Raw genomic sequence first — 288358 nt, 5'->3', positions numbered from 1 at the left:
AACAAGAATTACGTGCTGTAGATTTCCCGCCACTTAGGGAGTGTTGCAACAAGGCACTCTAGTGAATGTCTCATTATCCCATTCCTTATCATGGTATTATACATCATACGCAAATTGAGTGATTTTAGATGATTTATTCCTGGGCAATTTTTATCCGAATTACTGTCGGGAATAGATTTTTAGTAACTTTAGCTCTTCAATTAATTGGGAAAAATAGTCCGAGAGAGATGAAAATACATTTTATTATTGTTTTCTTAATTCGCGGAAGGTCATGCAAAATTTTTGTTCAAAATGGCGGATGGAAAATTCGACATCCCGTCGATTTTGTTAAAATTGGCCTCTTTCCTCTTTCCTGATTTGAATTCTAGTTGCAAATTCATTTTCTTGGATAGTTATTCTATCTAAACCAATAGAGTTTGTAATGAATTAATGCACAGAATTTAAATTCAGTGACCGTTAAGACGTTTATTTGACAGAGGCTCCCCGCGACCCCACAATAGGTAAAAAATTTTTCTTTTCAAAAAATTCATCTATTAATCTGTAGCAAACTAATCCCAAAATATGAAAATTCTATCTCAAGTATTTCTGGAACATTGACCGAATGGGTTAATCCGCCATTTTGTAATTTTTTTTTTGAAAAAAATAATTTAAGAACTTGATATATGAATACAGATTATGTTAAAAATTTCGTGAAACTTGATCTTTGCCTTTTCCTTTCCTCCTCCAAAAAAATCGCGAAAAACCGCTAAGTTTTTGCCTTCTAATTCAGTAAAGTTTAGTAAAGTACTTCAGTAGTAAAGTTTACAAACAGCACGGGGCTAAAGTCATCCCCGCAGGCTAAAGTCGCCCGTATTACATATACTTTTATTTTAGGACAGAATGTCGTTCCGGTGAGTGTCTCCTTGTGGAGGAGTGCAATCCAAAAGTAAAACACACAATTTACCAGAGCTTTCGACACCTAACATGTCTTCTTCAGTGCTTCTTGGTTAGTCTTTTCTCTGGATATTTAATCTTTTTGGTACAGTACTAAGCCGTTTGCTGTGCAACAAAGAAGGAAAAGAATTCGCTCATAACTAATTTCAAGAAACTGATGTGGTAGAAATTAGACCAAAACTTGACTAAATATGACTCGTATTGGCACTCATTTTGTACCATTTTGGTTTAAGATATTTGAACACATATCTTTATAGAAAAAGGTAAATTAATCATAATCATATCAGCTTTGTAGAGCGTATGGCCCATTCGACAGTTGTTAACTCAGTCGACGGCCAAACCCACCAATCCTAATCCTTCATTCCTATGACACACCCAACACATCATCCCTAGGCGGATGCTGAACACTGAGAGAAAAAAGGGGATGCGATTAACTTCTTTTCCTCGTAACTTTAACACTTCTTAGGTGTAAAATTATATCAACATTTTTTAATGTTAATTTTACGCTTTTCTAAGTGTAAAATTAACATGAAAAAGGGTAACTTTAACCCATAATACACCTAAAAAGCATAATATTTACACTGATTTCGGATCAATTATGCAAGGTAAAATTAACGTTTCCGCGGAATGTTATTTCAACTTTTTCGGATTTCTCTCAGGTGCTCTTGTTGCTTATGCCAATTACCACTATAGTACTTCAGTTAGTGAACATCAGTCGCCGGTGACAGTTCACTCCGAGTAAGTTCAAAGATGGGTGGCACCTTCAGTTCCCCATTTTCCTTTAATAAGTTATATGTTTATTTCCGTGAGCCCCATCAGGGCTTACACAACTTGCATTTTATTAGATTATTAAATAAATTTCAATAGTTTGACAAATTTTCGAATAAGTGTACGCTGCCGAATAGATGTTCCTTCGACCCTATACAGAAAGAATTATTTGAATAATTATTTAAACACATTTTGAAGAATATTTGCTTTTAAATAAATTAAAACACTTACAATAATTGAAGAGGTCATAATGTGTAAAAATTTTGTTTAAAATATAATTTAAAATCACTAATAAGAATAAGAATTTCATATGAATCTATTATCTAGAAAATATTCAATTCTACTCTACCAAATTTTCCCTTTTGTCGTGTTGAAGGAAAAGAGTGTGGGTGGGATAACAAGACACTGAATGATTCTCACACAATGTCCTCCCTCCAGTTGTCACATATTTAACCTTTCACCCTCCCCTAAAAGCCATCGATTCTCTTGGCAGACGGGAGGGCAAAAGATCGACGACTATTTTATGTTGTGGCATCCGTGAAGTGATTTCACATAAATTTGAATTGATATGAATTTTTTATGGGGCGACAGCTACACTAGGGAGTACAACTTATCCTTTGACAATATCTGTGCCATTCGCAAACAAAAAACGAAGAGACAGAGAAAGATGGGCGATTGAGGAGATAAAAATATTTCCACATCCCAATGATCAACTACATTCAGTATAATTTAACCCAGTGAATTGAAAATTATTGAACTTGCATTTTGATCTATATTCCACCCCAAACTTTAGCTATTTGCCAATTTATTCACTAGATACTAACAGATTGCTCTGAGAGATATTTTTAGAGTAAAGTGAATGTAGGAGTATGTTCAGGAGTTGAATTATTAAGAATGTTTTAATCAATATTCTATGCAAATTAAACTGGTTTTTTTGGGAAAATTAATTGAGGAAAAAGATAACTATATCGGAATCTCTTCTTTATGTTTTATTCCCTCTTTGATATTTCAATGAACAAGGAAAATTTTAAAATATTTGAGCTAATTTTCGTGTATGACTTTGTTGGTGCAACGTGCAACTTTGTCTTGTACGACTATCTCCATTCCTTCGAGCTCTTTTTTCTTTCTTTAGAAACTATCACTTTTCTAAATGACTCTTGTTCGTGGCGTGGCTTAGCAAAACTACTCTGGACTTGCATACACTTGAAGTTTTCTTAGGGGACATTCCTGATGCAAAAATGAAGAAATAAGAAAAAAAAATTGTCAAAAGAAGTCTCAGAAGTGACTTCTGCAATGGTGCCATTGGAACAAGTTTTGAATATTGATGCTGTTGAAATTAGGCTGAGAATCCATTTTTATGAGCAAGATGAAATTTTTGTTGCTGAATCTGGCACGAAGTTGGGATGAATGAGTTTCTGGGTTAATTTTCTCATATAAATACCACCAGTGCTGCCGTGTGTGATTTTCTTCCCATAAGTTCATTTTAATGGTTTGATGTGCACAAGAGTTTTTGTCTCTTCCACACTCTCACAGTTCTTGTCTTCAAAGTTTATTTCAGCTTATCTGGTACTCACTCACGAAGCCACCCCCTCATCCAGAATCCGTGAAATACTTCATCATTCCACGAACATTTTCAGGGTTATGCGAGTTAGGCATTTTGCAGTCAAAGGGCAAATTATTTGCCCAATCAAGGATTCGGGTATAGAATATTACAATTTACAATACAGAGGGTTTGCAATTTAAAGTTTGAATTTTAAGGTATTGTTAGACTCATATTCACCTTGTTCCGACAAAAAGCTAGGTTTGTCTATTGAATGAGCTTTAAATTTTAATATTACCGATAAAACAATTTTCTTAATTTACAAGGCCAAAAAAATGTTTCTCTTTTATTGCTTAAAGCGATAGATAAGCTATCTGAGAATATGCTATTAAAAATTCAAAAGTCAATTAAAACTATTTATAAAAATACAGAAGCAAGAACAAAGGATCAGAAAAATTCTTGACCTATCATCCAAAATTTTGAAGCGTGATTTAACCACTTCTCATTTTTACGAATTTCTTTATTAGAAAAATAACAAAAAGAAAATTAATTGATCAATTTAATTAGACGTAAACTTTTTTCTTCTTAATTTAGAACGGTTTTTGAAAACCTGGGGTGACATGATAACTTATTTTCGATACAATCGACTGTCGATTCTGAAAAATTTAAACGATATCAGAAGAGCAATTGTGATCGCCGTCACGGGCTTTATCATATGGTTTAACAGTGCTTTTTATCATAGAAAACTTCCCGCCATAGTGGAAATGTCAATCTTCGGTTTTGGCGCTGAGCGACAAAAATCGAAGTTGGCAACCATGAGTCGCTCTGTCATTTTATCAATACGATATACTAGCATATCCTCCCGTCACGGGTGATAAAAGTGTTTTTCAAGTGAAAAAGGAATTTTCTTAAAACAAATGAGAGTAAGTAACTTATTATATTTAATTGAGGTCCAAAAAAACGTTAATTTAATTAATTAATCCGTTTTCATAATGTTTGTTTTATTTTATAATACATATTTTGTGGCAGTGTTTTTGTTTGCTTTTTCTCTAAAAGATTATTTGTTTTCGCATTTATTTGTAGGGACTGATGATCAAGTTCCAGAAAACTTGTCAAATAAGAGACAGTGGGGCTCATCTGAGACAAGGCAGTGGCAAGAAAGTGAAAGCAAAGGCGTCTGAACGGTGACAAGATTCGAATCGGTGGAGGTGTAGGCGATGAGGAGTACACCGAGGATGATCTCCCAGTTCTTTTAATTCTCGGTAATAATTCTTCGGAGAACGAGAGAGGCGTAGAATTTCACCACATTTTTGAATTCTCAGTTGCCAATCAGGATTCTTAATCAGTACAAGGAGGAGAAGAGGGATAAGAATTGCTGCTTATCACACTGTTGGAGATACCGTTTTTAATGGAGATGATTCTCCCAGCAGGACAGCGAGAGGAAGAAGATGCTGCTGTTTATAACACAGCCGAAGATGCCGTTTTAAATCAGGACGCTTCTCCATCAGCACAAGCATTTTCTCTGCAAGAAAATGACCTTGCTGATGATCGCAACCTTGACTTTTAAAGAAAATCCACACACTGCGTCGCCGCTCAGAGCAAGGATCTTTTACGAGAGAAGGTGGAGGACATTTAGTAATCTAAATAAAGGTGTAGGATGACCTAACTAAAGACATCGATGGAATCAGGACTTAAGTTTTTCTAGTGTGGAAAGAGATTTCTAACTTAGTGGTGAATTTAATGAGAATTTTCAAAGATCTATTCGATCTATTAGTCAAAACGAAAGGACCGTTACAGCAGTCGTTAAGCTCGCAAAGAACTTTCATCTTCTCATGCAACAAGTGAATAATAATTCTAATTTAAATAAAAAAGCTAAAAGATAAGCTTTAGACTATGTGAATGAACGAAAATTGAATTACAGGCTGCATAAAAAGTTTGTAGATTGAATATGAAATAATCAAAATATAATTTCAAGACTGTTTTTTTTTATTAAAAGTTCTTTTTCGTTAGTTTTTGAATTCTTCAGTGGCATCCGAATCCTCTCTAGGCGCATACCTTGCTATCTGACAAAATATATAATTTCGAATAAATTTAGGTGAATCATGATTAAAAAATAAGTACGTTTTTTTCTTCTTATATAAAACAATATTTATTTAAGCTCGTGAAGTTTCGCTAATATTCGGAAACCATTTGAGCGAAACTGAGCGGCATTTTTATCATACTATGATAAAAAGCGTGATGGCGATCACAATTGCTCTTCAGGACTTCCTGTAACTTATACAGATATTTATAAATAGTCACATTCTTTTAAGAATGTCCCAATAAATGGCCCAACAATGCGTAAAAAGTCGCCATTCGCTTTATCTAACATATAGATTTATCGATACTATCGATTCGATAGTGTCTAAAAGTTATCATTTCACCTCTGTTTTACTAAATATTTTTTTACAGCATGTTAAAGTCAATTGTAACAGCACTAACGTAATGCTTTAGACACATTTGCACTCAGTCCCGGGATTATGCACATTTTCGGGACCGAAAAAAAACGCAAGAAATGACATTACTCATCGAGAATATTTGCATACCCGCAGGGGCTTTCTTTTGAATAAATCGGCCGTAGAACGAATTTCGCGCGGAGTATAAGTAGTCAAAACTGAAAATTCAACTGTTTAATAGAAATACATTACAGACAGTACTTTTAGGCAAGAGTTCTTCAATAAATGGTTAGAATATTTAAAAATTTTACCTTAATAAAAGAAATTAAAGTTTTATTCTCAGGCGTATTTCAAAAATGATTTCATAAATTGACTCCCAGTGTTAGGAAAACTTGCATAATTATATGTGCATAATTCCGTCAGGTGCATAATCCCGAAGTGCATAATGCCGGGACTGAGTGTACAACTTAAGCCGAGATACAGCTTAACGCAATTATAATCTAAATAATGATTTGACTAAAATCCCATTAGTTTCCCACTTTACCTAGGGGGAGGCTTTGATCGTTCGCATATACGCTACCTTCGGACACTTCATATTTCTCCCATATTCCTTTATGAATCTGGCATATGGCTTTATATTGTAATAGCTAACCTTAAATCCCATCTTTCCTGAAAAAATTGAGAGTCTAATCCTTTTTTCCTAGTTTCAGGAAGCAAAAAATAAAAACAGGTCAAAAACTGTAATTTTGCTGTGCAATATTTCATACGATTGTGCAGAATTAATATCACTTTTCTGAAAAACTACTATCACAGAGGGTAGAAGGGTTATTAGGAATCAGATTTAAGTAAAAATCTTTTAGGCTGAACAGACACTTTTTGTGGGTGGAACAAAATTCACAAACTTGACTCAGATTCATCGATCGCAAATAGAAGACTGCTTCTTTCAGATATTTTCCAGGAAACTTCATTTTAGATACGATCCCTCATATTCACATCTATTGTAATCTACCGATTTGATCCATCACTAAAAAGGAAAACTTAAAAATCGTAAAATTGATAAACAAGAAGTAATTTGACTCAAATAGGTTGCAGTTGAGTAATTATTAAGCAATTTTGCATTTCTTTGATATAAAAATATTTTTCAAGCTTGCACAAACTGAATGTGCAATGAAAGAATCACATCTGTAATAAGCTCATACAGTTTACAACTGGTTTTTGACAATCTTTGACATAACCTCACTATTGTGTTGTTTTGCATGACAAAGAAAAGAAACTGTCCGTAAGAAGATGTTTTGTGAAAATTTTAGCTTGTTCACCTGCTGAAGCTCAATATCTGTGCTAAATCCCGATTCCTGCAGCTGCAGGAACAGAGAAATCTTCAATGATGCACATTCAAACGTTTTTGTGCATATCCGGCTCCGTGGAGGAATGGTGGAATCTTGTGTAGTCTTCTCGCTTGCAGAGTTTTAGTCAATTTTTAGCTTTAAAAACTTATTGATTCGTGTAAATTTGGTGATATTTGGACTTTTCAAGAAAGTATTCATCAGATTTAACCGTTTCCGGAGTGAAATTCTCGTAGAATCAAGCAAAAACATGGTTTTTAATGTCAATAAAACATCTCTCAGAAAAGTTCCAAAAAAGTGATATTAAAATGTTTTATTCCTTATAAAAATGAGTTAATCAAGTAGATTAGAGTTCCCTTTAAACAATGATGTGCAACTTTTAGTGTCCGGTGCAAAATTTACGGTGAAAATGGGGTGTTCAATGATGGCGTGAATCGTGTGCGATAATAGAAACTTGATTCATCTATCGGATAAATCGCCATTAAATTTTCATTTTCCTCTGGAGGAAAATCTAAGGATTTCCTGGGATTATGTTTGGTGGGATTATGAACCTTATAAGTAAGACATTTTTTTGGCATAGTTGGAGAATCCATACGGTTTGCATGGTAGTCAGAAAAAATCACTGAACTTGAACATCATTTTAGTATGCGAAAGTTCAAAGCCTCCCCCTACTTGCTATTTTATCCGATTTTTTGGTTCAACTATGAAATATATACTTATAAGAAATGATTTTTTTAGTTTGATTTATTTCAAATAAGAATTACGTTTCCCATTTAAAAATAACACGATTGCTAAAACTGCTCTCTTTTGGAGTTCGAGCAGTTAAAAAGTTCTAAAAATTTCAAGAATTTAAAAAAAAATAATCACGAAACAATCTTGCCCTTGATAGACTTATGGTTTATGCCAACGCCAAGAGACGGCGTAATTGTTTTGAAATAGGTACATTAAACTTGAAAAACGCTTTAAACATAGCTTTCTTTCCAGTGACAGTGTAAAGAAAGAGATTCAGTGGTTCTTGCCATTTACCTGATGACATCGGTAGTGGTAAGTTGGTGGCAGTCGCAACAAAGCTGACCTCTCGATTGGGTTAGCTATTGTCGAATTGGTCGCACGCTCTAATTTTGTTTCAATGAAATTTTAGTATGGTGTAGCTCTTCATTCATTAGAGTGAAATTTTTGTAATTAATTAAAATTTTATCAATATTATTACTGCTTTAAATGAATTTTAAGTGAACTTAGGACAGAAAATGAGCAGAAAAACAATAGATATTTTTTTATGATTTTCACAGTTTCAATTTGTGATCCAGTTTAAGTGCAGTGTGATTAGTTCGTTCTTACACGTGATTTTCCTTCTTCAGTTAGTAGCTTATGAAAAAGAATTTTATCCTCAAAAGTCATATCAAGAATAAAATTGTGAAAATCAAGAGAGGTTCCACTTTCTGCTACATCTCATCGGACTGAAATTTTTCAAGGAACCAAGGGGTAATTCACAAGGTAATTCATGTGTTAATTAAAATGTTTCTACGAAGTAAAAAGAAGTTACGATTTTCAAGTTGAATTTTACTAGTTGAACTCAACTTAGCTGAATTTTCAAATAATTATCGCTTCAACTTTTAGTCGGAAAGGAATCAATGGTATAGAAGAACTTGCAAGATTCAACTTTCAGTAATGGCTCAAGTACAATAAATAGTTATTATAATTACTGTAATAAGTAATAAAATAAATCAATGGGGGAAGACTCATTCAGCTTACGATTTTCGTATAGCAATATTTCCAACGATTATAGCAGAGAAAACTTATCTTTCATTATCACTTAAATTATTTTTCTTCATCTTTTATTCTAAGGCAGGGGGTTTTTGTGGTGCCTCAAAAAATTTTCTAGGTATTCTGAACGGTGGCAGCCAAAATTCCGAACGCCAAAATCCCGAATTTTCAAAATCCTGAAAGGGATGAAAATATATGGAGGAAAATGTTTAGAATAATTTCCTAAGACACAGAAGATTTCCCTTTGCCTCCAGCAAGCGCGAGTGCAATCGTGGGAGTAGCAGTGACACTTTTAAGAATTCGGGATTTTGGCTTTCGGGATTTTGGCTTTCGGGATTTTGGCGTTCGGGATTTTGGCGTTCGGAATTTTGACCGGGACCCATTCATCTGACGTCAAACACTAAATATTTCCTGTTACTTGATGAGTTAAATTCGTACTTGAACGGTTACATTTTTTACCATTTACCATACCACTTTTCTCTTGTAAATTAAGTTGTGATCCAGGACAAAAGGTCCTACCGGTTAAGTTAGGTAAAGTGCCCTCAAGGCGACCGTGTCCACGACTCGACCGGTGGTCAATTTTTAATGTTTTATAATCAATTCTATGAAATTGTCACTGATGCGTATTTGTTTATCGAATAATTGACCTATTAGTGTTATAACATACGCTAAATATTACAGCAAATTATAAATAAATTGAATAAATACTTCTACCTGTCGAGTTGAGGAACCGGTCGACTTGAGAGCACTTTACCTTACAAGTTTAACTCTTCAGTTAACAAGGAAATATTTAGTCTTTTGACTTCAGATGAATATACTCTCAAAAATCTTGTTAACGGAAAAGTATTTTGTTTTCAAAAAAGGTCTCCAAAAATCAGGTCCAAACGGCTGAATGTTTCAAATTTTGAAATGACAATTTCAGAAAATATAGTTAAATGGTTATACCTTAATAAGCCGAAGATCTCGAATTGAATATTTTTCTTATTATCTTGAAAAAAGAATGTCAAGAAAAAATGTTATTTTTTTTTAGTCTGCATGACCTATGTAGCCACTTAAGGTCTCTATATATTAGGAGCAATTTCCGTCAAACATTGCTTTTTTGAAGGAAATCTTTTTTGACGAAAACTGCTCCCTATGTGTAGAAACTTTTACTGATGAAGACGAATCTTTGTAGGGGAAAGTGACCGTACTTTGCACAGTCCCAAGCTTCATAATGACTACATTTTCCCTATTTTTCTGTTTCTGTTTTTTTTTGTTTTCCTGTTTTTTTTCTGTTTTTCAATAAATGTGACTCATCGCACTTATATTTGAAAAACTAAGAGAAAGTGTCCTGTTTTTGAAATATATTGCGGAGTCACATTTATTCAGAAACATAGGAAAAATTTGGTCATTATAAAGCTTAGGACCGTGCAAAGCATGGGAACTTTCCCTTAGTGAGGCCTTGAAACATTAAATCAGTCATTGCATATGTACACAGAAAAAAAATATTGTCTGATTTAGAATGATTTTCGTTACACAAAAATATATGTAATATTTTATTTTTTTTGGAACATATCAATAAAAGCTTATTTGATAGCCCGTCAGATTCAATGTTGTTAAAATCTAAGTCCTTAAATCTTAACTTAGGTTTGAAAGTTTCTTTCTTCTTCCCAATCACCAACAAAAGCTCTTAATGAGGATCTAGTGTTAACCTCAGGTCTGAAGTCAGCATTATCTCTTGGTTTCTGCCTAAGTTTTAAAATGGACAATACCGAAACATAAAATGCAAATAGTAAGTGTTTTAAAAAATGTTACTATCCATAAATGCTTTGATTTTTGGATAATGTGCCTTTTCTGAATAACTTAGAATGATGTTGAACTTTAACGACTTTCTGTATCATTCTCTTTCTTTAGTATCTTTGTGCAATTGTTATAGTTATTCATCACAAGTTAGATGTTTTCTTTATCTTCATGTTTCCGGGAGCTTTTGAGAAGCATAGTGGAAGGATTGTTGTTTGTATCAACATTTGAAGAAGTCTTGAAGCCACCCAAGTTTTGACTGACATACCCTTGGCTTTAGCTGATTCTTCCAGTTGGGTGCATTTTCATGTCGGCTATGAGTTTGGGAGTGAGCTTTTTCTTTGCCACGGCGGAAGAGGCAAAGAAAATGCATACACGCTATTAATTTGCATAAATGACTTTTACTCATGGGAAGATGTACATTTACAATGTCGGGTGGAATTTTCTCTTGTAAAACTTTTCCTCTATTGGTATGTGAGAAAAAGTTTAATTTTCCCTCATCCCTCTTTCTTTCTCTTTCTATTTCTTCTGCATTAATGAGACGAGTAATTATACAAATTGCTTATTTTATAGTTATTTTTTTGTCGAAGCTTTTCTTTTGTGGCTATCTTTTTGCTACACTAAGTGATGATGAGGAAAAGATCTTTTGGCATGAATGAAAAGTTTTGAATAATAATTTTGATATAGCACGAAAACGTGATGTGCTTTAATAATTTGGTAAAAGGGAGAAATTTTTGGGAAACATTGCAATTTTTACACGTGTTTTATTGAATGAAGATTTTCTATGTAGATAGAAAATAACTTTCTTCAGAATGAGTTTTAAGAGAGACCATAATATACTTTCTGACCTTTTTCTCTTTGTTCCAATAAAGCACAAAAAAGCGTATGGTGAGAACGAAAAGCGGATAATAGTGTGGTTGGAAGTAAAGTGCAGATTGAAGATTTTTTTTTAAATATGAATTGTAAAATTGTCCAACTTAATTTATACATATTCCCCATATTTTCTCCTAACCTATAAAACAAAATAAGGGAATGCTATCAGGCTTCGCATGGCTTTGAAAACTTCATACTTTTCCCATATTCCTTTAAGGGGTTACGCGGATCACGCAGATTAAAAAATACCAGCATAATTCCTTGATAGGGGCAAGGCTCATAATTTTGTCCAGTTTCTTATATTGGACACTTTGAGGATAACATTGGACACTAAAAATAAATTGATTAAAATGATGGATTTTTATTCCAATATTTGATGAATAATGAATTCTATCTAAATATTTGTTCTTTTTGGAAGATTTTGACACTAAATACGTTAAATTTTGAATATGATTTGAGTTGAAATTACTTTGTTGAAAATTCAGTGTGAGCAATTGCTTATGAGAAATATGACAGAACTTCGTGTTTACTTATGTCTTATTAGCTGTGGTGAAGTACTAACAATGTTTCCACGCTTTTCTTGAGTGATATTATTGAATATTCATTGAATATTATGTTGATTCACGTTAGTGGTGATTTGTACCTTTGGCCTGAAGTGAGATTTGCCTTGTGAATTAGATTTTTCGTGTGAAAAATGGGAAATTTTCTAAGACATTCACCAGTGAGGTGATGGTTCTTATTTTGGACAGGTGTTTTTCTCACGAAATTTCGTGAAGTTTTAACTTTTGTGATGACTGGGTTGGACAAATGCCTGGAGAAACAAAGGAGCATCATCTCTACGAAAGAGATGTAGTAAGAAATGCCTTGAAAGGCTCCCGGAAAGGTCAGGGAATGAGCGAATCCGCACGTATTTGGAGTATCGAAGTCAACTCACTTTAATGAATGATATGGAAAGTTTCCGGGTTTCTGTGACATACTACGTTTCCCTTACATGAACAGGAAGAGGAGTTGATAAGATTGGTTCATCAAATGAAGAACAATGGGCATCCTATTGAGGCGGATTAGCTGTCCAAATTTACAGCCAAGTTGGCCAAATTAATAAACAAGTTGTCCAAAATAAGAGCCAAGGTCACCTCTACATATCAATTCATTTTTAAACGTATTAAAACTAATTTTAATAAAAATAAGACGATAAATAGCTTGCTAAGTTTCTAAACAACCCTTCTGAAAAGAGAGTAACAAGAAATGTCAATTAGTATTGAAAATATCGCACTTCAAACTTGAAACTTCGATGCTTATAAGCAGACTGTCCAAAATTATGAGCCCTTACCCTATCTATTTTCAATATAATAAAAAAAATTTTGAGCTCTTAAACATATAAAAGTGCAACATTTTAACTATATTTTCCAAAATTTTTATTTTTCGAAATATTAAAAATTCAGCTGTTGAGACTTGATTTTTTGAGATGGTTTTTGAGAAAAAAGCATACATTTCGGTAGACAAGATTTCTCAGAGTACATTCATCTGACGTCAAAAAATTAACTATTTCCTGTTAGTTTACGAGTTAAACTCGTACATGAATGGTAGAATTTTTTTTGCCTTGATTATAACTTATTTTGCTTATTTTACAAGACAAAACGTGATGTAAAATACCCCGAAAATTTATTTATTTTTTGTTTAAAACTCTGCCAAAAATCCAAATTTCATCATTTGACTCATCAACGGCTGAATTTTTAAAACTTTCTGAATGTAAATTAAAGAAAATTTGGTTTGAATATTGTACTTTTATATGCTTAAGAACTTGAATCAAAATAAAATTTTATTATGTAAAAAAAATAGAGAAAACGGGCGTTTTTCAGTCTTTTGGACCTTCGTAACCCTTTAATGAATGTGATCTATTTTTTAAAAAAATGTGTAACTTAACCGTGTTATCACACTAGGATTTTTCCACTTTCTAAATTCAATTTAATTTTCAGATGAATTGCTCATCTGCGTTATTTTGCATTAAAAATAATTTTAATTGATAGATTTTCGCTTATTTATTGATATAAACTAATACTTGGCCCACCAAAACATGTTTAAACACGCTAAAATAGCATAAATGTGGTTGCTCAATTAAATCTGATTTCAGCAAATTAAAATGTTAAAATTGCTCAATAATTTCAATTTTATTGCAGTTAAATAAGTAGCCTCTTGCTTGAACCAAATTGTTCTTATTAAATTTATTTACTCGTTATTTAATATTATTTGAGGCCAAAAAATAAGATAAGTACAGTGATTAGTGATAAACTTGTACGCGTGTGAAGTTTAAGTCGGGAGTAATTTGCTAAGTTCCTGCAAAGCCATTCGAAGGAAATTGTTGTGTCAAGAAATCACAGTTGGGATGACTTCATGCAGATTTTTAACAGGACTGTATGAGAGTTTCTTCATAAGCCCCCTTGCCTACAACCCTTTTTTGTGGTTTTGAGGATTTTTTTGTATAACAGATAAGTGACTTATAAGACATTTTAAGTACTATCACAGATTTTCCGGAGTCATTCACAATCAAAAATCTCGTGGCAACATTTAAAACTGAGCAAATTTTTTACAAAATGTGTCCTAGCTGTGAGAATTTTCAAGTGAATTCTAGAAATCCTTTAATGCTCAATTGGCTCAATTGAATTTAAAATTAAATTGTAAAAATTCTAGTGTGATAGCACCGATAGCACCGTAAGACTAGTTATTAAAATATATTACCATAGCTAGGTCAGATTCATTAAAGACTACGGGAAAAATATGAAATAAGTGTTCGAAGTCAGAGTCTGTGCAAAGCCTAAAAGCCTTCTCCTAATTACAATTTCTTTTTCCTAAAATATTGTCTCTCAAACTTAAAACAATTTTAGTTTTAGAAAGTAAACAAATTTTCTAGGAATTCAAATTAATCTTTAAGAAAATGCAATTGCATATTATTTATTAATATAATTTATTTCAAAAGCTTATTTACTGAATTACAAGATCTTTTGCCATCAACTTTGGGATTTTAGAATTTTGCGATGAAGAGAATGAGGAAAGAGATAAGAAAATTACTTTCCGTCGTCAGGAGATACTTTCGTGCCTCTCTGACTATGTTAATTAATAAAATTAACTCGGTAGAGGAATTCATAATGGGGTAAATTTTCCTCCAGCTGCATCAAGATGGAAAATTTTTAGCCCAAGAAGCGTTTAATTGGAAACTAACACCAAAGTTAAAACTGCACGTGTTTTTGCTGATGTTGAACATTTGCATTTTGTGTTTGGCGGATAAAATGGGTTTACATTTTAAATTACTTGCTTACTTCCACGAAGCGGAAGAATGTCTCAATATTTCCATCCAAATAGAAGTTAATGGTGCATTTTGTAAATTTTTCTCATAAAGTCTATAAAGTTATACCGACAACATGACAAAATTTTAAGAATGTGTAGGAGTTATATTGGATCATTAGCATTAAAAAATCGGCATTTCCTAAATGGCTCTTAAACTTCCGTTGATATATCAAGAAAACTGGAATAGAAAATAATTTAAATGAAATATTTCATTTAAATTTAACAGTAGAAAAGCTTTCAAAATGACAATTATTGTGAGGATATTGCAATTCAGAGAGAAATTGGCAGTAAAATATTAGTGGGATGGAAATAAAGCGTGTAGTTTCAAGATGCCTTTAGCAAACATAAATCTAGAATTCATGATGCGATATACAAAAGACGACGAGGAGGCTGAAAAATTGAATTGGCATGCAATAAGGCTTCAATTGAAGCGAAAATGCACAATTTTACATCACAAAAGGTGGACAATTTCTTGTTCGGTGTGTTTCTGTGTGAAAAATACTTGTAATCCCCATCGCCAGACTTTCTAGTGTAGCTTTCAGATTGATAAGCAAAGATAAGACGGCGGTAGACGCTACCATAATTCTTTACCATCTTCTGCTTTTAAAAGAATAATTTATCAAGGAAAATTGTTTCTATAAAATAATAAGGTCTCTTCTAAGATGGTTAAATTGTAAATAAGTAATGTTTGCAAAGGTGTAATGGAAGGAATTTAAATTGGGTGACCGTTAAGCCGCATTTTTAATTTAGGGCCTGTTCAAGATGAACATGCACGTTCATACAAATTATTTTCAAATTAGGATTTTTTAATCTTTGAGGGATAATAATGGGTTTTAATTTAATTCATATCGAACTACTTTTGAATAGTTAAATCGCCAGGATATTCATCATAAGTCCTCACATCCATCGGATACATAGTTTTGGTTAAATCGAGTCATTTCACGAAGTATACAAAACAAGCCTCACTTTAACGGCAAATATTGAAGAAACTAGGATGCTAAACGATCCTAAACTTTTACCATCTTATTTTCTATATCCTTAAATCTATCTGATATCAATTTGCTATCATTCTAACAAGTAGTTTCTATGATATTAGAGATTGAAAATTGCCAAATTCTTATTGAAAGTAGGTCATTATGCTTAGTGCTAATGACACCCGTTCATTCACTTCTTTGATCAGCATTTTTTCGTCAGCAAAATAAAGAATGTGCAATTTTGCAATGACGCATTATGGGTTCACGAAGTTCACCTTAGTAATTAAGTGGGGCAAAAATGATTTTTTATAAATAGGGTTAATTTTTGTTAAATAAATCAGATTGCGATAGAGATTCCTGAGTTTCACTTCTAGCAGCACGAGAGTGCTTGTTCCAGAGAAATCGCATCTCCCTTTTGGCCCAAAACCAGCGGCATCCTATTGCCCAAGGATTACCAGCGGCCAATTGGCTCCCTACTGCCAGGAAACAGCGGCTTCTCTTCAAGAAGCCTTAAGACTTAGGGCAGGCTTTGAGAATATTTCTGGAAGATTTTTTCCCTAGAGGCATTCATTTGCCGGACTGCAAGGTTGGAAATTTATTTCTAACCTTGGTTAAACTCTCTCGAGGCACCCCCGGGGGTAGCCTACACAAGGGGGCATTACTGCCTTAAGCCCGGTGGCTCGAAAGAGCCGTTACTAGAGGCCGTGAAAACAGCCGAGAGTCAGTCCAAATAGTGGAAGAACCCCCCAGGAAGTTCTCACCAGAGCAAGGGAATAATCTGACGGGATTCGGATTATTCTCTTCCTCTAGCTTCGGCTTTTCAGCTGTTTGGAGCCGAAAGAGGGCCTATCATTCAGATCTGAAAAGTAAGGCCTGAAATAATGCCTACCTGGGTATTAATTAAAGCGTTACATTGGGTCCCTCTTATACGGGCTTCAGACCTAAGGCTTAGCCATATGGCTTAACTTCTCTAATTTTTTCTTAATCAAGATTTTTTTGGAAAATTATCACTTAAGATTAGTCAACATGGGCAAGTGATCCATTAAATTTTGTAAAACCAATAAAATTGGTTGCTATTTTGAATTTCGAGACCATTGGAAATTGGGTTAAAAAACCTTAGGTCTGAAGCCGGCCTTACCCTGCGTCAGACGGGTTATGTCAGTCACTTAAAAGTATCGTATCAGTTAGAAAATGGCCGGGGTAGATTCATACACTTCCGGGTACAGATCTACCCACCCTTTTTTCACCCTTTAAAATTATTTTGGAGACAGATTTCCTGGTATATTATGTGTTTTCTTTAACTGTGAATTATTCAGTTATTTGTCAGCCTCTTGCATCTTTGAGACATTTTGAATTGTTGTTCAAGAGAGTGTTAGAAGAACTTCGCGGATCAATGATCTCTGGCGCCTGGTGAAACTTCCTATGGAAATTCATCTTGTTTTCTTGGCAGAACTTTTACCAGCAAAATATTCACTATAACACATTAATAGAATATATTCCCTCAAACTCCATCCATTTCCACCCAATTCCATCGAGTGTCACATTTCGGCAAGCAAAATTCAAAATTTTACAGCAATTGCCAACGCATTTCCCTTCACTCAGGCCCGTTTTTGTACCCCACATATGTTGGATAAGTCCAGAAAATTTGCCACAACACAATAAAAATTATTTACAAGCATTCAACCCTCGTCCTGAATTCGTTGGCCTCCTTTCTCAACTCTTGGACTCTGGGGGGTTGGTTTAAAAATTTATTTTTGCATTTTCTGGAATTTTCTATGAACAACTTGCCTTAAATTGCTAATTTAACTCTTTTGAAGTGACAAATTACCGGACGAAATAAACATTCAAGCAGGGAACTTTATCTTGTTATCACAATTAATTAGATAGGCTAGGAAAATCTATCTAATAATTTACACAATTATAGTAAATTCTGTTGATTCTTGACACTTAAAAAATATGATTTCAAGATTTTTTACTTTAGCTAGAAAACAATATTTAGCAGCAAACTAAGTTTAAGACTTTAAGAGTTTACCGTCAAAAACTTCCGCAGTTTATAGAAACTTACAGATCTGGTCAAGAATTACCTAGGTATTTTTCCCTTAACTGCAAGTCTATATGACATACTTTTATTTATATATAGAAATGAATAAAATAAAAATTAAAAAAAAAAAACAGTGATAAGCCCAGATAAGCTTGTGGTAGCCGAAATTCTTTACAGGTTCTCTCAGCTGAAATTCTTTATTGCAACTCTGAATGCGTAAAGATTCGATTGAGAGTTGAATTTTGGTTGAATAGTAGGGTCGTTAGGAAGATTTTCGAAGGTAGGCGAGTTGGATCCAGGACGGTCGGCAGACCGAGAAAAAATTTGGGAAGATGTAGACAACAATGCAAGGAAGATTCATTTGAGAAATTGGAAAGCTTTGACGAGTAGTCGGGAGAATTGGAGGCGCGCTGTGGAAAAAGTCAAAGCCCTACATGGGCTGTAGTGCTGGATAAGTAAACTAAGTAAGTTGAATTTTAGCGGTAAAGAATCGTGTCGAGTAAACTGTTCTTGTCAGTCGAAATTGATAAAATTGGCTCGACGCGATTCTCTAACCTCAAAATTCAATTCCGAGTTGCAAGCACCCCGAGTTGCACGCATTTCGGGGTTTCTGTAAAGAATCTCAGGTACCATAAGCTTATCTGGGCTTATCACTGGTCATTTTCTATTTTAAATAGTTTGGGTGGAGAAAGCCAACAAAAGAAAAAAGTTCATTGAAATCGGTCCATATGGATATAATAAGGATGGGGGTACAGTGGGTCGGTGTAGAGACGGATGGGACCGATCATTAGAATGATCTCGATGTCGGATACAACATATCCTTAAATTTCATCGAAATCGCTTCATAAACACCGACAATATGGTCCGGTCAAGACATTTTCGATTATAGCTCAGGTCAGGGAACATCAAGGGAGGAGTGCGACGCTTATTTGGAAAGGTCTCGACCTCAGCTAATATACCAAAAATTTAAAGAAAAAGCATATTCTAGTCTTCGAAAACCGAATTTTGGATTAATCGGACCTTCAATTAAATAGGATGAAGTTAACGTGTCGAAAAGGTTATAGTATTTCACGAGAGCTTTCCAAAATACCAAGATTTTTCGATTTCCGATAATTAGAACCTGAGACATGAACATTTGAAAATTCCATTTTTGACCCCTTCTAGCTCGGATCTGCGGAGTCTGAGGACATTAAGTTTGGTACTAATCGACAGGTCTTAGGTCCAGCTATAACATATGTATATACTAAAATTTGAGATCGATTGATGTGATAGGGGATGACTTATTGAGAAAACAAATTTTGGGGTTGTTCCAAAATGGGAAGATGCATCTGACATCAACTGCTTCTAAACCTCCCATTGACATTTAACCTCTGCCGAAATCCGCTTGTCGATATCTCTTTCCATTCTTGGTCCAAAAGCGTTTGTACTCCCCGGTCGGGACAGGACGGGATGGGACGGGACGTCCACGAAAGTCGTTTTTTGGCGGGTATGATATTCGTGATCTATGAGAGGCAAAACGTGTAAATCCAAAATTTGGGCCCGATCTGGTGAGGTCTGATTTCACCTAGGACCACAAAAGCTGAGATTGTAAAGAATCTCAGCTAACTTGTTAAGTGTCATCGTAATGGATCTCTGATGTTATTCCATGATGGTGATATTCCAATGAAAAATTAATATGTTTTCTTAAACTGTTCTCAGATTCTACTGCATTATCGACTTTTCTTTATGTTGCTTCCTGTTTCGATTATTTTTCCCCAAACCTTGCCGTATTCTAAAATAACCAAGCAGTCGTGGAAGAAACCAAAACATAGAGAAGTCGATAATGTAGAAGCGCTTGAGAACAGTGAGGTGCTAAAAAAAATGTTTATTTTTCATTGGAATAGCACCATCATTCTGTCTATAGGTGTAAGAAATAGAAGACAGAATATTAGAGTTGTCAGATTTAGGAAAATTCTATTTTCATCAATTATTAATTATTTTGATACTCTTAGTATTTTACTTCCTGACAATTCCACTAATAAATTATTAGTGAGAAAAACAATAAAATATTTGATGAGAAAAATTCCATTTCACTTCTATCAGGAAATCATTCAACGTTGTTTATTCTTATAATATTTTTCTTCTGAAATATAAATGGTTTATAAGAGTTTCGCTGACGGCAGTTCAATGGAGCATTCAACATTGATTATTGGGATAGAAGTTGAAAGTTACCCACAATGAAGCATCATGTGCATTGGGGGTGTTTTAAGTGACAATGCAAAAAGATATAATTCCCGTTAAATAAATAACAAATATTTGCTTTTCATTAGAAACAATAAATTTCTGAAATGGGAATAAATAGAACAAACTGGGAAATAGAGGTCAGTCTGCTTAATTAATGTTTATATTTAAATTTTCAGAGACAGAAAGTGCAAATATTTTAACTCAACATCTCTCTTTTTCCATTTTCCAAACACGGGTAAAAGTTAGTATAAATGTTTTGAATAAAGAGAAAATCAGGAAACGCATATGTTCAGTGTTCCAACAACACTTTCTTGCGGTTAGTTAAAGTGAAACTCTGCAGAGGATTATTCTGCACCCTCAACACTGTGCATTTTATTGTTTAGCCATTACTTGGGGATTTATTTGTCCAGGATACCCCTACGAGAAAGTTCATTCTATACTCTCACTGTAAACATGAAAATGTGGTGAACAACTAATTTGTCACAGAGAGGAAAAGGATCATTCCCACTTGGCTGAACGATAATATTTCTTTCGCCGAAATTAAAAAAATGAGTCAACGAATTTATTTGCGGCTATGCCATTTCATTGCAGGAACATACAATTAGCTCTGAAAAATGTGACTAATTTTAGTGTAATTTTTTCTTGCTTTCGTATGAATTTTACGTAATTACCACCAAAACTGTGGCGATAGACAAATTAGGATTTTGGTAGACTACTCAATATTGATTCGGCTTTTATTTCATTTTTAATTATTACTAACCAAAAAATATTTCTTCTCCTAATTGTCTTGTAGAAACGGTATGGAGAGGAAATAACCTTTGATAATTCACCCTACAATTTTTAAATACACGTATTATACCTAGAACTCAAGAATTTTCTTTTTTTGAACGATAGGAACATCGGAAATATTATGCCTCTGTATCATTGAATATAATATTAATCATTATTCTTGTCATTATTATTTGTCGTGCTACTTCTTTTAGATTTTTCCAAAGCTTTCGATAGCATCCCTCATGACCGCCTCTGCTTCAAACCTTGCGATAAATTCAATTTCTCTTCTTCCGCCGTGTTTCTGATTAGGTACTACCTTGGTGGACGCACTCACAGAGAGTCAGAGCCGGTGGCCGTCTGTCTGAGTCTGCAAATTTGCTTTATGGCGTGGCTCAGGGGTCGCTATTGGGCCCACTTCACTTCTCCTTGTTTATCATTGACCTTCCGTCGGTTTTACTCGCTTGCTCTCACGACTTATATGCAGATTACCTGTGTGTCTTCTGATGGTGACCTAGGAAATCCAACAGAAACCTTTGACTTTTAGCTTATTTATATGATTTTGGCTCGCATTGAGTCTTGGGCGATTCAGAATGGCCTTCATTTTTAAACCCTAAAAAGTCACAGGCCCCTATAATATCTAAAAGACCGTTGTGTGATCTGATTATACACCTCTCAGAATTTACGGGGAATCGATTCCGTTTGTTGAGAAAGCACGCAATCTTGGCGTGATCTTCAATTCGTCCTTCTCCTGATCAGACCACATTTCTCATATTAACCAAAGAGTTTAATGTACTCTGCGAACGCTTCAGGTATCGTGAGCTCACACCGAAAAATACTCGACAACTCTTGGTTAGGGCGTTGCTTATACCCCTTATATCCATAACAATCTGTTCTTCGAAGCGGATTTTGAGACGATGCGCATACTATCCGTGACCTCTTAGGGCTGTTTCAGGTACATTTGTGGCCTCGGCCCCCATGATCACATCTTCGAGCATTATAACATCCCAGTGGATTGTGATTCCCCATAACTTCTCCGTCTGAGAGCGGTGTCATTATTCCTTTTCCGTTCGATAATTCTTGAGAGTCCGCAATACGAGGGCAGTCCCAAAAGTCCTGGCCTCGGTTATAGATGACGCTTGTAGGTTGGCACCAGTGACTTTTTCCAAAGTACCAACATTAAAAAGATTAAGTTCAAAGTTTGGCGGCAATGCGTTGCTTAGTTTTTTTTGACAGCTGTTGAAGGTGGATGCTCAGAAAAAATTTTGAACGTGGAAGAAATGGGCCATCGTTGCGTGATCCAGTACCTGTTTTTGAAAGGTCTTAAGACACCCAATATTATAAGCCGACCTGGATTCTACTTTAGGGAAGTCTGCTCCTTCGATTTCCACTGTAAAACATTGGATAGCAGAGTGTAAGCATGGTCGAAAGAGCTTAAATGATGGTCAACGCACTGGTCGCCCTAAAGAGGCATCCTCACTGGAAAATGTGACGAAAATTCACAAAATGATATTGCGTGATCGTCGATTGAAAGTGCGTGAGCTTGCTGACATACTGAGGTCGAGCTTGCAGTTGACACCTATTTCGACGACCTAGACGGCACCTACTATAAGATGGGTGTATAGAGGCTATCCAGCATCGCTGGAAAGTGTGTCGACCTACAAAGAGACTATGTTGAGAAATAAAAAAGTAAAGTTCAAAATATTTTTTGTTTTCCCTCCGAGGCCAGGGACTTCTGGGACTGCCCTCGTACTTAGCCGCAATACTGATTCCCGGGGCCTCTGCCAGGGTCCGCGGACTCATAGTTCCTAGAGCTAGCTAGAATCAGCTGTCTCGTACGCATTTTGTCAAGGGCCTATTCCCCTGAATGCCAGACTATCCGTTGACGGAATAGTAGGCTACTTCCAGTCTTACTGTGTTATCACACTTGCACATTAAAATTTTAATATGATTCACATTAATTGTCGCTGGTGAGAGTCCAAATGTGTAATTTGTGTGTGTGAATCATTTTATATTCAAAATTTGATCTATGTGTTGATAAAAAGGTGGACTTGGCCCGCAAAATTTGATATAAATTGGTTTATAGCATTAATGCGAAAAATTAATGCGATTTCTCTTTAATTTTTTAATGTGAAAAATTATTATGCTTTAGGTAAATTTAAACTTATTTTTGGAGGCCAAGTCCACTTCTTTATCAATAAATAGAAAAACCCCAAATATTAAGTGACTCAAAGACACAAATAACACATTTTGACGCTCACAAGCGACAATTAATGTGAATCACATTAAAATTTTAATGTGCAAGTGTGAAAACGCCGTTAGTCTTAATTATTTTCTTTTATTTCTTCTCATTATTGCCTTAGTTAGTAATTAGTAGGGGAGACCCAGGGTACGAATAGCCAGGATTAGAATTAGCCAGGGTGTTTTTTCTCGTTTTCAATAAAATGTACATTTAGTAAAGTATTTTTTAACGGAAGTAGGAACACAGCCCCATATTCCCTGGATATTTATAAGTCTAATCCTCTTATCCTACAAAAAGATATGAGTGTCAAGACGTTTTTCTATTGAGCTCGAGACTGGAGTAGTACACTAGCACTATAAAGAAATTATATAAACAATTTACTGGTAAAAATACCATGTCTATCTCGGAATACTTCCCAGAATTTCAATTATGTGAATTAATTTAATGACTTATGGCAATGCTGCATATGCCATGATCATATCTCTCAAGTTACATTGATAAACTTCCAATTTCCGTCAAGGAAAGCTTTCCGGATTGATCTTAATACAGTCAAAAGTGCACCGTCACAACGGGCTTAGGAGTGTGTATGAAAGTTCTGTGATGCCCGAAGAAATTCAAAAGCAATTTTGCCATTTGTATGAATTGTGTAAATTGTAACATTCGCTGCAATTCCCAAGCTCACACGCGATGCAAGAAGGCTCAATGATGAAAGAGAATAGCTTTAGGGGTGTATGAATGAATTACGTCGCCTTTCTCACCATCTGCACTCTCGCATATCAATGTCGAGGTGTGGAGAGTGTCATCATTGTGAGTTGGATGCCAAGGGGTTGGTTTTTTTAAAGAAATTCAATAAAAAAATTAAGAGTGTTTTCTCAACTTTGCACATCATTTGTTGTAGTAAGCTGGCTTCAGGTTAGACTTGAGAAAAATGTTTTGGAATATTAGATGACAGTACTATTTAATAATCAAGGAAATTCTATTCAGAACTTATTCACTGTTCTCTATAGATCTTGGACCCCTTGACAATGGGCGCCAATTTAGGGGCTGATGCAAGTAAAGCCCTGAATTGAACTCTCTGGAAAATTTGTATTTGCATGACCATGGAGAGTGAGACCGAAGGTTGCAGTAGAGAGGGTGGCTGTATTTACATTCAGTGATGAATAAAACAGAATTGTTGACATGCTTAATCGGGCGAATTACCTTTTGTGCGGAGCAAGTGGAATAAAACGTGATAGCTTCTCATTCATCTCGCCCACAACTCGGCAGGAGCTTCCCTCCAAACGCTCTCTCCGTTTGCTCAAGAGTGCCCTTCTGCACAGAATACCGAGATATTGCTTATTGTTTGTTCGGTTCAATTTCAACTTGAGGAACTTTTTTTCCTTCACAAGAAAAATCACACCGTGGGAAATATGAGAAAAAGGCTTCGTCTATTTGCAAAGAATCCCAAGGAAAATTCACTCAATAAATTTACATGAGAGAAGAGGTGAAATCAATTTTTATTCTCCGTTGAATTCTTTCCTGTTGGCTCTGTGTCTTCCTTCAGAATTTGATTTAACAGTTCTTGAGACACTTTTTGCGATGAATATTTCACGTCAGTAGCGTCAATCGCAAATTGCATCAAAAGATTTTTCTGTACTCAATGCAAATCAAAATCGAGTGTTGATTTGGAATTCATGCATTCCCGAAATTAATGGTTAGATGTACAATGACATATTAAGTCGAGTGCATTAAATTCAAATTTTAGAAACACATATTTAATTGTTATATTATCGTACTAACCATTATAAATAGATCTTTGCGGGAAGATGAAAAAAGATCTTTTCATGTTTACTAAGGAATATCCTTTTTAAAAATTCATCAAATTGAGGTGTAAACTTGGGTGTAAGGGTAAGGTATAAAGATAGGCAAATTGGATTTTTAAAATTAAAAATAGTTAAGTAGTAATAGGGTGGAATCACCACTTCTCGCCAGTGCCCCATTTCTCGCTACCTATATTGAAATCGCTATTTTTCACAATTTATGAAATAAATGAGCGGCAAAGTTATTTGTATTTTTATTGCTGCTACGTATAGAGTCGAAAAATGACAATTGTTCGTTTTGTATTTAAAATTTTGAGCATTTTTTAGAGCTATATTTTAAGCAAGTGGATCGAATCCAATATTTCTTACCAAATATAACAAGTGCCATCAAATTTTCATCGAACAAAATTTACGTCTTTGGATAAATAATCTGTCTGTTGCATATTTAATTACATTCGTAGAATACATAAAATTTGTATTTAGGTAACTAATATTTCATTTAATATTATTTTTATGTAAAAATGAGGCATGGCGGAAAGTGGTAATCTTTTGAATTGATTTTACCACCTGTTGCCATTGCTTTTTTAATAGGCGACGCTAACTTCACTTCGTATATTCTCAGTTGTCAAATCTGCTTTGGTTACTTTCTGCAACAGCCTAATAATTTGATTTCTCAAATAAAACCGAAGAAAATTCATTTAAAGTGAGTAAGTGAGTAATAATAAGGTGCTCATGAAGAAAAAGAAATGCTAAATGTATTCTTTGCATAATATTGCCCAAAATAATCGAGTTTGCACGTTTTCAAGAGGGTGGCGAGAAGTGGTTACAAAACTGGCGAATAGTGGTAAAAAATGGCGACGAAGTGGTTATTTTTGCATTGTTAATAAAAATCAGTTTTTTAAGTAGTTCAGCATTAAATTGGAGTAATACTTCTTTGACGAACCTGGAGTCAATACATCTCAGTAACTTTGTGTCAAATTTGAGATATCTTATAATAAGGAGTCAAAAGTTATAATCAAATTAATTTCACATTTTTCTGAAAGTGGCGATAAGTGGTTACTCCACCCTAGTTAAGTAACTTGGGATTATGCGAAATATGGGCACTTTTCCCTAATGTAACTTACTTAGACAAAACAATAAGGATCTAAATTCAATTATGGCTAGATCCTACTTCCTTTTGAAGTATGCTAAAATAGGGGAATGATGGCATAGGCCGCACAGAGTGAACCTTCAAAAACGCAAATTTTCTCTTTGTTTAGAAAGTGCTAGTTCGTCATTTCTTAGCCATAAAATAGATAATTGCTCATGAGACGAGATGAGAAATAGTAAGTCAGCTCTTTGCAAACGAAGAGAAAATTCACATCGTTTGAAGGTTCACTCTTTACGAACCATACCTACATTCCCCTACAGCGTTTTCAATGTAGCCCCAGCTCAATGTAGCTTCACCTCCACCTATTCGAAATTTAAATTTTAGGCTATAATTCATGCAAGCAACATCTTTGTTGTAGATACTGTTGATGGTAATCTGGTTAATTTAGTAGTTCTGTTCTGTGACTAGCAACGTTTTCAGTCAGTACATCCACTGCCTTCTAATGATATAAACTTTACAGTGATCAATATGAATACGGATTGCTATCATTTTGCCTATCACATCTGAGTTACATTGGCCTCTCAAATTCCTGTGAAACTTTCCGTTTGCCATTCTTTCAGAGCTAAATTGCATAGCGTTAAAGCTAGTTGACTTTAAGATATATGTGAAAAAATCTTATAACAATATAGCCCCACAGCTCAAAGTAGCCCAACCTCCTCTCACGAGTTTTTTTTCTCTTAAGTAAAATGTTCTGCACTGGAAACCTTAAGCTGTTGAATTCTCTTTTCAATTTGTGATCATATGATTAGGAAATCTTCTGCCAATTGTCAAATGCAATTTCCTCATGAGAATACTGGAGGATTGGAATTGATAGAAAATGAGAATTTTATCTTATCACACGCGCACACACAACCTTCGAGGGATCAGGAGAAGGTTTTCATATTCATGCAAGGGAGTTCAAGGAGTTGGGAATGTTACTGTTTCCGCGACAAATTCGGCGCATTTTGCATCATCTGGCATCTTGTTAAATGTTTGTCTCTCCGGAAGAAGCTGCTGGTGCCACATTAAATTCCCTGTGACAATTTCAATGTGATTATCTTTGGGTATATTCCCATTTTCAAAATTGTGCCGAGGGATGATATGTTTGACAGTGGATTCCACAAATATTCAGGAGGTGGATGAGCCAGAATGAGACAGAATTAATTTGGCTCAATGCCAGTCGAAATTTTCACACATTCACACTAGCAAATATTTTCTCCTATATATTTTCACCCAAAATGCCCAGGACCGAGTCCCCCGGTATAGGCCAGCCACCCGATTCCAAGCGCGCCGCCCTTTTGCAATCTTCATCCTTTGACATTACACCAGAAACCCGGGAAATGCCTCCTGCCATGAGATATATGTTCGTGGATTATGAAAATTTTAATTTTCAACACTATCCACATCATTTATTTTCCTTTTATCGTCCCACAGAGCATTTGCTACACTTTCCAGCTATCCTCAATACTAGGAAGCTTTTTTTCATGTTTCTTCTTGAAGCTCAATTCTTGTTATGTGTATAGTGGAAAAATTCATTCGTTGGCAGAGAAAAATTCTTTCACGGATGAAGACCAAACAACTTGCAACAAATTGGTAAATATTTCACGGAGAATTTCAATAGAACCTCTGGAATTTCACTTAAAGTAAACGATAAACATCAGAAATGGGTGTCATAATTTGCTAACTTTAAAGCTAAAGAATTTTTCCATCAAGAAAATAGTGTTGAATTTTCCAGGAATAATTAAATGAAAGTAAAATTACAGTATATAAAATAAAGTTTCAATCACTCAAGTAAATGATTATTTGGCTTTCATAAACATGTAATAAATTTGAATTTATAGGGACTTTCCGGTGTTCGCCAGCGAAAAAAGGTCACCCTAAGATGAAAACAATTTTTTTCGTCTTGCTCAAAGCTTTGGTCCCGATGTGGACCTTCTTCAGTAGTCGACCGAAAGCTCTGGGCAAGACGAAAAAAAATGTTTTCATCTTGGGGTGACCTTTTTTCACTGGTGAACACCGGAAAGTCCCTTTCAAAGTACATTGCGCCAGTTCATCATCATTGATTAAATTTAATTTGTCATTCAAAAAAGTAAAACCATAACTTTAGAAATAATTTATGGGCCAATTCATCTCAATTCAGGCTGGAAAAACGAAAATGTCTCTTTCATGGTTTTAGAAGTTTTTAAATTTCACATAAGCCAAAATACACACAAAAATAGTATAGGAGAAACCGAGGTAGAATTAGTCAACAAATGAAATTTTTCATTGTGTATAATTTGTAGAAAAAATGTTTGTATCACGCTAAATATTTCATTGAATGGGAAGGAAGGTATTTTCTTTGAATAAATAATGGTTTCCTCAATATTCCTTCTAAGGCAAACTATAACATGCCACGGTCTAATGCTATTTGTGGCTAATTCTGCCCCGGTCTAATGCTATTTGTGGCTAATTCTGCCCCGGTTTCCCCTACGACGGCGACGAGCATTTTTCTTTTTGACAAAAAAAGTTATGGCCCCAGTTACAGGGTGTCAAATATGGCGTCTCGCGCTTCGTTTCACACTTAGGGTAAGGGCTCATAATTTTGGACAGTCTGCTTATAAGCATCGAAGTTCCAAGTTTGAAGTGCGATATTTTCAATACTAATTGACATTTCTTGTTACTCTCTTTTCAGAAGGGTTGTTTAGAAACTTAGCAAGCTATTTATCGTCTCATTTTTATTAAAATTAGTTTCAATTCGTTTAAAAATGAATTGATATGTAGAGGTGACTTTGGCTCTTATTTTGGACAACTTGTTTATTAATTTGTCCAACTTGGCTGTAAATTTGGACAGCTAATCCGCCTCAATAGGATGCCCATTGTTCTTCATTTGATGAACCAATCTTACCAAGTCCTCTTCCTGTTCATGTAAGGGAAACGTAGAATGTTACAAGAAGTCCGGAAACCTTCCATATCATTCATTAAAGTGAGTTGACTTCGGTACTCCAAGTACGTGCAGATTCGCACATTCCCTGGCCTTTCCTGGAGCCTTTCAAGGCCTTTCTCGCTACATCTCTTTCGTAGAGATGATGCTCCTTTGTTTCTCCAGGCATTTGTCCAACCTAGTCATCACAAAAGCTAAAACTTTACGAAATTTCGTGAGAAAAACACCTGTCCAAAATAAGAATCATCACCTCACTGGTGAATGTCTTAAAAAATTTCCCATTTTTCACACGAAAAATATAATTCACAAGGCAAATCTCACTTCAGGTCAAATGTACAAATCATTAGTAACGTGAATCAACACAATATTCAATGAATATTCAATAATATCACTCAAAAAAACCGAAGAAACATTGTTAGTACTTCACCACAGCTAAATAAGAACTGAAGTAAACTCGAAGTTCTGTCATATTTCTCGTAAGCAATTGCTCACACTGAATTTTCAACAAAGCAATTTCAACTCAAATCATATTCAAAATTTAACTATTTAGTGTCAGCGCCTCGAGTGGGTCAGTGGATAGAGCAGTGGCTCTGTGACTGCGAGGTCGTGGGTTCGTGGCTGAGCGGCAGCAGAAAAAAGATTTCTCATGCCATATCGGCTTCGAATTCGTCCAGTGAATGAATGAATAGTATTGTCAATGGTGCATATTGGCAAAAAAGTGAACCGCCTAAAAAAACAATAGAGGTTGGTACGAAAACGAGTTTCGATGTGAAAGTGGTACTTCAATCGATACAAATATTCGCTGTCACTGATCCCAAACACACACCGAGAAGGGATGCTGTGATATAGTAACGGCACTGATTGTCCACACAGAGCTGCGATATAGAGCGGCTACCCGTATCGGGGGATAAGATAGAATAGGAGTGGGGAAGCATAAGGGGCCCAATTGGTGGCCTGGATGCATCGGAATATCCGAAATGGAGAACTGACCCCTGGCAAAATCTTATCTTATCTTATCTAACTATTTAGTGTCAAAATCTTCCAAAAAGAACAAATATTTCGATAAAATTCATTATTCATCAAATATTGGAATAAAAATCCATCATTTTAATCAATTTATTTTTAGTGTCCAATGTTATCCTCAAAGTGTCCAAAATAAGAAACTGGACAAAATTATGAGCCTTTCCCCTATCATTTTTTGAGAAAATTTTAAAGTGCTATAGGGTAAAGGCTCATAATTATGGACAATCTGTTTATAAGCATCGATGTTCCAAGTTTGAAGTGCGATATTTTCAATACTAATTGTTTTTTTTTGTTACTCTCTTTTCAGAAGGGTTGTTAAGAAACTTAGCAAGCTATTTATCGTTTTCTCTTTACAAAAATTACTTTTAATACGTTTAAAAATGAATTTATATGTAGAGGTGAATTTGACTCTTATTTTGGACAACTTGGTTTTATATTTAGACAGTGACTTCCCCTAAATAGAATGCCCATTGTTCTCCATTTCAAAAACCTATCTTACCAAGTCCTCTTTCTGTTCATGTAAGTGAACCGTAAAATGAGACAAGAAGCCCAGAAATTTGCTAGATCATTCATTAAAGTGAGTTGACTTCGTTAAACCAAGTACGTGCGGATTCGCTCATTCCCTGGCCTTTCTGGGAGCCTTTCAAGGCTTTTCTCACTACATCTCGTTCGCAGAGATGATGCTTCTTTGTTTCTCCAGGCATTTGTCCAACCTAGTCATCACTAAAGCTAAAACTTCACGAAATTTCGAGGAAAAACAGCTGTCCAAAATAAGGACTATCACCTCACTGGTGAACCTTGTAGAAAATTTTCCATTTTTCACACAAGGCCCGATCTTAAAAGTATCCCGATCTTAAAAGAGTCGAATTAGTGAGAGTTTACTAAATTTGAAAGATAATTTTGTTTTGTTTGAAACGATATTCTCGATTTTGAATTATAGGCTTAAATATTTTATAAGAGCCTTTCCAACGTAAAATTATTTTTTTTTCTCAAAAACCATATTCTCAAAAATTTTGGTATTTTTTACTGTTGATTAGTAACATTGAGTACTACATTTCCTGAAAAGAGGAGGTTCCACTTTTTTTTAAATAATTTAAATTTTGCAAAATTTTTAAAATTAAATAAAACCAGCTAAACTTAAAATTGGAAGTTCAACTTTTTAGCAAATACAAACAGTTAAAAGTCAATATTTTTGGAACTTTACGTGTTTAAAAATTTGTTTTTTAAAGATATTTATGTTTAACACATGTGCTAAGTATGTATTTTTTTTAATACAAATGATACAAATAAAAAAGGCAATATTTGGGAAACGTAAATTCAACCTGTAATTTACTGACTAGGACTAATGCAGTCAGATTGTGAATTTAACCCTTTAAGGACGAGAGGGTCAAAAATCGTACAAAAACGGTCGATGAAACCGACGATATGTTTTATCAGTGAGAAGACTTTTTCTTTTGCAAAAACGGTTTCAGAAAATGATTTGCAAAATTAATTAAAGTTAAGAATATTTACTTTCAACATAATAATAAAACCTTTGTAATTCAAACTCTGCTTATGTCCAACGCATAATTAACTTTTGTTTTGTAAATAAATTTTCGAAAAAAAAAATTTTTGAAAAAAAAATGCTCCAAATGAATAGATATATACATTTAGAAACAAAAACGATTATTGACGCTTCCTATTGCTGGAGTCTGGCGACAGAAATTTCCAAAAGTTATTTTAAGAATTCTATTCCGAATGACTTTAAGATTTAAAAAATATATATATTTTGGACATTTTGTACTATTTAATAAATTAAATAAATATTTTTTTTAATTGAAAAACTTACATGAAACGGTGTAGAGAACTTTTTATTGATGTATGACTAACTACATTCTTTATTCTAGGGCATCTTCAAATTTATTAGCTTGTAATAAATCACATAGGAAATTCATTACTACACCCAATTCTTAACTTTCTACAAGAGCAAATCCCAATTCACACGTACGTTCGTGAAAAGAAATTTTCTGGGAAATTCCTCTTTTATTGCCATCAATTTCTTTGAAAATGTTATATACTTCTGATGGGAAATAATTGAACTTAATAATCCAATTGATTGATCAAAGGATGTTGCAGGCTAAAGAGGATATGTTTGCTGGGAAACAAGTCATCGAGGGCGTACAAAATTAGTTCAGAATCCCTTTGTCTTTATCCTGACTGAGTCAATAACTGACACTTGTTTTCTCTGAAACGAACTATACATTGATAATTCACCTTTGGGGTGATCCATGTATTGAGTGAGGATAACTTCTTCTGCAACAAGAGATTGTTGACAACAAAAGCCATTTGCAGTATCACGTTTCATTTTACATCTACGGGAAAGGTAAAACATATTCCAATTCGATCTAAGATGTTTGTATCTATCTTTAGGCCAGAAATCCTCTCAGGATGGTAATTGCTGCCCCTGTTGATTGCATCTCTGAGGAATGAGTAATTTATTAGGCTGTCTGGAAAGCGATTAGTAAAGAATTTATTTTGAGAATATGAGCCTATCGAAGACTTTCACCGAAATATTTGGTTTCCCTTGTGATATATGTTAAAATGATATTCATGCAGTAAGTCAATAAAACTTGATGTATATGTAGCTTTATTTAATCTTTAACGTATCGAGTGGTGAGTTGTTCAATTAATACTTCTCCACAGTCTCAGACATTCTGTCGTTTGCTACCTCTTCCCAGAGTGGGAGTTCATGAATTTTCTACTTTGCATAAGAGCTCAAAATCGTATATGCATTTCATCTCCGATACATTATCTGTGGAGGGCTACAATTATTGTATCTTTCCTGGCAAGCAGAAATCCTATTCTTCGTGTTTCTCAAATCTCAAGGTGTACCCAAAGTATGAGCAGGAAGGCTTCATGTAGTTTAATTCAAATTGTAAATTTGAATTGATAAATCGCAATTTGAATACAGAACTCACACAGTGCTTGTGTCTCCTTTTGTGGTCGCTCTTCGGTATTGGTGAGTGCTGGAAATCACCATATTCTAGAAGATGAAATGCTTGGGTAATATACCTCCCCAGGGCTTATTTGTCGTCCATACTTCACTATACGATGTTTCACCTCATCCTTGGGCTGTCCCTTGAGTTACACACTAAATATTAACAATAATGAATTGGATTTGTTAATGTTGGCAATACACATGAATTCCCATCAATTATGCAAATTATTCGGTATCGTGGAAAGGATCTTCTTTGGCGATGTTTAGAGATACTTCGTGGAATTTCCAGTGGGATGTTTCTCCTTTGGAATTCATCCCATATCAGTCTTAGATTATTTGAAAATTTCGCAGTCCTACTTTAATTGGCCATCCTTTCCTCTTTTGAACAGTGACTTTTAGAGTTGAGAAGTTTATAGAATAGATATTGAATTTTCTTTTTTTTTTAATTTCCTTATTATAATTAAGATTTCAGGTTAAGCTGTTCGAGCCAACACTGAGAGAAATTCGAAAAAGTTAAAATAACATTCCGGAAATGTTGATTTTACCCTGCAGTATTGATCCGAAATCGATGTAAATATTACCCTTTTAAGGTGTATTGGGGGTTAAAGTTTCCCTTTTTCATGTTAATTTTACACTTAAAAAGGGGTAAATTGAACATTAAAAAATGTTAATATATTTTTACACCTAAAAAGTGTTAAAGTTATGAGGAAAGAAAGTTAATCGCATCCTCTTTTTTCCTGAGTGAAGGAATGCTGACGAAAATTGTTGAACCAGATTCAGAATCTCTTCTAATGGTAATGTCCTCAAACAATTAAGTCTTTTAATAAATTTATATATATATATATATATATATATATATATTAATACACCGAGAAAAATGTGGATGGTAAAATTTACCATCCTCCATATAAAATTCTAATGGCCGGATAGTAAAAAAGTCACCCAGCAAACGCGATATTAAATCGAACTGTCAAAAATTGTAGAATCTATTGTATGGATAGTAAATTCTAATAGCCGGATAGTAAATTCTAATATCCCGGATATTAGATTTTACTAGCCGGATGGTAAATTTTACTGGCAGGATAGTAAATTTTACTAGCCGAATATTAGAATGAAAAATGTCGGAAAAATTTATTTTTCCCTATTTTCATTAATTTTTGGCCATTGTTTGAGGGCTTGGGGCCCTTCCTGGATGACATTCTCTGTATTTCAAACCATTTTGATACGTGGAAATATTTTTCCAACATTGACGACTGCGCCGAGATTTGAACACGCGACCTTTGTGATGACAGTCGAGCATCTTCCAGCTGCACCACGAACTCCTATGATGTATTCAAAGCATATCGTCGGTTCCGAAGAAGACTATTGTAAGTCTACTTACAATAGTATAAAAAGATAGTATCATTGGATGCAAACACCTTAGATCTATATCCCCACAAAATTTTATGTTGATTAAGATATTCCTGCAAAAGTTACAAGAAAAAAACTTAAAATCAGCGTGCCCAATTATTGAGTTTTTTTGCCCACAATTTTGCTATAATTAATTTAAAAGTAGTGTTAACTAGAAGATATTCAATGCGTAAGTATGATAAAATGGTTTCAAAAGCTGAAAGTATACTAATTGCAGTGAAATTACTGAAATTAAATTTTAGCTGTCAAACTTTAAACCTCTTTCCTGTAAAGTTTACATTTTGGACTTACAATAGTCTTACTCGGAACCGACGATATCGGGAACCGTTGCATCGGCACACACGATATTCCAAAATGACATTCTAACAGTAGGATGGCAAATTTTACTGGCTTGGATAGTAATTCCAATCCAAATTACTATCCTCCGTTAGAATTTACTGTCTTACAGTTAAATTCTAGCAACTAATATGCGGCCAGTAAAATTTACTACGCAGATATTAGAATCTAAGAGAGGTCAAGGCAAAATCTAAATAAGGATAATAGATTTTACCATCCGGCTGTTAGAATTTACTATCCATAGGATAGTAAATTTTAAAATGTCAAAATGGTAGATTCTAAAGGAAAGTTTCTATGCAGGATGGTATTTTTTACTATCTTTTGAGATAGTAGAATTTAAAGACACGATTTGTAGAAAATATCCAAATTTTTCTCGGTGTAGCTAATCTTAAATCCCACCTTTTCTGAAAAAAATTGGGAGTCTAATCCCCTTTTCCTAGTTTCAGGAAGCATTTACGCTAAAAATGGGGTGCTCAATGATGGGGTAAATTGTGTGCGAATATGGAAACTTGATTGATACTTCGCACAAAACGCCACTAAATTTTCATTTTCCTTTTGGAGAAAATCTGAGGATTTCCTTGGATTTTGTGAGGTGGGATTATGAACCTTGTAAGTTATATTTTTTTTTAAGCATAGCTGGAAAATCGATGAGGTTTGCATGGTAGTCAGAAAAAATAACTGAACTTGAACATCATTTTTGTGTGCGAAACATCAAAGCCTTCCCCTACACATACTGACTGAGCTTCGTTCGAAATGTTTCAAAGTAAAATAGGGCTTTTTACTTTAGTTGATACACTTTTGAGAGTATTATAACAGAAGTGAGAAATCTTGTTTCAGAAACCACACGGAGAGATTTGTCAAGATACACTGATGAACAACACAATTGAGCACATTTTTAAATATTATTAAAAATATTTATTTTTAAAATATTAATTTGAGCGCATTTTTAAAAATTATCGTTTTATTGAAAACGAATGATTAAACTTATTTACGTAAACTTTAAAAACCGTTTTGTATGTTTTTTTTAAATTTTCAAATGCGAATTTTTATTGGTACACTGAGAGAAATCCGGAAAAGTTAAAATAATATTCCTGAAATGTTTATTTTACACTGCAGTATGGATCCAAAATCGGTGTAAATATTATGCTTCTTAGGTGTATTATGGGTTAAAGTTACACTTTTCATGTTAATTTTACACTTTAAAAGGTGTAAAATGAACACTAAAAAATGTTGATATATTTTTACACCTAAAAAGTGTTAAAGTTTTGAGGAAAAAAAGTTAATCGCACCCCCTTTTTTCTCAGTGTATACAGTGATATTCTAGAATCATTCTTAAAAATAATAACGGTTATTCAAGGCCAAAAGACACTCAGCCCTATAGAGAGTATATTTCTTAAGATCTTCTTAACCGATTGAGTTGATTTTGCATTTGAAAGGTTTTTGATTTTAGGTTAAGCCTGAAATTGCTCTAAACTGTTATACATGTCTAATGAATTGGTTATGAACCGATAAAATTTGTGCGTGAATTAAATTAAATTAAATTAATTATTTCTAAGTTATTTTAAGCGTTATTTTGCGTTATTTTAAATCGGTTCAAATCGGTTTTGAATCTGTCTGTCGATATAAAGGACTAGTGCAATGGAAAATTAACTAATAGAAAGATTAGAAAATTATCTATTAGAAATACATGAATTTTGATCTTACACAATTTAATTAAGTTAGAGAAAATAAATCGAAATTATCTTTGTGGTGATATAATGTTTCGAATTTAAGCATTTTGCAAAGCCGATGTCCTGCCATATCTTTTTTAAAATATGTCAGACAGACAAAGTCCTATAAATTCCTAGCACTTACCTCGTTTTTGCTACATTATCTAAGTGATTCGGTTAATTCAAATCTATTTAAATTCATGCCAAAATCCTAATTTTATCTATATGACTTTTCAACTTACTTCCTCTGTAATTCACCTGAAGAGACAAGGAGATGAAAATTTCAACTCTTGTTCTTCTCAGACCACTTCATGTCATGGTACTTAATTTAATTCATTACCCTTCCACATCTCCCTAGTCCTCATTGACAGTGCCACCTTAGGGATGAAATTGTCACCCCATTCTTTGCTTATATCGTGGGTAAGAACAAATTATCACCAGGTGGTAGAAATCTCCTGCGAACTTCTCATTTTTCTCCATCATGGAAAAGCCTCCCATTGGACTGGAAAAAGGCCTGAAAATGCTTGATAAATTTACTTTATGGTCTTGCGTGTTCAAAAGTCATTTTGCAATTAGATTTTTTTTAAAACTATTTTTTCCTCAATTGTCCCACCCACTAGAAAAATTTGTCCCATGTCGTGAAAATTACTGCAGTAGCATTGGGGTGTAAAAGGGGTGGGAAAATGCCAATTTACGCATTCCCCTTGAGAGGAAATATTTCCATTTTCTCTTGAGACACATTTTCTCACACATTTAGCTAGTTTTCTCTGGAAAATTGGAAATTCAGGCAGCGAGGAAAATTAGTGCAATTTAGAGGGACTCTTTGGGTACCTTGTGTGTGGCAATGGAATGTTAATGTCAATGATTGTTTTCTACATCGAACATGCGAAAGTGCATTAAATTTAGAGCGTGTTTCCAGTCTCTGAGGTAGGTGGCTCATTTAAATGATATTTACTACCCGAGGGCGGAACACTAATTGCATTTTTCTCTAATAAATCGCCGACAAATTAGTTGAAGTGCTGCAAATAAAGTTAGGAACACGTATAATTATCATGTATAAGTGGAATAGTATTTAGCATAGATTTTAATGAAAGAGGAATGAAGGTGTTTTTTCCTTAACTACAGTGTATTAAAATTATTAAGTAGTTATATTGTTTTTTTTTTACAAATTATGTACAGGCTCCACAGGACAGTGATGAGCTGACTATAAATGCAACTGAATTTAAATATTGGAATTCCTTAAGCAAAAATTCTATTGCTTTAATTTTAATTATAAATTAATAGAAAAAATAGGAGAAGTGCCTGTTGATGAAATTTCATCAACTACATCCAATTAAATTTTCATGAAAATTTCACGCAAATTTCACACTTGTAGAAAGCCTAATATCTTGTTCGTCAAGTCCACTGCAATGCCAACATGCAATTTTTTTCCTGTATCATCTTCTAGTGGCTACCGAGACTATTTAACTCTTTCGCGTCATTAGGGTCATATGTGACCCGGCGAAAAAAAATTTTTTTTTGACTATTTACTTTAATTGAAATCTATCTGTTTGTGCACGATATCATAATAGAAGGATGTAAGATTCTTGGCTAATTTTCTCAAGACTCCAGATATTCAGGAAAAGAAAATATTTGAGATCAAAAATCACTAATTTCGAACTTCGTGAAATGACTTTTCTTTTTCAAAATTTTTTATATTCATTTATTTTTTTCAGCAAAAAGTTCTTCAAAAACACAAAATAGAATATCCAAATGTTGTATATTGCATATTTTGATATAATAAACTACTCTCAATTTTCCAGAAACGCGCGTAGAATATTCCGGGTCATATATGACCCTGGTGTCCCCAAGGGTAAAAGATTATGAAAGTGTTTTTGTGCCAACCCTATAACAAAAATTTACAATTTTCACTTTGACTTCACGTGATTTTTCATGAGATGAAAATTTTATGTTTACTTTATTATTTAGTGCGCAATCTCAAGTGAATCTTGATAAATTTCAGTGAACGTTTGTTATTGTCTCAGTGGGAAAAGGTAATTGCTATGAATTGTATATTCTTTCTCCTAATTGAAAAGTTTTCTTTGCAGGATGTCAGCTCTTGCGTTAGATGATCTTTTTTGTCAAGATCATCATGAGGAAGACTATGAAGAAGTTGAGATCTTTTATTTGGACGAAAGTGATGACGACTTACTTCTTAGAATTATTGAAGACCAAGACAGTTTGAATGATATTGATTGTTGCGTCGAACAAGGAGATGAAGTTCCGGAAGAGGCTGCGCTGATTCCTCTGCCGAATAGGAATGCAGCTAGTACTACGCGCAAAAGGAAGGTCACTGGTGGACCGAAGATATCTGGATCGAAAGATCAAAGCAAAAAGGTAGACGCTAAGGTCAGTTGGGACAGAAATTATCACCCAGATTCACGTGAAATTGTGGAGTTTCCATATAGCGATGTCAAGCTTAACATTGAGAACGATAATCTGTCTCCATTTCAAGTTTTCCTGGAGACCGTCTGCTTCATGGAACTGTCAATTCTTGTACGAGATCAAAGTGAACTATATATGCGCCAGAAAGGAATATCATTTTGCATGACAGATGACGAATTCCGTACATTTATTGGAATTAATTTTCTCATGGGATACCACCATTTGCCAAAGCAACGCGATTACTGGTCGACAGACCCAGACATGAATGTTTCTTTCGTTGCAAACGCTATGACTAGGAGAAGATATGAAGAAATTAGAGCAGCGTTACATTTTGTTGACAATGAAACAGCGGATCGGAACGACCGGGCCTATAAGGTGAGGCCAATCATAGATCATTTCAATTCTGCATTTCAAAAAGCCAGAGAACCTAGCAAAACTCAGGCGATTGACGAACATATGATAAAGTTCAAAGGGCGAAGTAAGATGAAGCAGTATATGAAAGACAAACCCATAAAATGGGGGTTCAAGTTGTGGTGCCGCTGTGATTCTTTAACTGGCTTTCTCTACGAATGTGACATATATGTGGGAAAGAAATCGTCACCAGATTTCGGTTTGGGCGAAAGTGTAGTCCTTCAATTCACTGAAAAAATTCAGCACATAGGCTGTGAAGTCTATTTTGATAATTTCTTCAATTCTATCCGTTTGCAAATGCTTTTGCTTGAAAAAGGAATTTTTTCTTGCGGCACAGTTCAGAAGCATAGGAAAAACTTGCCGAGTGATTTGTTGGACGATAAGCAAATGAAGAGAGGAGATTTTGACTGGCGCTGTAGTGGACAGATTGTCTGTGTGAAATGGATGGACAAAAAATCGGTTCTTCTGCTCTCCAATTTTCTATCACCATTACAAACAAATGATGTAAAGCGCCGACAAACCGGCAGTGCAGAAAAACTGGATATCAATTGCCCTACGATGATCTCCATATATAACCAAAATATGAATGGTGTTGATGTCATGGATCAGATGAAAAGCTACTACGAAAATGATAGAAAGACTACCATGAAATATTACACAAAAGTCTTTTGGGACCTATTTGAAATTGGACTGCACAATGCATGTATAATTTACAATCAGTTGGTAGAGGAGAGATTCGATGGAAACAAATTAACTTTCCTTCAATTTAAGCAAATTGTGACAAGATCTCTGGTCGCCTACTCTGCTGGCAGATTGCGTGCAACTCCAGTCCGAAAGACGCCACTTCTGCCATCGCAAGGACTTACACATTTTGTTGTAAGAAGCGATGAGAGGCGTAGATGTATTTTTTGCTTTAGAAATGGGAAAAAAGAGGTGAAAACTGATTGCAAGTGTGAGGCATGTGAAGTTTACCTATGTCTTACCACCACCCGCAACTGCTTCAAAGAGTACCATATGAAACTCAAATGAAATCTTCAAAATTAATATTTTTATTTTTATACTTTGTCTGTTCTTCAAAAGTTTGAAAAAATACTTGAAATATTCAAAAAAAAATTTATTAATAAAGTATTGTTCACTGATTAAAAAAATTGAGATTTTACTTGTCGGAGAAAAGAGTGGAAAAATCCTACGCCACAGTGGACGAGTCGCAGGAAATCTGAAATTTTTTCACCATACAATGTAGTTGGGACATTGTTTTTCTTTGTGAAATGCAGGTGGGACATCTTGCTCCTGGATATTTCATCTTATATCTGATGAATTATAACATATTTTGCGATATTTTAGAGTATTCTGCAAGCGTCTCATATTGTGCAATTGTATTGTGTGTGAATAAATATGTGGATAAGTTTATTTTTGCCAAATACCACTCAAAATATTGTGACAGTGACTGTTCAAGGGGATTACCACGAAGATTCCTTGAACACCAGGAGTACAGTGTTCACCAAAGCAATCCAGTTTGCCATGGTTTTGGCCAAATTAACAACTTCAAGCAAAAAAAACTCTCAGAAAGCCCGTAATATAGATTTTTAAAATGGTATGTACACTTCCCTTGAGGACCACAGGGTCATATATGACCCGGGGTTTTTCCGGGTTTTCACGCAATGGAAAATTTTTTTTCTCTCAGAACTATTATATTAGATCATAAAGCATTAGGAAAAACTCAATTTTACATGAATTCATCTGCTGAATAAAAGTGGGACGCGAAAGAGTTAAGCGACGCGTGTGAAAATCTTTCTTCTTTTTTCGCAAAAACCTATCGCCAACCACATTATTCTTAGTTTTATCATCCAACACGTGCTGACCACGTTTTTCATAACCGCAAAGTGATAGTCCGAAGTGAAACATCATAACCAGTTGACAGTGCAGGTTAAATATCCAATCAATTGCATTGAGTGTACCCACGAAGAACAGAGAAGTCCAAGAATCCAGCCGAGGACCAAATTTATCGTGCAATAGAGGAGTGGACGTTCATGAAAAAATTTTCTCCTCCTCTCCAGATAGCGGCTAGGGGGAGATAATCATGCTCACAGATCCATCCATTTTCACACCAATAGGTAAATCAAGTCATTTAGAGTACCCATGCTTCGTAGGTTCCCAAGCTTCGTAATTACTAAATATTTCCTATGTTTCCCAATTGGGGGAAGTGGGGCATCTTTGAAATTGGGATTTTTCACCTATTTTTAAATGAAATTGAGCCTTATCGTAATATAATTTAGCTGCAGAAACAGATTGCGAAGCTAAATTACATTATAATATGGCTCAGTTCCACTTAAACATAGGAGAAAAAACCGAATTTCAAAACTGCCCCACTTTCAAAGGTGCCCCACTTTTCCCTAAATAAAACTCCGTAATAATGTATTATAAAACCTGGGCACTTTCTCCTAGTTTTTGAAATATGGGTGCGATGAGTCACAGTGGAAAAAATTAATCATTACGAAGCTTGGGATTGTACGGAAGTATGGGCATTTGCCCCTACAATATTCAAAGGCTTAAAAATTGATCTTTGAATTTAAACTGTCTACTACTTTGCATCGTGGAACATTTTAGAGCAATTAATAAGATGCAGTGTAAGGATTAGGACCTCTGCACCAAGAGTCGCCGCATTCTGGCCAAGGTCTCAGGAATCAAAAATGAGACCAAATAACGTTATGTAATAATTTTTTTTTTATTACGCTGATTTTAATATGCTGTTTTTCTTGTCTTCTTGGACCACGTAACGCCTTAACCCTTTAACGACGAGACAGTTTTCGCTGACCGAAAATCAGCAATAAAAATGATTATTGGTTTCAAAAGACATTTTATTATTATTATTATTATTATTAGAATAAGAACACCATAAATAGGGAGCAACCCTCTTACAATAGTGTGGCAGAAAAAAATAAAAAAAAAAGTCAAACAGAAGAAAAATAGTGAATAAGAAAATGAAAAGAAAAAAAAAGTAAAGGAAGATAAAGCTTAATGACCAAGCCCTGGCTGGAAATATCTTTGAATTCCCTGCTGAGATACACGGACCTCACGGGGCAGGGAATTGTACAAAAATACTCCCCTGACAAAGAGTGTGCGTTTGAAAGTGTCTTGCGAAGCTTTCGGGACTATAAATCCCCGAACCCTAACGGAACCCCCCCTCGTCAAGAGGGAAGCCAGGTATTCAGGGCAACCACTCGTTACCAGACGGTGAAGAAAAATTAGGGCACGCATCTGAAGGAAGGATGGAAAATCACAACCAACAAAACCGTCCCTGTGAGGAGAAATGTGGTCACGAGGACCCAGAGCACAAATATACCTTATGCAATTATTGAATGCAACTGTTAACCTGTGGATGGTCTCACAGTCAGCCAAGAAGAAGAGCTCAGCTCCATAAGAAAAAATAGGAAGTAAAAGCGCTCGCGAAAGGAGCAGGCGAGTGTCATAGGGTGTGATGTCCCGGTAGCGTCGAAGGGTGTACAAGGAATAGTTAATTTTACGGCAAATGGAAGTAGCATGATCAGACCAAGATAAAGTTTTGTTAAAAACGATACCAAGATTCTTTACCTGATCAGCATACGGGATGATTTCTCCGTGAAGGAGGAGAGGGCATGAAGGAGGATTGACTGATCTCTTTTTAGAGATAACAATGGCTTGGGACTTTTTGGGATTTAGTAGAAGTCCATTCACGGTCGACCAGTGCTCGAAACGCGCTAGATTTTCATTCATAAGTTCGAAAGCCATGGAAGGATTGGAAGGATCACCTTCCACATACACTTGCAGGTCATCCGCATATAAATGATACGAACAACCATGCAGTGCGGATGGAAGGTCGTTTATGAAGAGAGAAAATAGTAAGGGTCCAAGTATAGAACCCTGGCCAATTCCCTTAGACAGAGAGGCAGATGAAGACGTTTGGTCAGCATATTTGACAAATTGTGAGCGTTCGCTAAAGTAGAAACGGATAAGCGAGACCGCGGAAGAGGAAAATTTGAAGAGATTGAAAAGTTTGAAGCAAATTAGATCATGCGGTAAACTATCGAACGCCTTGGTGAAGTCTAGCAAAACCAACACTACAAAGCGGTTGCGATCGATGGCCTCCGATATATCATAGTTTACTTTAAGAAGGGCAGAAACAGTGCTGTGGCCTCTGCGAAAGCCAGACTGGTTCGCACAGAGCAAATTATTATTGAACAAGTGAAGAGAGATTTGCTCATGAAGTAGAAATTCAAAAGCTTTTGAAAGACAGGATAGTAGGCTAATAGGCCTGAAATCGGGTGGAGAGGCAGGGTTAGAAACTTTAGGAATGGGAACTACAAGAGCAGATTTCCAAGAGTATGGGAAAGAAGAAGTGGTTATGATGTGATTGAAAACATCGGTGAGCACTGGGAGGAGTACCGGAAGAATAATTTTAATGAAATCAAGGGAAACGCCATCACACCCCATGGCATTTGACCTGACACGGGAAATAGCGTAGGCCACGTTCGAATGAGAGACGCAACTGAAGCTAAAACCCTCCCAGGGAGCAGAAGGGAGAGGGGGACAGTGTATTGTACCTGATAGAGAGTTAGTGGAAAAATATCGATTTAGCTCATCGGCAGATATAGGTTTACTGGCTGAGGAGTCCACGGAAGGACGAAGGCCAAGTTGTTTTATGTTCGACCAAAGTTCCTTAGGTGGGAGCTTGTGGTCAAGTTTTTTAAAGAAGTATTTCTTTTTGGCTTTTCTAATGACACCACAGACTTTATTGCGGAGACGTTTAAAGGCTATCCTATCCTCAGAAGAACCTGAGCGTTTGAGTTAGGAGGGAAGGTACAAGCACACGTTTTTTAGGAACAACAGTATTAAACAAGGTATTAACACTTTCTGTCAAGAGTTCCACCTTCTCAGAGGAAGATGGCGAGAGATAGACAGGTTCCCAATCCATCTCCAAAGCGGCAGAAATTGCCATATCGGTGTTGCATTTGCTGATTTGAGATATGACTCTGTACTGGTCTTTCGGCTTTGGGAGACGCAGATTATATGATCCAAAGATCATATCATGATCTGAGATACCAGGGAGAGGTAGTTGACCGTAATGCAACAGCCTCTGCTGATCAGAACTAGGCAAAATCAACAGGTCAAGCAGGGACCCTTGACGAGTTGGATTGAAGGGAACATAGTTAAGTGAGCGAGAGGTCAAAAGACGAATAAAACGAGCGCTGATACTGGAGTTCTTAGCAAGATTTATATTTAAATCTCCCATCAGTAGAACATTGTCATAACACAAGGCCACATCAAGGAGACTCTCAATACTGTCAAGACCATAAACAGGGGGAGGAAGGTAAACTGAGAAAACAGAGACTGTGATCCCAATCAAGGATACGGAAACTCCCAAGTATTCAAGATTATTGAAAGTTCCACTACAAATTACTGAGCATGAGAGATTATCACGCACATAAATCCCCACTCCACCTCCACGACGGGTCAATCTATCAGATCTGAGGAGTCGAAAGCCCCGAACACCAATGGCTTCCGCAGAGTCCGAGGAATCCAGCCATGTTTCGGTAACACAAAGAATCGATAGGGCAGAATTCAACAAAAGCACACGGACTTCATCAATGTGGCGTCTCAAACTACGTGCATTGATGTGCCCAAATAAGAATGAAAAACGCGGGCTCGACGTGAGCTCACTAAAGGTTATAAGAGAGACATTATTAACCGAGGTATTAATAAATCCAGACTGGGCATGATCAGATGTGAAATCAAAATTATTTAAGTCGCTAAAATTTACTTTAAGAGTACTATCAGATTGAAATGTAACGTTAAGGCCACTTGCAAGGGTCGACCCTGAATAAGATACAAGAACAGATGATACAGCAGCGGGATCCGAAGAAGAGCAGTCCACACACGAAGAAGAAAGATCAGTTTTACGAAACTTGTAAAACGTAAAATTTGTAAATCAACGAAAGTCGCTTTGCAAAACTTGTAAAACCTCTTACATCTAACCTTTGAAAAATAAACAAAGTCTGATTTGGTGTATTTTTTGTCTCTATGAACGATAGGGACAAAAATAGGCAAAAAATTTAATTTCTCTGACGATACCAATGACTGATAATTTTAAATAACGAAAAGTATTATGTTTGAGTACTGTAATTTCTTTTTCCAAAACGGTTTTGCTTAAAAAAACTGAAAGTATAAAAAATAATTAATATCAATTTTCAATATGAGAACTAAAAATTTGTCATTTTTGGGCTTAAAAATTTACTATATAACAAAGAGCTGGAGACTTGCAAAAAATATTCTAGATTCCTTCTACCTCCTACTTTGCAATTACGTATAAACATAAGAAAAAAATAACTTTATGTAGTCAGGAAAAATTATTTTCTTTATGGGACATCGGTGTCCCAATCGTCATTAAAGGGTTAAACCAAACTGAAAATACCAGGATGGTTAAATAGTTTGTTAATTTTTGCTTCGCCACTTTTTCACTATGTTTGGGTAATTACAAAATGTAATTTTTATTTTATTTACATAATGACAAAATTTAATTATTCTGTCCAATTTTACCCAATTTTCTGCGATCCCTTAAAATCCGAAAAGGTTAAAATAACATTCCGGAAATGTTAATTTTACCATGCATTATTGATCCGAAATCGATATAAATATTATGATTTTTAGGTGTATTATGGGTTAAAGTTACCTTTTTTCATGTTAATTTTACATTTCAAAAGGTGTAAAATTAACATTAAAAAATGTTAATATTACACCTAAAAAGTGTTAAAGTTACGAAGAAAAAAGTTAATCGCACCCCCTTTTTTTCTCAGTGTAGCAATTTACCATACAATTAATGTTTCATCCCAATTTTAAATTTTCAAATAACAACATACCTGAAACTGTATCACCTTCTCCTAGCTCTAATTTACTATATTTTGATACTATAGTTTTAATGTAATATTACTTATAGCGGATTAGTAGATTTTTTTTGTTGAAGCTGGTAATTTATATTATCGTATTTTCTTCGGTGTATACATACGGTGATGCAAATTACCGTCAGTATTATAAATGTTTAGGAAATCTTCTAATTTTTTCTGTTAGAATTACAAAGATTTCTCTTTCAATGTATGAGAAAATCTCGGAAATGAGAGAGAATGTTCTTAAATTTCACTTGAGCCGTCTTCCTAGTTCCTTTTCAATTATCCCAAGAAGAAAATGATGGTTTAATAGGCGAGAGAAGGAAAAGCAAAAGAATAAATCAAATTTCCACGAGGATTCGCTTGAAGAAATTTAATGAGTGAAATCGGTGTCGTGAGGCAAAGTGGGATGAAATATCTTATAGTTAAAGTGTGTAGAACGTGTTGAGCTCTTTCTGTTTGCTGTGAGAAAGTCAAGTGAGAAATGATGGTGGGTGGTAATTAAAAGGATGGGTGGTAGAGTCATTATTAGTGAAACATTTTCTAATTCGCTAAACGCCATAAAACAACACAATGCGTGTTAAAATTCACAAAAAGTAAGGAGATGAGACTTACGTGGAGGAACGTGAAATAAACTTGGGAGTGAGACAATATGGGAAGGTGGAAAAAAGTACGTGAACACTTACTGGAGCACAAGTTTTTCATCATTGAACCGGGAAAATGAAAGGGAAAATATTTTTCAGGGTAATTTTAAAGACATCACCTGGAAACGTGCAAATTCATATTACACATTTTGCTACATTTTAGCTTACACATACACTTTTTTCTAACTTTGCTCAGCTGGGAAGAATTTTCTTCCCAATAAAAATTCTTCATAATATTGTGCAATTGTTCCACAGAGGCTTTTTTCCAGCTTTTTTTTTTATTAACATTCCATTCACACCACCTCCCTGCCCATTCTTTGCCCTTTTGGCACCAGAGGAAATGAAGGTGGAAACAGAATGTATTAGAGAGACTTGTTTTTCCATTACACTTACATGTAAGACATAATGCTGGAAAAATGCTCACGTTTGATGGATTAAATGAAACTTCAAAGCTGAAAGTGTGCAAGTGAATGAACTTTTGCGTGCTGTTGAAGCTTTTTCACCAAGCGTGAGATTTTCGCATTCACCTCACACCTTTGAAGGAAACACCTTCAACTTGCTAAAGTTCCATACTTTGGATGCATTTCCATATACATTTTCGCACCTCTTGCCCCAACCACCCCCAAATTTTCCGTATTCTTAAGGAGAAAAAATGAGAAATCTCCGTAAATGATTTCAGAGAAATGTTTTAGTGATGGATTAAAAATCTAATGTTTTTTTTCTTATTAAATTTAATCCTGAACATTTAATAGACATTATCAGACTGAGAGAAGTACGGTAGTTTCACACAGCTGAATTAATATTCAAGACTCATTTGCTATGTCAATATGAATCATAAAAATTCATACTTACTAAGTCTTGTTAGTTTCCCTTGGTAATTGAATATCTGAAAATATTCAGCACTATTCCTAGTGTTAATTCCTGATTGACTATTCCTAATTATTTATTGTTCAAAAACTGGATAGTTTCGAAAGCAATCCATGCGTGAAATTATCCCACTCTTTCTTACAAGGGAAGTCCATTCATTCATTCATTTTCAACTGCTTATCCCTATTGGGGTCGCGGGCCCATGACATCCAAATTAGCAGCCCACGCTTGTCGATCTTCCGCCACTTCAGGAAGATGTTCGGGTTCGATACCAAGGCGTTCCAAGGCAAGATTCTGAATTTGATTCAGTGACAAGAGAAGTCCTTTAACTCGAAATCGAGTAAATGCAACTGCGTAAGGTAAGGGCATTAGTGATCGGAAGTCTTGCTTGGATCGTCCAAGTTATCGCCGTATTATGTATCCAAAATAAAATAAATTTTTAAAAATGATACTCAACTTTTTGCCATTTTACTCTCACAAGGTTGCACTGCATTAGTTTACATTTAATTTATAAAACCAATTATTATTCTTGATATACCTGTTTAAATTCATGGTGATCCGAGTAAAAGATGCATGTTTAGCATTAGCAGTTATACCTATTTTTAAATATTATTTTGTAATTAGTAAAAAATTAAATGCTCAAATATAGATAAATATATCATACTAATTAGCAGATTTCAGATAAAAGTCATTCCTAGGCAAAATTACGTTTTTTACTGACTAACCTGGAAATTTTTTGAACTCTTTAAGGACGATTGGGTAAACACTGACCTGTAAAGAAAAAAATTCTGACTATCTGGAAAAGGATCTAAAGTAATTTTGATGTTTGTAGATATTTTGCAAATCTCCTGCTTTGTGCTTTTATAATTATTTAAACTTGAAAGTGATAAATTTTCAAATTCTCGCATTGGTGGTTGAATTTATTTTTTTTTATTTTTCCAGTTTTTTATGCAAAACTCTCTTTGGACTAGAAACAACAATAACTTTATTAGATATTTTTTTATAAGGCATGTCAAAAAAATCAAAACAAGTAAAATAAATAAAATATAGTAAAATAAAAGATAGGATAACAAAACAGATAAAAGGGTAGTTTATAACGATTTTTCCATAAAAAAAGGATAAACTATTTCTTTGCACATTGAAAATAATATAAATATTATATAATATAACACATATGATAAAATGTAAATGTATTAAGTATTGTAATATCAATACAATATTACAATAGTTAGAAATGTTAAAATATAATATTAATAATTAAAATATAATGAAATTCAGAAATATTTGAAATACTCATTAAAAAAAAACTTTTTTTTTTAAATTCTTTTTAAACTTTTCTTTTAAATACAATTTTTTAAATGCAATATCTCAAAACTAACCAAAGAGACTTTGAAAAAAAGTTGGATTTTAGTCCTAATTAGGTGGTTGCATTATTTGTGGCTTGTCTTTAATTATGCCCTTGTCGAAACTTTTCAGGAAACGAATTCAAAAACCAAAAAATACGATGTACTAACATCAAATATTTTTAATTTTATAATTTTTGGAAATCATTATATGAAGTTTTTTTGCGAAGGGGTCATAAGTAAAGACAGGCCACAAGTAAGGGAAAGTACCTATGTTTTGTACGATCCCAAGCTTCGTAGTGACTAAATTCTCCCTATATTTCTCAATAAATGTGACTCATCGCACCTAAATTTTAAAAACTACGGAAAAGTACCCAGTTTGTAAAATATATTGTGGAGTCACATTTAATCAGAAACATAGGAAAAATTTAGTCATTACGAAGCTTGGGATCGAACAAAGCATGGGCACTCTAAATAGCTCTATAATGTTTCAACAGAGTTATTTATGCACAACGTGTATAGCATAGGCTAGTTTCCAAAATCAAATAAAAAAAGTTTATAACCAGTTTTTTTTAAATGTATGATAAAAAGTTTCGTAAGAATAATTCAGTAGGGAAAAGCGTGTTACCTTTGGACGACTGAAGATTCGAACAATTCATTTTTTCAGTGTTTTTAATGAATTTAGGCCATTATAATATTTTATATTAATAGCTATGCCTCAAAATTGCAGAAAAAAGCTTTAGATTGGCCGAAGCTTAAGTCGTCCGAAAGTAGCGCGCTTTCCCCTATTCATGTCAACCCTCTAACGGGTAAGACCACCTCCAGGCGGTCTTCACAAAAATCACATTTACAGCGACAATAAAGGTTTTATTTATTTAAAAGTGCTATAGTGTCCTCGGTAATAGTCTTATAAACGTCTCTTGAAAGTTTGAACTCATTTTGACTCTTCGTTTTGTTGCTATTCCCAGTTTTGTATGACAGAGAAAAAGCAACAAAAAATATTTGTGCAAAAGAACTCATTTCCAATTTCCATAAAAATACCGATTTAAAGTTATCTGACTAAAATATATTTATTTTTTACTGAAAGATATGTCATTCTACTTTGTATATTTTATTCAAAAAATTTGAAAAAACTAAAAATGTGAATTTTAGAAGCAAAAAGAGTTTCAAAATTTTTTTATATTTTCTCACTTAGCGCCTAAACTAAAAAAAATGAAGAATGGATGGTTTTTTCGACTTTATTGGGTCATAATTATCCTAGAAAACATTGTTTCAGAACTTTTTTTCGCATATTAAAGAAAACACCGTTACAGGGTTAAAAAAATCGATATTTCCTTACAAATTAAAGATGTTGTGTTTTACGATCGAATTCAATTTTCCTGGCTGGTCATTTTCGAACCGAAGAACGTTCATATTTACTATGTGAATATGGGATCGATTGTAGGTGGTTGACAGAAGTGCAAAACCACAATAGCTGTGACTATGAATGAATATACTATCAGTACGATAATCTAGTTTTGGTAAAAGCACCATTTGTACGTAGAAAAGTCAAAACAACAATTGTATAGAAAGACTTTTAATTAAATATAATATTTAGAAATTAAATCATAAAAGAGGAATAAAACTATTAACGTCGGACATCTAAGTTCTATATTTAGCTTAAACTTATAATTGTCATGAAAGTTTGGCTAATATTTCTAAATGGTCATTTGTTTTCGTTTGTTGAATCTACAGATTTGATGTGGTTATTGTGTACATTGAATTAAATGTGAAATTAGTGTATTAATTTTCAAAATAACTTGGCAAATGATAATATTTTAATGCTTTTGTTCTGAATTGAAATGTAAAACCCAACTAATTTGAGTCTGAATTTTAAATGGACATTCTAAATTTAAATTTCTCTAGAATGTCCAACATACCAAAATCCCTAATGAATTAGCCAGAAGTCTTTGCCGTTCTAAATTTAAATTTTTGCTGAATATATCCATCGAATGGGGATCAGTGGATAGTGTCTCTCCATACCTCACTTGATCCAATTATCCGTCTCAATTGACACATTTTCGTGGGGATTGTCTGATGGCATTTATTGGTAGCATTGGTAGTGTAGTTGGGGAAATGGGGATGATGTTTCGTGGTGATGAAGCAGGAAAAAGCTCACACATTTACTGTCTGGAGGTGCTTTTTTGCTAGTTCGTCTTGCTACGAGAATCAATTCCAATTATTTAGAGTCTTGCATGTCTCTCCTCTTGGCCCACATTCCACGGTTGCAGATAGTGCACGAGAGTCGGCAAATTTGGGGCGCATGCTCAATCAGACACATGCCACGAGCGAAGGGGTAAAAAGCTCCCCCGGAGGGGCGATAGCGCATCCAGAGGGTGACCAAATTGTGTGTGTGTATGAGTGGAAAGCATATTTTTCTAATTGCAACCGAGTCGGTTAATTTAGTTGACTCGCAACCACGGAAGAAAGAGGCACAATTTCACAAAAGCTCCTCTATAAGTCATTGTTTTTTGAGAATTGGAGGGAACTTGGGAAAATCTCAAGTTGCCCAATAATTCAGTTGGGAACAATTGTTCTTTTCTTTTCCACCTTTTTTTACACAATTGTACTCTGTTATTTTTCTTTCTTTGAGTGCACTGACATCAAGAATTTTTAATAATAGCCAGTGCTTTTTCTCACATTTTCACCTTCCGGATGACTTCCTGAGACAAAAGAGCGCGAATTCTTTTTCTTTCTCATGAACGTTTAATTAAAAATGCATTTGCATAAGCTGAAACAATCACGTTTGAGCAGATAAGATTTCAAGGAGTCAGAATCGTGCTCCTTCCGCAAAGAAAAACTTCTTTCTCACCCTCTCCCAAAGGAAATTCATCAGTGGACATTTCCATCCGGAAAGAGGTGCAGAAGTTGTGGTGTTAAAGTGTCAGACAGTCATTGAGTAGAGGAGCAAGAGACAAAAGTAAACATTTTAGGAAGAAAGTCTGGTGTTGGTAAAAACGTTTGGGGAATGAGCGGAATGAGAGGGAATAAGGTGTGAGAAGGCAAAAACGGGGACGTGAATGGGAAAAGCTCGTTGCGATTAACTTTGTGGCGGAAGTGGCTTGAAAGTCCTGTCGGAAGTGGGCAAAAGACACCCCTATATATAGTTTGGAATCGCGAGTGCGAGGTGGAAAATAATTTTCACCCAAATGGAATATTATTATTTGTACTCTACAAGTCCATTTACTCTATTTGTGCGGCATCAGCACGAGGGGGTGTAAAAATACCCCTCTAGCAGTAAAGGCAGAAGAGAGGAGGAAAAAAAAATCTTTATTACGATGGAAAATAGAGTTTCGTGACAGTTGGTAATAAACAGAATGCTGAAGTGAGAATTACCCAGAGAGCCCCTTTTGCCGAAGCACCACCAAATTCCGCATGTGAAAGTGGAAGTGAGACAAGAAATCAAAAGAGAACGCCAAGGAGAAGAAATTGCTGTGCTTTGGTGTATCGAGTGAATTGTGGGCAGAGTTGGATGGAGATAATGTTGAGAAATTAATATAGATATTGGATTAGAAATTGCATTTCTTTAGTGGAACCTTTCAAATAATTTGCGTGGAAGTACAAACAACTTGGGTAAAAGTTATAAATAGAAAATACTGATAGGGTCGAAGGAATACTTATTCGGCAGGGAATCCCTATTATAGCAACCCCCTGAAAAGTTGCCTGAAATTTGAAGCCACTTTCTCATACTTCGATATAAATTTATATGGAAATTTTCTTGCACTCACTACCGCTATGCTAAATATTTAAAAAGTGAGAAGTTTTTCCGTATTATAAGATACCTTTCCGTATAGAGGGATAAATATTTTAAATTTTTGTTTAAATATATATTTTCCTCGGAGCACCGTGAGCTGAGTCCTAGATCAATTTAGGAATTGGCTTCAAATAGCTTCATTTAAAAAGGCCAACTTGCCAGGGGGTTGCCTATTAGCAATTTCGTCAATATATTAAAATTTATTTTAAGTATCTAATTCAGAGATGTGCAAGAACTGTTGAAACCGAATAAACGTCAAAATAAGTTTGTTCTGGTAGAGTTTTGATCATTGACATACATGTTTCATTTGACGTTTATTCGGTTTTTTTTATTTTTATTTTTCATCTCTGTGTTTTCCCCACTCCCATGCGGCCATCGCCGTCTTAGCGTCGGTTCAAACCTCCGAGATGAAAACGATGGAAAATCCCTTCATTGGTTGTATGTTTAGTGACCGTGCATATGCACGCAGGCCACTTATTTGGGAAAATGGGTATGCTCACAGAGAGAGAGAGAGTAGGAGAACCTAGCCATGAGGCTGTTTGGCTTCCCGATCAAATAAAAATTAAACTATCCGATTAAACTAACCCGATTTTAACGGTTCTTGCACGCCTCTGATCTAATTTAATACAGTACAAGTAATAAGACATTTTTTCAATAATTTGACACTAAATCAACCGACTGTTTTTGGTCGTTTTTCCTAGGGCTCTCGGTACAATGACAGACCATGGGTAGGTAGGATACTCAACAAATATTTCTTGAAAAAGAAGAAAAAGTTAAAATTTAAACACTGAAAAATATATTACACGCATATTTTAAGAAATTCATAAAGTTTGATAGCTACTTTGTACCGTTTAAATATGTGTTAATTTTAAAAAGTTTTAAACCGGCCTATTTGACCGGGTCTTGGTAGGTTTAGTGTTAAAATTTTCTATAAGAATAGGTATGCAAATTTCAAATTCCAAATGGTGCAAAATAGTGTGCCAATGAATTATGATTAGATTTCTTAACGTGCCATTAAGTGTTCCTTCGATCCTATATTGCTTAGTTCCAATAATTTTACATTCGTCTAGGGAGGGGGGTGGGTCGAAGAAAAGACTGGGCAAAATTATTCAGGGAATTTTTATTACATAAGTTTTGGAAAAAAAATCAATCAGATTGATAATTTGATATTAGTAATATTCAAAGAATATTGAAAAAAAATAGGAGAAATTCATTCTGAAAAATTTTTATTTGCTCACTATTTCTTCTAAGACAAGCTATTACATATTATCGTCCAAATTCTATCTCTGAATAATTCTATGTGAAGGCTTTCAGGCTTTGCACAGACTCTGGCTTCAAACACTTCGTATTTTTTCATATACAGTAGAGTACCTTAAATATGATCATTTAGGAGGTATAGATGACATTTCCCACTCTTCAAATTTGAACAATATTTTCAAAAATGTTACGGAATTCATGTAAAATTCACTTTCCCGAGCGTAATGCCGGCTTCAGACTGGAGGTTTAGCCCAGCTTCCGAAGGTCTCAAAAATCTAAATAGGGTAAATTAATCTAATTCAAAAGGAAACTTTTCGCTACCTCGAATGGAAACATAATTTTTCCATGATAAATACAGTTTTTAATTCTTATTAATATATTTTCAATACCTCAGTTTCATTATTTAGTTGATTTTGCTCCAAACAAAGCGAAAATCCACTCATAGTCACAAATTTTAATTTATAAATTTCTCAGAAAAATTAAAAGTGTACTTTTACACCATCGAATTTTTCATCGACCAACCATGTTTTCCAATGAAAAACACAATAAGGTGATTATTCTTTATTCGTTATTTTTATATTTATGTAATATTTCTGGCAAAATTACGTGAAATTAAGTGTTAATAATTATTGTTAATGGTATGTGAAGTTTTCAAATGAAATAATTACCTATTTTGTGAATAAAAAGGGCTTTTCTGAAGTGTCTGCAAATGCTTCTATAAGAAACATTGGAAATATGATTTTTTAAAGAGATTTTCTTATTGTCTCAGATGAGAAAGTTGAAAAGACGAGAAATAGGAACAAATCCTTCATTCAAGAGCAACTCTACAAGGTTTTGGAAGCCTGTCGTCGCGGTTTCACTTACACTGTTTGTCTCCAATTAGAAACTTTCCCTTGTCTCCATTTGGATTAATATGTTTCCAATAGAAGCATTTTGAACTCGCGTATTTTCTCTTGTATTTAAGGAGTTTTCAAATTATACTTAAAGAATATTCACTAAACAGTAGCATTCTAGAAGAGACAAGGAGCAAATTTACACTCGACTCTTCGTTATCCGGCACTTCGTTATCCGGGTGACAGCTGCCAAACACTGGCGGTTGATGTATTCAAATTTTTTTTACTAAACATGAAGTTTCTCCAGAGTGAATTAAAGTATTATTATCATTGTATCAAAGTTTTTAATACATAATTGTGATAAAAAATGAAACATAAGCATACCATGAAGAAAATTCTCTTGTTCTTTGTCAGACAGAAAATAAATTCACACAGCACAAAATAGAAAAACCGTTGATCATTCAAAAAACCTAAATGTCATTTTGTCCCCCAGTCAGCCGGATAACGAAGAGTCGAGTGTATGTAATTTTCTTCAGAAAAAAAATGAACTTTATGTGTTTAATCTTCTGTCAAAGTCAAAGCGTCTGGAAATGGTTCTGAATAAGGACATTTATCCTAAGAAGCAATTTTATTGATTTTTCAAAATCTAATGAATCATTTGCCCTTATAAACCAATCCTAGACAAAAATTTCCTCAAATATCTTGTTGGAAAAGTAATTAGAGGAACTAAGCCATATGGCTAAACCTCAGGTCTGAAGCCCTGTATAAGAAAAATAACTTTAGAGAACTTATCAATAAAATTTTTGTTATATAGATGGAATTTGTTGAGGAAATTAATACAATATGACAATATTGAGGAAACCCCAGAGAAAAATGGTTCTACTTCAGACTCCATGCAAAACTTCCTTAATATTTTTCATTTTGAATTTAACCATCGTTCATATTTGAGGAGTTCAGATTTGAGGAACCCGTCTGTACTTTTAACGAATCTGCCCTAATAGCAGTATATTTCAATATCCAATTTTAAGTCACAGATTTCCTGAAAAAATGCATTAGATTAATTAAAGGAACATGGAAAAAATATGAAATCTTCTAAGCCAGAGTATGTGCAAAGCCTCAAATCCTACCCCTATACCGGTTTGCTTTACAGCGCAACACCAATAGTGTAAACTTTTTGCATTCTTTTACTAGGGGTAGGGTAAATGTGCCAAAGTTGCATGCAAGCGTCACAGTCTCAACTTTGAAATGTAATATTTTAAATACAAATTGATTTTTTTATTCTTTCTTCTGAAAGAGTGTTGCTTGGAACCTTGTAAAGAGTTTACCGTCTTTATTTACTCTAAAATCATTCTTAATACATTTTAAAATGAATAAAAATATAGACATAGCTTTGGTACCCTATTTCGGCCACCTTCATTCTCATAGTTCCTTGCCCTTCGGGAATTCTTCTAATGTCTTTTTCACGTCATCTCGTTTGTCGAAGCTACATTTTTTGTTATTCTTTTGCATTGTATAATCTCTAGAGTACTTACGTAAAATCTAAAAGTTCATGGAAATTTGAGGAGCAAAAAAGGTGGCCGAAATTGCAAGCTGGCCGGAATTTGGCACACTTACCCTAGTTTCTCCGTACTAGTGCCCCATTTAATACTGCTTTTAATAAATTGGAGTTTTTATTTATTTATTACTGTAGGAGATGGTAGGATCGTTTAGAAAATAGCAGTTTTTCTTCAAGACTTTTTCAAGACAAATTAACTAAGTCTAGATGTTTATCTTGGGTACTGACTACTTAAAAATATACAAAAGATTTTCCATATAAATATTACTTTATTCAAAAAAAATAATATTTTAAAAAGTCATGCACGCTTAAAGCTGCCCCATTGATAATAATAATATCTTGACTTTATATATTGTAAATAGTGGTCCCCTACTTTACTGAAGTTCGAAAAAAAGTCACGGTTTTTTTTAATGAAAATAGTCTAGTTATTCTCATAAATTAGTTTATATACTGAAGACATTCAAACAAAGGTAGAATTTTGTTAAAAATGACTAAAAAAAAGTGAGTAATAAGTCTTTATTAGATTGTGACACCTAAAATTCTTTGAAGAAAATCGCTGGGTAATTTGTGTGACTTCACTAATATAAATAAAAAGTTCACCGTAAATTTTTAGAAAAAAAAAGATAATATTTGATTTGCTGAATGATTTAAAATCAACCTTTGGGGATCGACTTTTGATCTCTAAAATATTCATTTGTAAAAAAATAGGTTCATTTTGAAGTTTTATTTCATTATCTCTCATCTAATATCCATCCAACTCTGTTGATGTGTGATATTACAGTAAGAAGAAAAAACTGGAGTGTGGGAGAGACTTTGGAAGACCATCCAGGCCCCACAATGTGTGCGAATACTTCGAAGGATTGAGCATCAAGCCACCCAATACAATCATCATCCACCCACTCATCGAAGGGTGACTACCTTAGCTTGAACATCAACTAACAACTAAATAGAACAAGAAGCATAGAACTTGCCGCTAGTATGAGAGGCCTGAGTGAAATATTTTTTGCACAAACTCTTTTTCTACTTAATGGAATTTTTATGACCACAATACACGGAGACGAAGGTAATATTTTGTTACATGAATTTGCAACAAGAGTAGCAAATTGTAATTTCTCATATCTAATGGGCGTCATTTCGCAATGAGAGGTGACCCACACAGGAAATTACCCCCATTGATCTTTTCTTTAGAGATTCTCTGTTAGGATTTCTTCTAATTCAACACACATCCCTCACATTGATTTTAACTTTTATAGTTTTGAGAAAGTTTCAATTCATCTAATATTCATTCTCATGAGGATTCGATTTTGCAAAGGAGTTCTTGTGTATTCAGTGGTAAGTTGTCTGGTTTCTTCAAAATGCATCGTAGTCATAGGAAAATTCACCTGAGACCTAATCAAGAAGTTTCCTCGATAATATTTTTGTCTTAAAAAGAAGATGCATCTTTGGTATCTTGCATATAAAACCGTAAACTAAAGTATTTCGCTGAAATTTCCCAGCTTTCAACTTTCTGTATGCGATCACTTTAACGTAATATTAGAATATTTAAGGGGAAGAATTTTCCGAAACTCATCTGTCTGATGAACTCTTTTATTAATCAATTCGTATTTGTTTTGAAATATTTAAAGAGTTGAGATATACATTTTGAATATGTTTCGAAATTATGAGAAGACTATATGATATATAATTTGTGTTATGACTTAGGGAATATTTATGCAGAAAATTCAGCAATTTAAGTAACGCAAATTGCCTCTCTGTCATTTGATGAAGTTTGCAAATTATGTTTCTTTGTGAAATTGGCACAAAACTCAATTATTCCACTTTGGGACATTCATCTCTTTCTCCTAAATGATATTTTGCAGACGGAGACTCTTAATAGTTTGAACTTCAATTTGCAATTAATTCTAACACAAGTTATGCTGATGAGAAATTAATTCGTATATCTTTGGAGTTTATTAAGAGACATAAATCAGAATGTTGCAAATGGGCTTTGTACAGTATTATGAACACTAAACGTGACATGATTAATAATAATAATTATTATAAATACATATGTGCATGAATATTGTGAGAAAATTGAATTTTTGAATAAGCTCCTTTGAATAGAGTTTTAATAAAAACTTTGAAATTTTTGGCTTGCAGAAAGTAAATATTAATGAAATGATTAAGTACATCAGCTAATACACAATAGAAATAATAAAATTTCTCTCTTTTTTTTTTTTTTTGGAAAGACTTAAAATGATAAATTTATTAACATTATTGGTTATGATTTTTTCAATTAATATCTAGGAGAGGGAAGTGGGGTACCTTTGAATTGGTATTTTTTTTTACTTATTTTTAAAATAAATTGTGGCACATTTTAGTGCAATTTAGCTTCACAATTTGTTTGTGGAGCTAACTTGTATTCTTGCTGGTATCACTACAAGATCCAGTTCAAAAATAGGACAAAATTGTCTATTGTTAAAGCTACTTTAAGTCACCAGGAATTTATCTGGCGTTAAGGGTGTTCGGATTGTAACCAGTGAGCTTCACTGCACTTGACTCCACGGGCATGAGATTGACAACCTCATCCCGTACAAGAAAAAATAATAATGCGTGTCTAGAAATCCCCTTGCGGGAAGGCCTTGTTCTTTCATGGAATGTTGTGCCAGCATTATTATTATTATTATTAAAGCTACCCCTGTTCAAAGGTGCTCCACTTACCTCTAAGTAAAGTTAAATTTTTACTAGTACCTTTATTTGCTTTCTTAATTTTTCTCCTTAAATTTTATCTTCAATTATATTTAATTTACATTTATTTCACTAAATTATTTTTTAATGTTTAACCGTTTCCTATTCGATTTGATCAGATATACAGATCATTAAAAATAGCTCAGAATAGTGTATGAGAAACACAATTTAATTTCACAATTACATGCCTGAGTGTTGCGGGTGCCGAATCACTTTATGTGCTGAACACACTTACGGATTAACCCTTTAACGACGAGACACTTTACGGACCGAAAATCATCAATAAAAATTAAATCGATAAACAAAATTTGTGAAACGTTTTACATCCAACTTTAGAAAGTTCAATAGAGTTTGATTCGGTGTATTTTTTACCTCTACGTGCGATAGGAACAAAAATAGCCCGAAACATTAAGTAATTTTTCTGACAATAACAATGAATAATAATTTTCAGTCTAATGAAAAATATTACGTATGAGTAATGTAGCTTTTATTCCCAAAAGGGGTTTGCTTAAAAAAATTGGAAGTATAAAAAATAATTGAAATCATTTTTCAATATGAGAATTTGAAAATTAGCCATTTTTAAGCTTAAAAATTTAGTATATAGCAAATAGCTGGAGACTGGCAAAAAAATATCCTAGATTCGTTCAACGTTCTGCTTTGCAATTACGTACAAATATAAGGAAAAAATAACTTTAGGCAGTCAGGAAAAATTATTTTCTTTATGGGACACCGGTGTTCCAATCGTCCTTAAAGAGTTAAGCCAGAAGGTAACTAAGCTCGTTCATAGAAAAATCAATTTTGTACGCGCTATAAAAATTGCTTTGCACTCATTTAAGCCTTCACAAAATGAGGCACGAAATAATTCAGACGAGTTTAAAAAATTAATAATGAGTCAATAAGAAAAAAAAATCATTCTAGCCACAATCATCTTCTTCATAACAATTTGTGGATGATTGGGTAACGCAGCTGATCGACTGTACAAATGTTGACTTGAATAAAAATTGGGATGGTAATGAATTCAGCTGCATGCATTGAAAAAATGAAGTGAAATTAAGGAACTAAAGTTTTATGAAATGATAGTAAAAATCAAACTTCCAAGAATATTCCATATATTCCACAATAAGTATTTATCTGTCTCCCATGGTACCCAATGCAATCAAGAAGCGATGCTTCTTCATAATGAAGAATGTGATAAATTGCCTTTGAACGATGATAAATAACAACTTTACTCTCAAAAGTCAGGGGTGAAATGATAACTTTTCGACACTGTCGAATCGATAGTATCGATAAATCTATTTCTGTTAGATTAAGTGAATGTCGACTTATTACGGATTATTGGGCCATTAATTTCGACATTCTGAAAAGAATGAGACTGTTGATAAACATTTATATTAATTACAGGTAGTGCAGCTAACGTTTAAAGTTTTCAGAATCGACAGTCGATAGTATCGAAAATAAGTTATCATGTCACTCCAGATCTTCTGAGAGAATTGAGTTTTGATGATATTACAGATAAATATATTAGTCGAAAGAAACGCAGAAAAATCTCACAATAAGAAAATGTAAAACAAAATCATCTATATCTTAAAAGCAATATTGCATAATTTACCAAAAATAATAAAGTTCAAGTTTTATCAAGGTCAAAGATTTAAAAGGCTCTAGAGAGCGTATAATCAACCGAATGCAGCCATTATTGAGTTCGGTGGAATGGTATTGGAATTTTTGATAAGATTAAACCAGTTCCATGAGTCTCAAGTGGGTCAGTGGATAGAGTAGTGGCTCTATGACTGTGAGGTCTCGGGTTCAAAGCTGAGCTGCAGCAGAAAAAGATTTCTCATGCCATGTCGGCTTCGAATTCGTCCAGTGAATGAATGAATAGTGATGTCAATGCAGAATATTGGGAAAAAAGTGAACCGCCTAAACAATAGAGGCTGGTGCGAGAAGTGAGTTTCGGCTTGAAAGTGGTACTTCAGTGGATACAAATATTCACTGTCACTGATCCAAACTCACGCCGAGATGGGTTGCTGTGATAGAGTAGCGGCACTGATTGCCCACAGAGCTGTGATATGGAGCGGCTACCCGTATCGGGGGATAAGACAGAATAGGAATGGGGACGCATAAGTGGCCCAATTGTGGCTTGGATGCATCGGTAATCCGAAAAAGAGGATTGACCCCTGGCAAAAAAATCTAAAATCTAAGCCAGTTCCAAATAATTACTTACTTACTTATCCGGCGCTACAACCAATTACTGGTCTTGGTCTGACTCAGGACCCGTCGCCACTCCAGCCTGTTACGCGCCACTGTTTTCTAATTCCGCACTCCCAATGAGCTGGCGCCCTGGTTCACGCCGTCGGCTGAGTCGGCCTCGTCTCCTCGTAGCATAGATTCCGCCCCTAAATCTTTTCCAGGCTGGGTTGTCCTCATCCTTGCGCACCAGATGACCAGCCCACTGGAGCCTATAGAGGCGTATTTGTTTGACGACAGTTACCTCTCGGTAGCGCTCATACACTTCATGGTTGTATAGGCTCCGGAATCGTCTGTCCTCACATATCGGGCGAAAAATACGTCGTAGGACCCTCCTCTCAAACGCGGCTTAGAGTTCGCAATTCTGTTTGCTGAGGACTCACGTCTCAGACGAATACGTGAGGACTGGCAGGATCATAGTCCTAGCAGTACCAAATAATTACGCGTAGGTAATAAACCGATTATAGACTGATCATTATCATCATCATTTTCAACCACTTATCTCTATTGGGGTTGCGAGCGCATGACATCCACTTTAGTAGCACACGCCTGTCGATTCTCCGCCACTTCAGGAAGACTTTCCTCAAAGCGCTCTAAGGCAAGATTCTGAATCTGATTCAGACACATTCTGCCCCGAGGTCGAGGTCGACTCATAATGGCTTGTATAGCACAGGTTGGCAAAGCGTAGGACCCGTAGGACGCTTTGCCAATCCTTTTTTTATATTCACTGCAACCGATTTGAACAAAAGTATTAATCACTAAAAACTTAATGACATCATTATACTCAAAACGTGATTCGTGCAGATTTTTTTCAAATTTTAAGTCACTGGGGATGGAAGGACGAAAATCATGAGATCAAAAATAAAGGGCTTTCTTCTCTCTCTGTATGGTAGAGTACGACCAGTAAAAATTTATTTTCAAAATAAAAAGCCTCGAAAGAGCGTTTTTATATTTCTATGTAAAGTCCAATGACTCATCTTCTAGTAAGTATGAAACGGTTTTCGCACTTAAGGTTTATCTAAGGTTTATAGGAAAATTTTGACAACAGATTTTGAAAAAGTGCATTGAAATTTGAAATCCTGGAAAATTGGGCTAAACCTCATATATGAATAATGGTATAACATTATATTTTAGAACAGTTTATAACTATAATTCAATCACTTTTCTTTTCAAAGATTTTTATTGTTTTTGCACCTTCTTTTTTGATTTTTGAAGGTCCGACTATAGCCAGGAGTTACCCTAATTTCAACTCAAAATTCAAATTACTCCCTCCGTTCCGAAATAAGTCGTACGTTTGGCGAAAACTTAGGGATTAAGGAATGGTTTCAGAGAAAGTTTTTGTTATTTGCAAATATCTTATGTATGAACTGTCCTCTATGTTCAAGGATAATATGGGGATCCTTTCACGATGGTAAGTTGAGGAATCGATATGTTGAAGTTGTTCATTTTTCGCGTTTTTTTCAAAGAGCTCCGGTAGATAGTTAATTACTAAAAAATGGACTGTGATTAACATTACAGGCTAGAATTTGTTCTAAATTTTTAGTATGCACAAGTAGAGCTCAACAGTTATTACCGATATGGGATTTTTTTATTGCTGAAATTTTGCAGAATGAGCAATAAAAAGAACATCCTTTTTTTATGTGTTCGAATATTTGAATGCAAAATGGTGAGATAAAGGGACTTGGGACCTTCAGTGGACCTCCCATAAGTTGACCTTGGGACTATTTATATGTTTCTCTAAAACATATCCAGAATTTAAAAAAAAAAATCGCGCGACGTGTTTTCGAGAAATCCCAAAAAACATGATTTTGGAGGGGAAGGGGAGGGGTGGGGGCAAAATAAAGGACATATTAATGGTCCCAGGGTCAACTTATGGGGGATCCCCCGAAGGTCCGAAGTCTGTATCTCCCACCATTCTGCACCTATGTTAGTTTAAAAATAAAACGCCAAAAATAAGACATTTTTAAGACATTTGTCCCTCAACTTGCTATGAAGACTGGACCCCAATTTTAGTACTGGACATTAGCAATAGTTCCTTACAAGAGATAATTGTTGATACACAAAACAGTTACTAACAAACTTTGCCTTAATCCCAATTTTTCCCAAACGTATGATTTATTTCGGAACAAGAATTTTTCCCAAACGTACGACTTATTTCGGAACGGAGGGAGTATAAAACAATATTTTGCAATTTATATTATCATATAGCAAATAAACAGCAGTTGGATCTTTCACTGTTTCATTTAAATAAAAAATTATTTTTTTAAGGATTTTCATTCACTGTAAAGGTATTTGATTAACCGACCTTTTGACACTCAATCTGATTCCGAATACAAATATTTAGCTCGGGAGTCCGGAAAAGTCCGTTGATCCCTAAATTCATTTAAAAAGCATATTTGAAAAGTTTGTTCACTCAACCTTGTATTTATTTCCGTCAGATAAATGTTGCAGGAGGAAATTAGTTTTCTGCACAAATAGATCGCCATAGAGTAAATAGGAGAAAAGCGACACAAAGTAAAACAGAGATTTCAAAAGTAAACTTTTTGAGGTGGGTACCTCAAAGCTCTTTTAGATGCCCAATAAATGACTCCCCAGATCCAATAATTGCTCTTTCATTTTGGTGCTATGGCCTCTTTTTTTTAGAAGATTATTTTTTGGTGGGGTGAAGAATGTTAAATTGGAAACTTTTTGGCTGGGAATATGAATTAATTGAAGAGAGGAAAATGAAAATCAATTCTTATCGCTTTACTGAGAAAGTATCTATAAGAAGAAGCATGGAGGAAAAATGAAGAGGTTCCATCATTTATTTTGCCATTTCTTCCACCTCATGGAGCCCAGAAGACGTGAAAAAGTTTGTGCAATAAAACGCCCCGATAACAAATATTGATTCAAAAGTCATGGGTGGAAGGTAATAATTCCACGGTCAAGTTTCTCTCGAGACGATTGTCACGAACATGATGTCTCTTCCATTCCCCAAGAAGGATGGATGCCAGGCCGAAGAATGGCCTTCCCCCCGTTTCACTGGAAAATGATCCGACGAGGTCGAAGTTTTGAGGAGGTGAGGAAATGTTATTCGGCCCTACAAGACTTTCCTCGTAATGGCCCCCAGATTAAGGGTGAAAATTTGTGACCTCCCCGAGACTCTGGAATGGGATCACTGGGAAAACTTTCACACATAGAGCCTCGTAATGGGTGGGAAATTGATGAAATGGAAAATCCCGTGTAGCCAGCCAAAGCGCCATCGGGAGTGATTGCATGGGGGAGTGAAGGGATTCTGGGCATGGGGTGGAAGTTGACGTTTAAATGTGGATCGCATTATACGATTTTGGTCAGAGGAAGTGATAAAATCAAATTTATATATTATTCCGTGTGTGTTATATAGACTCTCTTTCTCGTTGTTATGATATTTTATGACTATCGATGGGGGCTCACTGTTTGCTCACTCAACCACTGGGTACACGATGATGATGATTGTTGGGAACGGGAAAATTCATCTTGCAGACAGTCAAAGGGCTAATAAATAAACATTTTATATGACATTTTTAAATCATGAGAACTTCCGACTCTATTTCATTTAATTTGGACTGTAACAAAATGATGAAAAATTCGACAACCAAAAAATTAATTAAAAAAAATACAGTAAAATAAGTTGAACAGAATGAAGTTAAATTAATCATAAAATTTTACCCATTATAACTTTAGTTGCTTGAACATGAAATTTCTAACTTGTATGAGAAAGTTTTGAGCTTAATTTCTCGAAGAGCTATTTTTAAAATATTTAGTTTTAAAGATCAATAAATCAGACTGATGGTAGGATATAGAACTAATTAGATTGACATTGATATGGCTTTCTGGGGAATATACAATTGAAGTGAAATGTCGATCAACGATTATAAACAGAACATATAGTAGGGGAAACTGGGGCACAACCGAACATAGGTTAGTATCGAACAGTGATTTTTTTTTTGGAAATTTCTTGGACTATAACTAACATTTCTTAGGTGGACAATCATCCCTATCTATCTATACCACCAGTATGAATAAATTTATACTGGTCTCGTTCTCTGAAGTCTAGTATCTAATTTAAACATCTAAGTCATCGGTGGTGTCCCAATTTTCCCTATACGTTCAAGATACGAATTTTGATTATTCTCAGCACAGGCGAGGTATACAAACGATAAGATTTTTTTTTTGGAAAATTCTGTAAAATCTAAATACTGCATATAAGAGATGGCAAAGCGTTCCAGCTTTGCGGAATGCTCGAACTCACGAGACAGAGCTCACCGTGAATTAGTTTTTTTTGCATGATTTTTTTGTATTACTCAGCTACTAGAGATCAAATTGATTCAAAAATCACAAAAACATTTGAAAATCAAAAAATTGGTATTTAACGGACTCATTACCGGTGAAGACCGATGCAGCCGGGTTCGAAATTTCAATACCTCTCCAAAAAATCCAAATTTAACCAATGCGGTTGAAAAATGAGCCTTCCAAAGTGGTTGACCTTTGACCTTCAATAATTCAAAATGGCGAATATTCCGGTCATTGGTATGTTTGGGCGAAATTTTCGCCTGGACTAGCTTTAAAACTTATCCAAAAATCAATGAAAAAGCTTGATAATAACTCTTAACTCCACTTTGCTGAACTATAGCGATATCGTAATTTGAAGTTAGTCGTTGATATAGCACCCCTCAAAGTTACCACTCCAGCAGAACAGTGGTTGGTACTGTTGGCTTAGAAGAGTCTTGGTCAGGACGGGCTTTATCCCTCCAACTCCTCCATGCTCAACAGTCCTATTACATAATAAAGACAATTTTATGTTCAAAAACCGCGATTTTCAAGTTTTAGCCAATATTTCAATAAATAAACAACATATTTTATTATACAATTCTATAGAGAATCTATTTAAGCAGCTACTAAAAATTACTCGAGTTCTACTGCTAACTGCAAGGGGCCTCAAACCTCGACCTTCAGAACGCCCACTCCTTCCTGAGCCGCCATTATGTATTCAAAATTGAAATTTTTTTTTCCTGTTCTTGAAGGTATATGCATTAACCTTTGATAATTACATATTGACCGATTGATCAGTAAAGTCACAAAAAATCACAAAAAAATCCGTTGAGACCTGAGGCTTAGTCATATGACTTAACTTTTCTAAATTCTGATTAGTCAAGATTTTTTAAAGCAAATTTTGAATGAGTTGGATGAATGATTCACTAGATTATGAAAAATCAGTAAAAATTGCTCGTTACAGAGAAACTTTTTAGGTGTGCATAAGGTAAAGTGCCCTCGAGTCGACCGGTTCCTCGCCTCGACCGGGGGTCAATATTTGAATGTTTTAATGGTGAATTTCTATAAAATTGTCACTGATTTGTATTTATTTATTTATGGAATAATTAACCTATTAATGTTAGATCATACGCCAAATATTAGTGCAAATATAAATAAATTGAATAAATAACTCTAGCGGTTGAATTGAGGAACCGGTCTACTTGAGGGCACTTTACCTTATATTTTGAATTTAAATTTCGGTTAGAGATTTCGTCATCAAAATATTGCGTTATTACTTTAAAATCAAAATATAATTAATTCTAGTGGAAGTATAAAACTGCAAATTTTCCTGGTATATTTGGTTTTGGTTACTTGGTCACCCCTTTCAAAGAAATAATCATGAATCAAAAATATTCACGCTGAATTTCCGCTTTCACTTCACGCACAGTCGTTCCGAAAATTTCAACCTCTAAAAGTGTATTGGTGGGAAATGTTGCATTACACTTCTCGCTTATTTATTGCCATTTTATTGGCTTTATTAAATTTTCCTTCGTTCACGGTTGCTATAAAAAATTTCTTTCATTTCATCTCATTCCACTTTTCAGTATCCACTATTCAAGAACCCGAAAAAATGGATCACACTCTATGCTTTTCAGTGACGCGGTCCTCCAAAAAAAAATCACACAAAATGGTACAAATATCACAAGTCAATGCATAAATGTCAGACAGAGTCAAGTGAAATGAGTGCATTAGAGAGTGAAGTTGGTGCCTTTTTCTGCCCTTTATGGAGCTTGTTTTTCTGCAATGGGAAAAAGAGGAAATGCACCATGTCATTTTCCTGTTTGAACCAATGAAATGGCGATATTTTATTTTTTTAAAACTAAAAAATTGAACCTTTCCATTTTTTTCGTGGGGAAACTGAGGGGATTGCGGGAAAAATTAGGTGAAATAAATGACAATGAAACTTGACAAAAACACCAGAAATACATTAAAATTTCTCTCTCATGCTTTTTGGGGAGCTTTTTTTTGTTGCACTCCCAAGCTCACATTTCACTCAATTTACATCCAAAGTCCCTCCTACCAGCAAAAATAATTGCCCTGCTCAGAATTATGCAAAATTTATGCACATTGTCCACAATCAATTAATGCTCTTTTGAGCCCCCATTTATAAAGTATTTTTCTGCATGGAATTTTCTCAAGTGGAAAGTTCTCCACAGAACAATTGCACTTTTATCCCTCTCATTGTCCTTTTCAGGCAGTAAATTATCTACATTGGGAAAAGGGGAAGAAAATACATTGTCCTTTGCTAAAAACTATATATAGGTATTGAACATTATCTATTTTATTAGCAAATATATCCATGATATTCCTGCAGAGAAAACTCCTTTTCATCCTCGCCCCACAGGAAAAAAAGCAGACAGAAAGCACTGCTGAGAAAGTAAGATGTAACGCAGAAAGTCTGGGTGAAATTTTCTCCTTCCCTTTTTCCGAGGAAGCTGTTACCCCAGAAAATACAGGCAATGCTGTAAAACATCCTGCAAAGTGGGTAAAATATCAGCTTTTTATCGTGCAAATTCCCAGACACATTTCATAGACATATTTTTGCTCCAAAAAGTAAAATGAAGGAGAGATGTTTTATTAGGTAAAGAAAAGTGGTGGAGGAGTTTTAAAGCTATTCTTCTTTGAGTATCTTTTGATAGATCAAACTTGGAAGGATGCGATAAATCGAAAATATTGGATTGGACTTTGATAAAGAATAAAAATTAGGATTTGAATATATTTGAGTGAATAAATAAAAAAAGAGATCAAAAATAATTTTTGATAACAGCAAATAAACTATTTAGTTCTCATACATAGCGGAAGGTATTGCAGTTTCGTAATTACGTTGCACCTTCGTATTTTGAAATAAAATTTGATTTTTTAAAGTTACTAAATGAATCTAAAGGCATTCAATGGGTCAAGTTGAGAAGCAGTTGCTCTATGATGCAAGTGTCCTGGGTTCAAATCCCCTTTAGGTCACCAGGAATTTATCTGGCGTTAAGGGTGTTCGGATTGTATCCAGTGAGCTTCACTGCACTTGATTCCATGGGGCATAGGACTGAAAACCTCCTCCCATACAAGAAAAAAATTATAATGCATGTCTGGAAATCCCCTTGTCGGAAGGCCTCTAGTTCCTTCATAGAATGTTGTGCCAGGATTATTATTATTATTAAATGAATCTAATTCATGGGCATTTTCTAGTAAACTTTGGAGCCAAAAGGCCATTTCTCCTAGGTTTAAAAACGAAAAATAAAAATTGGGTCTAAAATTGCAAGTTTGATCGACCTCTCAGAATAAGAAACGAATAACTCACAATAGTAGGCAAATTTTACAGGATAGCGATTTTAAGCTGAGATTTTACATGCAGAGTGTGCAGAGTAGGGGAGACCGGGGTGCTTTCGGACATTTTTTCATGTTTTGACTAAGAAACAGTATTCCAAAAAATCACAATATTGTATTACGATTTTATGCGGTCTATAGGATACTTAGCTAGGTTTTTCAGGACAATCTGTCCTTCCGGTGAGCGTCGGAATTTGTTGATCAAATCCTCTGAATCAAACATACAAGTTCACCAGAGCTTTCGACACTTATCCTGTCTTCCTCAGTGGTTCTTGTTTTGTATTTTCTTTAGGATTTTTGTCCTAACCAAATTCAAAACTGATGCATGAGAAAGTAGAGGATTTAGTGACAAAAGTCCTAAAGAAAAGACCAACCAAGAACCACTGAGGAAGACACGATAAGTGTCGAAAGCTCTGGTGAAATTGTGTGTTTGATTCATAGGATTTGATTAACAAATACCGACGCTCACCGGAAGGACCAGATTGTTCTGAAAAACCTAGCTCAGTTACACCACCGTCGGTTATCTCTTTATATAGATTACTTACGGGTATTGACTTTATAAAAAGCATAGAACTTTGAAAACAACTGAGTTTTCTTGGAGAAGATAAAACATTTAACTTGACGCTTTGTCCTAAATCTTTCCGATGTGGGGCAGTATGGGACGCAAAAGGGGATGTTTGCGATGTAGGGGAGACTGGGGCAAATTTGTCAAAACGAAAATTTCAATATTCACTGTTTTCTAAAATAAAAGAGACTGAGGCTTGAAATTTTTATTATAGATAGCCTTCATGAACCTTCTTAAACTTACAAAGTTTCAAGGTATTCGAGGAAGGATTATGTAAAATAAAAAATAATGAAATTTTGAGCCCTATTTTTGGAATATTTGAGTTACAGAAAATATCAATACTGATTAGCTCAATTTAAGCACATTTCTCGTTAAGATAAAGAAAAATTATCTTCGACAAAGTTGTAGAGGAATAAATTTCCTATAAAAATATGTTTATTTGATATTTTTAACGTTTACGAGGGTTAAACGTCACAAATTATCCAAAGACTGACAAAATTTTCCACAGAAATTTTGAGAATCTCCACAAAATCGACTTTTAGAAAATGCTGCGAAAATCACATTTCTTTCGAGATAGAGGAAAATAGTCTTTGCAATGTTGTAGAGCAGTAAATTTCCTATAAGAATATGCTCATTATAAAACGTTTAAGTTTTCTCAGAGCTCGTGAAAGAATTAAATATGAGTTTTGACAAGTTTTGCCCCAGTCTCCCTTAATGTTCAGGGTTAAAATGAGGCGTACGTAGGTGAAAAATGTTTGTACGTAGCTGAGTAAACCATGGAAACTATCCAAAAATTGCCACTAAATTTTAATTTGCCTCTTGGGAAATTTCAAAGGATTTTCAGAAATTTTGTGAAGTGGGATCACAAACCTAATAAGTAAGAGACATTTTTGATATAGTGCGGTATAATTGATTCGGCTTGTATGATATTTAGTGTAAAATTTTGAAATTTGGACATCATTTTCCGTACGAAGTAGCGTAAGCTTCCCCAATAGATTAAAATTTGACTTTACAAAAGCGAAATGAAATTTTCTAAAGACTTGGTTATTTTTTTCATATCTTAAAAGAAATTGGAGATTTGACTTATAAAAAAAGTTAAGAATAATTTTGAAAGTAATTTTTTAATCTCTTTTTTAGTGACGTATATAATATTAGATATAAATATAAAAGTGGGTATAAATATTTTTCACCTCGAACCTATATTCAAATGAATTTTATGGCCTCTATACACTACAGAAATTTATGTCCATATTTAATAGTTTTTTCTCTATAAGCTTAGGGAATTTGCTTCAATATGGACATAATTTTCTCTAGTGTGTAGAGGCCATTAGAGTTTTATCCCTTTACAGTTTACAGTTGCAAACTTTTTTTCTGGGCTAATGTAAATGGCGTGGTATAGGGTGGAGTAACCACTTATCGCCACTTCTAGGATAAAGTGAAATTAACTGACCCCTTAAAAAAAACCGATTACATAAAAAACCGATTTTTATTAACAATGCAAAAATAACCACTTCGTCGCCACTTTTTACCACTTTTCGCCAGTTCTGTAACCACTTCTCGCAACCCACTTGGAAAGGTTCAAACTCGATTATTTTCGGCAATGTTATGAAAAATACACATTCAGCATTTCTTTTTTTTCATTATCACCTTATTAATATTCACATTAAATGATTTTTCTTCACTTTTATTTGAGAAATCAAATTATTAGACAAACAAAGCAGATTTGACAACTGAGAATCTATGAAGTGAAGTTAGCGTCACCTATTGAAAAGCAATGGCGACAGGTGGTGAATCAATTTTATAATATTACTACTTTCCGTCATGGCTCATTTTTACATAAAAATAATATAAAATGAAACATTAAATAAAAAAAATACAAATTTTATGTATTCGCCGAATGTAATTAATTGTTCAATAGATAAATTATTTATTCAAAATCGTAAATTTTGTTCGATAGAAGTTTCATAACACTTACTATATTTGGTAAGAAATATTGGATTCGATGCACTTGCTTAAAATATTTCTCTAAAAAATGCTCAAACATTTAAATTCAAAACAAAAAAATAGTGTTTTTCGACTCTATAAGTAACAGCAGTAGAGACACAAATAATTTTACGGATAATTTATTTCAAAAATAATGGAAAAATTGCGATTTCAATATAAGTGGCGAAAAGTGAGGCACTTGCGAGAAGTGGTGATTCCACCCTATCGTTATTTCAATTATATTTTAATGCATGTAATATTATGCATGCACTAGTGACTAGAACATCAGCTCAGCGTCAAGATTTTCCTATCCAATGTTTTTTATAATGAAAATCTTCTAAAGTGCTCCTCAGACTATGATTGATAAGATTAATAAAATTATATCTTCACGAAAATTGAATTTCAAAACTAGAATAATTTTAAATAAATGATAATTTGTTTTTACTAATAAACAAATTGAATGACACACCAAAATCTTATGCTAAACATCTTTTGTATAATTTATTAGTCTCAGAAGAGAGAATTTGTTTTACTAAAATACATTCAAAGATATGGTATTAATCCTAAAGTGTCAGAAAGGTCAGAAATTAAATAAACTATGTGTGAAACAGCTACAACGAAATAGATAATCACTATATATGACATCTTATAATCTCATAATAGATTTTCAATTTAATTTTTCGGAAGTCATTGCTATTAAGTTCATTGGATATAATCGGTATAGTCATTGGTGTTACTGAGGAGTTAAAAATAACACTGAAAAAGTGAGAACCCATTTCCAAGAAAGAGACAATAAATTTATTTTAGGAATTTGTAGGTGGATAGGTATAAGATCAAAAAAATATCCCTAAACGTTTAATATGAAAAAGCTCTTTCGTCAATAGTAAACGGACCATTTCCTCATAACTGAATCTTAACTCCTTGTTCTATTTGCTAACAGGATGTCTGCAGAACTCAAGAAATACTTGTGAGATTGTCTTGAAATTAAACTCATGTAATTATCTTTCTGCTGCGTCTCTATAGCGCCATGGAAGGTATGATATTGCAAGAAGCTCCAAGGACTTTTATCAAAGTCTGTTCTTGTTTGTTAGTCTCATTCTCCTTTCTTGACTCTCCAGGAATTGCGGTAGGAAGTCCCAACCCAACTCAACTTCCTCCAACCCAAGAGGATCTCAAATAATGCCAAAAATGTCAATTAAGAACCAGAGAGTTAATATTAAATTTCTAATTGCACTTTTTCATTCCAGTTTCCGGTTAATGGTACATTTCATCTCCTATTGAAATACTTTATTAATAGGAAGAAATATATCAGGTTGAATATACACTGAGCTCTCAGTCATATCACTGAGAGAAATCTGAAAAAGTTGAAATAACATTCCGGAAATGTTAATTTTACCCTACAGTATTGATCCGAAATCGGTGTAAATATTACCCCTTTTAGGTGTATTAGGGGTTAAAGTTACCCTTTTTCATGTTAATTTTACGCTTAAAAAGGTGTAAAATTAACATTAAAAAATGTTGATATATTTTTACACCTAAAAAGTGTTAAAGTTATGAGGAAAAAAAGTTAATCGCACCCTCTTTTTTTTCTCAGTGTATTGCTCACATTTTTTGCCAAAGCAAGTTGGTATATTTAGTGCTGAACTTTTGATAATGAATTTTTAACTTCAGCTAAAAGCACTCCTAATGCTTAGCGTTCTAATTAGTGAACATTTGAAAGAGGCATCCAGCAAAAATGCATTGGATTCATTTCCATAAATAAAACCATGTTTGTTGAAATCTCTCTTCCAAAAAATAAGTTCATGCACTGATTCGTTTTAGTATGAGTTTGTGTATAAAAAGCCTAGGAATCAAACAGCTTGCGATAACGAATACGTTTCTTCATTGACCCCCCTATCTTATTTTAGTCTTTCTTATGGTCTTTATACACTAGAGAAATTTATGTAAATATTTCATTTCATACTTATTCCTACAGAAGCCTAGGCAATTTATTTCAATATGGATGTAAATTTCATTATTGAGTATCAGTCAAAAACCACAAAACAGTCGTGACAGGAACCAATTCATAGAAAAGTCGATAATGCAGAAGCTCTTTAGAAAAGTAAATGCTAAAAAATGTTCATTTTTCATTGAAATAGTACCATTATGCTATATTCATCCCGATGTATTTAATTTATTCGCATCTGTTGTATTATATATCACACGTAAATTAAACGGTTTTGGTTTCTTTTTAGAAATAGATATTTAAATCTTTCTAACTTAGGGTAAGTGCTCATAATTTTGGACAGTTTCTAAATTTGGACACTTTGAGGGTAAAATTGGACACTAAAAATAAATTGATTAAAATGATGGATTTTTATTCCTATATTTGATGAATAATGAATTCTATCTGAATATTTGTTCTTTTTGGAAGATTTTAACATTAAATACGTTAAAATTTGAATATGATTTGAGTTGAAATTGCTTTGTTGAAAATTCAGTGTGAGCAATTGCTTACGAGAAATATGACAGAACTTCGTGGCTTACTTCAGTCTTATTTAGTTTTGGTGAAGTACTAACAAAGTTTGTTCGCTGTTTTTGAGTGATATTATTGAATATTCATTGAATATTGTGTTGATTCACGTTACTGATGATTTGTACATTTGACCTGAAGTGAGATTTGCCTTGTGAATTATATTTTTCGTGTGAAAAATGGGAAATTTTTTAAGACATTCACCAGTGAGGTGATGATTCTTATTTTGGACAGGTGTTTTTCTCACGAAATTTCGTGAAGTTTTAGCTTTTGTGATGACTAGGTTGGACAAATGCATGGAGAAACAAAGGAGCATCATCTCTACGAAAGAGATGCAGTGAGAAATGCCTTGAAAAGCTCCCGGAAAGGTCAGGGAATGAGCGAATCCGCACGTACTTGGAGTACCGAAGTCAACTCACTTTAATGAATGATATGGAAAGTTTCTGGGCTTCTTGTGACATTCTACGTTTCCCTTACATGAACAGGAAGAGGACTTGGTAAGATTGGTTCATGAAATAAAGAACAATGGGCATCCTGTTGAGGCGGATTATATGTCCAAATTTACAGACAAGTTGTAAAAATTAATAACCAAGTTGTCCAAAATAAGAGTCAAATTCACCTCTACATATCAATTCATTTTTAAACGTATTAAAACTAATTTTAGTAAAAATGAGATGATAAATAGCTTGCCAAGTTTCTAAACAATCCTTCTGAAAAGAGAGTAACAAAAAAAGTCAATTAGTATTGAAAATATCGCACTTCAAACTTAGGATATCGATGCTTATATGCAGACTGTCCAAAATTATGAGCACTTCCCCTAATCAATTTTTGAAAACTGATTCATCTAACGGCCTTTTAAATATTCCTATGATTTGAAGGGTTAAATGGATAATATAGTATTAGTCACTTGTATATCAGTTTTCTGGCACTTATTTGATTTTGATAGCAATTGACTTGAGAGTATGTGGTGCATGGTGCATTTCAGCTGATCTCAATTGCGGTCAATTTATGGATGAAAGTGCAGAGCAAAAGAGTTCAAAGGCGAAGAATATGAGGGAGATTTAAGCAAGAGATGAACGAAAGTAAGGAGACAAATAGAAGCAACATGAATTTCTATTTGGCTCTTAATTAAACCGTCTTCTTTAATTACCGTCACATCCGCTGGTGTTATTTGGGATAGGTATAGACTTCATGAGCTTAAAGGATAAATAATAAAATCATTTGTCTTCAATGACAAATAATTAAAAGTCTCTTTTTCTTAGCTTTGGGGCAAAAAAGTCAATGAGGAAATTCTAATTATCTGACTTTCTTGAAAACATTTTACGAAGAAAGGATGATCTCAAGGAAGTGCAAATCATTTTCATTTCCTTGATGAAGATTGCTAGCAATTTAAAGTTTAAAGCACCAAAATTTTCATTGGATTAAAATTTACTTTCTACCAATAATTCACAGTGAAATAGTTATGCATTGAAGTGCTAGAATAGTCTTCTTAAGTGCCAGCTTAAGAGTATTCAAAGAAATCAAACTTTCAATACATTTCCGTAGATAAAGTTGAAGTTACTGCTAAAAAAAAAATATCTCCCAAAGGATATTCTAAAAGTGTTCTAGTTTCATTTTAAACATTTCTTCCAACAAAGAGAAACAATCGAGATGAAAATGAAGAGTGATATAATAACACCAATGGAAAGAAAAATATACCAAAAACTTAACTTTCGTCCGATAGCTTTTTTGAGATATGGAAAGTTGTTAATTAATTCATAATAAATAAACTGTTGAGGAAAAAGATGAAATAAAGACGAAACGAGACGAAAAGTTTGACAAGATTTGGGAAAAACATTGGAAAATTTATAACATAGAATTTATAGAGAAACTTTACTCTTTTTTTTCTTTTTGTTTCATTTTTCAATCCTCCCTCATACTGTGAGCGTTAGAGTAGATTTTTATGAAACTTTCTCACAGCTTTCCCAAAGACGTGATTCACCGGTACTTTCATTCAAAGTTTGTGTTTCCCGGAAATCATTTCTTTGATACATATTTTTTTTTAGCTTGCAATCGTACTCAATCATTTTCAAAACTTAAAATGAATGGCACATATCAAATGCAAAATAATTTCAATAAATGAGAATTTCTGATTCCTTGAAAAATGTTAGCACTAGTTTTGAATGAAAATGACATTATTCATCACGTTATGTCGTTCATATAGTTTAGTTGAAATTATTTACAATATCAATATCTGTCGACTGAAATTAAATATTATTTTGTCAGATCGAGTGACAACTTTTACGTATACGTACGTTTTAGCATTCATAGATCACAATTAATATGACTAAATTTGATTTTCATGTTCGTACCATTCGTTTGTCAATATGTTCCGTTCACCTCTCCCGGTTGATCCGGCCGTTCCGTTTATCCCTGTCCTATGTTCTGTTTATCTCGTACGTCTCGTCAGGCCTTCGATTAATATTTGAAATACTTTGAAAAAAGCAATATAATATGGAAAATGGCCTCTACACAGAAATTTATGGTAATATTGAAGCAAATTTCCTATACTTGTCTAGGAAAAATTCTTCAATATGGATTTATTTTTCTCTAGTGTGTAGAAACCACAAGTCTGTAAGGAAAAATAAAAGAAATTCACATTATTCGAAGGTATGGACTATGGACGTTCGAAGGGAGAGTACTTTCCCCTAGTATCGCTTAAGAGTACTCGTTTTGCATGATTCTCCGTTCGTCCCACCAAGTACTCAGTATTGTTTTCTTTCAAAGATATTTGGTCGTACTTTATATCCTGATGCTTAAGGGAATTCGACTCTGGAAACTTTTTGTTTCGTACCGCAAAAAAAAACAATTCAAAAACTCAAAAATAGATTTTTGGTTTTTTTTTTGTTTGTAATTCAATCAAATCATTGAGCATCCATTTACCCCCATTTTGATTTTTACCATGGAATGCAAACTCATGTGGACACTGGTGAATTATACTTCATTTTCCTGCAAGCAAATTTTATGATTTTCATCCAATAACGCTTTCAGATCGACGCCATCAATTATCGTTATCTTATTATCTCTACCTAATTTTCTCATATGATTTTCGATGGTGGATATTAGCTGTAGGCTTGTTTAACCAAATAGCGTGCTTTACTTAATTTTTTTTTCAAATTAAAGTGCAAAAATACCACTCCCCGCAAATACGGTTTTTTTAAGCACAAAACTCAAAATCTTATTCAGATTATTTCTTGCGATATCTACCGGTACTGTGATTAATATTATAGACAGAAGACTAACCTAAAAAATTAATACAACTTCGGTCATGTGTGCGGACTATATGTGTTGTTAGTATTACTTATTTCTCATGTCTAAAATATTAGTTGAGGACCACAAATGCGAGAGAGAACGGATGCGAGAAACATTGACATACGGTTTTAGAGGTTTTAGACAAGATTAAATATCCGGTGGACGACACAAGATGGTGATGTCAGATTCTTCTGTCAATGCACCTTCCCATATTATGGAAAACCCTTAAGTTTTGTATTCTTTTTTTTTAATAGCTCAGCCTATAGTATGAATTGGATTTAAACTTTAGTATGTTATAACTCGACCATTTATTTACTTTTACTGCTCGAACTCAAAGAGAGAGCAGTTATACAATCGACTTTTTTTCAACTTTGCACTGTTCTGGAGCTTAAACGGTAAGAGATATCGACTTCCGGTCTTCGGTGATCTTTCCTCAAATGACACTATCTCGTGTCCAACCTCTTTATTTTCCCCCCTCCCCTTTCATACGTTCCCTATCCCTCAAAAATAGGTCAAAAATGAGGTTTTTCCAATTTTGCAAAAAATTGGCCCAAGCTTTTTCAATGATTTTTGGATATGTCTTAGAGCTAGTCCTGGCGAGCATTTCGTCCAAACATATCTATGACCGGAAAATTCGCTATTTTGAATTATTGAAGGTCAAAGGTCAACTTCTTTGGAAGTCTCATTTTTCAACCGAATTGGTTAAATTTGGATTTTTTGGAAAGGTATTGAAATTCTGAATCCGACTGCATCGGTCATGATCGGTGATGGATTGGGAAAGTAACGGTAATAGCTCTGTTTTAAAAATTAATGATAAAATTGTTTTTCGCACTTTTTTTTTTAAAAGAAAGAATTTTTATCTATTATGGGGGCGCGGGGAGCCACTGTCAAAGACACGTCTTAACGGTAACTGAATTTAAATTCTTTACATTAATTCTTTGCAAACTCCATTGATTTAGATAGAATAACTATCCAAGAACACAAATTGGCAACCGGAATTCAAATCAGGAAAGAGGAAAGAGGCCAATTTGAACAAATTCGGTGGGATGCCAAATTTTTCATCCGCCATTTTGTGCAAAAATTTTGCATGACTTTCCACAAAGCGAGAAAAGAACAACAAAATGTATTTCCAATTAATTGAAGGACTAAAGTAGCTAAAAATTCATTCCCTACAGCAATTCAGATAACAAATACCCAAGAATAAATCATCTAAAATCACTCAGTTTGCGTATGATGTATAATACCATGGTAAGAAATGGGTTAAATAATTTCTTAATGGCTTTCTCATTGTCTATAAACACGATTAAATCTTCAGTAACCCTATGTGCGTACAAAAAATATGCTAACGAAGAGGACTTTCTCGTGAGTTCGAGCATTTCGCAAAGCTGGGACGCTTTGCCATCTCTTTTTTTTGATAAATATAAGTTAAGGAGTAAGATCGTACTCCCCAACTTTATGTACTTTCACCTGAGCTATGGTTAAAAAATTCTTTTAGAAATTTCGATGACGCTTTTTGAGAAGCTGTCATATGTGATTTAGATGAAATTTTAATATGATTCCGATCGAAGATCGAAACCTTTCCAGTAATAGGTCATACCTTTCTCCCCTCAATGTATGTAACTTGAGTATTCCGGTGTTCATTAGCTGATTTTATATGAACTAATTTTATTTATGGAACTCCACAGAGAGAGCAGTATGTATCCATGTTGTTTGTCTGTTTATCCGACCACGTCTACAGCAAACGGTTAGAGATAGCGACTTGAGACCTTCAGAGGAACCTCCCATAAGACCAATCATCTATTTATAAATCGGTTTAAATCGGTTGTGAACTAGTAAACGGTAAATAATGCGAAAGAACTTTCGATGTTTCGATCTAAGTCTCGTCACGAGTTCGAGCATTTCGCAGAGCATGAGATGTTTTGGCGCCCATTTTCTTTTGTAGGCCTTCTATTTTCAAACAATTTATAATAGACAATGATCAGTGATAAGCTGAGATAAGTTTAGAGTAGCTGGGATTCTTTACATGTGACCTTGAAGTGTTTGCAATACAAAATATGTACAAATTCGATCGTGAGTTGAAGTTTTTAGTTAATGATTCGCGTAAATTTATTTTTTTTTTTCATTTAAATCACCGAAAACAGTTTACTCAACGCAATTTATTATCTCCATGCAACTCATAATCGAATTTGCAAACACTTCAATGCCGCTTGTAGAGAATCACAGCGACCATAAACTTACTTTAGCTTACTTGGTCATTTTATTATTCACTCAGGTTATTTGTTAACTATTAATTTGGTCGTTAATTATTCATCTTAAACATTATTTATTACATTGTTAGGGGAAGTACTCTCCTTTCGAATGTTCATGCCTTCGAATAATGTGAGTTTTCTTTTATTTTTTATAAGAGACTTACAAATTTCTATTAAATATTAGTTACCTTATTGTCAATTATTGATAATTGTTTTCTGATTGATAAAAGTTTCTGCCATAAAATTGTAAAACTTGCCATGTCAACTTTGTAAAAGTAATTTTCTCAAAGATTACACAGCCAATGAAGAAGCATTTCTGCCGTTTGGCTTCGGAGGCTGGTCAACAACGCTAAGACGGCGGCAGACGCATGGTAAGGGGGGAAACGTAGAGCTTGAATAAATTTATTATTATTATTATGTATAATTGTCTTAGGGAAGATAAAAGAAATTCACATTATTTGAAGGCAGGAATGTTCGAAAGGAGAGCACTTTCCCCTAATGTTTTTGAGGCAAAATTAATAAATAGTAAGTACGTAAATCCTATTAGATTTAAGATTAAGGATAAAACTTATGGCTGAATCTCATAGTCTTTTGCATTTTCTTTTTAAACATAATAATACATTGTATTTATAGTACATATAATACATACTAACATTACTATACATTAGTAATAGTGTATAGGATTTGGTTTTGATCTCTTGTAGCATGAGTGAAAGCTCTTTTCCTGAAATTAATCTATAATACTCAAACTTTGTTGTAGTCACTGGTGTTTAAACTTTGATAATAATCCTTGCACGCACAGCACACCCTGTCATATTTGTATGGCTTGTCCTTTGTGACCCAGTCCAAGTCAAAATTAAGAGAAAATCTCTTCATTAGTTGCAATGATTTGCAATCATGAGATTTCTAGAATGCCTGAATGACCAAATACATGTATGCTTGGCTCTGATATGATGGTGCACCAATGCACCTGGTCATTGAAGCATCAAATAGGGGAAATCAGGAATATTTAGGGTATGCATGAATTTGTTATATACATAAATAATTTTCCTAAATATTCCGCTTACAATGGTACAGAGACCCTTAACTGCTTCAGGACCCTCTTCTTTGAGAAGTCTACATCTAGCTATATTATTGACTACCATAGAAGCAAGATAATTGATTTAAAAAGGAAAGGATTTTAATTATTAAAAAAATCTTAATGTATATGCATGGTTAAATTTGGCTCATCATCTCTAAGTACTTCTGAACAAAATACACCAATAATACTGATACACAGCACAAAAAATAGGTGATAGTATTTTTATAAGAGTAGTTGTGCAAAATAAGCTTTAGCTCGCAGAAAGAATTAAAGCCATTACCGGAAAATCTCTCTCAAATACTTTTTAACTCCGGAGCTATAGCAAAAATGCACTAGAAACGGGATTAATCCGCCACAGTGGAAGAACTTTCTGTGGAATGTAGCACGGATTGCCACTGAGTGTGATAGGAAGGGACAGTGGGGAAGTATCCTGCTAAAACCAGAAAATCGATTTTTCTTTTAATCTGAAGTCGAGGATTATTATTTTTTATTTGTCTGGTTTTCCATTTGCCCTCCGATATTCCTCTTCCAATTTTGCAATATTCGTTGAATATTGAACTCACGGTCAATGCATTTTCGCAAAAGTTTTGACTGCAAATTTTCCCGCGCAAATCCTCCGGAACATCCCATGGAAAGAGAATGAGACACATGACGGGAAAAGTCCTCAGGGGGGTTGGGGATAGTCAAACCACATGATAGTTGGTGAAGCGATCCCGACCTTGGTGGCTATATGTTGTGGGTGGGGGTGATGGGAGCTGGGAAAAACTGCGGGAAAACTCATCCTATAGCACTGCAGCAAGAAGCTGAACAACACACAAGTCTGGCAGGAAAAAAAGTCCCAGAGTCGATGTCGAGCAGAAAATCTGTAACGACAAAATGAAGCCAAATTACATAAAAGCTCCCAGAGCTTTTCCCATTCTCTGCGCATCAATTAAAAAATTTCTCATTTACTTTTGAATGTTTTTCCTACGGGAAGGGTAGAGTTTTTTTTGAGTGGGAAAAATTCTGTAATTGGAATGATCTTTTCTCACTTTTCAGCATTTTTTTTGTCTACTGATTTCTAGAGTACTCAGAGAAAACATGAGACATCCTTTTGATGTTTTTAACATAGAAAATGCTTTATGCAAACTGAAAAAAATTATTTTCAGCACATTTTAATCAAAAAACAGTATTATTCATTATCTGTGGTAATTAAAATTTTGTCCATGCTATATGAAATTGCAAACAATTTTCCCTCAGTGTTGCATCAATTTATTTCATCCTCCAATTTTCTCCCTCTCCAAAACTACAAAAAATAATTTTACAAAAGAAGGAAGAGATAAAAATATAATTACTTTCCCAACTATAGAACGGAAATGAATCAGTGTTATTAAAATACTGTCGCGCCTATCAAAATAATCCCTCAGATTTATATATATTTTTTTGTATTTTGTATTTACCCTTTCCTTGGGATGGATTTTCATAAATAGAACGGCATTGTTTAATTTAATTTGCAATCATTTTGTTATGTTGCCAAAATAACATTGTAGCCCAAATGGAAATGTAGATGGAATTCTGGCGAGTAAATGATTGTGGGTGGAAAATTTCTAAAGGCATATTGTTTTCATATTAATGGAAAATAAATTGAGGTTCAATTGACTACACAATGTATATTTTTTTGTATATTTCTTTCCCACTACACCATTGTTGTACTTTTTCTCAGAAAAAAAAAAACAGATAAAATAAACATCTTTAACATTTTATGGAAAAATGTTTATTCAAAGAATTGGTTAGACTTTTTCTGCTCCAAATCAAAAAAAGAAACTGTACAACATTCTGATTTTTTTTAGATCTTCACCTAAATCCAAAAGTATAAATATTAATAGGATAAATGTTTTAAAACTGTCTCTTTCAATAATTGAAAATAGTATATTTAAGTAAATTATGTAAAATTTGAAGTCAAAATGCCATAAATATCGTAAATAGAGAAGTATAACCTAAGAATTTTCTATAAGAAGAGTAGGGGAAAATGAGGCAATTTTGAAATGGGGGATCTTTTAACACTAAACCTACCAAGACCGGTCAAATTGACCGGATTCAAAACTTTTCAAATTAACACATATTTAAACGATACAATGTCACCATCAAACTTTTTTGTATTTCTTAAAATATGCATGTAATATATTTTTCAGAGCTTAAATTTTATTGTTTTTTCTCTTTTCAAAGAAAAATTTGTTGAGTATCCTACATACTACGATAAACGTAAACGATATGTGAGTAGGTTAAGTGTTAAATAAATAGGCGTTTTTTACGTATAATTTTAATACTGAAGATTAGTTTGTTAAATTCAGTGTAAGTACTAGAAATACTTGAGATACAGTGTTCCTTTAGAATTAGGGGAACATGGGGCTACTTTGAGCTCTGTCTCTATATAGATATACATTTTCTCGCGTATTTCTAAAGGAAATTAGGCTTTAACGTAATGTAATTTATATTAACAAAACGATTGTGGTTCTGAATTAAATTATGAAATGACTAAGATTCCTTTAAAAATATTCGAAAAAAATCATATATCAATATAGCCTCACAGCTCAAAGTAGCCTGGCTTTCTCCTAGATTCTTTGAGATTAATAGATAATTACTGTTAAAATTATCTTAAAATGCATTACCATAGAAATCCTTATTAAAGGAACAGGGTAAGTGTGCTAAATTTCGACCAGCTTGCAATTCCGGCCACCTTTTTATTCCTCAAATTTCCATGAATTTTTAGTTATCACATACTCTAGAGATTACAATGCAAATTAATAACAAAAAATGTAGCTTCGACAAACGAGATGACGTGAAAAAGATATTGGAAGAATCCCCGAAGGGCAAGGAACTATGAGAATGAAGCCGAAATAGGGCACCAAAGCTATGTCTATATTTTTATTCATTTTAAAATGAATTAAGAATGGTTTTAGACAAAATAAAGACGATAAACTGTCTACAAGGTTCCAAACAATACGCCTTAAGAAGAAGGAATAAAAAATCAATTTGTTTTAATAATATTACATTTCAAACTTGAGACTTTGGCGCTTGCATGCAACTATGCCGATATTGGGAACACTTACCCTATAGGACAAAATGTGAAATATTCTTGGCCATAGAGTGTTCAAAGCCTGATGACCATGTCACATATAAGATTAATATTAAGATTAATACTTTCTGAACTGCGAGAATGCTTACAAAGGATAGCAAGGGTTTTATTTTGCCTCTGTCTTATGTTTCGCTCGAAAACTGACCGAATCACAATTGGAACGCATGAAAAGTTGCTCGAATTGCCTGTAATACGATTCAGAATAATACGAACAGTAATATCTTACTCATCGTATTACTCCACTAGAGTGTACTCTTTCTAACATACGTGATATTCCATTTGAAATTTTGCATACTATATACCTCTCTCTTCGGTTTTTCTTAATATTAATATTAATCTTATATGTGACACCACGATGAAGGCCTTCTCCTAATCGTAAAATTTGTATAATCCTGTTATACGATAATTTTTGACTCAAGTGATGATATGAGAAACATGTTTTCCGACTTAATAATTAAATAGTAGTAAAATCTGTAATAAATTTTTTGTCCGTTTATATTTCTGCATTTTAATGCTGATGTTTTCTTCTTGGAAAATGTCCTGTTTTTTTTTTTAATGAAATTGAGCCACATTGAGGAGCTTCGGGAGCATAAAGTTTTCCATCTTCAGTTTAATAAAAAATAGTTATGATGTACAGTAGGAGCTTCAAATTTGTAACTTCTGCGCCGTCCTCTAAATCCTTTCAAAAGACTTTTATCAAAGTGTGATTGTGTAAGAATCACACATATTAAAGGTAAATGCTAAGTCTTACGATAATGCATTAAACTCTAAAGATTGGGAGACTCTGTGTAGTCATTTAGCATTATTACTTCTTTGAAATTGCATTTTACAACGAATTTCAGAGGCTCTCACATAAGTGAAAAAAAAATCTAAGTGGCTATTGAGCTTTTCCCCAATAGGAAACCTCATTGATTGGATGAATTATTTATTGAACTAGTTCAGGAAGTGCAAGTTTTAACAAGCTATTATGGAAATTTAATAACTAAAATTTCTCATGTACCTTTAATGAATACCCGAATACTCAGAAAAGTTGAAGGAGTTCGTTTTTGGAGAGGATAAAGTTTCTGCAGTCGAATTTGATAAATTTTTAATTTAACCGTGTTATACTTCTTGTAGATTTTTTTTTGTTTTAAGCGAATTTTCTCTGCAAATAGTTACACAATCATCTGTAATTGTATTTGAAAGAAAAGCTTTCCCCACTCTACTATTCTGTGATCTGTGATAGAATGTTGAATAATTCGAGACGATAGATGCAAAGGAATCGTGTGTTTTCTCATCCCACTCTTTCGGAAAATGATACTGATTTAATCTTCATGAAAAAGAGAAGATAGTCAGGATTTGAAGGAGTATGGAGATCAGCTGAATAAATTCTTTTCAACGAGAAAATCCACACTGCAATGTAATTTGGAAAATTTAAATGAAAATTGCTTCTTCGAAATGATTCTTATCCTTTGCATAAAATTGTATTTAAATAAGGATTGACATAAAAGGATGTTAAAGCCTTAGTAGCAATAATTATAAGATGGATAGTTTTAGTGACTATAAACATAATCTAAAAAGTGTAAGAGAAATCAAATGTTTTATCCATAACCGATTTTATTGCATTATTTACTGAATTTAATTTAATTTTATAGTGGACTGGACAATTTTGATAAACACAGCGTCGGAAACTTATACGGACTCTAGATTAAAAACTTATGACTGGGATTTTGCACTTAAATTTATAGTCTGAAAAGATGGTATTGTGGTTAAAACTAAAAATTTTGAGTATTAGTTGCTTTAAGAATGAAACGAAGGTATACGGGCTTCAGACCCAAGATTTATTCATAAGGTTTAAATATACCCCCCTTATTAAGGTAATGAATTAGGGGTAGGGTGGAATCACCACTTCTCGCCAGTGCCCCACTTTTTGCTACTATTCGCTATTTCTCGCGATTTATGAAATAAATGAGCTGCAAAGTTACTTGTATTTTTACTGCTGCTATGTATAGAGTCGAAAATAGTAATTATTCGTTTTGAATATACGATTTTGAGCATTTTTTATAGCAATATTTTAAGGAAGTGCATCGAATCCAACATTTCTTACCCAATATACTAAGTGTCATCAAATTTTAATCAAACAAAATGTACCTTTTTGGATAAATAATTTGCCTATTTAATATTTAATTACACTTGTGGAATAGATAAAATTTGTATTTAGTTAATTAATATTTCATTTTATATTATATTTATATAAAAATGAGGCATGGCGAAAAGTGGTAATATTTTCGAATGATTTTACCACCTGTCGCCATCCCTTTTCAATAGGCGACGCTAACTTCACTTCGTAGATTCTAAGTTGTCAAATCTGAATTGTTTACTTTATGCAATAGTCTTATAGTTTGATTTCTCAAAGCGAAGAAAAATAATTTAAAGTGTGTAATAATAGGCTGATCATGATGAAATAGAAGTACTGAATGTATTCTTTGCATAATATTGCCCAAAATAATTGAGTTTGAACCTCTCCAAGTGGATGGCGAGAAGTGGTTACAGAACTGGCGAAAAGTGGTAAAAAATGGCGACGAAGTGGTTTTTTTGCATTGTTAATAAAAATCAGTTTTTTAAGTAGTCCAGTGGTTAAACTGGAGATGTATTGTTTTCACGAATCTGCAGCCAATACATTTAAGTAACTTTGTATCAAATTTGAGTTATCTTGTAATATGGGTTCAAAAATTATAATGAAATTAATTCCCGTTTTTCCTAAACATGGCGATAAGTAGTTAATTCTCCCTAGGTACTGTGACAAATTTTGAGCAGGTTGTGTGTAACCACCAAAGTTCAGAGATTGAATTGCCATATTTTACTTCTCGAGCCCAAAGAGGAACTATTATGCATATATTTTTTTACTTTTTATTCGACTAGAGGTCATACCGTAAGAGATATAAATATTCGGTTTCCGGTTTCCCCATCTAAATAATTACTGCTCGAACTCAAAGAGAGAGGAGTTATAGGGTTGGAGGAACGTCTGTTCGACAGGGAACCCCTATTGACACTTTTGCCAAAATATTTAAAATTATTTAATATATCTATAGTAAAATATAAGTAATACAACGTTTTTTCTGTAATATACCTTTTACTATAAACAGAAATGTTCAAATTTCATGTCCCAAATGGTACAGAGTAGGGTGTCAATAGGTGCTGACATGAGTTCTTAAAGTGTCAATAGACGTTCCTTTCACCCTATAATCCTCTCAACCCAATAGTATAATTTTGGGCTCGTTGGAAAGGTCTTGGAATTCCTGACAAACTTGAGCCAATTTCAATCGGTTATGGAGTACCAATAAGTAATTTTTGCCAGAGAATCAATTCTATTACTCTTAAATTATTTTATGGTATCTTTTGAGTCGGTTGAAAGTGGTAGAGAACATGTAAACGGTAAATGGATGGAGCGAGAGTACTTTTGAAGTATAGCATCTAAGTCACGAGTTCGAGCACTTTGCAAAGAAGTCTTTAAAAAATAATTGATAAAAATAATAATAATATAAAAATGGTAGCACAATGTTCCATTGAGGAATCTAAGCCTTGCCGTAAGAGAAGTTCGGGAAATCCATTATCATTTTTCTTATACAGGGATGGGGTTGTCAGTCCCATGCCCTGTGGAATCAAGTGGAGTGAGGTTCACTGGGTGCAGTTCAAACAGCTTCAATGCCAGAAAATTCCTGCTGACCTAAAGGGAGATTTGAACTCGAGAGACTTGCATCATAGAGTAGGGAACGAGAAAACGGTGTTTTACAAAGGTTTCCTATGAAAATATGTAATCTAGGTATTTTACTTAAATTTCAACGTAATCAAGCGGAATCACGTAATAAAGCGAATCAAAATGTGATAGTATCTTATGCCTGATAGTATTTGCCCAAGCATATTTGAGAATGATCACAAAATTACCTTTTAGAAAACGGCTCGATAAATATATTACCTTACAAAATAGAAGAAAATGACTTTCACAGAGTTGTAGAGCTGTAAATTTCCTATAATACTGTACTAATTAGAAATTTTGGAGGTGCTCGGGTAGCTTGTAAAAAAATAAAATATCCATTTTGTGACTTTTTGCCCCAGTCTCCCCTACTCTACCATCCCATTGAGTGACAATCTGAAAAACATGAGTTTGCTTATACAAATTAGTTTTCGAAGGAGTAGGGGGCGCCTTGGGATAAGCAAAAAAATTGAAGATCAGATCATTCTCCAAGGGTTGGTATCTGTCACTGTATGGCCTATATTTGGTCACAGTTTGGCCTATATTCATGAGATTTCCAGTGGGGCTCTTAATGTTTATTGTTTTAGACAAAACTGAAAGTTTTTAATTTATACAAAATAAACACAAAACTCCAATTTGTATTTCGACTAGTCATATTTTAGAAAAATCTATCCCAAAGTATTTATAGAAAATTCCTGAAGTTTTGCTGCCCTGAATTTTACCACTGATCTGCAATTTAAATTATTGGTATTCAGTACAAGAGAAACAGCAATGAAAAATATTTTCAGTGAAAATGCAATAGAAAATATCTGCATTTTTATTCACTTTCCATCTGTTGCTTCCTATTGTTGTGCTCACTGCCTTAGTTTAGCAATTTTATGCACGAGAAAATCCCGCTGGAAATCTCTCCTGTGACCAATTTCGCTTGTTGCAATTTTTCTGTGTGTTGACGAATGAAGCGATTTTATATTTTGAAAAAAAGTTCGAACTCTTTTTTTTGTAGTAAATTTTAAGCCATAGATGAGTGGAACTTTACTGGAGGTTACTAACAATCTGTAACACATAAATTCTTTTCGCAATTTTATCCCAATATTTCTTGCTAATGCATCCAATAAATCGCAGATAAAATTTATTATGTGCGTGGTGAGAAGGATAAAGGGAATCATATGAAAGGTGGAAAATAGGCGAGGAAAAATAGAAATAGATAAATTTATGCTGTTTATGACACGAAAGTCGCTTTTTTTCGTTTTTTTTTATGGTGGAAAAATGCTCAAGTTCAACACGACTACCAATTGTCAAATCGATTGTGGTTGCTATCAGAAATTTTCTTTCATATTTCCGTTTCGGTTATTATTGTTGGAATTGAGCGTGTAATTTTCTTATGGCAATTTCTATCTGTTTTTTTTTTCGTCTATGGTGTCTCTCATATACTAATAAATTATTGCCTTTGCACGACGCACACCTCAAATATCGAAAGACACAACGAATTATTTCCTTTTTTTTCCTCTTTCGTCTTGGAGTTTTCTCTCCCTTAGGGGAATGGAAAATAGCAAGACAGGAAAGCATTCTCACTTTCACCCCTCATGATTTTTGTGTCAGTTGTGGGTGGGAAACGAGTGAGAAGCCTCAAATTTATTCGACATTATTGGCAGTATTAACCTCGATTACCTCAATTTCTTTCTCTCGTTTTTTTTGCCACCCATCCCACTTCTGAGTTGTGAGTCATTCTTCATTGTCACAGGGTTTATTTCGCTAAATAAAATTCTCAATGGAAATATTTTCCCATTTTCTTTTGCTATCTTGTTGAGATTTCCCTTCTAAGCTTACGTGATTTTACTCTATTGTTACTGATTTAACGTATTTTAGCAAAAAAGAAAACGGTTCAATTTAGTAGTCAATGGGTTTATTATTGAACGCGTTCGTGAATATTTTTTCTTAATACTCAGATTGTCCTACCTTCTATTAAATAAAAATCCTCCCCTAGTTCAAAATTTTGTTAGTTTCACACTATTTTTTTGTAGAAAACAAGTTAAGAGTCTTATTTCAATTTTCTACTGAATCACTGAAACATTATAAAAATATTTAGTATTTTTGTTGTTTTTACATGGCCTTATAGCAAAATTTACTGAAAATGAGAAATATTAATTTTATTATGGGTAAATTATGTATCTTCTTTCATCACCCTCTTACTGAAAAGGACAATTGGTAGAAACTTTGTAGCTGGTCCAACCCTTGCCAGTCGTGGGATTAGGCCTATATTGCAAGTATTGGTGTATGGATTAAAAAATACTGAGATTCAAGCCAAATATGATCGTCAGTCCTTAGGAAATTTACGATATCCTCCTGACAATTCACAAGTTTGATATTTTGCTCATTGGGAGCAATTTTCTTTAAAATTGCCACTCAAACTCGCCGTAGGGTAAGTGTGGCAAATTCAGGCCAACTTGTAATTTCGACCACATTTTTTGTTCCTCGAATTTCATTGAATTTTTAGTTTTTGCATAACTCTAGAAATAATACAATGAAAAAAATAACAAAAAATGTCGCTTCGACGAACAAGATGATCTAAAAAAGACATTAAAAGAATTCCAGAAGGGCAAGGAACTGTGAAAATGATTATGCATTTTAGAATGTATTAAGAGTAAATTTTGAGAAAATAAAGACGATAGACTGCCTACAAGGTTCCAAGGAACACTCCTTATAAAAAAGTAACAAATAAATTCAATTTGTATTAAAAATATTACATTTCAATAATAAGATTTTAGCCCTTGCATGCAACTATGCCGAAATTTGATACACTTACCCTATAACTTAAACCTTTTGTATAGTCCTCCATGTAACTGTATTGTATTCCGATGATGGATCCATATAAAAGAAACGGTGTCTTTAATGTCTCTTCTACATATTTTCCGAACAAACTTAAAGCCTATCACATTGAATTTCTGAGATATCTCAAGGTGCATGTTCTTAAAAAATGGGTAGTACTATTTTATGAAATTTCCTCTTTTCACAAAAACGTAACATTGGAAGTTGTTTGTGCCACAGAATGCTTTCTTCGAGGAAAACTCAAGAAACATTTTCCCAGAAGAAGGTATATCTCTTTCCATTTTCCTTGTAATTTTCCAGACTTTATTCATAAATCCTTAAATATCTTTTAATTCTATGAAAAGTATTGCGTGTGACAGCATGCCTTTATACGAAAATATTCTACTTAAAAAAAGAGCTAATGCTGCTGAAGATAGTAGGTTCGCAAAACGTCCCGTTATCAAGAAATCTTTTAACAAAAACTTCAGAGTATAATGGCTATAGGGCAAAGTGGTACAAGTTGGACAGTGGTACAAGTTGGATAATGTTACAATTTCGACAGGGCTTTTTGTCTTGATAATTTTAGTACTTTATTTTTATTTGCATATTTTTAATGCTTTAGTTTTATATTTTGGTTCCTTGTGCTTAAAAACAAATTTTGTACTGTATTTATCAAGAAAAAACCATGCCCAACTTGTACCAGTGAATTGTCCAACTTGTAACACTAATTCCAAATTATATCACTTTACCCTACACAGACAAAAAATGTTGTAAAATTGTTCGTGAATTCCTATTGGGGACTTACGAAATGCTCGTAAATCGTATAATCCCCAAACAAATTCGTAAAATTTTATACTTTTTCACAAACACTTTTCGTAAAATGATCATTTGACGAGCATTTTTTGTACTTTTACAAACATTTGTTCGTAAATATTCGTAAGTGTAGAAAAATCTTCCTTAAGTGCTATTTTACAATATTTTTTGATATCAACAACATAATATAAACCGTATTAGAAGTTTTGCAGAATAAGTCAACTTATATCTTACGCATATAGTCATTCGAGGAGAGATGGAACAGTGGGAGAGATGGAACAGTGGGAGAGATGGACCACTTCGCCTCCTGCCTACACCCTATGCAGGATCTCCACCTCATTTGGTCTATTTGTGACCTTTAACATTCTAATGAAAACCCCCAAGTTACAGCTTTCTACCTTTAAAATTGTACGAGAAAATTGAAATTGAATTTTTTGGATGTCTGAAAAATGGCCAAAAATTTTTATTTCGCCATAAGAATACGTGTATTTGGGGATTGAGGAAAGATGGAACCTAGTAGTTTTGGCAACACTTCCGGTGTGAATTTTGATCAATGTTCTTCAAAATCTTTTCAAGTAAATCTTTGAAATTATTTTCCCTAAATTTCTGGTAAGACTGACTTGATACATTCAGCGAAATTGCCATCGAAGTACATGAGCCAAATATTCCACAAAATAAATCATTTATAATGAAAAAATGAAACAAACTCCAATAAATTAAATGAAATATTGTTCATGTCTAAAATCACTTCCCTCCTATTCTAAATGAATAAAATAAACTATAAATATTTTGCTAAAATTAGGGGTGTTCCATCTCACCCTCACTTTTTTGAGTGTCTCAAAATGCAACTTTTTTTAAATCCTATTTTTCGAAGTGACTATTTTCATCTAGGCATTTCTAATATTGATATTTTAAATTTAGAGTCTTCAAATGATAAACCAGTGAGATTCGTCTTTGTCTCGCATTCAAAACGTATCCGCAATATTGAAAATAAAAAAGGTGTTCCATCTCTCCTCGAATGACTATATATAATATTTTATGCTCTTGTGCTTTTTTTGCATACTTTTCGGGCTTTTCGGGTTGATCCCGAAACAAAAGTTGTTATCTTTAGCAATACGTAATCGATTGTATAGATCTAATTCGTGGATAAGTTTGGATCGTTTTGCCCTTTTTCCTTTAGCGATACGTGTTAGTTGAAAATGTGTATGAAGACATCAAACCATCGAGTTTTTCAAACAAAAAAAAATTACGAAAACATGCGTAAATAGCGTTAAATCATTTCTGAAGATTTTTTTAAGGCCAAAAGTTAAAAAGGTTCTAATGACCTTATTTCTCAACTGAAAGTGTTTTTGTTAGGATTCGTTGGAAAGGTCTTGGAATTTTAGACAAGACTAAATCGATAAATATGTTTTGTTCGAAAAGCAATTCCGATAACACCTCAACTATTTCGTATGATGCTTTGAGTGATTTATCAACAGGTTCAAATCGATTATGATCAGGCGAATTGTAAATGATAAGAAAGTAATTTTGAAAGTACTTGTCACGGGTTCGAACATATCGCAATAAAAAGGATGCTTTAACGTCCTTTTCCTTGTCCACTGAAGATCAGTGCTTCAGCATAATTCATCTCAATATAGAAAAGTTACTTTCGAAAATTTAACATCCTCAGTAAGATTTCAGTTTATTAGAAAATCTCCTCGAAATACTACAAAATGCCTTTCTTTACACCCTTCTGAATTAACTAAACCCACTTTTTGTCCTGGTTTTTATGTCTGTAGAGAATTCCAAAAAAAACTGCCAGAAACATTTTTCTCTTCCTTATGATTCTGTAATTGTGCTTAAAATGTTATAAACTTTTGTGAGTAAATTCAATTATCAGATCAGTTAATTTGAAATATTGTTCTATAAATCCGTTAATAAGTTCACAAATTTGAGCATTCAATAATTTTATAAATTTTTGTTGTGGAAATTTGTTGGTTTTCTAATAATTTTAAATATTGTTAAATGATTAAAAAGAACAATAAAAACTGAAAATATAATATTGTATCTTGTATCAAACATTTTTCTACTCATTAAATAATATCCTTGATAATATATTGAAAATTAGGAAACAGAGAGTTATTATTACCAATACCTTTTCTAACGACTCCATTTATTTTGTATATCTTTTTTCTTCTGTTATTAAAATAAACTTTGAGTGTCACAATGTGAAATAAATAAATAAGTAAACTGACAGCTCTAGTTCACCTTTTTTATAAAGGAAAACCGCTCATGGAAATAAAGAGGTTTTTCCACTGTGGTAAATTTTGCGGTGGAAAAAAGCTCCGTAGATGGAGTGAAAGTGAACCAGCGGGAAAGTTTTATAGCGCCCACCGGAAAAGTTTTAATCATCTGCAAAGCCACAAAAAGCAGAAAGTGTGAGAGAGGGTATATAATTATGCATTTTTATGACTTTTGAGCCTGACGCTTAGTTTCAGTTTCTCGCGTCGCGGTACTTTTGCCACCTCGCATCGGCCTAAAGCTGCAAAATTCAACCCGAGACACCAAGAGCAGTTGTTGTGCTTAAATAATTAAAGACAATTACGGAGCGCAACCCAGAGTGTTAGATGTGATTTTATGTAGCATATTCGTGAGATATGCTTCCAACCACGTCAGAGAGAATGTTCTATCTGATTTCCGCACTCCTGAAGTATATTCATCCCATTTACTCTTTTGGTACTTTTGTGGTTGGCAAAAATATGCGAGCAATTAAGGGAGAAGCGCGAAACTCACTGGTCCATTCACAATAGAGACTATGCAGGAGCTCTATCTCGTAGGCTCTTTTGCAATTGAAATATCCCAATGTCATTTTGAATGCAACATTTTCGTAACCACGCAAATGGGGACACTGCTGAAAATATTCCACAGCGCTGCTTGATTTATGTCGAGAACTCTTCAGGTGCACCTGCTCAGGTATTCATTCCCTTCTTGGTACCTCTCAACAACAATCGCTAATGGGTCTGTGGAAAAAACTTCGACATTAACTTTGTTCCCAGCAATTTCAATTGTTACGAGAATCGACGAGAGAATTACACGAAACACTCAGAAAAAAATTATGTGGAACTGAAATAACTTAGACGAGGTTTGAGAGCTACACATAATTACTAGTAACTATAGTTGTTTAAAAAATCGTGTAAGGCGGTTTTCAGGCTAGAGGTTTAGCCCAGATCCTGAAGGATTCAAAATCCTAAATATCAGGGGTGGGCAATCATCAACCGGGCTATATTTTTTTTTATTAAAAGGAAAATCACGATATCAATTACAAAATAACCTCAGCGTCTCAAAAGTTCGAAACCTATAACAAACTTCCATGTCTTTTTTGCTTTGGAATTAGATATCAAACTTCACCCTGAAGTCGTTCTGTTTTAATATAGAACAACAGTGATAGACGTACCGGCCAAAATTCCGAAAGACCAAATCTCGTAAGCCAAAACCCCGATGAGACAAAATCCCTATAGGGTCGAAAGCAAAAATTGTGAATGGGTCAAAATTCCGAATGGGTCAAAATCTCGAAAATCAAAATTTAAAATTTAAAACTAAAATTTAAAATCCAGAGAAGCCAAAATTCCGAATAGACAAAATCCCGGACGCTAAAATCCTGCAAACAAAAATCTCCAAAGCAAAAATCCCAAAGAGACAAAATTCTGAGAGGGTCAAAATCCCGAATGGGTTAAAATATAGAAAACCAATATCCTAATTGGTCAAAATCGAGAAAAACCAAAATCCAAAAAACTAAAATCCCGAAAGCCAAAAAGAATTTGGTTTGCAAGGGATTTGGGATTTGGTATTTAGATTTAAAGGCCTCTTCACACTAGGAGAAATTTTTGTTAAAAATTGCATTTTTGACAAAATTTTAACGTTTTCACTTATATCACTGCCGACGATTAAATTCTAAAAAGCAATTTTTGACGAAAATTGTTCAAAACGTATAGAGGATCAAAAAGGGAAAAAGCAAATGAGCAATACAAAAATTAAATTTGAATTTACAAATTTACAAAATGAATAAATAAATAATATAAATTACAGATATAAATTGTAAGAAATCTTCTATTTTACGTATTTGATAGTATACAATGGAAAGCAACAGGTAATATGTAATTAATTTACTATTCATCATTCTATTAGATCTAATTGAGATCTTTTAGATCTAAATTCTGGGACAGCTTTGAGAAGGCAATTCAGTAGACATAAAAAATAGTATTGAAGGGAAAGTGTAAAGCCTAAAAAGAAATGGGAGGTCTAGGTTAGTGTTTAAGGTGGATGAAGGAAGTATCAAACATTACTGAGTACATAGCAAGTTCGAGAAAATGATTAAGTATTTTTAGCTTAATTAGTCCATAACCTTTTATTTATTTGTCAACCTTCAAAAACAAACGAGGAATTTACTTGATTTTAGTTGAATTTTATTTCATAGTCAGTGATATCATTAATGTAATATTAATGATATTAATAATATTTTCAATATAAAATTGTAATATTTTAATATAAATTAAATATTTTCAATATAAATTGATTTTTTGATACTTTTTTTTATAAGGAGTGTTGCTTTGAACCATGTTTTTATAGTCTTAGATTTCTCTTTTTTTTAAATAAATTTTAAAATAAATAAAAATATAGACAAACCTTTGGGTAATATGCCCAACGCACAATAACTATAGTTTTGTAAACATGTTTTTAACAATTTAGTGAGAGTGAGTGAGACTTGATCTAGTCATCTCGCTCACTCTCATAGGAAATTTTGAAAACATATTTACAAACAAAAGTTATTGTGCGCTGAGCAATATTCTGACCACAATGATAAATATTTTCATTTGAGCTGTTCGAATTTTTTTTTGACTTTTGGGATTATTGTATTAAGTATTGGGAATATTGCGTTAAAAACCGTTAAAACATATTTTTTTTGAGTACATTAAAGGGAACTGAAAGCTCAGGTGCAGCATTGGTGCTATAACTAGTTTAAGGAATGAGGTGAAATAAAATTCCTACTCACAAACTTTTCCACTATTTACACTCTCAACAGTTACTACTAATTTGATGGTTTGTTCTCCATTGCGAAACAATTTCTGCGTTGAAAAAAAAAACTAAAATAAAACTTTACAACTCGCGTGCTAAAATGAATAGCTACAAAGAAACTTCATTGAATTTCCTACGATGAAGTAAATACTTTTGAAGTGGCTCAGAAAGAGAGAGAATAAGCTTTCAATATGGTATGCCCAACAAGGAGCATTAGTACCGCATCGTTTGGCTTTCTTCCTTTCCTTCAAGAACTCTTCTCTTCAAGGTGTACCAACCTATCATGTAATTATGACTTTTTTCTTTTTCTTGTGCGGACTTCCTTCCTGCCTTATGAGGAAGAAGGAGGATAAGAGGATGGATTCCCGGAAGAAGTCTATAATGGGCAGGATGGGGGGTAATTTAATCGGGGTAACTGACGCTCATTAAAATGACAAAAAAAAAGTTGTGAAAGAGTTGTAAAATTGTCACTTTAACTTTGTTATATGGGGCTGCTTTGGGGAATGAGCGACTATGGAAGGGTCCATGGAGGAAAAATTCTAGCGTAATACAAGACAAATAATAAAATTGTATAATTAAACGGAGGGACTTCCTTTGTGTCAAAGCACTGAGTGCACGACAGGAGAAATTATCATCCCACGGGATCTACTAAGTCAAGGGTGGAAAAACTTTCTCTTTCACGTCCAGGGATGGTTGGAAAAACATATTTTTCGTCGGAAAGGAAAAATATCATAACACTCGCGCTGAAAGTTCGTGAAATGTAGCATGAAATATGGCACGTAATTTAAATTAATTGCACATACAAGTTAAAGAAAATTATTGTTGTGATAAGAACGAGACCTAAATTTCACATTTAGGACCATTTGAAGCTCATTTGTTATATTTATTGACAATGCTGCTTCCTGGAAGTTGTTTTGGGAAAGAGTAACTCAATAGTTGTGTGAAAGTTTTGGGCCATAAAGTCTCTGTGAGAAGGCATTACGAGATAGGATAAAACTTTGAAAAATTACTTCGACAGTGAGGCACTTTTCTATAAAAGTTAAAGCTCGCCCGTTGAAGCTTTGGTGAAAATGCCTCAAAGGGGTGTTAGAAAATTCCTTCCTGTCATGTACTCAATTTTTATGGTACAACCTCGAGATCATTGGCAAGATACTCGAGGATTCATGGAATTCTTGAGATACTACTTCCATTTACACAACCACGCATTGTTAGTCAAGTTCTAAGGGCTAATAAAAGAGTTATGGGGTCAATGAAAATTCACTTTTAAGCTCCAAAGGATCCATCTTTTTTAACTCACTCTGTTTACCATTCACCACTCCCATGGGATATGTTAGAGCAAAATGAAATTCTCCTTTGCATTTTGTGAAGGGAATTTTGATGAGGAATAAATAGAAAAGTGCAATAATTTTTATAAGAAACTTCATCACTGACACTGAAGAAATATTTGGAGAAATGGCAATTTTCTTATCGCTTCAATTTTTCAAGTTTTAGCGCCTCTATCTTCAAACTCATAAACTTATGATGTTCTTAAGGGTTATTCTGTTTTACAAAACCTTTTATTTTCTCAGTGTGCAATCAAATGCTAATTAATAGAGTGGGAGTCACTGTAATTTTAAGATCTATTTGTGATGACTCTTGACGATAATGAATGTTACGGTTTGAAATAGTACCAATCCTTGACACCTTAACCCAAAAAAGAAAATTCTATTATGGTGGTGCGTGGAGCCCCTGTCAAACACGCGTCCTAGCGGTTACTGAACTTGAATTCTTTACATTAATTCATTACAAACTCAATTGAATTTGATAGAGTAACTATCCAGGAAAACAAATTGGTAACCAGTGTTGAAATCAGGAAAGATGAACAAGTCCAATTTTAACAAATTCGGCGGTATGCCAAATTTTCCGTCAGCCCTTTTGAGCAAAAACTTTGCATTACATGCCGCGAAGCGAGGGAAAGAACAACAAAACGTATTTCCGTCTCTGTTGGGCTTATTTTTTTCCAAGTAATTGAAGAACTTTAGTAACTCACACAGAAAAATTTGTACACAAAAATTTCTGTACATAAAAACAATAACTTTTTGTGCACATTATTTGCTACACCAAGAGATCACGAAAAAGTGTACGCAATGATTTGTTCACCGAAAGGAGCTAAGATCGTGTACATTTAGTACTCTAGCAGTTTTTCTCTCTCAGCGAGAGAGAGATTGAGACAAATCATAGCACAAAGAGAGAGAGAAAGTAACTCGCATGGTACTAGTACGGAGAATTTAGCACAATATTCTCATCTTTTGACAGTTTCTCGCGAATCATGGCGGATGTTATAAATACGGTGATCAAATATGATGGTGAAAACGCGTGGTTTAGTGTCGATTTCCGTGAGAAAAAAGTGCTTTTAGACCTGGAAAAAGCAGGTAAGTTTTCCATCCATCTGTGAAATTCTTCAGAGAAGCGGTTTATTATGTTTTTTTTTGTCTACAGCTCGAGAATAACTCCGGAAAACTGGAGGTGTTTGATGAAACTGACGCCGTCAATTTTCTCAGCATTTGGCAGGAAATATATTTATTTCAAATGCTGCTCCCTTGCCAGATTGAGATTAACCAAGGCCATCCCTTGCTCCACAAAGTGGCAGTAAATTGGAAGTCACTGTGGAGGTGGCTCCACCAGCTCTTATGAAATCGCCAGATCTTTTCTACAAGTTCATCGTAAAGGTAATCCGCCACATTTTCTAAATCTAAAATTTACTCTATTCGAGGTTTCCAATTCAGATTAGATTAGAAAGGGGGCTGTACCTTACAAGACAGCAGCACCCAAGCCTCCATTTGGGCCCCATTGTGTCCAAGTTTTCAGTTAGTGCATTAGGCATATGATAATTTCAAGAAAAATTTGAAACTTTCGAAATATTAAATTAAATAATTATTTAATTTGAAGAAAAAAACAAACATATTTTTTTCTTCAAATTTTATTGTATAATATGTTTAAGATTTTAAAATTAATAAATTTAGTCATAATTCAAACAATTTTCTATCCTAATTCTTTTCAAAAATTTTAAAGAAGCACATGTTGAAATTTTCAGATCGTTCTTGAAATTTTGTGAAATTTTATACTACTGCTATAAAAATAATTTTTATAAACATAAAAATAATTTTCTGCCATTTATTTCCAAATTTTTAATTATCTGATGTGATATGTTTCGATAGTTAATGAAATTTTTAGAAAAACATTTGCTTGAACCAATTAAATGAATTTATTAATTAACCAAACAACTTTCTATACCAATTTTTGTCGAACCACTCTTAATAATGGGTTTTCCATGCAAAAAGTTAGTAATATGGTAGAAAACGTATTTCTTCACTGATTTGGATCATATTTACCTCCTCTTTTCCATTTAATGTTACTAATAGACTGACTGAGAATTAACTTATTCTAATCTAAATAATTGTTTCAGAATGGTCCCCAGAAATATACGAGTTGTTGAATAACGCTTCTCCGTTCAACTGGAAGTAGCCGTGAAACTAAGCGACCATCTTTGAAGCAAGTATTCAAAGATTTTATAGTATTCCAGTCGGGAAATTAATAAATAACTCCAAAATCGTCGCCAACCATACTTATTTAAGGTGGAACACGATTAGATATAAGGCTCTTTTATGTGTCAGTTGATGAATCACTAATTGTGATGAATTGTAAGTAAAATTGCTGAAAAAAATCTAAATATATATATATATATATATTTAAATGGATAGTATCCAAGTAAAATGATACAATTTTGATAAAAAAAAACATAATATTTTTCTGGAATTTTTTTCAACATAATAAAAATATTAAGCTCTTATGCATATAAAAGTACATTTGAACTATACTTTCAAACATTTTCAATAAAAAATTTTAAAAATTCAGCTTTTGGAGGTTTCTGGGGATTTTTGGAGACCTTTTTTGTAAAAATATGCTTTTCGGTGGACAAGATTTCTCGGAATTGGTTCATCTGAAATCCAATAACTAAATATTTTTTGTTATCTGATGAGTCAAATTAGTCCACGAATGAAGAATTTTTGAAAAAAAAAATTTTGATTTTAGGCAAAATTTAGAATAAGTTCTGATCAAACAAACATAAAATTCTTCGTTCAAGGACTAGTTTAACTCTTTCGCGTCTTTAGGGTAATGTCATGACTCGGGGAAAAAAGTTTTTTTTTGGGTATTTACATTAATTGAAATCTATCTTTTCGTGCACGACATCATAATAGAAGGATGTAAGATTCTTGGCTCATTTTCTCAAGACTCCAGTTAGATTTCAATTAATGTAAATAGCCAAAAAGAAACTTTTTTCCCCGGGTCATATATGACCCTAAAGACGCGAAAGAGTTAACTCATCGATTAGCAGGGAATATATGATTTTTAGATTTCAGATCAACCAATTATGAGAAATTTTTTTCACTGAAAAGTATATTTTTTCCAAAAAAATCTCTAAAAATCAGGTATTACCATGGCTAAATTTTTAAATTCTTTAAATAAAAATTTTAGAAAATATAATTCAAATATTGTACTTTTTATATGCTTGAGAGCTTCAATTACATTTTTTTTATTATTCTGAAAAAAAATTAGAGAAAATATTTCATTTTTAAGTCTTCTTGATCCACGTAACTTTTTAAGGTAAAAACAAAGAAAGAAATATGTATGTAAAATATGTATGTTGACAAAATTAAACACAAGAAATATTTCTCACTTTGCATAATTAACTCTTATTATTATATAGTTTCCAAAAAAAAAATAAAATGTGTATAGAGAAATTGTTATATTTTAGCTATATTTAAATAAAATATTTTTAGTAATGACTGAATAATGTTTCTTTTAGCGATAAGTCACACAATGGAAGCTATAATTTAAAAATCTGAGTTATCGTTGAAAAATGCTATTAGTCTACATACAGAAAGAATATTTTGTAAAATTGTTCGTAAATGTTTGTGAATTCCTATTGGGGATTTACGAAATGCTCGTAAATCATATAACTCACTAAAATGTTTCTAAAGTATTATATTTTTTCGCAAATACTGTCCGTAACATGATCAACCAATGAGCATTTTTTGTTCTTTTACAAACATTTGTTCGTACATTTTTGTTTGTAAAAGAACAAAAAATGCTCATTGGTTGATCATGTTACGGACAGTATTTGCGAAAAAATATAATACTTTAGAAACATTTTAGTGAGTTATATGATTTACGAGCATTTCGTAAATCCTCAATAGGAATTCACAAACATTTACGAACAATTTTACAAAATATTTTTTTCTAAAACTTGCTCAAAACATTAACCGTGGTTAAAAAAAAATAAAACAAAAAATACACAAAATGTTAACAAATGTTAAAAATTTCTCCACCAAATGTTACAAAATTGTGTACCCAATGGTAAAAAGTTGTGTACCAAAAGTTAACAAATTGTGTACCAAACACTTGCTTAAAATTTTGCCAAACACTTTTTCAAATCTGGGCAGCCCTCGGTGTAACAATTTTGTGTACAAATTTTTCTGTGTGATAAAAATCGTTTCTCGACCCAACAGCGATTGAGATATCAACTGCAGAGAAATAAATCATCCAAAATAACTCAATTTGCATGTGATATGTAATCCTAGGGTCCTGTTCAAAATCCCGAACGCCAAAATCCCGAAAGCCAAAATTCCGAATGGGCCAAAATCCTGAAAACCAAAATTCCGAATGAATTAAAATCCCGAATGCCAAAATTCCGAATGGGCCAAAATCCCGAAAGCCAAAATACCGCAGTTAAAAGTGTCACAGCTACTCCCACGATTGCACCCGCTTTTGTTAGAGGTAAAGGGCAAGGGAGAGATATTAGGGTCGGAAGTGGTGTACAGCTGAAAATGAAGTACTTGGAAGTCTTTGGAAGTGGGTGTGTCCGAAAATAAAGTCTTCTCTGTTTAATTCCGAATTTTACAGATTATACGCTACTTTTAGATCAGATTTTAAATTCGAGTGGCAAAAATGCATAAGGAACGAAAAGGTGTCTTTGTAGTATTTAATGTTAATCCAATTTTGGAAAGGCCTAACTGATAGACTTCCATTCCATTCCATTAAGCATTTTGGGTTTTTTTATTTAGATTTAGATCATGTTTGATAAATGACTGATAAGTGACTTGAAAAATTTCGATATAGAAATTTATTCTTGAAAAGATCAACTTTATCTTAAACGGTCTCTAACATTAACGGCAATATTGTGGGTATTAGACTGGAAGACAATTGAAGAAGTTAAAGAGATTATCAAGATTTTGGAAAACAATAATTCGATCGACTTTCGCTATTTAGAAAAGCTTGGTTGTATTTAAAAGCTTGATACATCTTTTCACTGAAAGAATAAAGGGAACTGTAGGAACTGTATTACGGGTTATTACGGTACTTTTTAGTGGTAACTTTAATCAAAGACTTCTCTATCCAATTCCGGAGTAGAGGATTTGCCGGATCCTGTGCTGTGGTTGAACTGGTATGAAGTCTTTGGGGTTAACGGTAGTGAAATAAGAGCGTGGTGGTACGTGGTGTTCCGAGAATAACCCTAAAAACTTTTCACTGATCTGACCGCTATGCTGTCGGATGATCTATTTTGCAGAATAAATCAAATAACTTTTTCAAATGTGACAAGAAACTTTTAGACGATAAAAATGATCAACTTTTGGAAAACAATTATTTTTGATATGATCTTAAATAAAATAATTTTTTTGAAATACATAAATAATATTTTTGGATTACAGGCAACTCACTTGCAAAAAGAAAAATTAAAAAAAGCATTTTTTATCACTTTTCTACCTGATTTCTCGAATATAACTTTGTCAAGAAATTTTTAGCTAATGCTATACTTCTGAAGTGCTAAATTAGTTGTTGCACTCGTACATCTCTTGCAGGCTTTTCAAAACAATTTCAATCAATTAGAAACTACAATACATTTTTTTGAGACCTCTTTTCCAGAAGTAGCTTCACTGGTCTGTTGTGACCTCTACACACTAGGGTAATTTATGTCCCTATTGAAGCAAATTGCCTACGCTTGTGTAGAAAAAATTCTAAAATATGGACATATTTTTCTCTAGTGTGTAGAGGCCATTAGAAAATGCATAGAAAGAAATTTTGTTGGTCATAAAATACAGATAATAATAAAATATCGTTAGTATGTAAGAATATCTGCTGCTATTAAAATATTATTATTAAAAAATATTATTATTATTAAAATATTATTAGAAAATATTAAGAAAAATATTTAAAGAAAATACGTGTAAAAATAAATTTCTTAAAGAATTTTTTTTAAGTTTTTTAATTATATAATATTTTTCATAATATTAAAAAAAATTATTGATTCCTAAGTATGAGAAGTGCATGAAGTGCAAGAAGTGCTGGAAGTATTGCAGCATTTTTGGGACTCTTTCGAAATGCTGGAAGTGTAAAGGGCTCCTCCATACAAATTGTGGAAGTGTCTGGAAGTGGTGTACACATTTTCATCCTAATATCTCCCCCTTGGTAAAGGGAAATTTTCTGTGTCTTTGGAAATTATTCTACACATTATTATCTATATATAATTTCATACCTTACAAGATTTTGAACATTCGGAGTATTGGCTTTCGGGATTTTGGCTGCCTTCGGTAATCCTATGGTAATGAATGGGTTAAGGTTAAGTCCGACTGAGTTTCCACAAATAACTAACTGTTTAGTTAAAAGGAAAATACAAATTTTTATAAGAAGATTTTTTTTTGATTACCGGAGACCCACTCGTTATTAAAGGGTTATCATTGGTATAATTACCATTTATTAATTCTTTAATTAATCGCAGAGAATCTTCTAGGATCAAAAACGATTACACAACAGAGAAACGGAAAAAAACGAACTAAAAACTATTTCTAGTTGACAATCATGTCATTGAAAGGATTGAAATTGAAAGTAAATGTAGGTTCCATTCAGATGAAGTCTGGTTTTATATTTAGAGCACTAGAGTTGATATTGTAAATTATGTAACTAAATATTTTATATGGTTAAAGTGACTCAATTTTTTGTAATCCTGCTGAAATGAAAAGCGATAAAATACCTCTTGATGTGATGGAGAAATAATGAACTGAACCTTTGATAAATTTTCCCGTCTGACAACTATTGATACTGCCCTTCAAATTCCATAAAGCTGAGATTAAAATTGTAGTTGGAATCAGAAATTGCTCTACGTGCTATGTTTTTGCACTGCATATAAAATAATTAAACATACATAATTGCACATACAAGTGGCGAAATAATTTGATACAATTAAACATTAAAAAAAAATTGATTTAAAAATACCTTTTAATAAACGCTTATGGTGGCATTAAAATTGTATATCGCTGAAAACATACACAACAAATGTGTTAATTTACTTCTGTGCAGTGTAAGATACCATTATTAATTAATATTATATATTCACTTTGTAATGATTTGTTTCATTTTAATTATGTTTTATGAAAAATGTATAAACATTGTATGTATTATTGCATTTTTTGGAGACTGAACAAACAGGTAATACCATGGGAAGTTCTCGCTGTTTCCCTTTAGGGAGTCAATTTTCCCAGAAGACTCAGAAGGGTAGTAATGTAATAATTCAATAATAGAACCAATATCTAAATAATGAGCCAGCGGAATATTCAATTTTGGAGCATATAAAGGAGTTACTTAAGTACATGAGAAAGTTGTTCTACTTGAGAATGCCGCACGAGCTCACAATAATAATAATAATAATAATGAAAAGGTATGGAAAGTTTTCCGCGTAGAAATTTCTCACGTCAGCCACAAAATGATTTTCTCGATGAAAATCAGTCTCCGGAGGATACCACAAGGAAAATGTAACTGCTTGACACTAATTAATGTCACTTTAGCTCCTGTGAAATTTTCCCTCGTAAAATATTCAACAGTTTCTTTTAATTTGCAATTTCATCTGCTTTTACATTGATTCTTCAAATTTCCATTTTTTAGTAGCTTCTTCAGCAAATTCTATAGGCCATATATACATCGATGGCCTTATTTCATTTAACAAATTATTCTCAACTCAATTGCCAACTAATTTATACTTCCCCAAGTATGGTATGGTAGAATCAATGCAGAACTCCTCTGGTTCCACATTTCCATAAAATTTCCCTAAGCTCTTGCAAGTGACAAATTTCATCCGAGGCTCTCTATTATTTATTAAGTTTGCTGAAGATCTGGCATGAATTGTCAGGCAGTGAAAGTTGCCATTTGGTGCATTTTTGGCCTCTCTTTGACCTCAAAAATTATCTCTTTGCACCCCATTGAATTTTCTGATTTGCTTATTTCATCTCTAATTTGGGCACAGATCATCAACGAAAAACTTTAAAGTGTACTAAACGGCTATAAATTTTTACTAAATTCCCATTGAATGAGATCGTGTTTAATTAAAGTATTATTAAAATTTAAACTACCACACTGAGAGAAATCCGAAAAAGTTGAAATAACATTCTGAAAATGTTAATTTTACCCTACAGTATTGATCCGAAATCAGTGTAAATATTACCTTTTTTAGGTGTATTATGGGTTAAAGTTACCCTTTTTCATGTTGATTTTATCCTCAAAAGGTGTAAAATTAACATCAAAAAATCTTGATATATTTTTACACCCGAAAAATGTAAAGTTATGACGAAAAAAAGTTAATCGTAGCCTCTTTTTTTCTCAGTGCATAGATGCGGATGACTTTGAAGCACTTATAGAAGGTCTTCCCAGATTTTATCTACTGTCAGATTACTGAAGCCGTGAAAATCATACTTAACCGCTAAAGCGTATGCACGATAAAATTTGAACAACCAAAAACACTTGCCATAAACTATTTCACTTTATAAAAATTCCGGTGATCACCAGTGAGAATTTCTTCACCTCAAGACTAAAAACACCTTTTTAATCTTGCCCAGAGCTTTCGGTCCGGATATGGACCTTCTTCAGTGATCAGTCTTAGTCGACCACTGAAGAAGGTCCATATCCGGACCGAAAGCTCTGGGCAAGATTAAAAAGGTGTTTTTAGTCTTGAGGTGAAGAAATTCTCACTGGTGATCACCGGAATTTTTATAATCAACTCATCACACCAGTTCCATTATATATTATTTCATTTTATAGCATGTGTTATATATTTTTGAAAAACTTATATTAATAGTATTTATTTGAACTCATTTACCTTTTTCAATCTAACTTTTGGTTTCCAAATTCTCGGATTTTTCTCTTCAGAAACGCCATCATGGTTTTGACCAGGTCATTTTCGCGTGTCCTGGCTATCCTTTTCCACTTCTGAGCAAAATTTTTGGTGTCCTTGTCTGATTCAGCATTCCTTCTCATGTTTTTTTTTTTTTCAAAATGTCCCAGTTTTCTCGATTAGTTGAATTTCTGGGATATTGGATGATGCTACCTTCAAAGCATCGTATGGTGTCCTTGGTATAATGACAGGATGCCAGGTCTGGCCCAGAATATAGGAGGAATGCCGTGGTCACGATAAAGCGGCAGAAGACGCTTTTGAAGGCACTCCTGTTCACCATGAAGAACTCTTGGCTCTTACGACCACAGCAGGTGTAAATCGCCATCCAAACCAAGATTTTTTTTGGATACTTCGAGTAGTTCTTGAATCTGTAGTACTTATTCGCTACACCCGTACGAGATTTTTCAATATAAAATTGCTGACCAGGAAGTTGTTTGAAGTCGGCTATTACGATCGTTTCATCATCTATCAGATTGCACGGAATGCACCTTTAAAAATCTTTTACAAGTTTGTCATTCAACCTTTGTGCCACAGTTTTGGCAACTTGGCATTGCTCATCACTACAGTGGGCTGCTGGTTGGGCTTTGTAAGTAATCAAATCATTTCTCTTTTTTATCTTTTGTCAGGTTGGATGAGATACCTATTTTTTGGCCACATCTCGTGTAGAAACTAAGGGGTGAATCTTCAAGTACATAAGCACCTTGTTCTCTATTTGGTGGTTAGAATTCCTTGATTCTTATCATATCCTGGTTTTCAGCAATAGTTTTGGTTTTCTTGAATCAAAATTACGTTCCGGACAGTCCCACATAAGTTTCCAGTCATTCTTCCTACACTGAGAGAAATCCGAAAAAGTTAAAATAACATTCCGGAAATGTTAATTTTACCCTGCAGTTTTGATCCAAAATCGGTGTAAATATTACCCTTTTTAGGTGTATTGGGGGTTAAATGTACCCTCTTTCATGTTAATTTTACCCTTAATAAGGTGTAAAATTAACATTAAAAAATGTTGATATATTTTTACACCTAAAAAGTGTTAAAGTTATGAGGAAAAAATGTTAATCGCACCCTCTTTTTTTTCTCAGTGTATATGTGAATAGGGTAAAGTGGTACAAGTTGGGCCGGGCTTTTTTTCTTGATAAATTTAGTACTTCATTTTTATTTGTATAGTTTTAATGCTTTTTTAGTTATATAATTTGGTTCCTTGTGCTTAAAATAAATTGAGTACTATATTTATCAAGAAAAAATCCCTATCCAACTTGTAATACTATGCCCAACTTATATCACTTTACCCTACGTGAGATATGGATTTCAAAGATATTTGTCAACTATGGCTTCACACCTTTTCCCCATTTTTATTTAATTTTTCACTGATTAATAAACTTAATTAGATTGGAACACCATTAAAATAATGTTAATGAATGACACTTTAATGTGAAAAAATTGTTCTGCACTGTGACCAAATTGTGACAGATTTATAAATATTTCTTCATATTTTATCATGCACACGCTTTAGTATTATAAAAAAAACTTGCGAACAGCAGCGGTAGGGGAAAAGTCACCTCGGATGCCTAAGTCAGTCATACCTAGGGTACCAATGCCTTAGTTTCGTTTATATTTTTGGACTTATGTAAAAATAAGTCCAAAAATTAACCATACATTAGTAAAGCATCGTGATTGAAAAAATCACAGAAAAAGACAAGTATAAATCTCACAAAGGAATGATCTTGTTGAACTGTCTGTCATTGTAATCTCACACCGTGAGAATTTTTACGCTGAAAAACAGAAGTAAATAAATCAATATTGAATTACAGTTCATTATGGCACAATGATAAATTATTTACTCAGCCGTAAGGGAAGCTATTTTAAAAGGAAATCGAATACTAATTAATATGATACTGATGTTGAAAGTTCAATTGAAAGAGCTTTTTGGCCAATTTGGAAAGAGAGAAAGCACAAGCCTTCTCAAATTTCATTGTTGTTGATGGAATAATAAACGGGATTATAGTTATCATTTTGGCAATATTCACTTGTGGTTCTTTTGTCAACTTAAATGGGTTAAACTGTGCCAAATTCAGGCAATATTGGCCCTTCTATGGACATTCTGTTGAAGTTTTATATGTTCAGCAACAAAAAATTGTATTTAAATCGAAGAAAACTTTTGGATTTCTTAGTGTCTCTTGAAAACATCTCACGAAGACACTTATGGTCCGTTATGTCCAGCTTGTGAAGATTTCTTAAGATACAAATTTTTAACATATGGGTAGAATTGTTTTATAAAAATCGTATTATTTCAACCATGGCACACTGTAAAGCTACAGGTGGGCAGTTCGTTCGGTTTGTCTGACGTAAATGAAACTTAACAGATATTCATACTGAGAATATTGTATCTACTAATCAATCGACTTTAATTTATAATTCAACTTTATATGAACTTGTGAGCATCGGAGGTGTGAGGTAGCTCAGAAAAAAGAAATAGATTTTTCCTAAAGCTTTCGGCTTGAACTTCAAGCCTTTCTCAGTGGTCACATCTCAAGACTGATCATTGAGGAAGGCTTGAAGTCTAAGCCGAATGCTTAAGGTGAAATCTGTTTTGCGGGGCTATAGTCATAGGCTCTACTGCTGTAATATATTAACAGTAATCTTTCCGTAATTATTCTTCAATTCCGAAGACTTGTTCAGGGTCTATCCTGATATGCACCAATCTCCGCAAGTTTGTCTGCTACTTCATTACCTATATCGCTATGAACAGGCCAGTATAGTAGAATAATATTAAGTGAGTATTCTCATGTTGTTCTATCGGCCCCAAACTTTGCCAAAATGTGTTTCGCAACTTTCTGATCACGATGGATGGCCATAAAACGTTCCCGACCGTCCGTCCGTCCGTTCATGGGATTTACGTTCACTAACATATTTGTTGCAATCAGAATAGCTCCGATTTGTGCCAAGATTACTAGTGGTTAAATTGATTCTTAAATCTTAAAAGCGTTTCAAAATCGAAAATTGGTAAACTAATGAGCATTTTAGAATGTTCTGGCATGAGTTACAAGCATACGGACAAACAAAAAAAAAATGAAAATACGAGAAAGTTAAATTATTTACGGATATTTAACCGATTTATTGCTGATTGCAAGACCTTTCCAAAAAATCAAAATGTAACCAAATCGGTTAAAAAATAAGACTTCTAGAGTGGTTAAACCTTGACCTTTGAATATTAAATATGGCGATTTTATAGGTCGCAGATGTATTTGGACGAGATGTTCACCTGGACTACCTCCAAACTCACGGTTTTGAAGACGATGGAGGAGTGGGGGGAAATGAATGTCATAATATTGATCCTTGGGCCGAATTATGTGGGGTTCCCCGAAGACCGAAAGTTTATATCTGTTACCATTCGGTGGCAGCCAGAATCACGAAAGCCAAAATCCCGAAAGCCAAAATCCCGAAAACCAAAATCCCGAATGTTCAAAATCCTCAAAGGGATGAAATTATATGGAGGAAAATGTTTAGAATAATTTTCCAAGACACAGAAGATTTCCCTTTGCCTCCAGCAAGCGCGGGTGCAATCATGGGAGTAGATATGACACTTTTAAGAATTCGGGATTTTGGCTTTCGGGATTTTGACCGGGACCCTTAGCATCATATGGCTTTTAGGTAGATTACAAGTTTACGGATAGAAAAAAGATTATCATAAAAATTATAGGACATTTATGCCATCAATTAGTACTTTACCGATTTATTACCGATTATAAATAATTCAGTCCGGTTATAAAATTCAAATTTCACGATCTGTCTAAAAAAAATGGAATTTAATCAAATTGATTAAAAAATATGCCCTCTAGAGTGGTTAAACTTTGACTTTCAAAAATTCAAGATAGCGATTGTTTTGGATCAAGGTATGTTGGGACGAAATGTTCACCTGAACTACCTTCAAAACATATTTATCCAAAAATAAAAGAATTCGTTACCGAGGGTTACCGAAGACCAGAAGCTAATATCTCATACCGTTTAAGCTCCAGGATGGTTACAATTTAAAAAAGTTATTTATATAATTGCTTTCTCATTAAGTTCCAACTGTAAAAACAACTAGAGCCCTTAGAAATCAGGGGGGCAGAGATGATAGAGTCAAAAAATCTAGGCCTTATCACCAAAAGTATAAACAAATTATTTGGGACTAAAAATATTCTTATTTTAAAAGGGATTATTATGCTCATTATTTTAATGATAAAGAAACCTTGATAATAAAAAAAATGATAATAGTTCTTTGAACCTTTTAACCTTCTGTGATGCTATGTTTTTGCAATAAGTATGTTGTTATAAAAGGCATAAGTGACCTGACATTTTACGTGGACTTAACCCTTTTAGGACGATTGCGAAATATCTTAAAAGTGAGAAGTTTTTTTTTTAGTATTATAAGATTCTGTAATGTGTATACACACAGAAAAATCTTTGACTAAAATTAAGAAATTTTTACTTAAATCATACTAAAATTATGGTAAATTTTGCTCCAAGTAATTCGATTTCTTAATTTTAGGTAAAATTACGAAAAGTTGTCTAACAGTCCATAGGATTAATTTTAGTAACTGGTGGATCAAAAATTTCTAAAATCTTTATATAATTTTAGAATATTACGGATTAATAATAGTTTAAAATAGGGTTATTTCTAGAGTATCGAGAGGATCAATTTCAGTAACTGGAGGATTAATATTAGAAACTATCTGGATTGCTTTTAGAATATCCAAAGGGTAAATTTTGGTAACCTGATGGGTTAATTTTAGTAATTTTCGGGATTGATTTTAGAATATCTAAGTGATCAATTTTAGTAGCCTAGGGGGTTAATTTTAGTAACCTGTGGGTTAATATTAGTAAATTTAAGGATTCATTTTAGTCATTTTCAGGATTGATTTTAGAATATCTTTAGAATATTTTAGTAACTTTCTGGATTAATTTTAGTAACATTTAGGATTGATTTTAGAATATCGAGGGGATCAATTTTAGTAACCTGATAGGTTAATTTTAGTAATTTTTAGGATTAATTTTAGTAACATTCAGGATTGATTTTAGAATATCAAGGGGATCAATTTTAGTAACCTGGGGGGTTAAAATTAGTAACTTTCAGGAATGATTTTAGAATATCGAGAGGATCCATTTCAGTAAGCTGATAGGTTAATTTTAGTAACTTTTGGGATTAATTTTAGTAACTTTCATGATTGATTTTTCAGAGCCCTGTGAGCAGAGTCTGAAATCAATTTATGAGTTGGCTTCAAATATCTCCGTATAAAAAATTCAACTTGTCATGGAGGTAGTCCATATAGGTAAAAAATACACCGAATCACATTCTGTTGGATTTTCCAAGGTTAGACGTAAGCTGATTCACTGATAAAGAGGTTAAAGGGTGTTCAAGGATTTATTGGATGTTAAATCTAAGTTTGACTTAACTAACTAATTTGAATTTAACTACTTAAATCGACATGATAAAGTTCAGTTTGAATACATTGAGGTTGAAAAGATCAAATATTAAAGCTCAAAAGTTCTATAATTATTGTTGACTAGACCTTACTATAAAATACTCTTAAACTTAAGTTACTATGTGTAAAAGAGTTATCATCACCATCCCAACTTCAATAATAAGTGAGTGTGAAAATACCCATAACCTATTCACATGACTTTTACCAAGAGAAACATCATGCTAAATATTCTTCATTTCACAAGGCAAAGTCTGTGAAAAACATACGAAAACTTTTGCCATATCAAAGAAAGTCCACTATGGTGCTCCATAGGGAGAAAATACTGAAGCTATCCCGTGTGGAAGAGATATGAAACTTTATAAGAGCATCAAATTCACAGCTTTTTATGGTTAACTTTCCTATCAACTTTTCAATATTATGAGAAAGCCCCCACTTCTCTTCAGAAATTTACTAGAGAAAATCTTCGATAGGATGTATTTTCTTTATGTATATAAATGGTTTGGGTTTTTGAGCGGATAAATAATCCTAAATTACATTGATTAATTTACTTTCTCACACTCACGTGAAGAAAATTGAGGAAGTAAATATTGCTTTTTGGGTGCGCGAGAAGTATATGTGTAAATTATTAAACACGATATTTCATTTAATTCAAGGCTTTTTTGGGGAGTTTTTCTTCTTTTTCCCACCTCAATGGGTTTTTTTTAGGGGGAACTTGCGAGAAAAATATCCAACAAATCATGTTATTAGCCATAATGACTTGCCACTTGACGCAAAAACTTTTAATGCTCACGATGACAAAGCTCCACGAGCCGCAACTAAGCTCCTACCAAAGTTCCCCCGTGGGAAGTTTTAATTCGTGAAAATTATATCCAATTTTCACGCATAGCTTTTCATCCTGCTTTTCTTACCCTCTGTTTAATTTCTCTATTTTCTGTCTGTCAATTTGAAGGGTCTTTTCTGTTTACTCAGTGGAAATTCTATCCATAGTCTAGGAATTTCCGTTTGGAATAAATGGGGATTTTTTCCCGTCTTTTCTTATTCCATTGAGAATTGTGTTAGAGGGCTATTACAGGGGCATTTTATTTGTGGGTATGGGATGGGCTTGACGAAAAATCTATTGCTCCCGGGACACATTTTGGCTTCTAGACGGATAATTCGAAAAGGAGGTGATATGTATGTACTGAATTACACGCACAATTGCATTTAGCATTATTACATTAAAATCTAAATTTCTTATAAAAATTACTAATTATTATTTATTTATTGTTTTTTTTTAAGATAAAAATACAACAATTGTGGAGATTTATGGGTTATCCAATTTATAATAAAAAAATTGGAATAATGTGCGGAATTTGCAAAATTCTCAAACTCGAGAAATTAAAAAAATTATATTTGCCTTTAATAAAGTTAATTGTCAATCTAATAGTCTTTTCAATTTTTCCTTACTTTATTTATTTTTAACTTGTTTGCCGATTCACTGCCGATTTGTACACTCCGAAAAATAATCGAGTAAAACTTACTCGAATCGATGTTGAATTAACTCTTTTTCGTTGTGATTTTCGATTAACTATATTTCGGAGTTGATTTTACTTCTATTTAGGTGTAATGTTCGGAAGAGTTGTTTTGACTTTTTTTCCTAAAATTTACATGACAAAAGAGTGTAAATAACTCTTTTTAAGACTGAAAATAACTCGTTCCAAGAGTTAAAAAAATATTTTTTGGAGTTAAAATAACTCTTTCAAATTCCAAAATGGATAGATTTTGCAATTTTATGTTTTTTTTTAATTTTATCATTTTCTTTATTAATATTTTCTTGATCTCAAGTTCCCTGTATTCCGAGCGATATATCACGTATGATGCATGCATATCTCTTCATGAAACACTGTTAGGCATATTCCTAGTTCATGTTCCATATGAACTTTGTCACACGAAAATCTTCTTGACTGAAGTATATTCTTAAAACGAAAACACTTAAGCATATACTTCAGTCGAGTTGAAATTTTATACCAAAAAGAGTAATAATTACATCGATATCCGACAAATTAATTCAACTCGCACGAGAAGTTGTTTCAACTCTTATTTTTGAAATTTTACAACGAAAAAGAGTAACAATTTCATCGATATTCGTAGAGTTAATTCAAGTCTACCATAGAGTTGTTTTAACTTTTTAGATTTTTTTCTTAGTGTATTGATTTATAAATCATTCAAAAAAATTCCTAATATACCTTGATGTTCTAAATTAAGTTTTAAGCAAAATTTAATAGGGGATGATAGTGGGACACCTTGAAATATGGTTGTTTTCCTATTTTAAATGGAACCGGACCTAACAATGATCAGTAAAGGCCGTAATGGCGCTTAACGTTTGACTTTAAAAATCGTTATTAGGTTGAGGACAATTGGGTCACTGACGACCCATAGAGAAAATAGTTCTTCCTGACTTATCAAATGTTGTTTCTTTAAAATGTTTATACGAATAATCATAAAGTAGAAGGTTGCAGGAATCTATGATATTTCGTGCACATCTCCAGCTTTTACTATATAAGAGGAAATGGGTCATCTTTGAATTGGAGCACTTTTGAAATAGGGCTCTTATTCTCTATTTTTAAATAGAAGTCAATATAATAAATGAATGGAGAAGTGATTGTTTACCCCAAAAATTCAACTTACAATCGAATTTTTCCCGTATTCCAAGTTGCAAGCACCCTGAGTTGCACGCATTTCGAGGACACCTGTAAAGAATCTCAGCTACCATAAGCTTATCTGGGCTTACCACTGGTTTAATATCTTGGTCTATTAAGTCATTTAGCATTTAGAAAATGCATTTAGCCAACTTTTTCATGATTTTTTTGATATAAATTAATTGAAGCAAATATTCTGAAAAATGTATTTCACAAATCGCACATCCAAATGACAATATTGCTAGAAATAAGAATAGGGGAAAGAACTCTCCTTTCGAACGTTCATGCCTTCGAATAATGTGAATTTTCGATTTTTCTTTATTTTTCCTAAGAGACTTACACATAATTATCTCGTAATTATCAATAATTGATAAGCTAACTAATATTTAATAGAAAGGTGTAAGTGTCTTAAGAAAAATAAAAGAAAACTCACATTATTCGAAGGCATGAACATTCAAAAGGAGAGTACTTTCCCCTAGTCCTTTTCCATCTAACAATTATCCATGTATTAGTGAAAAATCGTTTATAATTTTAGCCTGCCACGGAAAAGTGTCTACATCTGCCTCAAGGGCTGTTTCAGTGTTTATCATCTTATAAAAAAGCAGATAACTATTATGCAACTGAAAAATATATCTTAATTAACTTTATTAAACCAGAAACAAGGTAAAACTATGATATCTTTACTAACAACTCAGAAAACAAAATACTGGGCCAAAAACTGTCACATTAAAATTACAATTTTATATCAATTTTAAATTTAAATTGTGGGATGACAGGATTTAGACAAAAGTATTTCAAAATAAAAAAAATGGTACTTAACTGATTTATTACCTAATTTTTCGGTCATAGGTATGTTTGGACGAAATGTTCTTGTGGAATACCTCTAAAGCATATCCTGAAATCATTGAAAAAGTTTTTGCCAATTTTGAGGAAAACCAAAAAAAACATTGTTTTGGAGGGGACGGAGGGGGAGTGGGTGGAAAAGAAAAAAATGTCTGGAGTCTGGAGATATTATTTTTTTTATTGGGGTCACCGAAGACCGGAAGCTGATATCTCTTACCGTTTAAGCTCTAGGACGGTGACAATTTGAAAAAAATACGATTATATAACTGCCCCCTCTTTGCGTTCGAGCTTTAAAATTCTTTGCTCAATGTAAATTTTAAAGTACACGAGAAAAATCTACTAGCTAGTTCTACACCTGGCTAATTATACCCCGGTCTCCCCTAAGCGTCTACATCAAGATATTAATGTACGGTGTTTGATTTATATTTAGAATAACTCGGTATTTCTTATTTAGTTAGTGGAAGTCTTTCAGGCTTCGCACTTACTCTGGTTTCAAACATTTTATATTTTCCCATATTCTTTTAATGAATCTAACCTATTTTTTTTCAGAAAACGTGTGACTTAGGACTAGCTATTAAAATATATTGCCACTTGGTCAGATTCATTAAAAGAATATGAGGAAAATATAAAATGTTTGTATGTACAAAGCCTGAAAGACTTCCCCTAGTAATATTCGACTTTAAGAGTGAGTATTTTTCCAGAATATCTTTTTTACCAATACATTTTCCATCCTCAACTGTTTGCTCTTGCTATTCTACCTCATTTTTCTTAAGGATTCCTTACTGTGAAAAATGATGACTATTAGTCTTCGGGAATTTTCTTAAATTGGCGAGACGATTTTTTGTACAGAAACCACTTGTTTTGACTTTGGAATAAAAACATCTCTGCCCTTTTTATTTATATGTTTATAGAATATTCAATTGTCAAATTCTACGAATAAAAATTTTTTGGGGGTATTTTTAAGTTCACGTTGAACTTTTTCATTCAATTGTTGACGATTGAGAGAAAAGTTTGTTCAAATTCATGTGAAAAGGAATAATGAAAGATTTAATTATGCAGCCCCAGACAGGCATGGAAGATGGTAAAAATCAAGAATGAAACTTGAAATATTGGTATAAAATGTAAATTCCTTAATTCCCATTCATGTGGTTGAAAATGCTTGTTGTCATCGCGTTTGGGTCTCAGATGGTGCGATGTTGGTTTGTGAATCACATCAAAATTCATTTGATGTGAATTCCCACCGAGATGTTCTGTGGTGAAATGAAGTTTTCAACAAAGTATCGGTTACCCACTAAAATCCAACCGACCACTATAACCAGTAGAGAATTTCTTTGCCTCGGTATTTTCGTTGCATGGACAAGAGAATCCCAGTGGAATTGAGAATTCACAAGTAGTCTTCAAGTATTTTCTTTCAACATAGGAAGAGTTTTTACTTGTCCAACAGACTATTCTATATAATTTGATATATACATATATAGACATATATATAAAAACATGTATATATGTATATATCTTCCGTCCGGAAAAGCACTCAATGGTAGAAGCTGCATTGTATGTTGCAGAAAAATCCTCAGAAGTCGTTTGCTTAAACAATTTCACATTTTCTATTGCTCTGCACAAAATCCATACAATACCTTTCACTACCCGAAAACTTCAATCTAACAATTTACTCCACCTATCAATTTTATTTGGCAAATTACAAAACATTTCCATTAACTATTTTACATTACTAAAGTTTTCCTATATTCTTATCCATGCTTATTAGCGAATAATGAGGAAAAGCAAATAACAACAGAAAAAATAGTGGGTTGAAAACATTAACTGTGAGCAAATTTATAGACTCATTAGGAAAATTATATATGTGTAAGCCACTTTGGTGTTCTAGAGGAGCTATAAACAAAGCTTTAAAATCCTTATTTATGATTAAATATGGTGATTCGTGATCCTAATTTATATGGAGTTTTTAGCATTAAGCATTTAATTTCACAAAATATTTTAATCCATTTACGCTGTAACTAGACTTTATTCAATGACTTTATTCAAATTTTTTCTATTTATAACATTAAGTAAAATATAATAAAATTAAAATTTTTCATGCCATAAAGTACTTAAATACATTTAGATAATACTTTAGATAATACCCAATTTAATTTTCTGATATCAAGAGCTCTACAGGAAGCTTTGTTATAAGGTTACAGGAAGTTGCTTAGAAACTTTGAATTAACCCATAACAAATAAAATAGGAAATTGATTCGATGGTAATCTCAATTATTATCAATTTTCACTATGAAAAAATTTGCAAAAAAATCGCACTTATGTGACATTTGCAATTAAAAGAAAAAACGGCATTTAATTAAAAAAAAAATTATGTTTTTTAAGTCTTCTTGACCCACGTAACCCCTTAAGGAAAAAGGAAGGTTTATTGTAGTAAAATTACAGACCAGTAGGGGGAAGTGGAGCACCTTTGAAAGTGGGGCACCTTTGAAATTGGGTTTTTTCTACTATGTTTAGAGTAAATGTCCCAATTCAAAACCATTTCCAGACGCTTTAACATTGACAGAAGATTCATCACATTAAGTTCATATTTTTTCTGAAGAGAATTACATAAATTTGTTCCTTGACTCTTCTAGAATGCTACTGTTTAGTGAATATTCTTTAAATATAATTTGAAAACTTCTTAAATACAAGAAAAATACGCGAGTGTAAAATGTTGCTATTGGAAACAAATTAATCCAAATGGAGACAAGGGAAAGTTTAAACAGTGTAAATGAAACCGCGACGAAAGGCTTCCAAAACTAAAATTAACTAAATAATGAAATTATGGTATAGAAAATAAATAAATATAAGTACTGTATTTATAATGGAAAAAATGACGGTTCCATTTGGAGTAGCGAAAAATTTCCATTTGGAGCAGGTTTTGAATTAGCTGAATTTACCCTAAGTGGAACTAAGTCATATCATAATGTAATTTAGCTTCTCAATCTGTTCTAAATCTGATCTAAATTACATCACGATAGGGCTTAATTTTATTTAAAACTATGTGAAAAATACCAATTCCATGGTGCCCCACTTTCAAATGTGCCCCACTTCCCTCTACAAATCTTTTAAGGGGCTACGTGAGTTACAAGGACTAAAATAGAGCATATTTTCTTTATTCTTTTTCAGTAAAATAATTGAAATAACATATGTTTCAAGCTCTTAAGCACTTTAAAGTATAGCATTAAAACTATATTCTCTAATTTTTCATTTCAAAATTTTAAAAATTTTGACGCTATGTCTGATTTTTAAAGACCTTTAATGAAAACAACAACAAACTTTGCGGTGGACAGATCACAATTTATTATAATACGAAACGTGGTATATATTACATCGAAAATGCTAACTTTTAATTTAAAATACTTTACTGAAAACTTAACTCTTCTGATAACAGGAAATATATTGCTTTTTGACTTCAGATGGATATTCTCTGAGAGTGATCATATCTACGACAAATAGAGATTTTTTTGAAAAAATAGTCTCCAAAAATCATGTTCCAATGGCTGAATTTTCAAAATTTTGAATTGAAAATGTCAGAAAATTTATTTTAGCTTCTCTGTAAAGCTTTTGAATTCAAAATATTTATGTTTATTAGAATCAATTGCTTTGTGTTGTGAAACAAGGATGATTGGTATGTGAAGTATTTGCAATAAAAGTATTGGAAAATTTCTGTTGACGCGGTGAGTGATTTTCCAATGATTTCAATTTAGTTTACTAAAATTTTTGCACACAGACGTATTAAATTCCTTTTGATTTGAGGTTTTGTCATACGCACGAACCACTAGGAAAATTTTCCGAGACTCACTGGTGGAATGTATGCGAGTCTTGTGAAAACGGTTTTAGTGATTTACTTCGTAAAGCGTGTTCACGTTAAGATTGTTCCCAAAGAAAATGTTTTAAAATCAAAAATTTCATAAATATTAAAGAATATAAATATATTTGAAACTTTACTTAATTGTTTAGGTTACTTAGATAAACTCTTTTTTTATTCAAGTTTTTAATTATCAAAATTTCGTAGTCAAATTTCGTAATTCAAAACTTCGCAAGATCATCAAACAATTTTATTCCACTTTTTCTTGAAGTCCTTTAAACAATTACCAAGACGGCATTATCACACCGCAAAGTCTAGTAACTTGATATGACAAAAAGTACAGATTCAAAAACCATGAGTAGGGGAGACCGGGACAGAATTAGCCACGTTTAGTATTAGATAGTGATATCTTACATTTTACCTTTGAAGGAATATTGAGGAAACCACTCTTTATTCTAAATATATAGGGAAGACTGGGGCAAAACTTGTCAAAACGCATATTTAATTCTTTCACGAGCTCTGAGAAAACTTAAATGTTTTATAATGAGCATATTTTTATGGGAAATTTACTGCTCTATAACATTGAAGAAGACTATTTTCCTCTATCTCGAAAGAAATGTGATTTTCGAATCATTTTCTAAAAGTCGATTTTGTAGAGATTCTCAAAATTTCTGGTGAAAATTTTGTCAGTCTTCGGATAATTTGTGACGTTTTACTCTCATCGCAAATATTAAAAATAACAAATAGACATATTTTTATAGGAAATTTATTCCTCTACAACTTTGTCGAAGATAATTTTTCTCTATCTTAACGAGAAAAATGTGCTTAAATTGAGCTAATCAGTATTGATATTTTCTGTAACCCAAGTATTCCAAAAATAGGGCTCAAAATTTCATTGTTTTTTATTTTACATATTCCTTCCTCGAATCCCTTGAAACTTTATAAGTTTGAGAAGGTTTCTGAAAGCTATCTATAATAAAAATTTCTAACCTCAATCTCTTTTATTTTAGAAAATAGTGAATATTGAAATTTTCATTTTGACAAATTTTGCCTCAGTCTTCCCTACTTCCTTTACTATTAATTGAAATATTTGTCAGCCTCATACAAACATTTTTAGTACAAATTATACGCAATGAAAAATTTCATTGGTGGCTAATTCTACCCCGGTCTCCCCTGCTTTCCAAGAAAAATCGTGGTTTGAGGGGCGATCTGCACATGTGTACGTCAAAGCTAGGCGGAGAGCATCATGAATTCGTCCATTAACATTACAGTGTGCCTTCAAAAATACATAATTCCTCTATACAGAAGCCAAGACATACCCCAATCTTCTGGCCAGATTAAACATCGTACTTAAAAGCAACCACAGAATAGTACGAGAAGAATGATGTCCGTGATTCCGGCATCAGGCTGGAGTTTTAGTCCGGTTTTCGAAAGTCTCAAAAATCTAAATGACATGCAATTTTATTGATTTTTCAAAATTTATTGGATAATTTGCTCTCAATATCCAGTTCTAAATGACAATTTTCACAAAAATCTTCCTTGGTAAGGAATCATAGGAGTTAAGCCTAATGACCATGCCCTTAGGTCTAATGACTGTATTACGTAACCAATGAAATGAACTTTCATATTGAAGATATTGGGGTATTATCACGAAAGACCCAAAGAAGAAAGCCAAACCTATCCAGAGTATCGAGGTCTTCAAGAATAAGTGGAATAAGATAGTCAAAGACCACGGTGACGATATTGTGAAAACTTTGATGAGACAAATCAAGAAGAAGATGCGAAATTTTGCTAATTTCAATCTTTTATAAAAAAAAAAACCAGTGTATCTAATCTCAAATAAAATTTTGAAAAAGTATATTCTTCTTTTTTTCTTTAAATGGTGATCTTGTAATTTGTTATAATCCTTCCGCATAAATAGAAATGATTAATTACATTCCATTTTATTTCGAAACATTGTGAACGTATTTAAGAGTATTATAAAAATAAATTTAAATTGAAATTAATACACGTAGCGTCCAAAGATAGGTAATCTCGAGTTCTAATCTTTCGTGTAAATGAGCCTTTACGAAAATATTTATGGGAACTTTAAATTGAAGATGTAAATGTAACCAGATAGGCTAATCTTATATGTTTTCTAACAAATGACCTAATTAATTTGTTGAACAGGTTGTAGAATATCTAATGTTGGCTTATTGCAAATTATGTGTTGTTAATCCCTCGTTTGGCTGACCCATTGAAAAGGTCTGATTAATGCAAAAGAGAGGTTCTTTGAATCAAAGTGAGAAATTAACGAATTCTCAAAATCCTATTAAATTTTCTGTGTTCTCCCCAGTCCGCAATCTCCAACCACCCTCAGTTATATTTTCAAACAGTTATCATTTTCAATTTTACTTCCAATTTCAATTGTGTTTTAACGCAGCACAGAAAGTATGAAAGGTGGGGCCAGAGAAAAAGCCGTATAGAAGAATATTGGATGGTGAAAGAGATGTTGAATCAATATCAATATGAGAAAATAATCTCAGTTCCATATGCTACCATCTCCCTGCAGCAATTTCCCACCCCCAATATTCACGTGACAAAAGGAAGAATCCCAATTCACGTGGATCTCTCACTCTTTGGCAATTTTATGCTCCAGTGCAGTGAAATAATTGTGAGGAGAAACATGTCTTTTTTATCCCATATAAACTGAAGCTTTTGGCAATTCTTCTCTGTACTACAAAAGCAGTTTAAGGATGTGAAATAAAGAGATGAGGAAATTTCCCAATATGTATACATATTTCATTATAATTTTCTCATTTTTCTCTTTGCAGATTTGCCCAAATTTGGCGAACCTATACAAAATGTAACTGTTCCCATTGGTCGAGAGGCGACACTCAGTTGTACGATAGACAATTTGCAGACGTATAAGGTAATTTTTATTATCATTTTCCAAGCCATAGAGTTAAGTATTATGGGGATTGTAGTTGAATTGAATGCAAATTCTTTTGCATTCCTCTATCCATTTACCACACAAGTATTACCCATTACGGGCTTCCAATTTGGCATTGCAACTCTTTTGTGCAATTGGATTTCAGATTCTGTGATTGCACATTTTGTCCTACCAACATGTTCAATCGAAATTTAATTTTACAGTCAACCAAGCTGAGGATGTTTCTAAACACTTTTCGCTATTTAACTATTTAATGATCCAATTTGAAAATATCTTGATTTCCATCTATTTTAGGATTTGGGTCTCCAGGGATATATTATATAAAGTAATTTGATTAGTTCACTAAAATCTCATGTATTTGGTATTTCTTGTCTTCAGTTAAACTGTAGTAGGGGGAAGTGGGACATCTTTGAATTGGGATACCTTTGAAATTGGATTTTTTTCATGTATTTTCAAAAGGACATAATACTCTTCATAATGCAATTTAACTTTACAATTAGTTTGTAGAATTAAATTACATCGTTATTGCTTTAATTGTACTAAGCAGTATTATATTCTTTTCAATTTTGATATCCCAAAGTCTCCACTTTTCACTCGCACTTTTTACTAAATATATAGGGGAAATGCTCATAATTTTGTCCAGTTTCTTATTTTGGACACTTTGAGGATAACATTGGACACTAAAAATAAATTGATTAAAATGATGGATTTTTATTCCAATATTTGATGAATAATGAATTCTATCTAAATATTTGTTCTTTTTGGAAGATTTTAACACTAAATACGTTAAAATTTGAATATGATTTGAATTGAAATTGCTTTGTTGAAAATTCAGTGTGAGCAATTGCTTACGAGAAATATGACAGAACTTCGTGGCTTACTTCAGTCTTATTTAGTTTTGGTGAAGTACTAACAAAGTTTGTTCGCTGTTTTTGAGTGATATTATTTAATATTCATTGAATATTGTGTTGATTCACGTTACTGATGATTTGTACATTTGACCTGAAGTGAGATTTGCCTTGTGAATTATATTTTTCGTGTGAAAAATGGGAAATTTTTTAAGACATTCACCAGTGAGGTGATGATTCTTATTTTGGACAGGTGTTTTCCTCACGAAATTTCGTGAAGTTTTAGCTTTTGTGATGACTAGGTTGGACAAATGCCTAGATAAACAAAGGAGCATCATATCTACGAAAGAGATGTAGCGAGAAATGCCTTGAAAGGCTCCCGGAAAGGTCAGGGAATGAGCGAATCCGCACGTACTTGGAGCACCGAAGTCAACTCACTTTAATGAATGATATGGAAAGTTTCCGGGCTTTTTGTGACATTCTACGTTTCCCTTACATGAACAGGAAGAGGACTTGGTAAGATTGGTTCATCAAATGAAGAACAATGGGCATCCTATTGAGGCGGATTAGCTGTCCAAATTTACAGCCAAGTTGGACAAATTAATAAACAAGTTGTCCAAAATAAGAGTCAAATTCACCTCTACATATCAATTCATTTTTAAACGTATTAAAACTAATTTTAATAAGAATAAGACGATAAATAGCTTGCTAAGTTTCTAAACAACCCTTCTGAAAAGAGAGTAACAAGAAATGTCAATTAGTATAGAAAATATCGCACTTTAAACTTGGAACTTCGATGCTTATAAGCAGACTGTCCAAAATTATAAGCACTTCCCCTACTTCCTTTCCTATACATTGAAATATTTATCAGTTTCATTCAAACATTTTTTGTACAAATTCTAATTCAGCTAATTCTACCCCGGTCTCCCTAATATGATATTCATTTTTATTCCCTACTCCAATAAAATCATGTTTTGGGAATTATTCAAAAGTGCGTCCTGCAATTGAAAAAAAGAATTGAATATGCTTTAGAAAATAAGTGGGCATTTAATTCTTTAACGAAAATACCGTTAGATCATTCCTAATATCGATTTTTAGAAGTTTAAGTTTAAATAGGCTTTGCGGATCATATTTCTCAACACATTTGGGTAAATTTGGTGTCGATGCAAAGGTCTTACCCAAGATAGTTTATGCATTGTAGAATCAAGACTTTGACATGTCTTTTAATGCACATAAGACTCACAATGAGAATTATGTATTAAAATTCTTGCTGAAGCTTTTAAGCCCCTTGAGAGTGCGTCATTTTACTTTTAGTACTCATATAGTCTGAACTAATAGTATAAGCAGAACTTATTGGTTCTTATTAGACTCATATACATTTCTTTAAAAAAAATATTACGAATGAACGAACTAAAATATAAAGCTCAAAATAAAACGAATAAAGGAATATTAAATACACTACACCAGTCTAAAGATGATTTTACGTAAGCGAGATAATTGTTAGATTACGGAAAGAGTCATTCGAATAAGTACTCAAAAAGTGTCCTTTAATTTTATCGTCAATTCTAAGCATGTGTCAGAAGAGTTGTAGAGAATGAAATCATAGACCATTTAACTTAACAGAATTAACATAAGGCGATTAAAACCGGAGATATAAAATTTTAAATTTTGGTAAACGTCAAAATATTAAAATTTTATATTAATAAAAGTGTAGACTCATTCTTATAAATGTCTAGAAGTCATTCTCAAGGATCAAGTCAAATTACAATGTCAAAAATAGGCTATATTTTTTATTAGTTAAATTGAACCGTAAAAACTTCAGAAGCCAATTCGAAATATTCCCGAAGATATAAGGGTGAAATCAAGAGGCTCCAAGCGGATTTACAGGCGATTGGGTGGACATGTAAAAATTTAAAGCGCGTTTCCCTACTTCTTATTTTTGCAATTCCTTTGAATTGGCAGGAAAAATTAAGAAACAAAACTTATTAACTGAATGAAATTAATAAAGGATTATTTATCATCTTCCGTAGGGGGAAGTGGGGCACCTTTAAATGTGGGGCACCTTTGAAATTGGGATTTTTCACCTATTTTTAAATAAAATTGAGCCTTATCGAATTTAACTGCACGAACAGATTGAGAAGCTAAATTACATTATGATCTGGCTCAGTTAAACTTAGACATAGGAGAAAAATCCTAATTTTAAAGGTGCCCTGCTTTCAAAGGTGCCCTGCTTTCAAAGGTGCCCAACTTCCCCCTATGTTAAATTCTCTTCTATAGTTGAACCTAATTGGTATTCGAAAATATATTTTTAATTATTTTTTACAGCGTGGTAATGTCAAAATTTCGTCTCACAATATGCACTTTAAAAATAAAAATCTTAAAAAAGCTCTTACTTCACAATTTTCTCTGTTTTTTGGTTTAACATTATAAAATTTAATTATGAGAATTGAAAATCTTTTTATATGATTTCCTCAGACAAGAATCATGACCTGTTGTTTTCCTGCCAAATACGCAGTATTGCGACGAGGCCCTCTAGTGAACTAGTCATTAGTCCAAGATTTTCTAATATTTTTTTCAAAAAAATAAATAAATAAATAAAGCACTTCGTGTATAAACATTTGGCAAAAATTTCATGAAGTTTGGTCTTTTCGTTCTCCTTAAAAAATCGCGAAAAACAGCTAAGTTTTGGCCTTAGACTGCCCCTTATGTCTATTTGGGCACTACAGCCCGTATAATCCTTTGTCACATACAAGAATGTATAACTTCAATATGCTTATTGTACTTAAAGTGCCCGACTTTTCGGTTTTGTTTTTAAATTTTTTATTGATTAATTTAGCAATTGTTTGCTCTCGTTTTTTTTAAAACTATTTTTGAAATGGCATATTTTCGGAAAACCAACAAATTAATACAATATTTGGCCGGAAATTGTAAAGCGAGAAATCAATCAACATGATGTTGTGTTCTTCCTATTATTTTTTTTCACCACAATTTCAATCATCCGGTGGAAGTTCATTACACGTTTTTTATCATATGCTTCCTCATCAATAACATCATTGTAGATCAATACCAGAACATAGCTATTGTCTCTGTGAGATGTTTGCACAGTGGAATTCGAAATGTGATGTATTAACTGTAGGGGTGTAACAGTGAGAAAGGTAGAGTACATTTTCAATATGAGAAAAAGAACTACATTGCAATACCCATTTGGTGTCATTGTAAATTTTCGTGGGTTTTTCATCAAAAACACCGCATGAAAATTGAATAGATGGTAGTTTGCTACATTGTGTTCGATTGTGGTACTTATTTTACCTAGCAACACCTTTATATCCTAGTCTGTTTGTGGGGGAGATTTAATTGACTTTTTCTCAAACGCAATATTCATTCTTTGCCCTCGCCATCATTGGGAAATTAAACGGAACTCCGGGTGTTTTTTCCACCCTTAGAAGCACCAAAGCAAACAATTAGTGTGGTAATTGGGGTAAAAATGTTTCAATTTGGCCACCAACACGCACTAAATAAATTCTTGAATCAAATTTAAATGAAAATTAATGACGACCGCGAGCTGAGCAACGGATGAGGCATCAAATTGGGGTGGCATCATCATCCCAATTGGGATTTTTTTTACACTTCACCGGAGAGAAATCCGCAACCCACCCAACATGCGCTGGGAAAATGAATCCTCGTGTTGATTTCATTTCCCTCACCATCGATGTCTTGTATTTTACCATTTGGGCGGTTTGTGGTGTTTCATTTTTTATGGGAAAATTAAGGGGTATATCAATTGAGAAAATTATTGCTTTAAAGTTGAAAATGATATAAGATCTCCCGGCTGAAATAAAATGCGTTTAGAATTATTTTCTTTATAATATTGTAATAAGATTATATTTAAGCTGTCCATTTCTCCACTTTTAACGCGCCCAGCACAGGCTTAGCGTTTATAACATATTTATGAAATTTAATTGTACTGCTCGAATTCCACAAAGAGAGCAGTATATACGAGGTGTATCCGAAAAGTAAGGTGAATTTCTATTTTTCTCGAAAAATATGAAAGTTGGGTATCAACGCTAAGACGGCGGTGGCCGTTATCACACAAACATTGAATTCCTTGAACACATATATCTGTCAGAATTTTGCTTTCAGGAGTTCTCTAGCTCAAAAGTAGTATAGGAAAAAAATTCTAATTTCTAAAATTCAAAATTTTAAATACTTGTTTACTCGTCAAAATATATTTTGTTTCCTTCAAAGTAATCCCTGTCAGATATAATGCACTTGTGTTTAGGCTTTTTCCAATATCCAATGCCTTCTGAATTGCATTTTTTGATATGGCTTTGAGCTCTTCCGGCGATGGGGTCATTATCTCGTTAATCATGCCAAAACGCCATATTTCATGGAGATTTTCAGTTCTATGAATAGGAAAAAGTCTCTGGAGATCAATTCCAGCGAAAACGATTACCGAGGTTTGATTGAGGCGATTGAAGCCTTGGTTTTGGTCAAAAAATCACAATCAAACAGAGATATGAAGGAGCTTTCCGAGCAAACCTCTCTACCATACGTTTCATGCCAAAAATATCCAAAAAGAATTGCATGGAATGAACGAGCTGATATGCCAATAAGCTCAAGTAATTCTATAATAGTGATTCCAAAATTTACCATAAAAAATCTCTTCACTGCTTCGACATTTTTATTGGTTTTTGACGTCAAGGGCGAGTCTCATTAATACCACCCAAGAAGCATTTTTTCTTAATAAGTCTTGTAAAATTCCTTAAGTAAAGCACTATAGAACCAAAATAATTTGCTTATAACGCTTTTGGTACCATCACCGAGACTACTATTAGTAAAGTGATCTTAAGATCTTAAGGATCTTAAGAGTTTCTATAGGAATTTCAACAGAGAAAATCTTTTATTTAAAGATGCACTAAAAGACGTATGTAATACTTGGTTCTATAAGGCAGCTATTTTGCTTCTTGGGCATGTTCTAGGCCTTCTGTGAGAAGCCTGTGCCACTTTTAAAAATTCTTTTTGTTTAAAATAGACTCCATAAAAATTGTTAACATTTCAAGTGCGTCGGGGCGTTTAACTTTATTTTCCACCCTAAATTTAATGAGGTTAGGTTGATTTTTATTTTTTCCAATATCAAAACATTTCCAAGCACATCGAAATAGATCTAACACATCTATAAAAGACTATCTAGAAGTGCAAGAGGGCTGATCTTGCCAACAAATATTGTAGACGGGTTTTGGTCAAAATCCCGAAAACCAAAATCCCGAACGCCAAAATCCCGAAAGTTAAAATCCCGAATGGGCCAAAATCCCGAATTCGTAAAAGTGTCATAGCTACTCCCATGATTTTATACGCGCATTCTGGAGGCATTGAGAAATTTTTTGTGTCCTGGGAAATTATTCTACACATTATTCTCTAATTTCATTCCTTTCAAGATTTTGAATATTCGGGATTTTGATTTTCGAGATTTTGGCGATCGGGAATTTGACTGCCTCCGATTATGAATATGCCCATCAAGATAACAAAAAAGAAAAATCAAGAATTGAATGTATGTAGCTCGGGAAATGTGATAATTCAACTTACGTTTTGAAGACATCTCGTATAATTCCTCGATTTTGAGTTATTTTGGTCGTATTTTAGTAGAATTTCAGAAATTCGAAGTTTCGAGTTTTTCGACGTCGTTTGTTCATCTGTGCGTCTATCCGTTCAGCTGTCGCCAAACGGCTCAACGTTTAGAAATGGAGATTTGGGACATTCAGGGGTCCCTCTATAAGTTGACCCAAAGAACTTTAACATGCCCCTAATTTTCTCCCACATCTCCCTTTCTCCTCCAAAACCATGATTTTTCTCGATTGCTCGAAAGTCCGTTGTGGGATTATTTTTTTTTTTTTAATTTTTGGATATGTTTTAGAGGTTACCCAAGCAGACATTTCGTCCTTATACGAAAATATCGTTGAATCATTCCTAATAACGGTTTTTAAATGTCAAAGAAAAAATGAACTTTAAATAGTCAGAAAAAAAAGATTTTTTTATATGTAGGTCACCACTGACCCACCCGTCCTCACAGGCCTAAAAGAAATAAGAAAAAATCAATGTATTATAACCATGTCTTGAATGTCATTCCTGTTCATCAGTTTATTAAGGACTCTTTCTTCGCATTATTCTTTTTGTATGATCAAAAGATTTTTAAATAATTAGATTTAATTCTAAATTACAATTTTCGAAACAAAAATCTTTTCTGGAAGATATTGTTCCTTTTTTATTTCCCAAATTTTCTTTTTGAACTTTCTTTTCAAATGTGCTTCAGTTAATAAAATGCAAAAATTTTATTCATTGTGCTAAATAAAACTAATAAATTAAGTCATAAGTATGCATAAAATTCTGCAAAATAGAAGTAAATCTTTAAAGAATTTATTATACACAAGAGTTCTTGAATTTCTAATTGATGATCCCCTTGGCCCCCATATTCTAATTTTCCTCGTCCCTTGAGAATTTTCACACATTCAGCATTTGATATCGCTGGAAAATTAAGCGGGGAGCTAATTGAATTTATTAACATCAATTACAATTTTACCCCTTACCATGAACAACCCTCGCTTTTATTTATACCACAGAATTCGATATGTTTCAATTTTGAGTGATTTTTCAAACAAGTCAAAATCTGCCAAATTGATTATATATATTATATTATGTTTCTCTTTAGTATAAATATTGCTCTTGGAATATAACAATATTTTACAGGTGTGTTAGTTTAGTATAATGAAAATGTCTTATTGAAAACACACAATCTAATGGACCATGATTAAAATATTATGTATAGAATTTCAAGTAATGCATTATTTTATTCATTTCACAATAATAGATTTATAATTTCAATTATTTGTTGATATTGTTGTATTTTATGTCAATTTTGGATATTCAATACAAATCAATTGTGGGGTTAAAATGGGATTGGTTGCATTTGAGAATAGTTGTTGTTCGACATATAGTTCAATTTTTGTAATTCAATTTAGTTAAATACCTCTTTTTTGCTATCGAATGGATTTTATTGGGTGGTTTTGGAAGGTTCATTATAAAAACTTCATTAGTGCTAAAATATACTCAGCAGCAGGGTAAAATGAGCATGGATATGGGTGTACAAAAGTGGTTCAATATTTTACATTTGGGGCCAAGTTTGCTTGGCGGATTTCATTGGGTTAATATAGCTGTATTTCCCCATGTCTATGGGCAAATGTTGAGTGTGGAAATTGCAAAATTATAATTGTAATCAACAAATGTTATTAGGTCTGTAAAATTGAAAATGCAAATTACTTTGATATTGTTATAAAACCACATAGAATTTCATTTTCATCTACCACAATTATTTCATTTCCACATGCCCCAACCTCGTACCTTCAGTATTAATCCATTGGTGCTATACCATGTAAATGACGAAGGGGTTATGTGGATGGCGAGGGAAAAAAAAGTCACATGAATAAAATTTCCATCATCATCATTCATACAGTCTGTGTTTTAATATTAATTGAAGAGTTTGTTATTTATATGGGAGACCCTCTTTTCACACTCCACAAATATTCAAACCAAACCTCTTCAACAACATCCTAACTAATTTTCCTGTATAAATCGCATCAGGTTTAATTATATATTGTGAGAGACGAAATATTCAATATATCAAACACTGATCCACCACATCAAAAGCTCGTGCTTTTTCATTTGCTTATTGACGTTGGTATATTTCAAGCACTGACGCTGCTGGTTCAAATTGTGGATGTGATTTAATAAGCAAATCTCATTTTTACTTGTCACTTCATATTAACGAGTTACGTTTTTAAAGGCAAACAGTCTTGCATGCAGAAGGAGGGAAAAATTGGGGTTAATATTTACAAGGAAAAGAGCTTTAGAGCTTTCAAGAGTCAGCATTTTATTTTATTTTTTTCTAAAAGCCTCATTTCAATTTACACACCATTCCTGACTCTAAAGCAAAGTATGTTGAAGCATCAATTACGACGTAATTATTACTATTTTTTTTTTGAGAGCATTTATGAGATGTTTCAAATTTCCTTTAATTAAAAATGTTTGAATATAATTATTTGAATAATTTCTGAAATTCCTATTTTTGTGGTAAAGATAGTTTGGTTTATTGATATATTTTGAGGTAATATAATACATATAGGGAAAATTCGGGTACCACCGAATATGGAGTAGCATCGAATGCCCCGAAAACTAATTTTTATTAGGTGAGATTCTTAACAATCTCACCTACTATAATCCTAACAAAATTTCATGTCGTCCGATCGCGCTCAAACTTGGCCAAAATGTGTTTCGCCACTTCCTGATCACGAATATATGGGGGGCTAAGTTACGTTCCCGGCCGGCCGGCCGGCCGGCCGTCCGGCCGCTCTTTGGAGCTTAATAGCTCCTAAACTAAAAAAGATATCGACTTGCGGTTTTCGGCAAAGGTTATATATCGTATGAAAATTGCAACTTGGTGCATTGACCCCCCACCCCCCACCCCTCCTTCCGCCATTTTGAAGACCCACCTTTTTTTGTTTTCTCAATAGCTCCGCCCCTGTGGCATCGAGCGGGCTCAAATTTTAGTATGTTATAGCTGGGCCTTAGAGCTTTCCATCAATATCAAACTTAAGGTCCCCCGACCCCCCTGACCCGAGCTATAAGGGTCCAAAAAAATTTTCTTAAAATGGCCATAACTCCGGTTCTAATTGTCAGAATTTAAAAAGTGAGGGCTTTTTGGAAAGCTCTCGTGAAATGCCACTTCCCGTTCTAACATCGCAAGTTCATAAAACCACCGCTAGGGGCGCTTTTTTTAAAAAGAAAATTTTTAAATCTTAAAAGTTAAATAACTCAAAAATTCCTTATGCAATCGGGCTGAAATTTTAGTATGTTGTAGCCGTTGATTATACCTATCAAACAAAAAAAACCTTAAGTCGATCCATAACCCCTGACCCGAGCTATAAGGGGTCAAAGTTCGAACATTGACCGGCCTCTATCTCCGGTTCTAATTAACATAGCGACCTAAATTTTACCTTTTTTGTTTCGTCTCGATGAGCACTTTCAGATGGAAGTTCAAAAAGTCACCACAGGTGGCGCTGTGATAGCGTCAAAATTCATCGAAATTCAAAGTCACTTTTCTCAAAAATGGCATTGTGCAAGTTAATGAAATTTTAGTATGTTGTAGTCCAGTCTAGGACGTTTCCAAAATGGTGCGTATGTGCGCTGTGGTTAAAACAGAACCGGAGATATGAGGGGTCAAAGTTCACGAAATTCAAAAAATCATATCTCCGGTTCTATGTGACCGATTTTGATGAATGAGGGCTTAAACGAAAGATCTCACCAAATACTACAACTTTCTAGAATATTTGAACTTCGTGGGACCAACACCAGGGGCGCCACAGTCGAAAAACCAATTTCAATATCACATAACCTCAATTATCTCGACTGTCGCTGAACCGATTTTGATGATTACTTCGACATAATTGTAGAGCACATTTGTCTCTACATTTCGTCCATACATCATTTTCCACTCAGACTACGCTATCACTCCGATTTTGCCGTTTAAGTGTGAAAAAATTGATTTTTCCCATAATAACGCTTTGAAATCACTCAGATGCCAATTTGACTGCCTCTACTCCACCAAGACACTTAAAATAGGGGTTTAAATGGAAAGTCCCGCAAAATACAAGAATTCTTTGATATAGTTGAAGTTCAACAAATGACTACTTGGGGAACTCTGGATGAAAAAACGAGTTAAGAAACAAAAAACCTCGCTTATCTTGGCTTCTGAGTAATCGATGAGATCATGTTCTATGAGAAAATTATAGAGAACATTCTGGTCTACATTTCACCCATATATCACTTTTCTGTCAGTTCATCCAAATCCTTGATATTTTGGTTTAAATACAAAATTTGTATAATTTCACGAATTTGATTCAAGATAACTGAATGGCGTCTCCCAACTTCAGCTCTAAATCGAATTTGCATGCACTCCGAGTTAGCTCACGTTAAGAATCTCACCTACATAAGCCGGTTAGGATTATCTGTCCCTTTCTAAACAACTTGGAGTATCTCGAACATTTCTTCAATCGACAAGCATCCTTATAATGCCCATAAATTCCTCTAGGTATCGTTCTCTCAAGTCTAATATATGATTAACAACTCTGAGTGTGTGGTTCTACCCCGTATTCGATTTATGGTGCCGCAGTTTCCCCTAATAATAATAATAACACAACACGAATCATCCATTAAGCAGGTTTCCCTAATTATAAAGTTAAAAATTTCGATTTTTGATTGCCTAAATCGAAAGATAAACTATCTAAGAATATACAAAAAATATTAGAAGTCGACACGAAGTATTTTCAATGATGCAAAAGATGATGCAAAGGAGCTCCGAGTAGATTAGATTTTCAAGCACTAGGGCAAACATCTAAAACTTAAAGCACGTTTTTCTCCTTTTCTTGTTTTTACGATTTTGTACAATTGGCGGGAAAAATGTGAAAAAGTTAATACAGTGCCCGCTTCGTAATCCGGATGGATTTTTTGAATTTGTTCAAAGTCTCAAAAATATAATACAAGATTTTTTTTGTAGAATTAGAATAAAATTTTTAAAGAAGATTAAAAAGACATAATTAGAGAATTCTATGCTATTATACTTAATTTATTAAACAAAAAACATCACAGGATAATTCATTTTCATTGGTGAAGACACATGCATACATGACCTCAAAATTATTTTAAATGTAACCGTCGATAACTCGTCCGGATTACACCGATCCTGATTAGAGAGCGGGCACTGTACATCGAATTCAAGGGATAGAAGTTTATTGTCTTCAGAATTGAATTGTCAGTCTCGGAAATTTTTTGAAAACCCAATTACAAATTTTCGATTTTATGATATTCGTTTATTTTTATTATCTTAAGGGGTTATGTTAGTAAAGAAAACTAAAAAACAGAATATTTTCTGTAAATAAGCATAAGCTCTTAAGAATATATAAAAGTATAACATTTAAACTATATTTTCTGAAATTTTCATTTAAAAATTTTAAAAAATATCAACCATTGAGTCCTGACTTTTGGAGATTTTTGTTTTTTAAAATATGCTTTTCGGTAGAGAAGATTTCTTAGAATTGTTTTATTTGATACCCAAAAACCAAATATTTCTCGTTAGCTGATGAGTTGAACTGGTCAAATTAGTCCTTGAACGAACGATTTTATGTTTACTGATTCACAACTTATTCTACAAGACGAAACTTGGTGTGAAATAAGTCAAAAATTATGTTTGACTTATTTCTTCCAAATTTTTATGAACATTTTCTTCAGGCGAACCTTGTCGATTGATGATTTTTCTTCGAAAAATCTTATCCACTGAAAAGTAACTTTCTTTTTCAAAAACATCTCCGAAAATCAGGTCCCATAGGCTATTTTTTTTAAATTTTTAAATGAAAATTTGAAAAAATATAGTTGTTATACGTTATATATTATATTATATTATGTTATAGTTTAATTATTAAAAGATATTAGGAATAATTCAATGTTATTATAACTTTTAAATGAAGTATTCGCTTAGATACTCAAGAGACAATTGAATATTGGGCAAGAAAGAAGATCATGTTAATTCTAAAGTCGAATAACTGTAGGTAGATCTTAATGGGAAATTTATCTTCTAACTACCCTTGAGTGATTTCGAAGTCTCATTTGGAAAACTCAATCAGGGTTTGAACACTGGACCTTTACAACACCAAGATAGAACTCTGCTATTTAAGTCATTGCGTTCCCAGTTTTATAGTATTTTTAGCTTTCGAATAAACCACTGAACTACGGCAGCTACTAATGTTGCTTAAACTTTATGGCTCATCACTATTTTCACTACAATTTGTAAACCTATTATTTCCAATGAATGGTATACGTTGCAAAAATCCTGGCAGTTATAAACGTTACTATTTATATCCGTCCCTGGGCCGCTTCTAAGCCGTTGCGGTGTCATTGCCTTCAGGGTCTTTGTCACTGTACCTATAAGCTGGAGAGCCGAGAGTCAGTCCGGTCTAGAACGTCAGAGAAGAAGGACGTGTGGACTTGGGTCTCTCGGGGGAATCTGGCTGGGTACTAGAAGGTGTGGTGGCCAGTTGCTTAACAGAGCCAATTTCCTATCAATCCTTCCAACCTAAGAATCCGACCGGTAGTTTACAAATTTTTCATTTGATAATCCTCACTTGTCTACTGAATCTGCCCCCTGCGATGTCTTGTTAATAAATCCTGCTACCAAGAATTATCAAAAGAAAAATACTAATCAAGAATTTTACTATGACTCAGAGATAAAATAACACAGTGAAAACTTTCTACAATACTTATGTTCAAGAATTCAATATAAAATTTAATTAGTAAATACATAGTATCTTTTAAGACAGACAAATTTTCATTTACTATGTGAAATATTTTCTTAATGAGACTGACAATCAATCATTTTAAGAAGCTGTAAGAGTACGTATAGTTTATGCTTGTTCTGATTCTCTTAGATCAAATAATATCTTGTGATTTTGGTCAAAGTGAATTGCTCTAACAAGGTTCTCTTAAGTTTAAGTCAAAGGGGTACACCATATTTTATATAATAAATTATTATTTAGGCAATAATTAATACCGTCGTTGCTGGTGACTTTGCACGTTTTTTCGCTGTTTTTCAACTTTACCCTCTAAAAGTGGATAGTTAAAGTGAAGGGAAGGGGGTGAATGGGTAAAATTATTTGTATTCAGTTATTAATGAATGGATTTTGTGCCACTAACATTAATTTTATAAAATTTTACTATGTTAAAAAAAATCAAGAAAAAAGGCTTGCACTTGGGATAAGGTGCGGGTGACTTTGCACTTTTTAATAAATACTAAAAAATCATCAATTTCTGATAATAAACGACAATGAAGATCTTCACATCTAAGGATAAGATGCACGAGATCTACAAGATGACGTGGTCGCCATCTTGATTTAACGTTTCTGTCCGCCATTTTGAATAACTGTCAAACCCTAAAACTGGTCCGATTGGGTTGAAATTTTAGTATGTTGTAGCTGATGTCAAGGCCTTTTCAAAACGTATCTATGTTCCAGTCTACGTCAAGTATCTACCTAGATACAGAGGCTCGAAGTTTAAAATTTTGCAATACTCATATTTTGGTGGTCTTTATTTTTTAATCTTCAATATTTGAAATGTAAACGAAATGCTTCAGTAACCATTAAAAATGGTTGAGACTTTTATTTTATATATTTATTTAGTTTAACATAATTAAAAAATAAATAAACGAGAAGTAACATTTAATTAATTTTTTATTTTTCATCTTTGCGAAAACAATTTATAAGATTCTCAAATAATGCGCTGTTATAAACAAAAACATTACTATTCTTTTTGTTTGTTTGTTAGATCTCATCGCCTAACGATAACGCTGTCTTTTTTCTGATGGTTTCGATAAAAGAAGCTCCCTGTAGTTCTGTATTCATAAAATTGTCAAAATTTTGAACTTGGAGCCCCTATATCCAGATAATCACTTGACCTAGGTCGGATTTTATATATGTTCTGAAAAGGCCTTGATATCAGCTAGAACATACTAAAATTTCAGCTCAATCGGATGAGATTTTTGTTTTGACAGTTATTCAAAATGGCGGATAAAAACGTCAAATCAAGATGGCGACCATTCCATCTTGTAGATCTCGGTCATTTTATCTTAAGTTCCCACAAAATTGGATAATTTTTAGCCAAATACTTCTATAATAAAGCTTTAGAAAGATCTTTATATGCAATTTTATAACATAAATCATGCGTTCTTAGGAAGATAATAGGGAAAAAAATATTTTAATAAAAATAATCAACAAAATCGAAGTGGATTATTCTAGCCAGATAAATTTAGATTGGATTTAGACAATTTGCTACTCTGAAATCGATTTTGGAATTGTACCTTCAGATAACTTTTTCACGGAGCCGTTTTTTGACAAAATACCTATATTAGCATTTCATTGACTATTACTGAAACTACAAGAATCCTTTTGGGGATCATTGTACCTTACTTGGTACACAACATATCCCTATATACTTTGACATGGTAGACCGGATCGGCGAAGGCTATCAATAAGTGCTAAAATTGTTCAAAGTCTCACGAACAGCAGAGTGCAAAGTCACCCCCCGAGTGCAAAGTCACCCGCAACGACGGTACTTTAAAAGTATTGTTACGAATTTGGATAAGAGACCATTTCAATGACAATTGCACCCTGTTGAACCAATTTTACTCTGTGGGATGGAGAAACTCATATATAGCCTACATGGAATAAAAACATCAGAACCTTCCTAAGTGATATTTTGTTGCAGAATTTTAACTCCTCAATGGGTGGAATAACCCAGATTTAATATCAGAATTGATGAGATGGTTGATGTGGTTGATGAGGTTGTGGTGGCGACAGTAATTTGTGCATTTCCATGTCCTCACTGTTCAAGGGGTGATTCTTAGGTCTCATCCCCTTATAGAGGATGTTCTGCTTCGTAAATTTCAAGAAATCCGATAGCGGTTTGCCTAGCTAAATGCTCCCATAGCAGCCGACATCAATTGAACCACGGAATCACGGAGGATTCGGTTGACAGGTTGTTGCATCTCCAGGAGTCTCTCTATTAGCAGACGTAGGTCTTTTGTGAATTAACCTTTAGGCAAGAATGGCATCTGGATTTAGGGAGAGTAAGATTAGGCTTTTCTGCTTTCTTTCTCATTTTTAACCTTAACACCAACAACACTCGATCCCAGTACAGGCTTTTACTTATGCTCTGGCCTTCCGAATTATAGGTGTAAGTTTAAAAATTTTACACCCAATGCCATATTCTTAGGAATAGTACCCTAGATGGGTATATGGAGCTGTGGGAGACACACAGACAAGTTGCGAAGGTTAGGAGTGGGATGTCCTGAATAATTCACTGACTTTGGATACTTGCGATGCAAATTTGCTGTAGGGCTGTGTTGACCTGGGGCTACATTGAAAATTATTTTTCGTATATTTCTAAAGGAAGCTGAACTTTAAATAGATTTTAAATAGACAGAATAATTGTGGATCTGAATTAAATTATATAGCTATGTCCAGATTTCTTCACTGAGAAGAAAAGAGGCTGCGATTAACTTTTTTTCGTCATAACTTTAACACTTTTTGGGTGTAAAAATATATCAACATTTTTCATGTTAATTTTACACCTTTTAAGGGTAAAATCAACATGAAAGAAGGGTAACTTTAACCCATAATACACCTAAAAAGGGTAATATTTAGACCATTTTCGGATCAATACTGCAGGGTAAAATTAACATTTCCGGAATGTTATTTTAACTTTTTCGGATTTCTCTCAGAGTTTAGAAATGTGCGAAAAATAGAATTCTTAATGGAAATTAAAGGAAAGGAAATTATAAAATTTTCATCTATGGTGTGATTTGTCTTTAAAGGCCCAAACAGACTAAATAGAATATTTAGCCTGTAAAATTTAGCAGTAAAAATTTATCCCAAACTGTCGTACACTGACGGCTTAGGGCCACCGATTAGAGGACCTTTGTATAAATTTCCTTTACTTGATCCTCTTCTACTAAAATTTTACAGGCTAAATATTCCCAAGGATCAGAATGAGTCTATTTGGGTCCTTATGCCCTAGACAGATTTACAGCTTAAGGCCGAGAGATGGCTTAGTAGGAAAATACCAGAAACGTACTCTAAACATTATTTTGATTAAATTACATTAATCTGTCTATAGACTTAAGCCATAGATCTGTCCAGCACATTATGCTACACCACATTAAAAAATGTCTCCCCCTGGCTTATACATGAGTTGCGAATCATTAAAATCATTAAAATGTCATCCCCGGCGTCGCGAGGCGTTCGAAGGCAAGAGTGGGCATCCCTTGACGATTTATTGTTCAACCGGGTGGTTATTTTCTCCATGATATCAATTAGCATTGGCTTGTGGGAGAGGGCAAAAGCATGTAATCAACAGGAAGACGAAATACTTCCTGTCATTCTCTCACACAAATTTACGTCCGCGGAATTTCTTCCTTTTCTTTTTCCACCCCTAAGAGAGTAAATTGAAATCCATTAGGGTGGTGGCTTTAACGGACATTTACCACCCATCCATTTCCTTCGTATTTCTTTAGTTGATGTCTTGCGTTGTTCCTCAAATATCCCACCTTCAATTGGGTCTCTCCATCGTGGCGCCAATCTTGAATTTTCACACACACAAAAAACATTGTCAGAACTCGAAGAAATCCCAATGTATGACTCTGGTGACAATGAAAAGTCAGAGGGAAAATAGTGAAAAGGCCAGAAGATGGAATGATGCTTTGGAGAGGGAAAAAAATTGTTGATAGGAGACTGTGATAAGGAGGAAGCGCTCCCCCGAAAGAAATGTAATTAGATCAAAGTGCTTTTGTTCTCACTGTTTCTCCCTTGGAATTTTCCTCGTTCCTTCTGGTTTTCATCACCAAGTGGTGTAAGTTGGAGGGAAAAAAAAGCAAAAGAGGTTTTTGTGGATGGAAGGCGGGGAAAACCTCAATGACCACCATCTCGCCAAAAACCACATGAAGAGCGCGCCACAAGTGAGAGATAGTCAACGTAATTTAGATAAAGCATCCAAAATTGTTGTTGTCACGCACTGAACATAATTAATTGTTATTGAGTTTGTCATCACATTATCGCCATGCGATGCTTCTAGATCGCAGCTGTTGCAGTGCGATTTTTTTGGGGAGGTGCTAAACCCACCCCCAAGCCCCAAGCTGACGATGGAAATTGATAGAAATCCCTTGTATAGCACACGCACCAAATATAAGAATTTTCCCCATAGGGCTACACGTGGGAAATTTTTTTTGCCTTAACATCGAGAAGCAACATAATTTCACTTTATCAATTAATTTACCGAAGAACTAGAGAAAACCTCTTGCTTCTAAAAGTAATGAATGCTTCAAGGTCTTCGATGATAAATAAGTGGGATAATTTCATAAAGTAATTAATAAGCAATTAATATTGTACAAAATTTTGAAAATAGATACGCATTTAACACTTTTCAAATATAAAGTGCATATAAATCATACACAATAAATTGAGATAGATTTCATATAATTGTTTATATTTGATGATTCGTGGAAAATATTAAAGCAATTAGGATAGATTTTCATCAAAATCCAAAATTGGAATATAAACGTTTTGGAAATTAGTATATTCTCATTAATTTTCACCAAAATTTAGTATAATTTTATCCTGAACTGAAATTATTTTGCATGAAAAGCTGAACAAAGTGCTTCAAATTAATATCCATGTTAATATTATTGTAAATAATAGATTATTAAAATTATTCAATATAGATTTTCAATAGATTAATTAATAGTATTAAATAAATTATTATTAATATATATTTTTTAACTTTTTAATTAATTCGCTGATTTTGTGTAGAAAATGTCACTCATTGGAACTTTTTCGGGGACCAACTCATTGTGAAAAGATTTTTTTAAAGGAGACAGAATTAAATATTTAAATATGTTCTTATAAATAATTATCTCACACCAATTTCTGGACAAAAACAAAATTTAAATCCAAAAATGGATTCACAATCTTAGAATAAGACTGACAGGGTTAACCCTTTAACGACGAGACAGTTTTCGCTGACCGAAAATTAGCAATAAAAATGAAACCGATAAACAAAACTTGTAAAACGTCTTACATCTAACCTTGGAAAAGCCAACAGAATCTGATTTGGTATATTTTTTGTCTCTATGAACGATAGGGACAAAAATAGCTCAAAAATTTAAGTAATTTTTCTGACGATACCAATGACAGATAATTTTCACTCTAAAGAAAAATATTTTGTTTGAGAATCGTAGTTTCTTGTTCTAAAACGGTTTTGCTTAAAAAAAATTGGAAATATAAAAAAAATAATTAAAATTAATTTTCATTATGGGAATTTAAAATTCGCCATTTTTGAGCTTAAAAAATTACTATATAGCAAATAATTGGAGACTTGTAAAAATATCAAGTCGATTCGCCGGTCTAGCGAGGGCACTTTACCTTACTTAGTCTTTTGTCTGACAAAAATAGTAAAAAGAAACAATTTTTATTCTGTTTTACTTGAAATCAATTGTACAAGCAAAAATTTGCTTTACTTTAATCTCTGCCACGTTTTAAACTCATAATCAAATCATAAGGAAATCGTTTAATCATTGTTAAAAATGATTTTTTAAGGTTAAAGGTTAAAAGGGCTCTAGAAAGTACGTTTATCAACCGAATGGTATCATAATTGGGCAAGTTGGAAAGGTTTTGGACTTACTGACAAGACTGAACCGGTTCTAATCTCTTCTAAACTGGCAAAGTCGAACAGAGTCGAGCTATGGGGGGTTTCCGGAAAGTTCCAGGCCTTAATCTTTAACCGTTTGATCTCTAGATCTGGTAACAGCCAGATGGACAAACGAACAAAAAGCGTGACACAAAAAAACTCGAAATTTCAGATTTCCAAAAATCTTACAAATCCTTAGGGGGTAAAGAGTCAATATATATATATATATATATATATATATATATATATATATATATATATATATATATATATATATATATATATATCAAATTCGAGGTATTATTGATACTGCTCTCTCTTTGTGGAGTTCAAGAAGTAAAATTAAGTCACATTCATCAAAGGAATATGGGAAAAATATGAAGTATTTGAAGCCAGAGTATGTACGAAGCTTTAAAGCATTCTCCTAATATGTTTAATGGGATTTGCTATAACAATGGATCAATTTGGACCATGCAGTGCTTAAGAAGTGGCCACAATTGGTTAAAAACGTAGAGAAAGACATGCTTTGGTTCAAATTGTTTGTGCATTGATGAACTTTAGAGATATTATAAAGCAGATTAAGACTGCGAAATACTCAAATTCATGAGTACGAGGCTTATCCTAATAAGTTGAGCTGCTGAACAACTTTATTAAATTTCAATAATGTAAAACTACTTTTGGTTATAACCTATCACGAATTCGAGCAATTAGCGAAGTTGGAATACTTCGCCATTGTTTTTGTGACAAGGACTCTTTCAGTATTGCCGAAAGCTTTATTTGCTGAGCTCATAATACCTTAACATATCACAGAAATCACTGACAGAACTCGCAATTTATGTTGAAAAGCTCTGTACTCAAATGAATATGCTCATCTTTCCCGCTGAAACATTCGCATAATTATAAAGGTCTCTTTTCATCTGGCATTCTTGCCAATCGAATTGTGCGGCTTTTTGGCGGGCACTGTGGCATGACATTTTTGCGAGTGTCACGCAAATACAATTTGCTGTAGTGGGGAATGGCCCCCATTGACGCACTCCTATCTCCTCGGTGCACACGATGAGCGAGGAAAAATATTTAAATTCATGTGGTTGAGCTTTTTGGAGGAAGGGTAGAGAAAGAGATTTAGGGGGTAGTGGGATGGCAAAATGTGGGGCAAAACCCACAGGATTTGTGGCTGATTCCGCCCAGAATGAAGTGTGAAATTGATTGGCGGAGTGGGAAAGTGTGTGGGAATATGGATAGAGTTGGTTGAATTTTGGTAATTAGTTCCTCATGGAGTGTTTCGAAATATAATATTTATTTTCACTCACACTTCCTTTTTCAAACTACCTGTTTTCCAGATTGCGTGGCTTCGTGTGGACACGCAAACAATTCTCACGATTCAGAATCATGTTATTACGAAGAATCATCGAATGAGCATCACGCACGCTGAGAAGAGATCATGGGTGCTCAAGATTCGTGATGTTAAGGAGTCAGACAAGGTGAGTATCATCACAATGTTTTCTCTACTATCTATATGAAGCAATTAATCGCAATCAGAGTTGAGTATGTTCTAGATAAAGGACTATGGGCCTTCTTGTACTATCATCTTATAAGATGATAATGCTAGAAATATATGACATGAACTACCAAATTTGTAATATATTTCCTGTTTTTGTTAGCGAATCACCAATATTAGGAGATAGAAACTAAAAGCTACCATCTCCGGTAGGGTAGCTGTACCAAATTTCGGCCAGCTTACTATTTCGGCCACTTCTTTTGTGCCTCAAATTTCCATTAATTTCTAGTTTTGCATACACTAGAGATTAACAATGCAAAAAATGCGTCATTTGGTTCAGCAATTGTCGTAACTTCCTCATCGCCCCATCAGCACTTCTTCTAACAACATAAAATTACACATACCATACACCAACTGCTGATGAGGCGATGCGGAAGTTACTATAATTGCTGATCCAACTGAAAAATGTCGTTTTGACGAATATGATGATGTGAAAAGACTTTGGAAAAATTTCGGATGGGCAATGAACTATAACCGTGGTGTCACATATAAAATTAATACTAAAGCTGGATTCACATGATGAAAAGTTGCATAAGAAATTTTACTTTGCAATTCTCAATTTAATTCCCAACTGTTCCTAATTGCATTTGAATCAGATGCGCGCGAACAAATCAGCTGTCAACAGTTGTGCGGTGCGTGAGACAATGTTTTGTTTTTCCAGTGCGTGAAAATTCACGAATGCGCGAGAAAATGATTGAATATGGGCTAAGGAGTATTCCAATGTCCTCGTGTGTGATATCAAGTGAAAGACTCAGATTAGTGATGTGTCGTGAATTGACGGAAAGAGTGTGCTGGTGGAGAGAAGTGTCGTGTTTTGATCGAGGAAATGGAAGCGTAGAGCTCCGTGTTCTGGGCCTTGAGGTGTGAATAAGTGGTTATCCCTGGGCCCAGGACAACAATATGTTATCCTGAACGATAACCCGACATCCTGGAGGAAACAGAAGCAGCAGCAAAACAAATGGAAAACTACTCCACGACTCCAGAAACAGAAGACTGCAAATTTTCCTCAAAATTTTGAGAAATGAAGTGTCCAGCCAGAGTGAATCTTCAAGGAAGCTTATGTGCTCAGAATCCCATCCGGAGGGGAGTACCTGGAATTGCAAGACTCTAGGAGGATCTCTTACCACTTGTGACAACAGGTAAGAAGATGCAATAATTGTTTATGTAACGGGGAAAACCACAAAGAATATCAAGTGTAGTACGTGTGGTAGTATGGGAAATTGTTTATTTTGAGCTTCCAAGAGTTAAGGGGCTTCTCAATCAGAAAAAAGTACTGATTTTTTTTTATATATAAAACAATTCATTTCTCAGTAAAATCTTTTCAAAATTTTCCAGAAATACTTGAATGATTATTTGTGGGTTTCCTAATTATTAGGAAAAAAACAATATGTTTAACGATATTTTTAAGACATAATTAATTAATTAATGAGTATATACAAACAATCTCTATTCTCTATTTTTTTATTCGACAAAAAGTTAATTCTTTGATATTTCATATGAGCATTTTCTTATAAAATATTATTTTCCGATTTTATTTTTGGTTAGGTTCTCTCTGGTTAATATATTAAAAAAAAACCTTTCAAAATAAAATTACTATTCCTTGCTTCTTTCTTTTTTTGCAGGGAAGGAGTATAAAGGATACCCATCGTTGCAGTATTAATATGTATTATAGTTTAGTTTGTGTGAATAATTAGAGTCAATAGTAATAAATAATAAATAAATAAATAATATTAAAAAAATAAATTAAAAAGAAATCAAATCTAAAGTACGTCTTCCAAATTCGAACGCTTGAGGGGTATTATTGACATTTCTCACCTCCCAAATTCGAACGATATTTTCAAAAATAACGGACTTTATGTGGGATTAAAATTGTACTTTGAATCAAATGCTTGTACTTTCTAACAAATCTTCGTAATGACGAACTTCCTTTTCATTTTCATCGCTCATAATGTATGTAAATATTCATTGGGTGCAGCACGAAATACGACTTTCAGCCACAAAACATTTTTTTTAACATAACCCCACAATTGGTATTTTAAATTCAAACGTCGTCGTTCGAATTTGAGGATTTCAGATTTAAGAGACTGAAAAAGAAACGGTTTATTATTCACTTTTCGACTGTGGATATTTATTTGATTGCAGATCTTGTACAAGAATTTGAAAAAAATTGTAATATTTTGAATATAATATAAAAACTATTTTTATCGGATTTATTTTTATTTATTTTATCTTATTTTATTTATTTATTTTATTTATTTTATCGGATTCACATAATCACGTTCTTTAAATACAAAAAAATCATTTACGAATGTATTTTATGATTTCTCATGAGATGTTCTCAATAGATGGCGTAGTAGTCACATTAAAGATTTTTTATGGTGATCTGGGGGATTTGGGGCTTGCACTAAAGTATAACTGACATCGATGTATTCAGTGTTGATCAACTCTACAGAATGGCAAACTCAACGAGACTTGTAAACGTTGGTAACTTGTGTGAGCTCGGAGTTAATCTGTATTATCTCCTACTATCACTCCAAGAAGAAGAACTTCGCAGCAGTAATAGAAGGCGTTGGTGGGTTCGCCCAATTATTTTGAAGCGGAAAAGATTAGGGTTTTGCGAAACTTTAGTTCGCGAAATGGAGTTTCGTGATCCAGACTGGTACTTCAGCTTCACCAGAATGAACTATGATCAATTCCAGTGGATATATGGAAAACTATCTCCATTTCTAGAAAGAAGATATGTTGCCAGAGAGCCACTATCCCCTAAATTGAGACTTTTTATTACGGTCAGGTAATTCACAACATTTTGCAAAGTAATTGAAGTACTAAATTTTCATGATAAAATTGTATTTATAACTTCATATTATTTACGTTCACTAAAGGCATTTGGCAACTGGGGATAATTATTTTACTCTTGCTTCGAGCTTCAGAGTTGGGGTATCTACCATTTGTGGAATTATTCCAGAAGTATGTGAGCTCATTTGGAGCATATTGTCTCCATATGCATTTTGATCTTTGACATCTGATACTTGGCTTGATATATCACAAGAGTTTCAAATATACTGGAATTTTCCACATGTGTGTGGAGCTATCGACGGGAAGCAGTGCCGCATCAGAGCTCCTCCTCATAGTGGATCCTTATTTTATTGTTACAAGGGATACTACTCAATCATTCTTTTGGGCATATCCGATGCACATTACCGTTTCCTATATGTAAATATAGGAGCTTACGGATCTTCGTCAGACGCAGGTGTCTTGGCTTACTCTGAGCTTGGTAACAGATTGGCATCTGGAGGAATGGATTTACCTGAACCAACACCAATATTGGAAGGTCAAAGGAATATTCCGTATTTTCTGATAGGAGATGAAGCTTTCGGGTTAAGAAATTACTCGATGATACCCTACCCCGGTAGATACCTTGACGCTGATCGGCAAAATTTCAATTATAGACTCTCCCGGGCACGACGAGTTGTCGAAAATGCCTTTGGCATTCTAACTGCACGATGGCGCATATATCATAGGGAGATTTGTGCGCTTCCCAGAACAGTTGATCTAATTATAAAAGGGACTGTGGTTTTGCATAACTTGTTATGCACAAGCAATTCTGAAACATATGCCCCTCCAAATTATGTTGATAGAGAAGTTAATGGAAGATTAATTGAGGGTCAATGGAGAAGTGAAACCGTGGATGCAAGGCTTGTTCCTCTTCTAAGAGATGTCCGCTTGGCAACAAGTAATGTTTCAAACAATGCAAGTGATGTAAGGGATTATCTTAAAGAATTTTTAAAACATTATTAAAATACCCTGTTAATATAAGGAAATACTACACATCTATAATTCATTTTAAAATAATATATACAGAAGAACAATACTTTATAGTAGCAGTAGTATACTTTCAAAACTCATTTATTCCACAAAAATACGCTCCAAAACTATAAACTTCTCGCAATAAATCTCTTTTATACTAATACAAGCTTTAATATCTCTGATTACATTTTAAACTTCTTTTTAACTATAATGATAATGAATATTTTTGAAGAACTCTTGTAAATGATTTCTAAAGTATTGGAAAAATCTAAATCAATATTTAATCAATATTGTCCAGTATTTTCCAACTACAGTATAGTAGAGAATCTCCATGGAGTATATACAGAATTGTCACTGGAATTTCAATAGATTTGTCTTATTGGCCATATTGTATGTTCTCTTATAGGGTTTTGGTTCTAGTATAGGCTTATAAAGTCAAAACGTTTCGAAAACAGTTGGTGTGCTTTTAAGTATCGCAAGTCCGCTAGTCATCAAAATTATAGTGTTCTCCCGGAAATTTGATCAGTTCTAAAATATTCGAAAAATGAACAGTTTTAGTCATTCGGAACAGGAGAAGATAATTAATTTTGTGCATCAATACCCGTTCATTTGGGATCTTTCACACGAAGATTACCATGACATTGTGAAACGAGATTATGTATTCACAGAAATTGGGAATGTGATCAATAGATCACCACAGGATGTTCAGAAGTGCTGGAGTGCAATACGAGCTAAATACATCCGTATAAAGAAAGTTATGAAAAGTTGTGCGCCAAAATCGGGATCCGGGGGTGGAGTGAAGCAAAAACCAAATACATGGAAATTCTACCCAATACTTGCTTTTCTTGATGGGACATTCAGAAAAAGAGTTGTTTCAGAAAGTATATTTATGCACATTAATAATTATATTCATATTTCTACACTTATTTTTTACTATAAATTTGCCAACAGTGCCATTTGAAAATGATGACAATACTGATGTTATTTTACTGGACAATGAATCTTTGAATGAAACTGAAAATAGGGAAGTCAAGGAACCAATGAATTATGAAGTAGAAGATTTTGAGGACAACTTTTTGGACTTCTCCGTGGACCCATTCACCTCTCAGTCTTTGATTAACGAAGATAATGTCTTACAACAACCTTCAACGTCGCACCAACTCTCCAACCAAGCATCAAGGGAAGAGCAGAATAATATACATCTCTCTTCATCAAAACAGAATAAGTCACAGTCTTCAACATCACGAACGGATATCCCACTGACCTCCAGAGAAAATCTCGCGCAACCCTCAACATCGAGGCAAAATTTTCAACATCAAACGGGAACTACAGGAAATTTGTCACAGCCATCTACGCCAAGTCAAAGCCGTCCAACGTTACCAACAAGAGGACCCAGTCGACCTCATTTTCCTTCATCCGGAAATGTAACGCAACGCCCAGTCCAAATTCTACCACGTGCTGAAAGATCAGATGAGTTTCCAACTGCAAAACGAAAGCGCTTCAATACACAAATTGCGCACGAAAATGAAAGGAAAGAATTAATTACAACAATAAAAGAATCCTTGGCCGCAGCCGTAAAACCAATTGAGGAAAATAAGGCCAGTGAAGAAGCCGAAGCAGCAGCCACAATTGGAAAATTTATTGAAATTCGCTTGAGACACTGGAGTCGGGACAAGCAATATAAAGCTTTTGATCTTTTCCAAGATATAATTAGAAATATTGAAATGGAGGACTGATCATCCAGAAACATTTTTTAAGAACTGATATCGAACCCTTGAAGAACAATAAGAAGTAAAAGAGCAGTTTCAAATGAAAATGAAAAGAAGTATGAGTGTAGAAAAAAAGATTTATTTTGACGCTTGTTTTTTTTGAAACTTGAAAGAATTTATTAAGAATAAATTAATTTTGAAGTGAAATACTTTCTCTATTTTTCTTTTAATAAATCATACATATGATTCCTTTTCTTCTAAAAAGGTATTTCCAGGTATTTCAGAAGTGTATTAAGTAATCTTTTTTCTGCTGTTACGAAGTTCTTATTGGAAGGGTATATAAAACGCCAACGTCACACAAACTGCTAACATTTATGCGTCTCGTAGAGCTTCCTTGCATTTTTTAGTATTTAGTAAACCCCCATAAAATCACGCAGCTGTTTCTGAAAAACAGAAAGATTTTAAAAATGTAATGAATAATTTTTCAAAAATCAGTACTTTTTTCTGATTGAGAAGCCCCTTAACTCTTGGAAGCTCAAAATAAACAATTTCCCATACTACCACACGTACTACACTTGATATTCTTTGTGGTTTTCCCCGTTACATAAACAATTATTGCATCTTCTTACCTGTTGTCACAAGTGGTAAGAGATCCTCCTAGAGTCTTGCAATTCCAGGTACTCCCCTCCGGATGGGATTCTGAGCACATAAGCTTCCTTGAAGATTCACTCTGGCTGGACACTTCATTTCTCAAAATTTTGAGGAAAATTTGCAGTCTTCTGTTTCTGGAGTCGTGGAGTAGTTTTCCATTTGTTTTGCTGCTGCTTCTGTTTCCTCCAGGATGTCGGGTTATCGTTCAGGATAACATATTGTTGTCCTGGGCCCAGGGATAACCACTTATTCACACCTCAAGGCCCAGAACACGGAGCTCTACGCTTCCATTTCCTCGATCAAAACACGACACTTCTCTCCACCAGCACACTCTTTCCGTCAATTCACGACACATCACTAATCTGAGTCTTTCACTTGATATCACACACGAGGACATTGGAATACTCCTTAGCCCATATTCAATCATTTTCTCGCGCATTCGTGAATTTTCACGCACTGGAAAAACAAAACATTGTCTCACGCACCGCACAACTGATTTGACAGCTGATTTGTTCGCGCGCATCTGATTCAAATGCAATTAGGAACAGTTGGGAATTAAATTGAGAATTAAATCATCTTTTATGAAAAATTTCTATGTAAAAATGCATAAGCCTCAGCCAATCAGATTGCTCTATTTTGGTTTACGTACTTTTTCTTATGTATTCTTTCATCATGTGAATGAGGCTTGAGTAAGAAAAGATGGAAAGAGAGGTGTAGAGTATGCAAAATTTCAAATGGAAAAATATGTGTGTTAGAAAGAGTGCACTCTATGTGGAGTAATACGATGAGTAAGATATTACTGATCGTATTAATTGTTTTTTGAATTGAATTACAAGTAATTCGAGCAATTTTTCATGCGTGCCAAGTGTGATTCGGTCAGTATTCGAGCAATTCAAGGACTGCCAACTGTGTACACAGTGGAGTAATGTGAGAGAGGCATGATAAAACGGATAAAACACTTGCTATCTTTTTTGCCTTTCTCGCAGGTCAGAAAGTATTAATCTTAATATTAATCTTATTATGTGACACCATGATGAGAATCAAGGTGGCCGACCCAAAGCTATGTCTATATTTTCATTCTTTTTAAAATGTATTAAGAATGATTTTAGAGAAAACAAAGACGATAAACTATCTACAAGGATCCAAGCAACACATCTTAAAAAAGTAACAAAAAATAATTTATATTAAGAGTATTACATTTCAGACTTAGGGGGAGGTGGGGCTACATTGTTATACGATTTTTTCGCATATTTCTAATGGAAACTGGGTTTTAACATTATGTAATTTGGATACACAAAATAGTTATGGATCCAAATAAAATAATTGTAAGGACCAGTTTCATTTAGGACTAGGCGGAAAAGTCGTATAACAATATAACCCCACAGCTTAAAGTAGCCCCACCTCCCCTTAATACTTTGACGTTTCCATGCCACAATGCCGGAATTTGGTACACTTACCCTACCCCAAGCATGTGGCAAATTAATTTTTTTATATGGAGCTATTTGAAGCCAATTTCCTAAATTGATCTCGGACTCAGCTCACAGTGCTCCGAGGAAAATATGTATTTAAACAAAAATTTAGTATATTTATTCCTCTATACGGAAAGATATCTTATAATACGGAAAAACTTCTCACTTTTTAGATATTTAGCGTAACGGTCGCGAGTGCAAAAAAATCCCATATAAATTTAAATCGAAATATAAGAAAGTGGCTTCAAATTTCAGGCAACTTGCCAGGGGCGTGCCCTACCCCTTTTCGATCTGGAAAATTTTAAAAAGTCAATTTTTTTATCTATTTCTTTTACAAGCGGATTTTAACCCGAATTTATCTGGATTCTTTTCTGCTTTATGTGTTCAACTCTGATTGCATTCCTGTGGTATAGATTTCACCATCTCCATCCCAAGAATCTTACGCCAATACCCTCAAGACATTTCTTCTCATACTTCCTGTTTTTTTTTCTAACCCTGCAGGGGTGGTACATGTGTCAAATAAACACGGATCCCATGAAGAATCAAGTTGGGTACTTGGACGTTGTGGGTGAGTCTTTGCAACAGTGTTGATGAATTAGAGAGAAACTGCACAGAAAATTGAGAGAAGGATTCCTGCTGTTTACTATTAGTGTCAGCGGGAGAAAAATTTCATACTATATACATAATCAGACCTTTATTTGAAAATCCACAAAAATTTCTATGTAGGTATCCTTCTGCTCTATTTCCCTTAAATCTAAAATGTTTTAAGTTCTTTTTTAAATCCCATTTAGAGGCTTATTCTGCACTCTCACTGGGTAATATCCTGAGATATTTTCATGGAAGGGTGGGTGGGTGATCTCTGGTGTTTTTAGTTTTTAATTTGACGAAAGAAAAGCACATGCTAGTCATAAAAACGGGTTTTATGGGAGAACTGGATTAAAAGTTCCAATGTACATAAGTGTAGTTTTTATTGATGGTAGTTAGAGAATGCGAACTTAATGTCTTGTTCGAAGTTCTAAGTGGGTTTTACATTTTCCATTTCCAATAATAATACTGCATCAATAAATTACATTTTTTATAGGTTTGATTTTGCAAAAGTTTGTTGCTCTTGTCGAATACAGATTTTTTTTTTATTCGAATTCAAAACTATGCATATTTAAGTGGAAAACAACAACCACGCACCCTATCTGCCCCCATCTATAAGAGCTCTTATGGTTTCTCCAAATATAAAGCATGAAAGCAATGGTATTTTTTATAATCACAGCTATTGTAATGCTGCGTAATGATCAACCATCTCCGATTGATCTTAAAATCACGGGGTAGAAGTTTTGAACATCCTTGTTTTCAAATATCAACCGCTCATTAAATAGTTGTCAAAATAGAACTTAATTGTTGTTAGCAATACATTCAGTTTGAAAAACAATTATTTAAAAATTTTAAAGAAATATTTCTCATATTAAATATTACATTCGCATAACTCATTCTAAGTATTCTTCTATAATTCTCGTAATATCGTAGTTTGCAAATTGTCTTTTATTGTGAAAAAGTTTTATTAGAGTGGTTTTCTAAACTTCATATATTGCTCCATATCTTTTGTCTATTAAGATTTACCTTTGTGATTTCTTTAAACTTTTTTCCCAGTCCTTGCTATGCTTGATTTTGAAAGAATGAAAAACTGATTTTTAACCATGTATAAAAGCAGGAAATACTAATTAATTCAAAGTTTTTGTTTTCGGGCTCCTTATGCCCAGGTATACTTACAACTAAAGTTAAGAAACGGCTTAATGTAATTTTAATCAAAATAGTGATTTGACTAAATTCCCATCATTTTCCCACTAACTAAGCCGTTTCTCGGCTTAAGCCAACAGACGGAATAGTCAGAAACTAATGGAACTGTAATCTAATCATTATTTTGATCATTACCATAAGTCGTCTCTCGGTTTAAGTTGTAAATGTGTCTAGGGCATTACTATTGGACTGTTTACGTCTCACTCTGCCACTTTTTCTTAATACTCCCGTTAGGGGGCAGTGCGCCTTAAACGGAGTAATATTCTATTTGAATTAAATACCTTAACGGCTGTAAGTTAGTTGAATCACTAATATTTGCTTGATCATTATTAGTAGGGGAACGACGATTTATGCTTCGGACGATTTATGCTTCACACAAATCAGTTTTTCTAATGTGTTATAAATGAATTTGGCCTATTATAATATTATATTGAAATAGCTAGTTTAATGTCTCAAATTTTCAGAAAGGAGATATGGGTGAAATCCATAATGCCCCAGACACACTTACGACTTGATCCGATAAACGACTTAGTGGAAAATGATGGAAATGTAGTTTGACCATTATTTCGCTAGTATAGTTACACTAAGCCGTCTCTCGGCTCATTCTCAGGTCTGTCAAGGCCTTAAGGAACATAGAGAAAAAATTGAATTTGTTCGAAGCTTGAGTCGTCCGAAAGTAGTGCTCTTTCCCCTATTCTTTACTGCTCGAACTCAAAGAGAAAGCAGTTATATAATCGACTTTTTTCAACTTGTCACCGTCCTGGAGCTTAAATGGTAATAGATATCAACTTCTGTTCTTCGGAGACCCTATAAAAAAACAATATTTCCAGACGTTCTTTTATTTTTTTGCCTTCCCCCCGCCCCCTCCGTCCCCACTAAAATCATGTTTTTTTTTATTTTATAAGATCATGGCTCAGTTTTTAATCTGTTCCATTTCGTTCCAACTGTTTTTATGTAGGGGAAGTGCTTATAATTTTGGACAGTCTGCTTATAAGCATCGAAGTTCCAAGTTTGAAGTGCGATATTTTCTATACTAATTAACATTTCTTGTTACTCTCTTTTCAGAAGGGTTGTTTAGAAACTTAGCAAGCTATTTATCGTCTTATTTTTATTAAAATTAGTTTTAATACGTTTAAAAATGAATTGATATGTAGAGGTGACTTTGGCTCTTATTTTGGACAACTTGTTTATTAATTTGGACAACTTGGCTGTAAATTGGGACAGCTAATCCACCTCAAGAGAATGCCCATTGTTCTTCATTTCATGAACCAATCTTACCAAGTCCTCTTCCTGGTCATGTAAGAGAAACGTGGAATGTCACAAGAAGCCCAGAAACTTTCCATATCATTCATTAAAGTGAGTTGACTTCGGTACTCCAAGTACGTGCGGATTCGCTCATTCCCTGACCTTTCCGGGAGCCTTTCAAGGCATTTCTCGCTACATCTCTTTCGTAGAGATGATGCTCCTTTGTTTCTCCAGGCATTTGTCCAACCTAGTCATCACAAAAGCTAAAACTTCTCGAAATTTCGTGAGAAAAACACCTGTCCAAAATAAGAATCATCACCTCACTGGTGAATGTCTTAAAAAATTTCCCATTTTTCACACGAAAAATATAATTCACAAGGCAAATCTCACTTCAGGTCAAATATACAAATCATCAGTAACGTGAATCAACACAATATTCAATGATTATTCAATAATATCACTCAAAAACAGCGAACAAACTTTGTTAGTACTTCACCAAAACTAAATAAGACTGAAGTAAAGCCACGAAGTTCTGTCATATTTCTCGTAAGCAATTGCTCACACTGAATTTTCAACAAAGCAATTTCAACTCAAATCATATTCAAAATTTAACGTATTTAGTGTTAAAATCTTCCAAAAAGAACATATATTTAGATAGAATTCATTTTTCATCAAATATTGGAATAAAAATCCATCATTTTAATTAATTTATTTTTAGTGTCCAATTTTACCCTCAAAGTGTCCAAATTTAGAAACTGTCCAAAATTATGAGCACTTACCCTATAATTTTACTGATTTGTTGAAAGTCAAGTTGTAAATAGATTTTTGTTAACTTTCAATAAATTTCTATCACATTTACCCGTAAAATGAATTTGTAAAAAAGTTCCCATAAACTTGCACAAGCTTAGTAATTTTTTATGCTATTGTAGCTCTCAATAAATAAGATACAATAATGAAACTTTGGAAAATACCTCTTAAAAATTATATGAAACTATAAATATTGATGATATTGATAATAAGATTAAAAAAAAAAAGTTTCGATGGAGGTGCAGAATATTTTTCTCTATATTTTTTTTCAAATCAAAACTAAAATTTAACTCTCATTGAAAGTTGTTAGAAGAATTAATAGTATTTCCGGAAAGTCATTTATCAGTATCACTTTGAGGAGATTACTCTCGTATTTCCCACATAAATTTATGAATATCTTGTCTGTTTTTGCACGATTTTCGGGAATTTGTCGCTCTCCACGCAGTTCCGCCGGATATTTTGGATTATCCCACAAGCACGGACATGGTAGTCCGAGAAGGCAGCAATGTGACACTGAAATGTGCGGCCACTGGTTCTCCCACACCCACAATCACCTGGCGTCGAGAGGGAGGTGAGCCAATCTCTTTGGCAGGTGGAAAGGAAGGTAAAAAAAAAAGCTAAACAGTTTTTCAAGTGCCACTCTTCTCAAATTTCCCCACACAGAAATTTTGTGAGTCTGAGGAAGAAGTTTGCTGAGCATTGGGATGGAAAAGAGCTTTGCCCCAATTTCACTGGGGATAAGATTGCAAATGGCATGCAATGAGATTTCATTTTAACATTTCTGTAAATGGTCTTACAAAACATGTAACTTTAGCATATAAATTTTCAATCTGCATATAAGTAAAACAGGAAAATCTAGTATTTACAAGGGGTTAATCGCTTCAGATTAAAATTTAATTGCATTTTCAGTTGAAATTCAATGGCATTTCAGATGGATTCATTGACTGACATAATGAAGCTTCGAAGTTATAGTCCAAAATAAATTTTCACTGTCTTTCTCAATTTGTGGTGGGTCTTTCACAAAATAATTAAATTTAAAAGTTTTCATAGTCCATTTTAAAATTTGCAAAATTTAACGATATGAATTACTTAATTGATCATTTCATACAATATGTCATTAATCTATCAATATTTTTTGGATCATTCACCTTAAAATGATAGAGTCAGTCTCCTAGATTTAGGAAATGCTCAGTCGCAGTCGCGGGGCTTTGATGCTGACGAAAAATATACTATCGCATTATTCGCCTAGATAAATAAAGTTGTTAATTCATTCAACTCATGAACAAAAGCTATACGTGCTCACATATTTGAGTATTTTATGAGAGCTTTTTTTGCATTATTCCAATTTTCTATGTTTATCGATTTAGAGATGACCTAAAATAGTATTCAGCATACAATATTGCATACACAGAAAAAATAATATTTTGTAAAAATGTTCGTAAATGTTTGTGAATTCCTATGGAGTACTTGCGGAATGCTCGTAAATCGTATAACCTACAAACAAGTTCGTAAAAGTTTGTATTTTTCCACAAACATTGTTCATTACATGATCACTTGACGAGCATTTTTTGTACTTTTACAAACATTTATTCGTAAATGTTCGTAAACGTCCAAAGAATGTTCGTTAAATTTTGTCATTTGTTCGTAAATGTTCGCAAAATGTTCGTCAGGTAAACAAAAATTTACGAACAAATGACAAAATTTTACGAACATTTTTTGTGTGTTTACGAATATCTACCGTCAAATGTTTATAAAAGTACAAAAAATGCTCGTCAAGTGATCATGTTACGAACAATGTTTGTATACAAACTTTTACGAACTTGTTTGTAGATTATACGATTTATGAACATGTAAATCCTCCATAGGAATTCATAAAGATTTACGAACATTTACGAACATTTTTACAAAATATTTTTTCTGTATAGTATAAAATAATGTAGGTGTAATCTTTATTTTTCCAAAACATCTTCATTATCGGTACATTATCGATTCACAATCTATTGGAAGCAGTTTAACACCTGCTTGAGATTCCAAGGTCTTTCAAATGAGTCCTAATTCGGTTTAATCGGTTTATAAACAGGGCTTTTAGAGTTTATGTTTGATCTCGAAAAATTTTAAATAGTGAATTTTTCGATCATTAGATACGTATTGGGGCAATAATTTTTTAGATGGACCCCTAAAAAATAGGTATGAATAATGAATCTCCAGTCGAAATACCTTGAAAATTATTAAAAATCAAGAGGTGACTCATATAGGAACACTCGAGCCAATCTGGCCAGGGAACCCATAGAAAATCCGGGAAACTCACGTGGAACTCGGGGAAATATACAGCTTTTCAGGGAACTCGAGGAACCCATATATTATATTTCTAAAAGGAACCCAAACATTTTTCAAATAACTCTCAGGGAACCCCTAGCAACTCTATTAGTTTATGAATAACCCGTTGTTAAATATTGAAAAATGAATCAAAAATCATTAGACTTGAAAAAGAAATAAAATTTGTGAAGATAAAACATATTTCGACACCAAATTAATAGGGAAAGTCGTCAAAAACCATATGTCAACATGTCGTACCGTTTGGCCACAAAATCGGCAACAAAGCAACGTCGTTTTTGTGAAATTTCATTCGAAATGTAAATCAAAAACTTTAAAATCAAGGGAACATGTATATCGCTTCTTTCTTAAATTAAAGTAAATAGGATCATTAGAGGTTTACGTAGAGAATATAGCAATTTAATTTTATATAGCGGGTATAATCACTATCAAATCTTTTGAGACATGTTTAATAGAAAAAGTATGATATTGGATAAAAAAAAATCATGTAATTTTGCGTTGTTGGCTATAGTTATATATGTTTCTTAAAGTGTGTTTCATTCTTGAAGGATAGAGTAGTATAAATTTAAAAGGAAGCAGAAATGTATTCTTTTAAGAATTATTTGACTAAAGTAAAAGTTTTAAAATAATAAATTATTTAGACCAAGTCGTTTATTTAAGACAGTTTCCTTCTGAATTGTTAATAAGGGTTTGTTTTAAATTCAGTGACTGAGACTGACCCCTCAAATAATTATTTTGTGATATGCTTTTTTCTTCATCCTTAATGATAACACAGCTGAAATGTATCCTCAATTGAGTTGGGTGTCTCTATGTTATTTCAGGATGTGTTTTTTTCTACTTGTTCCCCTAAAAGTTGCATAGCTCTTCCCACATGGAATATAACTAACGGAGATTACCATTTGATTCTTCTCCTATTTCAGTGACCAGTTTCAATGGGTCCGTGCTAACAATTCCACGAGTGAATCGCCTCAACATGGGAGCTTATCTCTGTATAGCATCGAATGGAATACCTCCAACAATTAGCAAAAGAGTCATGCTCATCGTACACTGTGAGTGCTTTTGCTAGCCTGCAAGATTCACACGCTAGAAATCCTCCCGGTGCTTGCATCCTCGCCTAAAAACCTTGACCATTATTTCGATATGGATCTTTTTCATAAAATTCCATTCCTCTCTCGCAGTTCCACCCATGATCTGGATTCAGAATCAACTTGTGGGCGCTGCACTTGGCCAATCAATAACCCTCGACTGTCAATCGGAAGCTTTCCCCAAATCCATCAACTACTGGATGCTCAATGATACAATCATCACTCCAGGTACATCTTGCTTTTCCCTTACATCTACCTGTGCTGAATTTTGTAGTTCAGTCAGGATGAAATAAATACAACACACCAATAGTCATGGTTTGCAAATTCAACCCATTGCACATTCCCATCCCCTAATGACTATGAAGCATGCAAAATAGAAAGACCACTCCGAATCGAGCTTTCGATGTCTTTTGAATGAAAAGCTCATCGTAATTATCCTACACTGCAATATAATTGTTTCATTCAAATGCTGACTTAAAAATTCACTGGATAACTACTGAAAGAACTTTTATTAACTTAAATTATATCGAATCATTTGTTAAAAAGTAAGTTTAACCCTTTAACCCTTTAACCCTTTGACGACGAGACACTTTTTACGGACTGAAAATCTACAATAAAAATTAAACTGAGAAACATAATCAATGATAAGTCTTATATCTAACCTTGGAAAGTCCAACAAAGTATTATTTGGTGTATTTTGTGCTTCTATGAACGATAGGGACAAAAATAGCCCAAAAATTCAAGTAATTTTTCTCAAAATACCTATGAATAATATTTTTTCGCTTTAATGAAAAATATTACGTATGAGTATTGTAGATTTTATTTCCAAAAGGCTTTTGCTTAAAAAAAATTGGAAGTATAAAAAATAAATAAAATCAATTATGAATTTGAGAATTTAAAAATTCGCCATTTTTGAGCTTAAATATTTACTACATAGCAAATAGCTAGAGACTTACAAAAAATATTCTAGATTCATTCAACCTTCTACTTTACAATTATGTACAGACATAAAAAAAAAATAACTTTAGGTAGTCAGGAAAAAATATTTTCTTTATGGGACACCGGTGTCCCAAAAATAATAACTTTTTTTGATTATAGAAATCAACAATAGGGAAAACCAGAAATCGTCGGAAAGAAACAGTCACTCAGGGAAACACATCAACTATCTCCAGAGCTTTTGGCTCGGTCTCCAAGCCTTCATCAGTGGTCAAGTCCTTCAATTTTTCTCTGAGATTCGTTCAGGGTTTTGGCACAATTTTACGTCTTTTTCTTCTTATTCGGTTTTCTCACAGCAAAATCCCAGCAAAACCCAAGAAGAAGGAAAACACGTAAAAATGGGCCAAATATTATAAAAATTGTGAAAATTTCTCCCAGCAAAATTCCGAAAAGCCAAAATTGTTAAAACCAAAATCCCGAAAGCCAAAATCCCAAAAGCCAAAATCATGAAAGCCAAAATCCCATGGCCCGTTCGAAATTTTGACTATTCGGAATTTTAGTTATTCGAAATTTTAGTTTTCGGGATTTTGACCTTTTCGGGATTTTGATCGAAATCACTTTAGTGATAGCAGATTTTATCTCAGAAAAAGAGTTTTTGATAATTTAAAATATTTTTAATGTTATAGTTTTTATTTTAGCAAAACCGATAATGATTTTTTGAATTTTTAAAAATATAAATATTCCCTGGCAACTCTTAAAGTTCTCATTACTTTTCATGTAAAAGTTACGATACTTATTTATATGTCTTCGTAGATGCGTGTAATTTTGTCCCCTATTGTCTGTAAGCTGATCTTTAACTGCCTTAATTTGTTCCAAAAATTAGCTCGTCTACGGACACCGAAAATTTTTGGAATAAATTTGTATCTTCTAGGAGAAATAAAAAGATACCCAATATAGTAACGAATTTGTTCCAAAAAATAGGTCGTCTAGTATAAAATAGTATCCCTCCTCTCACACTCAGTCACCCATCACCAACGAAGCGAGGAGGACGCCAAATCTGTGACAATTTTCGTGCTACATGGTTTTACTTTTTTAATTCGAGATTCCGTCAAGATGATTTTCATTTGATGTTCCTTATGAACTTTCGCCACCGAAATTCATCTCGACTGAAGTATAAGCCTTAACTGTAAGACGAAATCACTTACACGAATTTGTTCCCGACAATGGGAACAAAAAGATTCCCCATATAAGTAACAATTTCGTTCCAAAAATTACCTCGTTGACGGACACCGAAAAATTTTGGAACAAATATGTTACAGATGTAGGAATAATATTGTTATAAAGAAAATGTACCAATTTGTGCCTGACAGTGGGAACAAAACGGCCGAGTAGAACAAATTTTATTCCAACTTTCAGGAAGAAATTTGTATAAAACGAAATCAACTCAAATTTGTAGACATTTCATCGTATCAAAACGGTTCCAAAAGAAAACTCTAACAAAATTGTAACGATATTTCATAACAAAACTGTAAAGAAAACTTTTTGGAACAAACTAGTATCTTCTCTAGGTACAAATTGATTCCAAAAAAATTTGTTTCAAGAAAAGCTTGTTCCAATATTTTGGTCAGTGTTCAAAAGTTTTTACCGTGTGGAATGTTCATATTTTGGAATTAGTTTTTTACAGATAAATCGATGATTTTTCACACGAACACGCATCTTAATGGTGAGTGAATTTAACGTTTTCACATTAGGTTTAGTTAACAATTTTATTTTATTTTTTATTTTATTTATTTAATGCGTTTGACTTTTGAGGCACAAATCTCTTGAAAGCATAGTGTGGTAGCATAGGAAACAAAAGAGCAGTAACAAGCGTCCACCGCCGTCTTATTGTTGGTGACCAACAAGCTTTGCAGTACTTTTGCAATAGTTACTGTCTAAGAAAGTAAATTTTATCGGAGTAAAATAGAAAAGAAAAAAATTTAGAACTTTCCTTATTTGGACAGATCTGATGGAAGGCCCTTTGAAATTGAATTTGCATGAACAAAACAAGAAGAGCTGCATAGCCAATTACTAAAAGCGTACAGAAATCCTCATGCTAAAGTCGCATGGATGATCTACTTTCATTGAGAAAGTCTGTATAAGAAGTCTCGTTGGTCTTTTGATTCTTGGTAAATGCTGAGCTTTCTGATATACTTGGAGGTCGAAGGTTGATATAAAAGCTTCACATCGTATCACTTTTCTGTCATTCATTGAGAAGTTGTGTTGACTCTGCTCGCCCATTCCAAGTTCCCTAGTGGTGTTCCAACAACCCATGTATAGGGGAGTCACTTAGTGATCATTGGAGCAAGTAATAGCGGGAGGGAAGATTTCTTCGGGGCAGAAAAAAAATGAACTTCCAAGTGGGTGTACGATGAAAGACGACGAAAAGTCACATTAGAAAATAATTTGGCCATGAGAATGAAGCTTTGGGTGGGGTGGGGTTATTTTTTTCCGAGGGTGGAACAAAATTATTCAAATGAAAATTTAATTTTCTTCCAGTTGTAGCAGAATTCTTTTCATGTCGTCTCTACGTTTGTGACGTCTTATCTTTCGTTTTCCCTCAAGCTGATTTCTATTTCATTTCTTTCCAGGAGAACGACACGAGCCCACAACATACGAGAACACCTATCGGGTTGTGATGCGATTGACGATAAAGAGGGTGGAAAATGCAGACTTTGGATCCTACAAGTGTGTTGCTAAGAATTCACTTGGAGACACCGATGGAGCCATCAAATTATACCGTGAGTTTATATTGCCTTTTTTTTGGCTGCTTCTCTAATCAATCACAGCAAAATAATTGATACGGAAAGCTCACCCTGGGGAAGCTTTTATCTCTTGTCTCGTGATCAATGGATATTTTTCGTTGCCACTAATGCAACACCTTGTTGAATTTCACCTGTTAGGGAATTTTCTGATTCTTCCTTCTCATCATATTCGCCAATAGCGAAATATTTTACACATGTTTTTGGATTCTTCTCTGCAAACGATATTGTCTGAAATTTAGGAGTCTGCGCTATTGATTTTGTAACGGCGGAATTTTTTTTTACTTATTTACTCGGCATTACAACCGATTGTTTTACCTGGCTTAGTCAAAAAGGATCCGAAATTTAAGTTAATAACTGGTTTTATTAACTAATCTTATGTGAAATTAAGTGACTATGAGATGACTGAATTCGATTTAAGCATCATCAATTTCACAAAATTTGGCAACCCAAATGCGATTTGAATTCTTATCACCTGTAAAATGGAACATGAGCTATACTAGGGGAAAGTGTCCATGGTTCGTAAAATTCGGAAAAACTTCTCAATTTTTAAATATTTAGCATAACGATCACGAGTGAAGAAAAATTCCCATACGCATTTGTATGTGAAAGTAAGAAATTGGCTTCAATTTTGAAGGCCATTCGCCGAGGACTAGGTTCGTACGATCCCAGGATCCCAAACTTCATAATAAACAAATTTTTCCTACGTTCCTGAATATATGTAACTCCGCAATACCGGAGATAGCCAAAATCCCGAAAGCCAAAATCCCGAAAGCCAAAATTCCGAAAGCCAAAATCCCAAAAGGGCCATAATTCCGAAAGCCAAAATCTCGAAAGCGAAAGTCCAGAACATTTAAAATCCTGAAAGAAATGAAATTATATGGAGGATAATGCGTAGAATAAATTCCCAAGACCCAGAAAATTTCCCTTTGCCTCCAACAAGAGCAGGTGCAATCATATAGGAATAGCTATGAAAATTTTAAGAATCCAGGATTTTGGCTTTTGGGATTTTGACCAATCAGGATATTGTGTTTTCTATATTTTAACCCATTCGGGATTTCGAACCATTCAGGATCTTGACCAATCTGGACCATCTCAGGAATTTGTCTCTTGAGGATTTTGGCTATGGAGGTTTTTAGTTTGCGGGATTTTAGCTTCGGGGATTTTGGCTATTCGGAATTTTGGCTTTTCTGAATTTTGAATTTTCGGGATTTTGGTTTTCGAGATTTTGACCCATTCACAATTTTTGCTTTCAAAATTTTGACTCTATCGGGATTTTGTGTCATCGAGATTTTAACTTTCTGGATTTTGGCTTACGATATTTGATCTTTCGGAATTTTGGTTTATATTTTAAACTTTAAAGAAAAAATTTAGTCATTACGAAGCTTGAGATTGTACGAAGCATAGGTATAGGCACTTTCCCTTACTTATTTTATTTCTATGTCAGAGCTTTTAGCATAGCTTCCAGTTTTTAGCATAGCTCAGACCTCTTCTTGAATATCCACTGCCGATGAGAATAGAAAGCCCAAATAATGGAAAGGGTACGGTAAAGAATGATGAAGGGAATTTGTATTCAAAGTTTGAAGCATAAGAACCACGTGAGAGTGGCTCATGAGGGATGAGAAAAAAAGAGGATTGAGAAAAATTATATTTGAGAACATCATTATATTGTTACACATGACTTAGTACATCGTTTTGTTAAATTTTCATGAGGTACACGCGTCATCCTTGTCTGATGGGCCAACTGAAGAGCTCCGTAGGGAAGTGTGGGAGAATATCATAATAAATATGCTGAGGATGGAAAAATGTGACACATCGAAAAGGGGAGTTTGAGTCTTCTTTGTCGCTGTCTTTCCCCCCCAAAAAAAAAGTGAATATTTGCGTGAATTTAAATGTGTACATTTCATGATATGTTGATACTTGTGTCATTGTTCATTCTGCAACCCTTGGAATTCCCAATTTTTTTTTACCACCCTCTCTTCCGCCTCAGTGAGCTGTTTTATGGGTCGCCCATCCCCTTGGAATATCCTAGCAATAATCATGTGGACCAAATTGTGTCTCTTTTGTTGTGTCAACAATAAAAAATTATCACTTTCCCGAGAGATGATTCTGCAGGAGCTTTCCCGAAACCATCAGAGAGCTCTTCCACGATAAATAATAGACTGCGATGGCTGTTGGTGAGGGTGAAAATGCATTCGTAAATTTTTCAGTAGCATTGAAGCTTTTGAAAGGCGGAAAACACTCTAAGACTGTCGATGGGTGGTCCCCACGAGTAAAATAAAAATAGTCGACAATTTTTCTGACAATTCCAGCAAAGAGAGGGTGCTTTTATCTGTAGAAGCTTCCATGTTTATTGTTTGTTTATTAGCTACTAACATCTCAGTCCTTGAGCACGTTTATTCTGGAAGGTGCCTGGATGGGCAGATGACCTTTCGCGCTCACCTCAATTTTCCTGACAAATATAAAAGAGTGGCAGAAAAGTGTCGCCAAGGAATAAACTCATTCGTATCTAATCCTCTCGAATTATTCTTTAGTTAGAAGATGGTTCTTTTTACATGTATCACCTCTCGACAGAAGTTCAACATTGTATCCAACCTTACAGGATAATTCTGCACGGGTAACCATTCCAGGGTTAAATTCCTCGAGAATGAAGATATCCAGATGAGAAATATTTAGTGAAATATTTTAGAAAATTTTAGCGGTAAGCGGTCTTCAGACTAGAGATTTAGCCCAGTTCCCGAAGGTCTCAGAATCCTAAATGGCAACCAAATTAATTGCTTCTTCAAAATCTATTAAGTCATTTGTCCTTAACAATCCAATCGTAAGTTAAATTTTCCAAAATATCTTGACTGATAAGAAATTATAACAGTTAAGCCATATGGCCAAGTCTTAAGTCTGAAGCCTGTAGTATTTAAATTTCAGTTTAGCAAAACAAGATTACTTTTTTTTTTAATTTAAGCAAAATGTTTCGCTTAATAGGTGAGTCAAAATCTGAGTAAGTCAACCAATGTTTCTGATGGGAAATACAACTTTAACATTGTTGGATGTGTTGAATACTTCATCTATTTGAATCAACGGTTATTGCCATTTTTTATAATAACCACCGACACCAGTGTTATTTGTAATACTCTAGTCAAATGTACGGCTTAAACCGAAAGACGGCTTATTAGTGGGAAGGGAAACTCGTGGGAATATAGTTTAAAAAATATTTTCATTATAATTTACGTTAAGCCGCAGGGGAGACTGGTTAAGAAATGGTCGACATAAAATCAGTGTTCACCTGTGTTTCGTACTACCTCATGCTTTCTACTGCCTCAGTCTCTCCTACGTTTGTATAGAACATATGACTAAGTCTAATTTTACAAAACATATGGCTCACGAACTCAATTTTTTTTTTAATTTAGGTAGAATTTAAGAAATTTAGGTAATTTTTTTTTAGGATTAAATCTTTTCGTACAGAAGTAGATCTTGAGAAATTCGAAAATCTATTTGAAGATCCAAAAAGAGCCTGATCACAAGTAGATTTTGATTCTCCAATAGTGTCTTGGATGAAAGGTAAATGGAACTCTATTTGCACAAAAAGTCGTTGAAGTTCGAAGAATTCAAATTCAATTTCGAATTTTCATAATAAATTTTCGAACAAGTTGGGGAAAATTTATCAAATATCACACTAAAAAGCTCGCAAAAGAGTTACTCAGTGATTATGGAGTGATTAAATACTGGGGCGAGAACAGTAAACGTCGTCGTTCAGTTTTTTTCCTCACAACAATGTGAAGACCGACACATTTTGACACTTGAGCACTTCGAAATTCGAACAGGATGTAACATCCGCCACCTTGCGAAAGAATTAAGAAGTAAGAAAGTCTCTTTTTTGGATCTTCAAATAGATTTTCGAATTTTTCAAGATCTACTTCTGTACGGAAAGAAAAGAGACTTTATTACTTCTTAATACTTTCGTAAGATGGCGGAAGTTACATTCGGTTTAAATTTCGAAGTTGTCAAGTGTCAAAATGTGACAGTCTTCACATTGTGTGAGGAAGAAAACAGAAAAACGACGTTTACTGTTCTTGACCCAGTATTTAATCGCTCCATTATCACTGAGTTACTCTTTTGCCAGCTTTTTAGTGTGATATTTGATAAATGTCTCCCATCTTGTTCGAAAATTTAATATGAAAATTCGAAATTGAATTTGAATTCTTCGAACTTCAACGACGTTTTGTGCAAATAGAGTTCCAATTACCTTTTATCCAAGACACTATTGGAGAATCAAAATCTACTTCCGATTGGGCTCAATATGTTTCCCGGAATAATTTTCCTTTGAATCTGAATATTTATAAACTTCAATAAAATTTTGAGAATTAAATAAATCCCAACTTAATAGATTACAAGAATATACTCTACAATCCAATACTTTTACGTTAGCTTTTCTGCCTTAAAATATAATTAAACGGAATCACAATTGATATGATAATTATAGAGGAAGTAAAGGTTAACCGAAGTTTTTTTCGAAGATTGGTAATTAATGATAAGCTGTCGGCGGATGGGTGATTAAGAATTGAAGAGGCGGAAGTATATGGTTTGAGTAAAATTTATTATCAGAAACGGAAATTTCATACACTTCAATCTTTTATTCTTCATACTTAAGATGAAATCTGCACATGAATTTATTATTAATCTTCTAACTATGACCTTTGAAACTCTGGATGCACTGACGCGAGAGAGAAAATGCTGCACACGATGAAGCCGTAAAACATCTAAAATTATGGGATCTCGAGGGGTGAAAACGTTTAAAGTTTCTTCTAGGGAAATATGCAAAATATATAAAAGCAGGAAAAGTACATACATACACCAAAGTTTAGTATTACAAAATTGTTGAAAATAATCCTCACTAAACCATCCATAATTGCGATTACTCTGGCAAGAGCATGGCAGGCAAGGAGCTCAAATAGACGAAGCTTTCTCGCTAGTACTTGTACTAATATCCTCGAGGAATGGAAAAGGCATTCTCCGGCTGTTGGGTGGTTGGCTGAACTATTGCCTCTCAATGGTGGTCACGCGGGGTGTCAAGAGGGAAGGAATAATGCTGTTCTAAACTGCACCATGATATAATCATTCATTATACATGCGACGATGCGAACGTCGCCTCCAGAGTGCTGAATTAACACAGAATCCTCTGTCCCCCTTTCCGCCCAAAAACTTTTCATCAAGCCCCATCGAAAGCTTTCCATCTGAAAATGTTTTTACAGATGCACTCATGATGCCTTCATGAATTCCCATTTGCAATTTTGTCCCATTGCACTATTCTTTCATTTCTCCCTCAAGCTCTTTCCATTCAGTGATGCCTCCCGGGAGCTTCGGCATTTGTTTCTAACCATTTTGCCAACACTGTTAAATTAATTTTCTGCTAAAGTACTCTTAAGGGAACACTGAGATCATGTTCCAGTGTCCTACACATTTCGTATTACTGATTTTTATTCACACATTTATTTCAATTGCACTATAGCAATTCAATGAGAAACTTCTACCACAAACCACCTTTTTCCTCCCATCCCAAAATTTTCTAAACACAAATTTATGGTCAATTATTTTAGTGCGCTTACATGCTAAAGAGAAAGTGAAATTTATGCGAGAAGATTCACTAAATGTGTCTCAATTGACTAAATTGAGAATTTATTTGCTGGGGATTTCGGTGGGGGAGAACAAGTTTCTCAATCTTCTCAAATTAACTTCAAGACGATTTTAGTGAGAAAAGTTGCGGGATTTTTCCAACAAGTGTTCTTAATTTCTTTAGAGTTAGTCATTGCGATTTAATTGAATTTGTAATTGAAAATGGGGGAAATCTTTATTAGAACTTTGACTTTGAATTTAGATGGTAATTATTAGGTACTTCTTTGAGGTTTTAATTTGAAATTTTAATGCATTTAATACATTATTGGATATTTTATCACTTTGGAGAGGATAGAACACTTTGATGAAAGAGGAAGTTTCATCTTTCGCCACATTTTCCGTACCTCTTTTAAACGGAAGACCTTATACCTTTATGTTGCGGAATTAAATACTTCACCCCTATGTCAACTAAAATCAATAACAGCGTAGCGCCTTTAGTTTGAGTTCTCCAATGTATTTCATAAAACTACATCAAAATTAAACAATCCAGGACTTTTTATTTTATTAAATTTTTAAACCATTACAATTATCTATCGAAATAAAGCGATATAATAAGTTTCTCCACTGAGAAAAAAGCGGGGGTGCGATTAACATTTTTTCCTCATAACTTTAACACTTTTTAGGTGTAAAAATATATCAACATTTTTTAATGTTAATTTTACACCTTTTTAAGGGTAAAATTAACATGAAAAAGGGTAACTTTAACCCCAAATACACCTATAAAGGGTAATATTTACACCGATTTTGGATCAATACTGCAAGGTAAAATTATCATTTCCGGAATGTTATTTTAACTTTTTCGGATTTCTCTCACTCAGTGTTATGGTTTAATATTAAACGTAAAGCGTATTGAGAGCAAAATGAATATTAAAATAATTATGAGATCTGGAAATTTAACTTAAAGCTCTGAAAAGGGTATTTTCAGACAGGCTTATAGTGATTTTGTTTAATACTGAATTAGTAATAAATAAATGAAATTTAATAAAACTCAGAATACTAATTGAAAAGTTCAGAAAATTGGCTTATTCATTTTAAGAAGCCTTAAAACATTTTAAAATACATTTATCTGAAAAAAATTAAAAGTAGAAAAACAAATAACAAAAAATTACCAAATATAAATGCAGTAATAAAAATTTCAAAATTATTTGAACCTCAAAATTCTAGGTTATTTTAGGAAAATAATTTTATTCAGGTTAGATTCAATACTGAAGAAGATTTCTCGTAAAATGTCATAAAAACATGAAAAATTCTCTATTTTTTGTCAAAACTTACAAGAAAATTCCACTGTCTTTAAATTTATAAATTGTAAATTGAATACTAGTTAAATGACTTTGCATTATCTTTAGATAGAGCCATGTTCAGCATTCTGGTCCTTCTCCAAGGCTTTTGAAAGCATTCCTCACGATCTACTCTGCACTAAGAAAAAAACCTAAGAAGTTAAAACAACTCTTTGGCAAAGTTGAATTAACTCTACGAATATCGATGTAATTGTTACTCTTTTTCGTTGTAAATTTTAGTAAATAGAGTTGAAACAACTCTTCGTACAAGTTAAATTAATTCGTCAGATATCGACGTAATTTTTACTCTTTTTCGATGTAAAATTTCATCACGACTGAAGTATATGCTTAAGTGTTTTCGTTTTAGGAATATACTTCAGTCAAGAAGATTTTCGTGTGACAAAGTTCATATGGAACATCAACTTTAAATATGCCTAACAGTGTTGTGTGTGCGTACTCATACGTGATAATTCGCTCGGAACATAGGGAACTTGATGTCAAGAAAATAATAATAAAGAAAATGATAAAATAAAAAAAAAACATAAAATTGTAAAACATATTCATTTTGGGATCTGAAAGTGTTATTTTAACTCTAAAAAAGATTTGTTTTTATTTTTGAAACGAGTTATTTTCAGTCTTGAAGAGTTATTCACACTCTTTTGTCTTGTAAATTTAAGAAAAAAAAGTTAAAACAACTTTTCCGAATATTACACCTAAATAGAAGTAAAATCAACTCTAAAAAATATAGTTAATCGAAAATCACAACGAAAGAGAGTTAATTCAACATCGATTCGAGTAAGTTTTACTCGATTATTTTTCTGAGTGTGTAATAAACTTGAAAGACTTTTTGGCTTTTCTACGGCATCCGTTCGTCCGTCTTATTTCATCTTACCTTGCTTCCCGATCCCAGGTAGTGAGGTCCGGCGAATCAACCTCGTCTCCCCTCGATATCACTCATGGAGTTCTTCAGGGTACTATTTTAGGGCCCATTCTGTTTTCCCTTTTTGTAAATGATCTCCCGCAAGTACTCAGGTTCTGCGGATATCACTTGTATGCTGATGGTCTTCAGATTTATTGCTCTGGGAATCTGTCACATTCATCCTATGCTTTTGAAGCGGTGAATGATGATCTGGAGAGAATCACTTTCTGCGCCTACAGCAATGGCCTTGTGCTGAATGCCAAAAAGTCTCAAGCACTGATCATTCATTCTAGAGATAGGAACCCTTCTTCATATCCACTTTATCTTTCGGATGAAGTGATTCCACCCTCCTCCAAAGTCAGGAATCTTGTTGTCAACTTCAATGATACTCTAACCTGGTCGGATCACTTTGGAGAGATCTGTCGCAAGGTTTTTCTTACCTTGCGTACATTACGGCGCTTTCAATCATTTACGCCCCAGAACACTAGATTACTACACTGAGAAAAAACGGTGGTGCGATTAACTTTTTTCCTCATAAATTTAACACTTTTTAGGTGTAAAAATATATCAACATTTTTTAATGTCAATTTTACACCTTTTTAAGGGTGAAATTAACATGAAAAAGGGTAACTTTAACCCCTATTACACCTAAAAAGCATAATATTTACACCAATTTCCGATCAATACTGCAAGGTAAAATAAACATTTCCGGAATGTTATTTTAACTTTTTCGGATTTCTCTCGCTGTACTGATTAGGGCGCTGATTGTGCCCTTCTTCGTCTATGGGTGCGAGCTGTTCTTTCGAACTCACCATGACGCTCTAAATCGTCTGAGACTAGCATTTAACTCATGTCTGCGGTGTATCTTCTGACTTCGTAAATATGATCATATTTCTACATTTATCGACTCCATTCTCGATCTTCCAAAGCCCGGTTATCTCGATACTGGTGTGGTGGATTTTATTTCTGGGCTTCTTTTCACTGTTAAGCCGCGATACCTAGCTTGTGATTGCTGGATCATCATCCAGGTCTTCGTGTCTCCGTGTACCCGGTTCAGGAAGTCGCAATTTTCGTAACTGCATTTTTGTGCATTTTTGTCATACTCTGGAACACTTTGCCCAGAGTCACTTGAGCCAGAGAGCGAAAGAGAGGACTTATTCTGAGTCATGAGGCCTCTGCAGACTCCTAATTTACCTTACTTTATTGTATAGGGCTATTTTTGTACACAGGACAGTTTGTCCCATTTTAAATTAAATAAATTGAAATTGAAATTAAATTACTATTTAAATTTAATTCTTTTCGAATAAGTTTTTTTAATATTTTACTGATGATTTATGCATAATGCAGTGTCATTATGAATTATTATTCATTGGTCAATTTGATTTTTTACCCAATCAAATTGCCAATATAATAACCTAAATGTTTGTTCCGTTAAAAACTAAATTTATTTAATTGAAATTGAACATTACAAATTCGATTAGAACACATTTCTACCATTTGTGTATTTTTCATTCTAACCATTCTAACAATGCTAGTTCTAACCATTGTGGCATGATTTATAGTTCAAAAAAGATTTACTATCCAGCTTTGAACGAATTTATTCTGTTGAAACTTTTACGGTTGTCGTAAAACACTTGAAGAAAGTCTACTAAAAAGAGCTGCAATGAAAATTAACAGAAAATCTTTTCATAATTATTTTACTGTTTTTCATCAACTTCATGTGTTTCGCAAATAAAATTTATTGGCAACAGGAGTTCAAACACTTTCTCAGACATTACCACAAAAATTTTACTGATTTTCTTGAAATTGCCAAACTCTTAAGAGTCCAGAAGGAGATGGTTTATAGAATCTCCAGGGAGGAACTTTGCGAATGAATTGAAAGAAAGAATAAAGAGGGATATTTTGAGGAACTTCAAATGAACTTTCTGCACTTTCTTCATCTGTTTAGACTTAAAATAAGTGGAAAATTGTGGTGAAATTGATGAAATAACGAGTGAGCTGGTTCATGCAAGTTTGAGCAGCAAAATGAACATTGCGTGAATGCCAAAGAAGTTCATTTTGCTCCCAGAAGCCACATCTGCAGAATTCAGCTTGTAGACCCCGTTCATCTATCAAGGAGAGCCACGGAGTTGGGGTTTGGGGTATGAATCTTGTTCTCTCACTTGAAATGCGCATCGTGTGAAATTACTCTATGAGACATGGATACACTTTCTCTTCCGTCTTCTTGTCCACCCACAATTCCCAACCCTCTTGCCCAAGAGACCCGCAAGTGGGTTGAAGTGCCACTGCAATTGGACTTTTGTTCTTGTTTGTGGATTGTCGAGCAGCACAATCTCAGTCAACCCCAACTCATCTTGGCTCATTTTCCTGCAACCCACACTTTCTGGGTGAAATTTGTGATTTTCCCTCCATCCACTGGTATTGGGTGCTCCTTAACGATATTCCTCATTTAGTGCTGCTGTGCTAAGAATCAGCAATGTTAATCGATCTATGGAAACGTTAATTAATCACAAATTAAACGAAACACGATACTTTTCCTAGAGGATGAATGAATAACAAGAGCAGTCATGGTTTCATGGTTGGGATAGTTTGAAAATAGCTACCTTTAAGAAATTAAATAGATTAAAACATTAAACTTTTGCAATTCTCTGTAAAAACTAATACTATTTTCTCTTACCTTTTTTTATGATCACTTACATCGTTCAAGAATAGTCTCCAAAAAAAATTAATAATAATAATGCTGGCACAACATTCCATGAAGGAACATTTTTCGGTCCCGAAAATGTGCATAATACCGGGGTTGAGTGTACACTCAGTCCCGGCATTATGCAATTCGAGATTATGCACCTGACGAGATTATGCATATACAATTATGCAAGTTTGCCTACCATTGGGAGTCAATTTGAGAAATCATTTTTGAAATACGCCTGAAAGCATAGGGGAGACTGGGGCAAAAAATCACAAATCGAAAAATTCAAAATTCAATATCTTCCAAGGTAAAAAAGATAGCGGCTCAAATTTTTTTCTATAGATTGCCTCCATAGACCTTCTTCAATGTCCTAAGTTTCTTAGAATTCGAACAAGGAATTTAGAAAATAAAAAATATTGAAATTTTTAGCCCTATTTTTGAAATATTTTCCTTGAAGAAGATAACAATTATTACCTACTTATTTTCCAAAATTGATTTTGAATTTTTTGAATACTAATCCGCTATCTATTTTAGAATTTCACAAAAGTTCTTTTCTCCAGAAATGCTGTTATTAAAAATGGCCACTTGGAGTAAAAAGTAACAAAAGGTATAAGCTATAAAGTAGGGGAGTTAAAAACTTCCTTCCAAGCTCTCGGAGCTTCTGCAGCGTAGGAAAACATGTGTGCAGCCTGGCATTATCTTGAAGGAACACAACACCCTTCTTATTGGCCAATTCTTGGTGCTTTTGCTCGATCGCCTGCTGCAATCTGGCCAGTTGTTGACAATAGTGGTCCGAATTAAGCGGTTGGCCATTGGGCAGCAGCTCATAGTGGATGATTGCCTTCCAATCCCACCAAATACTTAGCGAAGCTTTTTTGGCCGGTAATCCGGGCTTGACGGTCGTTTGGGCCGGCTTATCTTTTAAGTGATTTTTAAATCGGTTTAAATCGGTTAAGAATCGGTGAATGGTAAATGATGCGAAATGGAGAAAATACTTTTAAAAGGTATAGCATCTTGTACACTGAGAAAAAAAAGGCTACGATTAACTTTTTTTCGTCATAATTTTAACACTTTTTGGGTGTAAAAATATATCAACATTTTTTAATGTTAATTTTACACCTTTTGAGAGTAAAATCAACATGAAAAAAGGTAACTTTAACCCCTAATACACCTAAAAAGGGTAATATTTACACCGATTTCGGATCAATACTGCAGGGTAAAATTGACATTTTCGGAATGTTATTTTAACTTTTTCGGATTTCTCCCAGTATAGTGATACACCCTGTATCACCTAAATTATTTTATAAATTCATCAATTTTGTAATTTCCTAGAGTGAGCATAATGTGTAATGCATAATTATGTCAAATATGTAAATTCAGTTCCAATAAAGCAGTCAACTAAACAAGTCGTGTCTCTTCAATCTAAGTCTTGAGTTAGAACGCAAAGCCTGGAACGCTTTACCATCCCTAACACTCATAATTTCATGAAATATTTTAGTCCCATCGCGTAGTCTAATTGTAAAACATTTTGAGAGCATTTCAACAGCTGATCTCATTACTTGTGTATATCCTTATTACACATTTATTTTGATTTATATTTCTTTAAAAAATTAAGTCTCAATAAATTGCACTGTATTCTAGGTCTATGTCAAATTAGAATACTCGACAATTTGCTACCTGTCAACTAACTTAAAATTTTAGATGCTAGAAAGTAAAATTATACTTCAAATATACAAGAAAATAAAAAAAAATGACGTACGACATTTTATCTTTGAGAGATATAAATTGTGGAGGGTGAAGAGGTGTGTTAGAATACTTTAGACCATATTGACCATTATAAATCATCTGAAACAAGCCCAACTTGCCTCCTGATTGAACCTGCAAACCCGCCTCGAAATATCTTTCTCTTGAAGTGTGTATCTGAAATTTTCTCGACTGCATATTTATGTGCATTATTTATCTCAAACCGGATATTTTCCACGGGATTTTCTCACGCCAAGGGGATTTTCCTGCAATCGTCCAAAGGGTATGGCGAATTGGAGCCAGATACGAAAAGTATTCTGAGTGTTTTTCATAGTGTTCCGACGATATACTTCAGTGTTGGCGCCACAACAATGGAGAAAAAAATATTGAATTGAAGTGAGAAAATGCTCAAGAGTGGCAATGCATCACGTTCGACGCGGAATTGAGGGGGACTTTTAGAAGTCGTTAAATTTGATCCTCTGGCTATTTCTGCCATTCTCACCGGACGCTCACGTTCTGGGCATCAGCACCAATGAATGGAATTTCAGACTCTTGTCTCCAAACACCCTCAGGTCACGGGAACATCTTGATGCAATGGTGACACCGGAAGAAAACTCCCCGCCAAAATCGTTCCAACACCTTTTCCAACTCTCATCTCTCCAGAGACACGCCTGAGAAAAGAATCGTGAAAGCTTCTTATGATTGTGTGACTAAAATGAAAAATAGTAAGACATGCTTTTACTTCATGGTAACAACGATAAAGCAATCCCCTTCAGATACTTTTTCATTGCGAATGGGAGATTTATTACACTGGATTTTCAATATCCACATTTTAATGCACTTACACGGATTATTTGTGAAATCATTACAGAGATATTAATGTTGGACCATGACGTTAATGCTATGTTAAAAGCTCTACTGAAGGGTTTATAAGTGCTATTAAAGAGGTTTTTATGAGTAAAATATACATAATAATTTTTGTTTTTCTTTAATGACTTTTATTGCTCGAACTCTATCGACGGCAACATCTCTTACGATTCAAAATTTCAAATAACGTTGAAAAGAACATAATTAAATTGAAATAATTAATAAACATTGAAATAAGTAACTATATTATGACATTATTTTGCTCGTCCGTGTGGTCTTTAGCAGAACCAGAGATCAAACAGTTGGAGATAGCAAGTTTGGGTTTTCGGGAGACAACAAGTAAATTTGAGCAGTCTTCAATTAGCAAAATTAAAAACAGTGAAATTTTCAAGCTTAGGCAAAGGGCAAACAAATATATTTTAGCTGAGATTCTTTACAATCTCAGCTTTTGTGGTCCTAGGTGAAATCCGACCTCGTCAAATCGGGCCCAAATTTTAGATGTTCACGTTTTGACACTCATAGGTCACAAAAATTATGTCCCGTCTGTTCAGTACGGAGTACAAATACTTCTGGTGAGAGAACAGAAAAAGACATTCGGTTTTCAGCAAAATATCGATATGTGGCTGGAAGTTGGTGATATCAGATCCACCTTCCACTCCCTTCTTCCACAATTTTTAAATACCCACAAATAACTCAGCCCCTATGGCATCGATCAATCTCAAATTTTAGTATGTTATATCTAGGCCCAAGGGCTTTCGATTTAAAAAAATTGACCCCTATCACCCTGACTCGAGCTATTTTGGAAAGTTCACGTGTAGTACTACAAACCTTATGATACCCCAATTTCATCCGATTTAATCGAAGGTCAGAGTAATCGAAAAATCGATTTTCGAAAATACGATTTAAAATGTTTAGAAAATTAGGCAATGCTTTTTCTTTAAATTTTATTATGTTGTAGCTCAGGTCCAAACCTTACCAACGGTGGATCGTATTTCTCCCTCGATGTTCCCCGACCTGAGGAATAATCGAGAATGTCTTGGTTTGATTGTATTTTCGGTGTTTATGAAGGGATTTCGATGAAATTTTAGTATAGTTTGTCTCTGAGATAGAGACCTCTCCAACGGTGGATCGTACTCATCCCTCGATGTTCTTTGACCTGAGGAATAATCGAGAATGTCTTGGCTTGATTGTATTTTCGGTGTTTATGAAGCGATTTCGATGAAATTTAAGGATATGTTGTATCCGACATCGAGATCATTCTATTGTATGTAAAATCGAGATCTGTCCAATGGTGGATCCTATCCATATCTACTCCATTCCACTGTACCCCGACCCTTACTACATCCAAATGGACCGGACTCTATCTTTATTTTTTATTAACTTATTTCAATGAACTTTTTTTTCTTTTGTTGGCCTTCTCCACTCAAACTATTTAAAATAGAAAATGACCAGTGATAAGCCTAGCAGGGGAATTTTGTAACCGTATGACATTGTCATGTGACGAAATTCAGAATTTTTATGTGATAAATTCGGGAAAACTATTCTATAATGCCATTCACATGAATTAGTGAGAGCTTTACAGAGCCCCTTGTAATAGCGATTTGATACTTACTGGCCTTTAATGTTGTCCTGTTCCGAAATGTACCACCAAGATTTGTCATATGACATTGTCATATCGTTGCAGAATTCCCCTACAGATAAGCTTATGGTAGCTAAAATTCTTCACACGTGACTCCGAAATGCGTGCAACTCGGGGTGTTTGCAACTCAGAATGCGTGAAAATTCGATTGTGAGTTAAATTTTTTTTTTTTAAATCGAAAGCCATTAGGCTCAGCTAAGGGCTGAGTTATTTAGAAACAAAATTTGTGGGTATTCCAAAATGGTGGAATGGGAGAGGTGGGTGGGAGGGGGTGAGTCTGACATCATCAACTTCAAGCGGCCCAACGATATTTAACCTTTGCCGAAAACCGCTTGTCCATGTCTTTCACCGTTCTCTCTCCAGAAGCGTTTGTACTCCGGACGGGACGGAGCAGGACAGGACGGTACGGGACGAGCCGTCCACGAAAATCGATTTTAGCACACATGATATTCGTTATCTACGAGTGTCAAAACGTGTAAATCCAAAATTTGGGCCCGATCTAATGAAGTCAGACTTCACCCAGGACCACAAAAGCTGAGATTGTAAAAAATCTCAGAAAAAAAGGTACTAGGGTAAAATAATATAATTCATAACCTGCTTTAAATAGGAATTTTTATTACAACTTATCAATATAAAGGGATTTTCAATTTATTATTAAAGTGCAAAGAATAAAATAATAACATTGTGAAATAAATAATATGCAAATAAATAAAAAGGGAAGTCTTTGAAGTGTGTCGTACATACTCTTGCTTCGAACGTTTCATATTTTTGCCATATTCCTTTAATAAATCTGACCTAATTTGGAGCAAGCTCTGAATTAGATTTTTGTAAAAGAAAATTATTTAATGTTGAATAAATTCACATCTTCAGCCACTGAAGAAGGTGCGTAGAGCATCGAAAGCTCTGGAAAGAAAAGAAATTTTTATTTTGAGCTGAACCTCCTCCCATCCGACGATCACCGGATTTTTAATTAAGTTCTGAATTAGGCTATTCTACCATATACTCTATAACAAATTTTTATCTGATCCTCGTTTGCCATAGTATTTTGGTTTATCTATTAAATCAAACATACAAAATGATAGTTAATCGCCCTTGAACTTTAGCTTTTCAACTTTTTGTGCGAGGTGTGCATTTTAATTCACATACACGTAGCTCACAAAAAGCTTTGGTCAATTTGTGGGAGTCTTTTAGGAGGTATTACTGTAATTATGCAATTTTAAATATGTTTCCAAACAGTATATCCGTTAACTTTCTGCATATGAACATATAAAACACACGGAAAAAGCTCCAAAGCTCTCTGCTAACTTTTTTTACCTGTGCCATTCAATTTAAATTAAGGATCGTGGATAAGGGGAAATGAGAATAAAATATACTTAGGATTACAATTAAAAAAAAAGCGTTTCTCTTTTCTCTCGAAATTTACGAATGTGTTGCACAGAATTGTATATTAAATTATTTCTACGTCGGTGAATATTTTATTCTTTTGTTTATTTTTTTTTCTTGAATGATCTATCCACCCGGAAAAGAAGTGCACTTTTTGTAAGATTGTCGGCAATTTTCAATTTATTGAACACAAACATTGTGGAAAAGAGAATGGAAAATCTCAACAATTCACTTGTGCAGAGAGTGAATTTAAGAAGTTGCCAAAGATTTCTTTCCTGTTTCCCTAAACTTTTCTCTTTGTCTTTCTGGGAATGCTGTTGAATTTATTGCATGGGGGTTTTTCCACTTGAACGAGAGAAAGGCGTGGAAGGTGCTTTGGGGAAATAGCCATAGACTATTAATTCGATTTCAATTAGTATGTGTTTTTATCTTAAAATTGTGTCGGTTTTGCAAGAAAACGTGATTTTGGATAACACTTGGAATGTGAATTAAATCGATGTTTCGGAGGATTTTGGGGGTAAGAAATACAGCAGGGATTTGGTATAAAAAAGAAGAGAGAGAAAGAGGAGTTTTCGTCCATTGCAGCTCCTCTTTAGGAATAACTTGGCATTTGAGGGAGATTTTGGGGTGAGCTTTTTTCTTGTTTTTTTTTTTCTTCCTCAACATAAAGTTTATCCGAAGAGTTGCCTCTCGAGAGTGCATATAGTGTGTCGATTGTATTTATAACATTTTCTTTAACTTCATCCGTCCTTATTTTTCATTCACAGACTCCTCTCACCAGCACAACTTTTCTTCCTTTGCAGATATTCCGCATTCGACATTATTGACTACATATCTTCCAACGACTGCAGTTGAGACGACCCCATTGATAATTCAGCAGCAGAAGGAGAATCCCGAAGGTTTGTGATGCATCTACTCAATTTTTCCATTTGGGCTTTCACCCTCGTCTTGTCGATTCCTTATGGTACCTCACACCTCATTCCCCAATAGTGCCCATCTTCATCAAATCACTCTCAGATGCAAAGAGATTAGAATGCAGTGCAGTGAACGTGTTCCTCAAGAACGCTTTCAACCACTTCATGTGGAGATTCCACATCGTGCATGCCTTTTTTTGTGCACCTCTCTCATGAAATTCAATTATGTTGGCATTTTATTAAAATTAATTACTTTTATCGAGGACTATGGTATTTGAATTTATCCAAAAGAATTTTTCATTCAAGCAATTTATTGGATTTTTTTCGGCTTTACTGCAGAGAATTAATAAAATGATATCAAAAGATGAGATTTTGATCACAACATATTTCAAGATTCTCTTTAAAGAAGAACTTTACACATAAAACACTAAATAGCAAATATAGTAGATGTATTAGAAGTGCTTTATTTACTGCAAAGAAATCAACTTGGTCCAGGATAAACATTATTATTTAGAAAAATGGGTCTTATTAGCACCTGTAATGGTTGCAGGGAAAATTGTAAATTTTTAATTTAACCTTTGCTAAAACTCACATGAAAGTCATGTAAAACCTAACTGCTTTTATAGCTCTAAATTGAGTAGAGGAGACCGGGGTAGAATTAGGCACCAAATGAAATTTTTCATTGCGCATAATTTGTACAAGAAATGTTTGAGTGAGGCTGATAAATATTTCAATCAATAGGAAGGGAATTATGTATTTAGAATAAGAAGTGGTTTCCTCAATATTCCTTCGTAGGCAAACTGTAAGATACCACTCAAGCGCCTGGCAAGTTAGCCTTCTTTATGGAGCTATTTGAAGCCAATTTCTAAATTGATCTCGGACTCAGCTCACAATGCTCCAAGGAAAAAAATTATTTAAACAAAAATTTAGTATATTTATCACTCCATACGGAAAGGTATCTTATAATACGGAAAAACTTCTTACTTTTTAAATATTTAGCATAACGATCACGAGTGCAGAAAAATTCCCATACGCATTTGTATGTGAAAGTAAGAAATTGGCTTCAATTTTGAAGGCCACTCGCCGGGGACTAGATACCACTATCTAATACATACTATACGTGGCTAATTCTGCCCCGATCTCCCCTATGTATTAAATTTTATACTTTGTGGATAAATTTAATTTTTAACTACTTAATTTGATAGTGCCTTTATTTATCCATAATCACATTGTGCAAATAAAAAAGTAATTACTGTTATTTATTTAAAGAAATCGGAAAGTTTCGCAACAAATTTTTCAAAATGATCACTTCCAATGAGCTACGACTTAAAAACCATGGCATAGGTTGGAGTCATTTAAGAAAGAGACATTTTTAATTTTTGCATATTATTTTTCCACTTTTTTCAAAAAAAAATGTGACAATACTTTTCGTTACAAAAGATGAACCTAATCTTCGAATACTGTATCTGACGCAGTTGTATATTCTCTTCAGTTTCTTCCGGTGTTCGTCAGAGGATTGCCTTCTTCTCAAATCAAAGACTAAAAGTTTTTCTCCAAAGCTTTCAACCCTCGGTATGGGTCTTCCTCAGTGGGTCAATTATAGTCTTTCTATTGATTTGGAAACGTTTTTCGTCCTCTTAACACTACACATAGCCACAAAACTTACTTTTCTTGGGAAAATTTACTATTATTTTTTCTTAATATAATTTTATTTTTTGTTTGCTGCTTCCTCTTCAGTGGTTGGAACAAAACCACTGAAGAGGAAGCAGCAAACAAAAAATAAAATTATATTAAGAAAAAATAATAGTAAATTTTCCCAAGAAAAGTAAGTTTTGTGGCTATGTGTAGTGTTAAGAGGACGAAAAACGTTTCCAAATCAATAGAAAGACTATAATTGACCCACTGAGGAAGACCCATACCGAGGGTTGAAAGCTTTGGAGAAAAACTTTTAGTCTTTGATTTGAGAAGAAGGCAATCCTCTGACGAACACCGGAAGAAACTGAAGAGGATGAACCTAATGCCCTTAACTCCCTTAACACACTTACGATTTAAGCCGAGAGACGGCTTAACGTAATTATAATCAAAATAATTCCCATCCGTTTTCACTAACATAGCCGTTTCTCGACTTAAACCGAGAGACGGATTAATTAGAAACTCATGGAGATGTAATCTAATCACTATTTTGTTTATAATTACATTAAGACGTCTCCCAGCTTAAGCCGTGTGTCTATTGGTCTAAGTCCTATATTCACAAAACAAAATCATTAATTTAGTAGGGAACAGGGGAGTTAAACTGAAATATCTTTTTTTCGTTTGTTTAGTCTATCTTAGTAACTTTACGTCAAAGCCTAGTTTCCTGCAGAAATATGCGAAAAAGTCGTATTTCAATATAGCCCCGTAGACCAAAATAACCCCACCTTACGTAAATGCACTTTGGTTTTCCATATTTTTATTTCTTAGGAACTGCTCCATTTTTGCAAGGAACTGTCCCGCATTCGGGAACTTTCACACACTTTATTATTTAGGTGAAATCGTTTTTCCCACATTAGGTCAAAATGAAACCAAAGATTTATTGTTTCTATTTTTATTGCCCCTAAACCTAAAAGCCTCTACTCGGTGAGAGCAATTTTCGTCAAAAATTGCTAATTTGAAGGAAATCGTCTGAACAACTGTAGGTGGAAACGTCAAATTTCTGTCAAAAATGCGTTTTTGAAAGTTACTCCCAATCTGTAGAGGCCTTAACTGTTACTCAAAAGTATAGCCAGAGAGTGAAACGAATGTGACAGATTGGTTGATCGACACCTATTAATCTGTATCATCGATTGATAGGCACCAGTCAGACTCCATGTTCGGATAATCAGTCTCCATATTTAGCTGCTCGGCACCAATGAGTTTCCATGATAGGTTGATCGATGCCGATAAGTCTCAATGATAAGTTGAACAGTGCCTATCATTCTCCATATTTGACTCATCGGCACCGATCAATCTCCATGATCATCTGGGCGGTCTGGGCACATATTAGTCTCAATGATAGGTTAATCGGTACCGATGAATCTCAATGAGCGTCGGATCCGCTTTGATGAGTCTCCATAATCGGTTGAGTGATGCGTATCGAACTCCATGATAGGCTGATGGACGTCTTTCAGTCTCTATGATAGGGTTGATCGATGCCGATAAATCTCAACGATAGGTTGAACAACGCCTATCATTCTCCATGTTTGACTCATCGGCACCGATCAGTCTTCATGATTGTATAATCGAAACCGATGAACGTCAACGACTGTCTGATCCGCATCGATCAGTCTCTATAATAGGTTGATTCGCGCTTATCAGTCTCCATGATATAATTTGATGATAGGTTACTCTCCGGTAATGGCCAGTAGATTTGAAGTCACCTCACAAAAAAAATGCTATGTTACTATGATAGGTTGATCGACGTCTGATCTGCGCCTATTAATCTCCATTATTGGCTGATCGATAGCGATGAATCTCCATGACCGTTTGATCATTACGTATTAGTCTCTATTATTGACTGATCGGCACTTATCAGTGCCCATGATAGGTTGATCAACGTCGACTAATCCCAATAATCGGCGGATCGAAACCAATAAGTCTGAACATTCGAATTGTCGGCGCCGCTTAGTTTATAAACATTATCGGCTCATTGGTGTCGATTAGTTTCCATGATCAGCTCATCGGCTGCCATAATGTGCAGACCTGTTCACCTTTGCCAGAAAAAAAAACAACCAGAATGAAAAATACCTCAATTAGTATGCAATTATAGATATAGAACAAAAGATAGCCTGGACTTCGATCATGTGATCGATGAGTTTTCTCCAAGCAGAATTTTTACAAGGTTTAAAGAAAATATCATAGTAAAAATTGTGAGTTTTCTCAGATGATAGAGTGACCAGTTGACAGACTGATCGGTGCTAATCAGCTTTTGTGATCGACTGTTTTGCTGCCATTATGAATCGCGAGTGGCAGAGGTGACATTATAAATTGTTTTCCACAGTATCGACTATCGATTCTGAAAAATTGATGTGATAGCTGCGCTTTTTGTAGCTAATATAATAATAATACCTAAATATATGTAGCTAATACATAAACCGTAAAGTAATACATAAACCGTAAGGCGTAAATCGAGAAACAGCTTAGTTAGTGGGAAACTGATCTAAATTTAGTCTAATCATCAAAGTCGTTATTTTTATAAAATGTTACTCGTACAGATTTATCGATTCTATCCATTCGATAATATCGAAAACTTTTTATTTCGCCCCTGTATACTTCCTAGAAATATAAACTGTTATCACTGTTCCTAAACCCTCAGTATATGATATTTGTACTTAGTAGGGGAAAGTGCCCATGCTTGATACGATCCAAGTTTGATAATAACTATTTTTTTCCTATATTAATCAATAATTGTGACTCATATAGTAATATATTTTAATAGCTAGTCCTAAGCCTCACATTTCCTAAAAAAATAGGATCTCAGCTCTTTTTTCTTAGTTTCAGGAAGCAAAAATCAAAAATGGGTCCAAAATTGTAATTTCGATACATGATATTTCATAAGTATTTCTTAATTAATGTCGCTGTTCAGGAAAACTACTATCATAGGCACATAGAGGGTTCATCAGTATTAATATTTATGTAAAAATATTTTTACTTGGGGACACTGTTTTTTGTGGGTGGTGAGAAATTCATAAATTCTATCTGTGTCCATCCTATATTTTAAAAAAGGTCCATGAATGATAATTTAAAAGTGGCAACTCTATCATTAAATGTGATTCTTTCATAATTACACCTATTGTAATCCTCCAATTTTATCGACAATTGACATAGCCTTCAATCCTGTTGCCTGAATTTGAAGTTTGCAGAGTGACATATTCATGGACTCAAAGTGAAAAAATGGTTTTCGCTAGCGCCCTAATGTCATAAAAACATGGCTCAGAAAAATTACATAAAAGTGATATTAAAACTAAAAACCAGTCGTACAAACGATTTAGATAGATTAGAGTTCCGTCTAAATATTGATGTGCAATTTTTTGTATCCGGTGAAATTTTTTCAGTGAAAATGGGCCTCCGAATTGTCGAATCAATTATTATACAGAAAGGCCCCGGACCCAACTTATATAAAAATTGCCACTGAATTTCTATTTTCTTCTTAAATCCAAGGTTTTTCAGGAACTATTTGAGGTGAGATTATGAACCTAATAAATGAGACATTTTTTGTCATAGTGGAAGAATCGCTTCGGTTTGTGTGTTAATAAGAAAATAATCACAAACCTTGAAAATCATTTTACAGTATCAAGCATGAGCACTTTCCCCTAATATCTTTTACCGCCAATTTTTTTTAAATTTTTTTTTTATTTATTTATTTTATTTTTTTTATTTTTAATATATAATATATTTCATATATATATAATATAAAATAATAAATATAAATAATAAATAAAATAATAATTAAGGAAATCTAAGTAAATTGGATAAATAACACCACCGGGCGGGTCGAGGAACTGGCCGACTTTATCGTACATTAGAGCGAGTACTTTACCACTTCACAAATTGAAAGCCCATTATTTTAAGTCAATGAATTTCGCTTTGAGCTATAAATGATCTGAATAGGATATTACAACCAGTTTAGATGAAAATTCGAGACTTTGAAGTGATGTTCAAAGTTCAAATTAATTCGGTGATTTTGACATTATAATTACTTCCAAAACAAAATTTAAATATTTATGCAATTAGCATTTAACTGAATTAATTTTATGGAATCTTTATAGCAATTTGGGATAATATGCAAATATTAAATCTAACTTAAATTCTCTATTAATAAATAATATCTGCAAAAAATATTTCTGAGGTTTTTATCTAATTATTTCTTAACGTAGGAAAAACATTTCACAAATAACGTTGCAATTTTCCTTTTCTCGATATAAAATTTATTTGTAGAGCAATAACGCAACTTAGTAAGTTTTATATTGACCTTATAATTTCACTCAAAAATTTAACTTCTCCATTGGCACAGAAAGTGGAATAAGTCGTAAGGGTCGTAAGATTGTTGTGTACCATCAGTCAAGCGAAAAGCATCATACATTTTCTTATCCTTCGCAAAGATGCACTTTTATCACCTTCTGTTTATGGAAGGGAATAGTTGGTGAATAAAAAATGAAAGTTTCTACTTTATGACAAGCTAAATCATTTATCATAAGCAATCTACGAGGACGACAAGCAAAAAAAAAAGTGAGAGCGTAAAACCTTGGAAAAACTTTAAATCACTTTTTTTCTGCAGAAAGTTCAACAATTTTTTTACGTATGTTGGGAATGGGGAAAAAATGGTCCATCATAGCTGTTTTTATCTAGATTTTAATAATAATGAATAATCTTGTAGTGGAATTATGCATGGCGTTTCTGGTGATGATTTTTTCCGTGTTTTGCATCTGGAGAGTGAGAAGATGCTTGGCAATTTGGGGCGTCATTAATCAAGAGCACATGACTTTAATAGATTTTCGTTTGCATTCAGAAAATAGTGGAGAAATCCAATTTAATTTTTTCAAACAGAAGGATAATAGTTTCAGTAATGATTTTTCTAATATTTGAATCAGTTTGTGAGAAAAAAAACATTTTTTTTCAGCACGATTCTCATTTGATTCCTTAAGATTGGCATACCAATTAAAATCAAAGTCAATAAAATTTAAGCGTTTTTTTTTTTAATAAAATTTCTAGATGGATTTGGAAATTGAAATTGAGTTATTGAAGGAATGAAAACTAATGTGAATTTTTCTGGTTTTCTTTCGTATTCCTTTTCTCCTGACACACCAAAAATATTACCGAAAATGAGTTAGATCGAGCAACGTACTACAAATCAACAGCCGGAGCTTATTCTGTGGCAGTGAATAAAATTCTAATCGGAACAACATCCGGCTCCTGGAACTCGGATGGTCGAGAAAGAGGTGATGTGTCAGCAAAATGTTGGGAGGAAGAGAGAAAAGAGACATTCCAGGAGGGAAGATTGTGGAAGCATCTGGCTTCTCAACACTGGCAAAAACGAGAGCGCCAAACAATAAATTTTAATCCAAAATCGAATTTTATTTCTTGCTCAGCTTCTCTATGTAATCAATTATATTCCCTCCTCTTTGCCATCATCTCTCTCTTTCTCTTGAATACTTCTTCAAAATGTTTAATATAGTTACTGCGGAAATATCAGGGGATAATCAATACTAGAAGAAACGACAATTCTCAAAAAATTAAGCAATATTTAGAAAAACATCAGTATTTTTTATTAAAGAATTAACCACATCTAAAAAAATTGAAATACCTTAAATTATTTCAGACTTACTGTATATTCTTATCGGATAACGCTTTTAAGGCTTTAACAAAGTCTTTAAGCTCTAGCCAATCCAATCCAAAACACACCACTGTCCCAAAAACAAAAACAATATTTTGACTATAGAAAGTTATTTTGTACTCTAAATAGTCGGAAAATTATTTTCGTTTTTGGGACATCGGTGTTCCACCCGTCTTTAAACGGTTAAACTACAACATTTTGTACTTGAATAAATATTGAATTTTATTTATGGATAATGCAAGTGTTGAATTTATAAAGTTAAGATTTCTAACCATTCACTAACAAAAAGCCAAAATCACATTATTTATTTATTTTTTATTATTCACACAATGAAAACCATTTTTCTTAATATTCTACTGTCTGCGATTTGGGACAGGTTCATATAAGCACCAATGTTCAAAGTTCAAAGTGTAATATTTTGAATAAAAATTTAAGTTTTTTGGTTATTTCTTTTTCATGAGTATTATTGAAATATTAATCGTCTCTGCTTTCCCTAAAATTTATTTAAAATTTTTTAAAAATTAATTAAAATATAAACATAAATTTTACTGAAATTTTGAACAACTTGCTCGTAATTTTGGACAGCTCATCCATCGTAATAGGATGCCTATATCACTTCATTTCAAGAACCCAACTTACCAAGTCTCTTTTCTCTTTATGAGAAGGAATCGTAGGTTGTTTCAAGAAGCCCGCAAATTTTTCACATAATTCTTTAAAAAGACTGTTGACTTTGGCACTCCAAGTACACGCGGATTAACATAAGGTAAAGTGCCCTCGAGTCGACAGGTTCCTCGACTCGACCGGTGGTCAATATTTGAATGTTTTAATGGTGAATTTCTATAAAATTGTCACTGATTCGTATTTATTCATGGAATAATTGACCTATTAATGTTGGATCATACGCCAAATGTTAGTGCAAATATAAATAAATTGAATAAATAACTCTACCGGTCGAATTGGGGAACCGATCGACTTGAGGGCACTTTACCTTATTTCCTTGTTTTTCCGGCACTTTTCTAAGATGGAAGTAAAACCGCACATTTCAATGAATCAAGGAAAATAAGGGAAATCGCTATAAATTGTTTTTCAAAAAAAAAAAATTTTAAAATCACAAAACAAATAAATAAAAGTAAATAAAAAAAATCTATCCTCTAATGTTGAACTTTGGCTTCTCATATTTGTCTAAAATTTCATTTATGTTCTCTGAAATTAAGCAATTATTTTAAAGTTTACTTTAAACTTTAAAGACAATAAAAATTGATATTTAATCGCCCCTTGTAAGAAGGTAAACACAAAATCATAAGAGAATAATTCAAGGGATGATGCTCAAGATGATACTCAAAGTGGAGTTGTGGTTAAGGAAATAATAAAGCAGAACAATTTCTACGAGAATGGTGCATATCTTCATTTTTTTTTCAAAATGACTATTAAAAAAATGAATGGAATTAAACTATGAAAATTATTCTTGTGACTGTTTTAAACTGTTCTGAACTTCTGAATTATTCTGTTTCTTTGAAAATTGATAAAAAGTATCTTTTTGTTGCTTAACAAAACAATATAGAAGTTTAAGAAAAAAGAAAACAAGTGTTAGAGAGTTCCTTAGTGCAGAAAATCAATGAATTTTCCAAGAGAATCTCAAAAGTTAAAGACACCTCGAAGGCAAAATGGAGAAAAGCCACCGAGACAATTACTGAGTCTCTGGGGGAAAATTTCGTGATAAGAACAAGTTTTGTGCATTAGAATGTACCACCACAACTCAATTTTGCTTTAGTATTTCCTTGGACAATCAATCAAGTGCATCGCTGAAAGCTAGAAATGCTTTCAGCATTGCCCATTTGTCCCATAACAGAAAGAGCTTTTCAACATCTGTTCAGAGGGTTTTCTTCCTTGGAAAACAACTCTTCAATATGAAAAGTGAATTGAATCACGGCATTAGATTTTGCTGCAAAAATTTTCAATGTACAAATAGGAATTTAAAAAAGAATGATGAAAATGGGAAAATAATAACTGCAGATATGTAGCGTTAGTTCATGGGAGGGTGATTAAAATGGGTGTAGTTAGTGTTATGAATGAAATAACGAGAGGCAGCATCAAAGGCGAATGGAATTGCATTAATGAAACGACTCTATTTGCGTGATTGAGCAAAAATCACGATTCATTTTGCTGCCTGGAAAATTGCACATTGACGCTGAAACATTGCAAAACAATTGATTAAGGCAGAAAACTTTATATGTTATGAGCTTGAATTATTTAAAGGACTTCACATCTGGCTCGGTTCAATGATAAAATCATACGGAATCGGGAAGCACCTGTGTGACAAAATGCCATAATTTTGGAACTTAAGTATAAGACGGATTTTAGTGGCAATAGAGAAATATAAATATAGGGGAAGGCTTTGGGGCTTCGCACACACGCCGGTTTCGAACATTTCATATTTTTCTTATATTCCTTGGCAATATTATTATATTAGCCAGTTTTAAGGGGTTACATGAGAGACCCATGTAACCCCTTAAGTCATACATTTCCTGAAAACAATATTACACATCCATTTGAGGAATACGGGAAAATATAAAGTATTCAAAGCCAGAGTATATGCGATCTTTCAAAGTCTTCCCTTACCAATTTATTTGGATTAAAAATCTGAAATGTGTAATTTTGCGAAATAATTCTAAATACAACCTAAAATTTAAAGTCAAGTTAAAAATAAAAAATAAAAATAAAAAGTCCGGTACTTCCTCTCTTCAAAAAAAAAGTTGTAGGATGGAGTCATCACTCATGAACGTTATACACTTATGAACAGTTTGCAAAAATCTTAAGTTCTTATGTAAAACCGATTTCGAAAAATCATGACTTAATGACAAAAATTTACGAACATTTTTTAGTGTTTACGAACATTTGCGAATAAATGTTTTTAAAAGAAGAAAACTGTTAGTCAAATGATCATGTTACGAACAATGTTTGTAAAAAAATACGAATTTTTGCTAACTTTTTAGTGAGTTATGCTATTTACGAGCATGTCGTAAGTCCCCAACAGGAATTCAGAAACATTTATCAAAAATTTTACTAGATATTTTTTACGTGTATTTTTTTGTCATTACCATTATAAATATTTTGCTCATTTTCAACCTACCGTTCCTTCCGACTTCCGTCGGCTTAGGGCTGGTGACCAACCTTCAGGGTAAAACGATAAAAAAACGATGAATATGCTTTCTTATAGAATTTTAATAATGTTTTTCTTATTTTGATTGTAAATCAGCACCTGTAATTTTATAAGTTTGAGTATCACTTGGCACAATTTTTTTAGTAAAACTTGAATCTTCAAATGCAATATTTGCAATATTATGGAATGCACTAATTCTTGTCTAAACCGTTTAAAGTCTAAGTAAACGAGAATATTTTGATTGGAAGTAAAGCCCCCAACTTAGTTTTATCGTTAGTTCATATTTATCTTATCTTACATCGCATTAAATCTTTGTTGAAAAACTTTACGATCATAATATTTTCAAAAGTCTGTGCTTTTCATAACTAACTATTTCGTGCTGTGGTGGATGAGATAGTAAAATATTATTTCCTATTATTAACATATTTTTCTAAATCTTCTGGCGCTTAATACCGGTTTTAGACTGGAGGTTTAGCCCAGTTTCTAAAGGTCTCAAATTTTTTGAATGAAAGGGCATTTTGTTGGTTTTTCAGTATTCAGCGGATTTATTTGCCTTTAATATTCTATACTAAGCTACAGTTTTTTTTAAATAGTTTTGCTTAATAAGAAATGAGAGAACTTCAACCATATGGCTTTAAATCTATAAACCTATTAACCTTATGTCTGAATATTGTACAACACTAAAAGAGGTTAATTTCGAAATTATTTTCTTTGAACATTAAAGTGCAGTTAGGCACAGTTAAGGGGTGAAGTGGGTTAAAGAGCCAAAGCCAAACTTTTCGTGGGTCGAAAAGCCAATATTTTGAACATTCATTCAAAAAACTTACTTTGTGGTAGGAAAGATTTCTCAGTCAGAGTATATATTCATCTGGCATCAAAATCCTAAGTATTTCATGTTTGGTGATGAATTAATGTCGCAATTGAACATTAGAACTGTATTTTCCGAAATTTTCATTTAGAAATTAAAAGAAAAATCAGACATTGGAAATTCAAGATTTCCAAAAAAATTGAGATCGTTTTCAAAAAAAACTCACTTTTAGGTGGATAAGATTACTCCGAGTAGATTCATCACAAGTCGAAAAACCAAATATTCCCTGTTAGCAGATAAGTTAAACTCGTAAATGAACAAAAGATATTCGGAAAAAATGGAATTTGGATTTTTGAGAGAATTTTATATAAAAAAAATTACCATTTTCAGCGTATTTTACAACACTTTTCGTCTTGTAAAATATATAAAATATATAAATATATAAAAAATATATAAAAATATATAAAAAAAAATATATACCTTAATCAGCTTACAGGAAATATTTAATTTTTTTACGTCAGTCTGAGAAATTTTGTCCACCGCAAAGAAAGCTTTTTTCAAGAACTGTTTCCAAAAATCAAGTCCCAATGACTAAATTTTTAAAATTTTGAAATTAAAATTTCAAAAATATGTTGTACTTTTGTATGCTAACCTTATTAAATATTTTGTTTCTATCTTGAAAAAGGATGTAATGAAAGATGCTGTTTTTTTTAGTCTGCGTGTCCCACGTAACCCCTTAAGTGCAGGTATTTTGATTTTCAATTCAATTCAATTCAATTTATTTTCATCTTATATCGTCTTTTTACCCCTTCTCATGCGTCCATCGCCGTCTTAGCGTTGATTCCATTCACCGTTGATTTGGAATCTTCTCTTCCAAATAAAAACCCCTTTTTGACTTTCATAACAATTTAGTTTTGCGCATTTTCAGTGCATAAAATCTTGACAATGTTGTCAAAAATTTGAGCTTGTCACATTCAGCTATATTGTCTTGTGCTTTCATGACAGATATGGGGGAATCAGTGGCGCAATAGGCAAGACCGTTGGCTCTTGGGCGGAAAGATTCCCCGGCTCGACTCACAGTTGTGAGTTCGAGTCCCGCCCGGTGCAAAGATCTGAATGTCTGATTTAGACAATTTTCACATGTTAATAACGTAATATAATGCATCGCCTTCGCCCAACACTCCGGGAGCATGGAAGAAGCATTCACATCACGGGAAGGCGCTCCTGGGCGGTCTACAATGGACTTAGCAGATTCTTCCAACACGGGATCAACAACATTATATCATCATATGATTACATTGTAACAAATATCCCGATACGATTAATAATAATGACAGATATAGCTAGTAAAAAAAATTAATCTACTCTGAAAATGGTAATTCCACGACAGCTTAATTGAAACTGCCGGAATATTGCTGTTGTATTATTGAATAACAGTTAAGATAGGCAAAGCCAAATCAGTTTTTGTATTGTAGGGTTGAATGTCTTCAAGCTTACCAATTTTAAATCAAACATTTAGTTCATAAAAAACTTTCATATAATTAATAAATGTTTCAAAATAAAATACAACATGTGTCTATTAAATATTTTATTCGGGACACACTTGGTAAAAATATAACGAATGATATAAAGATCTTATCAGGAATAAACCGCTAATCAAAATTTTTTCAGACTCATCTATGAATAGCACAGCATAATGGATTGTATTTCGAAATATCCCATGTTGTCAAAAATTTGAGCTTGTCACATTCAGCTATATTGTCTTTTGACTTTCATGACAGATATAGCTAGTAAAAAATTTTAATCTATTCTGACAATAATGGTAATTCCATGACTGCTCAATTGAAACTGCCGGAATATTGCTTTTGTATTATTGAATAACAGTTAAAATATGCAAAGCCAATTCAATTTTTGTATTGTAGGGCTGAATGTCTTCTAACTTACCACTTTTAAATCATAAATTTAGTTTATAAAAAATTTTCATATAATTAATAAATGTTTTGAAATAAAATACAACGTGTGTCTATTAAATATTTTATTCGGGACACACTTGGTAAAAATATAACGAACAATATAAAGATCTTATCTCAGGAATAAACCACTAAACAAAATTTTTTCAGACTCATCTATGAATAGCACAGCATAATGGATTGTATTTCGAAATATCCCAAGTTTAAACGCACTATTAGGGAAATACATTTGAAAAAAATCACAGAATTGAATGAGCTTTAAAAACCGTACTCTCAGCATAAAATTTCAGAGTATAGGGGAAGTGGGGCACATTGAATTAGGCTGAGCTTTGAAATTGGGCTTTTTCTTCTATTTTTAAATGGATTTGAGATTTATAACAATGTAATTTACCTTCGCAATTGATGTGTGGAGCTAAATTATATCATGGTAATGTGCAGTTTCATTTAAAAATAGGAGAAAAATAATTTTAAGGGTGCCTCAATTCAAAGGTGCCCCACTTCCCCCTATTTCATGAGACTAGTAAATTCTTGAATAATGCAATCAAAACTTTTTATAAGTTCTGAGCAACGTTGCATCAAACCCTTAGAGGTTCTTTCTCAATCCATTTGGTAAATAGTGGTCAGGAAGTTATAAAGAGGGTCAAGAGTTTAGGGTTTGTGAAATTTTCCTTTCCTTAAAAGGAATATAAAGTCTTATGCAGTTCTAAAGAGGGTTATAAGAATAAAAGATCTTTGAGAGCTTTTACAGATAAATAATGTTGAAATATAATGCATTTTCTCTTTCCCACTTTCCTCGCACATTTCTTCTCTATCAATTGATTGATGAGTAATTCATGACTCTTTTCCCAACAGCAGATCATCGTCATCGATTCGACAGCGTGGCGAGCACGGAGGTTCAGAGGGATGTGGATCTCCTCACCAAGGAGCAATACGAAGCCTCATCGAAGCCATCAAGAGCTCCCCATCATTTACCACAAATCCACTGGATTCTCATGCTCATCACAGTATTCAGTGGCATCCAATTGCAGACGATACATCCAGTCAATGGCTTTATGATGGACAATTGAAATGAGATTGGATGGAAACATAATTAATTCTCTGCACAGAACTTTAATTGAAAACTGCGCTATTCTCCGCGATAAATCTCGGATTATTTCCACCACCTCTGATAGCCACAGAATCTTAATTCCAATTCTAGGAGTCTAATCATGAGAAGTGAACTAAGAATCTCATGATGGCAAAGCTGGATTGGAGAGTGAGAAGAAGCTACAGACAGGGAGAATAAATCATTTTCAATTGATCTTTGAGTGCATTCCGTTGCTTCGCGTTATTAAATTAAATCTCCCTATTCGAGGATAAAGAAAAAATTTCAATGGTATTTCTTAATTGACTTTTTTATCTTCCCACACAAATACATTATAAATCAGTTCTTGAGTTCAATTCTTGGTTCAAGTAGTCACAAAAAGTCTGTAAATGTGCTTAGTGAATTAAATTGATTTCCTTTTTTTCCGCTTTCGAGGGATTTTTGATAAATGTTTACCCAAAATATTTGTCTGCTTGGGTAAAAAAGGTCTCCCATTTAATTTTATTCGTATGATGCATTGACGAACTTTGGCATGCCGAAATGAAATAAAAATAAACCAGAAAAATTGAAAATTGAACAGTGAGATTATATAGATATGTGCTAAAAAAAAACTGCAAAATTTACGAAGGCAATTTAAATGTAAATTATTAATCAAGACCAATCGAATGGAAAAATAAAATAAAAAAACAAGGATATAAAAGTACAGAACAAACAGGATATAAATAAAATAAAGAGAAACAATTGTAGTGTTTGTCCAAAAAGTAATATAAACAGAGAAATGTTAAAGCAAATAGGCCAAATGATAAAAATTGGATTTTTTTCTTTGGAAAAACATATTGTTTCCAAAGAGAAGTATTATAGACTTTAAGTAAATTGAAATATGTTATTTATTGTAACTAATTGAGTTCTAAACAAAAATAGTTTTAAGCAAGAAATATTGGTGCATCAGACTTAAAAAGTTAAATTAAATACTATAAATTCAACCAACTCCATCTTCTGAAAATAAAATTTTGCAGAATGAATAGAAGAAAAAACAGACGGGCCTTTTTAAAATAATTACTATTTTGTGGAACTCAAAACTTATCTTTTAATTGAAAAAAATTTTTGTTTAAACAAATTCCTTAAAGAAATTTAATTTAAAAAAAAAACAAAAATTTCCATTTTAAGATACGATCCTACAATTAAAAAGGCTTAATTATTACTAATTACTAATTCGTTCGTAAAAGTTTTTTAGTCTTTTCATTGCTTTGGATGCAACATTTTTGAAAATAACAAAAAATACTCGTCAAGTGGTCAATTTATGAACAATATTTGTTATAAAAATACAAACGTTTACGAACTTTATAGAGAGTTAAAAATTTACTTCATAAGTCCCTAGTAGGAATTCAAAACCATTTACGAACTATTTTACGAATTACTATTTCTTTTTCTATGTAATGAAATTCCAATTATTGAAATGAAATACCGAAATACTGCAGTATATCTGTTCTAATTTTATTTAACTTTTTCAAAATTTTTATAGTTAAGCAAAATAGCGTCAATATCACAAACGATACAAATACCAGAACTTTTTTTTTAGAATTGATTCTTTATGCTCTTTATTAAATACCTTCAATTTTGGAAGACTTCCGGTGACTTATGACCTCTACACACTAAAGAAATTTATGTCCATATTGAAAAGTTTTTCCTACACAGCGTAGGGAATTTACTTAGAGACCAATAAAGTGAATTCGAAATCTGGATAAATGCAAAAGGAAGCCTGAATTTAATTAAATAACACTGTGTATATATTGTATTCATTGTGCTAAATAACTTTGTTAATTAAAAGACAATATTTAAGCCTGATTTATGCCAAAAGATATCATTTGCAAGAATTTTTTGCATATTCAAGGGAATACTAAAGCCTTTGTTTGATATTCGGCAATTCTTCAAACATATTTTAAAAAAATATAATTTTGTTCTAAGTTCTTCAAAATCTATTACTCGGGAATTATGAAATTCCTTATAATCAAATTGTTTCAATAAAGAAGCTAAATATGCTTTATTATTAGAAAAAGAAAAATGAAACTTGATAAATTCCAAATTCCAAAAAATTCCAAAACTCAAACAAGGAAAATTGTCATAAAAAAATTATTAAAACCTTTTGCAAGAAAACAATTTCTATACGTTCTAATCAGTATAACTTCTCTACTAAAACATATAACCCATTATATACTCACTTACTTATATTTATAGCTCATTTTCTCAAAAAAAAAAAGCTCAGTTAAATATATTCCGTGTTTGTATGCTTGGTAAGAATAGTAAGAATGATAGATTTTTAGAAAACTAAAATAAGTAGGGGAAAGCGCGCTACCTTCGGAAGATTTAAGCTTCGCACAACTCATTTTACTGCTCGAACTAAACGGAGAGAGCAGTATAATCCCTCGATTTTGAGTTATATATATATTTCGACTCCTTACCCCCCAAGGAGTCGTATTTTGGTAAAATTTTGGAAATCTGAAGTTTCGAGTTTTTTGGCGTCACGCTGTTTGTCCGTCTGTCCGTCTGTCCGTCATCAGCTCTAGAGGCCAAACGGTAAGAGATAGCGACTTGGGACCTTCGGGGGACCCCCCCCCCATAAGTCGAACCAAGGATCGTTAACATGTCCCGTCCAAAACCAGGTTTTTTTGAGATTGCTCGAAAACGCGTCGTGCGATTTTTATTCATTTTTGAATATGTTTTAGAGATTATCCAGGCGAATATTTCGTCGTTGAAATACCGTTGAATGATTCCCAATACCGGTTTTTCAAGGTCAAAGATTAAAAAGACACTAGAGAGCGCAATTATAAAGCGAATGGGATAAGTAATTTTTGTTCGAATAAAATTTTTATTACCCTTTAAACTATTTTGTGGAATCTATTGAGTGATTTATAAATCGATTGAATTCGGTTGAGTACAGGTACACGGTAAATTCTGCCAAAGTACTTTTGAGGTATAGCATCTAAATCACGAGTTCGAGCATTTCGCAAAGCCTGGGAAGCTTTGACACCCCTTTTTTCAATGTGTTATAAATAAATTTGAACCATTATAATATTATATTTTAATAGATAGTCCAATGCCTCAAATTCTCAGAAAAGGGCTATGGGTGAAATCCATAAGGAACATAGAGAAAAAATTGAATTATCTGAAGCTCGAGTCATCCGAAGGCAGCGCACTTTCCATTACGGCTAATAAATGGGTAGTGTTCTCCTTTTTGTTATTTATTGTTTTAGCTCACAATTTGGCCAAAAAAATTATTGATTGATGATTTTAGTATTTATTTTTATGGATGTATTTAATTTTTTAAAAGATTCTCACCGTAGGATATTAATCTGAATAGGCTTTCAAGCATAAGACCTTGGTTAAGGGGGTGGATAAGGGGGGGACCCAAAAATAAAGAAAAATATGCAGATTTCTGTTAAAAAAAAATCTTGCTTTTCAGACCATTATGAATGAATAATTTTTAAAATCATATTTTTAAATTGAACATTACGAAATTCATTTGATTGAAATCTTTCAATTTTTAGTAATTTAACTGTATTGCAAAACTAACAATGAGATACTTAATATTGAACTCAATTAAATTATTTTATAAGGGAAATAAATTAACAGCCCTTCTGACATTCTACTAATGCCAATAGACAGTGTTTAATGATTTGCTCAATATAATCCTGATATGCACATCAATTCTGCGATAAATGTTTAAAACAGAGGTGTGCAAGAACCGTTGAAACCGAATAAACATCAAAATAAGCACTGGCCTCTCGACATTTCATTTTTCCATACGTTTTTGCATAGAGGCACTGAAGACTATTGGCAAGTTTTTTCCTAAAGAGAATTGACTTATCAGTCTGATATATTTCGAAATCGTGTACTAAAAGCTATCTGAAAATACATATTTCATAATGTTCGCCAAAATAATACAAGAACTACGAGCAAATTCGTTTAAGTCGCGGTGCAATAGATGCAAAATTTTTACAAGGAAAAGTGAAAAATAGCTTCACTTTTTATTAGGCTTGATAGGCCCTTGGAATAAGTTTGTTCTGGTAGCGATTTGACCACTGACGTATATGTTTCATTTGACGTTTATTCGGTTTCAACGGTTCTTGCACGCCTCTGATTTAAAAGCACAACTTTCCGGTTTGTTGAATTTAAATCTAAATTTAGTCATAAATTCTGGCTTCAGATAAATTTGAATTTGAGATTGTCAAGCTTTGTGGCTCTGTTTTTAGTTGAAAATCTTGTTGAACTTCCCTTTTCTGTATGAAAATGGTTAGACAATAATTCAGAAAGAAAAAAATCTGGAAAAAAGCTTGTTGTCTTTAATTCGATGTATTTTTCAGATTTTGTTTGTTTGTTTCGTATTCGTCGTATTTATAAATGTACAATTCATTGATTAGGATTACCAGAAGATGTTTCCAGAATTTTAGAAAATTTTCCACCTGAAAATTCACTTTCGAGTTGATAGACGGAAATCAATGACTATCATTTGGATAAGAAAGCAGGAATCACAATTTCAATCGATTGAGTTTCACTAAATCGAAAAGACATTTGAGTTTTTTCGAATCATCGGATTATTGCACAATCGGAATAAATCGGACTGTAAAGACGGACTCGTATTCTCAGATAAAAGTTAAAAGCAAAAGAGACATTAAATGAGGAGTAAAATGCCGTGTATTTCGGAATAAGAAATTTCTTAATTTTGGCACTAAAGGCCTCTACACACTGGGAGCAATCTCTTAAAAAAATACTTTTTTAAAGAAAATTTCCCCTACCATTGTGCGCAGAAACGTAAAAAGTTTTTTTTTAAGTAATTTTTTGACGAAAATTACTTCTAGTGTGTAGTTGTCATAAGTATTTAACTTAAATATTTAAGCTGTCATAATATATTTAGATCATATTAATAGAATAATCCCATATGCAATTGGGATTATGAAAAACAAAATAAGAAACAGTTAAAACAAATATTGAAAAGAAAAGAAAAGCAACAAAATGAATAAGATTCTGTTCGTAAAAAGTAAATTTTGAAAGATAATTAAAAATATAATATTGTTATAAATTTTATACGTATTTTATAATAAGATATTTATGATGCATGAGAAAAAATCTTAAATAAAATAAAATAATTTGTTTATTTTTTTAAATAAATAATTAAATCTCTAAGACAATAATGCACTAATATTCTTGCAAGAATTTGTTTAATGATTTCTAACTATATCTTTATAATACTTAAGTTTGCAAGTAAAAAAAATATTAAAAAGCACTAAAAAAAAGTTTAAAATATTGCAAAATTGTTTTCATTACTACGTACTGAAATGAAATTTGTTTATTCAATTTATCGACCAGAAATATTTATCCTCGAATAAAGGTGATACGAATAATACGTAAAATGCGAATGTATAATAAAAATGTTTAAAGAGCTTTTCTTCCCCTTAAAATAGAACAAAAGAAAAAAAAACCATTCCTGTAAAGAATCTCTTCTCTAAATGTGGGACTCTCAAAGAACAGAAGAGATTTATAGATATAATAAATTTAAGAAGAATTAGTTGTGATTCAAATGACAAAAAGAATATTCCATTACTAAAAAAAATTGTTGTGTAAATGTTCTAGAGAAATATTTGTAAATAGGAAAATGGAAAAAATGGAAAATGTAAGAGAAAATATTTATAACTTTGCCCAAGGAAACAGTAAAGTCACTAAATTGACAATTTTAAGAGGGTATTACTTTGTGGATTGAAGAGAAACTCGCGTAGTGAGAGGAGAAATGAAAGATTTATATTGCTTTTGCTACGAAATTTTCTGCTTTTTTTCAATTTTTATTCAATTGACTTTAGCCACATTTTTCCTTTTTTTATTTCTTTCTTTTATAATTCGGTGAATAATCTTTTGTCTTTTTTGTAATATATTACTTGGAAACAATTCTTTTTTTTTCGATTTTATTTAAAACATAAAGTTTTTCTTCACAGGAGATTCTCTTCTTCTGCTAACTCCTTAACTGTTAGTTAATTCCATAGAATTTACAAGTATATTAGGTTTAATTTAAAAGTCTATTGTAGGAAATGAAAAATCACACTATAATGTATAAAATTTACGTATTATACAAATAAGGTGAGATAATTAAATAATACAGAATATATTGAGAAAAAAAAGCAATATTTCCATGGTATCTATTAAGAATTATGGAAGTTCAGCAAATTTCGTGTATATCAATAGTCTTTTTCGTCTGATTACTTTACACCTGCATTGAATATCCTTTTTACAGCATAAATGTCTCCAAGAAGGAGCTCAAATCCTCAACTTTTTCCCCAGAGATTTTCTCAAACTCAAATTTTCACATAAAATCTATCTTAAGCATAATGTGCTTGAACTTTTTATTCTTTTATACGATGGCGGGGAAAGAGTCTCTTAAGTTTTTGCCTAAAATACCTTTTATGATATGTATTCTCATAATAAAATTAGCCTTTGAACTTTACACTCGCATGTGATGCACCTAACAAGATCAAAAAGTCTTCATCACACGAAAATACATTTTGCTGTCCGGAGCAAAACTTAAGTAAATTTTAACGTCTATTGCAATGAATTTTCTTCAACGCAAAGTTGCCAGCTATATTCCATGTCTTATTGGCCTAATTACATTACTCTTTATCTAACAATTCGTATATATATTTCTTCAAAATATATTTACACTATCTCTCATCTAAATTTAATTCCAAAAACCGAGCTCACGATAACATACAATTAACTGAGGAGCTCTTTCTCCTGCCTGCGAATTATCATCAAAGTTGAGCAAAGCGACACCAAATTGTGAAGAAAATGATGGTGATGATGTGAAAAAATGTCCTGATACTCGCGGAATTGCGATAATTAACTTCATTGTTGCCCCTAAGAGCGATATCTGCAACAAAAAACAACGTGTTACTTCAAATGCTCTTCACGAAACTGATAGAAGATCTAAAAGAAAAAGTTGTTAAAGAAATAGCCGGAAATTACACCAAAGTGCAATTGCCCAACCTGTCCTTTTACCATCACCATCCACAACAATCCCATCGACAATTGTGTTAGCCTCCAAAAGTCCACTACCATCTTTTCGCAGCATCTTCCCTCGAGATCTCGCCAGCTGACTTTCCCCAGAGCTCACTGTATGTGGAGGAATGGCTGGACAAAAAAGTTCATTAGAACTTGATATTCTTCAGAGTTCTGGCAATTAGGCACCTACCATAGAGTTTTATGGTCCCATCTGTGTCTCCAAGACTATTCTTAGCGACGCACTTGTAGGATCCAAAGTCAGACTGACTCACAGACTTTATGCTGAGCTTCATCACCACTTTGTAGGCATTGTCCAGAAGTACAGGCTCGAATTTTCCACCTGATTGAAGAGAAGAAAGATTGACGTTTTTTTATAGGCTATTTTTGAATTTTTAATTTAAATTTATTTAATCTCATTCTTGGCCTTTCCCACTCCCCATGCGTCCACCGCCGTCTTAGCGTTGATTCCAACCTCCAGAACTAAACGGTTGAAATGCCCTTTCTCGGTTTTACAATATGTTTTATATTTCATTAGGGCTAGGCCAGTCAAAAAGAGAGAGCAAGATTGCCAAGCTAATCTAATCAGCTGTATAGTAATTTAATTTTAACCTAATTTTATAACTTCTCATAATCACCAAAAGTTATTTCCAGAAGGTATTTTCAAAGGTATTTAGGTATTTCCAAAAGTAACAGTAAACATAGAATCTTCTAAATTGGTTACCCCTTTAAGGATGACCCTTGGGCACCGGCACTGGTATCAAAAAATAAAATATCCAAATAGCCCGAAAGATTTACTTTTTATATTTGGGACACCAGTGTTCCATTCGTCCTTAATGCCCTAGACACACTTACGACTAAAGTCCACACTGAGAGAAAAAGGGGGTGCGATTAACTTTTTTTCCTAGTAACTTTTACATTTTTTAGGTGTAAAAATATATCAACATTTTTTAATGTTAATTTTACACCTTTTAAAGGGTAAAATTAACATGAAAAAGGTTTAATTTGACCCTTAATACACTTAAAAAGGGTAATATTTACACCGATTTCGGATCAATAATGCAGGGTAAAATTAACATTTCCGGAATATTATTTTAACTTTTTCGGATTTCTCTCAGTGCAGAGACAACTGCACGAGGATTAGCATTCACTGGTATCCACAAAACATAACTTTCCTGGGTTTTTATGCAGATATTTCTACTAAAATGCACTAATACTCCCCTTAAAAAGAAACAATTTGTAATATCATGTCTCAGTACACGTGCAATAATTATTGTTAATTGCAATTATTTCTGAGGTGGAAGTTAACTCGCGACTTAAGCCAATTTAGGCGATTCTAGTGAATAATTCTTGTTATTATACGTGAAATGTGAAATAAATTTAAAAGTAGTTTCATTTTCAAAAGACTACTAGTGCATTTCAATAGAAATATGTCCATAAAAACCCACGAAAGTTATGTTTTGCGAGTGCCAGAAAATGTTAAGCTTCGTTTGTAGTGTGTCAGGAACTGACTTCGTAAGTGTGTCCAAGACATAACCCTTTAAGGATGATTGGGTCACCCCTGCCCCATAGAGATAATCATTTTTCATGACTTACCTAAAGTCATTTTTTCCTAATGTTTATACGTAATCATAAAGTAAAAGGTTGTGAGAATCTAGAATATTTTTTGCAGATCTCCAGCTTTTTGCTATTAGTTAATATTTAAGCTCAAAAGTGACGAATATTTATATGACCACACTGATAAATAATTTTTATTTATTTTTAAGTTTTTTAAACATAAACCTCTTGACACTAGAAACTACAACTATTCCATAATATTTTTTTTATTAGAGTGGAAATTATTATTCATTGATATTGCCAGAGAAATTACTTAAATTTTTGGGCTACTTTTGTCCCTATCGTTCATAAAGGCAAAAAAATAGACCGAATCAGACTCTATTAGACTTTGCAAAATTATTTGTAAGACTTTCATAAATTTTGTTTATCGGTATAATTTTTATAGTTGATTTTCGGTCTGTAAAAACTGCCTCACCCAAAAAGTTACCTGTTTAGAGAGTAGGATTAAATTATTAAAATCAGTAAATTACAATTCTATAATTCGACATCAAAAAATATAATTGAAAAACAGGGGATACGAGGATAGAATTGGAAAGCGATAGAAGTAGACACTGGGCTGTCATAGTTTTTCTTAGAAAAAATAATGAACAAATTATTCATTGAAATATTTATCAGTCTAATTTAAACAAGTTTTTCACAAATTCTAAATAAACAAAGGAAAATTACATTTGCTGGCGAATTCTGCCCCCGATTTCCCCTAATTACTCTTTCCGGTGCTAAAATTAGACAGAAAAATAAAGTTTTTATCACCGAATAAGATCGGAAAAATATACTTTAATTGGTTTTAATTAAAAAAAAATTAAATTAAAAATCAGGTTGACATCCAACGGAATTAAATTCAATGAAATTCACTCGAACATATTTAATTTCAGAGAAATTCTGGCGACATAAAAAAACCGTCGATCCAAGAACATTTGCATTATAGAGCAAGAATTCTAATTCATAGCGAATCTAATTTAAAAATTACGGTTTATAATTTTAACTAAAAAAAATACTTTCAGTCTCAATTGTAAAACAGTAATTTATCTATTCTCAAGTTATATTTTCAATATTTTTAAAAGCACTGTATAAAACAGTAAAACAAATTAAATTTAATCAGTAATTAAAAAAATAAAAGTAGTGAAATTATCATTATTAGTTTAAATAAAGAGTTTTTTATTTTTTTTTGAATAAGTGCAATTTTAAATATATATTTTTGAATCTTAATAGCTCTCGTTAGGGAGGTGGATAGACAACTTTTTGTTTTAATTGAATGCTCTTAGACCCAGCTATTACTGATGATTTGGCATCATCAAATTTCATCCATCTATTGATTTTAAACTACTTGTCGACATTTCTTTTCGTTCCCTTTCCCAGAACCGAGTTGTATTTCACGAGAACTTTCCGAAACATCAATTTTTTTTCCAAATTATAACAATTAAAACCGGAGAAATGACCAGTTAAAAATTCAATTTTTGACGCCTTCTAGCTCGTGTTCGGGGGGTCATGGGGCCTAACTTTTTGAGACTGATCCATGCCATAGGGGCTGAGTTATGGAGAAAACAAAATTTTCAGAAAGTTATTTCCACAAAAGCATTTATGATTTTTTGTGATTTTTTTATTATATTTATTTTTTTTTATTTTATGTATTAATTATCCCAAGAAGCAAAACAGCTGCCTTATAGAACCAGGTATTAAACAAGTCTTTTAGTGCACTTTTAAAAGACTTAAAGTCAGAATTTTCCGTTGAAATTCCTATAGAAGCCTTTAAGATCCTTAAGAGTGCGCCACTTTACTTATAGTCATCTCAGTGATGGAACCAAGAGCGTTATAAGCAAATAAAAAGATTTTTAGTTTTATAATGTTTTACTTAGGGAATTCTACAAGACTGTATTCAGAAAAAAATGCTTCTTGGGATATTTAGTTGATATTTGTGTAACTACAGAACAATAGTTATGGTAAGAAAACAAATCAACGATTATCGTTATGATGTTTTATATCGTGCAAAAGAAATAAGGAAAGTTTTGAATTCTTAAATAAAATCAATCTCCAGTTTTCTCTTCAAATATTTAATGCCATTTATATAACGTTTATTTTATGAAGTTGCTCAATTTTTCCGAAACTAAGAAATTTTATTTGTTGTTTTTTTTAAATAAACCCTGTTTTAAATTAAGTAGCATTATTGTGATATATGGTCACGGTGGTCCCGGTATGCATATCTTGTAAAACTAAATTGATAATAATTCTTGATCATAAAATTATTATTTTATGCTTAATTCACCAATTTGGGATTATGAGAAGAATATTCCTGTATTTTACATCTAAATGCTTTCTGAAGCTTCTAAATGTTTAAATTTACAATATTTTGAATATTAGTAGTTTGTGATATTCAAAATGTTATTTGAAGTATTAAATTTTTAAATTTATTTTTAATGAAAAAATAATTACATATCCTTTCAAAAGATTTGAAATTATTTCAATTTATTAACCCATTCAGTCAATGTACCAGAAATACTTGAGATAGAATGTTCATATTTTGGAATTAGTTTCCTACTGATGAATAGATGATTTTTTTTGAAAAGAATTTTTTTTTATCTATTATGGGGGCGCGGGGAGCCCCTGTCAAACACACGTCTTAACGGTCACCGAATTTAAATTCTGTACATTAATTCATTATAAACTCTATTGCTTTAGATAGAGTAACTATCCAAGAAAACAAATTGGCAATCGGAATTCAAATCAGGAAACAGGAAAAAGGCCAATTATAATAAATTCGACGGGATGTCGAATTTCTCGTCCGCCATTTTGAGCAAAAATTTTTCATGACCTTCCGCGAAGGCAGAAAACAATAACAAAATCTATTTTCATCTCTGTTGGAATATTTTTCCTAAGTAATTGATGAACTAAAGTTATTAAAAATCCATTCCCGACAGCAATTTGAGTATCAGTTGCCCAGGAATAAATCATCTAAAATCACTCAATTTGCGTATGATGTATAATACCATGGTAAGGAATGGGTTAAGTTAGTTGTTTTATTTTAAAACCTTGCATTATTTTTGTGTTCTTGCTAATTACAAAAATTTAAAAACGTTATTTAATTTGCTTCACAGTCTTTATGAACGAATAGAATGATCTAGCTAGGTATATTTTCTAGCTAGTGCAAACAATGATCCCTTTTGAATAAATTCATTTTTTTTTCAAACATAAATAAAAACAATTCCAGGGAAAACTCTTTGTAGAAACAGAAAGCAAAGAATTCAATTAGAAATTGGAATTATTGAAAAAGTCTTGTGCCCACAACTCCTAGGAGTCTTTTGCCTTTCGTGGGCTAAAAGAGAAAATTGGCAGCCACTTATAAAGTGAAGGAAAAGCGTTTCAAGTGAAAAGTTTCTTAATTTATTGCCAACCGTCTTCTAGATTCTCCACTCAATTGAAGGGAAAAATTGAGGGTAAATCACCTTTTCACTCGTCATATTTATAATGAAGCTCCCAGAAGGTTCTTTTGCTCCACTTGGTAGAGATAACGTGCCTTTTTTGTGGCCTAACCACCCTCTTCTTTTCACGCTCCTCTGAGTCGCCAATTTGTATCACTTGCGAGTTTTCTGCCCTTTAGCCCCTGTCTTCCCACCCCCTTCAGTAAAGGTGCTGGAAAATTTTGCACCCTTGTCATTGTACGGCATAAAACGTTCATATCAAATCACAGAGACACTTCTTGTAAATTGATAATGATGATCGTGGTGTTATTTCAAAATTTCTCCACCCAATCTCCTAAGAAAAAGGGCTCCATGTCTGCAGAAACACACCTTTAAACGTGATTTTCGCAAGAAAAATTGTTTTTTTTGTTTCCTATGATTTCTATCTTGGCGCATTTTTCTAAAGAAAATGTTGAAAAGGGATATGAAAGAGATTGGAGAATTTGTTGTGACATTTAATTTTATTAGTTGAAAAAGTTACACTGAGAAAAAGAAACGGTAAAGGCGGCACTTCAATTAGGTGTAAAAACAAGCACATTAAGGTTGAAGCACATTGAGCAATAATGGGTAGAGAGGTGGTCTATGTGACGTCCACAGACGGAGACTATAGGCGCAATTTATAGGTAATGGTGTAGGATGAAAAACTTCCGAGACCCAGAATGATACTCAGCGGGAGTCCTTTAAAAACACCTTTATCCTTTCTAAAATGTACTTATTTTGACATGGTAATACTCAAGATCAGCTGAAGAAATTTTAATGAAATTCGGTATGGGGTTAGTGTATGACTTAAACTTTTAATTCATACATACTACCTCCTTCCCTAACCCCGCCTTCCAGAAACTCCCATACAAAATGGGGACTTTTTCATCGTACCACCTAATTGATGAGAAGAAGAAATCCGAAACTTGAAAGAAATGCTCGTAAATCAGATAACCTACAAAAATGTTTGTATTTTTTCACAAACATTGTTCGTCACATCTGCACTTAACAAGCATTTTTCGTTCTTTTACAAACATTAATTTCTTACATTTTTATTTCTTTGGCAAAACTTTACGAACAACTCACAAAATTTTACGAACATTTTTTTTGTGTATTTAATAACATTCACGAACAAAAGTTTGTAAAAGACCAAAGAATGCTCGTCAAGTGATCGTGTTACGCTCAATGCTTGTGAAAAAGTATAAACTTTTACGAACGGTTTTGTATGTTAACCTTATAACCACAAGACAATTTTCTCTGACCGAAAATCAACAATAAAAATTTAACCGATAAACAAAACTTGTGAAACGTCTTACATCTAACCTTCGAAAAACCAACAGAGTCTAAGTATTATTTCTTGCCTCTATGAACGATAGGGACAAAAATATGTTGAAATACGTGAATGTTAACTTGCCATGTCAACTTTGTAAAAGTATTTTTTTTCAAAGATTACACAGCCAATGAAGAAGCATTTCTGCCGTTTGGCTTCGGAGGCTGGTCAACAACGCTAAGACGGCGGCAGACGCATGGTAAGGGGGGAAATGTAGAGCTTGAATAAATTTATTATTATTAAATAGCCCAAAAAATTAAGTAATTTTTCTAACGATACCAATGACTGATAATTTTCACTCTAATGAAAAATATTATGTTTGAGTGTTGTAGTTTTTTGTTCCAAAACGGTTTTGCTTAAAAATTTGAAAGTATAAAAAATAATTAAAATCAATTTTCAATATGAGAATTTAAAAAATTGTCATTTTTGAGCTTAAAAATTTACTATACAGCAAATAGCTGGAGACTTGCAAAAAATATCCTAGATTCCCTCAACCTTCTACTTTGCAAAAACGTACAAACATAAGAAAAAATAATTTTAGGTGGTCAGGAAACATTATTTTCTTTATAGGACACCGGTGTTCCAATCGTCCTTAAAGGGTTAAACGATTTACGAGCATTTCATAAGTCCCCAGTAGGAACTCACAAACATTTACGAACAATTTTACGAAATATTTTTTCTGTGTAGTTTACCTATTAAGGTAAGAATCAAATAACAAACCAGAAATTGTTTAGATTTTGTATCTCATACGAACTAAAGATCTAAGGCTAGTACGGGCTTCAAACCTAAGGCTTAGCCATATGGCTTAACTTCTCTTATTTCTTATCAGTCACGATTTTTTGGGAAAATATGACTTAGGACTGAATATTATGGATAAACGATCTGATTAATTCCGAAAAATCAATAAAATTGGTTACAATTTTGAAATTTGAGACCTTCGAGAACGGGGCTAAACCTCATGTCTGAAGCCGTCCTAAGCCTTAAGACTTAACATTTCTAATTTCTTATTAGTCAAGATTTTTGAAAAATGTTGATATAGGATAGGATTTAGTAAAGGCAAATGACCAGTTAGATTAAGAAAAACAAATAAAATTGGTCGCTAGGATTTTTGAACTTTCGGGAATTGGCCTCTAGTCTAAACTCTCTAGTCTGGAGACCGTTTTACGAAGTTCTAAGTAGACGTAGATATCAGGTCTATCGATAAAGAACCTCAGAGTGTCGATTTAAACTTTCAAAACTTTAAAATTTATATTACAATTGAGAGGATTTTTTTTTAATTTTCCGTTAGGATTTGGCGATAAAAACAAACTAGGGTAAGTGTGCCTAATTCCGGCCAGCTTGCAATTTCGGCCACATTTTTCGTTCCTCGAATTTCCATGAACCTCTCGATTTTACGTACTCTAGAGATTATACAATGCAAAAGAATAACAAAAAATGTAGCTTCGACAAACGAGATGTCGTGAAAAAGATATTGGAAGAATTCCCGAAGGGCAAGGAACTATGAGAATGAAGGTGGCCGAAATAGGGTACCAAAGCTATGTCTATATTTTTATTCATTTTAAAATGTATTAAGAATGATTTTAGAGTAAATATAGACAATAAACTCCTTATAAGGTTCCAAGCAATACTCTTTCAGAAGAAAGAATAAAAAAAAAATCAATTTGAATTTAAAATATTACATTTCAAACTTGAGACTTTGAGGCTTGCATGCAACTATGCCGAAATTTGGCACACTTACTCTATGTTATGAATTACAGAATTTTTATCGTTTAGAGCTATGAAAACTTCTTTCCGTATAAAAAGTGTTGGTAATTTTGTAAGAAGTCGTATAGCAATTTGAAATCTTTTCTAATAATATTCTTATATCTCCCATTATTGTCGATATGCTACATTATTTATACATTTTCTAAAATATTTTTATTTTCGTATAATTTCAGCAAAATGTATAAAGTATTTGCAATTAATTTATCAAAAACATTCCCTTTGATTTGTTTGGCATAGTAGGGTCAAAATAAACTTTAAAGCAACACGAAGCATTATGGGATATTTTAAAAGCTCCAATTGAGCTCATTATCGTACCACTTTTGGCACATTTTCGTCCTTTCTAGGAGGTGGAGTTGGGAAGAGCTTTAATTTCTCTCGCGAGAGTAGCCATCAATTAAAATTCCGTATCAATTCGCTGGCATGTTGAAATTTCGCGTAATTCACATTAATTTGACCACTCACCCCAACGATTCTAAATCACAGAGTATAGAAACTCAATTGGACTATTGGACACATTAAATGAAATCCCTGATGTTTGTGCGTGGGGTCAAAAACTACACCATTTATACAATTATTTCTATGTAGAATGATGCTTTTTATTTATTATTCAAATTATAAAATGTTGTCAACTGTCATTTTGTGATCAGCATCAAAATTATCCTATCCCTTGACACTTAACCTATTGATATTCTATCAGCAGATTAGTTGCCACGTTTCGACTATTTTGAATAGGAAAACTAATGTTATTTTCCATGCTGTCCTTTTAATTGCTTTTAGAGATTTCATGTCCAAACTAAATAGTAGAAAGATGCCCGTGTAATTTTAACATCAACGAAATAATCGACAATTTATTCAAACTATGGCAGAAGATCAATATGCTATGTTTTGATATGACACGGATCATGGAGTAAATAGTAGATTAACAAACAACAATTATCTTAACAAATCGCTTAGCAAATTCTAATCAAAATATTTACCACTTTTATCAATAAATGCTACCAAATTCTATATTGATTAAAAATTTTATAGATCTTCATTTTAATTGTGAGAAAATCATGCTATTGACTTAGGAATGTATCACAACTTTGTTTCAAAAATTTATCAACTTTTAATGATTATTATTAAGAATTTTTATTTATAGAAATCATGAGGGTTGCTTTTAAAGAACTTGTTGTTGTACCATAAATTTAATTATTTAAGATAATTTAAATTGATTTGCATATTACCTCATGCACAACACCCCATACATTTATTTAGAAACATAGGAAAAATTTAGTCATAATGAAGCTTGGGACCGTGCAAAACATGGGCAATTTCCCATACTTTACTTCTGGAAACACACAATTTGCGATATAATAGCATATGATGGTCTATCAATAATTTTATTAGCAAAATACTTGAATGAAAATATCTAATTAGGGTAAGTGTACCAAAGTCCGGCCAGCTTGTAATTCCGGCCACAGTTTTTGTTCTTACAATTTCCATGAATTTTTAGTTTTTGGATACTCTAGCTTTCTAGAGATTATACAACGCAAAAAAATAACAAAAAATATCGCTTCGACGAGCAATATGATCTGAAAAACACATTGGAAGAATTTCGGAAGGGCAAAGAACTATGAAAATGAAGGTGGCCGGATTAGGCCACCTATGTCTACAATGCTATGTCTACATTTTTATTCATTTTAAAATATATAAAGAATTATTTTAAAGAAAATAAAGACGATGAGCTGTCTACAAGGTTCCAAGCGACACTCTTTATAAAAAAAGTAACAAAAAATCAATTTGTATAAAAAATATTACATTTCAAACTTGAGACTTTGGCGCTTGCATGCAACTATGCCGAATTTTGGCACACTTACCCTATATAAGATTACCTAAAGTAAAATGCTCGACATCTACAAGATAGTATGGTCGCCATGTCGATTTGATGTTTTTGTCCACTATTTTGAATAATTGTCATAATCTGAAGCTCATCCGATTTGACTACAATTTTAGTATGTAATAGCTGATGTCTTGGCTTTTCACAGCGTATCTATGTTGCGGTCTAGGTCAAGAAAATGTCTCATACAGGCTCTATAATAATTTTAAACACCCTTATGAATACACATTTATGGGACGCTTTCTTTATTAAAACCATCATCAAAAAGATAGCAGCGTTACCGTTAGATGATAAGGGCTAGCAAACCATCCAAGAGAAAATTTATGTTTTTACTTATGACATCATGTTATTTCAGGTTCTGAACAATTGTTTTTGCAAAGATAAAAAAGATTTTCTTTTTTTTCAAATTTTGTAGGGTCGAAGGAACACCTCTTTGACAGGAACCCCTATTCACACTTTTGCCAAAATTTTGAAATTTATTTTATGCATCCAATAAAATCTAAGTAATTAATAAATTAATCTGCATTTTTCAATAAGGATAAATGTTCGAATTTCGTATTCAAAATGGTACAAAGTAGGGTGTCAATAAGTCCTGATACGCGTTCTTAAAGTGTCAATAGGTGTTCCTTTTACCCTACAAGCAAATGGATATATAAAACAAAAGCCTCAACTATTTTTAATGCTTTTAATAGATTTTGTTTGATCTTCAAATAATCAAGGTTAAATAATTAATACCGCTTTCAAAATTTGAAAGTTGGAGCCTCTGTATAAGGGTAAATACCTGCTCTAGAACGATACATAGATACGTTCAGTAAAGGTCTTAACATCAGCTACGACTTACTAAAATTTCAGTCTAATCGGATGAGTTTTTGGTTTTGGTAGTTATTCAAAATGGCGGATAAAAACGTCAAATCAAGATGGCGACCACGCCATATTGCAAATCTCGAGCATCTTACCCTTATATATGAAGAACTTCCATGTTCTTTTTTTTAAATATTGTTAATTTGTTTTTCTTTAACGGGGACGAAATTACCCGCACCTTTTTCAAAATTCAAGCCCTTTTCTTGATTTTTTTTAACATTGTAAAATTTTATAAAACAAATCCTATTGGCATAAAGTCCATTCATCAGCAACTGAATAAGAATAATTTCACCTATTCACAGAGAATACAATTTCTGTACAAATGCAAAACTCATTGGATATTTATGGGGTATTTATGATAACAGCGTAATAAGAAGAATTCTTCAATATAAATTTTCTAAAATTCAATGAAGAGACCCATTGAAAACAGAAAATATGGCATAAGACGACCAATAATTTATTTTCAATGATCAATTAATAACTTGTCTTTCACCCATGTTTAAACCCTTTCTAAAAGACTCTTAATTGGAGTCAATTACCAATTACTCGCCTTACTCGAGGTATGCTCTCTTTGTGCGTTTGGGTTGAAAAGTCACCCTCAAAAGATCCCTTGAATACAAACCCATCCTAATTCTTGTGTCCGCAATCAGTAATGTTTTTTCTGGAGTTATTTGAATACCGTCATGGAACCTCATTTACTTGTTACTTTTTCCACCCCTCCTTCCCTTCTGAAACACCTCCAGAAATTACCTTGCGGAACGATTTCACCCTTTTCACGTGTCCAGTAATTAATGGACTTGGGATATGCTTCAGACTGACATTCTAGGGTGATTTTTTGTCCCTCAAGAGCACCAACGAGCTGGTTTTGCACCCATATCATCGGCGGAACTGCAAGAAAGAACCATGAATTAGTGCCAAACGTTAGGGGTAGGTATGAAAAAAAACCATTCTCACAGTGAATTATGAGCATTATTCTTTTGCTGACAGTTGGCGGAACTCCATTGGAAGCGATGCATAAGTAAGCCCCCATATGTAATCGATTCACGCGTGAAATGGTAAATGTGGATCCTTCCACACTCAGCACTGAAAGAAAAGAAAAGAAATGCGTCAGAGATAATTGAGTTTTCACTCTTCACCTCCACTTTCCATTCTTTTTTTGCTCTTCTTTTCGATGATTTTTTTTTCACCGTGGAAAATTAGCAGCAATTTCAGCAGTGATTGAATCTTTCATGTCTCTCGACCCCATAAGCTGTCTGTTCCTGTCGCCCCATTTCCACTCCATCATCACCCCAAATTACTCTAATAATCTCATCCTCAAACACACCCTACTCTTTGGGGTCGAACTCTTGATACACTGCGGACAATTAGGGGATGAGTTGGTGTAAATAAATGATTTCGTAATTGTCATAATCATTTCTTGACGCGTAATTAATTCTAGAGCTAATGAAATTTGTTGTATGCCCGGATTATAGGGATTATGAGCAGGAGAAGAGCTTTATGTGTCTATTTGTTTATTATTCTTGTATCGTACAAATATCTATCAGTTATTGATATTAATACCAATTTTCCATTATTGATACTCTCTCTCATCCGGAAATTTTTCAGAGAGAAATTTTAACTGTTGGTTGATTTAGAAAATTGCAATTAATTTAACTGAAATTTGATTAGGATCTATAACAGTGTTATGATTCTGAACCACCCTCAATTGGCTCAATTCAATTGACGCGTAGCTCAATCACGATTTTCCTGCTGGAACTTTATCGAGAAAGTGATATTAATCCCTCATTTTTTTACCCTCCGAAATTATAGGGGATGAAGGTAGAAAACTTCACCTCCTTTCAGGTGTCATGTAATTCGACCACGTTAGAAATAGCGATTTGGCACCTGCAAGGGACCCTCTATTCGTCGAACCAAAGATCATAAGCACGATCTTTATTTTTCCCCACTCATAATTAATTAATTTTTTGGTAGGGGAAAGTATGGCACTTTTGAATTGGGGTAGCTATGAAATTAGACTTTTTCCTATTTTTAACCGGAATTGAGCACTTAATGTAATGTAATTTAGCTAAATTATATCATGGTAAGAAAAAGTTTCATTTAAAAATTGTTGAAAAAGCCCGATTTCAAAGGTGTTGCATTTTAAAGGTGCATCACGTCTTCCTATACTTAAAATATATATGGCAGATATTTCATCCGTAAAAGAAAGAACCATGAATCCTTTTTATTAACGTTTTTTAATTAGAGGTATAATGTCTTAAATTGAATCTCAAATTCTAACAACGTGACGAACGATTAAATTGAAAATTTCAAATGTATGATTATGTATTTATACACACATTATAATCGTTCTAAATAAAGGGGTGACAAAGCCTCCCACACAAGAGGTAGATAACGCTGCTGCTCACGGTTCACTTGAGCGCCGATCTATCGATCTCATATCGGTCTACCACAAGTAAGTTTACAGGATTAGTGTTTCCAGTGCCACTCGTGCCATCAATCCACTGGAGTTGTCTAGAAATTCATGATGTTACACGAGCATAAACGAATATTATACTACATAAGAACGAACTGACACTTAAATCTGCCGATTTTTCCGTAAAAACGTGTCGGTCTGTTGATTTTTGTTAATTAACGGCTTGTTTAACTTGTCGATCTGTCAATTTCTGGTCAACTTGTGTCCATCTGTCGATTTCTTAACAAAATAATTCCAATATGTCAAATTGGTACCTCCAGATCGGCAAAATTTTGCCAATCGCCGCTCACGATTCACTCTGTGAGAGTCACTTATTCACCCCTTGGTCCCACATTTTGCTAAATGATTGAACTCATATTTAAGACGCTATACATCAAAAGTACTTTCGCACCGTTCACCGTTTACCGGTTCGCAATCGATTTGAACTGATTTATCAATCACTCAAAACAAGATTCCACAAAATAGTTTTAGTAGTAACAAAATTGATTTTCGAACAAATTTTACTTGTCGGATCATTACCGGTTTATTATTGGTTCCCAACCGATTTGAACCGATTTATAAATCAGCCAAAATAGTTATAGAAGAGTAATATAATTGAATTTTGGATAAAAATTACATCATAACCGATTGGAATCAATTCAGACTTGTCACGAATTTCAAGACCTTTCCAACGAACTTAAACATGATGCCATTCGGTTGAGAAATACGCTATCTAGGGTCTATTTAATACTTGACCTTGAAAACCTGTTATTTAGAATTCAACTGTATTTTCGTATGAACAATCATCCATTTGTTTAGTCTATAAAACATTTACAAAAAATAGAAAACTCGCACCACGCGTTTTCAAGTTATCAAAAAAATACATGATTTTGGAAGGGTAGGTGGAAAATGAGGGCCTTGTTAATGATCCCATGGTCGATTTATAGGAGTCCCTGGAAGGTTCCGTCTCTATCTTTAACCCTTTAGGCTCTAGGCATGGTAACTGCCGGACAGACGGACAAATAACGTGACATAATTTCTCAGAAATCGTATGAAATGCGAAGATATCATAAGAAATGTGGTACCCGGGGGGAGGGGGGGTGGTGAAAGATGCAATGTTGGGAAACAAAAGTTTATAAAAAAAAGAAATTGGCTGTTGATTCAAAGTACAGTTTAAATAATATAAATCTCGTTATTGTTAGAAAATATTGTTCGAATTTGGGAAATGAGAAATGCCATTTATATGCTTACTTTGCAAATTTTCGAATTTGAAAAACTTAACATTATGTTTTTAATGGCCTTGCAATATCAAAAGTTAGAGAAAAAACTCTGTAGAGTATTTTATTAACCGAATGAAGTCATGTTTAAGGTCAATAAAAAAAGGTTTAGAAAAGGTTTTGAATTCTCCGATAAGTCTGAACAAATTATAGCGTACAAAAATCTTTGAAATCCTCGAACTTGTGAGTGTTATTCCTTTCCCCATAAATTCGACAACTAAAGAACTATTACGCAAAGCAAAGCTACTTTTGGGATAAAATGATGTAATTTGAATTGTTTTTATTTATTCATGCCCATATTTACAAGTTCGTCTATTTCACTAATCTGAGAGACTTTGTCACCGCATTCCCATAAGGTTCAACAGTGAAATAATTAATTCAAAACCCATTTTAGAGGTTTACCTTTCGGTTTACCATCAAAATCATTAGTTTAAATAGTTTCCTCATTCCGCTAAGCTTTTCATATACTGTATTTTGTATATTCCTTTTATATAATTGATTTTCAAAGATAAAATTTATTTTATCTTTGAATGGACCAATTTTATTCTCAACTTTTTAAAATAGGATGGATATTTTTTGCTCAATTAAATCAATACTAATTTTCTTATTACCAAAAAGAACTATATTATAACATAAAAATTTCGTAAACTTTAAAATTAATTCTTAAAGTTTTAAAAGATATTATTATCCTATTAAAATTGAGATTTCTATCTAAACAAACCAATTCAATGTTGGGCTGTGAGCTCAACAATGCAGAATATTTACATAATGTGTTCTCGGAAGTATTTAGGGGCAAAACTTTAAAGGAAAGTTGTAAAACAATTTCACTTGCGGATAGTACAGAACTTCCTGGAAGGCCAATTGAAGTGTAAGACAAGAAGCAATTGATACCTTTGTGGTGGCGCTTTATAGATAATTTACCTAAATTGTGGGCTCTTTGGGTGGGTGTAATTAAATAAGTGTAATTACATACTAGAGTACGATGTAATTTAATAACACAGCACTACTGGGAAGATTAGACCATAGCACGGAGAATTAAATCGTTTCAGTGAAATTTCCTCAGTGGAGTAGATTTTGGGGTTGTTTCGCGCCAATCTCTAGTGCATAGATGTTTATTGAGGCATTCGCCATGCTTTTGGATACTCACTGTGTTATTGGAAGCTTCCCAATGAGGGGGTATGAATTTAGCAACAAAAAAAACAATTGTTTATTGACAATGAAAACACGCGCGAACGCGGCTTAAGTAGTGATATGGGAAACTTTGCACGTGACACCGATGGAAAAGGGAAAATTACATTTTCTGCAATTTTATTGTCTAAACAACCACCCCCGAAAAAAAAATTTCAAATGGAGAATGAGCGTGTAAGAGAAATCAGAAAAAATGTTAAAGAAAATCACCATGAAAAAAGAAAACCTTTCAAGGGAGCCGTCATGATTGGCAGTGAGGGTTTTAACGGTTTTAACACACGTCTTGCTAAATGATAATAGTTGAAAAAAAAACGAAATAAAATTAAAATTACTCTTTCAAGGATCATAGGTTTCATTTACATTCAATTATCACGGAACATGCTCTTTAAATATAAAAAGATATCATGAACTCATCAAAATTGAGTGTACATTCTCAACATTATTGATTAATGTGAAACGGTCTATAGATTTAATAGGGCTTATTTATGTGATTACGTGCTTTAATTTCTTAACAATAGAAATTTTTATTCAAAAATTTTATTTACCAATAAGAATATAATTTAAATAATATAATAAAATAAATAATTTATCATAGCATCATCATATTATAGCATTAAAAAAAATAATTTATCAGGTTTGGCATGTCACTGCTATTTTTTATTGTTTAAAATTTCAACATCATAGCGAATTGGGCTTTAATTTAGGTTCGTATAATCATTTTGGCAGTTTGCCGATTTTTATGAAAGGAGAGTCCTATATTCATCAAAATCATTAACTTTGCAGCGCTTGTAATTTAAGTTAAGGAATTAATTATATAAATCTGCTTTTCAAAGAAACTTTTCAGAAGTTTTGATTTATATAAATTTTCAAAGTCTAGAAATTATTTACTAAAGTCACACAATTGACCATTTTTATTACGTGACATCATTTCGTGAAATATGGAGATAATTTGAAATATGTTGCCCCACGGTCACTTACGAATACGATTTTAAGATAAAACCATCAGCGCATAACCAGACTAAACAGCAAACATAGTTTTACAATCAAATTTTCTCGGAAAAGTCCTTTTTCCACTGAAAAGCAACAACGTTATAGGCGAAAAGTACTTTTGGCCTCTAACAACATAAGATTTTCGACCTTTGGAGTTTCTTAACCCTTTAACAACGAGACAGTTTTGGCTAACCGAAAATTAGCAATAAAAGTGAAACCGATAAACAAAACTTATAAAACGTCTTACATCTAACCTTCGAAAAGCAGAGTCTGATTTGGTGTATTTTTTGTCTCTATGAACGATAGGGACAAAAATAGCCCAAAAATTTAAGTAATTTTTCTGACGATACCAGAGACTGATAATTTTCACTCTAACGAAAAATATTATGTTTGAGTAGTTTCCTTTTCCAGAACAGTTTTGCTTAAAAAACTGGAAGTATAAAAAATAATTAAAATAAATTTTCAATATGAGAATTTAAAAATTCGTCATTTTTAAACTTAAAAATTTACTATATAGTAAATAGCTGAAGACTTGCAAAAAATATCCTAGTTCCTTCAACCTTCTACTTTCAAATTACGTACAAACATAAGAAAAAAATAACTTTAGGTAGTCAGGAAAAATTATTTTCTTTATGGGATACCGGTGTTCCAATCGTCCTTAAAGGCTTAAGAGGCATGTATGGCGGATATATTGACCAATTTGACAATTATCTAATAGGATCTAGTAATTTTCCTTAGTTCTTAAGATCGATCGCCATCAAGACTTTAATTTTTCCTCTATTTTTGTTCGTTAAACATTTTCCCCAGATTGTTTTAGCAAAAATAAATGTACAAGTTTATAAAATGGAATTTAATTTTTTAATTATAGTTAATAATAAAATTATTAAAAGTTATCAGCCTTGTCGAAGTAAAATATACTAGCTCTAAATTAATTGAGTGGAATTATATTTATTTCCAGCCTAAAAGCAAAATTCTAATTCTAAAAAAATACTTAGAATAAAAAATCAAAATATCGATTTTTATATTGGCAAGAAAGGACGTTGTGAATTTTTTTCGAGACTTCTTATTTTGTTGAGTTTCTTTAGGGATTATGGGGTGGAGTTATACTTATTTCCACCACTGTATGTCCAAATCGTCCACAAAGTTAAAAAAAAAACACCATTGTCCATTATGGCCTCTAAACACTAGTTTAAATTTTGCTACTAGGCGAAGGTTTTCAAGTTTCGTACACACTCTGGCTTTGAACACTTTGAGCCCAAACAGAAGTAGATTTTGATTCTCCAATAGTGTCTTGGATAAAAGGAAAATGGAACTTTATTTGCACAAAAAGTCGTTGATGTTCGAAAATTCAAATTCAATTTCGAATTTTCATACTAAATTTTCAAACACGGTGGGGAAAATTTGCCATTTATTTCTCATTCTTTCCGTACAGAAGTAGATCTTGAAAAATTCGAAAATCTATTTGAAGATCCAAAAAAGAGACTTTCTTACTTCTTAATACTTTTGCAAGTTGGCGGTAGTTACATCCTGTTCGAATTTCGAAGTGCTCAAGTGTCAAAATGTGACGGTCTTCACATTGTGTGTGAGGAAGAAAACAGAACAACGACGTTTACTTTTCCTGCCCCAGTATTTAATCACTCCATATTCACTGAGTAACTGTTTCGCCGGCTTTTTAGTGTGATATTTGATAAATTTCCCCCACCGTGTTTGAAAATTTAGTATGAAAATTCGAAATTGAATTTGAATTCTTCGAACATTAACGACTTTTTGTGCAAATAGAGTTCAATTTACCTGTTATCCAAGACACTATTGGAGAATCAAAATCTACTTCTGTTTGGGCTCAAAGTGTTCAAAGCCAGAGTGTGTACGAAACCTGAAAACCTTCCCCTAGTAGCAAAATTTAAACTAGTGTTTAGAGGCTATAATGGACAATGGTGTTTTTTTTTAACTTTATGGACGATTTGGACATACAGTGGTGGAAATAAGTATAATTTCACCCCATAATCCCTAAAGAAACTCAACAAAATAAGAAGTCTCGAAAAAAATTCACAATGTCCTTTCTTCTAGTAGCAAAATTTTTGATTAAAACCTGGCGCAATTATATTATTTTGGGTTTTAAAGTCTTTGAAATATCTAATTTTAGGAATTGAAATCCATTATGGTTAAAAGGTTTATTTGTCTATTTGGAAACAGCCACATATTTACCCGGAAATTGCCTAGAATTGAGAAGCTTTTAAACGTTCTACTATTCAGATGAAATAGTCTGCCTCATAATAAACCAATGAAATTTAAACAAATATTGTTGTATTAACCGAACTCTGTAACTCATGAACAGTTTATATTCAGTTGATAATCTTTTTGTAAAATGGTATTACAATTCTATATGCAATTCAAATATTTAATTGACCAATCCGTTTCTATTTGAATTTTTTTTCTATATTTTCATGTTTTTTATTTATGTTTATAAGAAAAGTTTTGAGATGTTGTTTAATAAGAGAAAGCATTTTTTAAGTACTGCTGATGATAAAATCATCTTTGAAAAGTTTATTCTCATTTTATATTTAATCCATTAACGTTTCTCTTTATTTGAACAAAACCATCACGTATATTGAGTTCATTAATATAATAATAATATATTTTGATTTGAAATTAACTAATTATTTTTATTATATTGAATTTAAATTTCCAAGTATAATGCCAATTTCCTTTAATCTGTGTCATGAAGGATATTTGAAGGGAGAGAAGGGTGCCTCAATGTGAACTGAGAGGGTAAAATATCCAGTCTATAATTAATTATTGGATTTAATGTCACCATCAACAGCTTCCCAGTCCCAAAAGTAGAGTCATTAAACACTCAATTATGGATTAGGAAATGAATAAAATTTATTTGAGGTCTCACCAGGCACACGGAGGAAACAATAAAGGGGCCAATTTTATTATTTATAGCAACACATTGGCAATTAATGATCCCAATACACGCGTCACGAAATTTCTTGCCAGACTTCCAGAGTCTAACAAGAAACATTTTGGGGGAGAGATTTTGGCCATCGTCAATTAGATGATAAAATTTTTTATATCCGCGACTGCTTACTCCATCCCCCGTCCCACGTCCCCAAGACCAAGGATGGGAAAATTGCATTAAAAAGACACTCCATTTCATTAGTTTATTTGGGAGAAAGTGTTCCACTTTCTCATGGGTTCTGCAATGTGGAAGCAAACACAAATTGATGTCCATCATCAATAAAATATTATCGTATCCACCCTCGCGTTGGGAATTTTATTATTATTAACAATATCCCCTGTCGAACACCATAAAATTGTCACCACTTTTTCACCAAAACACCATCCTGCTTAATATTTAACCAATTTTCCACCATCAGCGACTCGTTTATGGCAAATTATTGTTGAATTTCAATTCCATATTCATTATTCCATCTCAGGGACTCTTCGGATCGTAAATTGTTTATTAAGAGGCACCTTCAACCCTTTTTTTTTAGGTATCTAGAAGCCTTTTTGTGAATGGAGAGGAAGAAGATAATCTTACATTCCACCATCAAGCATAAGCTGCACGCAGGACTATTTTTAAATTTGTAACGGATAGAATGTTACTTGCTGCATTTGCATTACATCTGCTTTTCTGTAGCTGAATTCAATTTATTCACACATGATTCATGCAAAGAAATTGAATAGCATCAGTATTGATTGACAAATTTCCTCGAGTAATAAAATTCTGGATATAATGTCAAGTACTGGTTCATTTTGTTCATTATTGATATTAATATCATTAGGCATTGACATTGAATTTGTTTTAAATCAAAACATAAAAGGGTCTTATTTGTTCATTATCGATTTCTCTTAAATTGGTCAGGTATTCAAAGTCCATTTTCCCAATCTATAGTCTCAATATTATATTTATAAATTTGTTCCTTGAACTTTTAACTTATAGGGGAGACTAGGGCAAAAAGTCGCAAAACGGATATTTTATTTTATAACAAGCTACTCAAGCGCTTCAAAAATTTCCAATTAGCGCAGTTTTATGGGAAATTTACCGCTCTACAACTTTGTGAAAGTAATTTTCCTCTATTTTGTAAGGAAATACGTTTATCGAGCTGATTTCTAAAAGGTAATTTTGTGACCATTCTCAAAAATGCTGGGGCAAATAGTACCAGACATGGGGTATTATCATATTTTGATTCGCTTCATTACAGGCTTCCGTAAATTTGAAAAAATGCCTAGATAACATATTTTCATAGGAAATTTATTCCTCTACATCTTTGTAAAACACAATTTTTTCTATCTGAAAGATAAAAACGCTTTTCAAGCAATTTTGAAAAAAAAACACACACAAAAGACTGCAAATCGTTTTACCAATGCAAACAACAAGCGGCGAGACATGATAATGACGATTCTTTTCGCCGTGTGACATCAGAAATTGCTTCAATTTTTGTTACTTTTTGCTCTATACCTTTTGTTACTTTTTACCCCAAGTAGCCATTTTTAATAAAAGGATTTCTGGAGAAAAAAACTTTTGTGAAATTCTAAAATAGATAGTGGATTCGTTTTCAAAGAATCCAAGTTATTTAGAAAATATTCACCAGTGCATCAATTTTGGAAAATAACTATAGGTAATAATTCTTATCTTCTGCAAGTAAAATATTTCAAAAATAGGGCTAAAAATTTCGATATTTTTTATTTTCTAAATTTCTTGTTAGAATTCTAAGAAACTTACAACATTAAAGAAGGTCAATGGAGGTTATCTATAGAAAAAAATTGAGCTGCTATCCTTTTTACCTTGGAATATATTGAATTTTAAATTTTTCGATTTGTGACTTTTTGCCCCAGTCTCCCCTACCTTTGAAAAATTTCTAACAGTCAGTAAAAATTTTTTTTAGAGGTGGTAAGCTTTTAATAAACGTATATTCTTAACTAATTATAAAAAAAATTGGCAAAATGGTAATATTTTAAAACTTTTCAATGTCAAAAAAATCGATATATTCCTGTAGTTTGTCATCACTGGTGGCGGGTGTCTTAAAAGTTAATGCATCTGGTGAAATATTCAAATGAATTGGAAATTTTATGAATAAAGTGTTACCTTCTGATCCACCAGGAAGCGTGATTGGTTCACCGCCCTCTCGGCGCCAGGTGATTGTGGGTGTTGGAGACCCAGTGGCAGCACATTTCAGTGTCACGTTGCTACCCTCCCTAACTACCATGTCCGTGCTTGTGGGATAATCCAAAATATCCGGTGGAACTGCGTGCAAAGTAAAAAAAAAGAGCCAAATCATTGAAAAATTCTTCTCCCAGAGCCGTATATAAGCTCTTGTCACAACAAGGGAAGCAAATTGTGACCAGAGGGATAGCGCATACATGAAGACGGAACAAATCAACCAGAAAATCTTCTTTTCTCCCCTGAAAAGCTGACACGAGGAGCACTGTGCAAGAGAAAATTCCCAAAATGATTCCATTCCCATTGGGATGTCTCTCAACAACTCCCTGGTGAATTGACGTAGCCCCCATTGTTCTTGCATGTCTATCTAGAAGCCACAATTCCGTGTCATTTTTTTTTTGCTTTAGTGTGTGCATCAGCAATTTCTGTAGGAGTGGGCAGAAAAGAAGGATGAGATTTGTCCAGTGGACAGCATAAATAAAGCCCCTCAACAATCATCAACAGCAATTTCCAATTGAATGGCGGGGAGAGACCATTTATCAAAATATCCACCCATTGGGTATTGAGCTCTTTTTTTATGCCCAACCACCTCTTGTTTTTCTTTCATTTGCTGTTCCGCGCTTTTTTCCCGCGCAAACTACAAAATGTCTCAATAGAAAAGAGAAATGAAAAGTGGATGAAGTAGTGCATTGCAATCCATTAGGGTTTAGCAATGATAGTTTTCATGGAATATTTCATGTATTTCTTTTTAGAAATTTATACAGGGAGTCCCGGGATTATGTATATCGGGATTATGTATAAACGGGATTATGCAAATATATCTATGCATCTTTGCCTATCACTAGAAGCTTGTGAAATAATTTTTGATATACTCCTAAATGTATGCAATTTTATTGAGGTGGTAAATTTGAAATGCGTAACTTATGGCTCCGGCACACCTTTTAGATCAGGAAAATTTCACGAAGTCAAAATTCGACTCTTTTTCTTTCTCACACGCTTTGCATATGTCTATCTCATTCTCTTGTACTCTTCTTCTTATTTTAAACATCACACCAAATTCAATTTAGCTCAATCGAATTTGAAGAGCAAAAGAATGAGATAGACATTGCAAAATGTGTGAGAAAGAAAGGGATGCGAATTTCGACTTCACGAAATTTTCCTGATCTAAAAGGTGTGCCAGAGCCATTATGAACCGTTGGCGCTGAAAATAGCCCAAGAAATTGGTGCCAACAATATTTTGTATATTTTACGGCGTTTCCTTAACTTATTCAAAAGAAGTCTCCTGAAAGTATGCAAAATTCCTGTAGGCATAAATCCGTTTCGCGTGCTTTTTCTCGGTCCCGAAAAATGCATAATCCCGAGCCTCCCTTTAGAGCCTTTTATTCAAGATGACAAAAAAGGATGTGTTGGCTTGCAAAACCTATTTTATAGATTAATTTTTAATCAATGCTTTTCCAAATTTCTGAATTTAAAAACAGTTGTAAAAATAAAGTCAATAAAGAAGATTAGAATTTTACTGTGATTACTATTTTAATAAGTAATAAATTATTACTTCGAAGTAGTATACAATAAAATTTTAAACAGGAATAATGAGATAATAGATTTCACACCAAAACAATTAAAAAACTATATACTGGAACACTCTGAACTACTAATTTGCTCTATTTTCTTTTTTCTTTTATTTTTTTCTGCATTTTTCTTTTCCTTTTGCGCTTTCCCACGCACGTCGAACTATTGTAAACTAATGCCCAAAGAAATTATATTATGTACAGCCCCATAATGCATTTATTTATGTACAGGGACATGAATTAAATAAATAAATAAATAAAATAGTAATGAGTGGCTGTTGGACGAAAAGAAAGGACAGAAAACTAATCTGAACTGGAATCTTACGATAAGCATTTTTACGTCAAATTCAAATGTAGAAACTGAGATTTACATAATTTTTATTTATTCTTACTTATTTTTAACTTAGTTTTACTTTTAAAATTATTTATCCCCTATTTGACATTATACTGACAAGCAATGAAAACCAATAGAATTTTCACACTTGACGCGTCATTTTATAGTCATTACTTAGTCGCTTTGACGTAAAATAACTTCCATACTGAGCGACGTATTGTTTTTTTTTTTCTTTTTTATTTTCTGTAGTTCGACTTTATAAAGAAAGTCAAAAGACTTCTTTTTGGAATCCAGATTAACGATATGGGAAGATAATTTTCCATAAAAATGCTACTTGGGTCATACGTGGTCTAAAGATAGTTAAATTGAACAAATATTTTAGTAATAGGGGGAGGTGGGGCTACTTTGAGCTGTGGGCTAGATTGTTATACGACTTTTTCGTCTGTTTCTAAATGAAGCTGGGCCTTACAATTATTTTATTTAGATACACAATTATTTTGTCTATCCAAATTACATCATGTTAAAACCCAGTTTCCTTTAGAAATATGTGAAAAATCGTATAACAATGTAGCCCCACAGCACAAAGTAGCCCCACCTCCCCCATGGGCTTTTGTGAGACCCATGACTCAAGTTGAGACCATTTCGGTGCAAGAAATTAAAAATTAAAATGGCCAACATGACCTGGTAATACATTAAAATAAAAAAAATAATATTTTGTAGTTAAATTGTCGAAAAAAACATTATAACAAAAGAAGAAGATAAGTGTTTGAAAAATATTATTTTTTGGTACCTTTCCTTTGTTAAGGAATGAATATTGAGTGAATTTCATTGGATAAAAGAATGTTTGAAAGATTCAATCTATTTGGCTTTTAAAAGATCTGTTCAACCCCTTTCCTCCCCGTCAAATTTCCATGAATTGTCGAGAAGTGGATGGAATTCATGAGGACGATGATTGGGGAGGATGATTGGGGTATTGACAAGAGAATATTCCCAGATTCATGCGGCCATGTGGTGTAATACGCCTAATTGAGTTCCATGGTGAATGTCCATCATGTCTCAAATGAATATTCATTAATTTCTCTATTTCCACACCACAGCACCATTCCACCCCAAATTTCAGTTTGAAGGCCACCCAATTCCTGTCGATTAGAGGCCCCAAAATTTTCCGGACACCCACTCACAAATTTTGCAAGCACAGTGCTTCAAAATTTTCATAAAATTGCTTTTCTTTGTCATCAACGTTAAAATAAATAAACCATACATTATCTGAAAATTTTCAAACATATCCCACAAATGTAGATAAATTGACACAGTACAATATTTTCGCTTACTGGGATGTTTGTTGCATATGAAAAGTGCCAATGTGCTAAATGACTTTCATGCCGGGCCAGGATAATTGTCATGATATGCGATATAAAATGCCAGAAGGGCAAATTCAGTGTGGAAAACCTTTATAACTAAATTTGAAATTTGCGAAATTTAAAATAGTTTCGTTTTTTAGAAACTTTAATTCAATTTATTTATTTACTTATTTATTTAATTATTTATTTGAATTGCAACATACTTCCCCATGTGCGCAACATGTAACATAAAAATATTTATTTTAGCCGGTGCAATATATAAATTGTCTTAAATTCTTAAAAAAAAAAGGAATTTATACTCTTAAATATATTTTTATATCACTTCCAGACAGTAAAGGAAGTATAATACCTAACTGAAATAAATAACAAAAAAAAACATTATTTTGTCAATTAAAATCCTTGTATATTGTTCAATAATAAAAATCTTGTAAACCAAAAAGTAGGATTTCTTGAAGCATTCTAAATAAAACGCAAAAAATTCATCATTTTTTTAAAATAAAACCCTAAATTTTTGGAAATGAACATAAATTTTAGAATTAGGGGGAACTGGGGCAGTAGTAAACAGGGGTAGTTGTAAACACTATGACTTTTTTAACTAATTTTAAGACTCCGGAGAATAAAACCCATAAGCATTCATAGATACCATGGGGATGTATGTCCACAGATGAATTGGTCAATGAAATCCTAATACTTTAAAAATAAAAATCATTTTTCCCGAAAATGTTGATATTTCGATTATTTTGGTCATTTAGATTTCCACCTGGAAATTAAAAACTGTGTAAATAATCGAAATGTAGCAATACCCGTTCTTTCTTACATCTTTTAGGATTATATTAATGCATTTACTAGAGAAATTGAGATTCACATTATTTCAAAAGAATTAATAATTGGTCAGAAAACAGCATTTGGGGTAGATGTAAACAGGCAATTTCAATTTCACAAAATGAGTAGGTAAAAGAGCGGGAAATTGACCTTCATGCGAAATATCTATAATTCATAGATTACGAAAAAAATTGGTGGTGCTGTGTTCAATAAAAAGTCACATGATGTCAAAATATAGGGAAAATCCATTGAAAAATGTCTTTGATTTGCATGCTTTTAGTTTTTTTGCTATTTTAATTATTCTTTGTTAAAAGTGCAGTGATTTTTTGAAAAATATACAGTCTTTATATATCTCTGAAGTAATTAAAATAATTGAAAGTGGTGCAAAGTTAATTTGAAGGGTGGAAAAAAGGGTGTTTACATCCTCCCCAGAAAGTGTTTACTTCTACCCAAGGTATTTTGTGAAAAGAGAAAAATGCATAGTGACACAAATTTTATTTTTATGGAAAACTCAAAAGTTTTCCAGCATCCGCATTACCCTCAATGTATTGCCTATACCCAAGGGTAAAACATGAGCTAAGAAAGATTTTCCAAAAAATCACGGTGTCCTTGGAAAATCACCGCAAATTCGCATCTATTGAAAATGGTTACATGTGCCCCAGTCTCCCCTAGTTCTACAAAAATTTGGAGAATGACGATTAAAAAAAATAGTTTCCACTACATTTTAAGTCAGAATTTATAGTCTTTTATTCTGATACTTAATATTTAATTTAAATATTTAAGTTGTCTTAATATTATTAATTGTTTATTGTGCTTTAAGCCAATTATAGATACATTTGTTACTTTTTTTCAATATTTTCTCTTGTCTCTCCTCTGCGTTTCTCTTGTTACCTTTAACCTTCTCTTGTTACTGGATCTCTCTAAATCTCTTGATTTGTTTTCTTCTCTCTGAAGTTCTAAGAAATTCATCCTGACTATTTTTTTCAATTTCCTCTAGGAGAATGTAGGTATAGTTCGCACACAGTGAACTTTCAAACGATGCAAATTCTCTCTTTGTTTACAAAGAGCTAGTTTAACCATTTCTCGTTTTACCATTTTCATTTCGTTTCATGAGGTTAATAATTATCTATCTCATGGCTAAGAAATGATGAACTAGCTCTTTACAACCAAAGATAAAATTCGCATCGTTTGAAGATTCACTGTGCACGAACCATGCCTACTTTCCCCTATATCTGCTTCTTTTTAACTGCTTGATCTCCACAGAGAGAGCTGTATAATACCGATAAACCCTTGTTTTTGAGTTATATATTTATTTCGAGTTTTTGTCCTAAAATCAAATCATATTTTTGGCTTTTGAATTAACACTGTTTTACTTCTCTACTCTTGAATAAGCAGTGAAATTATTTTCCAATTCTAATTAAATAGTTGTCTTCATGCTTCTTAAAACTGAGATTTTGTATAATAAATTGCAGACCGTTTTAATGAATCCAAACTAATGAACAAAAAATGGAATCAAAATATAAGCAGGACCTTCAAAATCCACGATAGATTATCTATTTCTTAGATCAATTAACTAATTTAAAATTGCAATTATAATTTGGATATTTTCTATTAGAAAAAAAAACAAAATAGATTTTAGTAATTCTCTTGTCACTAAACTACAATGGTTTTTCCCAGTTTTTCCCCTACTTTATAAGCTCTACGTTATTACATTTCCATTTAATTTTTGATGATACTAGTTAATTTTTACTGACTTAGTTGAATAAAATAGTGACAAAAACAGGGAAACTGAAATGATCACAAATAATTAAACATAATAGGATCATGTGAATATTTATTTTTAATTCATTCTTTCATAGAAATAGCAAATGTTAACACGCGGAGATTTCAATTAAAATGATTATGTTATGGTTCTTTCATAATCACAGCTATTGTGTATCTGCAGTTTGGTCACCCAACTCTGATGTATCTCATATTTACATAGTATATGTTTTGGACGTCCCTCATAATAAAAATAATCAGCTACAAATATTTATAGAGTTCCTTTGTATCACACATCAATAGAGTAGGGGGAAACCAGAGAATAATTGTACCCTAGACACATTTACGACTTAAGTCGAGGATTTAACGCGTAATTATAATCAAAATAATGTTCAAATTATATTTCCATCAGTCTCTGACTTAGTCGTCTCTTCGCTTAAGTCGAAAACAGCTTAGTTAGTGAAAAACTATTGAGAATTTAGTCAAATCATTATTTTGATTATAATTACGTTAAGCCGTCTCTCAGCTTAAGTCGTAAGTGTATCTAGGGTATTAGTCAAGCGTAGAATTAGACAGTATACGATGTTATAGTTTTCCAGAAAGAATATTGAGCAAACTGCTACTTATTCAGAGCAATTAACTTCCTTGAAATATTTATCAGTCTGATTTACACACGTTTTGCAAAGATCATAGCCAAAGAAAACTTTTGTTTCCTAGCTAATACTTTACCCATTTCAACTATCATATTTTTTTACTCTCCATAATTCAATGAATAAAAAAGCCTCTCAAAGATCAAAATAATAATAACTAAAAAAATAAAAATAAAAATAATAATAAAAAATCAATGACTTGGAACCTTCAAGGCACCCCCATAAGTTAACTCAAGGATCCTTAACATGCCCCTCGTTTTCCCTCCACTTCTCCAAAACCATTTTTATTTGATATTGCTCGAAAACGATTTTCATTTTTGGATATGTCTTAGAAATTATCCAGGTGGACATTTTGTCCTTTTCTTACCATCTCATACGAAAATACCATTGAATCATTCCTAATAACGGTTTTTCAAGGTCAAAGGTTAAAAAAGCTCTAGAGAGCGTATTTTTCAACCGAATAGTATCATGTTTGGGCTCGTAGGAAAAGTCTTGGAATTTTCGATAAAACTGAATCTGTTCCAATGGGTTTTGAACCGGTTCATAATCAATAACAAATTTTATACGAAATTCAATTACTTTGCTCCTGGGGTGTACTTTGGACAATGTTTTGAGTGATTTATAAATCGGTTCTAAACCGGTAATGAACCAATAAGTAATTTTCATACGAAAACCTATTCTATTGCTCTTAAAACTATTTTTGGGGGTCTTTTGAGTGATTTACGAACCGGTTTAAATCCGTTGACAATTAGTAAACAGTAAATGATACGAAAGTACTTTTGAGGTACAGCATCTAAAAGTAACGAGTTCGATCACTTTGCAAAGCCTAGGACGCTTTGCCACCAAAAATCAAAAGTAGATTTCATTTAAAATTTACCCCATTGTAATCTAATGCATAAACGTTATAAACCAAAATTCTAAGAAAAGGGATCACATCCGCCATAAGTTTGATAAAACCTACCACTGGCTTTTAAAATATAGCAATTACATTATTAAATGTACTACATTATTAAAACATTAAATACAGACGCGGTAAGAGCTGAAAATGTGCTTTCAAATGATTAACATATACTAGTTTAATTTTAATTTAATTATTATTTTAACACCAAAAGAGTTGGAAAGCATTTTTTGTTAATGTATGCCTCTTTAATGGAATGTATAATGCAGAGGTAATTGCTGACCACTGTAAAAATAAATTACAAGGAGTAAAAAAAAATAACATTTTTTCTCAACAATATGTGGTTTAGTTTTGATTAAGTTAATAAAATTCTATTTTTGGCATTACATACCGTCCCTTCGTGTAACATTGACAAAGTATTAATTTTACTTAATGTAAAACAAATTCAGCTATCTTATATCATATTTTTGTTTTACAACACAATAAAAAAGAGAGCAATATTAAAAAAATGTAAAAAAATCAGAAATAAATGAGGATAAAACAAAATACATATTGCAATATTCAGTAACAGCTTTTCCAACTCAGATATTATGTGGGAGTTGAAAATTTGACCCTTTTTTGGGTGAGGTTACTTTTTCAATTCCATATCGTATGAGTGCATCATTGCATAAAAATTCCCGCAAAATGAGTAAATTATTCAGGAGGAATTACAAGGTCTAACCCCTTGTTTTTTTCCCGCCACATTTTTTTCTCAACAGGGTGGCAGATTTTGAGGTTCAAAATCCCACTCCACGCGATACGGGGTTTGTTGCGGCAAAAATAAATGAACAAACAATCGAACTCCGCCCAAAATAAAGTATTCAACCGCTTAGAGTCGCCATTGATGGGGGGATTTGGCACGACGTCGGCAGACCCTCACTCCAGCACAGTCATCCACTTCCGGCGGCGCCTTTCATCGACCGACTCTATTATTTAAATTACACAGAGCACCACTGTTTCAATGTTATCCAGTCGCAAACTATACCACCCCCTCTCGTCTCCATGGCCAGGAAAAATCGACACTTGCTGGCGGGAATTCCGCTTCCAACCAACCGATCAAACCCCGAAAATCGAGTACTGTGTTGTGGTAGGTTTAATACCCCCAAGGTATTACAGACTTGTACAAGAATTAGTACACCACCTATTGGGTTGCAAGGCTGATGTTGTGGACAAAATTTAAATTGTTTTACATTTGAGTAATTTGGATTTGTTGAAATTAAATTTGTGAATATTGACTTGAAAGCTGAAGCTAAAGGTTCTGGTCCTTATACAAGTTTGAGTTGTTTAAAAAATTCACTACATGAGAACTAACTCTTAAGCAGTCTTCAGACTAGAGGTCTAGCCCAGTTCCCGAAGGTTTCAAAATCCTAAATAGCTACCAATTTTACTGATTTTTCAAAATCGAATAGATCATATTTGCTCTTGATAAAAAACTCATTGAACACATATTTATCGCTAGATTAGTTTGAAATCAATCACATCCAGATAGCAAATCTAGACGAGAGGAGGCACTAATGGCCTCTACACACTAAAGAAATTTATGTCCATATTAAAATAAATTCCCTACGCTTGTATAGGAAAACCTGTCAAATATGGATATAAATTTCCCTAGTGTATGGAGGCCATATTGGTGTTTACACACTAGAGGCGATTTTCATAAAAAAATGCCTTTTTAAAAATTCTGACGTTTCTACCTGCAAGAATAGGGGAAATTTTCTTTAAAAATGCATTTTTTAAAGAAATTTCTACTAGTGTGTAGAGGCCATAAGAGACAATACGGACATTCAATTTATCAAGTTTTGGGATATTTGTTTTTATATCAGCATCTGTTAATTATTTTTGAGCAATTTGAGATATAGAAGATATAGTCTTTAGAAGATTTGCTTCGGCATCAATAAATGCCTACAGAAAATAGTGTTCCTTCTAGAACTTGAAGCTTCAGAAGAAGTCGTAAGTCAATTTAAGAGCGGTTGCAAATGGGTTGAAAAATCGAGAAGCGTAATAATAACGATCAAATAAATTGATTTTACCATTCTCAAAAGCCACAATGTTTAAACATCTGAAAGGTAGAAATTTTGGAGGTGAATGAATCGAGTGACTACAAACTGATCTCTCTGTGGAGTTCGAGCAATAAAAAACTACCAATTTTTTTAAATCTGGAATTGGAACCACCCTTGCTGTAATCAAATCTAAAGGTAAAATTAAAGAAACAGTAAAATGATGTCAGTAACCTACTCTAACTTTCATAAATTAATTTAATTCCCAATTGCAAAAGCGGTTAAGTACGAAAAAACACATTAGTTTAAGGTAAATCCATGCGTCCCAATTAATTAAATTAACAAGGAATTCATTGGTGATCATTCCAGAATTCGAAAAATGTTATTCGCCATTTACAGTAACATCACAAAGGTGAAAAAATCTCATTTTTCAGGCGTAGACAGCTAATGGTGAGTTAGCAGGTTAGAATTACATACAGATCCCCGCATAAGCCGACCTAAGAATCATATGATCTTACTTTTCCCTTCAGCCCCTTTCTTCTTTTCCAGACATTTCAGGATATTCCAAAATTGACACGAATGAGTACCCTTTTTTATGTTTAGGAACAAGTCCAGATAGTTCATTTCATTCGTACATGCTAAAAACCTTGAAACATATATTACTTGATTTCCTTTCAATTTCAAAGATATCACCCTTGAACGATTTCTTTTTGTCAAAAATCCTAATGAGAATTCAATAGGGTGGAGTAACCACTTATCGCCACTTTCAGAAAAAACTGAAATTAATTTAATTATAATTTTTAAACCATTCTCCCTAAGCACTAGTTTGCAGAGGGAGCAATAAAATTATTCATCATTTTAAACCCTTATTATAAAGTAACTCAAATTTGACACAAAGTTTCTTAGATATGTTGCCTATAAATATATGTATCATACTAATAGTCCCTCAATTTAACGGTGGGTTACTTAAACAAATATATTTTTATTAAAAATTCAAAAATAACCACTTCTCGCCACTTACTTGAAAAGGCCCAAACTCAATTATTTTGGATAATATTATTAAAAAATGTATTCAGCGTTACTTTCTCTTTCTGATATCCTTTTTATTACTCGTATTATATAATTTTTCTTCGATATAACTATAGGTGGCAAAAAGTGGGTCACTGGCGAGAAGTGGTGACACCATCGTAGTCCCAGCAATATTGATCTACTTTAAGTTTAATAAGTTAAATAAACTTTATTTGTACATCAATAATTTATAATTAGGGGAATTCTTTCGGACTTCGTACATACTCCGGCGTCAAACACTTCATATTTTTCCCATATTCCTTTAATTAATCTGACCTTAAGTCACACATTTCCTGAAAAAAAATTAGGTCAGACTCATTCAAGGAATACGTCAAAAATATGAAGTGTTTGAAGCTAAAGTAATGTGCGAAGCCTGAAAAACTTGCCCTACTGGAAGTACAAACAAGGATTTTTTATAGTATACTAAAGTAAGATGGGGTAATTCGAAATCATGTCTATTTTGGAATTTTGAGATTTTCTCATTCTTTCAGATGGTCAAAGAGGAAAGGAAGACCAGGAAGAGAAAAGGAAGTACAAGATTTTACATTCCTTGTTTTCTCCCTTTGTCATCTAAACTTTTTAGAGAATCTCAAAGTTCCAAATTAGGCATGATTCCAAATAACACCATGTTATCCTGCCTGACATACGCATTTTGAATTTTAAATAAGTCCGTTAACATCATAACATCGTCAAAACATTAGATCACAGAGAGTGGGTTAATAAATTTTTATTATAGGGGGAAGTGGGGCACCTTTAAAAATGGGGCACCTTTGAAATTGGGATTTTTCACTTATTTTGAAATAAAATTGAGCCTTATCGTGATATAATTTAGCTTCTCAATCTGTTTGTGCAGCTAAATTATATCACAATAAGGCTCAATTTTATTTAAAAATAGGTGAAAAACCCCAATTTCAAAGGTGCCCCGCTTTCAAACTTGCCCCACTTCTCCCTAATACAAGTTTCTTATAATTATTATTTTTTAATTATAATACATTAGAATTACATAACAAATGAAAAAGCTTTCAAGATGCCATATCAAGGAATTTTCAACTCAGTTTTAGCCATTATTTAATCACAGAAACTATTCATAATAATTATTATTGGTATGTTCAAAAAAAATATAACAACTTTAAAGGAAACCCAAGTGGTACAAACGTCTGATAAATTGTCTAGCCTTGATATTATTGTAAATCAACTCACCGACAACGTCCAAGTAACCCATCTGACTCTTCATCGGATCTGTGTTGATTTGGCACATATACCATCCCCGATCTGACTCCTTAATGTCCTTAATCTTGAGCTGCCACGTTCTCCTCTCCGTCCAAATAATCGCCACGCGATGATTCTTTGTAATTACGTGATTTTGGATAGTGAGAATGGTTTGGGTGTCCACTCTGAGCCATGCAACCTGCAGATAATTCATGAATTTACTTTCAATAGTCTCAATTTTGCACTAATCACCTCCGCTTTTATTGGAGAAAAGGAAGAAAAATTGAACGTGATTTCCGAAGTAATTTTTTCCAAATAGAATTTAATTTAGAAATTGTATAAGAAAATTGTGTACCTTGTAGGTTCCCAAATCCTGTACAACACACGTGAGGATTGCTTCCCGTCCAATGGGCACTGTCACATTATTTATAGGCATACTGAACTTTGGATCCACTGTTGAAAAGAAGATAAAGAATGAGTTTTCTATTGTGTCCAGAAACCCCTTTACCCCGACAGAGAGAGCGCATCATTGTAAAGTGGAAAAAGATATCAACTTGACTTGGAAGACATTTCAATCAACTTTTATTGCTTTCAACAATTTTCCTCGGGATTTTATTTCAATGAGAATCTTTGGGAAATGCCAGCTTTCTTACATTTTTTTTCTTGGATGTAATATTATGATATCTTTTCCTTCAGCTTTGACAAACATTAGGATCGGATAGAGAAATTGAAATGATTTTTATTTCCATTTACATTAAGAGAGTAGTAATGCAGGAAAAAATTGATTAAGGATGTTTTCTTAGTACTTCAGTATTGGAAAGTACACTGAATCAAACATGGATTTAAACATAAAATCATTTATACAAGAAAAGTCATATCAATCACAAAAAGAAAAAAAGTTTTAGGCTTCGCAAACTTTCAAAAAAAAGAAAACAAGCATTTCTAAAATAAAAGAAAAGTCTCTTATTTGTTCTGTTTATTGTTTAGCTCGAAGATGTTTTATTCTAATTGATTGAATACACTACAGAGAATCATCAATCTTTTGGTGGAGAATTTTTGGCGAAAACTTCCTCAGTTTTTCGCGTCTATTTCCACATGTTACACTAAAGTGTCCGTGGAGGGATGTGCAGTGAATGGGGCTCAGGAGGGTCAGAGGGAAAAGCTCACATTTATCAAATGCAATGTATATGGAACTTCTGGCCAAAACACCTCACTCCTCTAACACGCTCAGGAGGATAGGTTCTTATGAGGAATATTAGGTGAATTAAAGTTTCCATCTCACAACTTTCATATTCATATTTTAGCTAGAAAGTTTGCACACTGCTAGAAGTATTTCCATGGTCAATAAAATTATTTAATTCTTGAAAAATTATCCATCACCAAAGTTGAATATATTCAACATTGAATTTGATGTGCCCTCTTGGATAAATAAATTACTCGAACCCCAAAAAAGTTTGGCATTATGTTATATTCAGTTGAAGCATATTTGTGTGAAAACTTCCAAATAAATAAAGAAAAAAACAAGCTTCATTAAATGAAGGGAAATTTTTTATGAATGCTCACTTAATCGTTCTCAATTTATTAAGTAAAATTTTAAAAATATTGAGCACTATTTGGCACATAAATAAACGGGCGATGCAATTTTCGAATTTGAATATTATATTAAATTAAATCTGCGGTGAGATGGTCAAGATCTAACAGCTCTGTATAGTTTATTTATTTTGTAACAAAGAACAATCTGGGATAGGCCAATGGATCGAATTTTATATTTTTCATGAAGCATCAATCAACATACGACAATAAAACTATTTCCGTAAATTGTCCTGCGTACATCTTGTAATTTGCTACATCAGTTTAAAATACAAAAATAACTTTCCTTTTTTTAACCTGTTCCATTAACAGAAATTAACATTAAGACCACTGTAACTCACTGAAAGTGTAATAATAACATTCATAATTACGAGTAATGATATACATTTAAATTTAAATTATTATTAGAAACCCAGCGGGAACCAAATGCTTACCGAATTCCATTAAGCTAAAAACATTATATATTTTCATATGAAATCTTCTAACCTTAAAAAGACTCTCGCGAAGCAGTGCCACTTCCATTTATTTGGTCATCACTTTTTGCTCGAAAACTGCTAATCAGTCAGCATATTTTTTACTGATCGGTTAAACAAAATATGCCGAAATCACTGCTTTTTTCAGCTAACTGTGCTCGCTGGAAACTACATAAAGTTTTTGTTTTGTTTTCTATACGTGTGTTTGTTAGATCCTCGGAGAATCTATTAGGGTATTAGAATCTATTACTGCCTTAAGACAATCGCGTGGATAAGCGCCTTGGTCGCAAAAGGTTTTTACAGAACGATCAGCATTCCTCTTAACGATTTACTCCCTACAACCGATATTCAAAATGAACAAACTCTCATTACTAATCAACGTGATAGCTCTCCCGAAGAACTAATTCACAGGCTAGTGCTTGGAATGCATTAGGAACCACTCCGAATGATATCCCCCGTCTGGCACAGGATAAGAGAGATTTAGCGTTAAGGCTTCAAATAATACCTACCTTTAGGCGAGGTCGGGAATCTTTGTTTCTTCCATTTTGTTTTTTACACTTTTGAATTTTCCCAGTTTGTCTTTGGAATCTTTGTCTTCGGTAATTTTTCTTTTTTGATATAACTTCCCAAAAAATATCTTTTCTTAGAAAATTTTCCTTTGCCCCAACGGGCGATACTGATAACTTCCCAAAACACAAAAAAAATTCCCTTTTCCCCGACAGGAGATACTGATAACTTCCGAAATCACAGAAAATTTCCCTTTGCCCCAAATGGCGAAACTAAAAACTTCCCAAAACACAGAAAATTTCCCTTTGTCCCAAAGGACGAGACCAAAAACTTCTCAAAACACAGAAAATTTACCTTTGCCCCAAAGAACGACACTAAAAACTTCCCAAAACACAGAAAATTTCCCTTTGTCCCAAATACCGAAACTAAAAACTACCCAAAACACAGAAAATTTCCCTTTGTCCCAAAGGACGAGACCAAAAACTTCTCAAAACACAGAAAATTTACCTTTGCCCCAAAGAACGACACTAAAAACTTCTCAAATCACAGAAAATTTCCCTTTGCCCCAAATGACGAAACTAAAAACTTCCCAAAACACAGAATATTTCCCTTTGTCCCAAAGGACGAGACCAAAAACTTCTCAAAACACAGAAAATATACCTTTGCCCCAAAGAACGACACTAAAAACTTCCCAAAACACAGAATATTTCCCTTTGCGTCAAATGACGAAACTATAAACTTCAAAAACACCGTTATAATTTCATTATTTTATTTAATAAAATATACTTATGTAAAATACATGAAAGACAAGATTTTCGAAGACAAAGTTTCCAAAAAACTAATATTACCGAAGACAAAGATTCCAAAGGCAAACTGGGAAAAAGAAAAGTGTAAAAAACAAAATTAAAAAAAAAAAGATTCCGCAAAACGCTTTAGGCACTTTTTAGGCCTTGTCAGTAATGGCCTCTACACATTGGGAACGTCAAATTTCTGTCAAAAACGCAATTTTTGACGAAAATTGCTCCCAATGTGTAGACGCCTTAAGACCCGGTAAACCTTAACTAATAGCTGGATTTTTGCTATGTACATCATTTGCAGACTACCCAAAGCACAAGTTTGCAAGGGTTAAATAAATTATTATTATAATCATTTCCAGACGAATTAAACTAGCAAACGCACCTTCTGATTTCACGAATACTATACAAACGGTAGAAGCTATAAGAATAGTGATATCTTTTATTTAATCAGAATTAACGATTTAAAACTTTATGAAAGCAAAAACTTTCTGTAAAAATAATGTCTCCTAAGGAATACCCACAACAAAAAACTAAAAATACATTTTTTAAGATTGTATTTTTATTGTTATAACTATACTCTTTTTTCTCAGAAACGCACCGACGAATAATTATTATTATTATTAATAAAAAACAATAAAATCATTGATAATATTTGCAGAAATTTTAAAAACAAATATAATCTCTTAAAAAGTATTTCATTTTGTCAATGACAGCTGAGAAACACGGCCGGAAATATTATATAATTTTCTTAGTTAGTTCGAATATTTTCAAAGGGGTATGTTGTATGAGAGTTTCTTAAAAGTAAGGTATGAAAGATAGGGGTTAATCTAGGCTCTAATTTCCGCTTAACTGGTCAGATAGACTATGATGCTAATTTAAAGACCAACGGAGTTTTCACCGTGAGCTCTTTTTAAAAATCATTCTTTGTCTAATGATTTATAAAAATCACAAAAATTAAGACCATAGGGGAAAGCGCGCTTCCTTCAGACAACTCAAGCTAAGGACAATTCAATTTTTTCTCTATGTTCATTATGGATTTCACCCATAGTTCTTTTCTGAAAATTTGAGGAACTGGGACTAGCTATTAAAATATAATATTATATTCATTTATAACACATTGAAAAAAATGATTTGTGCGAAGCATAAATCGTCCGAAGGTAGCGCGCTTTTCCCTAATGTATTATGATGATATCTAATCACAATTTTGTGGTCCTTTGAATCATTTTGTGACAAATATTGCAACAAGACCATATAAGTATAGACAGGCGATAAGTTATGTCGTAACTCTACTAACATGCAGAATATTTCCGTCAGAAGGAACATATTCTGTTCTAGTTTTCTGACTTATTTACATGCGTAATTTATAAAACAAATAATCGAGAAAAGTCATTATTCCTCTAACATTAATTCGTGTGATACAATAAATATGTAAGCTGCTGTATTATGTATTTCGAGAAAGGTATGTTTATCATCGTGCGCTTGGAATTGATGGAATATCTCTTAACATTTTGCCTTCATGCTTTTTTATCTCTAGCATATGAAATATTATTCACATAGAGAAATTTCCTGCTAGTCGACTCTCTATTTCAATACTTAAATATATGCAAAACATTCATTTTCAATCAGATTTATTAACTCTATTCCTTTTTAACTGCATTCAAAGAGACTAACGAAAAAATGGATTTTTTTCCATTAAACTTTTAGCATGTCAAAGCTGCGACAAAATGAAAAAAGTTCACCGCAAAAAATTATAACTTTACATTTTTTTTTTGTGAATAAACGAAATAAAATCGAATATGAAAGATACACAAACCCATTTTCAATTTTCATCAGGTAATTTATATAAATGAAATGGGGTGTTTATGCTTGGTAGCTATTTGAAATTTTCCCACCACTTTCTCTCTATTATTTCAGTGAGAGTTTTCCACCATGGCAGAGGAAGTTGCCCATTTTTTTTGTTGTTGAACCGCGAAGGAAAAAGTTTTGCCCTTTTATTTATTGTTAATTGCTGTATAAAAGGAGGTGAGGGTTGGGGACAAGAACTGACTAAAAATTAATTTTTCACACAACTTTTTACTGTCTATTCGCGTGCTTGAAAACTCCTTCAATCGACTGAGAATTGAAAGTAAATTGTTTTTTCTCATCTTTCATGGTTTTTGTACCATGGGGTGTTGATAAAAGAGACAAATTAATATAGGAATAAGGTTTGTCTGGTGATTGGCCAATTTTGTGGGAAAATTAATTGAAAACACTGGAAGTTGCAAAAAAATATCTCAATTGGAAATTCAGGAAATTCCAATGATTACAGTAAAAGTTTCACTGAACAAATAGAAATTGATCCTATGGAAATATATGTTGGAAACTAATAATTTGATTTGTTACTTAATTAAACAATTTCTCTCATCTCAATCAGTGTTTTTTTTACCCCATCCAAACAAATAATTATTTAATTTTTCTCGGTCAATTAAACAAAATACCATATCAAAGGGGAAAAAAACAGATTGTACATTTTGGTAAATTTAATCAATTTCCCGTGGATAAATGCCGTGGATATTAATTCATGTAAATTTATAGCAAGTCGCTTCAAAAAAAAATTCATTCAAGGGGATTTCACTTCTATGTTTGTTCAAAAAAAAACAACACATGGGTGGTGAATTTGCATGATTTTTAGCCAAATTTATTGACTTCCCATATTTTGGCATTTAAATAAATTCATACATTCAGCAATCTTTCAATTTATCAATTTATGTATAATTGTAAAATTGGATCATCCATAATGTTTAAAGTCTGATAGAAACCTAAATTAAACTTTTTTAGGTGAGTCTCTAAATTGGATCCATAATAAACCATAAAACGCCAAAATACAGTGTCTGCTCTCTTAAATATTCGGATCGGAGTTGTTCGGATGACATCTTGACGGTTTCATATAAAATCGTAGTTTATAGTGCAAACGAATTAATCTGTGAAGTTTTTGTTTAATAAACGGTATAGCGGCCGAATTCATTAAAGAACAGGGAGATGAGCTGCAGAAAGCATTCCATAATTAGATCATCAAGATTTGCAGACAAGAAAATCTACACATTGAATGGAGAAGAGCCACACTATACCAAATAGGGGAGACTAGGGTAGAATTAGCCACCAAATAAAATTTTTCATTGCGTATAATTTATACAAAAAATGTTTGTTTCAGGCTGATAAATATTTCAATGAGTAGTAAGGGAAGTAGGGTAAGGGTTCATAATTTTGGACAGTCTGCTTATAATCATCGATGTTCCAAGTTTGAAGTGCGATATTTTCAATACTAATTAACTTTTTTTGTTACTCTCTTTTCAGAAGGGTTGTTTAGAAACTTGGCCAGGGTTTATTGTCTTTGTTTTTACTAAAACTAGTCTTAATTCATTTAAGAATGAATTGATATATAGAGGTGAATTTGACTCGAATTTGGTCAACTTGGCTATAAATTTGGACAACTTGACTGTAAATTTGGACAGCTAATCCGCCTCAACAGGATGCACACACAACATCCAATGAACCAATCTTACCAAGTCCTCTTCCTGTTCATGTAAGGGAAACGTATAATGTCACAAGAAGCCCAGAAACCTTCCATATCATTCATTAAAGTGAGTTGACTTCGGTACTCCAAGTACTCCCGGATTCGCTCATTCACTGGCCTTGATGATGCTTCTTTGTTTCTTCAGGAATTTGTCCAACCTAATCATCACAAAAGCTAAAACTTTACGAAATTTCGAGAGAAAAACACCTGTCCAAAATAAGGAGTATCACCTCACTGGTGAATGTCTTAAAAAATTTCCCATTTTTCACACGAAAAATCTAATTTACAAGGCAAATCTCACTTCAGGTCAAATTCAAATGTACAAATCACCACTAACCGTGTAAACAGACGGAATTTCCACGGGAATTCCCACGAGCAAATGGTAAATTTGCTATACAAGCGCCCTCTACAAAAGTGCACGAAACTGCCCGAATGTCTTGAAATATTTTGAATTTCAAATGGAAATTTTCCGTTGGAGGGTGAAATATTCAATTTTCTAAAATGGAAAAAAGCTATCTCGCTCGAGATAGCTTTTTGCTTCCGGAGAATTCCGAAAATTTAATTTGGAGTGTTTTTAAGCAAATAATATATGAAAAAACATGTAAAATCTCCTGTAGTGATCAAAACATTGATTTTAAAAGCAAATTTGAAATCGAATAATAATACTATAATAATTTTGAAAGGATTAGTGTTCTGGATTAAATTAAATATTCATCAATAACATTTCAGAAGAGGTTTAAATGATTGGAAAGGCAGATTCAAAATTTATCTTTTTCAATAAATCCCATTATTAAAAAATGTAAAGAATATAATAATGTAGATAAGGAAATACAAAGAATAGTAAGAACCTTCGAAGTTCACTGATGAAAATTATAGCCAGAAACTATATAAACTGCCTTTTCGGATATAAAATATTACTTCAATATTTTTTATTGTTTACTTTTTTTTGCAAATAAAATTTTAAAATATTTTACAGTCTTCTTGTTTTTTAAAACAATTTGTATTCAATTATTATACAATTAACTAATTTTTGTAAACATCTCTGTTCCGAATGAATTGACTGCTTGGTCACCCAGGGATATTTTATACATTTTCTTCCAACACTTTATAAAATTTTAAATTATCAGCACTACAATTAAACGAAAATTAATCAATAGATCCTATCAGCAAAGATATCCAAAGCCTGTCGTTGATTTATCCACTTTAATTGGGGGTTTTGACAAGATATTTACGCTATAACAACGTTTCTAATCATTTCTCGAGAAATTTTAAAAGATTTTCCATGAAATGTATTAATAGATAATATTACTAATATCCTTGTGGTATAATAAAGCCACTTTAATAAAATAAAGTACGTAAAATATCTTCTAAATACACATTCCGTTATTTATATTCGGAAAAAACAAAATTTGAAATTCAAATCTTCGGAGCATTTTTGTGTTGCGCTTGAAGTCCACCAGAGGCGCATAGAGCGGATGGTAAAAATTTGACAGTTCAATATGGGAATTTCCATCCGGAATTCCCATCCGGAATGGAAAATCTCATGGAAATTCCCGTGGGAATTCCGTCTGTTTACACGGTAACGTGAATCAACACAATCCCAGCAAAACTTCGATCTGCAATTCTGCTCTTTTGAAATTTTAACGTTTCTTGTCATTCAATCGGATACTTCGTGTGGCTTCGGGATAGTCGTGCGACTTCGTGAGCATCGCGAATTTCTTTCGTGTTTTCTAACCATTTCCTTCCCCTTCGTATTTTCTATTATGGCTGATTTAATAATATTGTATTATAACATTATAATAATATTGTAAAAAAAGAGAGTATTCACGTAAAATTGTTGAATAAAAATTGAATTTTAAATAAATTGAAATACTTATTTTTATGTAGTTAAAATAATGTTTAGAAACATTAGAAAGGGTAGAAGAAATGTAGAAATCATCTAAATACTCTAAAGAAATTCTGCCGATAATTTTAAAATTTTCTATAGAAATTCTGCAGAAAATTCTGCAGAATTTTCATACAACGATCGGATCCACCTTAGAACAAAATTCTGCAGAAATTCTGCTGATTTTTCGGCAGTTAGTAATTCAAATCTGACGAATTTCTGCAGAATTCTGCAGAATTTGCCGGGTGGGATATTCAATGAATATTCAATAATATCACTCAAAAAAACGAGGAAAGATTGTTAGTAGTTCACCATAGCTAAAGAAGACAGAAGTAAACATGAAGTTAAGCAATTGCTCACACTGAATTTTCAACAAAGCAATTTCAACTCAAATCATATTCAAAATTTAACGCATTTAGTGTTAAAATCTTCTAAAAATAAGAAATATTTAGATAGAATTCATTATTCATCAAATATTGGAATAAAAATCCATCATTTTAATCAATTTATTTTTAGTGTCCAATTTTATCTTCAAAGTGTCCAAAATAATAAACTGGACAAAATTATGAGCCCTTACCCTATATATTTAGAATAAAAAGTGGTTTCCTCAGTATTCCTTCGAAGGTAAACTATAGGATACCACTATCTAATACTGGTGGCTAATTCTGTCCCAATCTCCCCTAGTTAAGAAAGTAGATAGATAGAACTGCGATAATTATCGCGGTATCTCTTCTCTCTGCTGTGTACTAAATGAATTTATGAATATAGAATTAAATGCCAATAAAAGGTTTAATTCGTGACTAAATATTGGACCATTTTGCCTATTGTCCTTTTCACCTTTGAAACTTGAGGGATACTACGCAATTTTCCTCTTAAGTGTATTAAAAAAATCGATTGTTGCTAATGCATCCAAGCACGCAGTTCCGATTTTTAGTAATTCAATTGATGTTTTTTTAATCACGATTTGAGGAAGAAACGCTTAAAAGTAATCCCATTGATACATTGATACATCGATTTATATATTTTTTTCTAATTTAAAAGTTCAATAGCGAATGGAAGAACCATTCATGAAAAGCATTTTTGCTAAATCGGTTGAATTCTTTCGTAGAGATTCACCAACGATGGACAATTGATTTGAATCCAGTGCCATTGTTGTGATTTCTCATATATTTACTAACAATTCAATGGAATAGTTTCACCTTTAAGAAAGAATTCGAATGAAATAGATGAAGATTATTTTTTATTGTATTGTACACATTTTTCTTTAGAAAATACCATAATGTTGATTTATGCTGAACCAAACACACTATTGACTGATTAAAGTAAGAGCAAATTCATAAGTATCAAGATTTCTATTGATTTATCTTATAGAATCAACTGGCAAAATATTTTATCTTGCCATATGTTGAAAGGGATGAACCACAATTGAAATTTACTTGAAATTTGTACTAAAGTGAGCAGACAATGAAGTGCATATCAATACGCTTGAATCAGCACACAAGATCATATTGAGAGAAATTCTTGCCACTCAATCACACTATTCACTGCTTAGGTTCACATTCTGCCAAGTATCCAGAATACACCATGTCTCCCCCATGAGCAAAATCAATTGGAAGCCAAAATGAAGTGGTTCTAAAAGGATTTCCCAGGGAGAGTGAACCAAGGATTTTGAGGCCATTTCACTCTTGGACAGGTTCCACTGTGTTATTGAGTAAATAAACTCTGGAAGCCACCAATTGCGGAAGATTTACCTGGGGTAGAGATTGCTGGCACATAACAGACGAATAACCCCCAAAATCTCAATCACATTGTATTGCACTTTGCATCGCCACTCCAACTTTGGACTGATGGTATTCCCAGAAAACACAACACGATGGAATATGAGACAGATTCACTCCCTTTTGGTCAATATTTTGACCAGTCAACATTCAAATGGGGCAAATTTAGCAAATTAGTGCTCTGAAAATGCTATACCCGTCTCTTTGTCCTCAGCCTCTATTTGTACTACATGCTATCTATTGTTTTTAGCTATCCAGAGTCCAGACCAAGAGAATTGAACCATAAGTTATAGATTTACACAGAGATATCGGAGATATTCATAAAATTAATTTACAACATTTTAACAGAAAGTCTATAGTATTACCAAAAACTTTGTTCATATCTCAGTTTAATGCATTTTTCAGAAGAAAATTTCAGAAACTAAATTTCTTTACATTTATAATCTTCTTTAAATGTAAATATAATCCTACAAAATTATTACTGATCCACTAAACTATGCATATATTTGTAAGAATCTATAAACAAGCCTTATTCTCCAAAAACGTATTATTTTAAAATTAAGAAAAATAGAAAATTATATTGAAAAAATTATATTGAAAAAAAAGCGTCCCAGCATTGCAGAATGCTCGAACTCACGAGAAAGAACTCGCCGTGAATCAATTTTCGCATGATCTTTTGGTGCTTACTGGTCTACTAGAGATCAAATTGATTTATAAATCATAAGAGCATTTAAAAAAAAAACAAGTTAAAAAATAACTTACAAATAAAATTATTCAATGATCGGTATTTAAGCGGTTCATTGCCGTTGAAGACCGATGTGCAGCCGAGTGCGAAATTTCAATACCTTCCAAAAATTCTAAATTTAATCAAATCGATTAAAATTGAGCCTTGCAAAGTGATTGACCTGTGACCTTCAATAATTCAAAATGGTCAAGACCGGTAATAAGTAAGTTTGAATGAAATATTCGTCTGGTCTACCTCTAAAACACATCCAAAAATCATTGAAAAAGCTTAGGCCAATTTTTAGAAAAATCGAAAATACATGGGTTTTAGAGGATGGAGGGCCATAGGGGAAGAAGAAAAAAGACCGTCTAAGATAATGTCTACTTATGGAGGGGTCATCGAAGACAGGATTTCGATATCTCTTACCGTTCTGACTCGGAAACAAACCTAAAGTCAAGTAAAAAAAAATATTCAAAAATCGGTACTTATACTTAACCGGTTCATTACCAATGAAGAGCGATGCTGCAGGGTTCGAAATTTCAAGACCTTTTCAAAAAATCCAAATTTAACCAAACTGGTTGATGGGCCCTCTAAAATGGTTAACCTTTGACCTTCAATAATTAAAAATGAAAAATTTTTCGGTCATAGGTAAGTTTGGACGAAATATTCACCTGAACTACCTCTAAAACATATCCGAAAATCATTGTAAAAGCTTGGGACATTTTGACAGAAACCGAGAAAACAGGGTTTTGTAGGGGTCGGAAGGGGGTAGGGGGGAAAAGAAAAACGTCTGGAGTTATTGTTTTTTTTATTGGAGGTCATCGAATACCGGAAGTCGAAAGCTTTTACCGTTTAAGCCCCAGGACAGTGACAAGTTGAAAAAAAAACGATTATATAACTGCTATCTCTTTGAGTTCGAGTAGTAAAATGACAAAATCCTATGCCCAAATATACATAATATCGGTAATACATTAAAGTCATAAAGAAAGAGATTCTTATGAGCCTTGTAAGCAGCTTTCCCTATTGCTAAATAATTGTTTTATCAAAAATAATTGAAAAAATTTTCGGTTATTGCACAGTTACAAATTTTAAATAAATTTTCTAGATGTAAGAAAACAGAATTATTTTAAAATCGATAAAAATCGAGATGTGCCTGTGTAGTAAATGGTGCAATATAATTTCATCAATAAATTTTAACACCTACTGACTTCAATTCAATTGCATTAAAATTAATATAATATAATGTTCAGCGATTTTATTATTTCCCAAAATATTTGCAAATTAATAAGTGCTGCTATAATCACAAATGTATTATGGCCTCTACACACTAGAGAAATTTATGTATAGAATTTAGCATTGCAAAAATTTTTTTAAAAATATTATTTTTCTGTAAGCAAGAGTAGGTACACAATAATATTCCAATATTGATGAACACTTTTAGTCATTTTAGGTGTGATTCTTGTATATTTACTTATTGATGAAAATTTCTTATAGTGTGTAGCAGTCGTTAGTCAGTTCCAGAATCATGCACCTCATTATATTATTTATTACCAAAAAATACATACAATGAATTAAAACATTAGGGAAAAGTGAGGTACTAATTAATAATTAATATGTCCAGCTTTCCAAAAATTTTGTCCAGCTTTTCAAAATTTTGTCCATCTTTTCAAAATGTGTTGTTTTTTAATTTGATAGAATATTCCAATTAATCGGTTGAAATATCTATTAAAAACTGTTAAGATTCTGTTAGAATATTTCACAAACAATCTCATGATGCAAAGAAAATGAAAAATATATATACATATTTATTCGGCTTAAAAATGCATTTGAAATTGAACTTTTTCTTAAGTGTCTCGCTTTCCACCATTCACCCTATAGTGGGTCAGGTACACTTAAACATAGGAGAAAAATCACAATTTCAAATGTGCCCCACTTTCAAAGGTGTCCCACTTCCCCCTAAAGGATCTTTTGAGAAGTTTTATCATTATTATCAAAGATATTGATAAAAAATTTATTGCATTTTCAAATAAAATAGCAAGTTTTATATCATAACAGATCCCTCGTATATAAAATATTATTAAGAATTTGCAGAAACAGCCAGCTATCCCTAAAATCTCATTTACTGTAAGATCTACATAAAATTGAATCTCACGATGCATTTAATTCTAACCCTGTTGTAAGTAAATTGTTCCAGTTGCAATGTACCATTTGGGACACAAGAACGAGATACTTTTATGAGGTCAAAGATTAAATTGATACTTCCTCTGATTAAGCTCTGTCCCTATCACAATGAGAGCAATTACTGTGGGAATTATTCCATATAGGTGATTTATCGTGATTTAAACGAAATAATCAGGATATGGGAGAGCATTCACAATGTAATTAATTGTTTGAAATTGTGAAATTTATCGGACGAATATTCCTAGAATTATAATTGCTGGGCATGTAAAAGCATTCATCTGCAAAATAGTATCAGGTAGAGAATGAATGAAGGGGTTATATGAAAGTTCATTAGGAGTTATCAAGGAAAAATATGCATATGGGTGGTAAGCGCGATTTTGTGGCCAGAAAGAGGGAGATGAGGTTAGAAAAACACTTCTCGATTGTTGCATGACAAAATTACCTTCAATTTGTAACTAATTCCCATCCCACCCTCAGGTTACCCCCTTTTGTGGGGGGCTGAATTTGTGTCTGTGTTCTCCCAAACAAAATGTGTTGTGTGGCCAATATATCTTCTGGCATTCTTGGGGAACAAGCCGAACACAACCAGAATCGAACAGTCTCTCTCCCACATTGGACACATTACCATGTTCACATGTTTCCGGACGAACGAAAATTTCCACCCGCCAGAATAGGTGGCTCCTCGGCAACAACAAATTATTCACCCTGATTAGCATTTGCTAATATAAGTGACGTGAAGGGAAATCGATACTCATAAAATGTTTCGTCTACACAGCCTACCTACAGTTAGCTCCAAATCCAAACCCCCTATCTTCATTTGATTTTGCCCATATAAAGCATAAAGTACCTCCAAAAAGGGACTCCAGCAACGTCTTGTGAAATGCAACATTACAATTATTTTTGGGTGATGTTTGGTGCCAAAATTGAGGTCACTTCCATCATGAAGCTTTTTCCTTGGTAACTTTTGGCCTAACTCTTCACTTCCTGCATAATATTTTTCCACCATTCTGACCAGGTAGGATTTTCAAGTTTCACCCTCAAAAGCTCACGAAGACGCTCCCAAAAAAAGCTAACTTGAATTTACAATTTCAAATGCAAAATAGTACATTAAACAATGCAAAATTTCACAAGTCCAATCTAAATGATAATTTGAATCTGTTTCTCCAGTCAGTGAAATTTGATACCAAATGGGATTCTTGCTCATCCTAATCCTGTTATCTTGCAAGTAATAAGTTTGGTGCATGATGTCGAGTGACATAAGATGCATATGCTTTTCAAAATTTCCTTGATTTGTATTTTCTGACCAATTCAGGGGTTCAAAATTTCTTAAAATTTGGAACTGAGAGTGAAAATTTTAAATTTCTGATTTACACTTTTAATATGTCTCAAAAATATTTTCGCACAATTTACCATTTACCAATTTACAACCGATTTGAACCGATTTCGCGATTTGTAAATCACTCGAAAGATCGCCCAAAATAGCTGAAAAGTAATACAAATTATTTCCGACAAAAAGTACTTCCCTCTGTTCATAATCGGTTCATTAGCGGTACATAATTGATGAGAACCTGTTCAATATTGTCTGTCGTTAATTCTAAAACCTTTCAAACATACCCACACACGTCCCCATTCGGTTAAGAAATACGCTTTCTAGAGCCTTTTTGACTTTTGACCTTGAAAAACCGTTATTAGGAATATTCGCCTAGGCAACCTCTAAAACATACTCAAAAATGAAAAAATCGCACTACACGTTTTCAATTTCAAGCAATCTCAAAAACATAGTTTTGGATGGGAATGAGACAGTTCAAGTTTCTCAAGTTCTCAAGTTGATCAAGTTTCTATCCCTTCTAAAATCGTTTATCAGAGCGTTATCATAAAACCCAAACAATCTCATTTCCAAATTTTTCCCAAGACTTAACTTCTTACAAGGTAAGAAGTTGAAACACGGTAGCAATTCAAAATCGAGAGGTTACATATAAAATCTGAATATATAAAATATTAAAGTTATATGGAGAAACATGCTTTTAAAACAAATGATTTTCAAGTAAAATTGGAAATCGCTCATTGAAGTTTTTGCTTCATTGCTCAATGATGCTTTCGATACCATTTCAGTGACTTGTGTTGTTCATTTGAATGATTCGGGATTTCTCTGGAATAAATTCATGTGACATGAATTAAATTTACAATTATATTTCAAATTTTGGTATATAAGCATATATATACACATCAAAATATCATAAATTTCATGCATCACCGTTTAAATATGACCTCAATTTTGATAATAGGATTTTCCATCCAAAACACGCCATTCCATCTAAACTTTGACTTTGATAATTTTCATATTGGGATTTTCATATATACAATGGCGGCCAAAATAATAGGACCACCATGTAAAGCTTATTTTTAAAGTCTTGTATTTTTGCCAATTTTTTCAAATGGTTTCAATGAAGAAATCCACAAAATTTTAGCATCGTAGAGTTGCTGTTTTGGTTGCTACATGTTTCTATTTTACACATAATACATAACGTGGAGGTAAGGCTGAGCCTGCCACCACTCCCAATCTTTATTACGACGGAAGCGAGCTTGATTACTTGGAGGTTACGCTCGGCAGCAACTTGGGGGATTGGGTGCCATCCAGGGGGTGAATAAAACTGCCACTCATGGATCACTATAGTTACTGATCAGCACGATTTTGGAGACTGATCTCGCGATCAGCGTGATCCTGGAGACCGATCGCGCAATTAATGTGATCCTGGAGATTGATCGTACGATCAGCGCGATCTCGAAGACTGATCGGCGCGATGTGCCGATCTGCCACTCCCGATTTACTCGCTGGCTATACTTATTCACTATTCGGATGGTGCCATCCGTCGGGACATGTGAGAATACTCGACGGATCTGTCAAGATGCACCCTGATCTTTTGATGAATTATTATTATTAATCGTGTCGGAATATTTGTTACAATGTAATCATGTTATATTGCTGCTGTTGTATTCCGTGTTGGAAGAATCCGCTAAGTCCATGTGTAGACCGCCCAGAAGCGCCTTCCCCCTGGTGTGGATGCTTCTTCCATGCTCCCGGAGTTTTTTTGGGCAAAGGCGGTGCATTTTTATTACGTTATATCACAGTGAAAATATCTTTTTCTAAACATTCAGATCTTTGCACCGGGCGGGACTCGAACTCACAACTCTGAGATTCGAGCCAGAGATCTCATCCGCCCAAGAACCAATGGTCTTACCTATTGCGCCACTGAAACCCCCTTTTGATGAATGACAACTATCGATGCGAGAGCTTTCCCACAACACAGGTTAATGCAACAATACACACTAGATCGAAATGGCCCGACCACGAGGGGGAATCTATTCAATCTGAAACGGTTGCAGGGCTGCGATTCTTCCCATATCTGGTTGGAGTTGGTTTGGTACACGCGGTCGGCTCTTGCTTCCGAATTCCAGGAGCTGTTAGAATCGACCTTATAGATATCTTAGTTTGGACTACACTGGGTACCTGGACACAGTGGAATTGCAAGCAATGAGGAAGCAGACCGCCCCGCTTTTGCAGGAGCTAGGATTGCTTTCACTGAACCTGAACCACTATTAAGACAAAAAAACGAATGGATTATGTTACGGGGGCAGCCACTAGAAAGCCCAATAGGCTGTCGATACTTTAACCGGCCATTATTTGAAAAAACATCCGAATAAGATTGACATCCAATACGATCCAATGTGTGTAATGTGAAGTGGAAGATGCTTGGTAAAGCGGTACTGTCTCAAAGTGTATTATCAGGGATACAACCGGCCTGTTTGATGGAGTTTATCCGGAGAAAGAGCTGGTTTGACACACCCTGGCCTTAATTTAGAGGCCTGGGTGCAGCGGTCACTTTTGACCGCCCCTTCTTCTAAATCTAAATCTACAAATAATGTCAATTTTTATTATTCAATTTTTATTTTGTTTCAATTATTGTTTAAATTGACAGAGTTATTTAGATCAATAGGCTGGACAGCAAAAACTGTTATTTTTCGTTTCTAAATATAGCTTTATTTTCACTTATTTGATTATAGACCACATAGATATATTTATATGATAGTGGTTCTATTCTTCAAACAGAATTTCTCTATTAATGTATTCAGTGAAAAATAGAAAACTCTAATTGTCAAAACAATAAAATTATTTGACGTAAGGTAATTTACTTGAGCATTTCTACATTAACATTAAAGGGATGGTGCTATTCTTTTGGCCGCCACTGTAAGTAGATAGTGGCTGTATAGACTTTACCACTTCCATTCACATATCATCAAATCCAAACTTCCTACCACAAATATGCCTCAATTTGTTTTTATCCTAATCATATCTCTTTCCCACTCTAACCAAAGGTTTGAGCTTATTTTCACATGAGATGATTTAATCCATATGCTGCATCAGAGAGACTTGAACAATCTGCCAAAGATACTGAGAAGCTGAGATCGGAGGAATGCAAATAAATCTCATTTGCTTTCTCTCCCAATAAATTTCTATGGAGTTGATTGTTATTTGCCTCACATATGAATACCTCTACTGCATTCAGATTGGCAGGATTGATAGATCAAAAATTGAAAATTGTATTTTGCCAAATTTTGTGACTGTAGTATTACAATTTGATTCGATCAAGCTCCTTTCAGGATATGTAAAAGCAGTGGAGGAAATTTCTGCCTCCACAAAAGATCGATCTTGGAACCTCTCATCTACATTTAGTAGTTTTCTCGGCCTAACGGCTAAGATCAATGTTTAGTACAAGTCCTACACTCAAGGGTATATTGGTGCTATTTTTCTTTTGTCTATCCAAAACATTAAAGAAATTTCAAAATTCTAATTCAAATCCGATGGTTATTAATCCCATTGTACACTAGGGTAGAATGGCTTAATTCAAAACCTGTTCTGAATGTTATTAAAATTTAGTACTATATTTACTAAAAAAAATCTGTCGGAGAAACTGGGGCAGAAGTAAGGGGTAGCAATAAACACTACAATTTTATTAATTAGGCTTTAGAAGACGACACATACAAATTTATAGCTACAATAGGGATCTCCCTTAGGGGAAAGCGCGCTACCTTCGGACGACCCAAGCTTCGAATATCTCATTTTATCAATATGTTTTTAAATAATTAATCTCAAAATAAAACCATTATAATATTTTAATAGCTAATCCAGTGCTTAAAATTTTTTGAAAAAGTCCATAGGAAAAAAATTAAGTTGTCCGAAGCTTGAGTTGTCCTCCTGGAGGAGGCGTGGCTTATTTTTTTGAAAAATAATTTGAAAAATGTAAGAGTTGAACACTATGGTATAATCCAATAAAATAAATGCCTTTATGTGATCATATATCTCCTAAAACATTTGATATCATTTTTTAGGCGAGTTATCAAAATTATTTTGGAAAGTGTGATCTGTTATGAAATCATAGTCTTAATTTGAATCTATGCCAAATATGTCCTTACCGTCGAAACCCTATGAATTATCATTATCTATCCAATCAAAACAATTTTTTGAACAACTCTGCTGTGAATTCTGCAGAAAATCATCCGCCACATATGACATTTGACCTCAGAGTTGAAACTCTCCATTGTTTAAGTTGGTGGAGTTCATAGGCCGAAGTTTGGAGGGTGATTTTGCCTCGATAAATCTCTCCGATAAATAATTAAATTCTCCGGCACACTCATGTTCCACGAGGCCGTCCCATCCAACCCCGACATACGAAGGAAGGTATCCCAGTGACCTCTCCCAAGAAGCTGCTGCGGGGACGAAGAACACAAGGTATAGGAAACAAGGCAATATTGGAGTCTTGTTTTGATTGATGTGGCTCTTTCCTTCCCACCACCCATTTCACACTAAATGCAAATTTTGCAATTCTTGATGCCACCCCCCAGCCCTCTGGTTGCCTCCACAAAAGCTCTGGGGAATTTCTCCAGCAATGTGTGATAGACAGCAAACAAAATGTAGGTGGGATTTAACACCACAAGACAGTGACTTTGGGATATAGAAAATGAATTTCCACACCATTGTCTCCTTTTGGCTGCACAACTCTCTGGCAAGAGGGCGGAAGATCACTAGAAGACTCACCACCCAAGTGGTCCTCATGATTGTCTCATTCTATACATTTCCAGAAAATTATCAAGTGAAGTGGAGCCAAAGAGCAAAATAACATATTGTTCTCCAACAGATAAATCTTCATGAATCCATGAGACAAGTTGTCGAAAAGTTTAGGAGCTACTTTGGCAGAGCAGGGATATTCTTGGTAAATCATACGAAAAGTGATGACTTTTGGAAAATACAAACAAACTGGAAATTTATGCTATCATTTGAGACTATTATTTGTTAATCTGTTGACGTGGTCACAAAATTGTTCATGTATAAAACGAAAATCTACACTGAAAAGCAAATTATTCTGCTTCAGTTGTGCTAATATAATATTATATGAAACCCGCTTATGTATGTAGTTGTAATGTGAATAAACATCACTAATGATTGCTCATTGGAGTAATATTTAAAATTAAAATTAAATAAACATTTTCATTATTTGTAATTTCAAAATTTTTTTTTGTCTGGCAGTTGCCAAAGGGTTTTGTCAATCGAAAATCTAATTGTATTAGAATTTTTTAAATACTTCTTTAACTTTTAAAGAAATCTGTTATGCAGTAGACTATCTAAAATTCGGGCGTTTGGGAACGAAATATCATCAGAATTACAGACATTCGGTCATGAAACTGTTTGAAAAGTAACGATTTTTTGTCCTCTTCGCTTCCCCAGCAAAACTTCGATCTGCAATTCTGCACTTTTGAAATTTTAACGTTTCTTGTCATTCAATCGGATACTTCGTGTGGCTTCGGGATAGTCGTGCGTCTTCGTGAGCATCGCGAATTTCTTTCGTGTTTTCTAACCATTTCCTTCCCCTTCGTATTTTCTATTATGACTGATTTAATAATATTGTATTATAACATTATAATAATATTGTAAAAAAAGAGAGTATTCACGCAAAATTGTTGAATAAAAATTGAATTTTAAACAAATTGAAATACATATTTTTATGTAGTTAAAATAATGTTTAGAAACATTAGAAAGGGTAGAAGAAATGTAGAAATCATCTAAATACTCTAAAGAAATTCTGCCGATAATTTTAAAATTTTCTGTAGAAATTCTGCAGAAAATTCTGCAGAATTTTCATACAACGATCGGATTCACCTTAGAACAAAATTCTGCAGAAATTCTGCTGATTTTTCGGCAGTTACTAATTCAAATCTGACGAATTTCTGCAGAATTCTGCAGAATTTGCCGGGTGGGTCACTGATGAAGACCGACTGAGGAGTCGATTCGATTGTGCCTTCGGAATAACTCTTCGAGAACTCACAACCCCATCTAGCGGAACTATAGCGAAATCGAAACTGGAGGTTAGCCACCGTTGTAGCACCCCTCAAAGTTACCACCCCAGCTAAACAGTGATTGGTACCGTTGGGTTAGAAGAGTCTTCGTCAGAACGGATTTTCTCCCTGCAAGTCTTCTATGCTTAATAGTCCTACTACAATATTTATAGTGAATTCCATGAAATACTTTCAATAATGAAAAATCAAAACATAATTATTAACAACCATGGAAAATTTAAGCATTAGAAGATCAATACCAAACTTTAAACTTACCTTTTTTTTAATTTAAATGTTGCCTAAATTTAAAAAAAAAAACTGATCTTCAAAGGACCAAGTTAGCGACAGTTTACTGTAATAAGGGTTTCTTTTAAATAGGTTATTGTTTTAATTTCGTAAAATAGATTTTCTCAAAGAGATCTCTAAAAATCAAAATATTTAAATATTAATTCCTTTAAATTAAAACATCTGGAAAGCATTTCATCGTTCCATCTTGGCAATAAGTTAATAATCAGTTCTTCATCTTACGCTTCTTGAAAAGGGCTTTGGTTTAAATTTATTTATTTAACCCATTCCTTACCACGGTATTATACATCATACGCAAATTGAGTGATTTTAGATGATTTATTCCTGGGAAATTTTTATCCAAATTGCTGTTGCGAATGGATTTTTATTAACTTTAGTTCTTCAATTACTTGGGAAAAATAGTCCGACAGAGATGAAAATACATTTTGTTATTGTTATCTTGCTTCGCGGAAGGTCATGCAAAATTTTTGCTCAAAATGGCAGATGAAAAATTCGACATCCCATCGAATTTGTTAAAATTGGCATCTTTCTTCTTTCCTGATTTGAATTCTAATTTCCAATTTGTGTTCTAGTATAGTTACTCTATCTAAAGCAATAGAGTTTGTAATGAATTAATGTACAGAATTTAAATTGGGTGAACGTTAAGACGTGTGTTTGACAGGGGCTCCCTGCGCCCACATAATAGATAAAAAAAAATCTTTTCAAAAAATTCATCTATTAATCTGTAGGAAACTAATACCAAAATATGAACATTCTATCTCAAGTATTTCTGGTACATTGACTGAATGGGTTAAAAAAGGAAAAAACGAGTTGTATGAAACTTTCGTCATTCGATACTTTAAAACTTTCCCCGAACACAAACAGAAAAATTGATAAAACTCTATGGCAGAGTTAAATTAATTCGACTGACATTGATATAACAATTTCTCTTTTTCGATGTAAAATATCATCTCGTCTGAACTATACAACGCTTAAATGTTTTCAATTTAAGAATATACTTCAGTAAAGACGATTTTCGTTTGGAAAAATTCATACACTGAGAAAAAACGGGGGTGTGATTAACTTTTTTCCTCATAACTTTAACACTTTTTAAGTGTAAAAATATATCAACATTTTTTAATGTTAATTTTACACCTTTTTAAGGGTAAAAATAACATGAAAAGGGTAACTTTAACCCTTAATACACCTAAAAAGCATAATGAGCTAGGTTTTTCAGGACAATCAGTCCTTCCGGTGAGCGTCGGAATTTGTTGATCAAATCCTATGAATCAAACACACAATTTTACCAGAGCTTTCGACACTTATCGTGTCTTCCTCAGTGGTTCTTGGTTGGTCTTTTCTTTAGGATTTTAGTCACTAATTCCTCTATTTTCTTATGCATCAGTTTTGAATTTGGTTAGGAGCTAATTTTCTTCTTTCTTTTTTGCACAACGAACGGACTGGTGCATAAGAAAATAGAGGAATTGGTGACTAAAATCCTAAAGAAAAGACCAACCAAGAACCACTGAGGAAGACACGATAAGTGTCGAAAGCTCTGGTAAAATTGTGTGTTTGATTCATAGGATTTTATCAACAAATTCCGACGCTCACCGGAAGGACAGATTGTCCTGAAAAACCTAGCTCAGTTACACCACCGTCGACTATCCCTTTAGACCACAATTAAAAAGCATAATATTTACTATGATTTCGGTCAATACTCCAGGGTGAAATTAACATTTCCGAAATGTTATTTGAACTTTTTCGGATTTCTCTCAGTGTATGAAATATTAAATTAAATGAAAATGTGTACTTAAAAGTATTTCGTGAAAACGCATGCACCGTACAATTTTTTTTGCATTTAAGGACCTCGAGCTTAAAAAAAATAAAGTGAATTAGAAAAATTAAATAAAAATAGAAATAGAAAAATAAAAAAATATGCATAATACTAAAAATTAGTTTTAATTTTCGATTTATTTTTTTTATTAAAAAGAATAAAGTGTAATTCTGTTTTTCATGCAAATTTTAGGATGAAAAGAGGAAGAGCAACTCTGAAAAAGTTACACTAACTTTTACAGATATTACACTGAAATAGAAGACAAAATAACTTTAAAAAAAGATATTGGATTTCACAACGAATAAGAGTTAATTTTACATCGATTTAAGTTAATTTTACTTGTTTTTCAGAGACTTATGTAGTTAGAACTTTCATCGTCTAGTAATTTTTTTTCTTACATTTTCTCACAATAATTATAGGGTAAAATGGGGTAATTTGGAACCATTTACAATTTGGGACATTTGAGATTTTCTCATTGTTTTAGAAATTCAAAAAGAAGAAAAGCTGTTTCTGTTCATCTTAATCATCTTTTTTTTTCTATTTCGCGGTCTTTATTTTCTCTTTGCTCATCTGAAACAGTGAGGAAGTCTCAAATGTCCTAAATTATAAATGGTTTCAAATCACCTTATTTTACCCTACCACTGAAAATAATTCACAAATATTTATAATTGAAAAATAAAAAAAAATGCATTCCCAAGTAGCACGCCGTGGCACAACTCGAATTTGGATATCCAAACGACTGCCACAAAAAGACCCAAATGCGACTAGAATTAATTTTTTTTTCTTCATTAAATAAATAGAGTTTCAGTGTTCTATTGTTTCATAGAAACTTCCCTCTGCGCAAAAGAGTGATATTTACATTATTCACGAAAAAAATAATTATTTAAAAATAATTTTTTTTATTATGCCATCTCTTATTGTTCGCTCCTAAATTCTGGATCAAAAGCAGAGTCGTAAACTAGTCGTCAGGGTATCCAAAATTAAGCTGCTACGACCCGAAATTGGTCGTCACATTTTTCCCAATTGTAATGTCGTACGACCACTTTTTGGCATAAATTTTGTATTACATCGCGTACTACAGACGACCAAAATTGTATTACATTACGACTCATCTGTGCTACTTGGGTTAGGGAAGAGCCGGCATGTTTGAGGCACCTATTTAAGTCTTGCCTGTAAGGCAGTATTTCCAAAACTGAGAAAATTTCTTGAAATTTTGTATAGTAAGATTTCATTAAAATAACTGGATTAGTGTTTCTGTTACTTATATTTAAATAATCAAAGAATAATCCACCGCATCCCAAACATCCAAGTTCTCCCCTATATTACAAAAAATAATAATAGACGAAATTTATGTGATGCATTACCTATCCAGACGCAAAAGAAAAAATGTAAACCAACCACTACTTTAGTTTAATTAGAATGATAGATATAGGCAGACCAATTTTCTAATCTGGAGCCCTAGCTCAGATCGATTAAATTAGAGGTGTAGGGGAAAGCGCGGTACCTTCGGACGATTTATGCTTCGCACAAATCATTTTTTTCAATGTGTTATAAATGAATTTGGCCCATTATAATATTATATTTATTAGCTAGTCCAATGCCTCAAATTTTTAGAAGAGAGCTATGGGCGAAATTCATAAGGAACATAGAGAAAAAATTGAATTGTCTGAAGCATGAGTCGTCAGAAGGTAGCGCGCTTACCCCTAGAGGCTATTAGTAAGTCTGAGTTACGGCAATATATTTTAATAACCAGTTCAAATCCAGAATATGTTCGAAGACTGAATGCCTTTGGCTACACCGAATTTTAATACACCGGGCCTTTAATATTTTAAGAACTAGCAGGGTTAGCAATTACGAAAAAAAAATCTTTTATTTCTAGCTATTTAAATGACAAAGTAACTAGGTTGTTAAAGGGTTAAAACTTTGCTCAAATAATTAATAAGTGACTACATTGCTATTGAGAACCAATTTGGGTATGAATTTTCATTATTCTGCATTAATATAGAAAGATAGAACTTTGATGGTGCAGAAGGAGTTTTGAAGTGCAATTAATACCATTTGAGATCTTTAACAGCACTTCATGTTACGAGCCACTTTCCATTTGACCATCCACAAGCTGGCTGGAAATTTTCCAGGAAAGTTGAGCATGTTTGGATGGGTAAAAGAAGAACAGCAATGAGAATTTTCTGTGGTTGGTGCTCGTTAATTAGCAAATTTATTCAGTATATGTTTGAAGGGGTAAGGATAACCTCTATGATGCTCTCTCACTCTCTTCCCTTCCCTAGTAAAAGAAAATTTTCAAATATGAACTCACCTGTAACTTCCGACGAGGTAGTTCTCAGCGTTGAGTGCAGGTACAAAAGTATCACGAGTGGTGCAACACCAAACTTGAAATCCATTTTAAATTATTTTTAACGTTTATAGTATTCACACCACGGGAAACAACTTTTTCTCTGCACGCGAACCACCATTAAGCAAAAGCACAGTGTTGGCATTCATATGGGGATTTTTCCACGTGTCCTTCTTCAAACAAAAAAAAAAAACGAACATCCAACTTGCAAGAACTTCCAACCCTTCAGGGTCCAATTTTCTCGTCACCAGATCCTATTCGATAAGTCTTCAGTTGACACCAGGGAGTTTTCTTGCATCCTCCACAGCAATGATATTTGCCACTCTTTTCCAGCCAGGAAAAAAAAGCCCGCTAAAAGAGCCAGCAAATGTAAGTCAAAACTCCACGTGCTCTATGCCAAATTCACACTTTTTAGAACTCAATAGCAAATGGCGAAAAGTTTTCTAATTAATTTTCTGGCTTTTTCACCTTCTTCCGCTCCCACGTGTGCAGTTTTCCTGTAAATGTGCAAAAGTGCTGAAAATAGGGAAAATTCTGCACTGTGTGGGGGGAGGTATTCTTCCCATAACGATATGTCTGTCACAGTTTTCGTCAAATAAAATAAATAATTGCATCTGTATTATTCAACTGTTGAGCAATTCAATAATGCAACAAATTGTTTCACACGGTATTACCATATTCTCATTTAAAATTATCAAAGACACTTTTTTTTATTGCAAAATGAAAAATTATTATATGCAACCTATTAATAAAATCGCGCCATTAATATTCATAAATGGTAATTTTAATGCCATTTTATTTACATGTGGAAATTAATAAATTCCAAATGTTTGTGAAAAACACAGTTTGTACATTTTGGGAAAAGATTTTCAGAAAGAAATAATTTGTATGACCGTGTAAAGGCCCAAATAGACCCGGGCGGATTTCAGGGAATTCAGCCCGTCGGCTGTAATGGATTAGTGAAAAAATATTTATACAAAGAAACCTTTAATCGTTAATCCCTAATCTAGCTTAAGCTGATCTTTTACCACCAAATTCTACTAGCTATATTCTGGAGGGATAAACTAGATTTCTGTCTAAATAACTTTTCCCTATCGGTTCTGTGATATGAGTATCAATCAATCAATTCAATTTATTCATCTCATTTTCATCTTTTTGTGCCCTTCCCATACGGCCATCGCCGTCTTAGCGTCGATTCCAACCTCCAGAATAAAACGATGGGAAATCCCTTCACTGGTTGTATGTTTTATGTTACAATATCAATTGTTACAATTTCATTAGAAAGTAGGCAGGCCAGACTGAATTTAAGAGAGAAGAGAATCATTTCCGGGCCTAAGGCTGTTTTTAATGTGGGTAATTGTGAATAGAATTATTATAAAAAAAAAATAAAATTCAAATTAATAATTAGAAAGGAGAATGGTCAAATCCGGTCCCGGAATCGCCTCGAACGGGACCTATGTCAATGGATAGACATTGGTATAGGTAACAACTTTTGTTCTGGAACCAATGTTCTAAACTATGGAAGAAAAATTCTAGAGCAAAAAAACTATTTCTTGGAAGAAAGAATGGTCAAAAGTATATATGGGCACCGACTCATCTTTATCCAGAGTTGAGAGTAGGCGCATTTTGCAGATACTGAAGATTAAAAAAATTCTCAGTTCCCAGAACGATCAATGCTGGGAGTCCTTGTAAAAAAGCCTCTATCTTTCCGATAAATCACTATTTTGACAACAAATTACGCAAGAACTGCTAAAGCGATCTTGATGAACTTCTGTATAGGGTCAGTGTATTACTTAAACTTCTTATCCATGCATACCACCCCCTCCCCCCACCCACCATTCTGATAGCCCCCATACAAAATGAGAGCATTTTACTTTATAACTCCTTTCTGAGAAGAGGTATTTTCAACAATCCTCACGAAGAACTTTTTGATCGAGCTTGATTGAATGACAAACAAATGAAAAAGTAATAACGTTAACAATAATTTTCCAGATTTTTTGTATTTCATTTTTCGCCTCATTAAGATCTGTTGGTACGTGAAAGATAGAAATATATCCTCATTGTATAATCTAATTAGCATTAGTGGGAATTTTTTTTTTGATATTGTAATCAAGATTTTGGAGTTGCTTCTCGATTTATTGTCTACAGAAGTTGTACTAATATCCAATTCAGTGGATTAGTAACAATTTGTGAGATGGAATTCTTTCTATATTGGGACTATCAGACAGGTGGATATTGGAGTGGTATGCTAGTTAAAGAGTCTTTCTTAAGCTTTGTTCCCATGTCGAATTTCAGCTTTTTACCTCCTCTCAGAAAGGAATTATAAGGTAAAATGCTCCCATTTTGTATGGGGGCTACCAGAAGGGATGATGGAAGAAGGTTTCGGTATGTATGGTTAAAAAGTTTTCTTTAAGCCTTGTTCGCATGCCGTTTTCAGCATTGTAACCTCTTCTCAGACAGAAGTCGTAAGATAAAATGGCCTCATTTTGTATGGGTGCTACAAGAATAGAGGGTCGGGAGAGGGGGTGGTATGCATGAATAAAAAGTTTAAGTATTACACTGATCCTATACCGAATTTCATCAAGATCGCTTTAGTCGTTCTTGAGTAATTCGTTGTCAAAACAGCGATATTTCGGAAGGATAAACGCTTTTTTTACAAGGACTCCCAGCGTTTATTGTCCTAGGTTCCGGCAATTTTTTAATCTTATATCAGTACCTACAAAATGCGCCTACTCTCGTTTGTGGCGATTCCAGGACCAGCGCCCATATACTTTTGACCATTCTCCTTTAACAATTTCGTCTATCAAATCACAGACTAGGAACTGTTCACTAAACATCATGGTTCACTAAACACCATGAGTAAGGGAACTGGCTTCAAATAGTTCTATATAAATCAGAGAACTTTCTATGAAAGTACAAAATTCCAATACTTTTTCAACGAGCCCAAACATAATACTATTCGAATGAGAAATACGCCTTCTAGAACCTTTCTAACTTTTGACCTAGAAAAACCGTTATTAGGAATGATTTAATGGGATTTTCGTATAAGGACATGATGTCCGTAAAACGTATCCAGAAATAACAAAAATCGCACGAGTTTTCGACCAATCACAAAAAACATAGTTTTGGAGGGGAAGGGGAGGGCTAAAATTTTACTCAGAATGACATGATAATTTTAGAAAATATTCTTGAAAAGTTGTACTCAAGACAAGACCCACGTGATATCGGCTTCAGAGCTAAGGCTTAGCTATATGGCTTAATTGCTCTAATTATCAATTATAATTTTTTGGAAAAATTTTACTTAGAATTGGATTATTAAAGATAAATGACCTATTAGACACTCAAAAAGCAAAAAAAATTGCACGCTATTTAGGATTTTGAGACCTCCGCGAACTGGGCTAAACCTCGAGTCTGAAGACTGTATAGGGGAAAGTACTCTCCCTTCGAACATTCCTGCCTTCGAATAATGTGAATTTTTTTTTATTTTTCTTAGAAACTTAGGAAAAATAAAAGAAAATTCACATTATTCGGAGGCATGAACATTCGAAGGAAGAGTACTTTCCCCTAACCCTTTTTTAAATCACTATGTTTACCAAGAAAATATTATTTTAATAAATAAAAAAATAAGTTAAATTATTAACAAGATTAGGACACACGCTGGAACAATAAAAATCATTTTGGTTATGCGAAAAACGACTATTAGAGAGGTTTTCTTGAAGATTCGAAATAGCTATCTCTAGCCTTTTGGCCTAAAACTTTGCTAATGGCCGAACAAACATCATTGTGTAATGATGCATCATTTCGAAATGAGTAAGTGAACCAAGAATTATCATATTAGAGACGAGGCTCATTCATTAGCATAGAATCAAATAATCCAAAAGCATAACTTTGGCTTTCGTAAAGTGAACAGAAAGACTCATTTCCAATTGTACAACACTATACAGCCTCGTTTCAGTAAATATTCTCTCAATTCCACGATTAAAAGCGCAAAAGTGTCTGATGCAATATGCAATGCAATAAATATTATTTCGCTAAACTTGAAGGTGTATCACATGAGATATTGTATTTCGCGTATTGTGCAGATTTGGCACAATTGCAAACGATGAGGGAAGTTGAAATGCAGACAAATAATAAACCCCATGGAAACAGGAGGATAATTTTCTCTTCTAGCTCGAAAATTACAGTGAAATGCATTACAAAATTGACTCAGTGTTGCTGGCAAATAGGTAGGTACATTGAGTAAACAACATTATCACCAATGTTCTTCAATAAACATTTCTCGGTGAGAAACTGACGAGGGGTGTTTGGGTTTTTGAGCAAAAACCTGGCTGGGAAAATGGAAAAGCTCAGATGCAAGGAAAATTGCACGTGATTTATGCACAATTCTTAAGCTGGAATATACTCCACTCATGCCCAACTTTGGAGAAGAATTTGATCCACCAAATAATTCGTATTAGAATTCATACCCTTAAAGACCAACCCAGAAACTGGGCATCATGTCAATATCGTAAAATGCTCTTCTTCATTCATTATTAATTTTCCACTTTCTACCACAAGGAAAATTGGGAACAGTGCTAAACTGAGCTTCCTGTTAGGAATAGTTGGGGTTTTATGGTCAAAAAATAGTATTTATTGATTTTCTGAATGGAATGCAAAAAAATTTATCACATTACAATCTTTCGAATTTGAAAATATCTCTATACAGTGAAAAGAAATTTAATTGGATCTCCCAGATAAATTAATACTTAAAACATGGATGATTCACACAAATTACCAATTTAGTTTGGCATAAGTTTTATTTTCAACAAAAAAAATATATTTTAAAAAATAAGAACAATTTTTCAATAATTTTTTCAAAAATAATTCAAGGACACTAACATTTATCTAACATTAAAAATATCTTCACTCAATTCAATTTGGATTGAACATTAATTTACGACATTTAAAAAAAAAAAAACGTTGCACAAGATCTCATGTTTAAAATTTTAAAATGAGTTTTTGGTTGGACCTTGGGAAAGTTTTTAATGAATTTTTTTATTAAGGAATATTATAGTCTCAGAAAAGCTTTAAAAGAATCTTTCAAGCTCTATACATTTTCCCAAAAAACTAAAAAAAAAAATGGTTCAGCATTGAACCTTTAGCAAGTTTTTGAAATACTATCTAAAGAAAAGTTTTTGTTAGTCCTAAAGAGTATTTTTCACTCAAATTTTTGGTCAATTTCCTGAATTTTCCCTCAAGAAAAAGTCTTTTTAGGGTTTTTAGCAAAATTTAAGCTTACGATTTCTAACGATATTTTTAATATTAGATTTCAATTAAATTTTCAGACAAAGAAAAGAACATTTTTCCCTATCGGGATTTTTACCCAAGAAAACCCCATTTAAAAATCTTTTCGTCTTTACATAAAAAATAATGTAAAAATGGATTTAACTGTGAATTTTATTACAGAAAACATATAGAAAACTTACCAAGGAAATTCCAAAGGAAAATTATAGATACTTTTGATCATTTTTCCTTAAAGAAAGCATATAATTCGATTCTTTTTGGAAAACTGAGGTAAAAGTTTATCATCTATCCTAACTACTTAAAATCTTCAAAATCGGATTTAAGTAGGATTTACGCTGATTTTTAAATAAAAACTAAAATATTTTTGGTCAAAGAAGATTTCTGTACGGACATTATTCTTGAGCTAAAAATGTAAAAAAAAACTACTCACATCCAAGAAAACACTTTTTCCTTTGGCTAAATCCGACAAAAAGTTAAAATCGATCCGGATGCCGAAATGGATTTAAAAAAAAAGTTCTTTTGCTTTGTATTTTTTTGATTTTTCAATAAGATTAAAATTCTTGGATTGGCTGCGATTTTTTCGACGTTTCTTTGGTGAATAATTTTTCAATTAGACCCCGCCCACTTACTAAAAACCTTTGCTACGCCTTTGATTTCTTCAGTTATTATGGTTATTATCATCATCAAATTATCATAGGGGGAAGTGGGGCACCTTTGAAATTGGGATTTTTCTCCTATTTTAAAATGGAAGTGAGCCATATTATAATGCAATTTAGCTTCTGAATCTGTTTGTGCAGCTAAATTATGTGATGATATGGCTCAAATTTCACTCTGAAAAAATGTCTTGTTAAACGAGCAAATGGATTTTGTTGAAATTTTGTCAAAAAGATGTTATTTACCAATTTGACAAATCTTTTTCTCCCGTTTTATATGGAAAAACACCTTTCTGACAGACTTTTAGCAAAATACAGTTGGCCGCAGATTTGGCAAAACTTTACCATATTCTGTATGAAAGAACATCCTTTTTACAAATTTGTCTTGTTAATTTAACAAAACATTTTTTTCAGAGTAGGTTATAATAGTTAGATTTTTGTAGCAGCACTAAAATGAGCGTGTTTTTAGAACACTAAACCCAATACTCTTAAAAACCTCACTGAAAGTGCAGATTTTTCCTCAATGTGCAATGTTATTTGCAATAAGGGAGAGAAAAGCTCAATGTCCGAAGAGCCCCACTCGTCGTTTTACAGGAGGATGGAATTGTGAATCAAAATGTATATTGGTGGATAGTAAGAAATTCTCTTTAAGACACCAATTGAGATTTATTGCAGATAAATTCGGTAGAGCTGCGGCGAAAAACTTTCAATTTGCTTTGCCAGGGGAACTTTGAGGAAGGTAATATGCTTCCTAAAGGAGGAATGAGTATTGAAGAGGAATATAATGCAAAATTCATGAAGAAATAATAATTCTGATCCTCAATTTGTGCCGAAAGATTGATGTCAAATGAGGGTGTGTAAAATCAATTTGTCCACAGTGGTTCTTTCTTTGGGACTTTTGGAAGATGATCCAAAATGAAGTGAAAATGTTTAAATAATAAATCAGTTGGATCGTTTTGGGGGCTGTTTTGCCTTATCCAATAAATAGTCTCAAAGGCTATTTACCTGCAAAGGTATAAAGCACCTATAACCCCCAATCAAATTCATCGTGTGAAGATTGAAGAAATTTGGAGAAAAGAACCACATCGAATATCCACTATAAATGATTCCTCTTTGTCAAAATTTATACACTATTTAGCAATTTGCCATAGAGAGGAAAATTTGTGTTTTTCCACAAAAAGTGGGAAAGTTGAAAATTTATAGCATCACCCTACAAGCAAATTCCCATTCCCTTTTGTGCTTCAAAAAGGCATTTATTCACTGCAAAACTCAATTCATTCAACTCTTTTTCGGCGTTTATTTTAACATTTTAGCACACAAACCGTCGTCAAGGAAGTTTTCCGATTTCCCAATTGAACTAATATTCGGAACCCTTATTTCATAACACAGGGAAAAAATATATCCGAATGAAAAATCCTTACGGGGGCAAAAGCACGGCAAAAAAGAAGTCTCACCAGTCACGTGAACTGGTTTGAAGGATGAAGAAAAAGGAATTAAATCACACTCCAAGGGGCTTTCAACAACTTCAATTTGTGGTCAATGTGGTAATGTGACCACAGAAGATTATTTGCCAGTGACACAGAGGTATCGGACTGTTCGTCTTGTGAGTTTTCAGTCTATCAAATCACCACCCACAAATTTCCACCAAACTTCTGATGATGAAAACCACCAGAGGGATGATAATTATTCACCTGTGGGGACACTTTGAATATTTTGTTAATAATATTCAACAACTTTCAAATTTTCCGTACAGATTTTGTGACAAATCTAAAATCTAAAAGATTTTACTTTGAGCCTTTGAGTGAATCTGAACGATTCTACTAAGAATACAAAATATTTGCCAAGTATGATGAAAACATTTTAAATGTTTACCCTTAGAAATGTGTCTCCCAATTAAAAAAAAAAGCTCAAAATAAAAAAAAAGAAACTATGATTTCTAATAGTTTTGCAAGAAATTCTAGCGAGACACTTAAACTAAAACTTTAAGTAGAATTTTTATTGATACATTGTGATTTTACATTGAATTTTCAAATTTTAAATTTTGTAATTGAAAATTTCGATGAAAGGTATCACGTGTTCTGAATAACTCTAAATAATTTTGTGTTTGTAAACCGAACTCACCCCCTGTTCAAAATACAATTATATTTTATAATTATCTTTAAATGTTTTCTATTCTATATTAAATCGTCAAATTTTTGGATTAAATTTAAGAGCAAAAATGGTAATTTACCAATTTTTATTGCCTCTAGCTATGAGGTATTTCAATTATCTTCTTTTTTCCACATCAAATATTGTATTCTAATATTTTATTCTATTCTATTTCTTCCTATTAATCGAATAGTATTTTTACTTTTTGGGGATGGCAATGATTTCCATGTAAAACTAACGATGTTTTTATCAATTTACAGCTGACTGAAAACGACTTGTTTGTCAGATTGGTAAGATTAAAATTTGCAAAAAAAAATATGTATGGTCATAACTGATTCATAGCCAGTTGAAACAGGTTGATTCCAATTGATACTGATTTTTGAGCGTCTTTAAAGAGAATCTTTGTTTATATTAAATTACAATGCTCTTTAGAGTTTATTCACTTTCAACCTTGAAAAGCGTTGTTAGGAATAATTCAAGGGCATTTGTGTATTTTTGTATTTGGTGAGGTTGTCGCAAGAAGAATTAAAGTCATGTTAATTATTTACGATTGTTTGGCATGTAGGTCTACAAAACGGTCGAAAGAATAATTGACATTAATTTCAAAACATCTTCAAATAAACTGCAAACGTAAGATGCAATGGAATCTTTCCCAAAACTGAATGTCACAAAAACACTAAAAGACCGAAATTGTTGTTCTTTAAAATTGACCATCAGAAGAGCATTCCTTATGCGGGCTTCAGATCACAGGTTTAGGCATATGGCTTAGCTTCTCTATTTTTTTTTTCAGATAGTACTTTTGGGAAATTTTGACTTAAGCTTAGATATGAAGATCAAACGATTATCTTGAAAAATCAATAGAATCGTTTTTATTTAGAATTTCTTAACCTTCGGAAACTGGGGTGGGGTAATCTTCTAGCTTGAAACCCGTATTACACAGTTCTCAGACATAAGGTTTAGCCGGTTTAGCCATATGGCTTAAACTTCTTAATTTTTTTCATTAAGAAAAGACTTTTCAGAAAATGTTGACATATAACAGAATACTAAAGGTAAATAATCTATTAAATTTAGATAAATTGCTTAAATTGCGTGTTCTTTAAAATTTCGAGAACTCCGAAAATTGAGTATGAGAGCATATTATAGCTATTTTGAATAAGAAATTTAAGAAATTGTAAAAAAGAAATTTAGAAAAATTATCCATCTGACATGACTTGATCTCATTGGGCTAAATTACAATGTGATTCAAATAGTCCATAGCGCTTACTTTTGTTAAGCCTGAAGTTGTACAAGGTTCAAAAATAAGGTTAAATGATGGCATAACACCTTTAACTTTAATCTCTTTTAATAATAATGAGGTATTAATGGCAAACGGTCCAGAAGATCTTTTAAAAGCAATAAAATGGTTTGTTATTTAGGATTACATGATCTTGTTTAAATGGTTTAAATTTTCAGTTTGAAAACTGTATTACTGCAAAAATTAAATAGTTTTGAAGCGTTATGCCCTAGACGGACTTACGACTTAAGCCGAGAGACAACTTAGTGAAAAATGATGGAAATTAAGTTTAAACATTAGTCTCTTGGGTAATCCTCAGGTCTGTCAAAGCCCTTAGATTTTGACACGTGGCTTAAATCTAATTACTTAACGCACATTCTTTTTTTAGAAAATCGGCTGATCGATTGGCAACGACTGATTTTTTAGGTAGATATACAAGACTTTTGGGTCTAAAAACCAAATTATTCATCGTTAAAAGTTTTCTCTGCAGATATCTACCTACAGTTTCTCTGCAGAGGAACTTTAGTTTAATTAGAATGATAGATATAGGTAGGGGAGGGTGGGGCAGTTTAACGATGGGGCAGTTTCAATTTTTGCATATTCTTCTTATCCCTTTGAAAGGAATGGGATAAAACCTTTATGTTATTGAAGACATAACTGAGACCCATGTTCATAAAAATAATTAATTTCGTGATGCTTCTCGTTTGAATTCTGTAATTGATTTTATAAAACTGCATCAAAATGAAAAATTTTGTAATATTTTATTTTCAAGAATTTCTGAACTATTGCACTTATCTATCGAAGTAACATAATTGTATTAAATTACTAGTGGTTTTATGTTAATTATAAGGCATTTAGCGTTGAATGAAATCTAAGACGTTTCTGACAATTTTGATTTGAGTTCCGAAACTGCGTGAGGGGCAGTTTCATGCAAGCACACGAAGAAGTTTCCAGTGTCCAACAATTTACTTTTTTAATCAAAATTAACTTAAAATGATAATTGAAAACATTTTGTAGCTGTTTTTGTCGATAAAGTTCGAAATTATGGAAAATAGTATTTCCTAAAAGTTCATAAAAAAAATTTTATAAAATAATCTTTCAGTGTTTTTTAGGTGCTTGAAAATGATAAATTTAATTGTTATAATATCTTTTCAGAATGTTTTCAGCAAGATATTGTAATTTTTTTTTAGTATTATAAAAATTCAAGACTTTAAAATAATATTATAAAACTGTTATACTAAAAAAATACATGTTCTAAGGCGATATAATGATCCAATAATGTACAGAATTGGCCTAGGACTACAAAAGACATTTCTTTCGTATAAAAATTTAAAGTAAATTGCTCATTCAATGAGAAATAGGCTTCAAAATCTTTGGCGATATTTTATTTTCTCCGTATCATTAATTAGTGTTCAAATTCTGTTATAAAGATTTTGTTCGATTATATTTTTAGGATTAGAGTCTAAGAAGACTTCAAAATAGTAATTTTAATCAATTCTGGTATCGCAAGGTTCCTATAAACACGTTTTATCTTTCTCAAAAATTGGCTCATATTTATCTTGAAATTGCCCCGCAATGGGGGACTTTCACGCATTCTGCCATTCAAGTAAAATCATCTTCTCCACAATAGACCAATGAAATTAAAGGATTATTATTATTATTTTTATTAACCCTAAACCCAACGGTAGCTCACAGAATATACAAAGGTTTACTTCTGTTTATCATCTTTTTGCAAAATAGTCCTAAAATCCATTTTGCAATTTAGGGGTGAAACTGCCCCACCCTCCCCTAGACCAATTTTCTAATCCTGAGCCATAGCTCAGATCGTTTAAATTAGAAGTGTAGGGGACTGCGCGCTACCTTTGGACGACTCAGGCTTCGTACAAATTCATTTTTGTAATGTATTTTAAATAAATTTGACCCATTATAATATTCTATTTTAATAGCTAGTCCTATGCCTCAAATTTCCAGAAAAGAGCTGTCACTGAAATCCATTAATAACATAGAAAAAAAAGTTGTCGAAAGAAAGTTGTCGGAAGCTTGAGTTGTCCGAATATAGCACGCTTTCCCCTATCTCTTTTCACAAAATACAAGCAAAGGGAAAATCATATGTATGCCTTATTCTACCACGGTCTCCCATATTGTTGCTTTCATTTCTGATTATTTCCAAGCTCCTGAACCCATTACCATCTATATTAAACTATTTATTAAACAGCAAAATGCAATATTCCGCGCAAATTCCACTTGATACTGAAGCACGAATAATTCAGTACATACCGAAATTGCAATTAGACTCCCTCAGAAAAACCACACAAGACAACTTAATTAGTTTATAGTGTGAATTTGTAGTCCGTGGTCAATTGTCACCTGAGAATCTCACACTATTCGTGGGATTCGAGGTTTAGTCACACTATTCCCATTAGAATCTTTATGCGCCTTTCCAAGAACTATTCTCCAGGCATTTTTCGTCCATTTGGGCGGGAAATAGCCAAAGTGGCGACAAAAATCACCCTAGACTGGTGGAAAAGATTTAAATGGAAAACAGGAAACCCCCAACTTCGATGGTTATGGCTAGGAATAGTTGGAGGAAAAAAAAGGCATCCAGTGCCCCCCCCCCCGGAACCAGAAACCCAAACAGGGACAATTTAGTTATGGGAAGCCAAAGAGCAAAAAGCAACGTTTTTCACTCGTAACATTGGAAAATTAAACAATTCAACGCGAAAAATACGGCAATTGAGTGCTGGTAAATTCAGTGCAAATATAAGGAAAGAATTTTATGATGTTGTCGCACGCAAACACAAAACGAGAGACATCAATTCTTGTGGGGAGTTTTTCTTCCAAACCACCTTTTTTTCTTTCCTTTAGCCATTCCCGTAGTTATGCCCCTTGAGCTTCGGGAAATCCACCCTCGTGCGGAAATTTTCCATGTGGATTGCATTTCAAACTCCTCTCTTCCTTACCATCCTCCACAAAATGTCTCTAGGACAAGTTGTGCCCCATGAACCACCCCCCAAATATTTTCTTTTTTCGGGGTACAACACAATTTTCAGTATTTTGCAATTTTTGCATGGAAATTGGGGTGCAAAAAACTTATTTATAGACTTTTCACTATCTCTCAGGTGAAATCTTCATACTCGGTGTTTCGAGGTGGGTATTTTTTAATGCACATGTGTTGTGATAGTCGCCAAAAAAGGAGTTCTGAAAACTTTTATGGAAGGTGCAAAAAAAAACGAAAACACGATGAATCGTAAAACAACACGTAGAAAGCACACGGAATTGCAGAGAAAATGACTCTCTCATTTGAAAACACAGAGTCAATTATTATTTATACCATGAGCTTTTTCTGCTACCCCATGAATGATAAATAGCAAATGGGGAAAAGCTTTTTCTCAGGAAAAATAGCTGTTTTTTACATTCAAACACTAATTGAGTTGTTAGTGAAGAAAATTTCAAGGATATAAATCCCTTTTAAGAAAAGATGGTAAAATACTTTGGAGAGGATTTCTTGAGATAACAGAATCAAATAAAACTTGTTGGATAATTTTTTTTCTATAGTAGTTTTAGAATTTGATAAGGGTTCTCCCTAGAAAATAGTTGCAACATCAGTAAAATTTTCACTCAAACACTCCTTTAAGATCGAAAAAAAAATACAAAATAATCATTTAAATCACTTCAAATCACCAATAACTCGAGGAATTCTTGGAGCTATTGCTGCTGCCACAACAAATCGCAGGAAGCAACTGATGCCCATTTGGCGGACTTCTTCATGGTATTCCGGTATGAAGGTATCGCGTGGCATGGTGGAGTCAAAGGGCATGCGCCAAATTGGCCGCAAATCAACAACAATCTCTCCTTTAGCCGCCGCGGCCGCCCCCGAAATACACTATATGATAAGAGTGCCGCACCTGGAATCAGTTGCACTATCAATTTGGCGGGGGCAGCTCTTTGAATATTAATCAACTAATGCATGCGACATTCAATTCCACCGATGAAATGACATTATAAATTATTCAGCTGCTTGTGGACACACTTGTGTCTTTCTGCCCAATGCCATGCAATTGATGCTGCACTAGTGGGCTTAGGGATCACCCCCCGAATGGGGGTGATACATTTCTTAAAGGTTATTGTTGCACCCCAGAATTGCTTTACATACTAATGTGCTCTTTTGGGATGCAATTAAACAGCATGCATTTTACATTGAGGATTTAAGAGAACAGGAGAGAGGAACTTATTAAGTCTTTGTGGTGGTTACTGCTGCATTAAAGAGCCTGGATAAATTATTTGAATAAATTTACAAAGTGTGTACAAAATATTGATAGATCTAGATTAAATATAGAAAGACAAAGTTCTTTGAAAGGAAATTTAAGAATAACCATTAATATTGCCAAAACTAATTTTATTGGGTTGTAGAAGATAAATGAGCACCAACAAAATTATTTTTTTTTTCTTTTTCTCAAAAGTTTTGCATGTCTTTCCTACTCTTTTTCACTCTTCGTATTTTGAACATCACACAAAATTAAATTTAGTTTAGTACAGTTGGGGATCTCAGTGGCACAATAGGCAAGGCCGTTGGCTCTTGGGCGGTGACATCTCTGGCTCGACTCTCACAGTTGTTTTCTAAATATTTGTCAACAGTCATATTTTTTTGTTCAAATAACTGTTCAATAATTTGTAAAACGTCATTTATTCATAAAATCTAACAAACACAGATTTATCGATACTATCGATTCGATATTATCAAAAGCTTATCATTTCCACCCCACGTCTTACAATAAAGTAATAATTTTAGCGCAATATCTTATATACGCTCATTTGATATGCCCAGTAATAAGCAATTTAACGCATAGTCACACTTGGGTTTTCCGAAACAATCGCATGGATTTTTGCAATAATTTTTTATGCTGATGCACTTTTTGGATGACCTGCATGGATTAGTTTCAATGCTTGCAGACTACCTTCAAAATCAAGTAAAGCGTGTCCACAACAAGATTGTACCAAATGATTTGATATTTTTATGACAGATTTCGTTGTATGTAAACATTGTAAGACGTGCTTTTACCTTTCTTTTGGTGAAAATCTCATCAAATTCTGTTCATTTTTCACTAAGATACGAAATAATAATGGAAAACAGATTGGAACTGACCGTGTATAAGTATTTAAAAAAAGAAAAACCTGGAATCAATTACGTGGGCTTTGGAAAACTTACAAATACCTCACGCCAGACCTTCCGGAGGGTGATTCTTCGATTCCTCAACAGAAAAAACCACTGTCCAGAAGGATGTGAAAAAAATCGGGGTGTTGGAGATCGAGATTTGAAGAAGAAGCTTTTAAAGCATTATTCTTGGGTGCAATCTTAACGTGCACAAGCTTTATCAGACTGCAAATTTTGAAGACGCAGGTGAGGCTAGTGTATTTAACATCTTCCTTTGACATTTTCCTTTGGAAAGACTTTAATTATTGGAAAATTTTCAAGATTTTTTATTTCCTAAAATGCGCACTTACATCAAGTATAATTTAATTACCATTTAAAAATATAATTACCAGATGGAAATTGAACTTATAATCTAGATAAGGCATGGTACTTAATAATCGACTGTAACATATTTATAATTCTTTTACTTGTTTATAAAAGTGGTCAAGGGGAATAAACAGTTAACCTGCATCAAGCTAGTGATGCTTGTCTGAGCTTTTATGCCCAGCGCACAATAACTTTTGTTTGTAAACATATTTTTAACATTTCAGTGAGAGTGAATGAAATCTAGATCTAGTTAGTCATCTCGCTCTCTCTCATAGAAGTTTTTGAAAACATGTTTACAAACAAAAGTTATTGTGCGCTGGGCATTATGCTGTGAACATGGGTTTGTTTTCATATAGCATAGAAAAACACAGAGCATAAAATAGATTTAACCAAGTATAAAATTTATATTTAATACAAATTATGGGACAAAAAAATGCGTGAGAAAGAGTTAATATGTGTAATCCTGGCAGCTAATTACTTCTGGAATAAAAGATGTTCAAAACATGAATCATAAATGAGATCGATCGGAAATGGTTGACCAAAGTGCAGTGCCACAATAGCTGGGAATAAGAAAAGGTCACAGGTAATAAAAGATACAGCCAGTGATAAAGTCTAGATTAGATAGTGTAAGCCATGATGGGACTCACCTAAATAAAATTACGAACTTATAGAGGGAAAATGGAGAACTGAAGGTGCCACCCATCTTTCAACTTCCTCGGAGTGAACTGTGCACGGCGACTGATACTCACTCACTGAAGTAAAGGGACAGCTGACTCGAACAAAAACCCTACCAACCTTCAGCACCCGCCTAGGAATGATGGGTTGGGTATACTATAGGAATGAAGGATTGGGATTGGTGGGTTTGGCCGTCGACTGGCTTAACAATTGTCGAATAGGCCATACGCTCTACAATAGAGTTATGATTGTGTAATTCTTTACAGTCAATTTCGGAATTGTTACAACTCGCGTGCAAATCTGATTCTGAGTTGATTTTTGGGGGTAAAATAACTCTTCTTGACAATTTTATCCATTTCGGCGGTCGAGAATAGTTTTCTCGAGGTAATTCTTTCTTTAGGGTACCGTGACGTGATATTAACAGAGGTATGATCGGTATGATCCGTCCTTAAAAGGATTTCTACTCCAAATGCAACATACTAAAATTTTATCGAAACTGGCTAATCAAAGATATAGTCTAATTTAGTAATTTACGTTTACTCAAATATTTTACTGGGGCCTTGACCTAATCATTGTGACCATCGATCGTCTAGTTTTCGAATTAATTTACACAGAATTTTCGAAAATCGGCTTTTCGACTAATCAGCCCGTATATTAATCAATAATAAGGTTAAAAAAATGGTGAGATTGTAAAGAAATTTACCCAAATAAGTCCTTAAGCATAAAGAGTAAAACATTGAAACATTTAAACATTTGTACTGTGAAAATTTCATAGGAAATTTAATTTGTAAGTAGTGATATTTCGAAAAGTATACTTTATGGCTTTGCAAGTTTAGCACCATTTTGTAGTAGTCTCAAGCGTGCTTACGATTGAAACACGCACAATGATTTTATGAAACTTAGTTTGCAAAATTACATAGGTCAAGTTATAACAGTCTGATTGAGAAATGAACTCACTTGGGAAATTATAGATTAAAAAAACTCAATAAGGATTTTTTTATGTCTAAATACCTATTTATAGACGAAATGTAGAAGAGCTATCTGAAAGACATATCCGAAAATAAAAGAAGTGATTGAAATCATTTTTAAATGAATCAACAGCAAGTCTAAGTTGGTAATATATAGTCTTCAGACTGGAGTTTTAGTCCAGTCCCGAAGACCTAGAATTTCTAAAATGCAAGTAATTGTAGTGATTTTTCAAAATCTTTATTAGATCATTCATTTTCCATTTTACATACACAATCCTAAGTCAAAATATTCACAGAAAATCTTCCTTATTGAGAAACTAAAGTTGGAGAAAATGAGGCACATGTTAATGGTCCTAGGGTCAACTTATGAACAGGATGCCCGGTCTCAAGGCTCTATCTATAACTGTTTGACCTCTTGTCGTATAGACAATTTCATGGAAATTTTGGGTGGTTAAAAAATCGAGGGATTATAATATCGTCAGTTCTTGTATAGTATGTGTATTTTCATATTGTTAGAAGAAATGCTGATGAGGTGATGAGGTAGTTACGACAATTGCTAATCTAACTGATAATACTGCTCCCTCTGTGCAGTTCGAGCAGTAAAATATCCCACAATATACAATTTATTAACCCCCTAAAACTCTATAACTTCGCAGAAAAAGCGTCACAAAAATCACTTTTACTGCTATATTGTTATTGTTAATACGTTAAAATTTCTTTAGTGTTCTCAATAACACTCTTAAGCCCAAAATAAACACAGTCATCGACTTAAGGATCAACCAGAAAAATGACGATTAATGTCCATAATTCGTCCTTTAGGGCAAAGGGAAATTTTCTGTGTTTTGGGAAATTTTTAGTTTCGTCCTTTGGAACAAAGGGAAATTTTCCGGCGTTTTGGGAATGTTTTTAGTTTCGTCTTTTAGGGCAAAGGGAAATTTTCTGTGTCTTGGGAATGTTTTTAATTTCGTCCTTTAGGGCAAAGGGAAATTTTCTGTGTTTTGGGAAATTTTTAGCTTCGTCCTTTGGGGCAAAGGGAAATTTTCTGAGAAAAGGAAAATTTTTGGAAAGTTATAAAATATACTAGACAACATTTCCAAAGACAACGTCTCGAAAAAACAAAAATTACCGAAGACAAAGATTCCAAAGACAAACTGGGAAAAACAAAAGTGTAAAAAACAAAATGGAAAAAACGAAGATTCCCGATCCCAAATTTGGGAGATCAAGCTTAGCATCTAAATTCATGAGATCTAGTGAAATTTACGAGAATTAGCGACATGAACGCAAGTGATAAAAATATGAAACTTAACTTTTGGGTGTTTTTAGGTAATTTCTGAAATGTTGATTGTTAAAATTCTAAAGGTTTTATAAGAATATATCATTTTCTAGTAATCATAGAAAAATCACTAATAAAAAATATTCAGTATTCATTTATTTTATCATTAGTTCATTAAGTTCCTAGTTTTTCAATAAAAATTATTCATTCGTTTGATAACTAAACATTTTTCATTTCCTTAAGGGTCTTCACCATTTTTCTCACCTGCTGCTTAAACGAAAAGAGATTGGAGGACAGATAGTTGTTGTTTGAGTGGAGGATAAATTCAAAGAAAAAAAGAATTTCGTGTTCGTAAATGTTTGTGAATTCCTACAAAACACTTAAAAAATGCTCGTGTATCGTATCCACAAACAAGTTCGTAAAAGTTTTTTTTTTTTCACAAACATTGTTCGAGATCGATCTCTTCTACAAACATTTTTACACAAATATTCGTAAACATTAAAAAAAAATATTCGTAAAATTTTGTCATTTGTTTGTAAAGTTTAGCCAGACAAACAAAAGTGTATGAACAAATGTTTGTAAAATATGCTCATCGAGTAATAATGTTACGAACAATGTTTGTGAAAAAGTACAATCTTTTCCGATTTTTTAGTAGGTTATACAAATTACGTGCATTTCGTAAGTCTCCAGTAAGAATTCACAAACATCTATGAAGAAAATTATCTCACAACATTTTTGTGCATAATAAATTGTTGGGCTTTAGAGGGTTAGCACCGGTAAAACAATTTATAGTGACCTTTTAAAATTTTCAAAGAATTTGGGATATTTTCCAAGGAGGGTCATTTAAAATACTTTTTTTTTTAGTAGAAATAGCACAAAAGTCGTATTTAATTGCCTCAAAATCCTAAGTCAATTACTGTTAAATAGAAATGTACAGCTGCCAAGGTGGTCAGTTGTTGAAATACTCATATAATTTTGTAGAATGAGAACCACTTTTCCTGTCCAAGAATTTTCCATACAGAAGTTGTGGTATCGTCATGAGAATGTTAAAACCAAAAAGAAAATTCATCTTAATTGGTTTGACGTGTTCAATTGTAACTCATGGAGGAGTGTACGAAAAACATGAAAAGCCAGGCAGAATGTAATCGAGCATAATGACTTTCTTAACACGAAAACTCTTCTGTTTGTGTGTCTGAAGCATTTCTCAGGAAAATTTCTTTATGGTCAATTAAGGGGGCTGAAATTGAAATGGCACAAAATTACCGGGAATTTGCAGTTGAAATCGGAATTCAAAAAATTAATTGCAACTTCTGCTACAAACTGCAAATCATTGAGTAAATCAGACGTTTAAACTCAAATCGGTTTAGTTCTTTTACGAATGGTATATATAACTAAATATTTCAGCATTTGAAGATTATAGAAGCCCCAGAAAATGAAATAAATGAAATTTTGAAGTTTGGACTGAGGAATAAACTGACAGTGAATGATATAATGTCAATAATAATTGTGCTGAATTGCAATAATTTGTATGAAAATTTTGTAAATAATTAATTCATTTACTCAGCTCGTTGTCTCGCACTTCTCTTCTCCACATGTTTGGGATTAATAATGAAAGAGTTAATTAAATAGAACAATAATTGCGAAAATGGGGTAGAAAATTGGGATGTAGCACATATCAAATGTGGATTTTTGAACCACAAAAGAGAAACTCAAAGTGTCTAAAAATACAACCTTCATCCGGTTGGATAACATTTAATGTTTGAAATAGGGATTTAAACATTTAATGGGATATCAATTAGTATTGCAATTACTTGTGATTTATCTAAAATCACCCACATACATAGACTTTCTTTGGGAGGAAGGGAGTGCTTCAAAAGTGGCGGCAACAAAATTACAACCACCGGAAAGTCACAATTAGTCGACGAAATCATTTACTATGCAAATTTTATTCCACGCTTTTAATGTTACACAACATTGGAAGCATGATTTTGCACACTCTCCCTCCTCAATCCTTTATAAAGGGGCACCTAACCCCCCATCCATCTGTGTCCTCACGAAAGGCTTCCCTTGTTATTGTTTCACGTGTATATGTGCTGTGGAGCATCAAAACGAAATCACAACAATTCGCAATTATCAGGCGCACAAGAGACGCTTGATATTTAGTGTTGGATGTCATTTAAAATTGAGACACGCACATGAACCACCCACACCCCCAATTTCCACGTTGCTGGGGAATGAAAATTACACCATTTGGGAGTAATTTTGTGACAAGAGGGAGACTTTTTGGGAAGGATTGGAACACTCGCAGAAATTTGTGGTGGATATTGAATGGGCTATGAGATTATTTTAGTTGTAGGCGGGTTAGAGAACCCCTAGTTGTGGATTTAGACTAAGATTTATTGTGTAAGCGGAAGTGATTATCAAACCCTCTCAAAACTTCCTGTAGAAGGAGCATTAAACATTTCTTCATCCAATCCAAGATCAAAATACCCAATTGATGTGTCCGTAACTGTGTTATCACACTTGCACATTAAAATTTTAATGTGATTCACATTAATTGTCGCTGATGAGAGTCTAAATGTGTAATTTGTGTATTTGAATCATTTTATATTGAAAATTTGATCTATTTGTTGATAAAAAGGTAGACTTGGCCCGCAAAATTTGATATAAATTGATTTATAGCATTAATGCGAAAAATTAATGCAATTTTCTCATTAATTTTTTAATGTGAAAAATATTTATGCTTTAGGTAAATTTAAACTTACTTTTGCAGGCCAAGTCCACTTCTTTATCAATAAATAGAAAAACCCCAAATATTATGTGACTCAAAGACACAAATAACATATTTGGACGTTCATAAGCGATAATTAATGTGAATCACATTAAAATTTTAATGTGCAAGTGTGATAACGCCGTAAGAATTAATTCCTCTTAACCTCAAATTTGTGGTAATTTTTTTAATTTCATTAAATGCGAAGTTACACAAAAAACCATTTTGTGAAATTGATAGTAAATGTTTGTAAATTCCTACTTCAGACTTATAAGATACTCGTAAATCGTACAATTCACTAAAAAGTTCGTAAATGTTTGTACCTTTTCCACTAAAATTATTCGTAAGGTGATCATTGATGAACTTTTTTGCTTTTTTTACAAAGATTTGTTCGTAAATGTTCGTAAACACACAGAAAAATATTTGTAATTTTTTTTCATTTGCTCGTAAAGTTTTGTATAAATAAAGATTTACGAACAAATGTGTGCAAAAGAATAAAAATATGCTTTACAAATGATCATCAATGTTTTTGAAAAAGCAACTACTTTAACGAACTTTTTAGTGGATTATACAATTTACGAGAATTTTGTAAGTCCCCAGTAGGAATTCACAAACCTTTACTAACAATTTCAAGAAAATTTTTTTCGCGTACAAAAACATCCCATTTGGCTTATATTTCTAAAATTTCAAGGGCATGGGTTAAAAAACTAAATACTTATAATACGAAACAAACTGAAAAAACAATATAATTACTCTGCTTTACACGATCTTACGACTCTATTGGGTCGAATCACCACTTATGGACGTTATACACTTTTGCACAGCTTGCAAAAAACAGATTTTAAAAATTATAAAATGGTTGATTACATCATAAACTGATAATTTTATGATTTTTCGAAATCTGTTTTAGGTAAGAACTTAATATTTCCGCACGCTGTCAAATAAATGATGACTCCACCCTACGAAAAGTTGGAGCAGAAACTCGCAAACTGAAATTTTCAAATTTTTAAATAACTTCCCAAGATAAAAGATACAAACTTCAAATTACTAAATAGATATGTTTCCTAAATCTCCATAAATGTCCAAAATTTGAAGGGCTTCTGGAAAGGAATATGGGAAATAAAATTTAAAATATTAAAAACTTGAGTTTTTTCAACTATTTTTTAATTACAGTGGTGGCCAAAATAATATGACCACCCCTACAATAACCATTATATTTTCTTTTGTTTTTTTTTTTAATTTCAATTTGTTCAAATAATTTTGTTGTAGAAATGTTCAAATAATTCCCTTACGTCGAATACATATTGTTTTGGCCGCAAGAGGTCTCTATTTTTCACAGAATATGTCAATAAGTCTGTTTTAATAACGTAATAGGACCACTTTCATTTAAATAAATGAATGTGACCTATAAATCGAATAAGTAGGACTAATGCTTTACTGAGAAACTATAAATAACAATTTTCCTATTTTATTGTCCGAATTAAATTTCAATATTTATGTGTTCTGCGCAATATAGAGACCTCTAGCGGACAAAACAACTTTTATTCTACGATGTTAATAATTTGAAGATTTCTACATCAAAGTTATGGCAACTAGTTGGGAAAAGATATAAAAATTAAAACAAAAATAAGCTTTACAAAGTGGTCCTATTATTTTGGCCACCACTGTATGTTGCTTCCATGAGATATAAATTCTAATCAACTTATTTTACAAAATGTATGCATTTGTAAGTGTGTCTAAGATAATTTAGATCTACTTAATGCGAATAAATTATTCTAATAATTCTCTATCAAAAATATGTTTACTGGACAATTCTTTTTTTTTACAAAAGTGTAACATAAAAAGGATAAAAATGCAACAAATTACCTGATGCCTGTAAATATTTGCCCCAAAATTCTATAAAGGTTCTCAAAATCTACTTCTGTAAAACAACTAGAAAAGCGCATTTCTTTCAAAACAGAGCAGAATTGTCTTCAGCAAAGTTGTATAGAGGTGAAATTCCTGTAATTTATTCCATAAACTTATGAAAAATTAAATGTATTTTTCTGCAACATTTTCACCATGTTTCCCGATATAACGTAAACAAAATTAGTCAAAAATTACTTTAAACTTTTCATTTCATATTTTTAAAGATGTTTTTTATGTGTTAATAAAAGCTAATTTCTTCCCAATTGTAATGCTGATAGGGGGAAGTAGGGCTACTTTGAGCTGTGGGGCTACATTGTTATACGATTTTTTCGCATATTTGTAAAGGAAACTGGGTTTTAACATGATGTAATTTGAATAGACAAAACAATTGTGGATCTAAATAAAATCATTGTAAGCACCAGCTTCATTTAGAAATAGGCGAAAAAGTCGTAAAACAATCTAGCCCCACAGCTCAAAGTAGCCCCACCTCCCCCTAGATTCAATTGTAATTCAATAAATGTCATATTCTCGGGAACGTTGTGAAGATCCCTGATTCACAAAATGACCAGCCGCCGCATTTCCGAAAAAAACTGTAATAGAGACAATTGACTTTCAAATAAAAAATAATTAGAAGATCGGAACAGAGTCTGTTTATTTATTTGATCACTACAGCTTTATGGGGAATTGTAAAACCTTTCCAACGAACCTAAACATGCCTAAATATATTGAGAGATAAGATATCCAGGAGCCTAATTAACCTTTAACGTTAAAAAAAAATCGTTATTAACCGCCGTGATTCAAAGGTATTTTCGAATATAGAACAAATAATTAAAAAAAAAACAAAGAAGGTCCCACCCAAGAAGCAAAACAGCTATCTTATAGAACCAGGTATTAAACAAGTCGTCAGTTGGATCAGCATTTGTCGTAACTTCCTCATCGCCTCATCAGCAGTTCTTGTATAGTGTGTGTATTTCCATGGTGTTAGAAGAAGTGCTGATGAGGCGATGAGGAAGTTACGACAAATGCTGATCCAACTGACGAAGTCTTTTAGTGCATTTTTAAAAGACTTAAAGTCAGAATTTTCCGTTGAAATTCCTATAGAAGCCTTTAAGATCCTTAAGAGTGCGCCACTTTACTTATAGTCATCTCAGTGATGGAACCAAGAGCGTTATAAGCAAATAAAATGATTTTTAGTTTTATAATGCCTTACTTGGGGAATTCTACAGGACTATATTCAGAAAAAAATGCTTCTTGGGCAAGTCTCTTATCTCCGTAAGTGTGTTCAGCACGTTATATCATTTCTCAAAAATCGTCTGATTTGCGACGATTTGACAAAAATTTGTAACTCCATCCAGAGTAGATAAGGCATTTATAGGTTAAAAAAATCCAAGTATCTTGTGTATTCCATTCTCGGTAGGATTCTAGTAATAAAACTCCCTACGACAAACTACTCACATCTTAGTCTCTAAGCTTTGTTACAAGAATCATAAACCACACGCCGAGCTTGAACTTTCACCGAATTCAGCTACATTTAGGAAAATATTTTAGCTAATATGTAACCTCCTAATAAATGTATGTATAGATATATTACATTGAAGCGGTGCTAATTGTTTTGCTTCCCATTGCAATTTTTCATCCGTGAAAAGAGCTCGTCTCCCGGAAGAGTTGAAGTGGAAAAAGTCATGGGTGGAAGATGCTAATTTAAATCAATACTCGGTTAGGTAATTAAGCATCATCAATTTTCACTGTGTATGTGTTTTGTAGAAAGAATAATTAATGAAGTAATATAGGGGGTTCACGATGGAAGCTAGAAAAGTTCAAAATACTGGGATTGTCAACAGAAAGGAAGATAATTAATTGAATATTATTCTGCAGCGCAATGCAAAAATAATTTTATGAACTTTTTATATCATAAACAGTTTTTACCTCTAGATTCTAGATAGAGAGCGAGGAATGCTTCTCAATTTTCCTGAGAAGTGAAAGATTCAGAGAAGCAGAGATGATTGTATGTCACATAATTCCGGTGATATCTTGACCAGGAGTATAATTTGAAGTACTCCAGGAGCATCCATCATTCTCTCTAGACTGGAAGAGGGACAGATGAATTCTCTGAGATGGAAACATACCATAAAATCACTTATCTGTGACACATTTTCAATTACTCGGTGTAAAATCAAAGTTAATAAATTCATAGGCAATCTCCCACAGTACACAAAGCATCTTTCTAATTAAATCAGGAGCATTTGGGGCAAGAGATGCCATCTCACAGCCAAAATATTATACCCATGCTCAAATGCTATTTGACTGAAATGAAGGGGGTATAAATTGGACACAAAGTAAGATGTTGGGAATTTACGTGCATGTTTTCTTGGGGCTCGTTTACCAAAAAAAAAAGATGTAGCCATAAGAAAGAGAGACATACACACTTTCATAGGTGCTCCTGTGGCTAAAAAGGGGAGAAAAATGAAGAGCGTATAATAAAATTTCCACCCTCCAAGACTACTCGGAAAATAAAATTCACACTCAAGCTGAAGGCCGAGTTGAAGAGGCAGGTAAAAAGGATATAGTACGAGTATGCGAAGAAGAACGTCTAGTTTCAAATTTCTTTTAAATTAAGGTCTTAACCTTTTCATGCCCGATTGAGCTAAATGAAAAAATTTAAGACCTTATTATGATCATTGTTAGAAGAAAGGTATAAAAGATTTTTTTATTTCTCATAAATGTAATTACAAAACACAATTTACATATTCTTCGAAGTCAAAAGGTAAGCAATAATAATTTTATTGCCATAAATTGCATGAGAGTTCAACAAATACACTGATTCTAAATATTATTATTAACTTTCATTATGTAAAAAGAAAGTTTAAAGTGTACGATGGTTAATTAAATGCTAATAACTCTAATACTCATTTGAGCTTAAAACTATATCCAAGAAACACTAGCTTATCGGAAGTTTAGTGAAAATTTATAAAATATTTTTAGTAAATATTGGAATACAAATATAAATTTTGGACTAAGGAAAATTTGGGATCTTTCAGACACTTTTTTGAATTTGATTTTAGGAAATTTATGTAATTTATTTTATTTTATTTTATTTATTTCAAAAATCCACAACAAGTAGAGTACAACCCTCTTACAATCGCGTGGCAAAAAAAAACAAGAAATTAAAAAGAAAAGGAAAAAAATTGAATAATTTTAATTAATTAATGGAATAATTTGGAATTAGACCTAAATTGGAATTCTTGAATTTCCTAATAGTTTAATACCATCAAAGAGAAAAGGAAAATTAAAAAAAAGGAGTACTTCCTCGTGGTCTTCTTCTTTTCCCAATCCAAAACAGTGAGGAAATCCCAAAGTTCTAGTTTTGGTCCCATTCTAAATTATACCATTGCTTGTATCCTACTTAAAAAACATGGCAAAGCATCCCAACTTTGCGCAATGTTTTTGCATGATTTTCTTGTGTATATCGGTTTATTACCTATTAAATTCATTCAGATATCGGAAAAAAATTCTGACCTAGAAAATTGGCTAAGAAGTATGCATTTTAGAATGTTCTTGTCATTAGTAAGTAACAAGCCTACGCGCAAATAAAAAAAGGATATTCGATAAAAATAAAACAATTACATATACTTGACCAATTCTTTACCGATTGGGACTGATACAGCCGGTTAGGGCGTGATTCTGACATCATCTACTTCTAGACGCCCATTGACATTTATCCTTTGCCGAAAACCGCTTGTTGATATCTCTCTCCGTTCTCTCTCCAGAAATGCTATACGACGGACGAACTGACGGACGTCCACGAAAATTGATTTTTGTCGTAGGGTAGAGTCAGTACTTTTTCGCCAGTAAGCCCTTTTTCGCCACCTTAATTAAAATTACATTTTAAGAGAATTATGAGTTCGTAAAAGGACGAAATGAGTGTTAATTCGTGACCTGTAGCCTAAAGAATCAGAAAACCATATCTGGTGCTCCACCGACTAGATTATTTGCAAGTTAGTTAAAGAAATTCTCGACAAGATGAACAATCGCCAAAAAAGTATGGAGTTCTTAAGAGATCTGTCAACGCTCAGAGAAATTGTCTTGTATTATTTTATGTTTTTGCTGTACAGCATTTGATATTTTTTCACTGAAAATCAATTTGTTATTAACTAAGCTTTGTTCTAATAGCATTTTTTAATAATGTTTCATAAAAAAAATATTGAAATGCGAATATGGTGAAATAGGGCTTACTTTTTCGGCTGTGTAAGTACTTTTCGCCACTCATTTATCCAAGCATTTTGCAAGTGGCGCACCTCGCGGAATATAGTTGAAACAGGCGTGATTTTCAATTAACTTTTCTTTCAAATAAAAAATGCGAAAAAATCATTGGAAGTACTTTAATAATTGTGTGATATGGGTGTTAATATGAAAAAGTACTGTGCGATGTATTTTTGAAGGTTAACGAAAGCTGCTGTTTCTTAAAATTCACTTGAAAACATGTGGCGAAAAATTACTTACACAATGGCGAAAAAGTGTTTACAAAGTGCCGAAAAGTACTGAAACGTGCATTGTTGCAGATAATGTAATTTTTCAACCAGATACCCAAAAATTCCCGTGAAGTCTCTTGGTTCAATAGAGACACAATGAAATGCTTCAAAGCATCTGTACACGAACATTCATTTTATTTCGACAAAAATTATAAGAATTACAAGGGTATCAAACTTTAAGGTGGCGAAAAGTACTTACTCTACCCTATTTGTGATCTTTGAGCGTCAAATCGTGTAAATCCAAAATTTTGGGCCCGATCTGACGAGAGCAGATTTCACCTCGGACCACAGAAGCTGAGATTGTAAAGAATCTCAGCTAAAAATTGTGTAGAGGAAACTGGGGCACCACCAAACAGGGATACCACCAAACACTGCCATTTAAAAAAAAAAGTATAAGACTCTAGAAAATGAGACTTACATGAAATCATAGATACTATAGGGATGCTTGTCCAGCGAAAGAATGATCCACTCTCAGTTCAAGTAGTTTAGAAATGAGAATCTTTTTTTTGTAAAATTGTGAGATTTTCATAATTTTAGTCATTTATGTATCTACCTGAAAAATGAAACTGAAATAAGTAAAATAAAATTTCATTACACTAGTACTTTCGTACATGTTTTGGGATAATATTTATGTATTTATTAAAAATATTAATGTACACATTTTTTTTAAAGAATAAAAAATCAATCACAAAACAGAGTTTGGGGCATCACCAAACAGGCAAATTTCTCACAATTGTAGATGTCGCGAGCGTAGCTTGAATGGCAAAATTTTTCTTCTTATCTTTCTTACTCTGTCTCTCACTCTTTTGTTAGATTTCCGAAATTTATATTCATTCATGGAATTTTCAATCAAAATTCAGGTGAAATGGGAGTAATATAGTTTAATAAACCTAATTTTGCCTTTAATGAGTTTTTAATCAAAAATTTGCGGATGATTTTTCGATTTTATCAAAAAGAAATCTGAGGAGCGCGCAAAATTCGAACTTTAGGTAGTTTTCCACGATTTAGTGGCGCTGCTTACCAAAAAGAAGTCGATTGTTGTCAAAATGACGAAAAATTCAATGGAAAAACGTATTCATTGTGCATCGCTTTAGTTTTCTGCTTATTTAGTCATTTATTCTAAATGTTGCAGTGCTTTTTTGCGAATTATTCACATTTTTAATATCTTTTTTATAATTAAGAGCTGTAGTGAATGCCCAAAATAATTTCAATATGTGTGAAAAAGAGGTGTTTACTGGTGCCCCAGAAAGTGTTTGGTGGTACCCCGGGTGGTTGGAAAAAATCTAAAAATGGGTGAAACAATTTTCCTTTTTTGGAAAATTGCATTGTTTTACATCATCCTTATATACATTAATATGCAGCCTATACCCAAGGCTATAACATGGGGTAAGCAACATTTTTCTAAAACTCACAGTTTTCTTGGGAAATTTACTCAAAAACGCACCTTTCACAAGTGTTTGGTGGTACCCCAGTTTCCCCTACATATCGTACACACATACTTAAATTTCTGAAAGTGCAGTTTTATTGTAAATACCCAGCAATTTGTTTATGTTTTTTTTTTTCATTTAAAAATTACATTGTTTCTATCAGGAGACCTCTATAAAACTTCAGTCTTCTCACGTATTCTTAAGTACAGCGAAAAATTCTAAATATATTTCTGAATGGGATGAATTTATATAAAAAAAAACGAAGCATGGAATGTGTCTCAATTGGAATTTAAACGTATCTCCTCACAATTGACAGAATATCAAGAAGGGTGAATCACTGCCAATACCTCACTCTTTATGGCATTTATTGAAAAAGCTTACAATACGGTGAGGGTGGTGTCATACAGTTTGAAAATTGTAGGCAATACCATCGAAGGTATAGGGCGGTGATGTAAATTTTACCAAGGGATGGTTTGAGGGCAAAAAATGACAATATTTGTTGTATCACTTCAACCCTTCGAAGTTTCCTTCTATTTTTTTTATACAGCACACCTCTACTTTCTCATGCAGACTCATGCATATTAGAAAGTCATAAAAGCGACGAATTGGAAGGATTTGTTTCACTTCCTTGAGGGTGGTGAATTTTCCGGAGTTTTTACTCTTCTGCGATGTTTTTTTTTCTATACTATGGGAGAGAGGTAAGGGAAACAAAAAGGCGATGGAGAGGAAAAACACATGCCACATAAATCAAAATTTTCCCACACATTTTCACCAATTGAAAAATTCTTTCTAAGTAAATTTTTACCGTGCAATTTCTTTTGCTGATTTC

At 33.2% G+C, this 288358-nt stretch overlaps 2 protein-coding genes across 6 annotated transcripts; one reads left to right on the top strand and one right to left on the bottom strand.

Annotated features, from left to right (window-relative positions):
• The first annotated feature begins 51377 nt into the window (after positions 1 to 51377).
• Positions 51378 to 193766, top strand: LOC129805545 (opioid-binding protein/cell adhesion molecule homolog). Of its 2 annotated transcripts, XM_055853528.1 has the most exons (12): positions 51378 to 52546; positions 57154 to 57435; positions 122097 to 122194; positions 142737 to 142877; positions 151092 to 151158; positions 154876 to 155034; positions 157685 to 157813; positions 157943 to 158077; positions 161416 to 161565; positions 178574 to 178669; positions 185530 to 185637; positions 192826 to 193766. In XM_055853528.1, exons 2-12 carry the CDS (start codon positions 57351 to 57353, stop codon positions 193035 to 193037), a joined length of 1380 nt encoding a protein of 459 aa, XP_055709503.1. In that variant the 5' UTR covers positions 51378 to 52546; positions 57154 to 57350; the 3' UTR covers positions 193038 to 193766. The 2 variants fall into 2 exon arrangements, with proteins under 2 accessions (XP_055709503.1, XP_055709504.1); XM_055853529.1 differs by lacking the exon at positions 185530 to 185637 and having other exon boundaries at positions 192823 to 193766.
• A 5190-nt stretch (positions 193767 to 198956) lies between these two features.
• Positions 198957 to 272203, bottom strand: LOC129805550 (neurotrimin-like). 4 transcript variants are annotated; one of them, XM_055853535.1, is made up of 10 exons: positions 272143 to 272203; positions 259069 to 259601; positions 234114 to 234211; positions 233750 to 233957; positions 221977 to 222135; positions 211932 to 212060; positions 211728 to 211865; positions 200289 to 200438; positions 200084 to 200227; positions 198957 to 199967 (listed from the first exon to the last, which is right to left on the bottom strand). In XM_055853535.1, the coding sequence occupies exons 2-10, from the start codon at positions 259151 to 259153 to the stop codon at positions 199849 to 199851; spliced, it is 1230 nt and encodes a 409-aa protein (XP_055709510.1). In that variant the 5' UTR covers positions 259154 to 259601; positions 272143 to 272203; the 3' UTR covers positions 198957 to 199848. The 4 variants fall into 4 exon arrangements, with proteins under 4 accessions (XP_055709510.1, XP_055709513.1, XP_055709511.1 ...); XM_055853538.1 differs by having other exon boundaries at positions 200096 to 200227; positions 272143 to 272192; XM_055853536.1 differs by having other exon boundaries at positions 272133 to 272189.
• Positions 272204 to 288358: the final 16155 nt, after the last annotated feature.

This window comes from Phlebotomus papatasi, chromosome 3, assembly GCF_024763615.1.
Source record: "Phlebotomus papatasi isolate M1 chromosome 3, Ppap_2.1, whole genome shotgun sequence".
NCBI lineage: Eukaryota > Metazoa > Arthropoda > Insecta > Diptera > Psychodidae > Phlebotomus > Phlebotomus papatasi.
Note: the sequence above shows the minus strand (reverse complement) of the source record. Positions and strands in the feature narration are given on the sequence as shown.

Bases quoted from the DNA above. Each gene is read 5' to 3' on its own strand.
- LOC129805545 (XM_055853528.1), top strand. From the start codon at position 57,351: ATGAGAGGCCTGAGTGAAATATTTTTTGCACAAACTCTTTTTCTACTT. The intron at 151,159-154,875 runs GTGAGTCTTTGC...CTCTCCACGCAG, and splicing joins TGGGTACTTGGACGTTGTGG to TTCCGCCGGATATTTTGGAT. The intron at 161,566-178,573 runs GTGAGTTTATAT...CTTCCTTTGCAG, and splicing joins TGGAGCCATCAAATTATACC to ATATTCCGCATTCGACATTA.
- LOC129805550 (XM_055853535.1), bottom strand. From the start codon at position 259,153: ATGGATTTCAAGTTTGGTGTTGCACCACTCGTGATACTTTTGTACCTG. The intron at 222,136-233,749 runs GTGAGTTGATTT...CTTTGCACGCAG, and splicing joins GGGTTACTTGGACGTTGTCG to TTCCACCGGATATTTTGGAT. The intron at 200,439-211,727 runs GTAATTTCTGGA...CTCTTCAATCAG, and splicing joins GGGTGAAATCGTTCCGCAAG to GTGGAAAATTCGAGCCTGTA.